The sequence below is a fragment of the Aquarana catesbeiana genome, linkage group LG13, assembly GCF_042186555.1.
Source record: "Aquarana catesbeiana isolate 2022-GZ linkage group LG13, ASM4218655v1, whole genome shotgun sequence".
In the NCBI taxonomy this organism is placed as follows: domain Eukaryota; kingdom Metazoa; phylum Chordata; class Amphibia; order Anura; family Ranidae; genus Aquarana; species Aquarana catesbeiana.
The window spans coordinates 196899394-197187751 of NC_133336.1; the positions used below are offsets into that span (position 1 = coordinate 196899394).

General features: G+C 44.3%; 4 protein-coding genes and 1 pseudogene across 4 annotated transcripts; 3 read left to right on the forward strand and 2 right to left on the reverse strand.

Moving 5' to 3' along the window:
- Positions 1 to 26887: 26887 nt before the first annotated feature.
- Positions 26888 to 76721, reverse strand: IQGAP3 (IQ motif containing GTPase activating protein 3). The gene is given in 39 exon segments (XM_073610237.1): positions 26888 to 27672; positions 29242 to 29350; positions 30033 to 30134; positions 30866 to 31032; positions 32056 to 32268; positions 33937 to 34024; positions 35796 to 35943; positions 36033 to 36135; positions 36613 to 36745; positions 36823 to 37049; positions 45815 to 45899; positions 46113 to 46253; positions 47071 to 47162; positions 47164 to 47296; positions 48267 to 48430; positions 49503 to 49655; positions 51087 to 51295; positions 51802 to 51871; positions 52003 to 52074; positions 53105 to 53188; positions 54001 to 54171; positions 54274 to 54416; positions 56399 to 56566; positions 56760 to 56850; positions 58016 to 58179; positions 59635 to 59756; positions 60583 to 60743; positions 63020 to 63183; positions 63419 to 63506; positions 63771 to 63934; positions 64631 to 64718; positions 65635 to 65813; positions 67130 to 67243; positions 67438 to 67505; positions 68895 to 68971; positions 70441 to 70518; positions 71120 to 71276; positions 72143 to 72230; positions 76614 to 76721. Coding segments are annotated over 39 exon segments (4914 nt in total). The 5' UTR covers positions 76636 to 76721; the 3' UTR covers positions 26888 to 27558.
- Positions 76722 to 84882: 8161 nt separating this feature from the next.
- Positions 84883 to 113290, forward strand: TTC24 (tetratricopeptide repeat domain 24). The gene is made up of 12 exons (XM_073610242.1): positions 84883 to 85031; positions 86966 to 87751; positions 92526 to 92741; positions 95481 to 95609; positions 100094 to 100215; positions 101123 to 101242; positions 103677 to 103786; positions 105206 to 105330; positions 107220 to 107334; positions 110012 to 110082; positions 110711 to 110759; positions 112427 to 113290. The coding sequence occupies exons 2-12, from the start codon at positions 86989 to 86991 to the stop codon at positions 112527 to 112529; spliced, it is 1923 nt and encodes a 640-aa protein (XP_073466343.1). The 5' UTR covers positions 84883 to 85031; positions 86966 to 86988; the 3' UTR covers positions 112530 to 113290.
- Positions 113291 to 124279: 10989 nt separating this feature from the next.
- On the forward strand, positions 124280 to 149463 carry NAXE (NAD(P)HX epimerase). The gene is made up of 6 exons (XM_073610244.1): positions 124280 to 124508; positions 130064 to 130172; positions 132291 to 132401; positions 144460 to 144573; positions 146410 to 146557; positions 149079 to 149463. The coding sequence occupies exons 1-6, from the start codon at positions 124345 to 124347 to the stop codon at positions 149279 to 149281; spliced, it is 849 nt and encodes a 282-aa protein (XP_073466345.1). The 5' UTR covers positions 124280 to 124344; the 3' UTR covers positions 149282 to 149463.
- A 5336-nt stretch (positions 149464 to 154799) lies between these two features.
- On the reverse strand, positions 154800 to 164391 carry GPATCH4 (G-patch domain containing 4). The gene is made up of 8 exons (XM_073610243.1): positions 164260 to 164391; positions 163773 to 163922; positions 163560 to 163633; positions 162038 to 162130; positions 161560 to 161667; positions 161176 to 161285; positions 157402 to 157452; positions 154800 to 156857 (listed from the first exon to the last, which is right to left on the reverse strand). The coding sequence occupies exons 2-8, from the start codon at positions 163849 to 163851 to the stop codon at positions 155774 to 155776; spliced, it is 1599 nt and encodes a 532-aa protein (XP_073466344.1). The 5' UTR covers positions 163852 to 163922; positions 164260 to 164391; the 3' UTR covers positions 154800 to 155773.
- Positions 164392 to 222746: 58355 nt separating this feature from the next.
- On the forward strand, positions 222747 to 222851 carry LOC141120743 (U2 spliceosomal RNA; annotated as a pseudogene).
- Positions 222852 to 288358: the final 65507 nt, after the last annotated feature.

Sequence of the window (288358 nt, forward strand, 5' to 3'; positions counted from 1 at the left end):
CCGGAGTAGGTTGGATCTGATCAAATCGCTGGCTCTTTCATAGATGACTCTTTCCATATCCTTTTATTCTTGTATGTATCCTTTTTTATCCTTATTATCCAGTTTTGATAACAGAAAGCTACAGATGGAGCCATCTTTTCTTGTCCCGAAGGAGTTTGTTTACAGAGATGACCTGTACAATCAAAAGGTCTGAGGAGTGTGCTGACAGGGTGTTGAAGTGTTTTATGTGATTCAGTTTGTATCAGTTTTTCCAGATGACCATGTTTTTCATTCTGATAACCAACATATTCTTGCACATACAAAATCACCATTTGATTTAGCGGCTAAATGTACCATTGCAGGGGCCTGGAAAAAGCCGTCTGTGTCTTTTACCCATACTAAATGTAGCACCCTCTAGTGTACAACTAGTATAGGTAAATTTATTTGGTTGACTCGTGGTAGTTGTGTGAGTCTGTAATTGGGTTGGGTTACTCCAGGTCAGGCTGGATGGCTCTACAGGGCAGGTCTCTGGTACCTCCCCCTGGTTTTAGAAGCTTGGAGAAGATTCTGGACGTTAGTGGGCGGAGGCCAGGAAGTCCTGATCTGCATACTCGAGGGAATCTAGCCAATCCCCAGGCAGAAGGCACTGGCAGAGTGGCTGGATCAGCCCTTAAACATCTTTGAGCCTGGCCAGCAGGGTAGTCGGGTGGAATATGGAGTGCTGAGGTTACTGTCATGAGGCTTGGGAGGGGACCTTAGAGCTGGGGGGCTCTGCCTCTAGGCTGGAGCTGAGGAAAGGAAGGAGAGGAAACCTAAGAGAGGGATCTCCATTACATTTGGGTCTTGTGCAGAAGACATCTGGGCTGGCATGAGAAGATCTGGACAGTGGGAGGCCTGAACATAAGTCTTCCCCATTGCAGCGGGGGCAAGGACAGCGTGAGTACCTCAGCACACCCAGGAGCATACCAGGGGAGAGACTGACAGACATAGCATACTTTCCAGGGACATCGCTGAGCTAACTCCCAATCCCTTGTCCTGGGGCATTCTTCAGTGTAGCCAGGTGGGCTGGTAGTCAAGGCTTGTAGTATCTGCAAGTGTCAGAACTGTGTAAGGTTCTACTGAGGAGACACAATACTCCTGTATACAGTTTGCAACTTTGTGCTAATTTACCAAGGAGACTGAAAGCTCCTGGTTCATAAAGGACCTTGCCACTGATCCATAGAGACTGCGATTATTCCGGAGGGAGTACAGTCCAGGATCTTCATTTTTTGTGTACATAGAGAAGGAAGTTGTTCTCATCTGATGTTTCTTCAAGTAAAGTTGGGCATCCTATAATTCCTATACCCTTTTCCAAGTTGTTTCCCCAATGAAACAACAAAAACAAGCCCATGCGTGTTGCCTGGTTGTGCTGGAAGCTGTGCAGGAATAGGGTGACCAGAAATCCAGCGGCTTCTGCGGGGGGTAGAGCTACATTAACATAAAGTTTTGAGGATTATTATCCATGAAGAGTTATAGCAAGCATGTTGAATGATAGGGTCAAACAGTTTGAAAAAACATGGTCTCCTTGGGCTTCATATATGCATATCTCATTAGAGGACTGATTGTCTTACCCTTTTAGTCTTGGGACACCCTGGGTCTTTTTCTTTATCCTTTTTATTTTATTCCTAGGTTTCCTCTCTCTCCTCTTTGTCTTTTCCTTAGATTGCCTCCTGTCTCTCAGGTACTTTTTCTGATGGTTTGCACTGTATAAGACGAGGGTCTCTTTGCTCCTGCGGTCTGTTTATTTAGATGATCTGACTTATTTTTTGGTTTTGACATGTTATATTCTAATTGCTGTTACTTCATCACTGCTGCCAAGAAACTTTGATTTCATTGTTTACCATTTTTGGATATAGTTGTTTCTTTAGTTTTTGAATCTGTACTGTTTATAAAAAATTGCGATAAACCGATGGAACGAAAAAAATCACCATTTGATAAAGACTAAACATGATATAAATCAGATGCCTATATTGCTTAGGAGAGTTAATATGATTAATTTGCATGCTGTACGTTATAGCATGGGCATGTTTGGTATCAAACTAATCAGGACTTACATATACAATCAGGTAGAATGTATAAGTAATATATGTGATTATCAATGGAATTTTTATCATAACCGGCATTATAGGTTGTGTGTAGCATTTGAGAGCTTGGTTAAATGAAAATGGCAGTTTCAGGTCAAGTAGAGATAGCTTCATCAATGGCCAATTATAACCAGAATCTAGCCTGTTGAGAATGTATGCATTGCAATCTTACAGCTATTAGCAGCCTTGGCTTAAGAGATATCCTACTAATGGGTTAATGACCTAGGCCTGTGTCCTGTCAAAGATGACTGTGAGTGTGCCCAGGGGTAGGGTATGGGACTAGAGAAAACAATTACTTTGATTCCTTTAAAATTAACCTGGATAGGCAAATTATAAATGGATGTGACCTCCATGATTAAGCCCCGGGGGCGGGGTGATATGCATCGGGGGGCATGGCCTTAATGAAATCAGGCTGAAGCCATCTTGTCGATTCCCCTTTTGGGCCAGGTTGGTGTGCAGTGGTGTTTCCTGGCCATACCTCATCTGGCGCCCACATGACCACCTTTTCCTAGCTGAATCAAAGACAGCCCCTCCCCCACTGACGTGTTCTTTTTTTTTGGTCTGCTCCAGGCCACCTATGGATTGCAGTGTTAGGTACTTTGTTTGCTGCAAGGATACCCCCCCTACCGCACCGCCCCTCCATGTTCAGCCTCTCATGGGGTTGAAAAACCAAGAATGTTGGATGGTAAAGCCTCCTGAAACTGGGTATCCCTTGTGCCGGGTTGCGGGCAAAGTTAGTGAGATAGCACAAATATTTTACAGGTGTGGTATTAGTAAGCCCTACAATGTCACCATTGGGGTTTTCCTGTCTTGTATAGGAAGCGTGCCACTCTCCTTTTTTTTTAACTTCAGTCTGAAAGCAGCGGTGGATGATGTCACAGAGGGCAGGAAGATGGGCGGCGCGGGGTAGCGACCAATCACCAAGCAGGAGCTTGAACAGTCTTAGAACCTCCAGACAGTAGAGGTGTAAAGTTCTGACTTAATACTTATATGTATCTATAACCGGTCTCTGAGCGAAGTCAGTTCTAATCTGTTATTTAACACCATGTTGTACAGTATGTCAGTTTGATGCAATGTTTTATCCAAATGGAATGCATATGTTCTGGACTCTGTAATGTCAAATATATTCCACACAAAGTTTTTTATTTGAGATAAAAAAAAAACAATCTTAGAGCTGGCAGAGGAATTGGTTTCACTCCTCTCTCTGCAGTCCTTGACTTGTTGCTGTTTGCTCCCCTACTGTGTGTTCCCAGGGGTTAGACAGTCTGACTGGTTTTGTCTCAGATTCTGTATCTCCTGTCTGCCTCTGGAAGGCTGTCTGACCACACCTGCTTAACTAAGTAGATAAAAGCGGATGGGTCTTAAAGAGACAAGGTACCTGTTTTTTTTCTTGGTGACAGAATTATGGGTTTTTTCCATACTTTTTTTTTGCACATATGAGCTCACCACACCTGTCAGTGGCACAGAAGATTAGCGAAAGTACGAGGGGGCATGGGACATATCTTCAAAAGAGTGCTCAAGGAATGCTCAAGGAATGCAGTATGGTGTTCTGCATGATTTTAGGAGCAGAAGCCCTAAACGCAAACACTCCAGAAAATCTAAGACCCGCCACTGGTCATCCCATGACCAGGACAATATGCATTCCTCACATTCCCACACAGGGTGGCTTTCATGCTCCTCAAGCAGCTCACGTGGCAATGGCTCACATGCGTTTACATCAGCGCAATAGAAAATGCCTTGCCCAGCCCTGTAGCAAACATTGGCCATTAATCGGCATGGATTGCCTCAAATGCCAATGGATAAGGAACAGGCAGGACGCAGACCCAACCATCGCAAACACACGTAGATATTTCCAAATGTGAAAAAGGAAGAACTTCTTTTCCCATAATGAGTTAAAAGCTAATTGTTGAAGAATGGGAGAGGTGTGATAAGAAGACCAATTTACAGTAAAGGTCTCCAAGCTTTATCCAATGAAGCTGGATGATGCATGTTTAAGTAACGCACTTCCAGGAGTGGATAAGGTCTGCCAACATCAGGTACGCAAGTGTCTTTGCCTTTTAATACCTTTTAGGAATCCCATGGGTTGAAAAAATGTACTTAAGACTGGTTCACACAGGATGTAGTGCAAAACTTTTTTATTAGAGTCAAAAATGCATGAACAGTGTTTACCATGCATCCCAATGGCCTACATCAGTGGTCATCAACCTTGTCCTCAGGGCCCACTAACAGGCCAGGTTTTATGTATTACCTTGGGGAGATGCAGACTAATATACTGCAATCACTGAGCAGCAAATTATATCACCTGTGATGTATTTCAGCTATCTTGCAAACCTGGCTCGTTAGTGGGCCCTGAGGACAGGGTTGATGACCACTGGCCTACATCACACCGGTGCTGTGTGTTCCAGTACAGTCAATTAAAGGAGAACAGGTTGCATTTTTTCTCTATGGAACATATCTATAACATGGCAAACGCACTGAAAAAGCACCAGAACACCTCAAAAGTGTGCATGCAGAAAAACCTCTTCAACTCAGAAATTGTGGTGAACTGGCCTGCAGACTTGCAGAAAATGTATATGGTTTTTGCCTGTGGACTAGTGACAGCGCTGTGATGTTTAAAGCATTAACAAATGGCCTTTAATTCAAGCGGAACCTGCAGGAGTGGGCATGGTTCGGGAGGACTTGAACCTGGCTGCTGACTTTTGGCCGAGGCTACAATAGACCTAGTTCTAGGGCTGGCACATTCAGTCACAGCTATGAGAGCTTTGTGGTTGCGCCACTGGAGGGTGCATGATTCTTCAACAGAAGCCCTTTGTAACATTCTCCATAATAGGAGGTTGTTGTTTGCAAAAGCGCTGGATGAAGCGAGTGACAGAAGAAATGTCCAGAATGTGGTCACAGTCTAACAAGAGGAAGCAGCCGTCTTTTTGCTCAAATCGGTCGATCTTCAGAAGGATTCAGGAGGCCAAATCTAATAGGCCAGGCTGAAATTTACCAGATCACAATGAAGGTGGTTCAAACTTCCTGTGTACATGGAATCCAATCCAAAGCAGGCTGCTAGACATTTGGAAAGTGTTTTGAAGGTGGGCCCATCTAGTGTCTTCCAGTGGGAGCCAGGATAGCCTCCTTTTTGGAGGGTTTGGGTGACAAACATCAAAGATAGTTAGCTGGGAGTACAACCACCAAATCCTTTCATTCATGACCAACAGATCTCAAGGAAAAATAATTCCTGCAAGATTATGTATAATAAATAATAATAAATTATAAATAAATAATAATAAAAGAATTCCTGCAAGATTATGTATAAGAATTATACTGCAACAAGTCCATAGTGCTGGTGCCACTAAAAGAACAAATCTGGGGGTTTCTCCCCATTATTTCTAGTACCCAAGGCTTCAGGAGCTTTCCCTACTGTCTGGGTTTGAAGAAATCTTATGGGTACATACACAACAAAAGGGTCAAGATCGAGTCTGTGCAAACATAGCGATAGTTCAACATAAGGACCAGTTAGAGTCAATCGACCTGCTGGACGTAAACTTCCATATACCAATCAGTGTGTAACACCAGAGACATCTGAGATTTGCAGTGACTGGCTGTCGCTTCCAGTTTAGGTGTTTGCCATTTTTAAAATTTGGCAGGGCACCAAGAAAATTTTTGAACAACTTGAAGGCAGTAGTGGCAGTATTTCGTCTTTGAGGGTAAGGCCCTGCCATTACTTGGACAATGTTTTGATTGTCGCAGGTGTAAGCCAGGAGCTGGCAAAGCATCACAACCTTGTCGTAGAAATCCTTTTCCAAGTTCAGTCGACTAGTGAATAAACACAGGAAAAGCAGTTAACGCCTTCTTAAGCTATGAAGGATCTTGGAGTAGTTTTTCATACCCAAATATGTCAAGAGGTTTTCCAAAATGGCAAATGAAAATCTGCGTATGAAGAGTCATGGAGACAGCATTTATGTCAGCGAGGGATTGCAGTGTCCCCTCTGGGACATTTTACAGTAGCCATTCCAGTGCTGCCTTGGTCCACGTGGCACATGGGGGGGCTTTTCAATTTGCCTTCCTCTGTCAATAGAATCAGAAAGTCTTTGTGTCTGCGCAAATTAGCAGAACTAGAGTTTTAGACACCAGTGTGCCTCTTTTGTGGTGTGCCTCTCAGCCCAGGAGATGGAATAATTCTGACATCGGGTGCCAGTCTGCCTCCAGTCTGAAGAGACAACTGCAAGGCCATTGGAGCCTAGTGGAATGCAGATGCTCTGACTGACTTAAATGTAAGGCAGTTTTTTCTAGCATTGCAAGCTTTTTAGGATCTTTCTCCAAGGGGCCCGAGTAAAGTTGATGATTGACAACAAGACAGCAGTAGCTTACGTTGCCCACCAAGGGGGCACCAAGTGTCTGTCTTTTCCTGTTACTTTTCGTAACATAAACTTTTTGCTTGGATGGAGAGCTGCTTACAGGCAGTTAAAGGCAGTCTACTTACCGGGAAAGCAGGATCCACTAACGGATCAGTTAGGCAAATTATTTTCCAACAATAAGTATCTCAACTAGTATTGGCTCTATGGTACATTCCAGCAGTAGTTCTCATAGAGAGTCCTCTCAACACACAGCTTCTGGTATTTGTAACAATGTACAAAGGTGAAGTGATAGAAGGTGGATTCACAATGCCATCGTTTTTTTTCCGTTTGGTGTTTGTCTTCCTTCAGTGTCCTTGATTATGAAGATTTGGACAGAACACGTTTATGCCATACAGGTGCTTTCCACCTGCCGAAGAAGCCTTGGTTGTCATTCAGCACCACCAATCCTGTTTCTGGTCAAAACAAGATCTTTTATGCCAACATTAATGGTAGGACCCCAATCCAGTGAGACTCTTAATAGCCTGGCTATTGAATAGACTGGACTAGAGGTGCAGGGAGGCTCATCCGAGGTGGTTCAGACCTTGGCAAAGACTACAAGACCATGAATAAAAAGGGGGGAATTGGGGAAATTGGGACTTTAAATGAGGCTAATATGGCTGGGTAAAGCCATGTGCCTCCATCCCTAACATCTAAGGTGAAATATACACTAAAGCGGCCGAGGCAGCAAAGTGTACCAAAAAAGGTGGGACTTTATATGAAGCTCCTGGTGACAAAAAGAACAAGATGGTGGAAAATAGAAATTGTTTAATATTGCATAGAAACATATTTAACCAACATAGAATTGCACATACATGAAGAAGCACCCGTAACTGGGCGCCAAAATCTATAGTAGCAAAAACTGGTAATAACATGTTTGTATTCATATACAATAATGGTAAAATTTAAGGGATCCACCAGTGTTCAAGCAATGTAAAAACATTCAAGAAATAACAACTGCATGGTCAATAGTTCTTAAGTCCTTAATAGGTAGATTTGTAAAAACTTGCATATCATAATGGGTGTATACATGGTTCACAACATCAATAAGCTCAACGCGTTTCATGGCTTAAAACCGCTCTTCAGGAGAAAAATGTGCATTGTCTGTAATGAAAAATGTGTAGATACTCAGTAACCAAGTTGGGGGAATATGGGTAACATTCCACCCAAAGCCTGGGTAGGGCATATAGACTTACTAGGCAAGAACACCGAGACACGAGACGTCAAGGTCAGCAGGCCAGCCCCAGGTCAGTGACGGGAGCCGAGAGGGCGCGTACAATGGCGGCAACCAACACAGACAGCGAACATGGCAGACCAGCACTCCCAGGCTTACCTGATGTGAAAAAATGTGTGTTGAGAAAACTAGCAGATTGGGGAAATGTGAAAAACAACAATGTGGGTGCAATGATGAGGGAATGGGAATGGGGGGGTGAACTAGAGGGTGGAGTGGAAGTGGGTGGTCAACCAGGGGTGAGGGTAGGAGACCATGGTAAAGGGTCAACACCAAAACCACCAGTGTGGGGGAGAAAAGGAGGTGATAGGAGGTGCTAGAAAATGTACCTCAATGTACCAGACATTTTTATAATCGGCGCTTGAGGTTGGCCTGGCATACAACTCCATTGAATAAATGCTTCATGCAGGCCGTAATCCATATACGACCACCAAGGAAATTCTTGTTCTCTTCATGGGACCTAGGCTTGGTTCTGAAAGTGCTCATACAAGCATCCTTTGCTTCAATAGCTTCATTTCCATTATGGTCCCTAGTGGTAAAACTGGTTCCTCTGACAGCAGTTGCTTCAGACAGAAGGATGTTGGAGGTTGCAGCACTTTCCTGCAAAGATCCCTTTTGTGTCTTTTTTTAGTGATACTACGTCCATTTCCAAGTGGTATCCAGTTTCCAGGAAAAAATGGAGGCAGTCCCTCCAAGCATTTATATGGAGTTACTGAGTATACAGCAGGAAGACTTCAGGTCCTTACACAAGTTGCTAACAGTGTACATGCAAGGATCAAAGACATGAGGAAAGTGGACAATCCTTTTCATTTCCCTTCATTTCGCTGTCAGGTTCTTGACTCATCTTCTATTGGTTCACCTGAGTGATTAGATTGTCATGCCTTTTTGCTCAGGAACAGGGGCAAGCTCCTTCGAACTGAGAGGTGGCAGCCTTTGGGGCAGTTATGCCAGGATGTCAGTGAAGAGTATGTGAGAGATGGCTAGCCCTTCATTCAACTTTACAAGCTAGGCATGCAGTCGGCAAGTTCTGCAAAGTTTGGGACGAGACATAAAAAATATTTTTTGTCTTTGGCAGCTTTTCTGCGATTGTCAATGTTTCTTTTCATGTGTTCTCTCCCACCCATTTATTCAGCTAGTTAAATCCCATTGTGTGCTGATGTGAGGTATGGCCAGGAGTATGGAAAGTTGTTATCAAATACTTACCGTAATTTTCCTTTCCTGGCCTATCCTCACGTCAGCACAGGACTCCCTCCCAAGTGGCCTGTCCCAGGCTAGATTATCGAACACGTCAGTGGGGGAGGGGGCTGTCTTTTATTCAGGAAAAAGTGGTCGTGTGGGCGCCAGATAAGGCATTAACCCATTGTGTGCGGACGTGAGGATAGGCCAGGAAAGGAAAATTACAGTATTTGATAACAATTTTCCGTATTCTCCCTTTCCAGTGTATGTTACAAAGCCTATGGACAGGCTCCTTAGCCACCTGCACCCTTGAGTAGGAATCACCAGAGTTGAAGGATAGTTGTCTGGAGTGGCACCCCAAGTTTCCTAGGGTTATAGATAGATGGTCTCACTGACTAATGGGTGGTACCAGTAAGTGGGTAAATCACCAAGCAAATCCCCATCAGCAAATTAGCTAAAGATGATATGCACTTAATTAAATTATCTTAAGGAATGGGGCTTCCAGGACACCCTGTAATGGTGATTCCCAGTCTCAAGTCTCAGGTCATGTTCTCAGGATTTTATTCACCTTTAAATCAATGTCAGTGATTTGATATTTATGACAACTATTTTATCTAAGAGAAAGTCCCAAAACATGACCTTTTGAGGGTACTTAAGAACCAAGGTTGAGAAACATTGACCTACAGTAGAAGACTGTTATGAGTATAGGCTAGTGGGTGCCTACTATCTAAGATCATTCAAAATTCATTGGCTGGTGCATTTGGCCTACAGTTGGCAACTTTCTGACCTGCAGTCACCACATCTATGGACCATCAGGCTGCAGATTTTTCATTTTTGCTCATGGGTTTGGATATGCATTAAAGGGACCTTATCACAAGTCCCTTTTGGAGGACTGGAGTTTTGTGAATATATAAGGAGAGATAAAGGTTCATTTTTATGAGGAGATCTCAGTACTGCAGAAACAGGAAGACTCTTTTGTATTATTATAATTTCGTTTTAAGTACAGTTGAGTTCCGTGCGTCCGGGTACTTTCTGAGAATGAGAATGGGGAAGAGAAAATGAACATTGTGGGCAGACGGTCAGAAGAAGAGTTGCTGATGTGGAGCTCAGAGGTGATGGTGGCTGATCATTCAACAAACCAAGGGCTATTTTTATATTTTTTAAAGCAACGTGGTGCTCATGAGTGTTTGTAGCAAGGAAATAACACATTGATGGTTGTGCTTTCAATTTGTCTTCAAAGAATTGTTTCTTGAATCGTCTCATTGTTATAAACTCAATGCAATTTTAGTAGAACAACAGCACTTTCTATGAAAAAAAAAAAGTGTTTACGGTGTCCTTGTGCACCAGACTGGTAAGTAGTTGTGAATGTAAACTGAACCAGAAAGATAGAAAGGATTCCATGCTAAGAGCAGGAGTATATTCAATCAATTTCTGAAAGATGAGATTCTTTCATGGAAGCGATTGTTCTATTGAAGAATTATATCGTTACATCATTATTAAGTGGAATAGACAAAAAATGAAAAGGTCTGGTGTCACCGGCAAACCACCTCCATCCCAATATATGCAACACAAAACAGGAAATCGCCCCGGGACTTTAAATGAGGTGAATACGTTTAGCCAACAATTGACAGAGTAAATGCAGTCTCAAAATGTATTAAAATAGTCATGCAAACATAAACATGAACCATAGCCAAGCCACTGAAATGATACATACAATAGAAAATGTCATTACAAGTATCAAGGTATAAAATGTAAATTGCAGTGTACACATGCATAAAAAGTATCCCAACGCGTTTTGCAAGACCATGCTCGCTTCGTCAGGGGTAGATGCGTGTGTAGTAAATCTGTAGGGGGTATAATGAACTAAGTAAGTATCAGACATGGTATCATGACAATTAGTCAAGAGGGTCCAAAAACGCATGGCCCTATACTCACCGAAGGCTGGATCAGCCTAATAAAATATATATATATAGAAATAAAATAGAACAAAAACAATGTGATAAAGTGTGTGTCCTGTATAACATGTATCCAAGTCCATTGTATATGTCAGCTGAGATTAAAAATATATGTATATCAGTTAGTACTATACCAACAGAGTAACCATGGAGTATGCAATGTAATGAAAAAAATATGTATATACAGTGGGGACAGAAAGTATTCAGACCCCCTTACATTTTTCACTTTTTGTTATATTGATATAACAAATGTTATATATTTGCTAAAAACATTTAAGTTCATTTTTTCCTCATTAATGTACACACAGCACCCCATGTTGACAGAAAAACACAGAATTGTTGACATTTTTGCAGATTTATTAAAAAAGAAAAACTGAAATATCACATGGTCCTAAGTATTCAGACCCTTTGCTGTGACACTCATATATTTAACTCAGGTGCTGTCCATTTCTTCTGATCATCCGTGAGATGGTTCTACACCTTCATTTGAGTCCAGCTGTGTTTGATTATACTGATTGGACTTTATTAGGAAAGCCACACACCTGTCTATATAAGACCTTACAGCTCACAGTGCATGTCAGAGCAAATGAGAATCATGAGGTCAAAGGAACTGCCTGAAGAGCTCAGAGACAGAATTGTGGTAAGGCACAGATCTGGCCAAGGTTACAAAAAATGTCTGCTGCACTTAAGGTTCCTAAGAGCACAGTGGCCTCCATAATCCTTAAATGGAAGACATTTGGGACATCCAGAACCCTTCCTAGAGCTGGCTGTCCGGCCAAACTGAGCTAACGGGGGGGAAGAGCCTTGGTGAGAGAGGTAAAGAAGAACCCAAAGATCACTGTGGCTGAGCTCCAGAGATGCAGTCGGGAGATGGGAGGAAGTTGTAGAAAGTCAACCATCACTGCAGCCCTCCACCAGTCAGGGCTTTATGGCAGAGTGGCCCGACGGAAGCCTCTCCTCAGTGCAAGACACATGAAAGCCTGCATGGAGTTTGCTAAAAAAACACCTGAAGGACTCCAAGATGGTGAGAAATAAGATTCTCTGGTCTGATGAGACCAAGATAGAACCTTTTGGCCTTAATTCTAAGCGGTATGTGTGAAGAAAACCAGGCAGTGCTCATCACCTGTCCAATATAGTCCCAACAGTGAAGCATGGTGGTGGCAGCATCATGCTGTGGGGGTATTTTTCAGCTGCAGGGACAGGACGACTAGTTGCAATCGAGGGAAAGATAAATGCGGCCAAGTACAGGGATATCCTGGATGAAAACCTTCTCCAGAGTGCTCAGGACCTCAGACTGGGACGAAGGTTTACCTTCCAACAAGACAATGACCCTAAGCACACAGCTAAAATAACGAAGGAGTGGCTTCACAACAACTCCATGACTGTTCTTGAATGGCCCAGCCAGAGCCCTGACTTAAACCCAATTGAGCATTTCTGGAGAGACCTAAAAATGGCCGTCCACCAACGTTTACCATCCAACCTGACAGAACTGGAGAGGATCTGCAAGGAGGAATGGCAGAGGATCCCCAAATCCAGATGTGAAAAACTTGTTGCATCTTTCCCAAAAAGACTCATGGCTGTATTAGATCAAAAGGGTGCTTCTACTAAATACTGAGCAAAGGGTCTGAATACTTAGGACCATGTGATATTTCAGTTTTTCTTTTTTAATAAATCTGCAAAAATGTCAACAATTCTGTGTTTTTCTGTCAATATGGGGTGCTGTGTGTACATTAATGAGGAAAAAAAATAAACTTAAATGATTTTAGCAAATGGCTGCAATATAACAAAGAGTCAAAAATGTAAGGGGGTCTGAATACTTTCCGTCCCCACTGTATATATAAACACATATGAACCAATGTTGTTCAAAGCTAGATGGACTTGGAAACTCGGAGACAGTGAAATGAATGAGATGAATGTGTAATGGTGTGTACATGAATGAACCAGGAGATGATTAACATCCATCAAGGAGTGTGGACTCACCTTGAATGAAGTAAACTGCTGCATGTGAGGGAAACAGGAAACAGAAAGTGACAAAACAGATCCCAGCCACGACTAGCCCTAAATTTATATCCCCAGAGGGCCCAGTGAGCTCCGCCTCCAACGCCATGTGTGTGTGACAAGGCAAGCGAACGTGGATAACGCTCACCGCCAAATGGGGGGCGCGCCTGCGCAGACGCCCCCGAGTTGCACATGCTGACATTCCACGCAATAGCGAGCTGACGCCGCAACCGCGTGGTCGCATGGCGCCGATGTGTAGGTGGCCCCACCCGTCCAAACAGGGCATGCAGCAGTTTACTTCATTCAAGGTGAGTCCACACTCCTTGATGGATGTTAATCGTCCATTCACTCCCTTCACATTTGAGCACTTAATTTTAGCACGGTCTGCCATATACATTGTCTCATACATCATTATATTCACTCTCATGGTTCATTCATGTACACACCATTACACATTCATCTCATTCACTTCACTGTCTCCGAGTTTCCAAGTCCATCTAGCTTTGAACAACATTGGTTCATATGTGTTTATATATATATATTGTACATATTTTTTTCATTACATTGCATACTCCATGGTTACTCTGTTGGTATAGTGCTAACTGATATACATATATTTTTATCTCAGCTGACATATACAATGGACTTGGATAAATGTTATACGGGACACACACTTTATCACATTGTTTTTGTTCTATTTTATTTCTATATATATATTTTTATTTTATTTTTTTCTCTCCATTGTCCCCTAGATTCCTAGCTCATACCATTATTGAACCAGTTTGGTTCATGCATATACATACTCTTATCATATACTACTTTACTTCTATGCTGGTATGGCAGCACTTATTAATACATATGCATTTATGTTTTCAGTTGACATTATTAATGGATGCTGGGAGATCTTTGGTGACACATTCCCCCATCCCGGCCATGTCTGCCCCCCCGTTTGTGCTCTGTTGGGCCTCTGGGTATCAAGCAATTGTTAGTCTGATCCAGCCTTCGGTGAGTATAGGGCCATGCGTTTTTGGACCCTCTTGACTAATTGTCATGATACCATGTCTGTGTTGATACCCCCTACAGATTTACTACACACGCATCTACCCCTGACGAAGCGAGCATGGTCTTGCAAAACGCGTTGGGATACTTTTTATGCACGTGTACTCTGCAATATACATTTTATACCTTGATACGTGTAATGACATTTTCTACTGTATGTATCATTTCAGTGGCTTGGCTATGATTCATGTTTATGTTTGCATGATTATTTTAATACATTTTGAGACTGCATTTACTCAATTGTTGGCTAAACGCATTCACCTCATTTAAAGTCCCGGGGCGATTTCCTGCTTTGTGTTGCCCTTGTAATGCCAGTTTGTTGCCCTTGTAATGTAGCTGCTTTCAGTTTTTTGCCTTTGTATTGTCAAGATTGCATGTTGCATTTTTTTTGTCACAGCTGCCTATTTGTTGCACTTGTATTGCCTCCATTGCCTGTTTGTAGGCCACATATTGCCACCATCACCTATTTGCTTTGCCACCATATTGTAATTAGTGCTACTTTGTTGTCATTATATTTCCACCATTGCCTGTGTTGTTCCTTATGTAATGCCAATATTACACTTTTATTGGCTGCATACTGTCACGTTTGCCTGTTTGTTGCTCATATTTTGCCATATTGCCAATGAACCACCACCACTGCCCCTTTGCTGCCATGTATAGCCACCATTGCCTGTTTATTGCCTATGTATTGTCTCTATTGTTCATGTAATGTCACCATTGCCTGATTGCTATCCAATATTCCCCCAATGCCTGTTTGTTGCCCATGTATTGCCACCATTGCCCGTCTGTTTCCCTTGCAATACAGCTGTTGTCAGTTTTTTGTGTCAAAACGGCATGTTCTTTTTTGTCACAGTAGCCCATTTGTTGCACATGTATTGCCTCCGTTGCCTGTTTGTTGGCCATGTATTGTCTTGGGTATTGCCTCTGTTTTCCATATAATGTCACCATTGCCTGTTTACTGCCCAAGTATTGCCTCCGTTGCCGATCTGTTGCCCTTATAATGCTACCATCTCCTGTTTGTTGCCATCATATTATAATGATGGCCCGTTTGCCACCTTTTATTGGCCGTTTGTTGCAATGTGTCACATACTTGACTGTGGAGCCCGAGATGACGAGGGTGGCCTCTTGTGGGATTCCTGTCCAAGCACCCCTGATAGCGGAGACAGGGCAGTGGAAGGGGGCAGGTGCCAGGAAGCTGGAGTGGTAAACCTGAGCTAGGAAACACAGTCCTTACAGCAGCGGTATGGAGTCAGGTCACATGCTATGTTCAACATCAACCAGGCAAACAGGTGCAGGGTCAGGATCAAGTTCAAGTTTAGGAACAGGCAGGGGTCAGTAACATGCTGGCAGCAGGATACCAAGTCAGAAGGTGAAATTGCGGTCAGAAGTCCAAGCCGTGGTTGGTAGCACAAGTGCGCAGCAGACAAAACAGGCAGGGGTGATATAAGAGAGGTGTCAGATTTAGCCGGGTCAGGAACAAGGAGGCAGACTTTCAGGAATTGAGGATTCAGGAGCTAGAGCTGAAAACAATCCAGCAATGAGGCTAGGCAGACTTTGGGTTTAAATGGGCTGCCAGGAGCCGGACGCCATCTTGTCCTTGCCAGTCTGGTTAGGCTTCTATTCTCACGACCCTGCACATGCACATGAAGATGAACACTTGTTGCACGGGAATTAGCACTTGTTGCAGGAGCTCCCTGACACCAGGTATTGTCACAATTGCCTGGTTGTTGATCATATATTGCCACTATTACCCTTTTGTTGTCCATATACTTTGCCACCATTGTTTGTTTTTTGCCCATATATTGTGGTGATCGCCCACTTGTTGCCCGTGCTCATATATTTTCACAATTGCCCATGTAATGCCACCATTGTCCATTCATTTCTCATGTAATCAGTTGTCAAGCTTGCACGTTCGTTGCACTTTTGTCATAATTGCCCTATATGGTGCATTGTCACTATTGCCTGTTGCCACTGTACTGCTACAGTTGACCATTTCTTGCCATTGCATTTCTGCCATTACCTGTTTGTTCGTCATGTAATGCCACTGTTGCCCATTTATTAGCCAGATATTGTCAATTTTGCCCGTTTGTTGCCATGTATGGTCACAGTTGCCTTTTAGTTGCTCACATATTACCACCATTGCTTTCTTGTTGTCTATATATTGCTACCATTGCTCATTTATTTCTCATATATTGTCATGATAGCCCAATTGTTGCCCTCATATTTTCAAAATTGCCAATTTTTTACCATATATTGTTACAATTGCCTGTTTGTTGGTCACATATTATCACCATTGTTTGTTTGTTGCCTATATATTGCCACCTTTGCTCATTTGTTGCTCGCATATTGTCACGGTTGCCCTCATATTTTCTAAGTTGACCATTTTTTCCCTATATATTGTCACGATTGCCTGTTTGTTGCTCACATATTACCACCATCGCTTTTTCATTGCCTTTATATTGCCACCATTGCTCGTTTGTTGCTCACATATTGTCATGATAGCCCAATTGTTGCCCTTATAATTTCACAATTGCCCATTTTTTCCCATATATTTTCACACTTTCCATGGGTTTGTTACCTAAATAGTAATATGATTTCCAGAGTGTATACCAAATGCCAGTGTGTTACTTGCGTACTGTCACATTTTCATGGTTATTACTACATTTTGGTGCTATCGTGCCTGATAGGTGAGACTGTGTTTGTTTTATAGCCCATATTACTGTAATTCAAACGCCCCCACAGGTCTATCTCTAATAATCCACGCCTTTATAAAAAATGTAGATTTTGGCACCTAATTCACACTACAATGTTGGTATTACCCTCTGCAGAATCTCATCTTTCCAGGGTACTCATGGGGTCCTCAGAGGGGTCATAAGTTTCCAGCTATGTATATACCCTGTATGTCCTGAACTAGGCCCAATTGCTGTGCAGCTCCACTAAGGAAGGAGAGTCTGTATTTATAAAGAGCAAATATGGCTGCCCATGTTTAATGCATAAATCTTTGTTTGAACTTCAGTCTTTGTTCCTAGTTGTTATGGACTGTGTCTGGTTTCCCTAACATAGTAGTGAAACTACTTTCTTTACTGTGGCCTGAGAAAAGCAGAAAAAGAAGCCTAGGGTGAAACCAAGAATGTGTTCCTTGCAGGTCACCCACTTGTGGTTTTCTCTTTGCACATCCCTTAAAACCTTTGGTGGCTTTGGTGGCCAATGGTGGTTACAGTGGAGATGGGAGACATATTGTGCTTGCCTGCAGTCCTTTCAGCCAAGCTGCCCTTCACCGTAAACCTGACCAAATGTCAAAACGTATTAGTCTGCCAGCCATCATGTTCTAGTTACCTTCACAGCAATGCTGTAATCATAGGGTGAAATAAGCCGCACACCCGAGGATTTACATAACCACTAATATTCCACTGTCGACTGGCAGCTGAATTAATTTTATCCTTTTATTGAGGGGTGGAAGAAAATTTAGATTTTTTTTGCATTTCTAAAAATATTTTTTTTTCCTGAGGTCAAGGCCAAGTAAAGCAGGCCTTGGAGCAAAAGCCACGCAGCTCTTCGTTGACCCCATCCGGCATATTGAAAACATTTCCATAGACATTTTAGAGGTGAATTTCAGAGCATCCCAGAATGACACGTCCTCAATTTTGTCTCCGGAGCTGGTTGTTCTTTTCTAGGGCGCCTGAAAGTCTTGGCTGTATCCAACTGCAATAAGGCCAATCGGCTCTTCAAATTTCCTTTAAGTTTGGTTCAGCCCTATGAACATTAAACCTGTACTTTGATGGTTTAATCAAGATTCGATTCTTACTTGTATGTCATCCATTGAGTTTGGCAAAAAATAGCTGTTGATCCTGCCAGAAATCATATGTGGTGATAATGTCCCGTACTGTCTGCCTGTGCACAAGTAGGGGTTATGGAATTGAGAAGGGTTATGTAGATGAGGAGTTATGGAAATGAGGAAGGTTTGGAGATGAGGAGATGTTATGAAGATGAGGAAGGTGATGGAGAGAAGGGGTTATGAAGATGAGGAAGGGTTATAGTGATGTGGATGCGTTATGGGAATGCAAAGCGCTTCGGCAGCAGCGCTTTTAACCCCTGGTTAACCCCTCCTTTGGGGTTAAAAACACCCCGCTCCCGCCTGAACATCGACAGTAAAGCGCCGCTAGAACAAGTGATGCTTTACTGCTAGCGTGGGGCGGTCTTCAGTGTGAAAGTGGTCTTACCCTCAGCATCTTTAGCAAGCCAGTGGTCGTCTTGGAGGTGTGTTTGGGGTCGTTATCATGTTGGAATACTGCCCTGTGGCCCAGTCTCTGAAGGGAGGGGATCATGCTCGGCTTCAGTATGTCACAGTACATGTTGGCATTCATGGTTCCCTCAATGATCTGTAGCTCCCCAGTGCCGGCAGCACTCATGCAGCCCCAGACCATGACACTCCCACCACCATGATTGACTGTAGACAAGACACACTTGTCTTTGTACTCCTCACCTGGTTGCCGCCACACACACTTGTCACCATCTGAATCAAATGAGTTTATTTTGGTCTCATCAGACTACAGGACATGGTTCCAGTAATCCATGTCCTTAGTCTTCTTGTCTTCAGCAAACTGTTTGCAGGCTTTCTTGTGCATCATCTTTAGAAGAGGCTTCCTTCTGAGACGACAGCCATGAAGACCAATTTGATGCAGTGTGCTGTGTATGGTCTGAGCACTGACAGGCTGACCCCCCACCCCTTCAACCTCTGCAGCAATACTGGCAGCACTCATACGTCTATTTCCCAAAGACAACCTCTGGATATGACGCTGAGCACGTGCACTCAAGTTCTTTGGTGGACCATGGCGAGGCCTGTTCGGAGTGGAACCTGTCCTGTTAAACCGCTGTATGGTCTTGGCCACTGCAAGCTCAGTTTCAGGGTCTTGGCAAACTTCTTATAGCCTAGACCAGTGATGGCGAACCTTGGCACCCTAGATGTTTTGGAACTACATTTCCCATGATGCTCAACTACACTGCAGAGTGCAAGAGCACCATGGGAAATGTAGTTCCAAAACATCTGGGGTGCCAAGGTTCGCCATCTTTATGTAGAGCAACAATTCTCTTTTTCAGATCCTCAGAGAGTTCTTTGCCATGAGGTTCCATGTTGAACTTCCAGTGACCAGTATGAGAGAGTGAGAGCGATAACACCAAATTTAACACACCTGCTCCCCATTCACACCGGAGACCTTGTAACACTAACGAGTCACATGACACCGGGGAGGGAAAATGGCTAATTGGGCCCAATTTTCACTTAGGGGTGTACTCACTTTTGTTGCCAGCGGTTTAGACATTAATGGCTGTGTGTTGAGTTATTTTGAGGGGACAGCAAATTTACACTGTTATGCAGGTGGGCCACTCCAACCAAGGGCTTGGTCCACTATTTGTCACCATCAGGAAAACCCGCCCCAGGGAAAATGCCACACAGCCATCACTGGAGTGCCCATAGACAAGGAAGTGGCTGCAAAGAGTCCACAGGAGATCAGCAACAAAGGGAGAAGAAAGGAAAGAAAAAGTATTTTATTGCACAAATGGCAATTGGCCCATTAGAGTTAACTTCTACTTTAAATACCCAAATCCCGGTGGCCTTGGCGTCTCCTTATTTTCTGGAGTCCTCCACCACCGTGCGGTGGATTCATTTCTTGCAAGCCGGGACGTCATCCGAAGAAATAAAAAAAAAAAAGTATATTAGGAAGTGAGGCGGGAGCCGTGTCTAGACCTCAGGCTATTTATAGCGCGGGGATATTTTTAGACCTTATATGCACAGTAGGAGTTTTTGGAATGGAAAAAAAAAAAAAGGTTCTGTTTCACTTTGTGTGTCTTAGAGAACAAAGTGCATTGAGAGAAGGTCCGGAGAAGGAAGTGGCTGTGTACACCGGGGAGGTTATCAATGGGGCCACAGTCTCTGCCCCCCTGGCAGAACAATGAGCTTATTTTAAGAACCATGAATAGGCAGAAAGTGTGTGAGGGACGGTGCTGGCACACCAGAAGCCAAACAAGCCGTTGCCGCGCCGGGCCCCCGGCCACAGCGGCGGGCGATCGTGGTTGCGGTTTGTGATCCCCCGGGGCTGCCCGGCTCGTTCTGCCATCATATTAAAGCGTAACTCCGGCCTTTCCTTCCTTCTTTGCACAGTTGTACCGGCTCCTCTCCTGGACCAAAGCGGCTTCCTCCGATTTCACCGCACACTGTGAGCTTCTCACCATGTGCATGAGAAGCTTCAGCAAGTCCGACAGAGCCCCGCCTTCACTGTCTGTGGGTCTCAGTTCTCTCAATCATGGAGGCTCAGCATCACACGTGGTATACAAGCAATCGAACACCCACCCAACTAGAAAAATTTGTTCGTTTTCCTATCATTTGTTCTTTTTTTTTTTCGTTTTTCGGGTCATTTGTTATGATCGCAATTCATGCATTCCAAAATCTGGTATAATAACTATTAAATTATAATTAAATAGTTAATTATTGGAACAAAAATTTAAAAGAACGAAAATTCTAAATAATAACTAACTAATAAATTATAATTTAATAGTTAATTATTATTAGTTAGTTATTATTTAGAATTTTCTGATTTTTCTTTCGGATTTTCCAATTTTCGTAAGAAAATCCGAAAATTTGAAAGAACGAAAATACGAAAATTCGAAAATAACTAACTAATAATAATTAACTATTAAATTAGAATTTATTAGTTATTATTTAGAATTTTCGTTCTTTTAAATTTTCGTTCTTTAGAATTTTCGTATTTTTCTTTAGTATTTTCCAATTTTCATAAGAAATTCCAAAAATTTGAAAGAACAAAAATTCTAAATAATAACTATTAAATTAGAATTTGAATAGTTAATTATTAATAGTTATTAGTTAGCTATTATTTAGAATTTTCGTTCTTTCAAATTTTCTTATTTTTCTTTCGTATTTTCCAATTTTCGTAAGAAAATCCGAAATAATAACTAATAATAATTAACTAGTAAATTATAATTTAATAGTCATTAGTTATTATTTAGAATGTTCGGATTTTTGTTCTTTCAAATTTTCGGATTTTTGTATTTTTCTTTCCTATTTTCCAATTTTCGTAAGAAAATCCGAAAATTTGAAAGAACGAAAATCAGAAAATTTGAAATAATAACTAATAATTTTTTTTAGTTATTATTTAGAATTTTCGGATTTCCGTTCTTTCGAATTTTCGTATTTTTTCTTTCGTATTTTCCAGTTTTCGTAAGCAAATCCGAAAATCCAAAATAATAACTAATAATAATTAACTATTAAATTTATAATTTAATAGTCATTAGTTAATTATTTAGAATGTTCGGATTTTTGTTCTTTCAAATTTTCGGATTTTCATATTTTTCTTTCGTATTTTCCAATTTTCCTAAGAAAATCCGAAAATTTGAAAGAACGAAAATCCGAAAATTCTAAATAATAACTAACTAATAATTATTACTAGTTAGTTATTATTTAGAATTTTCGGATTTCCGTTCTTTCGAATTTTCGTATTTTTTCTTTCGTATTTTCCAATCTTCGTAAGAAAATCGGAAAATTTGAAAGAACAAAAATCCGAAAATTCTAAATAATAACTAAGAACTATTAATTTATAATTTTAATAGTTAATTATTAATAGTTAGTAGCTATTATTTAGAATTTTCGGATTTTTGTTCTTTCGAATTTTTGTATTTTTCTTTCATATTTTCCAATTTTCGTAAGCAAATCCGAAAATCCAAAATAAATAATTAACTATTAAATTATAATTTAATAGTCCTTAGTTAGTTATTATTTAGAATGTTCGGATTTTGTTCTTTCAAATTTTCGGATTTTCAGATTTGTCTTTCGTATTTTCCAATTTTCGTAAGAAAATCCGAAAATTTGAAAGAACGAAAATCCAAAAATTCTAAATAACTAACTAATAATTATTATTAGTTAGTTATTTCGAATTTTCGGATTTCCGTTCTTCCAAATTTTCATATTTTTCTTGTATTTTCCACTTTTCGTAAGTAAATCCAAAAATTTGAAATAATGAAAATCCGAAAATTCTAAATAGTAACTAAAAATAATTAACTATTAAATTATAATTTATTAGTTATTATTTAGAATGTTCGGATTTTTGTTCTTTCAAATTTTCGTATTTTCCAATTTTGAAAATTTGAAAGAACGAAAATCCAAAATAATAACTAATAATAATTAACTGTTAAATTATAGTATATAGTATAATGTAATAGTTAATAGTTGGTTATTATTTAGAATTTTCGGATTATCGTTCTTTCGCATTTTCCAATTTTCATAAGAAAATCCGAAAATTTGAAAGAACGAAAATCTGAAAATTCAAAATAATAACTAATAATAATTAACTATTAAATTATAATTTAATAGTTATTAGTTGGTTATTATTTAGAATTTTCGTTCTTTCGAATTTTCATAATAAAATCCAAAAATTTGAAAGAACGAAAATCCAAAAATTCTAAATAAATTATAATTTAATAGTTATTAGTTAATTATTTGGAATTTTCGTTCTTTCAAATTTTCTTATGGAAATTGGAAAATCTGAAGGAAAAATCTGAAAATTCGAAAGAACGAAAATCCGAAAATTCTAAATAATAACTAATAATAATTAACTATTAAATTATAGGTATTGGAATTTCCTTTCAAATTTGGCTATTGGTTAACGTAACGAATACGAATTTATCCAAAGTTATGAATTATCCAAAATAACGAATGCCGTATGTAAACGAATGGAACGTAACAAATTAATAATAATAAATAACAATAATAATAAGAAATGTTATTAATTCGATTTATTCCATTTGTTTATACCTAGAATTTAATAGTTATTTAAAATTTTTGAATTTTCGGATTTACGAATTATCAAATATTCGAATTTACGAATATTCGGAAAAATTTGTTAAACGGGTTTTCGTTTTATTTGGATGTTTCCGAATTAATGAATTTGTCGAAAATACGAATTCGTAACAAAACTAATTGCACGTGTCTATCACCCACCTATACTTTATCTTGCCTTGAATTTTAATCTACTTTTATTATGACTTTTACCTTCCCTGGTTCCCCCCCCCCCAATTCTTCAACATGCTAATGGCATTTTTTAATTTTTATTTTAACTAAAGCACTGGGTCTCTGTGCTTCTCTATGCAATGCTGGTGGGAGGGGCTGGCTGGTGGGAGGGGCTAGCAGGGTTGCCACCTTTTTTTTTCCAAGCCAAACCCAAACACTTTAGTGGCCTGGGACACCTTTGTGTGCCCCAAGGAGAGTCCGGGTTTCGGTCCGCCTGAAACCCGGACTGTCCGGGTAAATCCTGGACAGGTGGCCGACCTATTCTGTACATTGCTCCCCGATGACATCACAGCACCCTGCCTCTGTCCTGCCCCCAAGGAGCTACAAGCTCTGATGCAAGCAGTGGGAGGAGTTATGCAAATATCAAAAAACCTCTTGATGGGCGGGTGTCATCCTGGAGGAGTGGGCGTTTCCCAGGCCGGCTGTATTTACATAAGTAACACCCATGTTTGATGCTGAGTTTTCGTGATTTAAAAAAAAAAAAAAAAAATCGAATGAAAGGGGCGGGGCTAGGGACAGTCAGGCTGGGGAGCAGGGCCGTCTTTAATATCGATTGGACACCGGGGGGAAAACATTTTCTTTGGCCCTCCTACAACCACGTATCAACAATTTTCAGGCAGTGAGGGGTTCAAGGGGCAGCTGCCCCCTTTTTCTCTGTGTTACAGGCAGCCCCTGCTGGGGAGGACGGGACTAGATGATGCTGGGAGTTGTCCAGACAGAAAATGAGGCGGGGCTCTGACTTGCTGCAGCTTCTAATGCACATGGTGAGATCAGAGGAAGCCGTTTCAGTCCAGGGGAGGAGCCGGTACAACTGCAAGACTGATCGGCTGAAATGACAGCAATCTTTAACATTGTTCTGTAGCAACTTTCCCGTCTCTGACCGTCTCCTATAATTCTCTATAATGGGGATCTATGGGGGGGGGGGGGGGTGTACAGATCAGACATTGGGGAAGAATTGCACAAACACGTTCTCTCCACAATTACGGCACCTTCTCTGTTCAGGCATCAGAGTCAGCATTAGGCCCCCTGATAAGTGATGAAGGGATCGGCTTGCAGGGGTGACACTTTATTTAGTGTTGTTTAATTGATTTCTCCTGGGGGAGCCAACAGATCCCCCCCCCCCCCCCTTTGGCTGGTGATAGTCATTTTCCTGGACAGATCACACACTCGTGGTAAATCCCGGTGTTCACAAATCTTTGACACAGATCAGTCCCAGCTGGAGACTCATACCTTGTGACTTGCTTCAAAGTTACATTGTACAGTCTGAGTGATCACTGAGGGAGGGGAGACTGCAGTGGACTGAAATATCCTCCCCTTCCAAATCAGGGTCCTCGCCCCCCTCCCCCACATCAGAGTCCTCGCCCCCTCCTTCACATCAGAGTCCTCGCCCCCCTCCTTCACATCAGAGTCCTCACCCCCTCCCCCCTTCACATCAGAGTCATCGCCCCCCTCCTTCACATCAGAGTCCTCACCCCCTCCCCCCTTCACATCAGAGTCCTCACCCCCTCCCCCCTTCACATCAGAGTCCTCACCCCCTCCACATCAGAGTCCTCACCCCCTCCCCCCTTCACATCAGAGTCCTCACCCCCTCCCCCCTTCACATCAGAGTCCTTACCCCTCCCCCACATCAGAGTCCTCACCCCCTCCTCCTTCACATCAGAGTCCTCACCCCCCCTTCACATCAGAGTCCTCACCCCCTCCTCCTTCACATCAGAGTCCTCACCCCCCCTTCACATCAGAGTCCTCACCCCCCTCCTTTACATCAGAGTCCTCACCCCCCCTCCTTTACATCAGAGTCCTCACCCCCCCTCCTTTACATCAGAGTCCTCACCCCCCCTCCTTTACATCAGAGTCCTCACCCCCCCTTCACATCAGAGTCCTCACCCCCCCTTCACATCAGAGTCCTCACCCCCCCTTCGCATCAGAGTCCTTACCCCTCCCCCACATCAGAGTCCTCACCCCCCTCCTTCACATCAGAGTCCTCGCCCCCCCTTCACATCAGAGTCCTCGCCCCTCCCCCACATCAGAGTCCTCACCCCCTCCCCCCTTCGCATCAGAGTCCTTACCCCTCCCCCACATCAGAGTCCTCACCCCCTCCTTCACATCAGAGTCCTCACCCCCCCTTCACATCAGAGTCCTCGCCCCCCCTTCACATCAGAGTCCTCGCCCCTCCCCCACATCAGAGTCCTCACCCCCTTCGCATCAGAGTCCTTACCCCTCCCCCACATCAGAGTCCTCACCCCCCTCCTTCACATCAGAGTCCTCGCCCCCCCTTCACATCAGAGTCCTCGCCCCTCCCCCACATCAGAGTCCTCACCCCCTCCTTCACATCAGAGTCCTCGCCCCCCCCTTCACATCAGAGTCCTCGCCCCTCCCCCACATCAGAGTCCTCACCCCCCTCCCCCCTTCGCATCAGAGTCCTTACCCCTCCCCCACATCAGAGTCCTCGCCCCCCCTTCACATCAGAGTCCTCGCCCCTCCCCCACATCAGAGTCCTCCCCCCTTCACATAAGAGTCCTTACCCCTCCCCCACATCAGAGTCCTCACCCCCCCTCCTTCACATCAGAGTTCTCACCCCTCCCCCACATCAAAATCCTCACCCCTCCCTCCTTTCACAGAAGGCCCCTCAGCCCCCTTCTCTCTTCTACACACAGTAGGAGTCCTTAGCACCTTTCCCCTCTTTCACATCTAAGTACCCACCTGTTCCCTTTCACATCAAGGTCGTCCCCCCCCCCAACCTTTTTGCAACAGAATTTGCACCCCCCCTCCTGCATTCATATTGAAGCCGTCAGTCCACACCCCCATTTCTCATTAGTTTCCTTAGTTGCCTCCCTTCTTCAGACACACATACCAGGGTCCTAAAGCCCCCCTATTTCTCAAGTGAGTCCTACCGTCCAATCTTCAGTGGGCATTAAGTAAAAGCAGGCTAAACAGCCGCAGACCTTCACCCCCCCCTTCTGAATGATGTGGCCGCCCTGAATGCCACCCCCTCCCCTTCTGAATGATGGGGCCGCCCTGAATGCCGCACCCCCCTTATGAATGATGGGGCCGCCCTGAATGCCGCCCCCCCCCTTCTGAATGATGGGGCCGCCCCCCCCTTCTGAATGATGGGGCCGCCCTGAATGCCGCCCCCCCTTCTGAATGATGGGGCCGCCCTGAATGCCGCCCCCCCCCCTTCTGAATGATGGGGCCGCCCCCCCCTTCTGAATGATGGGGCCGCCCTGAATGCCGCCCCCCCCTTCTGAATGATGGGGCCGCCCTGAATGCCGCCCCCCCTTCTGAATGATGGGGCCGCCCTGAATGCCGCCCCCCCTTCTGAATGATGGGGCCGCCCTGAATGCCGCCCCCCCTTCTGAATGATGGGGCCGCCCTGAATGCCGCCCCCCCCTTCTGAATGATGGGGCCGCCCTGAACGCCGCCCCCCCCTTCTGAATGATGGGGCCGCCCTGAATGCCACCCCCCCCCTTCTGAATGATGGGGCCGCCCCCCCTTCTGAATGATGGGGCCGCCCCCCCTTCTGAATGATGGGGCCGCCCTGAATGCCGCCCCCCCCCTTCTGAATGATGGGGCCGCCCTGAACGCCGCCCCCCCCTTCTGAATGATGGGGCCACCCTGAACGCCGCCCCCCCCCCTTCTGAATGATGGGGCCGCCCTGAATGCCGCCACCCCCTTCTGAATGATGGGGCCGCCCTGAACGCCGCCCCCCCTTCTGAATGATGGGGCCGCCCTGAATGCCGCCCCCCCCGTGCCTTACCATGCTGCTGACAGCCGGCTGATCGCTCAACAGCAAAAAATAGCAGACACAGCGCAGCACCCCCTGACCAGCCAAGATGGCACACCATAGTGCCTGGGCACCACTGCTTTAGGTACACCCGGACATCAGAACCAGCGCTAGACAACAAAGTGGGTCCTTTAGAGAATATAGTTTTATTTAATAGTGGCGGTATCAAAAAGACTTCAAGTGCTGATAAATAAAAGACAGACACAGACATGATCACTCAACAGTAACAGATACATCGGCTGAGACAGACAAACTGACAGCTGGAAGCACATCAAAAACACAAATAATTTAAATTATACAAATTGCTATAAAGAAGCAATACTTAAGGCCTTCACTGAATTACATATTTGCATAATGGAAAGACTTTTTCCGCTCTCTTTAGACGTGATCGCATGTCTGTGGATTGATTGCATCAGAAACTGAGACTTCGAGATCAATGTTCCCCATAGACATAAATGTTAAAAATCAGAACAAAAACCAGCCAAGACCAAAAAGTCTTCTTGTGAGAGTGAGAGATGCAGACAGCAATCTCAAAAAAATAAAAATAAAACAAAAGCCAGTCGTAGTGTTTTAAATCAAATATATATAGAGCAGCGTTGGCTTTTCTGTATTTTGCAGCAACATCATTGGAAGGTTAGAAAAGCCGGATGATACGATAACCGCAGTTTGCTATTTTCCCACTAGAGGGCGGTCGTCAGCCAGCGAGTGCATGCATAGCCGTGTGTACAGTACAGAGCAGCTGGAGGCGACGCCTCCCCCAATACAGGGGGCCCTGTGGGGGGCGCTAAAATAAGGTCGTCAATGTCGGAAGAACTTTTTGTTCAGCAGGAAGATAAGCAGGTTGACGTTGACCTTTGCTTTGTCGAACATCTTCATAACGGCTACGCCTTCGTACTGCAGCTGGAGAAGGTCCTAGGGAGGGAAAATGTAAGCGTGAACATTTTTGGGGTGGAAACAAAAACACATTCAAGAAAAAAAAAAAAAAAAAAACACAAAACAAAAAAAACGAAAAAGAAAATATAAAAAACAAAAACTAAAAAAAGCAACACAAACTACAAAAAAAAAATAAAAACAGAACAGAAAAAAAACCATACTAAAAAATACCCCCCCCCCCCCCCAAAAAAAAAAAGTAAAACCTTTAAAAAAAATAATAAAATAAAACAAAAACATTGAAACAACCCAAAAAACAGGAAAAAAAAACAATAATTAAAAACCCTAAAAGCAAAAAAATAACAAAACAAGCAAGAAAAAAAATCTAAAAACAATTAAAAAAAGCAACACACAAAATAAAGAAATATACATAACAAAAAACACCCATAAAATAAAAAAACTGAAAAAAAAAAAAAACCCAAAAAACAAAACAAAAAATTAAAAAAAAAAAAAAAAAATAAGAGTAAAAGTGTGAAGGACCCCTGACCTCATCCACCCTTTGTAAAAAAAAAAACTTAAAAAAAAAAAAAAAAAAAACCTAAAACTACGAGCAAAACGAATACAAAAAAATAAAAATAAAATAAACCATAAAACAACCCAAAAAAAAGGAAAAAATAAATAAATAAAAAACCCTAAAAACAAAACAAAAAAACAAAAACAAAACAAGCAACAATAAATTCAAAACAAATAAATAAAAGAAGCGACAAACAAAATAAAATTAAAAAATGAAAACAGAAAACCACCCATAAAATTAAAAAAAAAACAAAAAACAAAAAAACACCAAAAACCTGGAAAAAAAAATACCCCCAAAAAACAAAAAAAAAAAAAAAAAAAAAAAAAAAAACAAAAAAAACTATAAAGACAAAACTGGACACAAAAAAAAAGAAATGAAGTGTGATGGACCCCTGACCTCATCCACCCCCTGTACTAATAAATTCAGGTCAACTGCCGTCTCACATATGGTAACCCAAGCTCTAAAATCCTCTAAAAGCTTTAGCATGCCAAATAAATTGACAAACGTCATTTCCAATATTTTGAAATCTGCAGCTCTCTTATTATGAAGACCCTGGTGATCCTGCCCATGAGGGTCCCTTGCTCAGGAACTTCTGGGTAAAGGGTGACAACGCTCTGTCCTCATCACCCAATGGGGCTCCGGGGTTGTCACGTGGGATTCTGAAGGCTGTTTTAGCACACATTAAGCAGGCAAGCAGGCCACTGTTGTCACCAATAGAGTGATCACAGACCGTGAAAGGAGACTGAGGAAATGCTTCCTCCTGCCTGCAGCAGACCTATGAAATCTAAGCCTAGGAAAGACAATATATAAGCAACTTCAAGCTTTAGTAAATCACTACTCATTAAAAAGCCTCAGGAGGCCTAATAGGTGCATGCTTTATCCTCCCCAAGTAGTAAAGAAAGGACGACACTGATGTCTCCATAACTTGCATCTTCAAAAAAACAAGTCATCCCCGTCAGATCACATCCCTCTATGATGAAAGGCTTCCTTCCAAAGCATTTCCTCTGATTGCTCCCCCTAGTGGCGGCACCACTAACCTGATAGTTGAGCTGAAACTTCTCCATATCCACCCCGAGGAATTTCGTCTTCACTTGAAACTTCCCCGCCTCTTCTGAAGGGGCGATCTCGAAGATGACATTCCGGAATCTAAAAAAAACAAAAGCCGCCGTACATGAAACAAGGGCGGGGTCCTGCAGAGGATTCTGGGTAATAGAACCCCTATAATCTTCCTAAACCTAAATCGCTACAATCTTACAAGCTTTTTTAAGATTTGAAAACCTTTTTTTTATTTTTTATTTTTTTAAATAACCGGAAGAAAAAAAGAAATCCCTGGCGATCCAGCTATGAAGGTCCTTGTCCAGGGATTTCCTTTCATAAGGTGACAACGCTCTGTTCCCGTCTCCAAATGTGCTTTTGCGTTGTCACAGTTTCACACCAACTTCCAACGGTGACCGTTTTTATAACACAGGCTAGGTCTGCTGTTGTTACCATCAGGACGCCCGGCCCCGGGAAACGCCATGTGGCTGCAAAGAGGCTGCAGGTGATCAGCACTGAGGCAACAAAAGGTGATAGCTATATATAGATATTTTTAATATGTAAATATAATTTTAATAAAAAAAAAAAAAAAAAAAAAAAAATATATTATTTTTTTTTTTATATATAAATATTAGAGAAAAAAATAAATATTAATGTATAATATATATATATATTTATTATTTTTTTTATTTATTTATTTATTTTTTTATTTTATTACACACACATACACTTTTTTTTTTTTTTTAAAGGAGATACCTATATTTTTATTATAAAAAAGGAAAAAAAAACTCACTGGCTGAAGGGAAGGTCCTCAATCTCTAGCAGTACGCCTTTCTCGTGTAGCCTGGCTGCGCTGTAACTCAAAGTGTTTTGCTTCTTGTTCTTCCCTGTGGCTCTTAGAAGAAGAAAGAACATTACAGTCAGATCATATAAAAAGCACCCCCACAAATATGTTTAGAGCTATTTGTCCTGTGAAACAATGTACATTCGTTCTGTGTGAAAAATAAAAAAAAAAAAAAAAAAAACATGAATGATATTCTGCTACTTTCTCTCTGGGTTGGTTGAATGTCCTTCACTCAAAACAGAATAGAGTGATTCAGAAAAATACCGCACTATGTCCACTAGATGGAGCCATGATGAAGCGTTGATCATCAGCTCCCTCTAGTGGCCAAAATATGGTATTGCCCTGATTGACATTTGACGTAGAGAGAAGAGAAGCCAGTGTTTAATTTTGCCTCCATTCTCACATAATGAGCACGCACTAGATTACCAAAAGTATTGGGACGCCTGCCTTTACACGCACATGAACTTTACTGGCATCTCAGTCCGTAGGGTTCAATATTGAGTTGGCCCACCCTTTGCAGCTATAACAGCTTCAACTCTTCTGGGAAGGCCGTCCACAAGGTTTAGGAGTGTGTCTATGGGAATGTTTGACCATTCTTCCAGAAGAGCATTTGTGAGGTCAGGCACTGATGTTGGACAAGAAGGTCTGGCTCAGTCTCTGCTCTAATTCATCCCAGAGGTGTTCTATCAGGTTAAGGTCAGGACTCTGTGCAGGCCAGTCAAGTTCCTCCACCCCAAACTCGCTCATCCATGTCTTTAAGGACTTTGCTTTCGTAGACTTACTTGTGGTTGGCGGCGAGGTTGTCCAGGCAGGTCTTGATATACTGGTTGTAGAAGTCGATCTGCTCCTCGTGGAACGCCGTCTTGCAGTGCAGCCTCTGCATCGTCTGCCGGAGTTTCACCAGCTCGGCCTTCCGGTGCTGGCGGTACCGCCTCTGGTTCCGGATGTCCTGAACGGGAAGAGAACCAGAGAAAAGATTGGCCATAAAATCCTTCCTGTAGTTTTTGATGATTGCGTCAGTTGCACGCTACTGAAAATGACTCAGTCAACTTGGGGGAAAAAAAAAAAAAGCAACATGCTAAAGAAGACCTTTAAAACCACTTTCTGGTGTTTCTCGGGATTATTGTTTCCGCCAGTAAGCCGAGAAACGATCCGACAGTGTGGTCGGCTGCTCCCATAGGCGATCAAAGAGTAGATACTCTTTGATCGATTTTCACCTTGGAAGACCACAGTGACGGCATGACGTCACTTCCGGTCCAGGCTGAAAGTAAATCATTTTTATTTATTTTTTTAAGCAATTTATTTTTATTTTTTTTATCACTTTTATTCCTATTACAAGGAATGTAAAAAAGAAAAAGCCTGGTCGACAAGTGGTTAACCACTTGACCTCCGTAAGGTTTTTACCCCCTTCATGACCAGGTCATTTTTTTTTTTGCTATTCAGCACTGCGCTACTTTAACAGGTGATTGCGTGGTCATGAAATACTGTACCCAAATGAAATTTATATTATTTTTTACCACAAATAGAGCTTTATTTTGGTGGTATTCGAATACCACTGGGTTATTTTTTATTTTTCACTAAACGATAAAAAGATTGAAAAAAAAAAAAAACGAAAAAAAAAGAAAAAAAAAAAACTATTTTGTTTCTGCTAAAACATATCCAATAAAAGACAAAAATCAAAATTTCTTCATAAATTTAGGCCAAATTGTATTCATGTCTTTGGTAAAAAAAAAAAATCCCAATAAGTGTACATTGATTGGTTTGCATGACCGTATAGCGTCTACAAAATTATGGTATATATATTTTTATTGCTCCCCCGCCACCAATCCCTCTTCGCTCTTCAATGTATTCCGATTTAGTTCCTTATTAACCGAGCTGGGTATAAGCTAGTAGATTTTTGTTCCAGAAAAGAAACGTTCGGGCTATACATACACTTCAAAAAGTTAAGACCCGCAGGCACTTCTCGTTTTACCTTGGCGATCATGTTGATGATGTCCTGATACTGGTTGTTGGAGGACACCAATCCCAGGCTCTCCAGCTTGCGTAAGTTGCGGATAATCTTGCGTTTCTTCTCCTCCATGGACAGCTGGTTGTTGCTCAGTAGGGAGCGATGGCGCTTCATTTTCTCAGGAGTCCGCGCATCTTTCACGGCTCGCTGGTGCATCAAGTGGTAGTGCGAGGCTTCCTGGTCAGAGAAGAACCCCAAAATATTAGCCACCAGAATCCCTTCCTCATATTGAGGGCAGAATACACCAAAATGTTCTTCACAAAGGGTCTATTTCCTATGCCAGGATTTCTCAACCAGGGTTCCATGAAACCATTGGGTTCCTCCAGAGGTTGCTAGGGGTTCTTTGAGCAATGAGCAATTTCTTCCTCTCAAATAAGTTCCCAATGACACAATTGATCTTTTTAGCTATCTGTAAGGGGGTAATTCTTCCCAATAAAGCGCAAGTTTGAGGAGCATTCTTCCCATTGGCCAGCAATGCAAGGGGCATTCTTCCCACTGGCCACCAAATGCAAGGGGCATTCTTCCCACTGGCCACCAAATGCAAGGGGCATTCTTCCCACTGGCCACCAAATGCAAGGGGCATTCTTCCCACTGGCCGCCAAATGCAAGGGGCATTCTTCCCACTGGCCGCCAAATGCAAGGGGCATTCTTCCCACTGGCCGCCAAATGCAAGGGGCATTCTTCCCACTGGCCGCCAAATGCAAGGGGCATTCTTCCCACTGGCCGCCAAATGCAAGGGGCATTCTTCCCACTGGCCGCCAAATGCAAGGGGCATTCTTCCCACTGGCCGCCAAATGCAAGGGGCATTCTTCCCACTGGCCGCCAAATGCAAGGGGCATTCTTCCCACTGGCCGCCAAATGCAAGGGGCATTCTTCCCACTGGCCGCCAAATGCAAGGGGCATTCTTCCCACTGGCCACCAAATGTAAGGGGCATTCTTCCCACTGGCCACCAAATGCAAGGGGCATTCTTCCCACTGGCCACCAAATGCAAGGGGCATTCTTCCCACTGGCCACCAAATGCAAGGGGCATTCTTCCCACTGGCCACCAAATGCAAGGGGCATTCTTCCCACTGGCCACCAAATGCAAGGGGCATTCTTCCCACTGGCCACCAAATGCAAGGGGCATTCTTCCCACTGGCCATCAAATGCAAGGGGCATTCTTATCACGAGTTTGTAATATAGACATTTTTAGCAAAGGTTCCCCGAGACCGGAAAGTTATTTCAAGGGTTCCTCTGTGTTGAAAAGGTTGAGAAAGGTCATCCTAGGATAACATTTATGGCAAAGCCAAGGGTTTGCTTTAATCCCACATTACTTGGACACTTACCTTACCTTTGTTCTCCCACTGCTATATTCATTTTTGGGAGTCGAAAGGAAATACCTGCTACTTCTGGCTAAGAAGGGGCATGTGACATCACTGGGCCAATAAGCACTGTCACATGGTGTGGGAAGGCTACCATTGTGGTGACTCATTGGTTACACATTAATATTTTGCTCCTGGAAGGTGAATGGAGCAGTGGGAGGGGGCACGCAAAAGGATGTATATGTTGTTGGGAAGGTCTGTATTGAAGCCTAACTTTGAGATCCTAACTTCAAGACCTTGGATTCCACAACATTTTTTTTTTTTATGCTCACTTTTTCCAGAAGACTCAAGTCTGGTCATGTGATGTCCTGGACCCTCATCCTATTCTCCTAACAGTGAGTGGTCCTCAGTGATGCAAAGACCACCACCAAACGTGACAACATCAGTGCCACGCTCTGCACCTTTACACTGAGCACAGGGAGCTTTGGTGATGTCTTCTCATCATCTGATCCCAACAGACAACGATTCGGACGGGGAGCTTACCTGGTTTGCGGAGGCCGAGGTGTGGAGCAGCTCTGTTAGTGTGTCCCCGGGCTGGGACTGGATGACATCCAGCAGCATGTGCTTGGTGCTGTAAGAAAGGCAACAGATTCAGTACATGCATACGTCGTGCATAGGACACAAAAAACAAGGCTGAGATTCAACTATGCACAAAAACATAAGAACTGGGGTACAGAAAAATGGCAGCAGGTGTCCGGCCTCATGGCACAACAATGCCCGGCCTCATGTGGCGAGAGTATGCAGCCAGTTCCTGGAAGATGAAGGAATTGGTACCATTGAATGGCCCCCTCGCTCGCCTAACCTAAATCCAATAGAACACCTCTGGGACATTATGTTTCAGTCCATCCGAACCCACCAGGTTGCACCTCAGTCTGTTCAGGAGAGCTCAATGGATGCCCTGGTCCAGATATGGGAGGAAATACCCCAGGACACCATCCGTCATCTCATTAGGAGCATTCCCCGACGTTGTCAGGCATGCATACAACCAGGTGGGGGCCATACAAACTACTATTTTCAGTTGCTGCAATGAAATTTCAGCAAAATGGTCTGGCCTGATGCATCATTTTTTCACTTTGATTTTGGGGTGTCTTGGAATTCAGCCCTCTGTAGGTTGATGATTTTAATTTCCAAACGATGTGGCATCCTTTCATTTCTAACACATTACACAGTCCATATCAGTATATCCAGCATGGTATTTTTCCACATTTGTTTTTTGAGCAGTAAAATATATATATATATTAAAAATTATATATTTTTTTAACCACTTCCTGCCCGGCCTATAGCAGATTGACGGCCGGGAAGTGGTTCAGTTACCCTGACTGGGCGTCATATGACATCCAGCAGGATAACAAGTGGGGGCGTGCAGTGTGCCGATCAGTAGTGCTGTGTGTCAGTCTGACACACCGCATCTCTGATCGTGGTACGGAGCCTCTGACAGAGGCTCTGTACCACGTGATCAACTGTGACCAATCACAGCTGATCATCGCGTGAACCAGGAAGTGCCGGTAAACGGCATTCCTCGGTTCGCACTGACAGGGAGAGCTGATCGGCGGCTCTCCCTGTCAGAAGGGGGGTCTGTGCTGATAATCAGCACAGCCCCATCAGATGCGCCACCACAGCTGCCAAAAAGTGCCAATAAGCTGCCAGTCAGTGCCCCATAAAAAAAGAAAATTAAAACGGACGACAATTCCCAGATCAGTGCCAATTAGTGCCCACCACAGTGCCAGTCAGTGCCCATCAGAACGCCCAGCAGGAAAATCTGTCAGTACTTCATCATCAGTGCTGCCCATCAGTGCCAATCAATACTGCCCTTCAGTGCCCATCACAGCCGCTAGCCAGTGCCCATCAGTGCCCATCAATTCTACATATCAGTGTCTCCTCATCAGTGCCACCTTATCAGTGCCACCTTATCAGTGCCACCTTATCAGTGCCACCTTATCAGTGCCAACCCCATCAGTGCCAACCCCATCAGTGCCAACCCCATCAGTGCCAACCCCATCAGTGAAGGAGAAAACAGCATTTCATAACTGAAATGAAGAAAAAAAAAATGTTTTTTCTAAAATTTTCGCTCCTTTTTAGTTTGTTTAGCAAAAAATAAAAACTGCAGAGGTAATCAAACACCACCAAAAGAAAGCCATTTGTGGGAACTACATGCTAAAAATTGTTTGGGTACAGTGTAGCATGACCGCGCAATTGTCATTCAAAGTGCGACAGCGCTGAAAGCTGAAAATTGTGCTGGACAGGAAGGGGTGAAAGTGCCCGGTATTGAAGTGGTTAAATATATGTAATATAAATACTTAACTATATATATAAAAACATGGTATACTAGTCCAGCTGGTCACCTGAGTAGGAGGCTCTGGGTGTCCATCTGTTCCATATTAGATTCAGTCATATCAAACTTATTAGTGAGTGTGAGAGAGATCTCCAGCTTCCGGAGCTGAGCCAGCGCTTCTACTGAGGCCGCGTCATGGAGGTTTGAGGTGCTTTCTCCTGGAAATTAAGACCATGAAATAATGTTGTCAGATATTTTTTTTTGCAAATGGTACAATTTTTGCATGTATGAATCCAATGGACCGCACCGATCAGAGACTGGACTGTGGGCAGTTCTCCGAGATCCTCCAGTAGTTCATGTATGGGATCTTTGTGGTCGGGGGCGATAGAGTCTTGGTGTTCTAGTAGCAGCTGGGAACGCAGAGAACAGTCAGTGTTACATCAAAAGACTATTATTAAAGAGAGTATTTATTAGTATAGTTTGCACTTTTATAAACTATAAATGGTATCCATTTTCTAATTTTTATTATTTAAACATTTAAAAAGATCATCTGGCTCTAAAGCCCAGTGAGCTGAACAATGGTCTGACTTCGTAAATGTCTTGTATCTTCCCAGAGCGAGATCTCCTGGACATAATTCCAGCTCTGCTCCTACCTCTGGAAGTTTTTGGGAGTTTCTACCCATCTTTGTGGACCTTTCACTCAAGGAAATAGAAAGCAACCCTAGATGCTGCCTAAATAAAGACGACACCATTCTCCTGGAGTGAAATGCAGATGAAGGCATTGTCAGGGGGAGTACAGTACTCTGACACACAGGTCCACTTTAAGGCAAATTGGTTTCTCAATATAACACACTCCTCAGCCAACTCACCAAAACTATTGACCTTACCTTGTGAGTGTCAATCAGCTCTCCAACAGTGATATAAATAACCGGCTTCATGGTGCTGACCATCTCTGAATACTCATCTATATTAAATCTGTCTTCTGGCTCTGGGACGTTGCATGCCGTGCGGATGAATTTCCTGTAACCCAAAAATCAAAAATCAGCCATGGTGGTTATACCAACCAATAAACACAAGGCAAGGTGACCAGAACTTACCCAAACTTCCAGTGCGTTTCCGCAAGGTATTGATTAACCAGGCCGAGATGGGAGTCCTCGAACATCTTATTGGCGGCTGCGTGCTGTAGGACCTTGGCGATGGAACCCAGGGTCCTCCTCTGGTCCGGGTGAATAGTCCCTCCCGCAGAGATGTCCACGATGTCAAAGGCATCTGGGGCCACCATGGCGGGGTTCATGAAGCGGTAATAGAGCAAATTCCCAACAATCTAAACCAATGAAATTCAGGATATTTAGCTATTGCCATTAGCATTTCAGGTCAGCAATGGCAATTGCAACCTTTGTATTTTTCCTAGGAAAGGGTCACTTAAAGGGCTCATTCACAAGGTACATTACTGCGTGCTGGTGTGTACACTCGCTGCTGTACACTGCATGTTTGCAAAGAAGCCCCGTTTTCACCATTTCCCCCTCCAGTGCTGTCCTCCACCTTTTGTCTCAGCTGGCTTACAGGTTGAGGGATGGCCAGCAATGTTCAACCCCTTCCTGTGTGCCCACCTCGGGATATGTGATCACATCGGCCTGGGCTCACAAGATGGCAGTATTAAATGGCCCTCATCTGCTATTACATGCATGCCCTAAAGTGCTACAGTAAGGACCACCCCCTACTAGATAAGAAGAGGAAGGGACCCATGATGTCACTGGACTAAGCAGAAGAATAATGGAGAAGAGGAAGGACCAATGATGTCACCAGACCAGGAAGAAGAATGATGGAGAAGAAGGAGGACCCCGATATCACTGGACTGGGCAGAAGAATAAAAAGAGAAGAGGAAGGACCCTTGATATCAATGGACCAGGAGGAGAAAGAAGAAAGAAGAAAAAGGACCTGTGATGTCACCAGACCAGACAGAAGAATAATGGAGGAGAAGACGAAGGATATGTGATGTCACCAGACCGGGCAGAAAAAAAATGCTCAGGTTAAGGGATGTACTCATAAAAATATTATAATATATATATATATACACACACACACACACACACACACACATTTTGTCATGTTACAACCAAGAATGTAAATGTATTTTATTGGGATTTTGTGTGATAGACCAACACAAAGGGGTTGATTTACTAAACCTGGAGCGTGCAAAATCTGGTGCAGCTCCAGGATTTATTGTCAAAGCTTAACTGAACAAGCTCAAGTTAGAAGCTGATTGGCTACCATGCACAGCTGCACCAGATTCTGAGTGCTCCAGTTTAGTAAATCTCCCACAGAGTGTCACATAATTATGACGTGGAAGGAAAATGATAAATGGTTTTCAAAATTTTTTTACAATTAAATATGTGAAAAGTGTAGGGGGTACATTTGTATAGCGCCCCCCTGAGTCAATACTTTGTAGAATCTCCTTTCACTGCAATTACAGCTGCAATTCTTTTTGGGGATGTCTCTACCAGCTTTGCACATCTAGAGAGGGACATTTTTGCCAATTCTTCTTTGCAAAATAGCTTAAGCTCTGTCAGATTGGATGGAGAGCGTCTGTGAACAGCAATTTCCAAGTCTTGCCACATATTTTCAATTGGATTTGGGTCTGGACTTTAACTAGACCATTCTAACACATGAATATGCTTTGATCTAAATCATTCCATTATAGCTCTGGCTGTATGTTTAGGGTCGTTGTCCTGCTGGAAGGTGAACCCCCACCCCATTCTCAAGTCTTCTGCAGACTAACAGGTTTTCTTCTAAGATTGCCCTGTATTTGGCTCCATCCATCTTCCCATCAACAGAAAAGCATCCCCACAACATGATGCCGCCACCACCACGTTTCACGGTGGGGATGGTGTATACAGGGTGATGTGCAGTGTTAGTTTTCCACCACACATAGCGTTTTGCTTTAGGCCAAAAAAATAGGATTTTTAAAACAGCTTACCTGTAAAATCCTTTTCTTTCGAAGGACATCACGGGACACAGAGCCACAGTAATTACTGATGGGTTATATAGGTATCACTGGTGATTGGACACTGGCACACCCTATCAGGAAGTTCAACCCCCTATATAATCCCTCCCCCTTGCAGGGATACCTCAGTTTTGTAGCCAAGCAATATAGTGTATTAGAAGAGGGGCGGGACCTCTGTGTCCCGTGATGTCCTTCGAAAGAAAAGGATTTTACAGGTAAGCTGTTTTAAAAATCCTATTTTCTTTCTTGAACATCACGGGACACAGAGCCACAGTAATTACTGATGGGATGTCCCAGAGCAATGCTACCTGAGGGGGGGGAACCACGACCAAGTAGGGTGCAATCAGACCTGAGGACCCTGTACCGCTGCCTGCAGCACACTACGCCCAAAGGCGATATCCTCATGCCTTCTCACATCCACCTGATAAAATCTGGTGAATGTATGAACTGAAGACCAGGTTGTGGCCTTGCAGATTTGAGCCATAGAGGCCCGGTGATGCACTGCCCAAGAAGCACCAATAGCCCTTGTGGAATGTGCCCTGATCTGAAACGGAGGAATCTTCTGTTTCAAACTGTAAGCTTGCATGATCAACTGTCGAATCCATTTAGAAATGGTAGCTTTTGACACTGCCTGTCCTCTATTGGGACCCTCTGGCAGCACAAACAAAACATCCGTCTTGCGGATCTGAGTAGTTGCCCCTAGATAGGCCTTAACTGCTCTTACTACATCCAACGAATGTAGAGATCTCTCTTCCGGAGAACAGGGATCTGGAAAAAAGGAAGGTAGAACAATGTCTTGGTTTAAATGACAGAGAAAATTGAGTACTGTCCGTGATACTTTTTTTATTTGCACTAACATACAATTTTTCAGGACAAGCTTTCGGGGTATGTCCCCTTCTTCAAGGTCCAAGCAGTACTCAAGTTGGTTTAAATGAAAATCAGAAACCACCTTCGGTAAAAAACTAGGATGAGGGCGTAGTACCACTCTATCCTTGTGTATAATCAAATAAGGCTCCTTACAGGAAAGAGCTGCTAATTCTGATACTCTTCTAGCAGAAGAGATGGCCACCAGAAAAATTAATTTCCTTGTCAACAAGACCAAAGGAATCTGACTTATTGGTTCAAAAGGCTGTTCAAAAGGCTGTTTCTGTAACACAGCCAGGACCAAATTCAAGTCCCAGGGGTTTAGGGGCGCTTTAACCGGAGGATTAAGACGCATCACCCCCTGCATAAAGTTTCGGACCAAAGAATGCGAAGCAAGTGGCCGCTGAAATAATACTGATAAAGCAGAAACCTGGCCCTTGATGGTACTCAAGGCCAGCTTCATCTCTAATCCCATCTGTAGAAAATCAAGGATTCTACCTATGACATATTTCCTGGGATGCCAACCTCTGGATTCACACCAGGTTATATAAGCCTTCCAGACTCTATGATAAATCATCCTGGAAGCTGGCTTCCTTGCATTAATCAAGGTAGATATGACAGGACCTGAGAGCCCACGACTCTTCAGAACGTGGGTCTCAATAGCCAAACCGTCAAATTTAGCGTTTGTAAGGCAGGATGGAACACTGGACCTTGAGATAACAGGTCTGGGCGTACCGGTAGGGTCCACGGGGAACCCACCGTCATCCTTACTATTTCTGCATACCAAGTCCTTCTGGGCCAAGCGGGGGCCACCAGAAGTACCGACTTCCTTTCCTGCCTGATCCTGCGAAGGAGTCGTGGTAGTAGCAGAATAGGTGGGAATGCGTAAATCAGTGAGAACCGATGCCACGGAATCACCAACGCATCCGTCCCGCATGCAAGAGGATCTTTTGTCCTTGCCACAAATCTGTATATCTTTTTGTTGAATCGGGATGCAAAGAGATCTACATCTGGAACCCCCCATCTTTGGCATATGGCCCAAAAGACGTCGGGATGCAGAGACCATTCCCCTGGAAGTAACTGCTGGCGACTTAGATAGTCCGCCTGCCAATTCTCTATTCCCGGGATGAAAACTGCCGATATGCATGGCACATGCATCTCTGCCCAGACTAAGATCTGGTTCACCTCTTTTTGAGCAGCTCGGCTCCGGGTGCCTCCCTGACCGGACAACCCTGTAGCCTGATAGTCCAGGCTTTTAGAGCTAGATGTATCGCCCGGATCTCCAGAATGTTGATGGGTAAGGTCCTCTCTGTCTTGGACCATACCCCTTGGACCGCAGCCTGTTCCAGAACTGCTCCCCAACCTGACAGACTGGCATCTGTTGTTACCACCGTCCAGGTAACCGGTAGAAAGGATTTCCCCTTCTGCAGGTTTTCGGGTATGAGCCACCAATTGAGGCTCTGACGCACCGCATGCGACAGGTGCATCGGAAAGTCTAATGCCTGAACCTTCTTGTTCCAGGTCGACAGAATACTGTGTTGCAGCATTCTTGAGTGAAACTGAGCATAGGGAACTGCTTCAAATGAAGACACCATCTTCCCTAGTAGCCTCATACAAAGGCGGACTGAGGGACCCTTCTTGGTCCTTACTGTCAGAATCAGCTCTCTCAAAGCAGTGATCTTTGCCTGGGGTAGAAATATTTTCTCCTGGCTTGTATCTATAATCAGACCTAAATACTCCAGTCTTCTTACTGGTTTTAGGAAAGACTTTTCTAAGTTGAGGATTCAACCCAGGTGTTCTAGATACCTGACCGTGGTCCTCAAGTTTCCATTCAAAGAGGCTACCGACCGGTCTATCAAGAGCAGGTCGTCTAGGTATGCTATGACAGCTATACCCTGAGCCCTTAATCTGGCCAGAGGAGGAGCCAAGATCTTTGTGAACACTCGAGGTGCAGTGGCTATCCCAAAAGGCAGAGCCACAAACTGGAAATGGCGCCCTCCTACCTCGAAGCGCAGAAACTTCTGATGAGCAGGAAAAATGGGCACATGCAGATATGCATCTCTGATGTCTATTGATGCCAGAAATTCTCCTCCCTGCAGGGTGGGAACTACTGTTCGAATTGATTCCATGCGGAAGGATTGAATCCTTAGGAATCGGTTCAGATCCCTTAAGTCCAAAATGGGCCTGACACCCCCATTTGGCTTTTGGACCGTAAAAAGGTTGGAATAGAAGCCCAATCCCTGGTCCTTTGCGGGATCATAATGACCTCCTGCGACAAAAGTCGCTCTAACGCTAGAAGGAGCGACTGCTTCTTCTCTGGGTCTCTGGGAACATTTGATCTGAGGAACCGAGGAGAAGGGAATTCCTGAAACTCCAGCTTGTACCCTAAGGTTACCGTGGAGACTACCCATCTGTCCTGGAAGTCCTCGTGCCAGAGCTCTGAGAACTGTCGCAGTCTTCCCCCCACTCGAGTAAGCGGGGGCGCCCCCTCATGCAGAGGTCTTAGTGTTTTGCCTAGTAGGCTTCTTTCCCCAGGACTTCTTTTGTCCCTGGGGTTGACTCTTGTCTCTGGACCCCGATGGAGGCGGCCGTCGGGACTGCCTGGAGGCTGAAGCCCCCGGCGCTGGGGAAAGAGTCCGTTTGAAAGAGGGACGCTTACTCTTCTTCTTGACAGGTAAGAGAGTGCTTTTCCCACAAGAGATTCTCTTGATATAGTTATCCAAGTCCTCTCCAAACAACCTTGCACCACGAAATGGAAACCCAGCCAGTAGCTTCTTACATGGTGCTTCGGCTGACCAATTTTTCAACCATAGGATTCTACGTATATGCACAAACCCCAGTGAAAGACGGGAGGTTTGCACGATAGAATCTCTAATGGCGTCAACCACAAAGCATAAGGCCGCTGGAAGGTTAGCAAACCCCTGGGCCTGCTGTTCAGGTAATACTTTAATGACCTGCTTAACATGGTCTCTTAAGTATTGACAGACTCCAATCGCTGCTACTGCAGGTTGGGCCACTGATCCTGCTAAGGAGAAAACATCCTTCAATAGGGATTCCATCCTTTTATCTACAGGATCCCTGAGCATCTGAGCATTGTCTACAGGACAAGTCAGGCTATTATTTACGGAGGAAATGGCGGCATCAATAGCCGGTATTCCCCACATTTTAATAAACTTTTCTTCCATCGGATAAAGTGTTGAAAACTTTCTCGGCGGAAAAAAACGTTTGTCTGGGTGATCCCACTCAGAATAAATAAGCTTTTCAAGTAAAGTATGAACAGGAAAAGCATGTGCTGCTTGGAAAGGTTTCAGTGACCCCAAAGCAGAAGAGGATTCTTTAGCAGTTTCAGGTATGGGCAACTTAAATGTGGAGTGGACCAATCCAGTGAGGATCTGCACTAAGACTTTCTCCTCTTGGGAAGTCGCAGAGAGTCCCTCTCCACCTGATTCCTCCGAAGAGGAATCATTCGTCCCATCCCGATCCTCTGAAAGGGATTCATCTCCTTTATCCCAGAGCTCCTCAGTCTGAGGGTCTTGGGGAACAGAGGAAAGCCTAGTGCGTTTTCTTCCACTGAGTGAAGACGTAATCACGGCCATTAATCTTTCCTCTAGACCATTAATGGTTGAGGAAAAAACCTCTTGTGTAATATATACAGGGGCTGAAGTGCCAGAAGCAGGTGTAGCCCCTGACCCCGATGGCTCTCCCTGGCTAGCCATCCCTGGCCCATCTTTAGGGGGGGAGGATGCTGCCGACAGGGGGCCCTCAGAACCTGAATGAGATCCCCTAGTGTCTCTGGTTCCTGGGGTGCTTGAACCTCTTCTACCCATAGTGCAAAGCAACAAGGTGTGAGGTATACAAATGAACACTGCCCGCTGAGCGATGTAGTCTGGCTAAAAGCCTTGCTACCCAATGCTCAGTCTGGTGTTACTTCAGTAAATGCTGCCTAGGAGAATGCCTGTGTCCCACCTTACATGCGACCGTCAACTCTGTGTCTCTCAGAAGGCTGAGTGCACCTGTACAGAGTGCCTTTAATAGCCTGCAGCTGGCCTGAGTGGGAGTCTAAACACTCTGTGCTGACATCCCGCCCCCCTCCCCCCCCCCCTTGAGTTTTGAAAAAAACGAGCGCTTCCCGCGCTGCCGACTCTCCTGTCATGCTTCTGGAGAAAAGGCTGGGGATGGGGGGGGGATGGGGGGGGGGGGGGGGGAGGGAGGGAGGCTGGTAACAAGATCTGCCTGAACGGCTATCTTCAGAGATGGTGGCCATTAGGCCGCAGAGCCCGGGTGGTATAACCACTTTCTAGACCCCTGTGGCCCCTCTCTAGCCTGGGGGGGGAACATTCAAACATGAGAAATCCCCCTTTCCACCTTACCTGCTTGCAGCCTGCTTTGAGATGCTGGGACATAATCAGCACTGAACACCTGAGACAGTCAGTCAGCATGTGTAGGTTTGTGCTCTTGGCAGCCCCCGGTGGTCACAATAGGCATAGCATGCATTTACCTTAAAGGAGAAAAGCCACTAGAACTCAAAAATTCTGTGGAATCTCCTCTTACCTTATCCAGCCGCAGGGTGCTGTTTACACAGACCCAATCTTCACCTCTCACGGTGGGCTCCGTTTGAAAAAACCGTCAGAGACTGGGGCCCCCATCAGTAGGGGGATCCAACAGTTCTGGGACCGTAAAGCACCTCGCCAGAAATTAGGAAGTTTAAAGCCATTTTCTGATCTGCGGGGTCCAGCTCTCTAAAAAGAGAAGCATTACGGGTAAAACCTCGTTTCTTTGGACACGAGGCCCGGGTACCATTCAATTCGGCCATGAAAAGACACTTTGAATGGATCCGGTTCGCCTGGCTTGCCCCAGTATAGGATCTTAGGATATTCCCTTTGGAGCTCAGCACAGGACATCTTTACACGTCCATCACCTAAGACACTGGCGTAAAAACTGAGGTATCCCTGCAAGGGGGAGGGATTATATAGGGGGTTGAACTTCCTGATAGGGTGTGCCAGTGTCCAATCACCAGTGATACCTATATAACCCATCAGTAATTACTGTGGCTCTGTGTCCCGTGATGTTCAAGAAAGAAAGTTCAACTTTGGTCTCATCTGACCAGAGCACCTTCTTCCACATGTTTGCTGTGTCCCCCACATGGCGTCTCACAAACTGCAAACAGAACTTCTTATGACTTTCTTTCAGCAATGGCTTTCTTCTTGCCACTCTTCCATAAAGGCCAGATTTGTGGAGAGCACGACTAATATACTAAGATTCTCCCACCTGAGCTGTGGATCTCTGCAGAGATCTCTGTGCAACTCCTCCAGAGTTACCATGGGCCTCTTGGCTGTTTCTCTAATGAATGCTCTCCTTGCTCAGCCTGTCAGTTTAGGTGGACGGCCATGTCTTGGTAGGTTTGCAGTTGTGCCATACTCTTTCCATTTTCAGATGATGGACTGAACAGTACTCTGTAAGATGTTCAAAGCTTGGGATATTTTTTTATAACCTAACCCTGCTTTAGAACTTCCCCACAACTTCATCCCTGACCTGTCTGGTGTGTTCCTTGGCCTTCATGATGCTGTTTGTTCACTAAGGTTCTCTAACAAACCACCGAGGGCTTCACAGAACAGCTGTATTTATACTGAGATTAAATTACACACAGGTGGACTCCATTTACTAATTAGGTTACTTCTGATGGCAATTGGTTCCACTAGATTTTAGTTAGGTATCAGAGTAAAGGGGGCTGAATACAAATGCACGCCACACTTTTCACATATTTATCTGTAAAAAATGTTGAAAACCATTTATCTTTTTCCTCCTGCTTCACAATTATGTGCCACTTTGTGTTGGTCTATCACATAAAATACGTTTACGTTTTTGGTTGTAACATTATTTATATTATAATATATTATATTTAATATACACACACACACAGTGTATTTTTATATATATTTTCTATTAGGTGTGGAGGTCTAGAGACCGCCATACCCGATGCAAGGAGCATAGGGTGAGTCACATGTCCCTTTATACTTATATTCTTTGCTCTCTACGGCTGAATGGATCAGTGCAGGAGGGAATGAAATGTGAGCATGTGCTACTGAGTGGGGGGCAATTAAAGCAAATTTATTGCTTTGCCCTTGAGTAGCAGAGCAAAAATTTAACTTGGTACACGTCCCACAATGTTAAAAAGTCATGCATTTGCATTACAAGCGACCAAGACGGACCATCCCTCTCACCTTATGGAGGTCTTCTTCTCTGGACTTTGGGAACTTCTGACTTAAAGAATGTTTCAAGACTTTTCCTATGTAACGCATCCCGTAACTACAAAGTTGAAAAATAAAGAAATTATTGAAAATCCAGCAAACTAAAATGCCTTATTTATAGAACAGTCATCCTCGGCATTTAGATATATGGAATAAGAAACATTAAGCTTGTCAAAATAATATTCTGGCCTCTAAGGACTTTTGATTAACTGCACCCAACTGACTTCCTGCAGTAGGGATAGTACTACCATCAAGATGTCAGAATACTTACGGGATCTGATCAACGTTTGCGACGATGGTTGAAAAAAATTTGTCCGTTATGGCAATGAGATTACGGATAGAAATATCTAGACGTCTTTGAACCTCAGAATGAGTGAGGGCCTGCTCTGGTGTGACATCGTATGGGAGAGTGCTGCAAGATGGAAAAGAAGGGGGTCATTGCATATTTGCAGTTGTGGACACCAGACCTTTTCACCTATGTGACTGTTGAGACATCCCATTTCAAAACCAGGACCATAAAATACTCTACTTTTCTAGGAAGGCTTTCCACAAAATTTTGGAGGTTGTCTGTGGAAACTTGTGCCCATTCTGCCAAAAGTATATTTGTGAGGTTAGGTACTGATGTTGGATGAGAGGACCTGGTTTACAATCAGATTTTCATTTCATCCCAAAGGTGTTCAAGTAGGCTTAAGATCAGGCTTTGTGTAGGTCACTTGAGTTCCTCCACACCAAACTGGTCAAACTCTGATTTTATGTAGCTGGCCACCATTTATAAGGTCAGGTACGGATGCTGGCTGAGGTGGTTTGCCATCGGCATTCCAACTCAATCCAAAAGGTGTTGGGTGTCCTGCACAGAGCCATGACCTCAACCCTACTCAACACCATTTGGATTGAGTTGGAATGCCAATGGAAAGTCTGGTCTTCTCACCTAACATCAGTACCTGACCTTATAAATGGTGGCTGGCTCCATAAAGTCAGGGTTTGACCAGTTTGGTCTGGAAGGAACTCAAATGGCCTACACAGAGCATGGACCTTAACCCTATTCGTGCTCCTCCACACCAAACCCATCAAACCATGCATCTATGGAGTGGACTTTACACATAGGGCACAGTCATGCTGGAATAGTAAAGCGCCATCTCCAAACTGTTACCACAAGGTTGGAAACACTAAAAGCTGCTATATAGTTTATGGTCATCTCCATCAAGCAGGTGGAAATTTCCTCAACTCACCTCTTCTTCCCAGTCTGCGTCTCCACTTGGTTGACCCAGCCCTTGTAGATCTCCACCGGGTTGATCCGAATGTTTATGGCTTTGTCCTGCAAAAACCTCCTTCACCACGTTCCCCAGAATTTGTCTCAGGGCATTTTGCCCCCGAGCACTGCGGTAAAAGCTGACCAGTAAACGTATGACTGTCGCGTTTCCAGTTATGATGTCTTGAATTCTGTCTACCTTGGAGCTGAGAAGATAAAAAAAAAGAATGAAAAAAAGAATTAAAAAAATATTAAAGCTTTAGGATCCTAAATTTAAAGCGGTTGTATACCCGCACATCAAAAAAAAAAAAATACCCTGCAAGGCAAAGGCATAATGAGCTTGTATGCACTACATACAAGCTCATTAAGAAATACTTACCTTAGATCGAAGCCCCATATCGCAGCCCGATCCACGTCGAGGGAGCTGACATCTTGCCCTCAATGTTTCTTCTGGGTTTGCGGGCTCCGGCGCTGTGAGTGGCCGGAGCCACGATGACGTCACTCCTGCGCATGCACGCGGGAGTCTTCTTCCCGGCAAGGTCCGGCAGCGTCTGCCGGACCTTCAGCGTGCATGCGCCGCTTATTTCAGCGGCTGCATGCAAAGGGAATATTTCCTAAACCGTATAGGTTTAGGAGATATTAAATTTTACCTACAGGTAAGCCTCATCATAGGCTTACCTGTAGGTAAAAATGACAAATTAGGGTATACAACCACTTTAAAGACATTTTATATTTACAGCAAATTTTCCTACGAGGGGCTGCCATTGCCAATTGCCTTCTGATGCGGCTAGTTGTCTGGCAAGTACACTGACCATGCTGGGTTCAATAAAGTTTAAGTCGCTGGCCTGGAACCAAAATGCCGATCTGCGGTGGTAATATGCTGCGTTTTAACACTTAACTGGCCGCTCCCCTAAAGCAAAAGGGGTTCTAGGCTGCTTCAAACGGGACCTCTCTACAGTCTGCACTGCAGAATCAGTGGACCTAAAGTCTAGGAGTAGACAATGCACAGCCCCATAGATGACTGCAGAACTTTGTCTAAACTGCAACAATGTGCCCAAAAAGCACATCCTGGTGACAACCTGGCTAGACCATTTAGATGCCTCCTGGGAGATTGAGGTCATCAGGTCGCTCCTCCCCCCCCCCCCCCCAAAAAAAAAATCTGTCCCGCCCTCTTACGTTATCTCCTCCTGCAGGGCAGTGCGGAATAACTTGAGCAGCAGGTAGGCCTCTCTGCGGTTGGAGGCGTAGTTGTAGAGGGTGAAGGTCACAGATTCCATGAACTTGGTGGATTTGTTTTGTGGCATCTGGAAGATCAGTTTAGCCATATATTCCGGAAGGGTCTGAAAACAGGAGCACAAACATTGAGGACCATTTTATTGTTAAAAGACATGTGATAACTAAGAGTGAACTGTGACCACATCCATACGAATCAGGAGAGAGGCTGGTCACACACTAATAGATGTAATGATGTAATTGATGTAATGAACATTCTTAAGATTTTCTCTTTTTTTATGGGCAATATACAAAATAAATGCTGGCAACGCTTTTTCAGATCCTAAAATTCTGCAGACTGTGCGCCTAAGCCTCACCACCCTGACGTTTAGGAAGCATACCGACAATGATGATGCCCACCAAGTGTGCGCTCCCATCACTATATCCCACAATGCAATGCATATGCCTCGCTCTATAGGCCCCCTATGCATCATGATGGAAGACGTGATGAGAATGCCGGAGCTTCTACCTGCACAGCAAAATTTGCAGAAGGCATCTGGATTTATTGGGCAAATTAGCATATAAATGAAAAAAAAAAAAAAAAATTCTCCAAAAAGAAAATAAATTGTGTTGAAGTGTAGGTAAATCTTAATATATTTCTTATTTGTCCGCTACATACAGTGGGGACGGAAAGTATTCAGACCCCCTTAAATTTTTTCACTTTTTGTTATATTGCAGCCATTTGCTAAAATCATTTAAGTTCATTTTTTTCCTCATTAATGTACACACAGCACCCCATATTGACAGAAAAACACAGAATTGTTGACATTTTTGCAGATTTATTAAAAAAGAAAAAACTGAAATATCACATGGTCCTAAGTATTCAGACCCTTGTAGTTATCATGTCGGATTTTCCTGATTGCAATATTTCAGGAAAATACCACAATGCGTCCACTTGATTGAGCTGGTGATCAGAGGAAATGCACACATTAGTCACATTATGGGGATTATTTGCAACGACAGAGACAGTCACCTAGCTTTTTTTTTTTTTTTAATTTTAAATGAACAGACCCCTATGTATTAGCAGAACCAAAACATAAAAAAAAAAAAAAAAATAATAATAATAATACACACATACATATATAGTGGGACCCCATCATGCAGCAATATGCGCTGTGATTGGTGGACGGGTTCACTCACCTGCAGCAGGTAGAAGAGGTGTTGATAGGCTTCCAGCTTCTGCCTCTTCTCCTTGCTCAGAGACTTTAACCCTTTCTGCTTATCGATGGCCATCAGGTCAGACAGCTGCTCTTTGTTCTTCCTGGTCAGCTTCTTGCAGTGAGAAACCACTTCCTGTAAAAAAAAAAAAAAAAACAAAAAAACCACCGCAGGCTCGTCACACCCCGAAATAAGAAATACCATTATTACATATGTAGACGCTTCTCCTGCTTTTTCTTACACAAGGGTTGCGCTTTACTGCCCATTCTCACAATAATAGCCTATGGGTGAGCCGACTCACTAAAAACAACGCACTCCCCTGTGTGGCTGACATCTTCATTTCTTTAAATGGCTAACCTGTTATACTAATAATACAATTAACGAGCGGTTGACCCTGAAGGGTGACCCTATTAATAAAGGGAGTTGTTCAAGTCCTGATATAAGGAGCAGTACCAGTCCCCCGAAACGCGTTGCTACCTAGAGTCTTTTATTCTAACTTCTAATCAGAATCAGCTTTTATTTGAATAATTAATTCTTGGTGTAGCCCTTCAATCTCAGGATCTAGTCTGACACAGGACTGAGGCTGCATTCACACCTCAGCGTAGCGTCTTTGACCTTTTTTTTTTTTTGCACAATTTTGGCACGTTTATGAGCGACTTGCGTGATTTTATACAGCGTATTTGAGCTTTGGCATTTTATTAATAGTCAATAGAGAAAACTCATCTGTTGCTAGATATTTCATCTTTTTTAGCTTTTATTTTTTATTATCATTTTTCTTCATTTATTATTATTATTATTTTTCATTAGGGTAAGGGGTTAGTGTTAAGGTAAGGTTAGGATTAGGATTTGGGGTTATTTATCAGTATTTTTTTGTTAGGGTGTTAATACTAATATTACTACTGTAAAATAAATACACAAATAAAAATAATCATAACTAAATATATGAATATGAAGTAGTAATAATAAATAATTAACTAACTCCTAACCTTAACCCTTAACCCCTAAAAAAATAAAAAATAACTAACACTCTAACACAAAATACAATTATTATTCTTTTTATTATTATTTAATAATATATAATTTTTTTTTTTTTTTGTTCGGGTTTGGGTGATAATTTAATATTTTAAGGTTAGGGGTATTATTTATGTATTACATATTGATTTATTTAATGATTGTTAGTTATTTGTGTATTTATTCATACATTACTATTTTGTTTTAAAAAATTTTCCTTTGAAGGAAAAAAAAAAAAAAAGAAATCGCACCAAAACGTGTGAACGTGCGCATAAAAAAAAAAAAAAAAAAAAAATTCTATAGGAATGAAAACACCCCAAAAACGCTCAAACCTGCCCAATTTGAACTACAAAAAGCTCCAGAACTTTTTTGAGCTTCAGGCGTTTTATCTTGGAGTGGAGATGTGAACCATCTCTATAAAGAATTATTGATTATTTCTCCTCCAGCGTTTTGGAGCTTCAAGCCAAGAACTGCTGAGGTGTGAATGGGGCCCTAAGGCTTCGGCCCTGGCATTCACTTACCTGCCCCAGACCTTGTCAGGAAAGGCCCACCTACCTGCAAGGTAATCCTATTTTTCACCAGGAGGCCGATCTTGATGTCCATGAGGTTGAGGTCGTTCTCCAGGCGTTGATTGGATCGGATTTTCTTCACCACCTCCTCCCGTAGCTTCATGACTTCTCTCTCCTCCCAGAAATCCCTCTCGCTCTGCTCCATGAGGTGGGCAAACTTCCGCAGGACGTAGAGTGGGGGGTTCGTGGCATGGACTGTGAGGAAAAAAAAAAAAACAGGGTACAATGCAGATGCCATGGTTTACGCGTTTCACCTAATTTAGCAATACTATAATGTTGTTTCGGCGGGGAAAGCGGCCATGTTGTCCTAATACTTTCTGTCCTAGGGTGACAACTCTGCTTCTCCATGGATACAGTACAGCATGTGAGTGTTTGTCACCGTAGGACAGGGAGTGGCCTCTGAGCTTCTGCTGTCAACTTGAGGATGAATTACTCCACAGTGCTAGCTGCTATAGAGGTCAGTGAGGGTTTTATTTTAAATCTGAGGCCTAATCTTATATTTTGTCTTCCCTTGTCCCCTCTCATCGACATGCTATGCCATTTTTCCTTTCATTCCTTATTTCACACCAAGTGACATACTGGGTCTCCATGCTTCTCTATGCAATGCAGGCCGCTCGTGACTGGTGGAAAGGACCAGCAGAGAAGGATGGAGTTCAGATTTAAAGTACAGGGTTTACCCTAAAAAACATGGAGGCCCTTACCCAGCATCCTGTAGTCTCCTCGGGCTTTGGTTGCTCGGAAGGCAGCTTGGATTTTAATCACACTCGCGACCTGCAATGAGAGAGGCGTCACATGTTAGGGGAGCCCAGAATTATTTCTTGATGTAGCGCCCCCTACAGGACCATCCCGGGGATTGTTATACCCCCACCAGACACAAGCTGAAAATTTTAGGGATGACTCACATTCCTCCGGAAATAGCGGAGCCTCTCGCGATACTTCTTGCGGGCGAGCCACATTCTGACAAATGATTGGATCTAAGTGTAGACAGAGGGAGGAGTCACAACCCATTCCTAGGACATACATTATATATATATGAAAAGGAAGAAGAGAGGGAAAAGGAAGGAAGAAGAGAGGGGAAAAGGAAGGCGAGAGAAAGGGAAAAGAAGGGAAGCGGAAGGCGAGAGAAAAGGGAAGGAGAAAGAAGGGAGGGGGAAGGAGAAAGAAGGGAGGGGGAAGGAGAAAGAAGGGAGGGGGAAGGAGAAAGAAGGGAGGGGGAAGGAGAAAGAAGGGAGGGGGAAGGAGAAGGGAGGGGGAAGGAGAAGGGAGGGGGAAGGAGAAAGAAGGGAGGGGGAAGGAGAAGGAAGGGGGAAGGAGAAGGGAGGGGGAAGAAGAAAAAGATAGGGGAGGATCGGGAGGTGAAGGAGGGAGAAGGAAAAATAAGGAAGAAGGGAGGGAAAAAAAAAAAAAAAAAGGGAAGAAGAAGGAGGGAGGGGAAAAAAAAAAAAAAAAAAAAGGGAAGAAGAAGAAGGAGGGAGGGAAAATAAAGGGGAAGAAGGAGGGGAGAAGTGAAGAAGAGGGGAAAGGGGAAGAAGGAGGGAAAGGGGAAGAAGGGAAGGAGGGAGAAGGGGGGAAAGGGGAAGAAGGGAAGGAGGGAGAAGGGGGGAAAGGGGAAGAAGGGGCGGAGAAGGGAAGAAGGTGGGAGAAAGGAAGAAGGGGGGATAAGGTTAGAAGGAAAGGGGAGGGAGGGGGGAGAAGGGAAGAAGGAAAAGGGAGGAAGGGGGGAGAAGAGAAGAAGGAAAAGGGAGGAAGGGGGAAGGAGGAGGGAGGAGGGAGGAGGGAAGAAGGAAAGGAGGGAGAAGGGGGGAAGGAGGGAGAAGGGGGGAAGGAGGGAGAAGGGGGGAAGGAGGGAGAAGGGGGGAAGGGAAAGGAAGGGGAGAAGGGAAAGGAAGGGGAGAAGGGAAAGGAAGGGGAGAAGGGAAAGGAAGGGGAGAAGGGAAAGGAAGAGGAGAAGGGAAAGGAAGGGGAGAAGGGAAAGGAAGGGGAGAATCAAATAGGAGGTTTCACCTTAATGACGGCTTTGACATTCCTGTATAAATAGTTCAGTCTCTGCAGATAGGCTCTTCGCTGGCTGTATCCTCTCCAGTGGGCCTGTTAGCACAAAAAAAGCAACATACAATTGTGAATATATTTAGCCCATAAATCATCAGTAGATCACAGTACCCCTTTGCTGCCTTTTTTCCCCCCAGAAGGACGGCATTATCTTTGCTTAGTAATCAACCACAGTCATCATCATCTTCCCCCTGCACTGAGATACTGGCCAAGTTCCTGTTCCTTGTGATAAAATTACAACGTACAGTCTGAGTGATCAATTGAGGAAGATAATGGACTTAAAGTGGATCATCATGCATGTTAGGTAATGTAAACAACTTCGAGGTATTTATTAACTCACAGGAGATCACCCTAAAATGCTTAGTCTTCTTTTTCTCCAGGGCCACCATCTACTTCAGGAGTTGAGATGCTAGCTCAGAGATGATACAGTCCTGTAAACCCCGGGGGGACCTATACAGTTCTTGGCCGTGTTTACACATGTCTGACACAGATCAGCCCCCTGCTGCAGCCCTCTTCCTTGCTACAAAGTTACAATGTACAGTGCAAGTGAAAGAGGAGACTGAGGAAATGCTTCCTCCAGCCTGCAGCAGACTGATGATATCGTCCCAGTCTAGAGAAAGACACTGAATATTGCTATTAAAAAGGGAAGCTTTATTGAAACCAATACTGTTGCTGTATTTTGTGACATCAGGAATTTATTCATAGACTTATGAAACATCCATATTAATAGCAGAATGCATACACGATTAAAAATCTTTTGCATAACAAGAAAATGGTTTGAGGGCAGGGCTTGCTGCTGTTGTGTATCCATTGGCTGCCTGGTGACTATTTTGCATAGCGGCATTGGGTACCTGTATGAGGGTGATGGCCGGCACTTGTCTGTGCAGCAGGTGCATGCGCTCCGAGAAGGCCTTGCGGATCAGATAGCCTCTCATGCGAGCCTGCAGCTTCACCACAATGTCCGTATTGGCCTGCCACTGCTTCTCCCGCTGGAAGCTGCTCGTCACCCGGGTGATCACCGACTGAAAGATACAGAAATACAGGTGTTCACCTACAGCCTGATGAGACTAATATAGCAAACCAGTGCACATGTCCACATGGAGTGTTCCTTTAAGAGTCCTGACCTGGATCTCCTCCCGGGACAGATGGGTGGTGTGGGGGTTAAAGTCTGGCGGCTGATCCCACGTGCCCTCGAACGTGCGCAGATGGAAGTAGTAATCCCCTCTCTGCTTCACCTTGTGTCTCACCCAGTAATTTTTCACATCGCCTGCACATGACAAACACAAGAGGGCAGTAATGAGTAAAACAGAATACAGCGGTGTCACCTTTCCACCCCCAGTCTGTGATCTCCTAAAATGTGAGAGCGAGATGGATGTCCCTACAAGACAACGCCGCCCACACAGGGAGATATAACAACTAAATACATGGGGGGCTTGAACCGCATACACAGGGCGGTACTAAATCCACCTACTTAGGGAGAGGTAGGGGTGACTAGAGATGCCCTCTGTACGTTGCGCACTCCTGAACCCTGCCCTCTGTATGATGCGCACCCCTGAACCCTGCCCTCTGTACGTAGCCCGCCCCTAAAACCTGCCCTCTGTACGTAGCGCACCCCTGAAACCTGCCCTCTGTACGTAGCGCACCCCTGAAACGTGCCCTCTGTACGTAGTGCACCCCTGAACTCTGCAGGTAGCCCACCCCTGAACCCTGCCCTCTGTATGTAGACAACCCCTCAACCCTGCAGGTAGCCCACCCCTGAACCCTGCCCTCTGTATGTAGACAACCCCTCAACCCTGCAGGTAGCCCACCCCTGAACCCTGCCCTCTGTATGTAGACAACCCCTCAACCCTGCAGGTAGCCCACCCCTGAACCCTGCCCTCTGTATGTAGACAACCCCTCAACCCTGCAGGTAGCCCACCCCTGAACCCTGCCCTCTGTATGTAGACAACCCCTCAACCCTGCACGTAGCCCACCCCTGAACCCTGCCCTCTGTATGTAGACAACCCCTCAACCCTGCACGTAGCCCACCCCTGAACCCTGCCCTCTGTATGTAGACAACCCCTCAACCCTGCAGGTAGCCCACCCCTGAACCCTGCCCTCTGTATGTAGACAACCCCTCAACCCTGCAGGTAGCCCACCCCGGAACCCTGCCCTCTGTATGTAGACAACCCCTCAACCCTGCACGTAGCCCACCCCGGAACCCTGCCCTCTGTATGTAGACAACCCCTCAACCCTGCACGTAGCCCACCCCTGAACCCTGCCCTCTGTATGTAGACAACCCCTCAACCCTGCACGTAGCCCACCCCTGAACCCTGCCCTCTGTATGTAGACAACCCCTCAACCCTGCACGTAGCCCACCCCTGAACCCTGCCCTCTGTATGTAGACAACCCCTCAACCCTGCACGTAGCCCACCCCTGAACCCTGCCCTCTGTATGTAGACAACCCCTGCCCTCTGCACCTAGCCCACCCCTGAACCCTGCCCTCTGCACCTAGCCCACCCCTGAACCCTGCCCTCTGCACCTAGCCCACCCCTACGCAGCGCACTCCTGGAATCCCGCACGCAGCGCACTCCTGGAACCCCGGCACTCTGTGCACGTAGCGCACTCCTGGAACCCCGCACTCTGTGCACGTAGCGCACTCCTGGAACCCCGCACTCTGTGCACGTAGCGCACTCCTGGAACCCCGCACTCTGTGCACGTAGCGCACTCCTGGAACCCCGCACTCTGTGCACGTAGCGCACTCCTGGAACCCCGCACTCTGTGCACGTAGCGCACTCCTGGAACCCCGCACTCTGTGCACGTAGCGCACTCCTGGAACCCCGCACTCTGTGCACGTAGCGCACTCCTGGAACCCCGCACTCTGTGCACGTAGCGCACTCCTGGAACCCCGCACTCTGTGCACGTAGCGCACTCCTGGAACCCCGCACTCTGTGCACGTAGCGCACTCCTGGAACCCCGCACTCTGTGCACGTAGCGCACTCCTGGAACCCCGCACTCTGTGCATGTAGCGCACTCCTGGAACCCCGCACTCTGTGCACGTAGCGCACTCCTGGAACCCCGCACTCTGTGCACGTAGCGCACTCCTGGAACCCTGCACTCTGTGCACGTAGCGCACCCCAAATACAAATTGGGCCTTTGAGGGCAACCATAATGCTGATACAGCCTGCAATAAAATGGACACCCCTGACCCAGATAATTCTGCTTTCAGGTTTTTTCACGCAGGAAGTCCAGAGCGAGCGGAGATTGTACCTCTTTTCTTCTTCGAGTTCATAATGCTGTTTAGTTCTCCTTGATAAGTATCTGCGCAGTCTGTCACCACCCCGCACAGCATGGCGTCTGGATTCCGGAGGACACGCAAGGTCTGAGACGCTCTTCCTTCCTTGATGGCCTGATTAATGGCCGCAATTCCCAAGGCCACTAAGAGGACAAGAAAATACATGTAGACCGATTGTCTCATTCACAGGAACAGGGATGGCAAAATACAAAGCTGGTTAAACCTCAGATTTAAAATAGGACCCTTACTGACCTCTGTAGCTGCAGGCACTGTGGAGCAATTAGCTTTTAACAAAATGTTTTTAAAAAGGTTCCTTTTATCATAAGGCTTACTCACTTTTCCGGGCTCTGGCATTCTCTTGATTTGCTTGCAAAACCCCCTGCTGGATTTCTTCTAACCAGAGAACAGCGGAGCCGTCCCTCGTCGCCTAAACAAGACGCTTGTGAGTCTAAACGGCTGAGAACATACGATATACTAACACAGAATAGACAAATGACTATGGTAGGTAGACATGTGCAGAGCGAAAATATTTGTTTCGTTTCGATAATTACATAAATTCATTTAGATAAATTTGTTTTAAGAATTTGTTTTGTGTATTTTAATTTTCCGAATTGATTCGAATTCCATTCTAAATCAAAATCCATTTGAATCGAATTCCATTAAAATAGCATCATTCTAAATCGAATCGAAATGCTTTCGAAATTGAATTTATTCTATTCAAAATTCGATATATTTTTTTGGAAGATGGTTATATTCTATTCCAGTCTATTGTTTTTTCTATTCGAAAAACAGTATATTGTTATATTCTATTCCCTTCTATTGTCTGTTCTAGTCTTTTCTATTTTTTATTATTTTTATTTGCTCTTCTATTCAAATTAGAATTTATTCTGTTTGAAATTTGAAGTTCAGAACATGGTTCTATTCTGTCACTTGATTTTTTATTATATCCCTTTATTTTCTATTCTTTTATATTCTGTTCCGTTTAAGGCCCCTTTCACACGGGTGTTCCGTATGTCCATTTTTCATCCATCCATTGATGGATGAATAACGGACATACATGTATCTCTATGGGATAGCGGACGTTAGCGGAAGATCATCCGCTAACATGCGTCTGCGCCAAGCTCCGTTTTTATGATGGAAAAAAACCCTATTTTTTCATCCATAAAAAAAAAAAAAAAAACAAAAAAACAAAAAAAAAAAAACACGGAACGGACGAAAAATGGATGTTGGCGGACGATCTGCTTACATCCGTTTTTAAACCCTCTTCCACCCCCGCCCCTCCTCAATAAACACATTGTATATAGCTGGTTGCTAAGGAGGGGGCCGGGAAGCCGGCCGCCGTGTCCTTACCAACCGATGAGTCATCTCGCTTCCCCGCTGAATGTAAAAAAAAATTAATTTGCTGAAAAAAAAAAAATGTAGCCCAGCAGGTAAGGAAAGGGAGGGGGATGAGCGAGTGTCCGTCCCCCCCCCCTCCCCCCGAAACATACCAGGCCAACTTGGGGGGGGCTCTGTAACCTGCTGTAGGGTGTATTATAAACAAACATAGTAATAAGGCGAATCCTCTGTAAAACGCTTAGATGTGGCGGTACCTTCTTTTTGTGCTGCAGATCATCGGTCAGGATTTTGTGATAGAGCCCAGCAATCGGCAGGGTGACGTCGGTGAGACCGGCGGACGGCATCAAGAGAGCGGTGAAGGTTTTCTGGGGGTCGTTCTGTTCCAGGGCTTCATTAATGAGGCTGATCGCCAATATTTCTGGAGGGGGATGGTAGGTTCACAAATCAATGGTATAGACCCAATACAGGCTCACTACTTGGTTGGTGCTCTAGGGCAGGGGTCCCCAAACTGCGTCCCATGGGCTGGATGTGGCCCTTTGCTTGCCTTTATCCGGCTCTTGGGAACTATTCCTCCCACTGACACCAATGATGGGGCACTATTCCTCCCACTGACACCAATGATGGGTCATTATTCCCCCCACTGATACCATTGGTGTCAGTGGGAGGAATAGTGTCCCATCATTGGAGACCCCTGCCCTGACACCAACAATGAGCCTCTCTTCCCTCCCACTGACACCGATGGGCCACTCTTCCCTCCCACTGACACCAACGATGGGCCACTCTCCCCTCCCACTGACACCAACGATGGGCCACTCTCCCCTCCCACTGACACCAACGATGGGCCACTCTCCCCTCCCACTGACACCAACGATGGGCCACTCTCCCCTCCCACTGACACCAACGATGGGCCACTCTCCCCTCCCACTGACACCAACGATGGGCCACTCTTCCCTCCCACTGACACCAACGATGGGCCACTCTTCCCTCCCACTGACACCAACGATGGGCCACTCTTCCCTCCCACTGACACCAACGATGGGCCACTCTTCCCTCCCACTGACACCAACGATGGGCCACTCTTCCCTCCCACTGACACCAACGATGGGCCACTCTTCCCTCCCACTGACACCAACGATGGGCCACTCTTCCCTCCCACTGACACCAACGATGGGCCACTCTTCCCTCCCACTGACACCAACGATGGGCCACTCTTCCCTCCCACTGACACCAACGATGGGCCACTCTTCCCTCCCACTGACACCAACGATGGGCCACTCTTCCCTCCCACTGACACCAACGATGGGCCACTCTTCCCTCCCACTGACACCAACGATGGGCCACTCTTCCCTCCCACTGACACCAACGATGGGCCACTCTTCCCTCCCACTGACACCAACGATGGGCCACTCTTCCCTCCCACTGACACCAACGATGGGCCACTCTTCCCTCCCACTGACACCAACGATGGGCCACTCTTCCCTCCCACTGACACCAACGATGGGCCACTCTTCCCTCCCACTGACACCAACGATGGGCCACTCTTCCCTCCCACTGACACCAACGATGGGCCACGCTTCCCTCCCACTGACACCAACGATGGGCCACGCTTCCCTCCCACTGACACCAACGATGGGCCACCACTCTTCCTCCCACTGACACCAACAATGGGCCACCACTCTTCCTCCCTCCCACTGACACCGGTTGGCCCGGCCCCCCCCCAACCCCCCCCCAGGGAGTTGACTGAATCCCATGATCTCACCATATCTAAAGCGGGGCATGCCTGTAACTTGACTTCAAGCTCCATGCAGACTTCTAAGTAAAGGTGTGAGCCAATCCCTAGAAAGGTTACAAGCAGCACAATCAGGTCACTTACTGTCTTGCTCCTCCTGGGTGGAGAGGTTGATGCGATTCACACAGGATTGGAGGTCATTCCAACTCACGAACGCACACCCTCCCTGAGACCGCCGCTTCCTCTTGGCCAGTTTGTTAAAATACCTGCAAAAAATAAAAAAATAATAACTGCTGCAGTGTACATGCAAGGAAAAGCTGGAAGTCTGGTAGATCACCATAAATGGACTTCCTTTAACCACTTCAGCTCCAGAAGATTTTACCCCCTTCGTTGACCAGGCCATTTTTTTTGGTATTCAGCACTGGGCTACTTTAACTAGTAATTGTGCAGTCATGCAATGCTGTACCAAAATTACATTTATATAACTTTTTTTCACACAAATAGAGCTTTCTTTTGGTGGCATTTGATCACCACTGCATTTTTTTATTTTTTGCACTATAAAACAAAACAAGACTGAAAATTTGGGGGGGGGGGGGGGGGGGGGACTTTTTTTTTTACTTTCGGCTATAAAACATATTCAATAAAAGAAATAGAAAAAAAAAAAAAAAAAAAACACAAAAATGAAAATCTAATTTCTTTATCATTTTAGGCCCTGATGTAAAGGGGGCACTCTGATGGGGGACACCTAATGTAAAGGGGGGCACTCTGATGGGGGACACCTAATGTAAAGGGGGCACTCTGATGGGGGACACCTAATGTAAAGGGGGCACTCTGATGGGGGACACCTAATGTAAAGGGGGCACTCTGATGGGGGACACCTAATATAAAGGGGGCACTCTGATGGGGGCAACTGATTTATCGGGGTAGTCTGATGAGGGCACCCAATGTAATGAATTACTCTGGTAGGCTCACCTGATGTAAAGAGGAACACTAATGGGGACATTTACAGAGTATTACCAGAGTGTGTGGAGTAAACAGTAACAAAAGTGCAAGAGTCCTAGCACAGACTTGAGATTTAGGCCTCGGCCTCACCTCTGTATATTCTCCTCTTCCACATCGGTCAGGCCCAGTGCCGGGCTCATCAGATTGGTCCAAAATCCATTCAAATCTCCCGCCTCCACCGCCCGATTGATCAACGCTACAGCGGAGAGCATCTCTACAGCCACAAACAGCTCCTCGTGTGTCAGGGACCCCTGCGAGCACACACCCAAAACAGTGTTACGGAGTAGCTTTGCATTGCAACCAATCAGAATGAACCTTATAGACCACAAAAAAAAATAAAAAATTAATCCAATTCCTTTTGATTGGTCAAAGCTTAAAAGGATATTAACATTTTGTTTTATTTATAGGATGTATAAAGCCCAAGTCCGGGCAACGTAAAAACAAACCCTTTGCACTAGGGCTGCACCTGCACTGCAAGAGTTAATTGCTTGTTTAGGTCTGGGGGGGCTGCGGCATAGAAAAGAAGATCTACTTGCTTGAGCCTGGAGCATGGAGGAGTGCACAACGACCCCCACAAAACCAATTCGCGATGACGCCACAAGGCAGTCCACCGCTGGAGCATGGGGGAGTGCACGATGACCCCCACGTGACCAATGCGCAACAGTCCACCGCTGGAGCATAGGGGAGTGTGCAATGACGTCGCCAGACCAATGTGCGATGACTCTGTAAGACCGATGTGCGATGACGCCACGAGACATGGGGGGAGCGGGTGATGATGCCACGAGACCAATGCACAATGAGCTCACGAGACCAATGCGCAATAGTCCACCGGTGGAGCATGGGGGAGTGCACAATGATGCCACGAGACCAATGTGCGATGATGCCACAAGACAGTCCACCACTGAAGCAAGGGGGAGTGCAGGATGACCCAACGAGACCAATGCGCAATGACCCCACAAAACTGCGCAATAGTCCACCATTGGAGCATGGGAGAGTGTGCAATGGAGCCGTAAGACCAATGCACGATGATGCCACAAGACAGTCTACCACAGGAGTATGGTGGAGTGCACAATGACAGCACAAGACAGTCCACCACTGGAGAAGCAAAATGATACCCCAGCTCCAGTGCCAATATGGTGATCTATGAAGTGTACGGTGCTCTAGCCAGGACGTTCAGGCCCCAAAATGTAGTACTTGAATCAGAAAAAGGGCTGGCGACTCGGATGCTCTTGAATAAAAGTCCTTTATTGGGTTACATGGGTACAGGCTAGATCACCACTGGAGCATGGGGGAGTGCGCAATGATGCCGCGAGACCAATGTGCGATGATGCCACAAGACAGTCCACCACTGAAGCAAGGGGGAGTGCAGGATGACCCAACGAGACTGCGCAATAGTCCACCACTGGAGCATGGGAGAGTGTGCAATGGAGCCGTAAGACCAATGCACGATGATGCCACGAGACAGTCTACCACAGGAGTATGGGGGAGTGCGCAATGATGCCACGAGACAGTCCACCACTGGAGCATGGTGGAGTGCCTGATGACACTGCAAGACCGCTGCGCGATGATGCCACGAGACAGTCCACCATTGGAGCATGGGGGAGTGAGCGATGACGCCGAAGGAAAACCCACTGCTGGAGCACAAGGGAGTGCGCGATGACGCCACAAGACCAATTCACGATGGCAGCGCAAGAGAGTCCACCGCAAGAGCATAGGGGGAACGATGGATCAGGTAAGTTAAAGTGCAAAAACTCTCCCCATAAAACAAGCAGTTAACCCATGCAGCCCCACTAAACCCAAAACCAAAATTGTAATATATTGCAGCTTACTAGTCCTTGGTTTGGTGGCTGCATTTGTTTTCAGGCTGCATTTGATTTTCACCTGCTTTTTGTTATCTCTTTTCATTTTGCTTTATTTCACCCTGCAAATACACTTCCTGTCCCCAGGTATCTACATGACTCCCGCACTGTATCTATGGAGGAAGCCATGGTTGTCATCCCCCCCAGGCTGCTTTCTCTGATAAGGTCTACAAACATGCCTGTACCTCCTCTTCTCCATTACACCAGGGGCAGGGCAATTGGTAGTTTATAACAGTTACTAAGCACTTGCAGCAATAGTTTTTTTTTTTTTCCCTTTGGGATAAAAGTTTTACATAAATGAATAAAATCTGATCATTGTAAGCACCCCGTCAGTGGTAAATGGTTTGTCTAAACTGCTGCTGATTTATGCTGGACAAGCTTGTTCTAGTGAAGGAAGCTGAAAAACAAAAAAAGACTTACTGGCAGGATCACCAGGTAATAAACTATGTTACAGGGACTCAGAAAAAAAAAAGCCTGTGGTGTTAATGCTTCTGACAGACTGGATCATATATGTAATTTTTTTTATTTTGGCCAACATGGATTTTCTTGCTTTTTCCTATATTATTCAAGATGGGTTAGCCTGAAGGTAGCACATGTGTGATAACCTTGGGATCACTCCCTCTACTGGTGATAAACGGTAAAACAGTTTAGCAAGTCAGTCTGCTCACCTGGGAACTCTGTGATTGCAGCAAGTGGAGCTCCTGCTGGTACAGTTCAGCCGCAGTCGGGTAGACATCTGGTAGCTGAGCATCTGGGTTGGACAGTTCCTTTATCGTCTGCACCGCGTTTTCATTGCGTATAGCGCCATTAATACGGGAGACCGCCTGCTCCACTGAAAAGATAAAATGAAAAAAACTTTTTTGGGGGGGTTTGGAAATTCTGCACGGGGGTGGAATGTGGACAACGCGTTTCACTTAAACACATCAAGCATTATTCCTAAGGACCTGAACAAGTCACATCCTCTTTGAGAAGGAAAGGCGAGTCCCCGCCCTTCAAGGGTGGAGCCAGTCTCAAAGCTTTAGGCACAAGCCCGGCAGCCAAAGGGCCAAGTTATTCCCACAACTTACTGGCATGCTCTCTGATTGAAGTTTGATTGGCAGCATCAATTCCAGCTTGTAGCTCCTCCTTCTCCAGCAGGTCCACGTAGCCCAGTTCCTGCAAAAAAAAAAAAAAAAACAAACACACAGGCTTAAAAAGGGGCTATCCACTACCCTTTAGAAAAAGTAAGGATCCTCCTCTTTTTGAGGAGTTTAACCCTTGAATAGCTGAAAAATATCTAAACCAAACCCGAGTCATCTTTGCATTTGGAGCCACTGCCTTCTTCAGGTAAAAAAATAAAAATAAAAAACAAAATGGAAAAAATACAGACCATTAAAATTATTTATCCTCAATTTACTTAAAGTTAAGTTGGGGACTCACCAAAGCTTTCTGCTCCCGGTCATTGGTAAGCTGCTCCAGATACCAGTCTGCGTTCTCCCGCTGGATCCTGCGCAGCAAGAGGGCGGAGTCCTGCAGCGCCGCGTACAAGCTCTTAGAATCTTTCCTCTCCAGAGCTTCGTCTACATACTCCAACGCTGCGTGTACTGCAAGAGGACCAGAGATAAACGTACCTTACATGTAATACAAAAGGGGCAAGAAAGAGCTAAAAAGGGAAAAAAAAAAAAAAAGGAGGAAATGAAGGAGGAGAAAAAAGCGAGGGGAGGGGGAGAGAGAGAGCAAAAGCGAGCGCACGAGAGAGAGCGAAAGCGCAAGAGAGAGAGCGAAAGCGAGAGAGAGCGAAAGCGAGAGAGAGAGAGCGAAAGCGAGAGAGAGAGAGCGAAAGCGAGAGAGAGAGATAAAGCACGCGAGAGAGAGCTAAAGCGCGAGAGAGAGCTAAAGCGCGAGAGAGAGCGCTAAAGCGCGAGAGAGAGCGAGAGAAAGTGGGCGAGAGAGAGCAAGAGAAAGTGGGCGAGAGAGAGCAAGAGAAAGAGCGCGAGAGCGAAAGAGCGAGAGAGAGCGCGAGAGCAAGCGAAAGTGAGAGAGTGATCGAAAGTGAGAGAGAGTGAGCAAGCGAAAGCAAGAGAGAGCGAAACCGAGAGCACGAGCCACATGCAGAGAGAGGGAGAGGGACACAGACACACACAGAGCCACAAAGAGAGCACGATGGTGTGAGAAAAATCCACAAAGTGAGAGTGATAGACACAGAAGTGAGTGCAGGAATCCAGTGGTCACATCTTGGTACAATTTTTCCACAACATTTAACATGGAGTTTAATCCTCCATAAACACATTGTACATTACCATTGACTTTGTTGATGTTGCCCTGTATTTCGGCTTGTGTCAGACAATGATCATACACATCCTGGCTGTCTGACGAATTCTGATGGGCCTACAAGAAGCAGATGGTGAAAAAGTAAATGGCTAAAAGTTGGGTCATACACAGTGAACATGTGCAGGAAAAGTAGGAGATACTTTTCCCATCCATTTAAAAAGTACTAATATTTAAAGAACCCCGAATGCTGTCCTGTAAACTCTGCAACTCTCTAAAATGAGAGACTTCCCACCAATTTACCCCAGAGATTTGCTGACCCAACCCCCCAAAATCAGAACACACCACTCTATGCAGGGTCAGTAGAGAGTACATCCTGTATATGTGCAAACACCAACCCTTAGAAGAGGCTCAGATGTACCAGATGTGGTAAGGAGGCATTAGACTAATGAGGCCCTAGTGACCCAACTGATACGGTTATCTGCAGCTTTGGAAAACAGGTTCTGGTCGGGTTTAACCTACCTGGCCTTCTTCTGAAATCCATATAGTAAGTCTAAGCCCAGTATGCCCTTATGTTTATTAAGAGATATCTGTACTGCAATACATTGTAGGTACACTAGTTCTCCATGCTCTTGGAATTGTAGGTACATTAGCACTCCATGCTCTTGGAATTGTAGGTACATTAGCACTCCATGCTCTTGGAATTGTAGGTACACTAGTTCTTCGTGCTCTTGGAAAAAAATGTCTCCAAGATCCATAATCCATGATAGAGGGCCCTCAAGCTACTCAACAATTATGCAAAGCTAAAGATCAATAAAAAAAAGGGGGTCTTATTTATGGTAAGTGGTTACGATAGTCTGAAAGCCTTAAATCTTGCAGAAGAGCCTTGCTTATCTTTTAAAAGGTGAGCATCAACCCAACTGGGATTGGGTGAAGAATGGTTAGACCATTTCACCCTTAATCCCATTTTGGGGATTGGGGTTGAAACTATAGAGAAAAGTAGACAGCCCTATTAGGTGAAGGTTGGTGTTCTTGCCTTGTTACGGGCGTTTGCCATCTTGGTAGACTTGGCTTGGTAGAGAAGCTCCTGGTACACAGCCGCCAGCTTCTCCTGCAGGTTCACCAGCATAGCGTTGGGGTTCCTCAGGGTGACCATGGTGTCCTGCACCACACCTCTGTCCACGGCTTCATTGATAGCGATGACAGCTGCATGGACTGAGAAAAAGGTACAGCACCTTCACATTAGATTTTACTTTTCACATATTAAAAGCAGAGGATTGGTCTAAAAGGAATCTAGAGTTAAAATAGACAGAATGGCAGAATAAACCCGACCATAGCTCCACCCAGGAGAGAACCATCTGTTTAACAAATTTCCACCTGCAATTGGTTTTATTTAGCCTACACAACATGAAGCCCATGAAGAAGATATGTTATTTCCTTTTTGAGATCCAGCAGCTGACACTTTCTGTGGCTGCTGGCTCCCAATCCTGGATGTCAAGTGAGCGTCAAAAATCCCCACGAACTAATAGGAACCAATCAAAATGGTTCCCAATCATAGGGTCACTAGGTCAACTCTGACATGGTGATCACGTGCAGCTTGGAAACTTCAATGATACAAAATTTAGAAAGTGTTGAGCTTGCAGCTGAACACTGCCACCTTCAGGTTGCAGTCCTATCTACAGTATTGTAACTGTCAGATACAGTTGCATTATTTAAAAAAAAAAAAAAATGCATTTGACATACTATATTAAAAACAGGGCAGTGTTTTTTTCCTCTCTTATTAAAATGGTGCAAACAAAAATCATATTATATAATTATAAAATGTAGTCAGAGCTTTTGTTACATGCGGATGGTTATAAATTTGGCCTGGGCATCTGGGTAGCAATGGCTTTTGGTCACAAAAGAGTCAATTACAGGAAAAAAAAAAAAGTTTTTATATATTTTTTAGATAATATATACACACATACTATGATTTAATATAATAAAACAAAAACAAAAAAAAGTAAGGAAAAAAGTAAGAAAAATACAAAAATGTTAAAAAAAGTCAAGTACAAAAAAAAATAAATTTTTTTTACTAATTTAAATCCTAGTAAAAAATAAAAAGGGAGCTCAAATGGGCTGAAAAAAAATAAAAAATAAATAAATAAAAAAGAGCTTTGGTTACATGCTGTCTCTAAATTTGGCCTGGCATCCATGTAGCAATGGCCTCTGGTCACAAAAAAGGACAGTAGTGAGAGAATATAGAATTTTTTTTTTTTAATTTTGAAGTAGAAATGTATTATATTATTATTATTATATATTTATTTATATTAAAAAAAGGTTGGGAAGGTGGGGACGAGGGGAGGGTAAAATGTATTGCTCAGATGTAAACTGTGCTGTGCAGTTTGTTTTATATTTTTGTATACTGAGATGTGCTTTGATAAAATAAAATAAATAATAAAAAAAAAAAAAAAAAAGGGACCTGTACATGACACACTCAACATCAAACACCCCTATTTATACAAATGTTCACCTGCAGCCAAGGATCTTACCTGCCGCTTCATCCACAGACAGCTCATTGGCCAGGATTCCTCCAATTTTGCTGAAAGCCGGCATCTGTAACCCATACTTGTCCAGCTCACACTTCATGTTGTTGATCTCCTCGTCTACAGGTTACAGTACAAGAATTACCATTTTTGCCAAAGGTCATTTCAATGAAAATCCTTTTTACTCCACCCACAAATGATTTTTTTGGGGTTGGGCATGGTGGGCCAAGTCAGCCCTTGACGTCTCCTATGCCCCAACAGTGAGATTGTCCCTGATATAAAATAAACCCAGCAGGGATGGTGGAAGAACTTACCTGTAAAATTCACTTTGCCGTACAAGTCCTGGATCTGAGGAGCCAGCCCCAGCTTGAATAAGTAAAGACTGCAAAGAGAAACCAACATACAGCTTAAAGCGGAACTCCGGTCTTGCATTCTTGAATTACATGCACATTTGCCCATTAAAAAAATGTACATAAAGATAAACTGTTGGTCTGCCAAAAATCCAGTGAGCTCCTGTGTTCCTGTAGTAAGCTGACAGCCCTGCAGCTGTAGTGAGCTGAAAAGGTCCTGATCAGTGCTTACCTGCTGGACTACAGAACATCTTCCCCTCTCCTCTTCTCCATAACATAGGGAGAGGTTCTGTAGTCCAGTAGGGAAGCATTGGTCAGGGCTTGGAATCCCAGTGCAGCAGAGGCAGTGATGTCAGATCACTGTTTGGGGGGGGGGGGGGGGGGGGGTCTGATGGGAACAAAGCAGAATAAAAAAAATAAATAAATAAAATGGAGGAGGTTTCTCTTTTATTCTATAAATTTAAAAAAATTATATATATATATATATATATATATATATATATATATATATATATATATATATATATATATATATATATAATATTAAAAAAAAAAAAAAAAAAAAATACTACCTTATGGCCACTAGATGGAGTTGACGCTCATAAGAAAAACATAGCAGCTATGATGAGTTATTTTCCTGAAATATCTAACAAAATAAACTACTACCTTATGGCCACTAGATGGAGCTAACGTTCATAGGAAATAAACATATCAGATAAAATACAGAAATTATTTATGGCAGCCATCACAAATTATTGCCTTATTGTGTCCAATATGTTTTTTTTTTTCCTATTATTGTTAGCTCCATCTAGCAGCAATGATGAGGTATTTGCCTGAAAGATCTAAAAAAAAAAAAAAAAATATTCAATAAATACTGCCTTATGGCCACTAGATGGATGACGCTCATAGGAAATAAATATATCAGATATACTATGGCAATTATTCATGACGGCTGTGCGAATACTTCAGCAATCACAAATTATTGCCTTATTGTGTCCAGTATGTTTATTTGCTATTATTGTCAGCTCCATCTAGCAGCCATGATGAGGCATTTTCCTGAAATATCTATTAAAAAAAAAAAAAAAAAAAAGCCTTATGGCCACTAGATGGAGCTGTGGCTCATAGGAAATAAACATTTCAGATATAAAAAGGCAATCATTCATGACAGCTGTGCTAATGCTTCAGGCATTGGCACAGCAAATTTTATATCAATGAATTTGTATAATTAGGACATTTCCAAATACATTAACACCTTCAACACTGGAAGAACTGAAAGTACATCTTCCCCCGTCCTGCTCAATCACAGCTTACATTCAAGCATGTGCAATATTCATATCCAAAGCTACAGATCGGCAGCTCCAATTTTTATTTTTTCTCCTAATTGACATGAATGCATCGTAGATGGTCTTATTGGAGCTCACCTGAGAGCGTGAATGCAATACACAACGCGCGGCATGTTTTTCTTGTCGTAAATATCAGTTGTTTCAGGCTGGAAAAGCTGCAACCGAAAAAGTAGAAAAACATAAAAAAAAAAAATAATAAAAAAAAAAGTCAGTAAAAAGTACAGCTAGACGGTTTAAAGAGAACCTCTCAATTTTTAACTTTTAAAATTCAAATCTGGACAGGACTATACCCCTCCTCCCCTTCATAAACCATAACCCCCAAATATATATATCTAAATATATCTAAATTGCCCAAAAACTCACCTGAATCCATGGTCATGCGACACATTTCAAGCCTCGTCTTCTCTGTTCTGCAGTAGTGGCAGGTTTCTTCGTTAGGTGCATGGACACTTCCCATGGAGTCTGTTGGTGGGGTCCTCACAAGGTCCTGGAGACTCCAGGGGTGGCATGGTAATGTCACAAGGGGCGGCGAAGTGGCTTGGAATGCTGTGGTGGGTCATTGGAAGAAGTTTCTTGGTCAGATGCAAGGGTACTTCCCATGAAGTCTGTCAGTGGGGTTCTCGAAACTTCAGCGGTTGCATGGTGATATCACAAGAGGTGGTGAAGGGGCCTAGACTACACTGGTGGGTCATTGGTCTCATTTACTGGAAGAGGTTCCTTCATCAGGTGCATGGGCACTTCCCATGGCATTTGTTGGTGGTGTCCTCAAAGGACCTGGAGACTTCAGTGATGGGATGGCGATATCGCAAGAGGTGGTGGAGGGGCCAGGACTACACTGGCGAGTCATTGGTCTTATCTACTAGAAGAGGTTCCTTCATCAGGTGCATCGGCACTTACCATGGCGTTTGTTGGTGGGGTCCTCACAGCGTCCTGTAGACTCCAGCGGTGGCATGGTGATGTCAACAAAGGGCAGCAAAGGAGCCTGGACTGCAGTGGTGGGTCACTGATCTTACTTACTGGAAGAGGCACTGGAGGGTCACAGGAGCCCAAAGGGCCTAGAAAGGGTTTTTGGGTTGAATGGGTGGAAGGGATGAGGGAGGGTTCAGATTTTGCCATTAGATCGACCAAAGAAAAGACATTACAAGATGCTGCTATTAACTTTATCAGTCAAAAGGGCTTTTTGTGCTCCCCACTGATTTAGTTTCACTTAAACAGGGCCTGACTTGAAGTCTAAGCCACACCAACTGGCACCCCCTTGTCCAATGACAGCACTTTTACTCATCACCGAGGAAGTCTCATTGGACGCCAGAATAGCAGTTAGACAGGAATTAGCCAAGAAGTTAAGCCCCAGTAACAAAATGAAAACAAATCAGAGAGGGGCACAGAAGAAACCTTTCTGGGCAATATTGTTAATAACACCCAAGTACCCATCTCCGCTCACTGGAATCAGTCTTTACAATTGATTCTCAGGGCTAATACTGTTTTTGTTTGTGTTAAAGAGAGTAGAGGATTGCAAGACCTCCCCAATGGAGTCTCCAAGAGAAGAGTTAATGCAGCTCACCAGTTTCTATACATAATAGATACGGTATATCAAATCAGTACTAGGTTTAATGACCCAACGTACCGTAGGAAGACCAATATGGCTCATGGCTTGTCTCCAGTGGTTGATATTATCCGTGTGGCGAAAATGTAGACCAGCCGCCTGTAAAACATGACGATTAAAACATTATTTCTAGGGACCTTTTCTACTCACAATGGCCACCATCCGGCCCCCCTTAAGTCTGAAGGACAGTAAACTGGCCCTTTCTGTAGAAAGTTTGGAGACCCCAGCGCTAGACCAGTGGTCTCCAAACCTCTGGACATCAACAGGGTATTATTCCTCCTACTGACACCAATGATGAATGAGCATAAATTCTTCTTCTGACACCAAAGATAGGGCACTATTTCTTCCACTTTACACCAATGATGGGGAACTATTCCTCCCACTGACACCAATGATTTGGAACTATTCCTCATCCACATAACCACAGGGGTGCTATGTAGTTTTTTTACTCCTACTGACCACTAAGCCTAAGGCATTATCTACTCACACTGTCCACAGTCTGGCCCCCCTAAAGTCTGAAGGACAGTACACTGGCCTTGTTTAGAAGGTTTGGAGACCCCTGATATAGAGCAGTGTTGGGAACCTCAAGTGCGGCTCCTGATCATCTCTAAAAAGCCTTCAACTTTGACCCTTGCTAGATATCCCAAGTCTGATTTGGTGTTCTTTCATTTTAAACCCACACCCATTTTTTCCCCATTACTTTATATCGTAGCTGGTCGATGTCGTAAATTTTCTTCAGCGGCACGAGCTCTGGAGCAAAGAAGTTCCCTAGCTTGGCAAGAGTGACACCATTACGTAGGCTCTCCTCCAGTTCGGTAGGAGGTGGCAGATCTTCATTTAGACAAGATTCCATCCATCTGCAAAGCGAAGAGGCACACAGCTAAAAAAAAAAATGTAATTTTATTTACGTTTAGAAAGAATAGGGAATTGCCGCTTTTTTTGCTGTGTTCCATTGGGGAGATTTTTCTTTGATTCCTGTCCTATGGATACAACAAGAAGCAGGAGGAAATCTCTCTGAAGTGAGGGTAAATCCCTTCTTAGACAACTGTCATTGGAACAGATGCCCCCATTCAGAAGATTTACAATCTATGCCTGTTCTGGAGACAACTCAAGGTTCTGGAGGTACCAATAACTTTCTGTCCTGGTGACAATGGTCACCAGGACAAATAAGAGGGTTATTCTCCCCAGTGGGTTCTAATCCTTCCCCACGCTATTCAAACTATCAACTAGAGCAGTCGTTCTCAACCAGGGTTCCTCCAGAGGTTGCGAGGAGTTCTTTGAGCAATAAATGACACGCAAATTGGTAGCCACTGACACCAATGCTCCTTATAGCTATCTGTAAGGAAAGCATCCTTCCCACTGGCCCCCCCGTGTAAAGGGGCATTCTTCCCACTGGCCCCCCAGTGTAAAGGGGCATTCTTTCCACTGACCACCAATATGAACCGCTACCTTCTTTTCCTTTTATTCCCAGCTTTCCAGCTTCTCTTCTCCCTTCCAATGGAAGCCTGATTTGTGGGCATTTCTAAGGCTGAGCTCAGGTGACACCCCCCCCCCCCCCCTTTAAGTGCATCCGGTGGAGAGGACGTGTCAGAGCACTTCCACCCACTCTAGTCTTGTTGCCAGGGCCCAAGTGGTCCCTGGTGTTCATGGTAGCTAGGACCCTGGCAGCCCCTGACACCTAGCAAAGTTGGTAAAGTCATAACAAGGTGCATTCAGTCCTCACCGTTTGGCCTCCTCCAGGTGACACAGATATTGGTAGGCAACATTCTGTCTGCGCTGCTCATCCATCTCATCCGCCGTCAGGCGTTCATCTGAAATCCAAGATCTCAGTTATGATTTTTAATGTCTCCTTCATCTTTATACATTTTCAGATAAGGGTCAGTTTACCCTAAAACCTCATAGATTCTGTATAGGCTGCATGGCTGTCCTCCCAGAAGGAAGCCTCTTCTAAAGATGATGCACAAGAAAGCCCACAAACAGTTTTCTGAAGACAAGCAGACTAAGGACATGTATTACTGGAACCATGTCCTGTGGTCTGATGAGACCAAGATAAACGTATTTGGTTCAGATGGTGTCAAGCGTGTGTGGCGGCAACCAGGTGAGGAGTACAAAAGACAAGTGTTTTACAGTCAAGCATGGTGGTGGGAGTGTCATGGTCTGGGGCTGCATGAGTGCTGCTGGCACTGGGGAGCTACAGTTCATTGAGGGAACCATGAATGCCAACATGTACTGTGACATACTGAAGCAGAGCATGAGCCCCTCCCTTCATAGACTGGCCCACAGGGCAGTATTCCAACATAACGACCCCAAACACACCTCCAAGACGACCACTGCTTTGCTAAAGAAGCTGAGGGTAAAGGTGATGGACTGGCCAAGCATGTCTCCAGACCTAAACCCTATTGAGCATCTGTGGGGCATCCTCAAACGGAAGGTGGAGGAGCGCAAGGTCTCTAACATCCACCAGATCTGTGATGTCATCATGGAGGAGTGGAAGAGGACTCCAGTGGCAACCTGTGAAGTTCTGATGAACTCCATGCCCAAGAGGGTTAAGGCAGTGCTGGAAAATAATGGTGGCCACAAAATATATTGACACTTTGTGCCCAATTTGGACATTTTCACTTAGGGGTGTACTCACTTTTGTTGCCAGCGGTTTAGACATTAATGGCTGTGTATTGAGTTATTTTGAGGGGACAGCAAATTTACACTGTTATACAAGCTGTACACTCACTACTTTACATTGTAGCAAAGTGTCATTTCTTCAGTGTTGTCACATGAAAAGATAGAAGAAAATATTTACAAAAAAGTGAGGGGTGTACTCACTTTTGGGAGAGAATATATGTGTGTGTATATAGGTCATAGGTTCTATATACAGTAGGTAACTTACAGAACTACATATTCTTGGCAGCTGTCTTTACATTTCCTATACAGATTACAGCAGATCATTGTTGTCTTATCAGAAATATTTGCCTTCATACATCAGCAGATAAACGCCAAGAGCCAACTCCAAAGGTGTCCCAGCCCTATAGCTCGTCTATTATAGGGGTAGACAATCTCGTCACTCCAGCTGTTGTAGAACTACAAGTCCCGTGAGGCATTGCAAGACTGACAGTTGCAGGTGTGCCATCAGATTCAGCGACCCGTCAGAATTTATAATGAAAGTGATGTTCCGTCACCGCCATCTTGCTACACCCTGCACTCCTCCACAGTAAGGATACACTGAGAATGGGACAAGCAGGCATATTGTTACACCCACCGGAGTTTTGCATTTCACACTTATTAACAGTAAACAGAGCTTATATGGTGAAATACAGGATTTAGAAATCCGTCTGACTGCTTACATGTTGAATTATAAAAGCAGCGGCGTTCTGTCTGATTAGCAAACCTGTGAGATCAGCAGGTTTGCCGCTGCTTTTATAATTCAACATCTAAACAGTCCATTTCTAAATAATGTATTCCACCATATATGGTCCTTTTACAGTTAATAAGTGTAAAATGCAAAACTGCGCTGGGTGTAACAAGATGTCCGCTTGCCCCCTTCTCAGTGTATCCTTAATGTGGTGGAGTATGGGGTGTAGCAAGATGGCGGCGACGGAACGTCACTTCCGTTACCTATTCCGACGGGTCGCCTAATCTGACGGAACACAGGCATGACTCCCAGAGGCATGATGGGATTTGTAGTTTGACCACAGCTGGAGTGCAGAGGTTTCCTACCCTGGTCTATTGAGAATGTGATTTTTTTTTTTTCTGCAGCATTTGCGCAGTAGGCTTGCAATTCCAGGAAAAAAAAAAAAAAAAAAAAAAGTTGTCTATCCACCTACAATGCCCGAAGTAACACACACTTTTGTATGCGCAATGCTGAATACAAATGTCACAATTTGATTGTACAATCCAGATCCACCACAAGGGTGTGTATGGTAAGGTTCTATATAGATAATACAGTATATAAGTCACAGGTTCTAATAGTCCTATATAAAACCTGGGAGGGCAAAATGAACCGCCCCCAAAAAAAGACAGTATGTGTGAAGTGGAGGGGGTGGTATGGAGAGGAGCCATGTCTATTTAAAAAGGTAAAGGGTTGAACATCCACTTTTAGGGCCAGTTCACACCACATGCAGTCCAGTGCATTTTTTTCTGCATCAAAAACACATGAAAAGTAGATTATATGGTTTTCAATGGCATCGTTCACACCAGTGCGCTCAGTTCCAGAAAAAAAAAAAAAAGTAGAACATGCTGCATTTTTATTGCACGGAACTGTACTGGAATACGGTAAAACACCTTTAAAAATGCACCGGAACACACATGTCCTTATTTAGGGCCATTTCACACCACATGCAGGCTAGTGCGTTTTTTTCTGCATCAAAAACGCATGGAAAGTAGGTTATATGGTTTCCAATGGCATAGTTCACACCAGTGCTTGCAGTTCCAGGGCGTTCCATTAAAAAAAAAAGTAGAACATGTTGCATTTTTCCTGCACTGGTAGTTCAGGAACGCTGCCTACTTTCTGTGCGTTTTGATGCAGAAAAAAAAGACGCACTGGACTGCATGTGGTGTGAACTGGCCCTTACAGCGTTCCAGTGCAGGAAAAAGGCAGCATGTCCCATTTTCGTTTTCTGGAACTGCAAGCACTGGTGTGAACCTTGCCATTGAAAACCATATAATCTACTTTCCATGCGTTTTTAATGCAGAAAAAAAAAAAAAAGGCACAGGACTGTGTGTGGTGTGAACTGGCCCTTAAGGTGAAGAAAAAGAGGGGGAAAAAATGCACTGGAACGCATTGAAAACATGCATGCAAAAAAGCATCCGGAACGCATTCGGACTGCGTTTTTTGGGGCCATTTCACACCATAGAGACGCAGTCCGGATGCGTTGCTGAGTACTTTTCTGCAGGTACGTTTTTGATGCAGTCCAGTACATTTCCCCCCCTCCTCCTCCTCCTCTTTTTTCTCTTTTTTTTTCCTTCTTTTTTTTTTTTTGGGTTCACACTAGTGTACCCGCATCGCAGGTGCCGATAACATGCGATCTCCGAGCAATGCAAGTTCAGCCATACAGTTGTATGGCTGAACTCACATTGGATTCGCACAGAAAAAAAAAGTGCAGGGACTTGTTTCCCCCCCACCGCACTAGAATCGGGGATCACATGGGTGTTCTCACCTACGCGATCCGATTCCTGTGCGAGTTCACAGTTCGCACTGCGGTCTGTGAACTAAACTTTGTTAATGACACCCGCAGCGGTTCGCAGAGGGCAGCGTGAACTGTCTGCGGGAAGGACGCGTATGCTGTTATTGCACCGGTTCCCGCACCGCACATATGTGAATCTAGGGTAAATAACGACATGTGTGTTCCAGTGCGTTTTTGGTGCACCACAGTGCGTTTTACAACGTTCCAGTACAGTCCAGTGCAGGAAAAATCTGCATGTTCTACTTTTTTTTTTTTTCCTGGAACCGAAACGCCCTGGAATTGCAAGCAAGCAGTGGCAGCCCGTGCACTGTGGGTGCACGGACGCTGCCCCCCCCCCCCCTCAGGACGTTGGACGCATGGGGGGGGGTGTGATAGATATATATATATAGATATATACACATATACACACACACACACATATATATATATATATATATATATATATATATATATATATACATATACACACACACACACACACACACACACACACATATATATATATATATATATATATATATATATATATATATATATATACACACACACACACACACACACACACACACACACATATATCTCTGCCAGGACATCATAGAAATAGTAAGTCACAGGCTGGGTATTGTCAGCTTCCATCAGAGGCTAACCACACAGGTGTCATGCTGATTTTTTTTTTTTAAATATATAATTAATAAAAATAAATAATATATATATATATATATATATATATATATATATATATATATATATATATATATATATATATATATATATATATATATATATATATATTTTTTTTTTTTTTTTTTTTTTTTAATTTATTTATTATTTCACTTCCATGCAGAACTGCACGATCCCCCCTATGTACTATAATCAGGAGATGTATGGAGGAGATCGGAAACAATGTATCCTCTCACCTGTCACAACACAATCACTTCCGATCCGTTCTAAATATAGAACACTGAGCGCTGTGCTCCCCCTCCCCCTCCCAGTGTCATCCCCATCCACAGGACTCACATGCAGCGCTGCTCCCCATCATCTCCGTCCCCGGGGCTCCTCTCCTCCTCTCTGGATTTGAAAGTCCCGCCAGCCTCTTCCGGAGTAACTGCCACTGTGTGATCCCCTCCCCCCTCCTCCACCCCAAATCCTCCCCTCCTCCACCTCCTCCTCCTCCAGACACCCTGCCCTGTCTACAGCCTGGAAACCTTCTCTGCTAATGGAGTGTCAGAAGTGTGACTCACACACACACTACACAAACTGCCCCTTACAGCACAAAGTATAAATATATACAAATTGCCACATAAAACAAAAATACACAAACAGCACCATACAACACAAAGTACAAAGATATACAACACAAAGTATATACAGATCACACAATACAACACAAAGTACAAAGATATACAACACAAAGTATATACAGATCACACAATACAACACAAAGTACAAAGATATACAACACAAAGTATATACAGATCACACAATACAACACAAAGTATATACAGATCACACAATACAACACAAAGTACAAAGATATACAACACAAAATACAAAGATATACAACACAAAGTATATAACGATCACACAATACAACACAAAGTATATAAATATACAGATCACACAATACAACACAAAGTATATAAATATACAGATCACACAATACAACACAAAGTATATAAATACAAAGATCACACAATACAAAACAAAGTATATAAATACACCGATCACACAATACAACACAAAGTATATAATTACACAGATCACACAATACAACACAAAGTATATAAACACAGAGATCACATAATACAACACAAAGTATATAATTACACCGATCACACACTACAACACAAAGTATATAAATACACAGATCACACAATACAACACAAAGTATATAAATACACAGATCACACAATACAACACAAAGTATATAAACACAGAGATCACACAATACAACACAAAGTATATAATTGCACCGATCACACAATACAACACAAAGTATATAAATACACAGATCACACAATACAACACAAAGTATATAAACACAGATATCACATAATACAACACAAAGTATATAATTGCACCGATCACACAATACAACACAAAGTATATAAACACACAGATCACACAATGCAACACAAAGTACATAAATACACAATACAACACAAAGTATATAAACACACAGATCACACAATACAACACAAAGTATATAGAAACACAGATCACACAGTACAACACAAAGTATATAAATACACAGATCACACAATACAACACAAAGTATATAAATACACAGATCACACAATACAACACAAAGTATATAAACACAGAGATCACACAATACAACACAAAGTATATAATTGCACCGATCACACAATACAACACAAAGTATATAAATACACAGATCACACAATACAACACAAAGTATATAAACACAGATATCACATAATACAACACAAAGTATATAATTGCACCGATCACACAATACAACACAAAGTATATAAACACACAGATCACACAATGCAACACAAAGTACATAAATACACAATACAACACAAAGTATATAAACACACAGATCACACAATACAACACAAAGTATATAGAAACACAGATCACACAGTACAACACAAAGTATATAAATACACAGATCACACAATACAACACAAAGTATATAAACACAGAGATCACACAATACAACACAAAGTATATAAATACACAGAGATCACACACTACAACACAAAGTATATAAATACAGAGATCACACAATACAACACAAAGTATATAAATACACAGATCACACAATTCAACACAAAGTACAGGAGGTAGGAAAGAGCTTGTTGATCAGCACAGAGCTGCTCTGAAAATACATAGAAGCCTCCTCCAGCCACCAGGTTCGCCTGAACTGCATTGCACATGCTATGTTGGCAAGGGAGCGTGCAATCTATTGCTGGTATCAGGGAAGTACTTACAGGGGTTGCAGGGGTCACAATTGCGACCCGACCCCATGCTCCAGGGTACCAGTGCAACCCCCCCAGTACACCGGCTTGTAGAGTAACCAATCTCCTCCTCACCCTCCCACAGATATTCAGCGGCTGCAGGAAGGAAATGTAGGGCATTAGTTGCTCTACATGTCACCCCAGTGCCTCCCTATCCCTGTCCTGCTGCCCCGAGCCCCTGTGTGCTCCCCTGCCCCCCCTTGCCCCCCCTTCTCCACAGCGCTGCCGGGTTTCCCCCTCCACCTCCTGCCGGCTGCCAGGGGGGATACTGTTAGGATGGAGAGCGTGAAAGGAGCTGGTAAATGTGTCATTTACCTGCCCCTTCCTTGTCTTAATGAATAGAGTCTGTGATCGGTAAGGATCACTGACTGTTTTTTTGGTTATGCTTCAGTTTATGAATGAACAGAATGCTTTGTACAGAACTAGTCTTGCTTATTTGTGCTGCTGAGGCCACAGAGATAAAGACTGAGGTGTTCTCAATCTCCTTTCTCTGTCTCAAAGGGGAAACATCAGAGGTCTGTTATTTCACCAAAGCTCCCTAACTGGGTTCTTTTTTTTTTTTTTAGCAGTAAAAAATAAAATTGTAAAAATAAATAAATAAAGATATAAAATAAAATGATAAAATAATAATAAAAAAAAATAAAAAAAATAAAAAACTACTGACACCAGTGGCAGAACTACCGGGGTCGCAATTGCGACCAGGCCCTGGCATTCTGCCGAATCTGTGGGGGGGGACCCCAAGACGGCAGAAAGGGGGCCTGCTGCGGGACCGTAATAAAGGGCCCCACAATGGGAGTAAAGGGCCCCCGGGATCAGTGAGAAGGGCCTACTGGGCCCTGATGGTTCTAGTTACACCCCTGGCTGGCATGTTGTGTGTGCGGCTCTGGGGGGGTGGCCAGCTTGGGGTATGCACTCACTTTCACATTCGACTCCTGGGCTCTTAAAATCTGCTGGAGCAACACACATGAAGAACCAATTAGCAACTTCCAGCGATAGGGATGAAAGTTTTTCGGGGGGGGGGGGGGGGGGCACAGGTTTATCCTATTGGCTCTTCCAGCAGAGAAGAGGGTCAGCATGGTGTCATGCAGAGCAGGGGGGAAGGGTAGGCTGCAACCTTTCTCCAGATCTGCCAACCCCACTCTGCCATCTCCAGCTGTAGCATTCAGCGGGCAAGTTCCTCTGCCCCAGCTGCTGGAGCGGAAGAAGAAGGACGTTCCCAGCCACCCCCATTCATAGTGGCTCATGGCCAGCTTGGCGGATTTGTTGACTTTGCAGCTCCTGCCTTTCTTACTGGTGGAATCAGCCCCCTTTTGTGCATTTGTGGACCTTGTATCGCAGGTGCAGGTTTCAATTGCCATTTATTCACCGCCCTCCATCATCACGTGGAAGGTAATGTTTCCATGTTGATGGACCAGGCATTCAAAAGGAGGGTCCACCTGACCATGAACATGTGGTCCTGCAAGTGTGTGCCGGGATGGTATATATCTGTCACGGCTCACTGGGTACCTGCTGGGAAGGATACAAGATGGGGCAAACCATTGGAGCTGGTTGTGCCGCCTTGCGTTGATGGTGACACGGCAGTTGACAGCTGATGATGGTGACATGGCAGTTGCCTTCTCCTTCTCCTCAATGCCCTCTTTGCATGGGTCATCTTCTGAACCTCCAGTACCCAACAAGCGTTGGAAGGGCTTTGCAATGGCTCAGGCAAAATGATGGCACGAGGTGTTGTAGGTAGTATGCCTAGGGGACAGGAGCCACACTGGGGTGGTGGTTCTGTGTGCTCTGCATGGGCAGGCCCAGAGTTGGTTAACACCACACCTCCTTTTGCCAGGAAAGGTCGCGTGAGACACCAATCCGTTGTCCGTTCTTCGCCAAGGAAGGTTCACACATGTGCCTTGCAGGGCACGCATCCTCAACCTGGTGGTGCCGCCCTTCCTGGACAGGTGCCCTGGGTTACAGGATCTTCTGAGATAAGCCAGAAGAGTTTGCAGCCATTAAAGGTGGTCCTGCAAGTTTGTGGCTTGGCGAAAATCAGCGGCAACTCTATCTGCCCGCACACAGCCTGATATGTGAGATGCCCACCAGGTGGAACTCTACTGTGGCTGCACACGCGAGTGTGGCATGAGGACAGGCTCAGGGGAGCTGGGGTACCTCTACCCATGCCAGTGGCTCCTCATGCTGGCACCATATTGACACAATTTGAAGAGGTCTTCTGCTCACATGGTTGCTGCCAAACCAGCTGCTGACAAGACACTGGAAGAAATACTATTATTACTACTTAATAATACTATTAAAGGTTCAATTCACTTCTAGTTCATTCATGTTGTTTTCAATCATGCCCTGATGAAGAGGGCGTTTTTAAACCGCCGAAACGCATTGGACACTCATTGGATTTTCCCCCCTGAATTTTACTGGAATAAAATCATCTCTGGACCTTTTAGCAGTGGTGTGGCACTTCAATTTCTATTTTTTATTCCTACTGGAGCAGACACTGTGCAGAGTTACAGACAGGGAAATGGAAGCACAGCAGCAATAGGCTAAGGGCTCTTAAAAGGAGGGTGTGATGTTCTCAGGAAGCTATGTACAGCGTCCTGCCAGCCCCTCCCACCAGCTGCGATCTGCCTGCATTACCTAGAGAAGCACAGAGGCCAAGTGATGTGATCACTGGGTCTAAAGTAGGCGGTGCGGCTCTCGTTCTGGGCGGACGTCATATGACGGCGCCCCAGAACGGCTGCTCTCGTGTGCCGATCGTAGCCGCACAGTATTCCTAGGACATGGCGTGACCCCGATCTCTGTAAAGAGCAGATGACACAGCTCTTTAACCATGTGATCGGCTGGGTCCAATCACAGCCAGTCACATGTAAATACGGAAGTGCCGTTAATCAGCTCTCCTCGCCTCACACTGGCAGAGTGTGTGGCGAGGAGTGCCGATTAGCGGTATCTCCTCACAGGGGAGACCAGGGCACTGATCATCAGTGCCCTGATTACAGGAAAGCCCCAGCAGTGCCCATCAGTGCCACCAATCAGTGCCCATCAGTGCCACCAATCAGTGCCCATCAGTGCCACCAGTCAGTGCCCATTAGTGATGCCAGTCAGTGCAGCCTTTCAGTGCCCATCGGTGCCTCCCATCAGTTCCCATCAGTGTTGCCCATCAGTGCCCATCAGTGCTGCCTATCCATGCCGCCTATCAGTGCCCACCAGTGCCGCCCATCAGTGCCCACCAGTGCTACCTTTCAGTGCCCATCAGTGCAGCATATTAGTGCTTCATCATCAGTGCCACCTATCAGTGCCCATTAGTGCTGCCTATCAGTGCCCATCAGTGCAGCATATTAGTTCCTCGTCATCAGTGCCACCTAATCAGTGCCCACCAGTGCCACCCATTCCATGCAGCATATTAATGCCTCATCATAAGTGCCACCTATCAGTGCCCATCAGTGCAGCATATTAGTGCCTCGTCATCAGTGCCACCTAATCAGTGCCCATAAGTGCCGCCTCATCAGTGCCCATCAGTGCAGCCTATCAGTGTCCATCAGTGCCACCTATCAGTGCCCATCAGTGCAGCCTCATCAGCGCACATCAGTGAAGGAGTTAAATTACTTATTTATGAAATTTACTGACAGAAAACAAGAAAACCTTTTTTGTTTTTTTTTCAAAATTTTCGACCTTTTTTCTTTTTTTTTGTAAAAAAAAAAAAAAAACCCCAGCAGTAGTTACATGCCACCAAAAGAAAGCTCTATTTGTGTGAAGGAAATGATAACAATTTCATTTGGGTACAGTGTTGCATGACCGGGCAATTGTCATTCAAAGTGCGACAGCGCTGAAAAATGACCTGGGCAGGAAGAGGGTGAAAGTGCCAAGTATTGAAGTGGTTAAAAAATGTCATTAGCATGTTGATGAGAGGGGAGGGAGGAACCAGGGAAGATCAAATATAGTTTTTGCAAGAACATTTTGTGGCTTTTTTGGGGGGTTGTCAGCGTTTTTAGCGTTTTTAATCGTTTTTTACGCATTTTTTTTTCTCCAATGGTATAAAAAAACCGTTAAAGACTGCTGGTGAGTTGCGTTTAGGAGCGTTTATCTGCGTTTTTAGGGCATTTTTTGATGTTAGAGCTTTTTTACAGCTGAAAAACTCCTCTCAGAACCCACTAGTTTTGAGGGAGTTTTTTTTACAGCCAAAAAATGCCCCCCTGCCAAAAACAGTTGATAACAGCCTATGTGTGCATGGACACATGGGATAACATGCTGGGGAGTTTTTTGACTGTCTGAAGCCAAAAACAGCAGCTGTAAAAACGTCCAGTGCGCATGAGGCTAAACCATCACTGACCTCTGTAGCTGCTGGCACTGTGGATCAATTCATCCTCAAGTTGACGGCAAAAGCTGCATTGTCTAGTGAAACACAGAGACCCAGTGATGACATAACTGGATCCACAATAAGGTATGTAATATTATCATGTTGATGAGGAAGGGGGGTTGGGGGGCGGGGGGTTGGCTAAGAGGAACCAGCAAAGGAAAAATATCACCAGATTAAAGTTCAGCATTAAAAGTATATCTAAACATAAAAATAGAAATATAGACTTTTCTCCTGAGATAGTCCTCTACTGTTAGTCAGGGCCGTGCTGGCCACTTGTGCTCTTGTATGGCTCTTTTATGTTTTATATATACAGTATATATATATATTTTTTTTTTTATTACTTTTTTTTTTTTTGATATTAATACTCTTTTTTTTTTTTTTTTTTTGTATTGTCACTTTGCAAGTGTAATATTTGTAGTATGTTTAAAGCTTCAATAAAAAATAAAAATAAAAATTAAGCAAAAATTTAATAGATTGCAGCTTAACAGTCCATAGATGTGGTGATTTCATTTGTTTTCTTTTTTTCTTTTTTCTTTTTTTCTTTATTTCCACCTGATGATTCTGCCAGTAGCATCCTAGATCAGTGACGGCGAAACCTTGGCACCCCAGATGTTTTGGAACTACATTTCCCATGATGCTCATCTACCATGCAGAGTGCATAATAGGGTTGCCACCTTTTCGTCAAGCCAAACCTGAACACTTTGGCGGCCTGTGACACCTTTTGGGTGCCCCAAGGAGAGTAGTAATAATGCGGCGCGCATAGCAAAATGTGGGTGTGGCCAAATTGAACTTGCTGACATCATCACCCTGCCCCCCCCCGCCTCCCCCCAGTAATGCGGAACCTGCCCCCAGACAGCCGCCCACAGCTCCTGGACGGGAACAGATTTGTGTGCGACTAGCTTGGTTACTTGGGGGGGGGGGGGGGGGGCAACATCCAGTATGAAAAATTGTGTCCGGGTTTCAGTCCACCTGAAACCCGGACACATGATTCAAAACCCGGACTGTCCGGGTGTATCCCAGACAGGTGGCAACCCTAGTGCATAAGCATCATGGACATACCTCACAACTTTTTGAGATGAGAATGAGGGACACCTATCAGCAAAGGTATGCAGGCATAGGACACACCCCTTGCCACGCCCCCTTAAAGGAGAATTGTACAAAAAAACAAGATTGGTTAAACCCACAAGTGCTTTTTTTTACCACCACTATTCCTTTATATTGGCTTTTGGAATTTACAAATGCAGCAATTTAGAAATCAGATGAAAGGTTTAGCGCTGGAAAACACTTTTTAATAGATAAAAAGTGCATTTTATATACATTTATATAGATCAGACCAAAATGAGGGACAAATGAGGAGGAATGAGGGACAGAGGGACATTGCTCCAAATCAGGGACAGTCCCTTGAAATCAGGGACAGTTGGGAGCTATGATCATGGGAAATGTAGTTCCTAAACATCGGGGGGGTGCCAAGGTTCGCCATCACTGTCCTAGGGTGACAACGGTCATTGCACTGTATCTATGGAGGAGAAGAGTTGTCAGCCTAGGCTGCTCTACTAACAGGTCCTCCTCATTTTGTCCCCATTACATTGGAGGGTGGGGGGGGGGGGGATTAGTCATTTATTATAGCTTTGAAGGACGATAACATTTGATATTTCTGTTCCATTCACAGGAAGTTACTCTGGATTTCTGGTAGGATCAGGAGGTATATTTTGTACTTGCTGAAAATGTTATTAGCCTGAAATAAAAAACAAAAAAAACAAATGCAATTGCAATATATGGCGCTTTTGTTCTTGGGTTTAGATGCTCTTTTAACTTCGGTGTAGCTATCGGATAACTGAAATTTTTTTTTTTTTTGGCGGGCTGATTAGATTAGATGAAGTAGCTGGGATGAGTGGTTCTTCCCATCTCATGGTGTCGTGAACGGGAGGAGGAGAGCTGCATTGTTGATCACAGTTACCATAGCAGACGTAGACAAAGCAAGATGATCTGCCCCAAGGAAACTCAATAGGACTCGGCCATAGAGGGGAGGAGAATGACAAACACACAGCAACGTGGGACACAATGAGATCCCGGCCAGGAACGTAGGATTTCCCACAGGTAGGTCCTCCATGTCCTGACCCCACCGATACAATGTAACAAGGGACGGGGTCTACCTAGGGTTGCCACCTCATCCCTTTAAACCAGAACATATATTAATTACACGGGTTCTGTGGCTGATTAAGGAGGTAATTAACTTACTTGGTGCCTTAATTGCATTAAATTAGCCTCAGAACCTGTGTAATTCATATGTGTTCGGGTTTAAAGGGATGAGGTGACAACCCTAGGTCTACCATCCACAACATTCCAAAAATGGCATCCCATCGGTAATGTGTGCCCATGGGCCAGACTCCACCTTATGTACTTATCCTGTCCCCCCCCCCCCCCCCGAGGGCATGGCAATATTTCCATCCTGGAGGACACATAGGGGTGCATTTTATAATGCGCGCTACAACGCAGGATCACCGTGTGCTAAAAGTGCGTGAAAACTAGTTACCATTATAATCTAGGAAGCTGTTCCACATCAGCGTGTTTTGCGTTAAGGTCCGATCGCACCATTGCGTTTTCTGTTCTCTACAACACAGGATCACTGCGTGCTAAAAGTGCGTGAAAACTGGTCACCATTACAATCTATGAAAGTTGCTCGCATCAGTGCGTTGCGTTAGGGTTTGATCACGACATCGCCTTTTATGTGCACTACGACGCAGGATCACAATGCGCTAAAGTGCATGAAAACTAGTTACTATTATAATTTAATAAGCTTTCCACATCAGCGAGTTGCGTTAGGGCCCCATTACACCATTGTGTTTTATGTACGCTTCAACATAACAAAAATGTATCTTATTATTATTATTATCATTATTATTATTATCTTATTATTATTTCTTTTTTTTTTTTTGAATGGGTGTGTTTTTGGGGGGATGCATTTAAGTTATTTTAGTTTATTTATTTTAGTGTTCTTTTTATTTTTTATTATTGTATTATTTGTGTCTGTTGTGCTTTAGGCCTCAGACACCTGTTTTTATTGCCCCCTTGCCCTAAATGAGCACTATTTCTGCTCTCTCTTCCTATCAGCATGTTTTTTTGTTAGCATATGAGCACTGCTACTAAGCTGCTTCTCACTCTCCCTGACTGAGCTCTGCTGTACAGGACATTTTTGAAATACTTGGTTTGTTAAAGTCAATACACAGAAATAAGCATGTTTTTGCCCCTTATCAATGGTTTTTGACAGGGCTTAAAACCTGACTTCAGCTTAAAGTTTGAGGAGGGGGGAGAAGAGTTAAAGCCCTACAAGAAATAGGCGGTGAGGGCGGTTGTTTAGATGTTTGAACTAGGTGACCAGAGCTGTGTGTTGATGTCTTTGGATTAGTAATAATATTAATATTATTATTTATAATATTTAAAATATTTATAATTTAATTAATTTAATTTTTTTAATTTTTGATTATTAATGTTGGATTATTTGTATTTATTTATTTAATTTTTTTTGTGCTTTAGGCCTCATGCCTAAATTATCTTCTTCTTTTTCTTCTTTTTCTTCTTCTTCATTTTTGGGGGGATGTATGCAAGGTCATTTAGCTTATTTATTTTAGTGTTCTTTTTTTTATTTTTTTTTTATTATTATTATTGCATTATTAATTATACTATTAATTATTCTTTTTTTTAATTGGAATAATAATATTAGATTACTTATGTACTTCAGGCCTCATGCCTCAATTATCTTATTATTATTATTATTATTATTATTAATAATAATTATTATTTTAATTCAGTGTTTTTGTAGGGGTTTATTTAGGGTAGTTTAGTTTATTTATTTTAGTGTTCTTTTTATTTTTTATTATTGCAGAGAGGGGAGAAAAGCCCTACAAGAAATGGGGGGTGGTGAAGGATGTGGTTGTTTAGATGTTTGAACTAACTTACGGAGTAGGGGGACCAGAGCTGTGTGATGATGTTCAATCTCCGATGTTTATTGGTTTCAATCTGTTTATCCCCAGAGTGTCTCTCTCAAACCACAGAGATGGCTTCTGAAGACCTCCAGACAGAACAACAGTCAAACCCAGAGGATTCTGGGCCGCCAGAGCCTCGTACAGTTAAAAAGAAAAAGAAGAAGTTGAAAGACGATACGAATACTTCATCGGAGACAGATGGGAAGAACGAGGAAGACCCATTGAGCTCCCGGGCAGAAATAGAGGACTTGACCAAATGTGGGCACAAGGCCTTGACCTCTGGAGACCTCCAGGTGGCCATGACCAACTTCAAGAGGGCCTTTCTTCTGTCTCTAGGCACCCAGATGAAGACAGTTCAGAGGGCCTGCGCCTTCAACCTGGGGGCCGTCTACGTGGAAAGCGGCAAACCAGAAAAGGGACTAGAGTTCCTTCTTAAGTCCCAGCCGAAGGATGGAGAAGAGGAGCCCACGGGGGATCTCTACTTCAATCTCGGCACGGCCTACGAAGCCTTGCTGGACTTCCCCAAAGCCCTGGAATATTTTAGGAAAGCCATCATCCTGTACAAGCCCTCACAGCGGGGGAATGAGGGGGATGCCCACATGAAGATGGGGTACTGCTATCTGGGGATGAAGGACTTGACCAGGGCTGCCCAGTGCTTCCAGGAGGCTGCAGACTCTTACATGGAGGCTCAGAGGCTAGACGTGGCAGCTATGGCTCTCAACGAGGCGGCTAATAATATGCTCCAAAGCCAGTGTTATGATTCGGGCCACGTCCTCCAGATCCTCAATGAGGCCCGTATGGTGTGTGACCACATCACTAGAAAAGATCTGCTGGGTACGATTATCATTATAAACTTTGATTTGCACTTTTGGTTGGTAATGCTTGTCTTTTCAGCTAAGCCATTGTTATTGCTGTGCATATACCTGTAGATTTCCTCTCACTTTAAAAGGAGATTCCTCCTCACTTCCTGTGGTGTTTACAGAACAGGAAGTGAAGGGACTCTCCTCAACAGGACACAGGCAGCAAAAATAAATAAAACTTGACAGGGGGTTTAAAAAATCCCTACTCTATCCAAAATTCAACTTACTGTGGGATTAGGTGCTAGGTTGAGGTTTTGGTTTAGAGCAGTGGTCTCCAAACTGAGGCCAGATTCGGCCCTTTGCTTGCTATTATCCGGCCCTTGGGGCACTATTTTTATCCACTGATATCAACAATGGGACATAATTCCCCCCACTGACACCAATGAGGGGGCTGAATTCCTTCCAATAACACCAAAGATGGGGCACAATTCCTCCCACTGACACAAACAAATGGGGCTCAGTGATAATAATGATAGGGACACAATTCCTCCCAATGACATCAACATGATAGGGGCACTATTCCTCCCAATGATACCAAAGATGGGGAATTGTTTATTCCCACTTATGCCAGGACCTTTTCTACTCCCAATGGCCACAGTCTGACCCCTCTTAAGTCTGAAGGACAGTAAACTGGCCCACCCTTAAGAAAGTTTGGAGACCCTTTCTCTAGACCAGGGGTCTCCAAACTGCAGCCAGCGGTCCAGATGCAGCCCTTTGCTTGTCTTTATCAGGCCCTTGGGACACTATTCCTCCCTGACATCAACAACAGGGTATTATTCCTCTTATTGACACCAATGATGAATGAGCATAAATTCTTCCTCTGACACCAAAGATGGGGCACTATTCCTTCCACTTACACCAAAGATGGGGCACTGTTCCTCCCACTGACTCCAATGATGGGGCACTATTCTCATTGACACCAATAATGAGGCACTATTCTCCCACTGATACCAACGATGGGGGCACTATTTCTCCCACTGGTACCGATGATTGGGCACTATTCCTCCCACTGACACCAACAATGGGGCCCTATTCCTCCCTCTGACACCAACATTGGGACACTACTCCCACTGACACCAATGATGGGACACTATTCCTCACACTGACACCAACAATGGCTATGACACTATTCCTCCCACAGACACCAGTGATGGGGGCACTATTCCTCCCACTATTACCAATGATTGAGAACTCCTCCTCAATGATGTTTCAAAGAGGCCTGCTTGACGTTCCTGATGTTTGGGTGCTGGCCCTTCTCCCACTACCAGCTTAAGCCTGCCTATAGCTGCAGATGTCATTATATGAAGAAGCCCACCAACTACCCTCTCTCATCCTAGTGTTACCACCAGCTGCCACAGGAATGAATGTAAAACTCCTGCCATTCTGATGGTAAAGGAATTGGAGGTGACCCAAGGTGTGAAGGTCCAGGAACTAGGACTGATCTTACAGTAGGTCTGAAGGTCCAGGAACTGGGACTGATTATAGGCTGAAGGTCCAGAAACTGGGGCTGATCTTAAGTCTGAAGGTCCAGGAACTGGGACTGTTCTTAGGTCTGAAGATCCAGGAACTGGGACTGATCTTAGGTCTGAAGGTCCAGGACTTGGGGCTGATCTTAGGTCTACAGTGCCCTGTTGTTTACTAGAAGATTGGTTGACCAATGCTGGTTGACACTCCGGGTCTATTTATAAAGGTTTTCACACATCTTTGTCCAAAGATTGAATCCAATTAGAAAAATGGGAGAAATCTGTGGAAATCTTGTATGAAAACCTATATAAAATAGACCCCAAATGTGGAAAAGGTTGCTCACCCCTGATTTAAGGTTAGAACTTGAAATGAGGGGGTTTGGTTGAGATCTATAGTCAGGTGTGTTGAGATTGAAGGGTTAGGGTTAGGTTTTAGGCTGAGGCTTTGGTGTTTTGTTGAAGGCTATGGTTCTCCAAAAAAATGTTATTTAGCATATCCAAAATTAAACATACAAGACATCGGGTAGGTATTACATCATGTATAGGCAACAATGAATTCCACAATGATCCAGACAATAGTGTAACCATCAGCAGTCTATGACCACAATGTTCTGAATCTCCAACCCTACCCTGTAACTCAGTATAGTTGTTTTTTTTTTACCTTTGTTTTATTTTTATGTTTTAATAGTAGAAAACAAACAGTTCAACAACCCCCCCCCCCCCCCAACTTGCCCTGTAGGAGAAGGAGGTAACCGCTCCCCCCTATTCTGTTAAGGGCAGAAACCCCCCAAGGGGTTTCAACATTTATTTTAGAAACTATGGGCAATGGGATAGAACTTTACATACCCTACGTCCTTCTAACGTCAATATTCATTTGTCAGTGCATTGTTCTCATACTCTCACCCTCTGGTGGAACTCTGCCTATGAGGATTACGCTCCTAGGTATAGCCGCAACTCTAGGCCCCTTCTTCCTCCAGTGTGCTCTTGGAGTCCACCCATCTAAACCATACCTTCCTGGATTTCTTGGGGACACCCCTGGCCTCATACTATATAAAAGTACATCCGCATTTACTACTTTTATCCACATCTCTACTGTTCTCCATAGATCCAGCGCCGGGCTATAAGTTTTCTTACTCCAAAGTATAAAATCCTAAGGAACAGTTTAGTGTATACATTCATCTCCTCCTGGTCAAAGACCCCCAGGAGGCAGCTTGTTGAAGGCTATGGTTAGTTGAGGTCAAGGGTTAGGCTTGGGGATTAAGATTAGTGTAAATTGGTATTAGGTTTTTTCGATAGGATAAGTTCTAAACCAGAACATCATATACATCATAATTGGCAGTGGCCTATGGGAGTCAAAATATCCTTCATGTCCAGCTTATTGATGACAAGACTTAGGACCACTATCAATGAGCTTTGTTTGGCATGAGAGCCTCTTCTCTCCCTATACAAGCCTACAGGAATGCAAAAGCAGCTTGAAACAGGTCAACTGCAGGTAAGAAGGAGGCCAACTGCGGGTCAAATGTACCTGAAATTATATTTGATTAATCTCAAACCATCTCAAACTGAGGTCAAATGTGTGCTACATTAGCAGCCCTAAATCACCAACCTTCTGTTACACCTTCTCCTGAAGCCTTCAAGCTGTGTGCTCCAAGTTCTGACCATCAATTTGTATGTTGCAGCCAAAATAAAAACTTCTCACCTATAATGTTTTTGCTGACACAAGGTGTGCTCCCATTTTTCTTTTCTTAGTTGGTAGGAGAAGAACCCAGCCTTCTGATGGCTGGAGTGTGGCCATTGGAAGTGGAAAATATCCTGACATCACTGGTAAACAATGCACAATGCACCATGTTTGTTATTAAGGGGAGGAATAGTGCCCCTTGGTTGGTGTCAGAGGGAGGAATAGTGCCCCATCGTTGGTGTCAGTGGGAGAATAGTGCCCAATTATTGGTGTCAATAAGGAGAATTGTGCCCCATTGTTGGTGTCAGAGTGAGAAATAGTGCCCCATTGTTAGTGTTAGAGGAAAATATTGCCCTATCATAGGTGTCAAAGGGAAGAATAGTGCCCCATCGTTGGTGTCAGTGGGAGGAAAAGTACCCCATCGTTTGTGCCAGTGGGAGGAATAATACCCCATCATTGGTATCAGTGGGAGGAATAATGCCCGATCATTGGTATCGGTGGGAGGAATAGTGCCCCATTGTTGGTATCAGTGGGAGAATAGTGCCTCATTATTGGTGTCAATGAGAATAGTGCCTCATTGTTGGTGTCAGTGGAAGAATAGTGCCTCATTACTGTTGTTGATGAGGTGAATAGTGCCCCATCGATGGTATCAGAGGGAGGAATAGTGCCCCATTGTTGGTGTCAGATGTAAAATAGTGCTCCATTGTTGATGTCAGAGGGAGGAATAGTGCCCTATCATTGGTGTCAGAGGGAAGATTAGTGCCCCATTGCTGGCGTCAGATGAAAATAGAGCCCCATTGTTGGTATCAGAGGGAGAAATAGTGCCCCAATGTTGGTGTCAGTGGGTGAAATGGTGCCCCCTCATTGGTGTCACTGGAAGCATAGTGGCCCATTGTTGGTGTCAGTGGGAATAACAGTGCCCCATTATTGGTGTCAGTGGGATTAACTGTGCCCCATCATTGGTTTCAGTGGAAGGAGATGTGCCTCATTATTGGTGTCAATGGGAGAAATGGTGCCCCATCATTGGTATCAGTGGATGAAATGGTGCCCCAAGGGCCAAAAAAAGGCAAGCTAAGGGCCACATTTGGCCTGTGGGCCGTAGTTAGGAGGCCACTGCTGTAACACCATCCTCTTCAAAGTTTAATGCCTTGTGTGTTTAGCGATGGACCTTAGCACAGCACAGCTGTAAAGAGAAGCTATTGGAGTACTTGTGGACTTCCTGTCTACTTGAACAAGCTCTGATGCTTGCTGAAGGTTTTTCCTTTTTCACGCCATTATCTACACATTCCAGCAGCTGCAGGCTGTGAAACCCTCAACAGTTCCGTAGTTTTTGAGAATCTTCAACCACAATGTCCAACGCCAACCTTATTTTTTACAGGCAAACCCTCTGAGATCCCACATCTTCACCAACATAATGTTTGCTTGTACAACTGAAACTCCTGACCTTATCTGTATTGGGTTGTAGGCACATGGTTCGTTCTTCACCTATTTGGCAGTAAGGAATAGATGTACCCAATAAAGTGGCCAATGGGTGTATATGACCCTTTTTGGGTGCTTTGAAGACAAATTGGAAGTCCTTCTTTAACCCCTGTTCCCTTCTTTTCCAGGCAAGTTGTACAATGACATTGGCCTGAGCTATGCCCAGCTGAAGGTCTTCTCCCTGGCGGTGGAGTGTTTCCAGAAGGCCTTGCCGTTCTGCCAGGAGGATGACATGGACGGAAACAAGGAGGCGGTGGTGTTGCAGAACCTGGGGGCCACATACAACACCCTGGAACAGTTTGAGGAAGGATTGGAATACCACAGGAGGGCAGCATCACTACACAGTACGGTACACTCTAGTAATGATGGACCCACCTGCCCCACAAACAAAAAGTGGGCTGTTTATAAGGGCCCATTCAAGCTTAAGCATTCATTTGTGGTGTGTTAATCCTGTTCTGTGTACCAAGAACATTTCCCCTTATTTTCTGTCCCTGAGATGCAACAGGAAGTTAGAGGAAATCTAAAAAGGGAACTTCCTTCTTAAACAGTTGACCCCAGAACAGGTGTGCCCATACCTAAAGTTCTGGTGACGACTCTAAAATTTTGGAATTCTTCTCACTTTCTTTCTGAGAATCTGTGAATCTCCCCCCACAGACAGCAATAAAACTAGACAGAGGGTCCAACTCTTCCACACCCCATCCAAACCCAGAGATGCACTTTAATACTAATCGTTACCAATGCCAACGCTGCCAGTTACTGCCATCTTGATGTCTTGATGTACTTTGACTGAAAAAACTTGGCATCATCTGACACTTCTGGAAGGTATGGTCCTCTGCGGTTCCAGCCATCGGCTCCTAGGACACTATAGGGCATGTTATTGATTCAAGGGGCAAGCAGATGGAACCACACAATGCAGAGGAGGACCAGGCGTCCAACGCTCCCTGAAGTGACGCATGCTGAAGGTTTTTTAGCCAGCAAAACGTTTGAAGGAAGCAGAGATCAGATCAGGGTATTAACCCTTTTCTTTTCTTTTATTATTATTATTATTATTATTATATTCCTAAGATTGCCAATACCAACAAATGTTTAAAATTATTATTATAAAAAATAATGTATTATTCTAATAATATATAATACTATATCATAGTAATGTTATAGATTTATATAATTAATATGATTTAATATTAACAATTATATAATCATATTAAAGTAGAACTCGTTTTTTTTTTCATTTTGGATGGTTATAGTGAGGGTTATACCCCTGTAAGGTTTATTTTTGCCATCTGTGTCCCAATGAGGAGATTTCCCTTCACTTCCTGTCCCATAGCCGAAACAGCAAGTCAGAGGAAATCCCTGCAAATTAAGGGAATTCCTTGGGGACCCCCCAGGTCACCAGAACTAGTGTCCCCATTGGAGGATTTCCCCTCCATTGCTTTTCTGGGGACAACCCAAAATGTGGGATTTTCTTTTACTTTCACTTTTAATGATAATGATAAACAGGATGAATAGATAGAGTGAACCTCAGTGATGGGGACACAGACAGCAATAAAAACTGACAGGTGTTCTAATCCATCTCCCCTCTATCCCCCCCCCCCCAAAAAAAAGTTTTGCCTTTAATTCATTTATTATTATTATTATTATTATTATTATTATTATGTTTTTCCTAACAATTGCCTAAAATAACAAAAGTGTGACTTTTTAAATAAAAAATGTAGTATTCTAATAATATATTGTATAATAATATATTATGGTAATATTGTATATTAATATAATTAAAATAATTATTATGAATTAATATTAACAATTACTGAATTACATATAATAATAATAATAATGTATAAATTAATATAATTCCTTAATTGTTAATTTTAATATACAGTATATAATTAGAATACTACTTTTATAATAAAAACAGTCAAACTTTTGTTGTTTTAGGCAATTGCTAGGAAAATAATAATAATAATAATATATGATTTAACATTATTTATTAATGTTATATATATATATATATATATATAGTTATAGTTATAGTACTATATAATAAATAATTAATATGAATTAATAAATAGTGTTAATTCATATATTGTTAAACGATAAAAGATTTAAATTGTTATTATAAAAATAATGTACTATTCTAAAAGTATATAATAATATATTATGGTAATATTATATATTAATATAATTAATATGAATTATATTAATTCATATATTATTATATATTTTTTAAACACTGAAATGATGATGATGAGGATGATTATATTCCTAAGATTGCTGATAAAACAAAAGTTTAACATTATTAGAAAAATAATATATTATTATAATAATATATATTACTAATTTATTATATTTAATATAATATATTATTATCATATAATAATAATTATTTATTTTAATTAACATGATTCGTTTTGGATGGAGTGCAGAAAAGTTAGACCCTCTGTCTGGTTTTTATTGCTGTCTGCCACCCTCTCTGTGACCCTCTTCTGACCATATGAGAAAGGAAGTGAGGAAAAATCCAAAATTCTAGAATTGTCACCAAAACATTATAATATTTTATTATAATAATATATATTACTAATTTATGATATTAATATCATAAATAAGAATTATATTAACAACAATAATAATAATATTAATATCATCGTTATTATGATTATTATTATTATTATCATCATCATCATCATCATCATTATTATTATTATTATGATTATTATTATTATCATCTTCATTATTATTATTAAGATTGCCTATAGATACAATAAGTATACAAGTTTGGAGGTTGGTCAAAAGTATTAAATAATGCAGTACGTGTAAATATGAAAAACGTCCACTAGAGGTCACCAAAGTATCCCAAATAGCTGACATGCATTCTCCATAAACATGGGGCTTAGTTCAGAATGCAAATGCACCAATCCAGAGCCAGCAATCAAAATGTACCTTTTATTGTTCCATCTGTTTCATGCCAGGTTGCATCCCATTGGTTGGTATTTCTAATTGTTTATCTGGGGTTTATGTGTAGGCAGGCAGGTTACTATGGAGGAATATCAGGTCATGGTCAGACGGTGTTGTTGTGTTTATTGCAGGCATGCTTGGTAACCGCAGAGCTCAAGGACAATGTTTTGGCAACCTGGCGTACGCCCTGAGCCAGCTCAGCGACCACGAGGCGGCGGCAGAGAATTACCTCCACTCTCTGCAGGCATTTAAAGACTCAGGTAGGTCTTCTTAGGGTAGGTATGACACTTAAAGGGGGATTCCAGCTCACGCTGTCCAAACTATGGAACCACCCCGCCATGTAATATACTGTATATGTCATTTAAAGGAAACCTAATCATTTTTTAAAGTGATCTTTCTTTCTCCTAAAAGCCTTTTTAAAGAGAAACTGTGATGAAGGTCAGCAGGAAATGTAGGCATATCTGGTAGAACTCCGGACATTTTTTTCCAGGTCTGGATGAAGTGGAGAAGAGTTAGAACCTCTGTCAGCTATATGTCCCCATTAAGGAGATTTCCCCCCACTTCCTGTCATCCTGACACCACAGGAAGCAAGGAATTTTCTCCAACCATAAAATGGAATACAAGCCCGACAGAGGTTCTCACCATTTCCTATTCCACCCGAGCAGCCTCAGAGGGAGCAATATATAAAATGTGGGATCTGCCAGACCTTTCACTATATAAGAAGGGGGACACGGGGTCAGTGTATTGGAAGGGAGAGCATAGAAAAAGCTGATAGATTTCATAGAGTAGGGTAAAGGTCAGTTAGGATAATGTACTTTAATTCTGATTGCCAGCTCTTTGGGCAGTCAAGATCTTTACTGCATTTTTTGTTCTGATTATTGGGGGGCTTTTTTGTCTTCATTTTATTTTGTGGTTGATTTGAGGCCACCAGTCACTTCAAGCTGCTGCACCGTCCATAATATATTTTTTCTGGTTCAGCGGTGATATATATATATATATATATATATATATATATATATATATATATATATATATATATATATATATATATATATATATATATATATATATATATATATATATATAGTTTTTTTTATTTTATTTATAAAAAATGTAAGTACACCCCTCACATTTTTGTAAATCTTTTATTCTATCTTTTCATGTGACAACACTGAAGAAATGACATTTTGCTACAATGTAAAGTAGTGAGTGTACAGCTTGTATAACAGTGTAAATTTGCTGTCCCCTCAAAATAACTCAACACACAGCCATTAATGTCTAAACCGCTGGCAACAAAAGTGAGTACACCCCTAAGTGAAAATGTCCAAATTGGGCCCAAAGTGTCAATATTTTGTGTGGCCACCATTATTTTCCAGCACTGCCTTAACCCTCTTGGGCATGGAGTTCACCAGAGCTTCACAAGTTGCCACTAGAGTCCTCTTCCACTCCTCCATGACGACATCACGGAGCTTGTGGATGTTAGAGACCTTGCACTACTACACCTTCTGTTTGAGGATGTCCCACAGATGCTCAATAGGGTTTAGGTCTGGAGACATGCTTGGCCAGTCTATCACCTTTACCCTCAGCTTCTTTAGCAAGGCAGTGGTCATCTTGGAGGTGTGTTTGGGGTCGGTATCATGTTGGAATACTGCCCTGCGGCCCAGTCTCCGAAGGGAGGGGATCATGCTCTGCTTCAGTATGTCGCAGTACATGTTGGCATTCATGGTTCCCTCAATGATCTGTAGCTCCCCAGTTTCGGTAGCACTCATGCAGCCCCAGACCATGACACTCCCACCACCATGCTTGACTGTACTCCTCACCTGGTTGCCGCCACACACGCTTGACACCATCTGAACCAAATAAGTTTATCTTGGTATCATCAGACCACAGGACATGGTTCCAGTAATCCATGTCCTTAGTCTGCTTGTCTTCAGCAAACTGTTTTGGCTTTCTTGTGCATCATCTTTAGAAGAGGCTTCCTTCTGGGACGACAGCCATGCAGACCAATTTGATGCAGTGTGCGGCGTATGGTCTGAGCACTGACAGGCTGACCCCCCCACCCGTTCAACCTCTGGAGCAATTCTGGCAGCACTCGTACGTCTATTTCCCAAAGACAACCTCTTTATATGACGCTGAGCACGTGTACTCAACTTCTTTGGTCGACCATGGCGAGGCCTGTTCTGAGTGGAACCTGTCCTGTTAAACCGCTATATGGTCTTGGCCTCCATGCGGCAGCTCAGTTTCAGGGTCTTGGCATCTTTTTATAGCCTAGGCCATCTTTATGTAGAGCAACAATTCTTTATTTTCGGATCCTCAAAGAGTTCTTTGTCATGAGGTGCCACGTTGAACTTCCAGTGACCAGTATGAGAGAGTGAGAGCGATAACACCAAATTTAACACACCTGCTCCCCATTCACACCTGAGACCTTGTAACACTAACGAGTCACATGACACTAGGGAGGGAAAATGGCTAATTGGGCCCAATTTGGACATTTTCACTTAGGGGTGTACTCACTTTTGTTGCCAGCGGTTTAGACATTAATGGCTGTGTGTTGAGTTATTTTGAGGGGACAGCAAATTTACACTGTTATACAAGCTGTACACTCACTACTTTACATTGTAGCAAAGTGTCATTTCTTCAGTGTTGTCACATGAAAAAATAGAATAAAATATTTACAAAAATGTGAGGGGTGTACTCACTTTTGTGAGATACTGTATATAGATATATAATAAAAATATAAATATTCATTTATACACAGGTATCTATCTACATTTTTTTTTATATACCGTATATATTTTTTTTAAAGTTGATAGGAAAGGATCGTTATTTTCGGTTGCTTTTTTTGCTGTAAGGATGTCTTTAAAAATTGTTTTTTTTCTTTTGTGTTTTTTTTTAATTCTTTTTTTTTGTGTGTGTGTGTGTGTGTGTGGGGGGGGGGGGTATTTCTTTTTCTTCTTTTGAGGTATTTTAATAGGACCTGTATTGTAGGTTAAACTGTCTTCTTTTTTTCCTGCTGCATGGATTCCTTAAACAAAAAGTGTGTTTTTGTGTTTGTTTCAGGGCATTTAATTCATTCTTCATTTTATTTTTTTGAGGGGTAATTTCTTTCTTCTTTTGGGGTATATTGTTTTTATATTATTTTTATAGGACCCTTATTGTAAATTAAACTGAGACTTTTTTTGGCTAAGGCTTCCTTTAGGATAAAAAAAAATGTTTTGTTTCAGGGTATTTTGTTTTTTTGTTGTTGTTTTGTTTTTTGCTGTAAGCATTCCTTTAAAAAAGTGTGTTTTTGTGTTTGTTTCAGGGTATTTACTTCTTTTTTTTTTTTTTAGGTTCATTTCTTTTTTCATTTGGGGTATATTGTTTTTATTTTTATTTTTAAAGGACCGTTATTTTAGACTAAACTGCCATTTTTATGTCAAGGCTTCCTTTAGGAGAAAAGGAAAATGTTTTTTTTTTTGTTTCAGGGTATTTTGTTGTTGCTGTTTTTGTTTTGTTTTTTGTTTCAGGGCAGAGTCATTTCTTTTTTTCATTTGGGGTATATTGTTTTAATTTTTATTTTTAAGGAACCTTTATTTTAGATTAAACTGACACTTTTTTTGTCAAGGCTTCCTTTAGGAGGAAAAGAAAATGTTTTTTTTTTTTTATTTGTTTCAGGGTATTTTGTTGTTGCTGTTTTTGTTTTTTGTTATTTTTTTTGTTTGTTTCTTTTTTTTGGGGGGGGGGGTCTTTTAATCTGGGGTACATTTTTTATATTATTTTGATAGGACCTGTATTTTGAGATAAACTGCCTTTTTTAAGGGGGTGCTCAAATCTAAGCATTTGGTATGTATGCTTTTGATTTTTCTTACATGCCCCCAATAACAGTGCCCAGTTTGCCCGTTAGTGCGAAAAATTACCAGAATTTGAGATTTATACAAGAATAAACTTGGGGGGGGATTCACCTCCAAGTACCCATTCGCTGAATTCGGAATGAGAGCCGTACCCCTAGAGAATCCAACCAATCACTTCTCCAGCTTTACAGTGCTGCTTCTATGTGACAGGTTCTCCTTAATAACCAGAGGATGGTCCTTCTCAGCTGGTGGTCATAGGTTGGACATCGGGCCGTTACATTTAGGACGGGTCCTCTTTAATAACCATAGGACGGTCCTTCTCAGCTGGTGGTCATACGTTGGACATCAGACCGCTACGTTTAGAACGGGTCCTCTTTAATAACCAGAGGACGGTGATCCTCAGCTTGTGGTCATACATTGGAAATCGGCACGTTACATTTAGGACGGGTCCTCTTTAATAACCAGAGGATGGTCCTTCTCAGCTGGTGGTCATACGTTGGACATCGGACCGTTACGTTTAGAACGGGTCCTCTTTATTAACCAGAGGACGGTCCTCCTCAGCTTGTGGTCATACATTGGACATCGGCCCGTTCCATTTAAGACAGGTCCTCTTTATTAACCAGAGGACGGTCCTCCTCAGCTTGTGGTCATACATAGGACATCGGCCCGTTCCATTTAGGACAGGTCCTCTTTAATAACCAGAGGATGATCCTCCTCAGCTTGTGGTCATACATTGGACATCAGCACGTTAGATTTTGGACGAGTCCTCTTTAATAACCAGAGGACGGTCCTCATCAGCTTGTGGTCATACATTGGACATCGGCACGTTACGTTTAGGACGGGTCCTCTTTAAAGGCTCTGTGCACTCTTATTGCTCTTCTTTACTGATCCGGCTTGTTCTCCTCCACCAGATGATGTCCACGGCCAATGGCAGGCATGCGAAGGACTCGGAGCAGCCAAATTCCGTCTGGGCGATCCGGAGAAGGCCGTCCTGTACTACAAGCAGGCCCTGGCCTTAGTCTCCAAAGCCAAGGTTAGATCTCTGCGGCTTGCTGATAGGACTCTGTAAATAACAATGGGCTGAGGGAAAATAGAAAATAAAATATACTCTTAGTATATAAAGCCAAAACTCTTCTTTTTTTGGTTTTTGCATGGAGAGCGGATGGTGTTAGAACCCCTGTCAGGTTTTTTTATTATTATTTTTTTATTGCTCCCCTCTGGGGAAGATTCAACCCTCTCTGTCTGTCCTGGTGACCCTTGGCACTGGGACTGAATGCGATAGGAAATCTAAAAAATGTTAGGGTTGTCACCAGGACAGGAAGAGAGGAAAAAGCTTACGATGGGGGACACTAGTTCTGGTGGCAACCAGGGATTTCCCTCGCTTTGAAGGGACCTCTCACCAGGAAGTGGCGGGAAATCTTCCCCCCAGTGAGGACACCTGTTCCGGGGACAACAAAGAGGTGAATTCCCCTAACGTTGGGGAGACCTGCTCTCACTTCCTGTTGTGTATCTGGGACAGCGGGGAAAAAAAAAACAACTGATGGGGGTTGTAACCCATTACCGACCCGATCCCAAAATGCATAAAAATGTGAGGTTAGCTACTCTTTAGGGCAGGGGTCTCAAACTAGCGGCCCTCCCGCTGTTGTGAAACTACAAGTCCCATCATGCCTCTGCCTGTGGGAGTCATGCTTGTAACGGTCAGCCTTGCAATGCCTCATGGGACTTGTAGTTTTGAAACAGCTGGAGGGCCACCAGTTTGAGACCTCTACTTTAGGGTGATGCCATCACTGGGTCTCTGTGCTTCTCTAGGCAACGCAGGCAGATCCTGGCTGCTGGGGGGGGCTTGTACAATGTGATTGTACAATCAGATAATAATGTGTTTGGCTAGCTTACGGTCACCTGGTTTATGGTCAGACTGATTCCAAGGTGTTCTGTTGCAGGAAGCCTCCAACGACACGCAGGAGAGAATCGTGAACAAGCTGACCGACGCGCTTCAGTACAAACTGTCCTTTAACAGACACCCCATTCAGGGCGGAGCCATACCACCACCTGTGCCACTGGTAAATCATTCAAAAAAAAATACAACTACTAGACAATGTTTGCCTATGAGTGTGTATATATATGATAGATAGATAGATAGATAGATAGATAGATAGATAGATAGATAGATAGATAGATAGATAGATAGATAGATAGATAGATAGATAGATAGATTAATGGATTAATTAGATAGATAGATTAATAGATTAATTAGATAGTGAAAGTGCATGTGCAAATGGGGCAAAAAATGAATGTAAATAAGCAATATCCTGCTCTGTTCGAATGTAAATCATTATTTTATATGGGAAATATTGCATTTGCCCTCTCGGTAACGCTGAGTAAGTATTAGAGAAAATTTCTATAATGCTTAGTTCCATCTAGTGGCCAAACTTGGTATTTTCTCTATTCATAAAGCAGTGGTATGGCCTTACCAAACAAAGCATACCAATGGGTGCATTTTTTTTTTCTCATAGCCGTTCGCCTGGTGAAAGTGCGTGTCCAAATAGGGCTGAAAAACCGAAATAAATAGGTGAGACCCTGCACTGTTCGAATGTAAATCATTGATTCCAAATGGGAAATTCTGCAATTGGCCACTAGATGGGGCTAAGTATTAGAGACGATTGCTATAATGCTTAGCTCCATCTACTGGCCAAATGGGGTGTTTTCCCATTTAAAATCAATTATTTACATTCAGACAGCACAGGATATAACCTATTTACATTTGTTGTTTTTTTTTTTTTTGTTTTTTTGTTTTTCCCATTTGAATAGAATGTATATGCAGCTTTTCCTGGGCAAATGAATTCTAAATCAACCCCCAAGAATATAAATCATTCATTTTAAATATGAAATACCACTTTCGGGCACTAGACGGAGGTATGAAAACTTATAATGCTTAGCTCCATCTGGTGGCCAAGTGTGGTATTTTCCATTTAAAATCAATGATTTACAATAAGACAGCACAGGATATATATAGCTATATCTATATATGGATATATGTATGTGTGTGTGTGTGTATATATATATATATATATATATATATATATATATATAAATTCTATTTATATAAATTAATATTACAGAAAATGTATTTATTATATATTGAATATAATAAAAAAAACTATGTAATATAATATAATTTAATATAGTATAAATAGATATATTATAATTCTATTAATATAAACTCATATTATAGATAATTGATTTATCGTGAATGGAATATAATATGAAATAATATAATATAAACTAAAATAATAATATATATATATATATATATATATATATATATATATATATCTATATTATAAATCTATTAATATAAATTAATATTACAGAAAATTGATTTATTATAAATGGAATATAATAAAAAAAAAAACGATATAATATAATATAATATAATATAAACATATATATTATAATTCTATTAATATAAACTCATATTATAGATAATTGATTTATTGTGGATGTAATATAATATAAAATAATATAATATAAATATATATATATTTTTATAAATTTATATTATAGATAATTGATTTATTATAAATGTCATATAATATAAATATATATATATATTATAATTCTATTAATATAAACTCATATTATAGATAATTGATTTATCATGAATGTAATATAATATAAAATAATATAATAATATAATATATATATATTATTAATCTGTTAATATAAATCAATATTATAGGCAATGTATTTATTATAAATTAATTAATTAAAGGATATCAGAATTGTATGTATATTATATAAAACTATTCACAGAATAATTTTTATTTATTTATTTATTTTTTGTCCATGGAGAATGTAATTTTTCGATGTAAAGGGCCAGCATTAGTCTCTCTATGGATGGCTGCACTGTGTGTGGTAGTTGAAGACAATCCCGTCCATCTTATCAGTGCACACATTCCATCCTCCATTCCTGAGCACAACCTTGGAACCCAATCTACAGAACACAACTCCCGATTAAAGTCAAATTATTCATAAACAATTGATACAGCTAATCTTAGAAATGAAAGCACATTTTATTTTCATCGTAAACTTAGAATAAAGCAGATTCAAACCCTAAGCAAATGATTTAGAACTCTTCTCAGTGCTGCTGATCTTGTGCAGCCTTTTTACAGCCACTTCCTGCCTACGTGGCCCCCCCAGCGATGACTGCTTGGTATTTCCCAGGTATTTCTTTACCTGTGGAGCTCTAATAGGAAGAGGTGGAGCCTACAGATGAAGGGGTGGGTCTTAAACCCGAAGGGGTGGGACAAATTTAAATGGGGGGGAGGTGCCCAATTTTAGTTTTGCCTAAGGCAGCACAAAACCAAAATACACCACTGACTGTGGTCACATGATTGGGCAATCCTTCTCTCTCCTTGGTCGTAAAGACCCAGTTAAAAGCTGGGTGGGAAAGCGTTAAAATTGCGATTAGAGAAATATGTTTGTCGTTTGTAGAGAGGATCCACTGGCCAGATTCTGCGGGGGAACTCCATAAGGCGATCCACGAGGACTAACCACGAATACGCCAACATAACGCAGATGTTTCCTCCTCAGGAGATCCGACCGTGAGTAGATATTGGGGGGGAGGTGCTGTACCTTTAAGAGTAATAGAAGAAGGCGCAGCAGCCTAGTGCATTACCGTATAAAACTTTTCATAAATATCAATAAGATAGTACATTGTACTCACAAAGTGAGCAAATTCACAAGCATAGAACACAATCGCCACCGGACATGTATTAGTAGGATGGGTGCAGGTGACGCGTTTCAAGGGACATGCCCTCTTCCTCAAAGCTATCCAAGTAATGCTTTTTTTTTATGCGTTTTCGATGCTTCAGTAATTTTCTTTTCTTTTAAGCTTTAATAAAGCTTGGCAAATGCCCTGTGTGTGTGGATTTTTGATTTGTTTTAAAGAGGCCAGGTAGTGCCCCGGCTCAGTAGTACCCTCACTCAGCAGATCCTCAGCTCATTAATACCCCTGTTCAGCAAATCCCCAGCTCATTGGTACCCTCATTCAGCAGATCCTAGCTCAGTAGTACCCCCTGCTTTGCTGATCCCCTGCTCAGTAGTAACTCCCAGCTCTGCTGATCCCGGCTCAGTAGTAACTCCCGGCTCTTCTGATCCCTGCTCATTAGTAACCCCCATCTCTGCTGATCCCCCACTCAGTAGTAACCCCCATTTCTACTGATCCCCCACTCAGTAGTAACCCCCATCTCTACTGATCCCCCACTCAGTAGTAACCCCCATCTCTACTGATCCCCCACTCAGTAGTAACCCCCATCTCTGCTGATCCCCCACTCAGTAGTAACCCCCATCTCTACTGATCCCCCACTCAGTAGTAACCCCCATCTCTGCTGATCCCCCACTCAGTAGTCACCCCCATCTCTACTGATCCCCCACTCAGTAGTTACCCCCATCTCTACTGATCCCCCACTCAGTAGTAACCCCCAGCTCTGCTAATCCCTCACTCAGTAGTAACCCCCATCTCTGCCGATCCCCCACTCAGTAATAACCCCCATCTCTGCCGATCCCCCACTCAGTAGTAACCCCCATCTCTACTGATCCCCCACTCAGTAGTAACCCCCATCTCTACTGATCCCCCACTCAGTAGTTACCCCCATCTCTACTGATCCCCTCTCAGTAGTACCCCCCAGCTCTGCTGATCCCCACTCAGTAGTAACCCCCATCTCTGCCGATCCCCCACTCAGTAGTAACCCCCAGCTCTGCTAATCCCTCACTCAGTAGTAACCCCCATCTCTGCCGATCCCCCACTCAGTAATAACCCCCATCTCTGCCGATCCCCCACTCAGTAGTACCCCCCAGCTCTGCTAATCCCTCACTCAGTAGTAACCCCCATCTCTGCTGATCACCCACAGGGGCTCCAACGTTGGCTTAGATAACCTGAAAGAAAAGAACTGAATTATAAATAAGAGTTTTCCTGAGGCCTCTGAATTCTCATCTTGCTTCTTGATTGACTTTTTCTATAGGTCTCGAAGAAAATCCCAACATGTAAGTCGTTCTGCTCAACCGCTGGAAGAACTGTACGCAACTATAAAGACCAGAGAGACTACAAGAGTCAACGGGCAGCCATCTTTGAAGAGTAAGGTGTCAGGTGGGTGATGTGTTTTTATAGTAGATTCAATATGCTTACACTACAGTCTTACCTTTCAGGGATTGCAATTTTCTAATTTACTTGTATTCTCTCCCTGTCAGAGCAGACTTGTAAGGCTATGAGGTCCCCAAAGAGGCTGTCCGATCTCCTGCCTGAGCTCAGTGCTGATTGCAGATGCTCATAAAACCTCCTGAACTTACACTACACTACTACCTATAAGGGATTTCAATTTTATCAATCACTTGTATTCTCTGCCTGTTGGAGTAGGCTCGTCAGGCTGAGTATCGGGCTGTGAGGTCCCCAAAAAGGCTGTCTTATCTCCTGCCTGAGCTCAGTGCTGATTGAACACACTCATAAAACCTTCTGTATGTACAGTAAACTATTACCTATGAGGGATTGGGATTTTATCATTCACTTGTATTCTCTCCCTGTCAGAGCAGGCTTGTCAGGCTGAGTATCAAGCTGTGAGGTCCCCAAAAAGGCTTTCCTATCTCCTTCCTGTGTTCAGTGCTGATTCCAGATGCTCATAACACCTCCTGTAGTTACTGTACATTACACTCCTATTTTGAGATTTTATCATTCACTTGTATTCCCTCCCTGTCAGTGCAGGCTTATCAGGCTTAGTATCCGGCTGTGAGGTCCTCATAGTCGCTGTCCTATCTCCTGCCAGAGCTCAGTACTGATTGCAGACACTTATAAAATCCCCTGTATTAACAGTACACTCTTACACTGAAATGTTATCATTCACTTGTATTCTCCTCCTTTCGGAGCAGACTTGTCAGGCTTAATATCGGGCTGTGAGGTCCTCATAGAGGCTGTCCTATCTCCTGCCTGAGCTCAGTGCTGATTGAAGACACTTATAAAACTTTTCTGTACTTACACTACACTCTTACCTATCAGGGATTCAGATTTGCTCATTCACTTGTATTCTCTCCCAGTCTGAGCTCCTTGTCAGGCTGAGTAGAAAACTGTAAGGTCCTCATAGATGCAGTCTATTCTCATGCCTGATCTCAGTGCTGGTTGCAGATACTCATAAAACCTCCTGTAGTAATAGTACACACTTACCTTGGGATTTGATCATTCACTGGTATTCTCCACCTGTTGAAGCTTGTCAGACTTAGTATCGGGCTGTGATGTCCCCATAGAGGCTGTCCTATCTCCTGCCTGAGCTCAGTGCTGATTGAAGACACTCATAAAACCTTCTGTACTTACACTACACTCTTACCTATCTGGGATTGAAATGTACTCATTCACTTGTATTCTCTCCCTGTTGGAGCAGGCTTGTTGGGCTGAGTGTCCGGTTGTTAGGTCATAATGGCCATAATGCGGTATTTGTTTTATTGGGTTATTTCAGGAAAATACCACATTATGGTCACTAGGTGGAGCTGATGATCATATCAGAATGCTTAAGACATCCACACAGAGAATGTATTATAAAGTACATAGAGATCAGGTTCTTCTGGGAAGATTTTTATGGTAATGAATGATCTGGCAACGGGATCACTTTATGTAAAGTGATTGGCTGTACAAAAGAATGTTAAAGTTAGAGTGTTCCTTTAATACTCGTTTTTTTTGGGCAAGTGGATGCCACAGGATGTACGCAGTGGCAGGTGCAAAAGACTTAGCACCTATCTCATTTTCCTTTAAATGCCCCTCTCTCCTCCGCCGCCGCTTAAAGTGTATCTGTAGCAGAGCAATCTTCCCAGTAGCAATTTAGAGATAAAATCGCGTGATTGTTATCTTTCGCAGCGAGCCGTAACATGCATTCACGTCGCACCTGCATTGTGTTTTTATTTTGCTGTTGCCGCATTCTTGGTCCCCCCCCCCCCCCGGACATGTGCGGAGTACAATTGGAACAGCTGTTGAGGGTCTTTTGTTTTGTCTTGCAGGCATTGGAGGAGAGGAGGAGGAGTCCGACACCCTCACAGTGGTCACTAATGAGTTTTCCGAAGACTGCGAACAGTCGGACGCGGCCTGCGCCAGGAATTATCCGCATGCCAACAGGTAATTGGGCCAGATGTAGTCACCCGCCACTTCCTAATTATGCAGATAATTTTCAATCCATAGAGCTTTTGTGTGACAATTTCAATCTGCAGCAGAGCTTGAAAGTGAAAAATAACGCTCATGTGATAATAGATGTTCTGATATATCAGAGAAACATTCATAAATTTCCATCTCAGCATGCAAATAAATATCACAAAAGTGACCTAATATAAACTGTATAATGTCCAGGGGTGTAGATAAGGAGGGGGATGGGGGGTCCAAATCCCCCAAAGTGTCCGCTGGACATCCCAGCAGAGGAGTCATTGCTGACACCTGTGATGGGCACCCGTCAGTCAGCCTGTCAGCTCAGAGCAAGGGAGGTTGCTCCCCCCCAGCTCCAGTCACATGACCCAGATGAAGAAGAACATCTTTTACTCTGAACTACGCTGGTCTGGTAAATGTATTTATCGAGAGGGGAGAGAAGTACTGAGGAGGGAGAGCTTACTTCTGACCCCTACTTTCTAAGTGTTACCCACTCCTGATCCCTGTACTCTGTATGTTACTACATCCTGACCCTTGTACTGTCTGTTACACACTCCTGGCCCCTGTACTATGTATGTAACACACTCCTGATCCCTGTATTCTGTACGATACACACTCCTGACCTCTGTACTCTGTGTGTTTGCACACTTCGGACCCCTGTACTTTGTATGTTACATACTCTTGACAACTGTACTCTGTTAGACACTCCTGACATCTGCACTCTGTATGTTACACACTCCTAAACCCCTGTACTCATTCCCGATCCCTGTATTCTGTACATTACACACTCCTGACCTCTGTACTTTGTACGTTACACACTCCTGACCTCTGTACTTTGTAGGTTACACACTCCTGACCTCTGCACTCTGTATATTACACACTCCTGACCCCTGTACTCTGTACGTTACACTCTCCTGACCCCTGTACTCTGTATGTTACACTCTCCTGACCCCTGTATTCTGTACATTACACACTCCTGACCTCTGTACTTTGTACATTACACACTCCTGACCTCTGTACTTGGTAGGTTACACACTCCTGACCTCTGCACTCTGTATGTTACCCACTCCTGACCCCTGTACTCTGTACGTTACGCTCTCCTGACCCCTGTACTCTGTACGTTACACTCTCCTGACCCCTGCACTCTGTGTATTACACACTCCTAACCCCTGTACTCTACGTTACACACTCCTGACCCCTGCATACTGTTACATACTGCTGACCCCTGTACTCTATGTATATGTTACACACTCCTGGTCGCTGTACTCTATAACTTTGCACACTCCTGACCCCTGTAGTCTGTCTGTTACCCGCTCCTAACCCCTGTACTCTGTACACACTCCTTACATAGTAGGTGAGGTTGAAAAAAGTCCATCAAGTCCAACCTATGTGTGTGATTATATGGCAGTATTACATTGTATATCCCTGTATGTTTCGGTCGTTCAGGTGCTTATCTAATAGTTATTTTTTAACTACCGATGCTCCCTGCTGAGCCCACCGCCTGAGGAAGGGAATTCCACATTCTTACCACTCTTACGGTAAAGAACCCTCTATGTAGTTTAAGATTAAACCTCTTTTCTTCTAATTTTAATGAGTGGCCACGAGTCTTGTTAAACTTCCTTCCGCGAAAAAGTTTTATCCCTATTGTGGGGTCACCACCAGTATGGTATTTGTAAATTGAAACCATATCCCCTCCCAAGCGTCTCTTCTCCAGAGAGAATAAGTTCAGTGCTCGCAACCTTTCCTCATAACTAATATCCTCTCCTGATTCCTCTACTCTGTATGCTACCCACTCCTGACCCCTGTACTGTTTACATTACCCATTTCCAACCCCTGATCTCTCTATTAATCCCCAACTGACCCCTGTACTCTGTGCGTTACCTACTCCTGACACCAGCACTATGTATTTTACACACTCCTGACCCCTGTACTCTGTACGTTACCAACTCCTGACACCAGCACTGTGTATGTTACACACTCCTGACCCCTGTACTATGTACGTTACCAACTTCTGACTCCTGTACTGTGTATGTTACCAACTTATGACCCCTGTACTGTGTACGTTACCAACTTCTGATCTCTGATCCCTGTATGTGAGCCACTCCTGACCCCTGTACTCTGTATGTTACACACTCCTAATCCCTGTGCTCTGTACGTTACACACTCCTGACCCCTGTACTCTGTACGTTGCACACTCCTGACCCCTGTACTCTGTACGTTACACACTCCCGACCTCTAGTACTTGCATGCAGCCTTATTCTTTCAACTCTGGGTCCCCAAGGCTGAACCTCCCAAGAAATTTTCTTTGGCACTGATAGTGCCCCAAACACAGCAGGGGGCAGTCCTATTCCCAGACAAATCTTTGTGCTTCTATTAACTTCATACATTCTGCCACCTATGCACTCACCCTTCCTGTAATAAGGTGATAACCATGTTCATTCTGCAGTCAAATCCCACAGCAGTGTTGTCACCCTGTGCGTTTTGGCTGCAGTAGGGTGGGCGGAGTCTGGTAACGCAGATGCAGCCACACCATAGAGCCACTGGTGGGTTTTCTTTTGCCCACAACTGAAATAACAGTTTTGGGTGGACTTTTAAATCAGTGTCATGGTGGGATGGGGCTATGGCGGTTTATTGACTATTCCTGTCTCCTTTTTAGCAATCTGAATAACACCTACCTGCAGCCAGACCCCGTCTACCAAAACTGCATGATGAAGAACACCAACAAAAGTAAGTAAACTTCTGTTCAATCTGTGGACAGACATCTATCCTTACTCATTGGCTAGAAGAACATCCACAGATAATGTGAAGCTGATAACAGCTGCAATCATCTAACATGGTTTGGTTGCTTCCAGCTGTGTTGTCCTTTGAAACAGATCCAAGTTTCCCCATGACAACTTTTTCCATAGTACATTGAGTAGAAAACCTCTTTAATATTCTTCTAGGAGCTGTTCTGACATGTCAACTGCCTGTGGTCTGTGTAAAGGAGCTCTTAGATCAGATGCAAGAATTTTACATTTAATCTGATGCTGGGAACAAAGTTTACCAAATGAGTAACCATTGACACCAATTATCTTTTTGCCTATTCGTAAAGGGGGTAATTTTTCCCACTAACCACCAAAGTAAGAAACATTATTCTCACTGACCACCAATGTAAGGAGCATTCTTCTCACTCACCACCAATGTAAGGAGCATTCTTCTCACAGACCACCAATGTAAGGAGCATTCTTCCCACTGATCACCAATGTAAGGAACATTCTTCCCACTGACCACCAATGTAAGGGACATTCTTTTCACTGACTACCAAAGTATATGTGGCAACTCTACACTTTTTTGAATGCTTCTCCCTTTGTTTCAGGTGTACATGATTATGAAACTCTCAAGCTGAAGACTTTAGAAACTAACAGGTAAGAGAACACCTATCACACCTTAGTAATAAATGCCAATTAAAGAGAATCAGTCTCTTTGCTCATTCAGGTTAAGCCTCTTTTTTACTGGCCTATAAAAGGGATAGAACTCCTGTCAGATTTGTATTGCTGTCTGTGTCCTAACTGGGGAGATTCACCCTCTTCACTTGTCCTGTTGACTGTGACGGAAAGTAGGAAAATCAACATTTTTCAGAATAGGGACAGTGAGGAAATCCCCCCTTTAAGATTACTTCATGTTGTGTCTGTAGAACAGGAAGTTAAGGAAAATCTTCCAAGTGGGGACACAGACAGCAATAAAAACGTAGGTACAAGCATAAGAGGTGCTAGAGCTAGTATTGTTAATATCTAATGTTGCTGAAGACTATCTCATTATTCAGACTTATGTTTATACTGCTAACATATACCAGTGTCCCACTATGTAAGAAGCAGTAGGGGTGTAACACCAGTGGGCAAAGAATCCAAATGGTATTTATTAGAGATCAGTAGAATAGGAAAGTCAACACGTTTCGGGGGTTCAGCCCCCACCCTTTCATCAGGTCTGAAGTATAATGTAACTCAAATATAGCTGGACTCTATGGGATTGTAACAATAGTTGTGTTTATAGAGTGAGATCCTGCCAACCAACAGTTGAGTCCAATCATATTTGAGGTTACATAATCCTTACGCCTTGATGAAGGGGATCTTAACCCCCAAACATGCTGGCTTGCATAGTCTACTGATATCTAACAAATACTATGTTGGATTCTTTGTCCATTAGTGTGGTGTCCTTACATAGTTGAACAATAAAAAACAAAGGTTGTGTTTTTATAGCAAGATCCTGCCAGTGCGGCCACCAACACTTCAGTCCAACCATATTTGAGGTTACATAATTCTTAAGCCTTGATAAAGGGGGTCTTAACCCCAAAAAACGTTGGCTTGCATAGTCTACTGATATTTTTGTATAATAAGTGATATTGTTTATAGTAAGTGATATTGTTTTTATAGTAAGATCCTGCCAGTGCTGCCACCAACACTTCAGTCCAACCATATTTGAGGTTACATAATTCTCAAGCCTTGATAAAGGGGGTCATAACCCCAAAACACGTTGGCTTGCATAGTCTACTGATATTTTTTGTAGTAAGTAAAATTGTTTATAGTAAGTGATATTGTTTTTTATAGTAAGATCCTGCCAGTGCTGCCACCAACACTTCAGTCCAATTATATTTGAAGTTACATAATCTTTAAGCCCGAAACACGTTGGCTTGCATAGTCTACTGATATCTAACAAATACTATGTTGGATTCCTTGTCCATTAGTGTGGTGTCCTTACATAGTTGAACAATAAAAAACAAAGGTTGTGTTTTTATAGTAAGATCCTGCCAGTGCTGCCACCAACACTTCAGTCCAACCATATTTGAGGTTACATAATTCTTAAGCCTTGATGAAGGGGGTCTTAACCCCAAAACATGTTGGCTTGTATAGTCTAATGATATCTAACAAATACCATGTTGGATTCTTTGTCCACGATTGTGGTATCCATGGTTAAACAATAAAAACCTGGCAGAGGTTCTAACTCTTCCCTACACTAACCAAAAAGGAATACAACATTTTTGGCTGGAGTTCCACTGAGGGATTCATTAATGACATCTAAAATATTATCTTTTCAGGCGGGTGAGTGAGCCCTCCGGTTGCCTTCACATACCAAGAGTGGATGGTCAGGAAGCCTCCAGGAAATCAAGATTTCAATCCCGGATGTGTCACATTATGTGATGTTATGGACACCATGAGACACCATGGACAATAGCTCCAAAATCCCACCATAAGCATCGGCTGCAGTTTTATATGGATAAATAGAGAACGGCCTCGGGGACCAACCCATCTTGCTAATCTGGCGACCCGCCACCTGGGACACCTCATAGATTTATTGCGGGACATTGCAGACATGATTCTGATAGGGGGACATAGTAGCAGCTCATCCAATCACAGTTCAGTTATAGAACCCATGCCAGAAACGGAATATTCATAGGTAAATAATCTTATGTATCAGAGAATCTGCTTAAGAGTCAGGGGTCACCTTGACTGTCACTTAGCTACTTGACCCTACACCTTTGCTGAGGGGAAGCAGTGGTCTCTCCGCAAAGGTTCCATATGCCCTCCCCTGATGAGGCAGACCTAAAGCTTTGCCGTCAGCAAAGCTCATGCTTCCTGTTGACTGGAGAACTCTAACCCTGACTTTAGCAAAGGGGGGGGGGGGCATGTTTGTCTTCTGCAGAGAGACCACTTCTTCCCTACAGAGAACAAAGGTCCTTCTCTGCAGCATGCTGGCAGGGGACAGGCTTATCTATTCATGCTGTGACCGCTTTCTAGAGAAACCAAACTGTAGGACTTTGCACACCCGCAATTACTTTAAACCTGTGCTGATAAATGATTGGCTGTACAGGTACATTTCACAGATCCATCCCCTGTCACATGACTCATCTCTGCTGACACCCACCCCCGCAGAACCAGTGGCAGGGGCTCAAAGACATTGTAAATATGTTATCTGTATATATGGTTTTTATGGAAAAAAATAAAATAAAGACTACAAATATTTATGTGATTTCAATTCAATTTTGTATAGCACCGGTTGTATGAATATAGAATCTTAATAAAGGGCCTGCTCCACCCAATGATTCATCAATACAATCAGGGGGTCAGATCCTTGTAATATACAACATAGTGTATAGAGTGCGGGGGTCAGATCCTTGTAATATACAACATAGTGTATAGAGTGCGGGGGTCAGATCCTTGTACAACATAGTGTATAGAGTGCAGGAGTCAGATGGATCCTTGTAATATACAACATAGTGTATAGAGTACAGGGGTCAGATGGATCCTTGTAATATACAACATAGTGTATAGAGTACAGGGGTCAGATGGATCCTTTTAATATACAACATAGTGTATAGAGTACAGGGGTCAGATGGATCCTTGTAAAATACAAAACAATGTATAGAGTACGGGGGTAAGATCCTTGTAATATACAACATAGTGTATAGAGTGCAGGAGTCAGATCCTTGTAATATACAACATAGTGTATAGAGTACAGGGGTCAGATCCTTGTAATATACAACATAGTGTATAGAGTGCGGGGGTCAGATCCTTGTACAACATAGTGTATAGAGTGCAGCAGTCAGATGGATCCTTGTAAAATACTACATAGTGTATAGAGTGCGGGGGTCAGATGGATCCTTGTAATATACTACATAGTGTATAGAGTGCGGGGGTCAGATCCCTGTAATATACAACATAGTGTATAGAGTGCGGGGGTCAGATGGATCCCTGTAATATACAACATAGTGTATAGAGTGCGCGGGTCAGATGGATCCTTGTACAACATAGTGTATAGAGTGCGGGGGTCAGATCCCTGTAATATACAACATAGTGTATAGAGTGCGGGGGTCAGATCCTTGTAATATACAACATAGTGTATAGAGTGCGGGGGTCAGATCCTTGTACAACATAGTGTATAGAGTGCAGGAGTCAGATGGATCCTTGTAATATACTACATAGTGTATAGAGTGCGGGGGTCAGATGGATCCTTGTAATATACTACATAGTGTATAGAGTGCGGGGGTCAGATCCTTGTACAACATAATGTGTATAGAGTGCAGGAGTCAGATGGATCCTTGTAATATACAACATAGTGTATAGAGTACAGGGGTCAGATCCTTGTACAACATAGTGTATAGAGTGCGGGGGTCAGATCCCTGTAATATACAACATAGTGTATAGAGTGCGGGGGTCAGATCCCTGTAATATACAACATAGTGTATAGAGTGCGGGGGTCAGATCCCTGTAATATACAACATAGTGTATAGAGTACGAGGGTCAGATCCTTGTACAACATAGTGTATAGAGTGCGGGGTCAGATGGATCCTTGTAATATACAACATAGTGTATAGAATGCGGGGGTCAGATGGATCCTTGTACAACATAGTGTATAGAGTGCGGGGGTCAGATCCCTGTAATATACAACATAGTGTATAGAGTGCGGGGGTCAGATCCTTGTACAACATAGTGTATAGAGTACAGGGGTCAGATCCCTGTAATATACAACATAGTGTATAGAGTACAGGGGTCAGATCCCTGTAATATACATCATAGTGTATAGAGTGCGGGGGTCAGATCCCTGTAATATACAACATAGTGTATAGAGTGCGGGGGTCAGATCCCTGTAATATACAACATAGTGTATAGAGTGTGGGGGGTCAGATCCTTGTAATATACAACATAGTGTATAGAGTACAGGGGTCAGATCCTTGTAATATACAACATAGTGTATAGAGTGTGGGGGGTCAGATCCTTGTAATATACAACATAGTGTATAGAGTGTGGGGGGTCAGATCCTTGTAATATACAACATAGTGTATAGAGTGCGGGGGACAGATCTAAGTAATACACAACATCATGTATAGAGTGCGGGGGTCAATGTACAGCATAGTATACAAAGTGCAGTGGTAAGGAGTATGTATCATAGGGCTCCTTGCATTACTGGTCAGTGGGTGGAATAAAAGACCTGAGGTCAACAGCGGGGAGGGGGATCATAAGGAGGGAGCAACAGAAATTGGATCCATAAAACTATTTTGCCCCCCCATATCTGAACAATCTATACACCTAATTATTTGGATGCTAGCCGCGGTCCCCGTTCCTCTCAAGTCCCAGGCTATCATGCGGAAAGCCTCTTGGCCATTTTGTTCTCCCGGACGAGGGATGGCGGTCCGGGCTAATTGGCCTAGTTAGAAAATGAGTGTGATTTTTCCAAGCTGCAGAACATAATGATTTGTAAAACAAGTGCAAACCGTCCCCGATACTAATGTGGGTCCAGAAATGAAAGACGGATACTTAGTGGAGAGGCAATTTCCTTTGGAGTGGCCTTGCTATGAGCTATTATTGTTGATTGCGGGTTTTTATTCCAATCAGGGGGACGCTGCAATGTTCTCCATATTAAGAGACGGGAGGAAAATCGCCAGATGGAATCCACCATGGGAGGAAAATAGAGAAGTTTTGTCTCTGGAGGATTAAAGTGCACCTGTCACCTATACAGAGGGGGCTGATTCATCACAATTGGACCAATCGTCTTTAATTTTTCTGCCTCCTCAATTTGACAGCTTGCAGTCTCTGACCATCTCCTGTAGTATGTCTGCAGTCTCTGACCATCTCCTGTAGTATGTCTGCAGTCTCTAACCATCTCCTGAAGTATATCTGCAGTCTCTAACCATCTCCTGTAGTACGTCTGCAGTCTCTCACCATCTCCTGTAGTACGTCTGCAGTCTCTAACCATCTCCTGTACTATGGCTGCAGTCTCTGACCATCTCCTGTACTATGTCTGCAGTCTCTAACCATCTCCTGTAGTATGTCTGCAGTCTCTAACCATCTCCTGTACTGTGTCTGCAGTCTCTGACCATCTCCTGTAGTAAGTCTGCAGTCTCTGACCATCTCCTGTAGTAAGTCTGCAGTCTCTGACCATCTCCTGTAGTATGTCTGCAGTCTCTGACCGTCTCCTGTAGTATGTCTGCAGTCTCTGACCATCTCCTGTAGTAAGTCTGCAGTCTCTGACCGTCTCCTGTAGTATGTCTGCAGTCTCTGATCATCTCCTGTAGTAAGTCTGCAGTCTCTGACCGTCTCCTATAGTATGTCTGCAGTCTCTGACCATCTCCTGTAGTTTGTCTGCAGTCTCTGACCGTCTCCTGTAGTATGTCTGCAGTCTCTGACCATCTCCTGTACTATGTCTGCAGTCTCTGACCATCTCCTGTAGTATGTCTGCAGTCTCTCACCATCTCCTGTAGTATGTCTGCAGTCTCTGACCATCTCCTGTAGTATGTCTGCAGTCTCTAACCATCTCCTGTAGTATGTCTGCAGTCTCTGACCATCTCCTGTAGTATGTCTGCAGTCTCTGACTGTCTCCTGTAGTATGTCTGCAGTCTCTGAACCACCTCCTGTAGTATGTCTGCAGTCTCTGACCATCTCCTGTAGTATGTCTGCAGTCTCTGACCATCTCCTGTAGTATGTCTGCAGTCTCTGAACCACCTCCTGTAGTATGTCTGCAGTCTCTGACCATCTCCTGTAGTACGTCTGCAGTCTCTCACCATCTCCTGTAGTATGTCTGCAGTCTCTGACCGTCTCCTGTAGTATGTCTGCAGTCTCTAACCATCTCCTGTAGTATGTCTGCAGTCTCTGACTGTCTCCTGTAGTATGTCTGCAGTCTCTGAACCACCTCCTGTAGTATGTCTGCAGTCTCTGACCATCTCCTGTAGTATGTCTGCAGTCTCTGACCATCTCCTGTAGTATGTCTGTAGTCTCTAACCATCTCCTGTAGTATGTCTGTAGTTTCTGACCATCTCCTGTAGTATGTCTGCAGTCTCTGACCATCTCCTGTAGTATGTCTGCAGTCTCTGACCATCTCCTGTATTATGTCTGCAGTCTCTGACCATCTCCTGTATTATGTCTGCAGTCTCTGACCATCTCCTGTAGTATGTCTGCAGTCTCTGACCATCTCCTGTAGTAAGTCTGCAGTCTCTGACCATCTCCTGTAGTATGTCTGCAGTCTCTGACCATCTCCTGTACTATGTCTGCAGTCTCTGACCATCTCCTGTAGTATGTCTGCATTCTCTGACAATCGCCTGTATTATATCTGCAGTCTCTGACCATTTCCTGTAGTATGTCTGCAGTCTCTGACCATCTCCTGTATTATATCTGCAGTCTCTGACCATCTCCTGTATTATATCTGCAGTCTCTGACCATCTCCTGTAGTATGTCTGCAGTCTCTAACCATCTCCTGTACTGTGTCTGCAGTCTCTGACCATCTCCTGTAGTAAGTCTGCAGTCTCTGACCATCTCCTGTAGTAAGTCTGCAGTCTCTGACCATCTCCTGTAGTATGTCTGTAGTCTCTGAACCACCTCCTGTAGTATGTCTGCAGTCTCTGACCATCTCCTGTAATATGTCTGCAGTCTCTCACCATCTCCTGTAGTATGTCTGCAGTCTCTGACCATCTCCTGTAGTATGTCTGTAGTCTCTGACCATCTCCTGTAGTATGTCTGCAGTCTCTGACCATCTCCTGTAGTATGTCTGTAGTCTCTGAACCACCTCCTGTAGTATGTCTGCAGTCTCTGACCATCTCCTGTAATATGTCTGCAGTCTCTCACCATCTCCTGTAGTATGTCTGCAGTCTCTGACCATCTCCTGTAGTATGTCTGTAGTCTCTAACCATTTCCTGTAGTATGTCTGCAGTCTCTGACCATCTCCTGTAGTATGTCTGCAGTGTCTGACCATCTCCTGTAGTATGTCTGCAGTCTCTGACCATCTCCTGTACTATGTCTGCAGTCTCTGACCATCTCCTGTAGTATGTCTGCAGTCTCTCACCATCTCCTGTAGTATGTCTGCAGTCTCTGACCATCTCCTGTAGTATGTCTGCAGTCTCTAACCATCTCCTGTAGTATGTCTGCAGTCTCTGACCATCTCCTGTAGTATGTCTGCAGTCTCTGACTGTCTCCTGTAGTATGTCTGCAGTCTCTGAACCACCTCCTGTAGTATGTCTGCAGTCTCTGACCATCTCCTGTAGTATGTCTGCAGTCTCTGACCATCTCCTGTAGTATGTCTGCAGTCTCTGAACCACCTCCTGTAGTACGTCTGCAGTCTCTGACCATCTCCTGTAGTACGTCTGCAGTCTCTCACCATCTCCTGTAGTATGTCTGCAGTCTCTGACCGTCTCCTGTAGTATGTCTGCAGTCTCTAACCATCTCCTGTAGTATGTCTGCAGTCTCTGACTGTCTCCTGTAGTATGTCTGCAGTCTCTGAACCACCTCCTGTAGTATGTCTGCAGTCTCTGACCATCTCCTGTAGTATGTCTGCAGTCTCTGACCATCTCCTGTAGTATGTCTGTAGTCTCTAACCATCTCCTGTAGTATGTCTGTAGTTTCTGACCATCTCCTGTAGTATGTCTGCAGTCTCTGACCATCTCCTGTAGTATGTCTGCAGTCTCTGACCATCTCCTGTATTATATCTGCAGTCTCTGACCATCTCCTGTATTATATCTGCAGTCTCTGACCATCTCCTGTAATATGCTTGCAGTCTCTGACCATCTCCTGTAGTATGTCTGCAGTCTCTGACCGTCTCCTGTAGTATGTCTGCAGTCTCTGACCAACTCTTGTAGTATGTGTGCAGTCTCTGACCATTTCCTGTAGTATGTCTGCAGTCTCTAACCATCTCCTGAAGTATATCTGCAGTCTCTAACCATCTCCTGTAGTAGGTCTGCAGTCTCTGACCATCTTAATGTAGAAAAAAACGAACAGCAGGGCACTGAGGTCAATCTGGAAAAAAAATCACTTTATTAAAATAAGCAGCACACTTACATTGAAGTTAGCATGAAGCAGCATGGATAGAAAACACCTGAGACCAAGCAGCTGTGATCAGTGTAAGGCTGTAGGCATCACTGAGCAGAGACCGAGGATGACAGGGAGCCAGTCAGATCAAGGTATGGATATTAGTGGCGGTGGCTTTCTCAGACTTTCCTCCCTCTCCCACCCTTCTGGCTCTATGCAGTAGCTCAGCTTTCTCCTTACTTCGCCTCCCATGTTGCTCCCCTTTCTGCCATTTTGGCTTTATAAGCCCATCACTTCCCTTCACTGTCTACGCATTTGAAAAAGAGAGCAAAGCCCCTGCAAATGCGTCATGTGCACCCTCTGTCCTGACATCCACTAGGCAATTTGACAGCTGTCATCCTCGTGTGCCACTGAGAAAGCTGCCACTAATATCCATACCTTGATCTGGCTGGCTCCCTGTCATCCTCGGTCTCTGTTTGCTCAGTGATGCCTACAGCCTCACATTGGTCACAGCAGCTTGGTCTCAGGTATTCCCTATCCATGCTGCTTCATTCTAACATTACTGTAAGTATGCTACTTATTTTAATAAAGTGATTTCTCTTTGATACTGACCTCAGCACCCTGCTGTTTATTTTCTTCTACTTTGAGGTGATCCTACCCAGATCCTCTGCAGGAGCTGCAGAGGTTCTAATCTCGGCCCCTTCTCCTGCTCAGCCATCCATCCATCCAGTTGCCTTATCTCTTCCTCTACCCTGTTGATGGTCTACAGATACAAATAGAAGTTCGAATAGACCAAGTGACTCTGCACTCCTCGGAACGCCATACGTACTGTGTATGTGTAGTCTCTGACCATCTCCTGCAGTAGGTATGCAGTCTCTGACCATCTCCTGTACTATGTCTGTAGTCTCTGACCATCTCTTATAGTATGTCTGCAGTCTCTGAGCATCTCCTGTAGTAAGTCTGCAGTCTCTGACCATCTCCTGTAGTAAGTCTGCAGTCTCTGACCATCTCCTGTATTATATCTGCAGTCTCTGACCATCTCCTGTAGTATGTCTGCAGTCTCTGACCATCTCCTGTAGTATGTCTGCAGTCTCTGACCATCTCCTGTAGTATGTCTGCAGTCTCTGACCATCTCTTGTAGTATGTCTGCAGTCTCTGACCATCTCTTGTAGTATGTCTTCAGTCTCTGACCATCTCCTGTAGTATGTCTGCAGTCTCTGACCATCTCTTGTAGTATGTCTGCAGTCTCTGACCATCTCCTGTAGTAGGTCTGCAGTCTCTGACCATCTTAATGTAGAAAAAAACGAACAGCAGGGCACTGAGGTCAATCTGGAAAAAAAATCACTTTATTAAAATAAGCAGCACACTTACATTGAAGTTAGCATGAAGCAGCATGGATAGAAAACACCTGAGACCAAGCAGCTGTGATCAGTGTAAGGCTGTAGGCATCACTGAGCAGAGACCGAGGATGACAGGGAGCCAGTCAGATCAAGGTATGGATATTAGTGGCGGTGGCTTTCTCAGACTTTCCTCCCTCTCCCACCCTTCTGGCTCTATGCAGTAGCTCAGCTTTCTCCTTACTTCGCCTCCCATGTTGCTCCCCTTTCTGCCATTTTGGCTTTATAAGCCCATCACTTCCCTTCACTGTCTACGCATTTGAAAAAGAGAGCAAAGCCCCTGCAAATGCGTCATGTGCACCCTCTGTCCTGACATCCACTAGGCAATTTGACAGCTGTCATCCTCGTGTGCCACTGAGAAAGCTGCCACTAATATCCATACCTTGATCTGGCTGGCTCCCTGTCATCCTCGGTCTCTGTTTGCTCAGTGATGCCTACAGCCTCACATTGGTCACAGCAGCTTGGTCTCAGGTGTTCCCTATCCATGCTGCTTCATTCTAACATTATTGTAAGTATGCTACTTATTTTAATAAAGTGATTTCTCTTTGATACTGACCTCAGCACCCTGCTGTTTATTTTCTTCTACTTTGAGGTGATCCTACCCAGATCCTCTGCAGGAGCTGCAGAGGTTCTAATCTCGGCCCCTTCTCCTGCTCAGCCATCCATCCATCCAGTTGCCTTATCTCTTCCTCTACCCTGTTGATGGTCTACAGATACAAATAGAAGTTCCAATAGACCAAGTGACTCTGCACTCCTCCTCGGAACGCCATACGTACTGTGTATGTGTAGTCTCTGACCATCTCCTGCAGTAGGTATGCAGTCTCTGACCATCTCCTGTACTATGTCTGTAGTCTCTGACCATCTCTTATAGTATGTCTGCAGTCTCTGAGCATCTCCTGTAGTAAGTCTGCAGTCTCTGACCATCTCCTGTAGTAAGTCTGCAGTCTCTGACCATCTACTGTATTATATCTGCAGTCTCTGACCATCTCCTGTAGTATGTCTGCAGTCTCTGACCATCTCCTGTAGTATGTCTGCAGTCTCTGACCATCTCCTGTAGTATGTCTGCAGTCTCTGACCATCTCTTGTAGTATGTCTGCAGTCTCTGACCATCTCTTGTAGTATGTCTGCAGTCTCTGACCATCTCCTGTAGTATGTCTGCAGTCTCTGGCCATCCCCTGTATTATGTCTGCAGTCTCTGACCATCTCCTGTAGTAAGTCTGCAGTCTCTGACCATCTCCTGTAGTAAGTCTGCAGTCTCTGACCATCTCCTGTATTATATCTGCAGTCTCTGACCATCTCCTGTAGTATGTCTGCAGTCTCTGACCATCTCCTGTAGTATGTCTGCAGTCTCTGACCATCTCCTGTAGTATGTCTGCAGTCTCTGACCATCTCTTGTAGTATGTCTGCAGTCTCTGACCATCTCTTGTAGTATGTCTGCAGTCTCTGACCATCTCCTGTAGTATGTCTGCAGTCTCTGGCCATCCCCTGTATTATGTCTGCAGTCTCTGACCATCTCCTGTAGTAAGTCTGCAGTCTCTGACCATCTCCTGTTTTGTGCCTGCAGTCTCTGACCATCTCTTGAACTATATCTGCAGTCTCTGACCATCTCTTGTAGTATGTCTGCAGTCTCTGAAAACCTTTTGGCTTTCAAGCACTCCTAATAATAATGGAAACCATTTGCTTTTATTTTTGAACATACAGTGCTTCCGGAAAGTATTCACGGAGCTTCACTTTTTCCACATTTTGTTATGTTACAGCCTTATTGCAAAATGGATTTAATTAATCATTTTCCTCAAAATTCTACAAACAATTCCCCATAATGACAATGTGAAAGAAGTTTGTTTGAAATCTTTGCAAATTTATAAAAAATGAAAGAAATCCCATGTACATAAGTATTCACAGCCTTTGCTCAATACTTTGGTGAAGCTCCTTTGGCACCAATTACAGCCTCGAGTCTTTTTGAGTATGATGCTACAAGCTTGGCACACCTATTTTTGGGCAGTTTCTCCCATTCTTCTTTCCAGGACCTCTCAAGCCCCATCAGGTTGGATGGGGAGTGTCGGTGCACAGCTATTTTCAGATCTCTCCAGAGATGTTCAATCGGGTTCAAGTCTGGGCTCTGGCTGGGCCACTCAAGGACATTCACAGAGTTGTCCCGTAGTCACTCCTTTGTTATCTTGGCTGTGTGCTTAGGGTCGTTGTCCTGTTGGAAGATGAACCCTTGCCCCAGTCTGAGGTCCAGAGCACTCTGGAGCAGGTTTTCATCAAGCATGTCTCTGTACATTGCTGCATTCATCTTTCCCTCGATCCTGTCTAGTCTCCCAGTTCCAGCTGCTGAAAAACATCCCCACAGCATGATGCTGCCACCACCATGCTTCACAGTAGGGATGGTAATGGCCAGGTGATGAGTGGTGCCTGATTTCCTCCAGACATGACGCTTGCCATTCAGGCCAAAGTGTTCAATCTTTGTTTCATCAGACCAGAGAATTGTGTTTCTCATGGTCTGAGAGTCCTTCAGGTGGCTTTTGGCAAACTCCAGATGAGCTGTCATGTGCCTTTTACTGGAAGGTGTGAAGAAATGTAGCGCTAACATAATATATGCTCTGTGAAGCAGTGCAAGGAAAAAAAGGTGACAAATTAAACCTAAAACATATGGGAATAAACCCAAATGTGACAGTCAATCACAAAGTAAGAAGTCCGAAATAAAGTGAATTAAATCAACAAAGTCCAAAGGAAGAGCGGTGGATCCAATAGATGAAATAAGATGAGTTACTCTTACCAGATAGGGTGGACCCGGGTGTCAGCGCCACTGGGTCAAAAAAGCTTGGATGATCGGATCAATGGCTCCCTCTGATGGAAATAGAAGTCCGGGGTCTCCACGGATGTCACCAAATGACCTCATGGAACTCTGCAGGACTGGAGGCACAATGTGGCCAAAGAAACACGCCACAGCGACTCTTTCTTTTTACATTTTCAATCTTTCCCTCTTGTTTCTTGTATTTCCTTCTCTGTACACAGAGCAAGTTATAATTTTTTCAGATGTCTTGTGAGTGGTCCTCTATTTTGTTGTCCGGTGATGGGCAGTCACCTCATTATTCAGCCATAGACTGCTCTGTGTCTCTAGAAACCCTAGAAATCAGGGACAGTTGGGAGCTATGATATTATAATGTTATTACATAGCTCCCAACGGTCCCTGATTTGGAGCAATGTCCCTCTGTCCCTCATTCCTCCTCATTTGTCCCTCATTTTGGTCTGATCTATATAGATGTATATAAAATGCACTTTTTACCTATCATAACGTGTTTTCCAGGGCTAAACCTTTCATCTGAATTCTAAATTGCTGCATTTGTAAAATTCCAAAAGCCAATATAAAGGAATATTAGTGATAAAAAAAAGCACTTGTGGGTTGAACCAATCTTGTTTTTTTTGTACAATTCTCCTTTAAGGGGGCGTGGCATGGGGTGTGTCCTATGCCTGCATACTTTTGCTGATAGGTGTCCCTCATTCCCATCTCAAAAAGTTGGGAGGTGTGACTATAATATATTATAATGTTATTATGACTTCAGTCACTTCCTGTATTTGAATCAATAATACCAATTTTATTATTTCTATATTAAATGTATTTTTTTAAAAATCATATATCAGCATAAGTAAACTTTGACAACAGTTGCCCATGGCAACCATATTTTTTCCGGGAGCATATTCTGCGCATGCGTGAGGGACGTTCCATCCTGGTGTATAAAACTCATTGGTCAGGCCGCAGCGCGCACCCACGGAAGTGCCGCTTAGAGACGAGGGGGGCGTGGTTTAGGGGGGGAGAGAAACAGATGCACGGGGTCCGCGCGCTGCTCGGTCTGGGCTTGCTGGTGGGCGGTGCTCGGCTGGCAGTGAGGGCCCAGACGTGCCTGCGCACGGCAGTAGACGGGAGCGCGCAGTGCAGGAAGTACCGAGCTGAGGGAGCGAAGATGGAGGGGGGGCCCAAGTTCCTCAGGTGAGGGGTGGGGGGCTCAGCCTGCAGTGCACTCTGGGTAATGAGGGGGGCTGTGCGGTGCATTGTGGGGAGGGGGGTGAGTGTGATGCATTGTGGGGGATTAACCTCTTGAAGACCAGGCTTTTCTGACACTTTTTGTTTACAAGAATAAATCAGAATTTTTTTACTAGAAAATTACTTCGAACCCCCAAACTATATATATATATATATATATATATATATATATATATATATATATATATATATATATATATATATATAACATTTTTTGTAGCAGAGACCCTAGAGAATAAATTGGTGATTGTTGCACTATTTTATGTCACAAAATAAAAATAATGAAAAATGGGTTATATATTGTTTTATTCTTAATTCATTAAAAAGTATTGGCGCAGCGGTTATTCAAACGCAGTTTTTTTTTTTTTGAAAAAAATACCTTTTAATGAATTAAAAACAAAACAATATATAACCCAATATTATTTATTTTTAAATGATTTTTTTTTTTGTATAATGTGAAAGATGATGTTGCGCCAAGGAAATAAATAAATACCAAACACGTAACACTTTTAAAATTTGCGCACGCTCGTGAAATGGTGACAAACTACAGGGACTTAAAAATTTCCATGGGCGACGCTTCAACCACTTCAGCCCCAGAAGGATTTGCCCCTCCTTTTAACGACCGGGCCATTTTTTTTTTTTTTTTTTTTTGCGATTTGGCACTGTGTCGCTTTAACTGACAATTGCACGGCCGTGCGACGTTGCACCCAAACAAAATTGACGTCCTTTTTTCCACACAAATAGAGCTTTCTTTTGGCGGTGTTTGATCATTTCTGCGTTTTTTTTTTTTTTTGCGCTATAGACAAAAAAAGACCGACACTTTTTTGAAAAATAAAAAAACAATATTTTTTACTTTTTGCTATAATAAATATCCAAAAAGGAAAAAAATAGAAAAAAACTAATTTCTTCATCAGTTTAGGCCGATACGTATTCTACATATTTTTAGTAAAAAAAAAAAAAAAAATTGCAATAAGCGTATATTGATTGGTTTGCGCAAAAGCTATCACGTCTACAAAATAGGGGATAGATTTATGGCATTTTTGTTATAATTTTTTTTTTTTTTTTTTTTTTTTTTATACTAGTAATGGCGGTGATCAGCGACTTTACATTTTTTAATTTTTTTGTGACATTGCGGCAGACAGATTCTCTTTATGGAGAGATCTGGGGGTCTATAAGTCCCCACATCACTTTTCTATGCTGGAAAGCCTGAGATTAAAAAAACAAAACAAAAAAAAAACAATCTCAGGCTTTCCAGCAAAAAAAGGTCAGTGTTTACATCGGCCAGAGCCGGAAGTAACATCATGATGTCGCTTCCGGCCTCCGAGGGTCATAGAGATGGCGGGGGGGGACCATTTAGTCCTGTGATGGTGTTCCGTCAGATATGGCGACCCGTCAGAACGTGTAACGGAAGTGACGTTTCGTCGCCGCCATCTTGCTACACCCCACACTCATCCACAGTAAGGATACACTGAGAAGGGGACAAGCAGACATCTTGTTACACCCACCAGAGTTTTGCATTTTACACTTATTTATAACAGTAAACTGAGTTTATATAGTGAAATACAGTACTTAGAACTCCGTCTGACTGTTTAGATGTTGAATTTTAAAAGCAGCCGACTTATGTCTGATTAGCAAACCTGTGAGATCCGCAGGCTTGCCGCTGGTTTTAATATTCAACATTTAAACAGTCAGACGGAGTTCTAAGTACTGTATTTCACTATATAAACTTAGATTACTGTTCTAAATAAGTGTAAAATGCAAAACTCCGGTGGGTGTAACAAGATGGCCGCTTGCCCCCTTTTCTCTGTATCCCTACTGTGGAAGGGTGCGGGGTGTAGCAAGATGGCGACGAAACGTCACTTCCGTTACACATTCTGATGGGTCGCTTAATCTGACAGAACAATGGCAAAACTTGGTACCCCAGATGTTTTTGAACTACATTTCCCATGATGTTGAACTACACGGCAGAGTGGATGAGCATCATGGGAAATGTAGTGCCAAAACATCTGGGGTGCCTGATCTAGTCCATGGCCAGCTATACGGTAAACTGGCAGTGCCACCAGATTCATTCTCTGGCTCCCCGATTGCATTGGGAGAGCCTAGAAAAGTACCGGGGGGGGGGGGGGGGATCCCCTCCCTCCACCTGTAAAAAGCAATCAAGCAGCATAACAGCCACTAGGATGGCTTTTACAATGTAGGGATTCAACTGCTGATAAAAAAAAAAAAAGATATCTTGATGATGGGTGCGGCTGCACCGAATCTCCGCTCAAAGTCCAGGACGTCATATGACATCCACCCGGAGGAAGGGGTTAAAAGCAAAAGATTCAATTTTTTTTTCGATCTTTTGCTTTAAAAAAAAAAAAAAAACATTTACTTCCAGCCTAGACCGGAAGTGATGTCACTCGTGTCCTCCAAGGCCATAGAAGCGATCAAAGAGGATCTACTCTTTGATTGGCTACGGGAGCGGCCGGCTGCACCATTTCTTGGGCAAAACCAGCGGAACAGGGCGTCTCCTCCCGCTGCTTCTGAAAGCGGTCCAGCAGCTCACGAGCCCCTCGGACTGGTTTCAAGAGAAAGCCGGCCACCGGCTGAAAAGAAACTGTACTTGGGGGGGGTCATGACTGATATCTTCAGCCACAATCCCGGTAAACCAGTTGCAAACTGCGATGTGTATATAGGTATTGCGGTCGGTAAGTGGTTAAAGTAGATGTGAACCCTCACCTTGTAAAACAAGCCATTCAGTTTAAAGGATAACTAAACCGTCATTTTTATTTTTTTAATTAACAAACATTTCATACTTACCTCTGCTGTGCAGTTGGTTTTGCACAGAGTGGCCCCGATCCTCCTCTTCTGGGGTCTCTCAGTGGCCCTCCTGGTTCCTCCTCTTCTAGAGTGCCCCGTTGGAGAGCTGCTTGCCCTTGGGGCACTCATGCGGGCACACTCCCAGGTCCTGCTGCTGTGTCTATTGACACAGACAGCAGAACTTGACCCCCCCCCCCCCCCTGGCTCCCGTGTCATTGGAATTGATTGACAGCAGTGGGGAGCCAATGGCTGCGCTGCTATCTATCTATCTATCTATCTATCTATCTATCTATCTATCTATCTATCTATCTATCTATCTATCTATCTATCCAATCAGGACCCGAGACACCGGCTGGAGCTCGTTCTCGGCGCTGGAAAGACCGGGCTCAGGTGAGTAAAAGGGGGGGGGGGGGCTGGGGGGTGCTGCACTATAGAAGGTTTTCCACCTTAATGCATAGAGTGCATTAAGGTGAAAAACCACGAAAAATAGAAATGACATTTTTTGTGTGTGTAAATATATATATATATATATATATATATATATATATATATATATATATATATATATATATATATATATATATATATATATATATATATACTAATTTTCCCTTTATTATATGTGCTCATGTACCCTCTTATTATCCTTATGCAACTGAGAATAGACAGCTGGGGCGAGAAACAGCAGCACACTGATCTTCCCAGTGAATGACTGTGCAGGGGGGGGGGGGGGGGGGTTGTCAGGACAAATCTGATCATTGGAGGAGAGTACACTGGTCTCCTGCCTAGTGTGGTCAGTTTTTAATAGGAGAGCAGAGGGACTGGCAGGAACACCAGGGATTTCACATAAAGGAAGCAATCAATACAAAGAGGAAAGAATACTTTCTCATACAAGTACATGGCACAGCAGGAACATATCAGGATAATGAAGTGTTGGGGTAACATATTTTTTAATGGGGCGCTCAGGTGAGGGGGTCTGTCTGTATCATCTGGATGCAGAGCATTATGGGGGATTAATGGGGGTGCTCAGGTGAGGGGGTCTGTATTTGAGTGCAGTGTATTATGGGGGTGCACTGGTGAGGTGGGCTGTATTATCTGGGTGTAGAGCATTATGGGGGATTATTGGGGTGCTCATGTAAGGGGGTCTGTCTGTATTATCTGGGTGTAGAGCATTATGGGGGATTATTGGGGTGCTCAGGTAAGGGGGTCTGTCTGTATTATCTGGGTGTAGAGCATTATGGGGGATTATTGGGGTGCTCAGGTAAGGGGGTCTGTCTGTATTATCTGGGTGTAGAGCATTATGGGGGATTATTGGGGTGCTCAGGTAAGGGGGTCTGTCTGTATTATCTGGGTGCAGAGCATTATGGGGGATTATTGGGGTGCTCAGGTAAGGAGGTCTGTCTGCCTTATCTGGGTGCAGAGCATTATGGGGGATTATTGGGGTGCTCAGGTAAGGGGGTCTGTCTGTATTATCTGGGTGCAGAGCATTATGGGGGATTATTGGGGTGCTCAGGTAAGGAGGTCTGTCTGCCTTATCTGGGTGCAGAGCATTATGGGGGATTATTGGGGTGCTCAGGTAAGGGGGTCTGTCTGTATTATCTGGGTGCAGAGCATTATGGGGGATTATTGGGGTGCTCAGGTAAGGGGGTCTGTCTGTATTATCTGGGTGCAGAGCATTATGGGGGATTATTGGGGTGCTCAGGTAAGGAGGTCTGTCTGCCTTATCTGGGTGCAGAGCATTATGGGGGATTATTGGGGTGCTCAGGTAAGGAGGTCTGTCTGCCTTATCTGGGTGCAGAGCATTATAGTGGATTGAAAGGGGTGCTCAGTGAGGGGTCTGTCAGTATTGTGGATTGGGGTCCAGTGATGATTTGTAGGGCCGATCTGGTAACAGGCATTTGCTCATGAAGCCCAGTATGGAGAAATACAAAATATTTTACAGCGCACACATACAAGAATGACATTTCCCTGCAGGAAATGTCATTCTTGTATGTGTGCGCTGTAAAATATTTTGTACTGTTTATAGGTCTTACAGCAGCACCATCTTGAATTTAAATGCATTGTATGGTGTGCCCCCCAAATATGTACTTGTATGTTGTAATAGGCCCTGACCAGGTTTTTGGGCTGGAGCACCCCTCCCCCTCCTCATTACCTCCTATTTAGTGGCCACCAGTGATTAGGATGTATCCCTTTCAGTTCTCCCACATAGAGGAGTTCAGCTCCCATGGTTGAGACAGAGGATCTTCCATTCTATTACTAGTGTAGGACCCACTAATTCGGGGTACTTTGTCGCAGTAAGTGGGCTTAGCACTATATGACCATATAGTGTGACCAAACCCCCGTATTTTTTGAATATGTTCAGGTGTTCAGGTGTTTTTAACTAGCCCTGCAGGAAATGTCATTCTTGTATGTGTGCGCTGTAAAATATTTTGTACTGTTTATAGGTCTTACAGCAGCACCATCTTGAATTTAAATGCATTGTATGGTGTGCCCCCCAAATATGTACCAGTATGGAGAAATGTCTGCAGGAAGTACAGCACGTCACCTATAGTGACCAATCATATTCTTCCCTCGGTGACCCCACCCTAGTATGGGATTATTAGGCCCTTATGAGTAATGTGAAGTTCTCTCTGGTCGGATATTTTCCTGCGGCGGACGCTCACGCCATGTTACTGAGTGTCCCTTTTTTCTTTTGTCAGCCAGGCGGAGGCGCAGGCGGTGGACGAGGAGCTGTTCAATGAATACCGGTTCAGCGTGGACCAGCTGATGGAACTGGCCGGACTGAGCTGTGCCACCGCCATCGCCAAGGTAATCCTACAGGAGACGCCATAATACATCTCGGAAACCTCACACTGAATTCCTCTTGTTTTTTTTTTTACCATCCCCCCCCCCCCCCCCCCCCCCCCGCTCACACCAGTACACCCCATATGGACTAAAAAAGGTGAACCCCAACTGTTCGTCACTTGGGTACCCCTTGGCACCTATTTACCATAACTCTAATCCCTTTGCAGTGTGGGTGGAGTTGGGCTTTAACCACTTCAGCCCCGGAAGGTTTTACCCCCCCTTCCTGACCAGAGCACCTTTTACAATTTGGCACTGCTTTAACTGACAATTGCGCCGTCGTGCAATACTGTACCCAAACGAAATTTGCATCCTTTTTTTTCCCCCACAAATAGAGCTTTCTTTTGGTGTTATTTGATCACCTCTGCGGTTTTTATTTTTTGCGCGAAAAACAAAAAAAGACCGACAATTTAAAAAAAAACAAACAATATTTTTTTACGTTTTGCTATAATAAATATCCCCAAAAATGTTTTTAAAAAACACATTTCTTCATCAATTTAGGCCAATGTATATTCTTTTTCATATTTTTGGTTAATTTTTTTTTTTCTTAGCAATAAGCGTATATTGATTGGTTTGCGCAAAAGTTATAGCGTCTACAAACTATGGGAAAGATTTATGGCATTTTAATTTTTTTTACTAGTAATGGTGGTGATCTGCGATTTTTTTTTTTTTTTTTTTTTAGCGGTACTGCGACATTGCGACAGACAGATCGGACACTTTTGACACATTTCTGGGACCATTGACGTTTATACAGCGATCAGTGCTATAAATATGCATTGATTACTGGGTAAATGTCACTGGCAGGGAAGGGGTTAACACTAGGGGGCGATCAAGGGGTTAAATGTGTGTTCTAACTGTATGGGGATAGGACTCATCAGAGGAGGAGACATATCGTTGTTCCTACTTACTAGGAACAAACAATATGTCTCCTTACCCCTGACAGGACAGGAATTTGTGTGTTTATCGAGTCCCCCGCTGTGCTGTGGGCGCAGGTGCGCGCCCTCTGGCAGCTCTTAAAGGGAACCCTATATATATAGGGTTTAACGCAGGGTGTCATTTTGCCCCCATAAAAAGACATGAGCCGGTCGGGAACCGGTTAAGATCCGAACTGACATACAGCTGATACGTGCCATAGACCTGAAAAGCAGGAGAGATCAGACTACACATACTGCAGAGCGTCTCATAGATGGACCCCCCCCCCACCCCCTCTTTGATTTTGACTTGATGATACACTAATGTGAAACAGGGGTCCTCAGCTCTTCCCAGGGGTAAATATGTAAAAGAAAGAAAATAGTGCTGGCCAAACGCCTCTGGTTCCTCCATCGGTTCTCCAGCCACATCAGGAGCACGTCTCTCTCCATTAAACAATCATAGTAGCTAAACTAGGGGGGCACAAACCGCTTCCTGACACGTTTCACCCCGATTGGGCTAAGTCATAAAGGGGTGTTTTAAAGAGGACCTGTGCTGTGCTAGCTGCACCAAAAAAGCAAGACTGGTCACCAGTATGGACTGGTCTCACTGCAGCTGATCATCTTCTCCTCATTGCGGACCTGCCATGCCTTATTCTGCACCGTGTGTCTGTGTGGAGGTGGACATCTTGGTAAAGGGAGCAGGGCACAGCTGCCCCCCTAGTGACTGGTGGGGATATGATCAAGTCGGTGAGGAGGTGGAAGCACTGAATGAAGGAGAAGCAGGGAGATCCTTGCATTGAAGTTCCTCAGGTACAGCTTCTCCTCCAGCAAGGAGAACAGTGAGCAGCACAGTAGTGGTATTATCTGATGACTGGTGGGGTAATGATAGCGGTTGAGCAAGCAGAGATCCACAGAATAAGCCTAAAATAGGCATTTTAACATATATGCCAAAAATGGAAAAATGGCTCCGGGACTGAAATGGTTGAGAAATAGGTCCACCCAAAGTAAAAACTTTTGCATTTTCATTAAAAAAAAAAAAATAACACATTTGGCCACCTGGTGTTGCTAATAGATACAGAAATCTCCAGATTGCTTTAAGAGGTTGTTTAATTAGCATTAATATTATTATGTGCCTGATTCTGTCTCAATAACATTCCCTCGTCTCTATCGCCAGGCCTACCCAGTGAGCTCATTCACCTCCAACTTGCCGACGGTTTTGGTGATCTGTGGTCCGGGGAACAATGGAGGAGATGGCCTGGTGTGCGCCAGACACCTAAAACTTTTTGTAAGTCCTTTTCTTAAACTCTCGCTCTGAATTTAGTTTTCCGTTTAATATACCGTATCTCACAAAAGTGAGTACACCCCTCACATTTTTGTAAATATTTTCTTCTATCTTTTCATGTGAAGAAATGACACTTGTCTACAATGTAAAGTAGTGAGTGTACAGCTTGTATAACAGTGTAAATTTGCTGCCCCCTCAAAATAACTCAACACACAGCCATTAATGTCTAAACCGCTGGCAACAAAAGCGAGTACACCCCTAAGTGAAAATATCCAAATTGGGCCTAAAGTGTCATTAATTTGTGTGGCCACCATTATTTTCCAGCACTTCCTTAACCCTCTTGGGCATGGAGTTCACCAGAGCTTCACGGGTTGCCACTGGAGTCCTCTTCCACTCCTCCATGATGACATCACGGAACTGGTGGATGTTAGAGACCTTGTGCTCCTCCACCTTCCGTATGAGGATGTCCCACAGATGCTCAATAGGGTTTAGGTCTGGAGACATGCTTGGTCAGTCCATCATCTTTACCCTCAGCTTCTTTTTTTTTTTTTTTTTTTATTGTTTTTATTAAGAGGTTTGTACATTTTACAAAAAACAAACATACATACAGGCAAGAAAAAAAACAAAAACAAAAAACGAAAAAGAAAATGCCAAAAAATGGACATAAACATGAGCAAGTCTGGCATACGAATCCTGTTAGAGCATATGAGTAATAAAACAAAAGCAGTCGCTACAAAGATCAAATATGTCTATTTCTCCAAGGCTGCACCTTGCAAAATTTTAACATAAGATACAGCAAAAAAAAAAAAAAAAAAACAGATTAGAATACCTAATACATGGTATTACACTAATTCAGTGTTATACCACACGTACTAATATTGTGCCCGCCTACAATTCCGCCCATGCCTATCATCCTTTTATATCATCAAAGATATGTTAAAGCGGAGTTCAACCCAAAAATGGCACTTCCGCTTTTCGGAATCCTCCCCCCCTCCGGTATCACATTTGGCACTTTTCAGGGGGGAGGGGGAGCAGATACTTGTCTAATCCAGGTATTTGCTCCCACTTCCGGGCAAAGATAGCCGCCGTATCCGTGGATATCTACGCCATGTCCGGTGTCTCGTCCGTCACCCCCCCCCCCCGCTGTTTTCTGGGAAACAAACAGGTCCCAGAAGACAGCAGGGACCAGTGGGATCGCGCAGCGCAACTCGTGCATGCCCAATAGGGAACCAGGCTGTGGAGCCGCAAGGCTTTACTTCCTGATTCCCTTACAGAAGATGCCGATGCCTGCACCTGGGAGCCGAGGGACAGGCCAGCTTTGGGTGCCGACGTCGTGGGCGCCCTGGACAGGTAAGTGTCCATATTTTAAAAGTCAGCAGCTGCAGTATTTGTAGCTGCGACTTTAAAAAAAAAAATTGGCGGAACTCTGCTTTAAGTAATCAGACTTAACTGGAGGTGCAAAAATAATAGCATAAAACATACACATTTTGATACTTTTTAACATTAAAAAATCCGTAGGGATACTAGTGTCAGGGAAGCTAAACCAGGGGTTTGCAGCCATGGGTCCCACAACTTCTCAAACCTGCGAGGGGTACTCCTCTGTTGATGAAGATGGCGTTCTTTGAGGAGTGTGCAAATAACTTGCGATCACCACTCCTCCACGGTAGGGGGGTAGAGGGGACAGCCAGTTTACATACAATGCATTTTCGAGCTAGAAATAGCAATCTGGAAAGAGGAATTCTAACAGTAGTTGGAAAAACGTCCTCATCCAAAAACCCCAGTATACATGTCAAAGGATCATTAATTAAATTAACTCGAAAATACTGAATAATAGTTTTGATGGTTCGTGCCAATAACGAACCAGATTGGGGCAGCCCCAAAGCAAATGTAGAAGATCAGCTGAGGTGCTGTGTGTCGGAAACCGTGAAATCAGGCCGAGACAGAAGTACAATTAAATCACACTAGTTTAATAATAAAAGTAAAAAGAACAAACATACTCAAAACATAGCCAAAGTTCAGTAACCAGAACGGATAGTCAGCCAAGCCAGAAGTCAGGGATCAATGTAGTGGAACAGCAAGCAGGATCTGGAGCCAGAAGGGATGTCAGCAAAGCAAGTCTTGAACAGGATCGCAGGAGATAGTTTCTGTGATGTTGACCAAGGCGAAGGCAGAGATCCTCTGGACTGGACGGCTTAAGTAGGCAGGACTGACTAGCAGGATCATCAACAGCTGAGTAATTGTGGAGAGACAGGAGCTGGCAGTGGAGAGACAGGAGCTGGCAATTAGCCGACAGCTTAGCGGCCAGCTCAGAGAAGGAAGGGCTAAGCCCAGCCCTGACTGTACTCCCTCCTCAATGACCCCTCCCCCTCGGAGGACCACTAGGCTTGAGGGGAAAATGTGATCAACTTCTCCAGCTCAGTGGGTATATCTCGGGCTGCTATCTCATCCTTGAGGTTGATGCTTCTGGTTTTGGCGCCCTTCTGTCTCAACGTCCTACCTCTGAGAGCACTATGCATCCTTGTGGCTACTTTTCCAAGAAATTGTCACCTGTGGAGTACAATTATGAGATTGGTGACAGAGAGCTGTTAGTGATCATTTTAGCCCTGAAAGAATGGAGACATCTCCTCAAAGATACCACTGTGCCGGTTCTCATTCTTACTGACCATAAGAATCTCACATTTTTGTCTGAGGCTAAACGCCTCTCTCCCAGAAGGGTGCGATGGGCTCTTTTCTTGTCATGTTTCAATTACATTGTCTCATTCTTACCTGGTACTAAGAATGTAAGGGCTGACGCCATGTCACAACAATTTTCCTCCACTTCCAAGTTGGAGTCTGTTCCGGTTCCTGTGATTCCTCCTGATCGTATTCTGGCTACGGTTCGCACCAGTCTTACTTCTCCTTTGGGTGACAAAATTCTTGCTGCTCAGGTCCATGCTCCTCCTGAGAAACCTTGTGACCGCTGCTTTGTCCCAGAGAGTCTCTGTACTGCTGTGCTCCAGACTTACCATTCTCCCAAGGCTGCTGGCCTTTGCCTACTGTCAGAAACCATGAAATCAGGCCGAGACAGAAGTACAGTTAAATCAAACTAGTTTAATAATAAAAGTAAAAAAGAACAAATGTAGTCAAAACATAGCCAAAGTTCAGTAACCGGAACGGATAGTCAGCAAAGACAGAAGTCAGGGATCATTGTGGAACAGCAAGCAGGATCTGGAGCCAGACGGGATGTCAACAAAGCAAGTCTTGACCAGGATCGCAGGAGATAGTTTGTGATGTTGACCAAGGCGAAGGCAAAGCTCCTCTGGACTACATGGCTTAAGTAGGCAGGACTGACGAGCAGGATATCATCAACAGATGAGTAACTGTGGAGAGATAGGAGCAATTAGCCAACAGTTGAGCAGCCAGCTCAGAGAAGGAAGGGCTGAGCCCAGCCAATGTGACAACGTGGGCAATCAGAATCATCTCTTCGATTTCATCTGTGAAGCTGTATTGGGGTTCTATATGATCTATGGAGTATAAACAGCTGGGACAACCTCCTGCGTGGGTGAGAGGGATACCAACTGACCCTGCTCAAGTATCGCCTGCCACGTCTCATCCATCTATTTCCCCAATATCACCTTCCCATCCTATCCTACCTGGTGTACGAATGTTAGCCTGAGATTTGTCCAGCAGTATCCTGTAGAGCAGGGATATGCAATTAACGGACCTCCAGCTGTTTCAAAACTACAAGTCCCATCATGCCTCTACCTCTGGGTGTCATGCCTGTGGCTGTCAGAGTCTTGCTATGCCTCATGGGACTTGTAGTTCTGCCACAGCTGGAGGTCCGCTAATTGCATATCCCTGCTGTATAGGGAAGAAATAAGACTCTTTCTTGTCCCCCCACATTAGCCAAGGCATCAATGAGGGGAGTGGAAATCAATCCCCATGTTGGTTATTTTGGCCTGCCCTGATAGAGTGTGTCGTAGCTGAAGATATTGAAAGAATCTGCGAGAGGAAATATCAAATTCCCCCCTGCAGGTCTTGGAAGTATCTAAGTTGGCCCTGTGCAAATAACCGATGGAGAAATCGCACCCCTTTTATAATACCAATGGTCAAACCCAGAAAGTTTGCTCAATTCCACAAACCTATCCCCCCCCGTCCATATTGGAGAGTAGGAGGAAACACCATTAATTGTTTCATGGTTTCCCACACTTTATTCATCGACTTTAGAGAAGGGTATTGATGAGTTGCTAAACCCACCCGCATCCAAACTGAGCCAAGAGTTGATATTTCGCCTCTCGTGAGAGTAAGATGGCTTGATCTGGGTCCTGCGGACTCTGAACTCCCCACCCTGCTAGGTGTTGTACTTGTGCAGCAAGGAAGTAAAGTTTCATATGAGGAACTGCCAGGCCCCCCACTATCTTTAGGTACTTGCAAAATAGATAAGCGATTCCTGGGTTCTTGCCCTTCCATATAAAGTTACCAAAAAGAGAGTCAATTCTTTTAAACCAGCCATTAGTGATCCTCATGGGGGGAGTTATGTAGAATGTATAATACTTGTGGAGCCCATATCATTTTGATGAGATTCATTTGGCCCACCACTGATAAAGGTAATTTAGGCCAGGCCTTACTCTTCAATTGAAACCTATTCAAAAGGGGTTGTAGGTTGTAACCTCAGCTTCTTTAGCAAGGCAGTGGTCGTCTTGGAGGTGTGTTTGGGGTCATTATCATGTTGGAATATTGCCCTGTGGTCCAGTCTATGAAGGGAGGGGATCATGCTCTTCTTCACAGTACATGTTGGCATTCATGGTTCCCTCAATGAACTGTAGCTCCCCAGTGCCGGTAGCACTCATGCAGCCCCAGACCATGGCACTCCCACCACCATGCTTGACTGTAGGCAAGACACACTTGTCTTTGTGCTCTTCACCTGGTTGCCGCCACATACGCTTGACACCATCTGAACCAAATAAGTTTATCTCTGTCTCATCAGACCACAGGACATGGTTCCAGTAATCCATGTCCTTAGTCTTCTTGTCTTCAGCAAACTGTGGGCTTTCTTGTGCATCATCTTTAGAAGAGGCTTCCTTCTGGGATGACAGCCATGCAGACCAATTTGATGCAGTGTGCGACGTATGGTCTGAGCACTGACAGGCTGACCCCCCACCCCTTAAACCTCTGCAGCAATGCTGGCAGCACTCATACATCTATTTCCCAAAAATAGATGTGAAACACCGCGCTAACTAATAGGATAAATGGAAGCTGCTGCATACAGTCTGACAAAAACAGTGAACTCATATATGGAAAAATGCAGCGCATGTACAATAAAAGTAAATATATGTGATTATAATGGTGAGATGGTGCTAAAATAATTAGCCAGAGGTGAGTTTAAACAAAACGTCCATAAATGGGTGTGAATGTCCAACTGCACAGGAGGTGTAGGTACTCCAAGGGGTGGTGGTAATCTGATGGTTGTCAGAAGTCACCTTGCATCTTAAAACGACTTCCCAGCAGAATGAGCCAATAAGAAGAAATGCAAAAAAGACTCTTACCAGATCCCGTGGATTCCCGTGTCAGCGACAGGGAATCGCATGCGCAGTTTGTCACCAATGACATAGAATGGAAGGTCTGGAATCGCCAATCCTTTGGGTTGTGGTCTGCATAGATCTCCGAAGGCAACCAGATGGGTCCTCACACCAAACAGCCAAAGCGTGGATCAGGAGTTTCCAAAAGGACACCAAAGGGGCGGTTGGAGGTGCTGGGCCTCATGCAGTGAATGTAAAGACAAAAAGGATATGCCTCCACATGGTGCAGATAAAAAAGGGTGTTTTTATTGAGAAAACAACCATAAACAAATAAAAACGTGATCACGATGCATAAAAACAAATGGGCAACATGGAGAGTGGTATATAAAATCCGACGCGTTTCGACCTAGGGGTCTTCAACAGGGCCTGTAAAGATGTCCTGTGCTGAGCTCCAAAGGGAATATCCTATATCCTATACTGGGGCAAGCCAGGCGAACCGGATCCATTCAAAGTGTCTTTTCATGGCCGAATTGAATGGTACCCGGGCCTCGTGTCCGAAGAAACGAGGTTTTACCCGTAACGCTTCTCTTTTTAGAGAGCTGGACCCCGCAGATCAGAAAATGGCTTTAAACTTCCTAATTTCTGGCGAGGTGCTTTACGGTCCCAGAACTGTTGGATCCCCCTATTCGTAGGGGGCCCCAGTCTCTGACGGTTTTTTCAAACGGAGCCCACCGTGAGAGGTGAAGATTGGGTCTGTGTAAACAGCACCCTGCAGCTGGATAAGGTAAGAGGAGATTCCACAGAATTTTTGAGTTCTAGTGGCTTTTCTCCTTTACGGTAAATGCATGCTATGCCTATTGTGACCACCGGGGGCTGCCAAGAGCACAAACCTGCACATGCTGACTGTCTGTCTCAGTGTTTTCATCGCTGTTCATGTCCCAGCGTCTCAAGCAGGCTGCAAAAAGGTAAGATGGAAGGGGTGATTTCTCATGTTTGAATGTCCCCCCCAGGCTAGAGAGGGGCCACAGGGGTCTAGAAAGTGGTTATACCACCCGGGCTCTGCGGCCTAATGGCCACCATCTCTGAAGATAGCCGCTCAGGCAGATCTTGTTACCAGCCTCTCTCCCTCCCCCCCCATCCCCAGCCTTTCTCCAGAAGCATGACAGGAGAGTCGGCCAGTGCGGGAAGCGCTCGTTTTTTTCAAAACTCGATAGAGGATGGGGCGGGACGTCAGCACAGGTGCTTAGACTCCCACTCAGGCCAGCTGCAGGCTATTAAAGGCACTCTGTACAGCTGCACACAGCCTTCTGAGAGACACAGAGCTGACGGTCGCATGTAAGGTGGGACACAGGCATTCTCCTAGGCAGCATTTACTGAAGTAACACCAGACTGAGCATTGGGTAGCAAGGCTTTTAGCCAGACTACATCGCTCAGCGGGCAGTGTTCATTTGTATACCTCACACCTTGTTGCTTTGCACTATGGGTAGAAGAGGTTCAAGCACCCCAGGAACCAGAGACACTAGGGGATCTCGTTCAGGTTCTGAGGGCCCCCTAAAGATGGGCCAGGGACGGCTAGCCAGGGAGAGCCATCGGGGTCAGGGGCTACACCTGCTTCTGGCACTTCAGCCCCTGTATATATTACACAAGAGGTTTTTTCCTCAACCATTAATGGTCTAGAGGAAAGATTAATGGCCGTGATTACATCTTCACTCAGTGGAAGAAAACGCACAAGGCTTTCCTCTGTTCCCCAAGACCCTCAGACTGAGGAGCTCTGGGATAAAGGAGATGAATCCCTTTCAGAGGATCGGGATGGGACGGATGATTCCTCTTCCGAGGATTCAGGTGGAGAGGGACCCTCTGCGACTTCCCAAGAGGAGAAAGTCTTAGTGCAGATCCTCACTGGATTGGTGCGATCCACATTTAAGTTGCCCATACCTGAAACTGCTAAAGAATCCTCTTCTGCTTTGGGGTCACTGAAACCTTTCCAAGCAGCACATGCTTTTCCTGTTCATACTTTACTTGAAAAGCTCATTTATTCTGAGTGGGATCACCCAGACAAACGTTTTTTTCGCCGATAAAGTTTTCAACACTTTATCTGATGGAAGAAAAGTTTATTAAAATGTGGGGAATACCGGCTATTGATGCCGCCATTTCCTCCGTAAATAATAGCCTGACTTGTCCTGTAGACGATGCTCAGATGCTGAGGGATCCTGTAGATAAAAGGATGGAATCCCTATTGAAGGATGTTTTCTCCTTAGCAGGATCAGTGGCCCAACCTGCAGTAGCAGCGATTGGAGTCTGTCAATACTTAAGAGACCATGATAAGCAGGTCATCAAAGTATTACCTGAACAGCAGGCCCAGGGGTTTGCGAACCTTCCAGCGGCCTTATGCTTTGTGGTTGACGCCATTAGAGATTCTATCGTGCAAACATCCCGTCTTTCACTGGGGTTGGTGCATATACGTAGAATCCTATGGTTGAAAAATTGGTCAGCCGAAGCACCAAGGTTGTTTGGAGAGGACTTGGATAACTATATCAAGAGAATCTCTTGTGGGAAAAGCACTCTCTTACCTGTCAAGAAGAAGAGTAAGCGTCCCTCTTTCAAACGGACTCTTTCCCCAGCGCCGGGGGCTTCAGCCTCCAGGCAGTCTCAACGGCCGCCTCCATCAGGGTCCAGAGACAAGAATCAACCCCAGGGACAAAAGAAGTCCTGGGGAAAGAAGCCTACTAGGCAAAACACTAAGACCTCTGCATGAGGGGGCGCCCCCGCTTACTCGAGTGGGGGGAAGACTGCGACAGTTCTCAGAGCTCTGGCAGGAGGACTTCCAGGACAGATGGGTAATCTCCACGGTAACCTTAGGGTACAAGCTGGAGTTTCAGGAATTCCCTTCTCCTCGGTTCCTCAGATCAAATGTTCCCAGAGACCCAGAGAAGAAGCAGTCGCTCCTTCTAGCGTTAGAGCGACTTTTGTCGCAGGAGGTCATTATGATAGTTCCCGCAAAGGACCAGGGATTGGGCTTCTATTCCAACCTTTTTACGGTCCAAAAGCCAAATGGGGATGTCAGGCCCATTTTGGACTTAAGGGATCTGATTCCTAAGGATTCAATCCTTCCGCATGGAATCAATTCGAACAGTAGTTCCCACCCTGCAGGGAGGAGAATTTCTGGCATCAATAGACATCAGAGATGCATATCTGCATGTGCCCATTTTTCCTGCTCATCAGAAGTTTCTGCGCTTCGAGGTAGGAGGGCGCCATTTCCAGTTTGTGGCTCTCCCTTTCGGGATAGCCACTGCACCTCGAGTGTTCACAAAGATCTTGGCTCCTCCTCTGGCCAGATTAAGGGCTCAGGGTATACCTGTCATAGCATACCTAGACGACCTGCTCTTGATAGACCGGTCGGTAGCCTCTTTGAATGGAAACTTGAGGACCACAGTCGGGTATCTAGAACACCTGGGTTGGATCCTCAACTTAGAAAAGTCTTTCCTAAAACCAGTAAGAAGACTGGAGTATTTAGGTCTGATTATAGATACAAGCCAGGAGAAAATATTTCTACCCCAGGCAAAGATCGCTGCTTTAAGAGAGCTGATTCTGGCAGTAAGGACCAAGAAGGGTCCCTCAGTCCGCCTTTGTATGAGGCTACTAGGGAAGATGGTGTCTTCATTCGAAGCAGTTCCCTATGCTCAGTTTCACTCAAGAATGCTGCAACACAGTATTCTGTCGACCTGGAACAAGAAAGTTCAGGCATTAGACTTTCCGATGCACCTGTCGCATGCGGTGCGTCAGAGCCTCAAATGATGGCTCATACCCGAAAACCTGCAGAAGGGGAAATCCTTTCTACCGGTTACCTGGACGGTGGTAACAACAGATGCCAGTCTCTCAGGTTGGGGAGCAGTTCTGGAACAGGCTGCAGTCCAAGGGGTATGGTCCAAGACAGAGAGGACCTTACCCATCAACATTCTGGAGATCCGGGCGATACATCTAGCTCTAAAGGCCTGGACTATCAGGCTACAGGGTTGTCCGGTCAGGATCCAGTCCGACAATGCCACAGCAGTGGCTTATGTCAATCATCAGGGAGGCACCCGGGAGCCGAGCTGCTCAAAAAGAGGTGAACCAGATCTTAGTCTAGGCAGAGATGCATGTACCATGCATATCGGCAGTTTTCATCCCGGGAATAGAGAATTGGCAGGCGGACTATCTAAGTCGCCAGCAGTTACTTCCAGGGGAATGGTCTCTGCATCCCGATGTCTTTTGGGCCATATGCCAAAGATAGGGGGTTCCAGATATAGATCTCTTTGCATCCCGATTCAACAAAAAGATAGACAGATTTGTGGCAAGGACAAAAGATCCTCTTGCATGCGGGACGGATGCGTTGGTGATTCCGTGGCATCGGTTCTCTCTGATTTACGCATTCCCGCCTATTCTTCTACTACCACGACTCCTTCGCAGAATCAGGCAGGAAAGGAAGTCGGTACTTCTGGTGGCCCCCGCTTGGCCCAGAAGGACTTGGTATGCAGAAATAGTAAGGATGACAGTAGGTTCCCCGTGGACCCTACCGGTACACCCAGACCTGTTATCTCAAGGTCCAGTGTTCCATCCTGCCTTACAAACGCTAAATTTGACGGTTTGGCTATTGAGACCCACGTTCTGAAGAGTCGTGGGCTCTCAGGTCCTGTCATATCTACCTTGATTAATGCAAGGAAGCCAGCTTCCAGGATGATTTATCATAGAGTCTGGAAAGCTTATATAACCTGGTGTGAATCCAGAGGTTGGCATCCCAGGAAATATGTCATAGGTAGAATCCTTGATTTTCTACAATTAGGATTAGAGATGAAGCTGGCCTTGAGTACCATCAAGGGCCAGGTCTCTGCTTTATCAGTATTATTTCAGCGGCCACTTGCTTCGCATTCTTTGGTCCGAATCTTTATGCAGGGGGTGATGCGTCTTAATCCTCCGGTTAAAGCGCCCCTAAACCCCTGGGACTTGAATTTGGTCCTGGCTGTGTTACAGAAACAGCCTTTTGAACCAATAAGTCAGATTCCTTTGGTCTTGTTGACAAGGAAATTAATTTTTCTGGTGGCCATCTCTTCTGCTAGAAGAGTATCAGAATTAGCAGCTCTTTCCTGTAAGGAGCCTTATTTGATTATACACAAGGATAGAGTGGTACTACGCCCTCTTCCTAGTTTTTTACCGAAGGTGGTTTCTGATTTTCATTTAAACCAAGACATTGTTCTACCTTCCTTTTTTCCAGATCCCTGTTCTCCGGAAGAGAGATCTCTACATTCGTTGGATGTAGTAAGAGCAGTTAAGGCCTATCTAGGGGCAACTACTCAGATCCGCAAGACAGATGTTTTGTTTGTGCTGCCAGAGGGTCCCAATAGAGGACAGGCAGCGTCAAAAGCTACCATTTCTAAATGGATTCGACAGTTGATCATTCAAGCTTACGGTTTGAAACAGAAGATTCCTCCGTTTCAGATCAGGGCACATTCCACAAGGGCTATTGGTGCTTCTTGGGCAGTGCATTACCGGGCCTCTATGGCTCAAATCTGCAAGGCCGCAACCTGGTCTTCAGTTCATACATTCACCAGATTCTATCAGGTGGATGTGAGAAGGCATGAGGATATCGCCTTTGGGCGTAGTGTGCTGCAGGCAGCAGTACAGGGTCCTCAGGTCTGATTGCACCCTACTTGGTCGTGGTTCCCCCCCCTCAGGTAGCATTGCTCTGGGACATCCCATCAGTAATTACTGTGGCTCTGTGTCCCGTGATGTTCGAGAAAGAAAATAGGATTTTTTAAAACAGCTTACCTGTAAAATCCTTTTCTTTCGAAGGACATCACGGGACACAGAGGTCCCGCCCCTCTTCTAATACACTATATTGCTTGGCTACAAAACTGAGGTATCCCTGCAAGGGGGAGGGATTATATAGGGGGTTGAACTTCCTGATAGGGTGTGCCAGTGTCCAATCACCAGTGATACCTATATAACCCATTAGTAATTACTGAGGCTCTGTGTCCCGTGATGTCCTTCGAAAGAAAAGGATTTTACAGGTAAGCTGTTTTAAAAAATCCTATTTTTTTTCAGATCCTCAGAGAGTTCTTTGCCATGAGGTGCCATGTTGAACTTCCAGTGACCAGTATGAGAGAGTGAGAGCGATAACACCAAATTTAACACACCTGCTCCCCATTTACACCTGAGACCTTGTAACACTAACAAGTCACATGACACCGGGGAGGGAAAATGGCTAATTGGGCCCAATCTGGACATTTTCACTTAGGGGTGTACTCACTTTTGTTGCCAGCGGTTTAGACATTAATGGCTGTGTGTTGAGTTATTTTGAGGGGACAGCAAATTTACACTGTTATACAAGCTGTACACTCACTACTTTACATTGTAGCAAAGTGGCATTTCTTCAGTGTTGTCACATGAAAAGATAGAATAAAATATTTACAAAAATATCAAGGGGTGTACTTACTTTTGTCAGCTACTGTAACATCAGACCATTGTATGCAGTTCCCAAGTCTTTGTGTGTAGATTTGAGATTTGTTTTTTTTTTCCCCCCTGTCCAGGGGTATGAACCAGCCATCTTTTACCCCAAACGCCCAAATAAGCCGCTGTTTGAGAATTTGACCACACAGTGCAAGAAGATGGACATCCCTTTTCTCACCGAGTTTCCAAATGAGGTAACCAAAGTATATCTTTGCTGGTATATTTTAAAGAGGTTTCTTTAGTCCGTTCTGAAAAAATGTAAAGTCAGCAGCTACAAAAAACTGTAACTGCGGCCTTTTATGAAAGACGCTCACCTGTCCAAGGATCCAAGTCCTTCCTCACCTGGGCTGGTTTCTTCCCAGGTCTTCAGTCCCTGGTATGTTAACTGCTGGATGTGCCGCTCTGTGCTTTGTGAATGGGCCTGCAGCCTTCCGGGACCTATGACATGTCCCAGAATGATGCGGAGGATGGTGGTGGGGGGGAAGCTCAAAACCAGTTACCTGCTCCTCCCCCCCCCCAAAAAATATGTGCCAAATCTTTCAGAGGACGGGTGGAGGGTGAGTAAGAGCACAACTTCCCCTTTTGGGCGAAGTTCCACTTTAAAGTGTTACTAAACCCAGGACCCTGCATTCACTATATCTGGTCTCCCACAGTACACAGAACATGGAAATTTAATTATTTCGGTAAACATGAACTGCTAAATACCTTTTCTCATCAGCAGTATAAAGCAGTCTTGTGACTTCAATCAGTGTCTAGTAAAAGCTTGCAGGAGGAGTTTACATTTTTCTCTGACTGCTCTGAGGCTGCAGGACCCCTGACCCTCTGTCTGGACAGTGCTGATTGGCCCTGTGCTGATCACATGCACCTAGAGTTGCCACCTCATCCCTTTAAACCCGAACACCTTTTGAATTACACAGGTTCTGAGGCTAATTAAATGCAGATAAGGCACCAAGTAAGTTTAATTACCACCTTAATCAGCCACAGAACCTGTGTAATTAATATGTGTTCGGGTTTAAAGGGAAAAATTCTCTGGCAATACCCACCAAACTTAGCAGAGTGCCCCCAAGGCTCTGTACTATCGGGAGATGGTTTGGGGACTGTGGAAAAAGGGGAGGATCAGGGAAGACCGGATCAAATAGGCTTTTTTTTTTTTTTTTTTTTTACACAATGAGCAGGATTAACCCCTTAGGTTCCACAGTGAGTATAACAAGCATGCTTTACTGCATATACAGACCGATTTTACTGTTGTGGGTTTAGTGACTACTTACCGCAAACCACCATCATTGTGCGTCGGGACTTTGATGTACAGTACCTGGGGTTATGGCAGCAGATAGCTACCATAACCCCAGTATTTGCTGAAACAGCAAGCAGTCCTCTTTATAAGATGAAAGTGGTCTCTGCGGCGGGTTCGCCACAAGATTACTTTTATCGGGAGAGGTGCCCACCCCCCTCCCGCCGCATTCCGGTCATCTCCGCCGGTAGCGGCGAAGACAATCCGATCCTTTGCCCTCTGAGGCACTGTGTCGAGTGAGGGAATGATGGCCCCCCCACTCGACTCAATGACGTTGGATGACAAAAGCACCGTCAACGTCACTTCTGCCCCAACGGTCCTAAAGAGAAATTTTTTTTATTGATTGGCTACCATGCACAGCTGCACCAGATTTTGCAACCTCCAGTTTTAGTAAATCAACCCCATTGCGCAGTGCCAAGTGTTACAGGAGGCACTGGAAGGTGTCCATGGAAGCGAATGGGACTGCGCCACAACCACGAGTCAAACTGCTTTCCAGGGGGGTGGTAAAATTTTGCTATCCTGTGTGAAAGGAGCCAAATGTTAGTTTGACTGTTGAATCAGCATGACAGCCAGGCAGCTAGTATTTTATAAAGAGAGATCAGCAGTAGGAATGCTTCATATAATCCCCAGGTTTCCATTCTGCTCTAGAATCTAATTGGCTGGTTTAGGCAACACCACAGACGGTACATTTTTTTGGCTATGTAGGTTTAGAATTCTGTTCTCTCTTCTCCTCCTCCAGGCTGAGGTGATCGATGGAGCCTACAACTTAGTCGTAGACGCCATATTCGGCTTCAGCTTCCAGGGGGCCGTGAGAGAGCCATTTGGAACGATCTTGAGCACCTTAAAACGGGTCACCATCCCGATCGCCAGCGTGGACATCCCATCAGGTACAAATCATTGCCATTTTAACACAATGTATAGTATATATGGGCCCAGTATGTACAGTGGAACCTTGGATTACGAGTATAATCCGTTCCAGGAGAATGCTTGTAATCCAAAGCACTTGCATATCAAAGCGAGTTTCCCCATAGAAGTCAATGGAAACGAAGATAATCTGTTCCGCATTGACTTCTATTGCATGCAATACCGCATGTGGCCAGAGGTGTGGGGGGGGCGGGCGTCGGAGAGCCTCGGAAATACTCGGACACAGCTCGGCTGAACTCGGAGAGGCTCGGTAACCAAATGTTTCAGAGTATTTCTGAACGGCTCCGAACCAGTCCAGGTGCCCCCGCACCTCCGGCCAAATGTGGTACTGCATACCCCATTAGCTTGAATTCTGCTAGTCTTTCAAAACGCTCGTTAACCGCGTTACTCGTTAACCAAGGTTCCACTGTATATACATTCAGTACATCTCTCCACTACATTTCTCTGTTTTTGCACATGGTCGGGGACACATAGCTTTAGAAATTAGCCTTCGGAGCCGCATTTGGGAGTCCCAGGTGGGTAAAAGTGACCCCAAGTTTTGAGAGGGGTGTATTTCCCTTGCAGGGATATTATATAACAAAGGGGGTGAGGAGATCTTGCATAGACCTAAGGAAGAGGAACATGAAACCAGAGGCATATTTCCCAATATTGTACAGTGCATCCGGGAAGTATTCACAGAGCTTCACTTTTTACACATTTTGTCATGTTACAGCCTTATTCCAAAATGGATTAAATTCATTATTTTCCTCAAAATTCTACAAACAATCCCCCATAATGACAACGTGAAAAAAGTTTGTTTGAAATCTTTGCAAATTTATTAAAAATAAAAAAATCCCATGTACATAAGTATTCACAGCCTTTGTCATGACACTCAACATTGAGCTCAGGTGCCTCCTGTTTCCACTGATCATCCTTGAGATGTTTCTACAACTTGATTGGAGTCCACCGTGGTAAATTCAGTTGATTGGACATGATTTGGAAAGGCACACATCTGTCTATATAAGGTCCCACAGTTAACAGTGTATGTCAGAGCACAAACCAAGCCATGGAGTCCTAGGAAATGTCTGTAGACCTCCGAGACAGGATTGTATGGAGGCCCAGATCTGGGGAAGGGTACAGAAAGATTTCATCAGCTTTTGAAGGTCCCAATGAGAACAGTGGCCTCCATCATCTGTAAATGGAAGAAGTTTGGAACCACCAGGACTCTTCCTAGAGCGGGCTGCCCAGACAAACTGAGCAATCTAGGGAGAAGGACCATAGGGAGGTGACCAAGAACCCGATGGTCACTCTGACAGAGCTCCAGCGTTTCTCTGTGGAGAGAGGAGAACCTTCCAGAAAACCAACCATCTCCGCAGCACTCCACCAATCAGACCTGTATGGTAGAGTGGCCAGACGGAAACCACTCCTCAGTAAAATGACAGCCCACCTTGAGTTTGCCAAAAGGCACTTGAAGAACTCAGACCATGAGAAACAAAATTCTCTGGTTTGATGAAACAAAGATTGAACTCTTTGGCCTGAATGACAAGCGTCATATCTGGAGAAAAACAGGCACCGTTCATCACCTGGCCAATACCATCCCTACAGTGAAGCATGGTGGTGGCAGTATCATGCTGTGGGGATGTTTTTCAGTGGCAGAAACTGGGAAACTAGTCAGGATTGAGGGAAAGATGAATGCAGCAATGTAGAGACATCCTTGATAATAACTGCTCCAGAGCGCTCTGGACCTCAGACTGGGGCAAAGATTCATCTTCCAATAGGACAACAACCCTAAGCACACAGCCAAGATAACAAAGGAGTGGTTACGGGACAACTCTGTGAATGTCCTTGAGTGACCCAGCCAGAGCCCAGACTTGAACCTGATTGAACATCTCTGGAGAGATCTGAAAATGACTGTGCACCGACGCTTCCCATCCAACCTGATGGAGCTTGAGAGGTCCTGCAAAGAAGAACGGGAGAAAAGCCCAAAAATGTGTGCCAAGCTTGTAGCATCATACTCCATATGTAAGACTTGAACATGGGATTTTTTTTCCGTTTTTTTTTGTAATTTTTAATCAATTTGCAAAGATTTCAAACAAACTTCTTTCACGTTGTCATTATGGGGGATTTTTTGTAGAATTTTGAGGAAAATAATGAATTTAGTCCATTTTGGAATAAGGCTGTAACATAAAACGTGGAAAAAGTAAAGCGCTGTGAATACTTTTCGGATGCACTGTATCTCCGTAACCACTTTCTGCCTGATGGGCTGTCATCAGAACAAGTATAGAGGGGAGGCGCGCATTAGTTCCAGGGCTAACGAGGGATTTCTTCTCACTTCCCGTTTTGGCTATGGGACAGGAAGTGAAGAAAAATCTTCTCAATGAACCACAGATACCAAAAAAAAAAACACTGACCGAGATTATAACTCTCTATTCTTCTATCCAAAAGGGGGGGGGGATTGTTGCCTTTCGTTGTAAATATCATATCTAACATGTTTGTGCTTTCCAGGGTGGGACGTGGAGAAAGGAAACCCAGATGGCATTCAACCGGACATGCTTATCTCTCTGACCGCCCCCAAACATTCAGCCATACACTTCTCAGGACGCTACCACTACCTGGGGGGGCGCTTTGTCCCCAAGGCACTGGAGAAGAAGTATAACCTGAATCTCCCTCCATACCCAGATACCGAGTGTGTACGCAAACTGCCCTAACCAAGTACCTGACCTGGAGGACCTAGAGCACTTACTGCATAGAGAGCATTGGGAGATTGCTGTGCCATTCTTATTGCTCAATCTGTACAATTTAGATTTGTGTTAATCTTACAAATATTATGGATGCACCTTAGTAAAAAAAAAAAAAAAAAAAAGATTTGAATTAAAGTTCTTTTTCTGGATCTACTGTATCATTTGTGGGTTGGAAATTTCAGGAAGGTCAGCTCATTGGAACAAGACAATGAATTCACTGCCATGGAGGAGACTGCAGCTGGAGCGTGACACAGGAAGCTGCCTTGCTTAAAGTACAACTATGGTCCAAAAAAATAAAAGTATACCATGCAATAAAGCTCTATAGCTTCTTAAAGCGGGATTCCGTCCTAAAAAAAAAAAATGTAAAAGTCAGCAGCTACTAACACTGTAGCTGCTGACTTTAAATAAGTACTTACTTGTCCTGGGTGCCCGCGATGTCGGCCGCCTGAGGCCGACCTGTCCCTCGGGTCCCGGCACCGCCATCCTAAGTAAGAGAAACAGGCAGTGGAGCCTTGCGGCTTCACTGCCAGTTTCCTACTGCGCACGCGCGAGCGGCGCTCCGTTCTGTGAATGGCCCCGTGGTGTTCTGGGAACACACACAGTTCCCAGAAGACAACGGGGCTGCTCACCGAGGAGCAGAACACACAGAGGAAGAGGCAGATTAGGAAGACTGCCTAGCAACAAGGGTTTAGGCAAGTTTAAATTTTTTTTTTTTTTAAATGTGTTTTTTTTATTTTTTTCGGATTTTTGGTGATTTTTTTTTTTCAGGGTGGCCCTCCACTTTAAACATATCAGTACTTGTTTGTATAAATGCGGCGAGCAGTGTCCACTAAAAAAGAAATCTTACAAAGGAAGTGGATAGAGGAATTTCTCACCCCCGTCCCCCACTTCCAATGTTGTCATGTATTCTGACAGCTGTCAGGATACACTGATCAATAGATGCAGCCGCTAATTGACAAGTTTTCCAACTTGTTCAATTGACATCTGTCGATTAGGGGCAGCCACACACTAATCGAAATTTAGACCGTCCCCACTGGACGAATTTTGATCTGTCTACGGCTAGCTTTGGACATTTGATCGCCTACATCTCTACTTCCCTTTATAGGGTGTCAACGCATCTCTTCACCTCCACAAACTGCTGCGCTGCCAACCTTGTCATTGCACTGTTCTAGACTGGATTGAAGCAGGGTGCAACTGCGTCACAGTGGGCATGTCTTTGATCAGTGGCTAGGGTGGAGTAACAACTCCTAACTTGCCGGCCCATATAGGGGGCAAGCCCATGCACCGTTCACTTGCAGTCTGAGCGGGCATGATAAATGTTATTCTGAAAGACAGTGTACTATGCAGCACCTAGTGCAGCTCTTGGAAAAGACACGCTAACTCTGCATAACTCCTCCCAAGCTTGGTATTGAGATTTTTTTGGCTATGCTAGGATGATGAAGGGCTGCATCTTTAGTTTGTTACTGAGGTAAGTCTTGGCTCCTATGCTGTAGCCTTCCTCAGCAGGTCATATTCCCTACGTTCCGGTGCTGCAGCCTCCCTCAGCAAGTTCATACCTCCTACCTTTCCTCCTGTCAGGTGCTGCAGCCTCCCTCGGCAGCTCGTACCTCTCCTCCGTTCGGTTGCTGCAGCCTCCCTCGGCAGCTCGTACCTCCCCTCTGGGTGCTGCAGCCTCCCTCCTGAAGCTCGTACCTCCCCTCCGTTCAGTTGCTGCAGCCTCCCTCGGCAGCTCGTACCTCCCCTCGGTGCTGCAGCCTCCTTTAGCAGCTCGTACCTCCCCTCAGTTCGGGTGCTGCAGCCTCCCTCGGCAGCTCATACCTCCCCTCTGAGTGCTGCAGCCTCCCTCGGCAGCTCGTACCTCCCCTCGGTTCGGGTGTTGCAGCCTCCCTCCTGAAGCTGATACCTCCCATCGTTCGGTTACTGCAACCTCCCTCGGCAGCTCGTACCTCCTCCCTCCATTTGGTTGCTGCAGCCTCCCTCCACAGCTCCTACCTTCCCTACGTTCGGGTGCTGCAGCCTCCCTCGGCAGCTCGTACCACCTACCTCCCCTACGTTCGGGTGCTGCAGCCTCCCTCGGCAGCTCCTACCTCCTTTCTGTTCGGTTGCTGCATCCTCCCTCAGCAGCTCGTACCTCCTACCTGCCCTCTGGGTGCTGCAGCCTCCATCGGCAAGTTGTACCTCCCCTCGGTTCCGGTGCTGCAGCCTCCCTCGGCAGCTCCTACCTCCCCTCCAGTTGCTGCAGCCTCCCTCAGCAGCTCGTACCTCTGACCTCCCCTCCATTCCGGTGTTGCAGCCTCCCTCGCCAACTCATACAGTGCATGCGGAAAGTATTCACAACGCTTCACTTTTTCCACATTTTCTTATGTTACAGCCTTACTATACAATTGATTAAACTCATTATTTTCTAGGGCTGAAACAACGAATCGATTAATCGGCAACTAATCGATTATGAAATGAATCGATTACTATTTTCATAATCGATTAATCGGCCAGTAACATAATGGGGTTAAAAAAAAAAAAACTTACGATGAGCCCTTTATAGTACAAAAAGAGCAAATAATCACTACTGTAAATATTACTTTCACAGTTCTACACTAAAAAAAAAAAATAACCCCTTACAGTAGTGATTATCTGCTTTTTTTGTACTATAAAGGGCTAATTTTAGTTTTTTTCACCCCATTATGTTACTAAACTTCTTAGACCTGGTTCACATCTATGTGTTTTTTGGTGCTTTTTGCAGAACGCACTACAGTTCATTCACATGGTTTCCTATGGGACACGTTCACGCCAAACGGTGCTTTTTTGGTTCAATATACTTCAATAGAGAAGCTGCAGAAAAGCATGTCATTTTTGCAGCAATTTGTGTTTTTTTAATCTGCCCAACAACAAATTGGCCAAAAAAATACAAAAACGCAAATCACAGCAAAATCACTTGCACAAAAATCAAAACGCACAGCAAAAAGCACTGCAGAAACAGATGAAAAGCAAACTGCACAGGTGTGTACTGAGCCTTATGCTGGCCAAACGGATCAATTTTCAGACGAGAATATTCAGACGAAAAATCTTTGTACATTCACTGAATGAAAGAACGAACGTTCTTAAAATGACATTTTTTTGAAGGAAGACATTGTTTTTGTTTTTAAAAAAAAAATTTGATCACTAAGTGATGACATTTACCAGATTCACCCTTTAATAGTATATACAGTATATCTCCTCTAATAGTATATACAGTATATCTCTTCTGTCTGTTATGCTCAGAGTGGATTCGATATTTTGCTCCCTAACCATATAGTTGGTTATTTATATTTACCACTGCATAGAGATATTTAAGAATAAATTACCTTTTTTAAAAAAACTTACACATTAACTAAATTATATACCACACTTTTTTTTACGGTTATTAACCGAATAATCGATTAATCGAAACAATAATCGTCCAACTAATCGATTATGAAAATAATCGTTAGTTGCAGCCCTATTATTTTCCTTAAAAATTCTACAAACAATCCCCCATAATGACAACGTGAAAGAAGTTTGCTTGAAATCTTTGCAAATTTATTAAAAAGGAAAGAAATCCCATGTACATAAGTATTCACAGCCTTTGCTCAATACTTTGGTGAAGCACCTTTGGCACCAATCACAGCCTCAAGTCTTTCTGAGTATGATGCTACAAGCTTGGCACACCTATTTTTGGGCAGTTTCTCCCATTCTCCTTTGGAGGACCTCTCAAGCTCCATCAGGTTGGATGGGGAGCGTCGGTGCACGGTCGTTTTCAGATCTCTCCAGAGATGTTCAATCGGGTTCAAGTCTGGGTCGCTCAAGGACATTCACAGAGTTGTCCAATAGCCACTCCTTTGTTATCATGGCTGTGGGCTTAGGGTCATTGTCCTGTTGGAAGATGAACCTTTGCCCCAGTCTGAGGTCCAGAACGCTCTGGAGCAGGTTTTCATAAAGGTTGTCTCTGTGCATTGCTGCATTCATCTTTCCCTAAATCCTGACTAGTCTCCCAGTTTCTGCCACTGAAAAACATCCCCCCAGCATGATGCTGCCACCACCATGCTTCACTGTAGAGATGGTATTGGCCAGGTGATGAGCAGTGTCTGGTTTCCTCCAGACATGTCCCTTTCAGGCCAAAGAGTTCAATCTTTGTTTCATCAGACCAGAGAATTTTGTTTCTTATGGTCTGAGAGTCCTTCAGGTACCTTTTGGCAAACTCCTAGAGAGCTGTGCCTTTTACTGAGGAGTGGCTTCCGTCTGGCCACCCTACCATACAGGCCTGATTGGTGGTGTGCTGCAAAGATGGTTGTTCTTCTGGAAGGTTCTCTTCTCTCCACAGAGAAACGCTGGAGCTCTATCAGAGTTTCACTTACCTGACTAAGGCCCTTCTCCCTCGATCACTCAGTTTGGCTGGGTGGCCCACTCTAGGAAGAGTCCTGGTGGTTCCAGACTTCTTCCATTTACAGATGGAGGCCACTGTGCTCATTGGGACCTTCAATGCTGAAGAAAGGTTTCTATACCCTTCCCAGATTTGTGCCTCCATAAAGTCCTGTCTCAGAAGTCTACAGACCTCTGACATGCACTGTTAACTGTAAGACCTTATTATAAATAGGCGTGTGCCTTTCTAAATCATGTCCAGTCAAGTTGTAGAAACATCTCAAGGATGATCAGTGGAAACATGATGCACCCAAGTTCAATTTTGAGTGTCATGGCAAAGGCTGTGAATACTTATGTACATGGGGTTTTTTCTTTTTAATAAATTTGGAAAGATTTCAAACAAACTTCTTTCAGGTTGTCATTATTATATTGTTTGTAGAATTTTGAGGAAAATAATGAATTCATAATGCATTTTGGAATAAGGCTGTAACATAACAAAATGTGGAAAAAGCTATGGTTATGGTGCTGCAGCCTCCATCAGCAGCTCACATCTCTTACTTCCCCTTTGTTCCAGTGCTGCCACCGCCATCAGTCTCTTTAGCACCAGACACTTTGTGGAATGTTGGACCTATGTGTGCCATGGGTTTTTTCCCACTGACCCCATCACTGGTGAGTCCTCTAGGGCAGTGGTCATCAACCCTGTCCTCAGGGCCCACTAACAGGCCAGGTTTGCAAGATAACTGAAATACATCACAGGTGATATCATTTGCTGCTCAATGATTACAGTATTCTAGTCTGTATCTTCCCAAGGTAATACATAAAACCTGACCTGTTAGTGGGCTCTGAGGACAGGGTTGATGACCACTGCTCATGGGGGTCTTGGGAGATCAGAGGAGGAAACCACAGAATGTGGGAGGGACACAGGTATCTGACGTTCCCAGTAGTGTCAAATTCTAAAGAGGCTCGGAGGGGGAGGTAGGAGACCATGGCCACCCCAAGAGGTGAGCATACCATTTTTATTTGTTAGGAAATCTGTCATCATTTCTAGCCCTTATTTCAAGCAGTTGCTCTTAAAATCCATCCAAGCTGAACAAAGTATCCTTTACTCGGGTTTAAAGAGACATTTTGATGTCAGCCTTCATTTTATTATTCCCCCCAGTAACACTGCAATGACATATAAATTTCTAAGTCTCTTATCGGTTTACCATTCTCCTTTAGACCAGCATACTTTTACAGGAAGCCAGAGGAGGACTCCACTTTGGTTTAAAAACATACATACAGTACAAATGGTACAAAAGGCATTGTATAATTACAGATTCATTTAATTTAAAAAAAAAAAAAAAAAAGGTTTTTAATGGCTCCAAGTTTATAAAAATTTGTCAAACAGTCAAGTAATGTCCAGGAAAAGGTACTCCACCTATGGGACTTCCCAGAATTTCTTTGTACTTGGAAGTCTGCACAGCGTTGGATGTGACAATAGAGCCATCCCCTGCAGCAGGTGTTTCATTATTGGCAAACCAACAATAAACAAAGCAGGAGCCACAGGTTTTCTTACTGTAACCATCAAGTGCTTAGAGGAGGCAGACCCTCCAAAGTAGAAGCAAAAGAACCAGCCACACACACACCGATGTCCTTAACCTTGCAACAAAGCTTTAACGTTAAGGAAAACACGCACAGAGAAGCCCTACCTAGGACCTCCCCTGGCAAAGCTTCTATGCGCATGTTATATATAACAATAAAGCTTTATTGAAACTCTGACGTCATCATCAGTGTGTGGCTGGTTCTTTTGCTGGGAGTTACATGTTGAGGAGAATGGATGATCTGCTGCCAGTATCTGAGCTTCCACACATCAGCAAATCATGTGGGCTTGCAACCCTTTTCCTCCAAATCAGAAGCCACTTTCAGATATGGACCCAACAAGCTGCTCCTCCATTATTCTAGAATCGATGCAGGTAAGAAGCTGCTATGAAATATGCTAAAATCCTTGCAATGCACATTAATTCACCCAAATTAGTTTTTTTTTTTTTTGTACCTTCAACAAAACTAAATTTTCAACTTAAACAATGGGGCAATCTTCTATGGAGACTACTCTTTCCGCTTTTTCTTTTTACGCCTAATTGTATGTTCAGTGCTATCTACAGCTTGTTCTGGCTCCTCATCTGGGTTGGAAAAGTCTCTATATTTGTTTTTGCTCTTCTTTTTTTTCTTTGGAGTTTGGCACACTTCATCTTCTATGGACATGTACTCATCAACCTCTTCTACTTTCTTTTGCTTTTTCTTTTTCAGAGATTGGACAGAGTCTTCTGCAGACTCATCCCCTTCCTCTTCAAAGCTCTCTTTTTGGTCTCTTCTTGCCTTCTTCTTTGACAGACTTGGGTCTTCTGAAGGAGCCCATTCTTGATGACCATTGATTAGCTCTTCTGTTGTCTCATCCTTCCCTTGTTCTTTCCGCTTTTTCTTCTTTGACGATTGTACCCTGTCTTCTAGAGGTTGATCACAGTCTTCAAGAAGGTCAGCCTCTTCTTTGACCTTCTTTTTCTTCTTGGATAACTGTACGTCATCTTCTATGGATTGAGCATGGTCTTCAAGATGGTGAGCCTCTTGGACTTTCTTCTTTTTCTTCTTGGATGACTGTATATCACCTTCTAAAGGTTGGCCATGGTCTTCTAGATCCTTAGCCTCCTTGACTCCTTTGTTGGATGACTGCGAGTCATATTCTATAGACCGAGCCTGGTCTTCAAGATGGTCAACATCTTTGACTTTCTTCTTTTTCTTCTTTGAGTATTCCAATTTGGTTTCAGAAGAAGCTACACCGTTAAAAGCATCTACCAACCCTTTATTGTCCACATTTCTCTTTGATCCAATTGTGTCCTCTTTCCAATGAATGTGTTCCTCGACACCATTGGTACTGTTGTCCTCCAAAGCTTCCTCAACGTTGACCTTTTTCTTTTTCTTCTTCTTTCGTTGTGTGGTGTTGGATGAGATGTCTTCATTGGCAATACCCTGTTTATGTTTTTCCTTCTTTCTTCCAGTCTCTACATCCTTTTCCAAGGACAGGCTAGCTGGTTCCTTGTTTGGTTTCTCCTTCCTGTATTTTTCCAGGAAAGCTTGTTCTTGTTCTTCAATCCTTGAGAGCTTTGCGTTCATTGTCAGGCCATGCCTGGCTCCTCTACAACAGAAGAAAAATTTTAAAAATTGAGACCCTTGAAAAAAATAAAAATAAAATAATAATAATAATAATAATAATAATAATGCTGTAGGCAAACCAACATCTTTGTCAAGCTTAAGTTCTTGATTCTGATCTCTCAATACAGGTGGTCGCTATGCTACAACCCCTTTGGCCCATAGCAGGGGGTCTCCAAATTTTCTAAAGAAAGGGCTAGTTCAGACTTTAGGGGGGCCAGACTGTGCCCAGTGGGAGTAAACAATCAAGATTTGGTATTAGTGGGAGAAACAGTTGGTGTCAGTGGGAGGAATAGTGCCTGAAGGGCCAGATAAAGGCAAGCAAAGGGCCGCAGTTTGGAGACTGACCACCGCCCTACAGCAAGGATTGCTTTCTGAAACTTTCCTAGACTGTTCTGAGATGCACAAATTATTGACATGATTTTACATATCTATTAAGACTGCCATCTATGGCTTTAATAAAAGATCCACTTTGTTATTGTGGGTCACATTTATCTAATATTATATATGATAGGAGCGCGGAATCTTACTTGTGAGCAGTGCGCCCCCCACAGATTTTCACAAGGTCTTCATCGGTCAATCTGTTGGAGCAAAACAAATAGTTAACAGAAAGCTACAAGAAAAAAAAATACATTACATTTCTGCTAAAGCCAAATTTGTAACATTGGGGTCTATTTTAGACACTCAGGGGTTAATTTACTAAAACTGGAGAGTGCAAAATCTGGTGCAGCTCTGCACAGAAACCAATCAGCTTCCAGGATCTTTTGATGGGCCCCGGTTCACACCTATGCAAGTGGCAGGTGAGACATACTCCAGGTGCATTTTGCGTTTTTCAAATACACGTTTTTCCATCCATTAACCACTTCAAACCCCTCTAGAAGGATTTACCCCCTTAATGACCAGGCCATTTTTTTGCGATACGGCACTGCATCACTTTCACTGACATTTGTGCGGTCGTGCGACGCTGTACCCAAACACATTTGATGTCCTATTTTTCTCCACAAATAGAGCTTTCTTTTGGTGGTATTTGATCACCTCTGCGGTTTTTATTTTTTGCGCTATAACCAAAAAAAGAGCATCAATTTAAAAAAAAAAAAAAAAAAAAAAGATTTTATAATTTTTGCTATAATAAAATATCCAAAAAAATAAAAAAAAATACTAAAAAAATTCTTCATCAGTTTAGGCCGATATGTATTCTTCTTCATATTTTTGGTAAATAAAGAAAAAAAAAAAATTAATATCGCAATAAGCGTATATTGATTGGTTTGTGCAAAAGTTATAGCGTCTACAAAATAGGGGATATGTTTATGACATTTTTATTATTTTTTTTTTTTTTTTTTTTTACTAGTAATGGTCGGTGATCAGTGATTTTTAGCGTGACTGCGACATTGCAGTGGACAGATTGGACACTTTTGACACTTTTTTGGGACCAGTGACAGTTAGGCTAACCATACACTATACAAATTTTCTTATTCAATTTTCTTTAGATTTACCTTCAACTGTGTAGTGTAAGGGCCTTCCTGATTGCATACACATTGAAAGGGTTTAGGTGTGACCTTATATTATATGGTTTTGGTAAATCTAAAAAGAAAATTGAATAAGAAAATTGTATAATGGATGGCCAGCCTTATACAGCGATCAGAGCTATAAAAAAAAAAAAAAAAGCCACTGATTTCTGTATAAATGACACTGGCAGGGAAAGGGGTTAACACTAGGGGGCGATCAAGGGGTTAAGTGTTCCCTGGGAGGTGTTTCTAACTGTAGGGGGGAGGGGACTGACTGGGAGTAGAGAAAGATCGCTGTTCCTGATCACTAGGAACAGACGATCACTCTGTACTTCCCTGTCAGAACGGGGATCTGTTTGTTTACATACACAGATCCCCGTTCTGGCTCTCTGTGGAGCGATCACGGGTGGATGGCGAACATCACGCGCCTGCTATAGCCATTTAAAAAAAAAAAAAAAAAAAAAAAAAAAAAAGGGACCGACGTACACCTATGGCGATTTGCACAGCCGAGCCAACCTGCCGCAGTATAACTGTGGCTGCTGGTCGGCAAGCAGTTAAAGTCTATGGAACCAAAAAAACAAGAATGCCGGGCTCGGCCCCGCCCCCCAGCGCCCACGTCATTGGATTTGATTGACAGCAGCGGGAGCCAATGGCTGCGCTGCTATCAATCTATCCAATCAAGAGCCGGGACCCCGTGGAGAGAGAAACAGCGTGTCCCTGACAAAGAGACGAAGGGGTTCTGGTAAGTAAAACGGGGGGGGGCTAGGGAGCCGGTCACTGCCAGGTGTTTTTTCACTTTAGTGCATAGGATGCATTAAGGTGAAAAAACACAAGGGTTTACAATCCCTTTAAATGCCGATTGGTTACCATGCACAGCTGCACCAGATTGTGCACCCTCCAGTTTTAGCAAATTAAACCCAAAGCTTTCACATTTTTCTATTGGATTCAATTGGAAAAATTTGATAATTTTGAGTGAATGTTGTGTGAAACCTAAATAGACCCCTTAGTGCTGGTTCACACCACACAGGAACGCGCTTCTTGGCCAATTTATCTACAGTGTTCTGCGTTTCTGCAGGATTCAGTGCGGTGTGAAAAAATAAATAAAAAAAAAAAAAAAAAAAAAAAAAAAATCGCCCCAAAACTAGTACATGGTACTGCGATACCATGTGTTCCACTGCAGGCAAAAACGTATTGCACTTGCGATCTACATTTGAGGTGTCATTAGGAATACATTGACACCCGCAAACAGATCTCACGCAACAGATCCCGGCACAGACCGCGGGTTTCCCACACTTCGTTCTGGTGTGAACGAGCCCTAAAATGTTTATTATCCTGGGTCTTATTTTCTAAAACAGTCAAAAAAACATGGCAAAGTAATAGAGAACGATTCCAGGAAGTCATTTCCTAGTGTGTGAATCACCTCTCAGGTCCACTCGCTGCCCTCTCCTCTCCACTAACCGATCTCCCCTCCACTCTTCTCCTAATCACTCTCCCCTCCACTCCACTCACCCACTCCACTAACCGCTCTACTACCCTAACCGCTCTCCCCTCCTCCCTTAACCGCTCTCCCCTCCCCTCCTCCCTTAACCACTCTCCCCTCCACTCCTCTCCTAACCGCTCTCCCCTCCACTCCTCTCCTAACCGCTCTCCCCTCCACTCCTCTCCTAACCGCTCCCCCCTCCACTCCTCTCCTAACCGCTCTCCCCTCCTCCCTTAACCGCTCTCCCCTCCACTCCTCTCCTAACCGCTCTCCCCTCCACTCCTCTCCTAACCGCTCTCCCCTCCACTCCTCTCCTAACCGCTCTCCCCTCCACTCCTCTCCTAACCGCTCTCCCCTCCACTCCTCTCCTAACCGCTCTCCCCTCCTCCCTTAACCGCTCTCCCCTCCACTCCACTCCACTAACCGCTCTACTACCCTAACCGCTCTCCCCTCCTCCCTTAACCGCTCTCCCCTCCACTCCACTAACCGCTCTACTACCCTAACCGCTCTCCCCTCCTCCCTTAACCACTCTTCCCTCCACTCCTCTCCTAACCGCTCTTCCCTCCACTCCTCTCCTCTCCTAACCGCTCTCCCCTCCACTCCACCCACTCCACTCCACTCCACTCCTCTCCTAACCGCTCTCCCCTCCACTCCTCTCCTAACCGCTCTCCCCTCCACTCCTCTCCTAACCGCTCTCCCCTCCACTCCTCTCCTAACCGCTCTCCCTCCACTCCTCTCCTAACCGCTCTCCCCTCCACTCCTCTCCTAACCGCTCTCCCCTCCACTCCACTCACCGCTCTCTCCTCATCCCTCCACTCCTCCCTTAACCGCTCTCTCCCCCCACTCTACTCCCCCCTCTCCTAGACACTTCTCTACTCAGCGGTACAGGCTGTGCTCTCTCCCCCCCTCCTCCTTTCTGCTAGTGCAGCTCCTGTGTGTTTGTGAACACCGCCACCCACTGTTAATACAGGAGCGCTGCACTGTCAGGAAGGAGGCACTGCTGCTCCCAGCGCTGGGCTGACAGGAGTAGTGATGCCCCTATCACTACTCCTGTCAGCCTTGTAAAAGAAGAAAGTCGCCCCCATCCCTACAGTAAGTCATTGAGCCCAGGGCAGCCGTTGGTCCCACCCACCCCTTATCCCGGCCCTGGGTGTCCATGGTCCGGGAGGCTGGACAGTCAGCTCTACCTAAAAGGTTAGTCCATCATTCAGAGAGCATGTCTCTAATAAACTATGTGGAGTCTGGCCCCCTTATTAATTGCATTAGATGGATGGGCCGGCTGTACCCTCTTATTGGTGGCCCTGAGGGGCTCCACCTACTTGGTAGCAGAAGACAGATTCAGCTTCTCATCCTCATCGCTGTCTGAAGAGGATTCCTCAGATGATTCCTTCTCCACCGGCTGCTCTCCGCCCGACAGCAACGTGGCCGACTGCAAACAGACAACAAAAACCGAAATGTCAGGAATCCACCACTGACCCCGCCTTCTGGAAATGGCAGTTGGGAGTCATTTGATTTAAGTCAGCCTGGAGGAGTGGGCGTTCCTAGGCAAGCTGTATTTGCATAGGTAACGCCCACATGTGATGTTGCGCCTCCATGATTGCAAGAACTGAACTCCAATGAAAGGAAGGGGTGGGGCCTGGGCAGGAAGGGGTGGGGCCGGGGTGGGGCAGGAAGGGGTTACATTACATCAGACCGGAGCTTACTTTTATAAAGCGACCATACAGCATGTCACGATTAGTGAGTGCCTTCCGGGGTTTCTTGTTCGTCACCGCCAAATCCTCGTCTGTGACTTTCTTCACCTGAACTCCATCCTGCCAAAGGCCAAGAACATAATAAAAAAAACTATATTAAAAAAAAAAAAAACTCGTACCATGTAAAGACTTTTAAAGTGTGCGCAGTTTTAGAGCGCGACATGTTAGGTATCAATTTACTCGGCATAACATCGTCTTTTTATATTTTACCAAAAAAGTGTGTTGTATATTGTGTCTGTGTGCACTAAAATTCATTAAAAAGTGTATTTTTTTTTTTTTATCTAAGTAATCTCTTAGCAAAAGAAAAAAAAAAAAAGAAAAAATGCAGATTTCTACATAGAAATGTCAGCATTAGTCTGGGGCTCACGTGGTTGCTGACAGAGGAGAGATAGACCGCCTGTATTGTATACTGTATGTGGTCATTACTAACCTGATCTGGCTCCACCGAGATGCTGGAGGCGGTTTTGTTGAAGACGTGATCCCACCAGTGGAAGGTAAACTGCTCCGCAGAATTGTGACCCACCTACAGGCAGATATCCAACACCATAGAGAGTCAAACATGATTGAAAATCCCACAAGCAGAGTCACCCCCCCCCGACAGATCTCCCATCATATCAGAGTCCTCCATATCAGAGTCCCCCATCACATCAGTGTCCCCCACTACGCATACCAGGATCCCCCATCACAGTCCCCCCATGCATACCAAGGTCCCCCATCAGTCCCCCCAAACATCATAGTCCCCCCTACCCATACCTGCCCCCCCCCCCCACATACATACCAGGGTCCCTCATCACATCACAGTCTCCCCTCTACCAGGGTCCCACATCACAGTCCCCAATACCAGGGTCCCCCATCAGTCTCCCTATCCAGGGTCCCCCATCACGCATACCAGGATCCCCCATCACATCACAGTACCACCCCCTACGCATACCAAGGTCCCCCATCAGTCCCCCCCATAACATCAGAGTCCCCCCTACCCATACTGGGGGCCCCCCATCACATTACAGCCCCCCCATCACAGTCCTCCCCATACCAGGGTCCCACCCATCACCGTCCCCCCCCATCACAGTCTCCGCCATACCATGGTCCCCCCATCACAGTCTCCGCCATACCATGGTCCCCCCATCACAGTCTCCGCCATACCATGGTCCCCCCCATACGTCTCACAATCTCCCCCATACCAGGGCCCCCCTCCATCAGTCTTCTCCATACCAGAGTTCCCCCCATCAGTCTCCCCCATACCAGGTTCCCCCCCATCACAGTCTCCCCCATACCAGGGCCCCCCATCACAGTCTCACAGTCTTCCCCGATACCAGGGCCCCCCATCACAGTCTCACAGTCTCCCCCATACCAGGGCCCCCTATCAGTTTCCCCCATACCATGGTCCCCCCATCACAGTCTCCACCATACCAGGGTCCCCCCCATCACAGTCTCCCCCATTCCAGGGACCCCCCCATACCAGTCCCTCCCATACCAGGGTCCCCCCCCATCAGTCTCACAGTCTCCCCATACCAGCCCCCCCCCCAATCACAGTCTCCGCCATACCATGTTCCCCCCCCCCCCATCAGTCTCCGCCATACCATGGTCCCCCCCCCCCCCCCATCAGTCTCCGCCATACCATGGTCCCCCCCCCCCCATCAGTCTCCGCCATACCATGGTCCCCCCCCCCCCCATCAGTCTCCGCCATACCATGGTCCCCCGCCCCCCATCAGTCTCCGCCATACCATGGTCCCCCCCCCCCCATCAGTCTCCGCCATACCATGGTCCCCGTCCCCCCCCATCAGTCTCCGCCATACCATGGTCCCCCCCCCCCCCCCCCCATCAGTCTCCGCCATACCATGGTCCCCCCATCACAGTCCGCACTACCAGGGTCCCCCCATCACACCCCCCCCCCCCATACCAGACAGGGTACAATGCACACCAAGCCGACTAATAGCATATGGATTCCTTACCCCCGCTGAGTCACACTTCACTTTGACTTTAATTGCCTTGGAAATGCCACTTTCACGCTTGCCGAGACCCTTCCCTAAAGAACATAAAATGGTATAAAGTCAAACGCTGTGAGTAACACACAATTACACAAATGTCCGCCATGTATAATGGGGGGGGGGGGGGGGGGGGGGGGGGCGTAAGGGCTAGATCCTCCAGCCAGGAAAGAATAATACCTTCAGTCCAGCCGTGTCTCTGTAGATGCTCCTCAGCAAATTTCATGCCTTGGCTTTTCACACTCGGTGTCCCGGCCATGGCGGGGGGGGGGGGGAGGTGTCCTGTCCTCCGATGGATGTCTGTACCCCCCCGAATCTTATACAATGACACTGAAAGAACAGCAAAGAGTGAGCAACACAACGAGACTCCAGAGTCACCCAGAGTCTCCCCATCCAAAATAGATATTTGGCAAAGTCCATCCCGGGAACTCAGCACAGGGATGGTGGTCACCCCTCATAATGGGCACAGCAGGTATGGATGCATACTGAAGACACTACAGCATATGCAGGCGCTATAATCATTCTAAACTAACAATAACACCTTCCTGATCACCAGATCAGATCCTGAAGGGTCTATCAATAAACACAAAACCTCAATCAGGACACAGAGAGGGACAGGTCATCAGATCCAAGCTGTGACTGGTGATCAGGGAAGGGACACACTCACCTGATCTCAGCACTGATCACATCTACAGGACAGGCACACTGAGCATGCTGTGCTCCATGGACAGCTCCATCTTCCCAGTGATGTCATAACCACAGAGCCTGACAGCTGGAGACAGAGCGTCTACACTAGTCACAGCGCCCCCTGTGGTGGGAGAATGAATGACAGGGCTGTGGCTGCAATGAAAAAGCTACAGTGTATAAAACTGAAACAAATACAATGTATACATGTAACAATATCTATAAAAAATGTAGCAAATATATTTGTCTTTACTAGAAACATTCCAAGGTTTTACCCTTCACCTACTTCATCCAAAACTAAAAAAATAAAATAAAATAAAATAATAATAAATAATAATAATATATTATAATAATAATATAATATAATATAATATAATAATAATAATATATAGTAATAATAATAATAATAATAATATAATAATAATAATAATAATAATAATAATAAATAATTATAATAATAATAATAATATATAGTAATAATAATATAAATAATAATAATAATAATAATATAAAAAATATTAATAATAATATAGAATAATAATAATAATAATAATAATAATAATAATATATTCTCATTGTACATACACCGTTTTTATTTTCTAATTTAAATCTGATCTTCAGTCTCGCACAGTTGTCCTCTCCTGGACTGAAACGGCCTCCTCTGATTTCACCGCACACTGTGAGCTTCTCACCATGTGCATTAGAAAGCTGTGCTGCGGCAGCAAGTCAGATAGAGCCCTGCCTCATTTCCTGGCTGGAGGACGCCCAGCATCATTTCGCCCCTGACTATCTCTGGCCCCGCCCCTTTCTTTCATTGGACTTTTGGTTCTTTTAATTATGGAGGCTCAGCGTCCCAATAGGGGGGGGGGGGGTCTGCATGCAAATGGAACGCCCCAACTCCTCCAGACTGACACACGCCCATCAAGGCGTTTGCATTTGCATAACTCCTCCCAGTGACTGCATTAGCATCGAGGGGCCTTAAGAGAAGTACTAAGCAGGTGCTGGGATGCTTTCAGGAAGCTATGTACCGCCCCCTGCTGGCCCCTCCCACCAGCCATGATCTGCCCGCATTGCATAGAGAAGCACAGAGACCAAGTGATGACATCACCGGGTCTAAAATAGGGTATGTTATGACAACTGTCTGTTTTACTTTTCAGACTAAGAACATTTTCAGCAAGTATAGGAAAAACCTATTGATCCTGCCATAAATGTTGCGTCCTTATCACTTCTTGGGGGATGAACTGGAAACAAAAACTACGAATTCTCCGCAGAGAGAGATGAAGAGAGGAAGATATGTTTGAAGACCGGCCTCAGTGACAGCCATGGCTCCCAGCAATTGGTACAGTGAAGGAGTGAGCGTGGTCACCCGAAAACAGGAAGTGCGTGATTGGCAGGATCACTAGGTGAAAATCAAAGTGACACTAAAAAAATATATTTTATTCCAGTATGTTTTCTATTGCTCTTAGACTATTCCAGATCTTCAAATTGCCTTTTTTTGTTGCTGTTATCTAGACTTGCGCACTGACAAAAAATGTGTTCGTTTTCGTTTCATACGTTTTTTTTTTGTTTTTGTTTTTTTTTTGCTTTATTTGGAAATTAAAAAAAAAAAAAAAAAAAATTCGGAAATTTGAAAATTCGGAAATTCGAAAATTGGAAAATCTCAAGGGGTATGAATACTTTTTTCCAGGCACTGTAGATTTACAGGGCCATCAGGTAGTGGATGTGTATGAATTATTTTTTGCAGAATAAAAATATTTAGTGTCACTTTAAGAAAAAAAAAATGTAAAAAAAACAAAAGAAAACAAATGCAGCCTCCACATCTAAATGACCGATAATTTGGGATTAATTGATTTTGTGTTTTTGGATTTAGACGTTTTTTGGCTTCAGTCTCAGATGCTGAAACATTTTTTTTTTTAGACAACAGTCCTCGAGGAGCGAAGCCCATAGCCCTAGAATGGCGCACGGCATTGATGGATATAACCCAGTTTTCATTTGTTCAAAGAACAGCGTCCCTCGTTAAAGTAATTAGGAGCCTTTAGGACGCCGTCCTCACCGGGGGGGGGGGGGGGGGGGGGGGGAGGGGGACCATGGCTGGTGGTAACTGCGGGAGGCAATTGGTGTCAGCCCTCCCCAACACCCTCCTGTTACATCATTACCGAGACAGGGACGTAGAATAGAAATATTCCTGTCCTTAATGAATTATAAATTCTAGTTAGCAAGCCGTTCCCCTGCGATCGATGAAAGTGGCCTTTTTGCAGACCGCAAAGGGTGGCGTTTAACATGGAGAAGTATATTAAAATGTAAAAAAATTTCAGGAGATTGCGCGGGGTTAATATAAAGTACAGAGATGTGTGTTTTACTTTTAGGTTCCCCATTTTATTGCCGTTTTTACATAGCGAGCAAGTCAGCCAATCGCATCGCTCACATCCTGCTGGGCAGGCGGCGATACAATAGTAATGCAGGAGAGGAGGCTGGAAATACCGCCGTCTACAGAGAGAGGGCAGCAGTGAGCTGCCCTGGAATCGGATTGCTGCAAACTCTTCATTCTGAGTCTATTGCTCATCCAGCAAAATTCAACCCCAAACCAAAAATGTAATATATTGCAGCTTACCAATCATTAGATGTGGTGGCTGCGTTAGTTTTCCTTTTTTAGGCTTTTCCTGCTGTCTTCACCTGGTGAACCAGCCAGTAACAACCCTCCTGTATTAGAGCGCCCCCCCCTCTGGATGAACCCAGTAACACCCCTCCTGTATTAGAGCGCCCCCCCCCGATGAACCCAGTAACACCCCTCCTGTATTAGAGCGCCCCCCCCCCCCCTGGATGAACCCAGTAACACACCTCCTGTGTTAGAACACCCCCCCCTCTGGATGAACCCAGTAACACACCTCCTGTGTCAGAGCGCCCCCACTCTGGATGAAGGAGCACAGGGGGCACCTTTGGACAGGACAGCAGCATTGTCAGTCTGGGGGGAGGGGAGTGTTAGGTGTACTAGCAGATTTAGATACACTAACAAATTAGTGAGTCAGTCGGGGGGGGGGGGGTTCAGCTGGAATCATGTTTTTACTGCCCCCTCAACTGCACCCCCTTATAGTATAGGCTTAGTGACCACAGCTGTCAATGCCAGCCACAGGAATCAGTAGACATAGTATATAATAGAGTTAAGCTGGCCATACACCTATAGATTATCTGCAGATTTTCTATGGTTAGATGGAAAAAGTGCAACAGATTTCTCCATGTTCGCTAAACTGTGTGGATGGAGGAATCTCCCACTTTTTCCATCTAACCATAGAAAATCTGCAGATAATCTATAGGTGTATGGCCAGCTTTAGTTAGTGGCAGTCTCACAGACAGGCAGTCTCACAGACACACATAAACCTCTGTCTTGCATAAGGGTCTCAAGTGTCTCCCCTTATATTAGGGTTTCCAGGGTCTTTCCCCTTCTATCGTGGTCCCCAGAGTCACCCCCTTAAATCAAGGTCTCCAGAGTTTCCCTCACCCCCTTACATCAGGGTTTCCAGATTTCCCCCTTACATCAGGGTCCCAAGAGTCCCCTCTTATATCAAGGTACCCAAAGTCTTCTGCTAAAAAAGGGTCCCCAGAGTTCCCCCTTCCTTACAACAGGGTCCCCAGGGTAATCCCTTTACATCAGAGTCCCCAGAGTTACGCCCTTGCATCAGATTCTCCCCCTCTGATTAGGGTAATTAGAGCCCACCGGACCTTAAGTCAAGGTCCCCAGAGCCCTCCTTACATCAAGGTTCCCAGAACCCCCCTTACATCGAGGTCCCCAGAGTTTCCCTTCCCCTTGCATCAGGGTTTCCAGAATCCCCTCCTAAATCATAGTCCCCAGAGTCCCCCTCTCCTTATATCATGGCCCCCAGAGCCACCCCCCCCCTTACACTATAGTCCCCATATCCTCCCTTTACATCATGGTCCCCAGAGCTTACCTTACATCAAGGTCCTCAGAGTCCCCCCTCCTTATATCAGGGTTTCCAAAATCCCCTCTTTCATCAGAGGCCCCAGAGTCATCCCTCTTACAGCAAGGTCTTCAGAGTCCTCCCTTCTTACTTAAGGTTCCCCAGAATCCCCCTTCTATAAATAAGGGTCCTCAGAATCACTCCTCTTTACATCATAGCCCGCAGAGCCCCCCTTACATCATAGTCCCCATAGCCTCCCCTTACAACATGGTCATCAGAGCTTACCTTGCATCAAGAGTCCCCCCTCCTTTCATTAGGTTTTCCAGAATCCCCTCTTACATCAGGGTCCCCAGAGTCCCACCTCCATATATCATAGCCCCCAGAGCCCCCTCCTTTATTAGAGCAGACCTTGCCTCCCTTCTCTTCCATTTGTACAGGATGTAGAGCAGGTGGGTGGTGGCTGGGCACTGAGCGTGTCAGTGGGGTCAAGTGCCAAAAATTGTTCCGAAACTGGGCTCTTCTGCGGGATTCAGCCAAGATTCACGGGACATCGGGATTTACTTGAAATCTCGGGAAGGTCCTGGCAAACCTGGGACGGTTGGGAGGTATGTAGCTACCTCTGAGTACTGCGCAGCCTGTACTGTTGCTCAGGTTAAGCAGTGCAGCCTTGACAGCAGGGACACTGATTGAGCATTGGAGCAGGATGCCCTGGGGGATCCCCCACTCCCCTCCTTATCTACGCCCCTGCCGCTCTCAGTAGTAAATTGTTTGTCTCACCTCTGTAACTGCTAAATCTGCAAGAGGGCTTGTTATTTTTAAAAGCAACAGCCTTACTGGCCAGATCACCAGGTAAAAATAAAGGGGGAAAAAGGCATTTAAAAGAGAAGTAATGCAGCCACCACATCTAACAATTTGTCAGGGCTGGGCTTAGCCCTTTCTTCTCTGAGCTGGCCGCTCAGCTGTCGGCTAATTGCCAGCTCCTATCTCTCCACAGTGACTCAGCTGTTGATGATCTGCTCGTCAGTCCTGCCTACTTAAAGCCGCGCAGCTCACTTCATCTCTGCCTTCGCCTTTGGTCACATCTCAGAGACTTTCTCCTGCATTCCTGTTGAAGACTTGCCCGGCTGACGTCCCTTCTGGCTCCTGATCCTGCTTGCTGTACTACTACGTTGATCTCTGGCTCTCTGACATTGGCATTGGCTGACTACCCGATCCGGTTACTGAACTCTGGCTATGTATTGACTACGCTTACTCAATTTACCTTTTTATTATTATTAAACAAGTGTGATTAACTGTACTTCTGTCTCGGTCTGATTTGTGGTTTCTGACAGAATTGGAAAGCTGCAACAAATTAAATGTTTGGTTTTGAGTTTAATACTGCTTTAAAATTCAGGACTGAAAGGCTACTAAAGAATGGTTTTCCTTTAAGGAATAATGGCATTTTTTAATGCCTTGAAAAAGTATTCATGCCCCTTGGAGTTTTACACATTTTGTCATGTTACAATCAAAAACGTAAATGTATTTTATTGGGATTTTATGTGATAGACCAACACAAAGTGGCACATAATTGTGAAGTGGAAGGAAAATGATAAATGGTTTTCAATTTTTTTTTTTACAAAATTGTGAAAAGTGTGGTGTACATTTGTATTCAGCCCCCCGGAGTCAATACTTTGTAGAACCGCCTTTCACTACAATTACAGCTGCAAGTCTTTTTGGGGATGTCTCTACCAGCTTTGCACATCTAGACAGTAAAATTTTTGTCCATTCTTCTTTGCAAAATATCTCAAGCTCTGACAGATTGGATGGAGAGCGTCTGTGAACAGCAATTTTCAAGTCTTGCCACAGAATCTCAATTGGATTTAGGTCTGGACTTTGACCACATGAATATACTTTGATCTAAACCATTCCATTGTAGCTCTGGCTGTGTGTTTAGGGTCGTGGTCCTGCTGGAAGGTGAACCTCCGCCCCAGTCTCAAGTCTTTTGCAGAGTCTAAAAGGTTTTTGGCCTTGTCCTGTATTTGGCTCCATCCATCTTCCCATCAACTCTGACCAGCTTCCCTGTCCCTGCTGAAGAAAAGCATCCCCACAACATGATGCTGCCACCACCATGTCTCACAGTGGGGATGGTGTGTTCAGGGTGATGTGCAGTGTTGGTTTTCCACCACACATAGCGTTTTGCTTTTAGGCCAAAAAGTAAAATTTTGGTCTCATCTGACCAGAGCACCTTCTTCCACATGTTTGCTGTGTCCCCCACATGGCTTCTCGCAAACTGCAAATGAGACTTCTTATGGTTTTCTTTCAACAATGGCTTTCTTCTTGTCACTCTTCCATAAAGGTCAGATTTGTGGAGAGCACGACTAATAGTTGTCCTGTGGACAGATTCTCCCACCTGAGCTGTGGATCTCTGCAACTCCTCCAGAGTTACCATGGGCCAGGGATGTGCAGTCAGGGGAGGCAGGTGAGGACAATCGAGGGTCAAAGCTCGCAAACCTGGGGTCACAGAGACCCCAATTTTGGGGGGTAGGTAGCCAAAGTCCTACCCCACCACTGGTCAAAACTTATGGTACCGGAGATACGGGGCTCCTTGCGCAGTCTATCAGAAACTACATACAGCGCGGCCAGTTTAACCACCTAATGACCAGGCCATTGTTTGTGATATGGCACTGCGTCGCCTTTAACTGACAATTGCGCGGTCATGCAATGTTGTACCCAAACAAAATTGGCCTTCTTTTTTTTCCCACAAATAGAGCTTTCTTTTGGTGGTATTTGATCATGTCTGTGCTTTTTATTTTTTGCGCTATAAACAAAGAGCGACAATTTTGAAAGAATTTTTTTTTTTTTACTTTTTGCTATAACACATATCCAAAAATTAATATATAAAAAAAAATGTATTCATCAGTTTAGGCCGTTATGTATTCTTCTACATACTTTTGGTAAAAAATTGAGTCTGCCCGACCCGCGGGAACGCTCCCGCAGCATGCAGCGGGCACGAGAGCAGGCCGCCACCGGGGCGTGCGCCTGCCTACAAATACGCCTGCGCGAGCTGACGTACAATGACGGTGATTCGTGCAGGGTAGCCAACCTGCCACAGTAAAAGCTGGCACACTCTGTTTGCGGCAGACTGAGAGGATGAGTACACAGTTCCTCTCACTTGTCAGGGACACTGAGCTCAATGGACAGCTTGGAGCCTTGGACCAATGGTAAAGCACCATTGGTCCAAGATGTCCAATAAAACTGCTGCAGTTGAGGCTCTCCTCTCACTGCAGTGTCATAGAAGGGGGCGTGTCTAAAAGACAAATACTCCCTTCCAGCCCAACCCTCTTAACTACAAGGAAAAAGCATGGGTTTATGTGTATAAGATTTACCCATAATCCTATGTTCTTTTTCTCACATATTTTAAGAGGGAGAATGAGAATCTGCTGCTGCTAAAAAGGTACTGTTATAATCAAGCTAAATCATATATTATTATGCTATATGTTATAACATAATAATTTATTATTTATTTACTGTGAAATTACTGGTTGGAAGTTATAACTTGAAAATTCAGTAAATGGTCTGTTAAGCCACCTGCTTGAGCACAGTTTTTGAAAATATAGTAAATTACTTTAAACAATATATAATGTATATATATATACATTATATTCATAGGTTGGACTTGATGGACTTGTGTCTTTTTTCAACCTCACCTACTAATATAATAATTATTTGTATATTGCTTATATAATTAACCCCTTGCCACCCAGGCCAATTCTGACACTTCTCTCCAACATAGAAAAATTATAATATACTCAGAACCCCCAATCATTATATATACTTTTAGCAGACACCCTAGGGAATAAAATGGTGGTCATTTCAACTTTTTATGTCACACAGTATTTACGCAGGAATTTTTCAAATGTGTTTTTTTTTTTGGGAAAAAAAAGTGTTTCATGAGTAGAAAAAAAAAAAGCTAGCCTGATTTTTTTATTATTTATTTATTTATTTTTGTATAATGTGAAAGATGATGTTACGCCGAGTAAAAAGTAACAGTAACATGTCATGCTTTAAAATTGTGCACATTTGTTGAATGGCGCCAAACTTCAGTACTACAAAATCTCCATAAGGTGATGCTTTAAATTTTTTAAATTTTTTTCTATAATTTTTATTGTCATCTTTGGTAGTAATATTGTTTCCAGCATCAACAAAAAGGGTGACTTAAAAACATCTTAAAGGGACAGCGTTTGTAAATAGTTTTGTTTAAATGAGTATAACTAGTAGAAATAGTAGAACTACAATCGCCTACATAATCCACTTCACAATTATGTGCCACTTTGTGTTGGTCTGCCACATAAAATCCCAATAAAATACATTTACTTTTTTGGTTGTAACATGGCAAAATGTGGAACATTTCAAGGGGTATGAATACTTTTTCAAGGCCCTGTTTATGTCAAAAAAGTAACAAATCACCAGTCAACAGCCCCAATTGATTGCAAAAACACAGGGGTATATTTATAAAAGCATAGCCATACATTTATTTAAACTGCATGTAAATTCAATGTGTGCAAATTGGACAAAAAAATAATGTTCTTAGGCCATAATCTCTGCAGATCGAATTATATTGATTGAAAATAAAATGGGTGAATGGAAAAAATACTGCATCATTGCCACTAGATGGCGTTGAGGAGCATACTTATAATTAGATACTCAGTGCCATCTAGTGGCCATAATACTCTCCCTTTCCCATTCTATCCAAAACTCCAATAGGAAAGATTTGGCTAGACTCCAAGTTTAAATTTAAAGTACTGATATGCCTAAGGCATGCTAAAGTGGCCTCTCATTTGGCATGCCTTAAGCAGCCCACACACAGGGGGGGATGGGGGAAACTGCCCCTGTCTGGGAAAACACAGTGATTATTGCTAGCGGCTATACCAGACATTGTGATAATCGCATGTAAAATCCGGCAGGCTGGTCGTAACCGGCTGAGATTCGAACCATCTATGGCCAGCCTTAAGGTGAGAATACAACTTGTTGGATCAGGGCCTGTGTGTCTCTGTCTATCCCTCTCCTCTGACCATTCAGCTGTGTGTGTAATCTGATTTTTTTCCTGCTCTTTTACACCAGTTATTTGTTTTGTAGCTCTTTTCTGTTGTTCTTGTTTCCAACTCTCCATCTATTGATTTTTTTTTAATTGTTATTATTATTATTATTATTGTTGATATTATTATATCCATCTATTGATTTTTTATTATTATTGTTGTTGATATTATTATATCCATCTATTGATTTATTATTCTTATTATTATTATGATTGTTGATATTATTATATCCATCTATTGATTTTTTTATTATTATTGTTGTTGATATTATTATATCCATCTATTGATTTTGTTTAATTATGATTATTATTATTGTTGATATTATTATATCCATCTATTGATTTTTTATTATTATTGTTGTTGATATTATTATATCTAACTATTGATTATTTTATTATTATTATGGTTATTATTATTATTGTTGATATTATTATATTCATCTATTGATGTTTTATTATTATTGTTGTTGATATTATTATATCCATCTATTGATTTTTTTATTATTATTATTATTATTATTATTGTTGATATTATTTATATCTTTATTATTTATTTATTTTTATTTTTTTGCATTTTAATTTTTTTTTTTAATAAAACAATTAAATTAATTGACTTTAAAATAGAATTGAAAATGAAAGCACTTGATTAAACATTTTTTTTTCAATAAAACATAAAAGCGATACTATACATAACTTTTAATTATAAGGAGTAGCTGTATTTTGCATAGAAAGTGCATCAGCATTTGTCATCCAAATTAATAATCCTAAAGAGCAATTGCACCCAAAACCCCAAACAGATTCCTCCCTGTCTTTCCTGTTTCAGCTGAGCTATCCTTGTCACCGGCTATATAATTCCTAGGAAGCTTTCTGAGTAATACAGCCTGACCCACATAGGGCTCCCTCTAGGGGGCGCTTTATGGAAAATTATACATTTGTAGGAAGCGAAAGATGTGATGGGCGATCAATACATTTCAGTTCCACCCTAAATGGGGGAAAAAAATTAAAAGATCACAATTTTTTTTCTTTCATTAAAAAGATTAAATAACCCCACTGAGCGATGAAGCGCAATCAACATCCTGGCTGAACAAGGTCACAGGTTCTTAGCCAATGGAAAATCCTGGATAACGTTGTACCTTTTAAATAACAAAAAATGGCCCCATTTGTTGCGTTGACTGGAGAGCGGTGGCCCGAGCAGACTGGAGAGAGCGCAAATTGACATTCTGTCTTCCTATAATTACTACCTGAACCCGTTTGATTTTTGCCAGCTTTGAAGTCATTTATAAAAAGGAATATTTATAACGAGCTGTAATTTGGCGTTTGATGTGGGTGACATTTAACGAGTGGCGCCTGGTCTGCGGTGGGAGATAGCGCGGACGGGAGAAATACAAATACGCTAATGTGTTGTGTGATAAAATATGAATTAAACGGAGCCAGAGATTGGCCTGGGAGAGGAGTATAAAATACGGAAAATCAGGCAATCGCGCTATAGGAAATGTATGTTATGGTGAATGCGGGCTTAAAGGGACACTCCACTAAAAAAAAAAAATGTCAGGTAGATATAATAGACTTCGTCTGCATCTTCCTCTATCTAACTCTCCTCTCCTGAAATACTCTGCTCCTCCCTGTATCTGAATCTCCTCTCCTGAAATACTCTTCTCCTCCTTCTATCTAAGTCTCCTCTCCTGAAATACTCTGTACTGCTGGATGACTCTGCTCCTTCCTCTATCCAACTCTCCTCTCCTAAAATACTCTGCTGGAGGACTCTGCTCCTTCTTCTATCTAATGCCGCGTACACATGATAAGAATTTGGGTCGGAAAAAGCTATGATGGTTTTTCCGACGGGATTCCGCTCAAGCTTGTCTTGCGTACACACGGTCACACCAAATTCCGACCGTCAAGAACGCGCTGACGTACAATGGGACTAGAAAAAGGAAGCTCAATAGCCACTGCGCCACCCTTTGGGCTCCTTCTGCTAATCTCGTGTTTATCTCGTGTTAGTAGAAGTTTGGTGAGAGACGATTCGCGCTTTTCAGACTCGTGCTTTTTCAGATCGTTTTACCGCTCTTCAGTTTGTGCTTGTGGGTTTGTATCTGTTTTTCAGTGCGTGAAGTCAGTTCGTATCTGTTTTTCAGTGCGTTCTTGTCCGCTCGTTACTGATTTTCAGCTGGATCTTCACAGGCCTTGCTGTTCTTCAGTGCGTTCTGTTTAGTTCGTTCTGACCAGACGACCGTTTTGAAACTATGTTGCGGGTACTTACTCGTCATAGCGTTCGTGCTGTGCAGGGTCTTGGTGTTGGGGTTCTTACTTTGACCCAAGCCCAGTCCATGAACAAGGTGGGGAGGAGTTCATGGACCAAGAATAGGTTACTCCAGCGTGACCAATTCTCTCACATGCCTTTGCTGCGGGAGATCCAGGAGAATAACCCTGATGATTTCAGGAATTTTCTCCGGATGACGGACCCCGTTTTTTCACTGTTTGTTGGCTTTGCTCACCCCTTATATTTTACGAAGCAGGACACCTGCATGCGGCAAGCCATCGCTCCAGAGCAGAGGCTAGTCGCCACGTTGCGGTACTTGGCGACGGGGAGAAGCCTGCAGGACCTCAAGTTATCGACAGGCATCTCCCCCAGGCTCTGGGGATCATTATCCCAGAGACCTGTTCTGCCATCATCCAGGTCCCGTAGAAGGACTATATTAGGGTTAAGTTTTCTCCTTTAACATCACATTATATGTATTTAATGTTTGCTAATGTATTGTATTTCTTTCATTATTCCATAATTACCCTGATTGTAATATGCTGTGAAACATGCATGCTGGAAGCTTTTAATGCTCCTTTTTTGTCCTTCATGCATATTTGCCTTCACTAACCTCCCCAGCATACTATCCTGGGCCCATACACACCTAGCCTAGTCACTTAACAATGTATTTTGTCAGCTTCATTATAGTGTTTTACCCTTAACACCCCCTAAAATGTGTCCAAATGTTATTGTTGTCCTTAAATTCAGGCAGAGTGCCATAGGCTTTTTGTTGGCTCCCAAACTCATTTAGAACCCCCCCCCCTAAAGTTTTTACAATAGGCCATCAGAGGGGGTGAAGAATCTGTTAAGCTGACCTTATACTTTTGTCTTTAAATACTCCTTAAAATAAATGTTATACTGATGTCGGCCAAGAATGTTTGTGTCTAATCTGCTTGCAATGTTTATGTGCAAAATTTACTAAGTTTTTTTTTTTTTTTGGTTTGACTCAACAGTTTCCTTCAATGCCACAGGAATGGCAGACTGTGGCCTCCAAGTTTGCTCATCGTTGGGACTTTCCCAACTGCGGAGGGGAAATCGATGGGAAACACGTCAACATTGTCCCACCACCCCATTCGGGGTCATACTATTTTAACTATAAGGGGTTTCATAGTATCGTGTTGATGGAGGTGGTGTCGGCTTGAGAAGCACATGTAGGAAGGAGCTTAATAAGGTCCAGGCTTCCATGAGATCAGGAGCAGCAGCAGAGGATGAATATGTACCCAGTCTCTGTGGTACTACAACAGGATGCAGTTTCTGGAAGACCAGATGGAAGCCAGGAAATCACTTTCTACACTTTTATCCAGCCTTCCCTCAACCCCAGCTGAGGCTTCCAAGGACCAACCCAGGCCTTCCATCCTGGAAGAAGTTGAGGAGCCCAGCTGGAGTCAGATATAGTATTTCTTAAAATATTTATTGTCCGAAAATGATTGTTGTTAACTAGATGTTATTATTGCTAACAAATTAATGATTTAACAAAAAGTGTTTGACATATCAATAGACAGTAGGGGCCAAAAATGAGTGTGACAAGAATGAAAAATTATGGGGTCAGAATGATAGTCTTTTCTATTTATTAGCGTTCAATTTGCAACAGTCATGAGCTGAAAATTGTGTGTGATTAATGAACCAAAAACTAAAACTATGTCCCTTTTTCATACACAGGAAGACCTCAGCCAGGACGAGGCTCTGGAATGTGGCAGCCAGGAGGAGGCGGGGGTAAGTGTCAGCCAGGAGGTGGCTGGGCCCAGTAGTCTCACCCAATCCCAGGTGCCTCCGCTCCGCCTTACAACAAAAAGGGCCAGGAAGGGGAGTAACTTGGAGGAGGCAGCACTGGGCCTCATTAAGGACACTAATGCGGCCCTGAAAAGCCCCCCCCGATGCTGAAGAGGCCTATGGCTGCTATGTAGCTGCTAAATTTAAGCAAATGGAGGAGGGCCAACGCCCCAGGTGTGAGAAGTTTATTTTTGAGGCCATTCAGAAGGGGTTGAGTGGCCAAATAAGTGATAACATGCACTAATGTGTTCGCCCATCCTCCTCCTCCTCCTCCTGCCACAAGTCCACCTCCAGAGCCACAGCCTCCAAAGAAGGCTGCAGGGAAGCGTGGAGGAAAGGCTGCAGGAAAGACAAGAAATTGATGGCCTGGGTTCAGTCTGGTCTGACAGAAGATGCAGGCTGTTGTAGTACCACAGCCTGGGGACATATATGTCATCTGCTGCTGTTCCTGATCTCTGGGAGTCCAGGACCAGATTGTGCTCCCTATTATATGGACTCCTCAGGCTACCAATTTTATTTTCCAAATAGTTGATGTGTGCCCTGGGGTAGAAAGGCTTTGCAAATACCAGCAGTTTCTCCAGCGTTGCCTTCCTCTTTATTTTGTTATCAGCCAGAATAAATGGAGATATTTTTCTATGAAAATACATGCCTATGTGTTTTTCTTCAAATAGGACAGTTTGTGAGTAGGCAGGTACATTTCAAAAATACAATGTCAAATTAACAAGGGACACCACACCAACCAACCTCCTTGAGCTTTAAAAATACAAGATAATAATGTTGTTGTGTTAACTTGACACACACACAAAAAGAAAAATTAGATGGAGATGACTAGAAAATAATTTCAAAATATTCCAAAAAAAAGTTCTTGATTAAAAGAAAAATGACATTAAAAAATAATTTCAAACTTATTATGGAGATCTGGCTTTAAAAACAAAAAAGATTATTCATGAGATCACGAGAGATAATAAAGAAAGAAGTTTGTGAGAACTCTGTGTGAATATGAGCAGCAAAACAACTTCATTCTTCCAGCATTATAAAGAAGAAGAGAATGCGCTGTATTAAACTATTTAAAAAATGTCAGCATGACGAATGTGCTATGTGCATTACGAATGGTAGTTTTACCATACCGAGCGCTTCCGTCTCGTACTTGAATTTGAGCATGCGTGAGTTTTTGCGCATCAGAATGGCATACACACAAACGCATTTTCTGATAGGAACTTTTTCCGACCGAAAAATTGAGTACCTGCTCTCAATCTTTTGCTGGCAGGAATTCCACCAGCAAAAGTCCGATGGAGCATACACACGGTCGCATTTTCCGACCAAAAGCTCTCATCGGTCTTTTGCTGGCCGAATTTCCGATCGTGTGTACGCGGCATAACTCTCCTCTCCTAAAAAACTCTACTGTGCTGGAGGGCTCTGCTCTTTAGTCTATCTAACTCTCTTCTCTTGAAATACTCTGCACAGCTGGAGGACTCTTCTCCTTCTTCTATCTAACTCTCTTCTCCTGAAGTACTCTGTACAGCTGGAGGACTCTGCTCCTTCTTCCATCTAACTCTCTTCTCCTGAAATACTCTGCACTGCTGGAGGACTCTGCTCCTTCTTCCATCTAACACTCTTCTCCTGAAATACTCTGCACTGCTGGAGGACTCTGCTCCTTCTTCTATCTAACTCTCTTCTCCTGAAGTACTCTGTACAGCTGGAGGACTCTGCTCCTTCTTCCATCTAACTCTCTTCTCCTGAAATACTCTGCACTGCCGGAGGACTCTGCTCCTTCTTCTATCTAACTCTCCTCTCCTGAAATACTCTGCATCTTCCTCTATCTAACTCTCCTCTCCTTCCTTTATCTAACTCTCCTCTCCTGAAATACTCTTCTCCTTCTATCTAACTCTCCTCTCCTGAAATACTCTGTGTTGTTGGAGGACTCTGCTCCTTCCTCTATCTAACCCTCCTCTCCTGAAATACTCTTCTCCTTTTGCCTAACTCCTCTCCTGAAAAACTCTACTCTGCTGGAGGGCTCTGCTTCTTCCTCTATCTAACTCCCCTCTCCTGAAATGCTCTTTTGCTTCTAACTCTCCTCTCCTGAAATACTCTGCACTGCTGGGTGGCTCTGCTCGATCTTCTATCTAACTCTCCTCTCCTGAAATACTCTGCTCCGCCCTGTATTTGAATCTCCTCTCCTGAAATACTCTTCTCCTTATTCTAACTCCCCTCTCCTAAAAAACTCTAATGTGCTGAAGGGCTCTGCTTCTTCGTCTATCTAACGCTTTTCTCCTGAAATACTCTGTTGGAGGACTCTGCTCCTTCCTCTATCTAACTCTCCTCTCCTGAAATACTCTTCTCCTTTTGTCTATCTCCTCTCCTGAAATACTCTTCTCCTTATTCTAACTCCCCTCTCCTAAAAAACTCTAATGTGCTGAAGGGCTCTGCTTCTTCGTCTATCTAACGCTTTTCTCCTGAAATACTCTGTTGGAGGACTCTGCTTCTTCCTCTATCTAACTCTCCTCTCCTGAAATACTCTGCACTACTGGAGGACTCCTCTCCTTCCTCTATAACTCTCTATAAACATTAAAGGGACACTATGATGTTTTTAGTGAGGATTAAAGTCCAGAGTCCCCTGAAGAAATGATAATGCCCCAAAGAAATCGGCGTTTATAAAACAAATGGTGCAGACAAAGACGACAATTTCATATTTGATTTCACATTGTTCTCCTGCTCCGCGCTCTTCTCCTGACATCTGTCCTCCTGCAGCTGGCTGTCCTGCTGAATACATCTCAGAGGGTTCCTGGGATCCTGATTTCCTGAATGATGCTATATGTGGGTGCTCCCAGGTTCCCAGCTCCGCCCTCTGTGGTTCTAAAAAAGTAATGTAAGTCTGGATTGTTCTTTGGCTTTTGGTACAATGACACCCTCATTGTATTATGGAACTTCTCCAGATACCAGGCATTCTTATTGTACCGTGGAACTCCTCTGGATACCAGGCATTCTTATTGTACCGTGGAACTCCTCTAGATACCAGGCATTCTTATTGTACCATGGAACTCCTCTGGATACCAGGCATTCTTATTGTACCATGGAACTCCTCTAGATACCAGGCATTCTTATTGTACCATGGAACTCCTCTGGATACCAGGCATTCTTATTGTACCATGGAACTCCTCTGGATACCAGACAATCTTATTGTACCATGGAACTCCTCTAGATACCAGGCATTCTTATTGTACCATGGAACTCCTCTGGATACCAGGCATTCTTATTGTACCATGGAACTCCTCCAGATACCAGGCATTCTTATTGTACCATGGAACTCCTCTAGATACCAGGCATTCTTATTGTACCATGGAACTCCTCTAGATACCAGGCATTCTTATTGTACCATGGAACTCCTCTGGATACCAGGCATTCTTATTGTACCATGGAACTCTTCTGGATACCAGACAATCTTATTGTACCATGGAACTCCTCTAGATACCAGGCATTCTTATTGTACCATGGAACTCCTCTGGATATCAGGCATTCTTATTGTACCATGGAACTCCTCTAGATATCAGGCATTTTTATTGTACCATGGAACTCCTCCGGATACCAGACAATCTTATTATACCATGGAACTCCTCTAGATACCAGGCATTCTTATTGTACCATGAAACTCCTCTGGATACCAGACATTCTTATTGTACCATGGAACTCCTCTGGATACCAGACAATCTTATTGTACCATGGAACTCCTCTAGATACCAGGCATTCTTATTGTACCATGGAACTCCTCTGGATACCAGGCATTCTTATTGTACCATGGAACTCCTCTAGATACCAGGCATTCTTATTGTACCATGGAACTCCTCCGGATACCAGGCATTCTTATTGTACCATGAAACTCCTCTGGATACCAGGCATTCTTATTGTACCATGGAACTCCTCTGGATACCAGACAATCTTATTGTACCATGGAACTCCTCTAGATACCAGGCATTCTTATTGTACCATGGAACTCCTTTGGATACCAGGCATTCTTATTGTACCATGGAACTCCTCTAGATACCAAGCATTCTTATTGTACCATGGAACTCCTCCGGATACCAGGCATTCTTATTGTACCATGGAACTCCTCTAGATACCAGGCATTCTTATTGTACCATGGAACTCCTCCGGATACCAGGCATTCTTATTGTACCATGGAACTCCTCTGGATACCAGGCATTCTTATTGTACCATGGAACTCCTCTAGATACCAGGCATTCTTATTGTACTATGGAACTCCTCTAGATACCAGGCATTCTTATTGTACCATGGAACTCCTCTGGATACCAGGCATTCTTATTGTACTATGGAACTCCTCCAGATACCAGGCATTCTTATTGTACCATGGAACTCCTCTAGATACCAGGCATTCTTATTGTACCATGGAACTCCTCTAGATACCAGGCATTCTTATTGTACCATGGAACTCCTCTGGATACCAGGCATTCTTATTGTACCATGGAACTCCTCTAGATACCAGGCATTCTTATTGTACCATGGAACTCCTCTAGATACCAGGCATTCTTATTGTACCATGGAACTCCTCTGGATACCAGGCATTCTTATTGTACCATGGAACTCCTCTAGATACCAGGCATTCTTATTGTACCATGGAACTCCTCCAGATACCAGGCATTCTTATTGTACCATGGAACTCCTCTAGATACCAGGCATTCTTATTGTACTATGGAACTCCTCTAGATACCAGGCATTCTTATTGTACCATGGAACTCCTCTGGATACCAGGCATTCTTATTGTACCATGGAACTCCTCTAGATACCAGGCATTCTTATTGTACCATGGAACTCCTCTAGATACCAGGCATTCTTATTGTACTATGGAACTCCTCTGGATACCAGGCATTCTTACTGCACTATGGAACTCCTCTGGATACCAGGCATTCTTATTGTACCATGGAACTCCTCGGTTAACATGGCCTCCATTGTTTGATGGACCTCCTCCGGTTCCGTGGTTCCATGTATATGGAACTCCTCTGACTGATAATAATATGGCACTCTCATTGTACACGGAACTCCTCTGACTGATAATAACAAGCCACTCTCATTGTATATGGAACTCCTACGACTGATAACATGGCACTCTCATTGTATATGGAACTCCTCCAACTGATAACATGGCACTCTCAATGTACACGGAACTCCTCTGACTGATAATAACATGCCACTTTCACAGTGGTACAGAATTTCCGTGGTTCCATGTATATGGAACTCCTCCAACTGATAATAACATGGTACTCTCATTATACATGGAACTCCTCCGACTGATGATAACATGGCGCTCTCATTGTACATGGAACTCCTCCGACTGATGATAACATGGCACTCTAATTGCACACGGAACTCCTCTCACCATTGATAACTTGGCACTCTCATTGTCTCAATGCTGGTAATATGGCACCTTTCTGGCCATGGGCATCACCCAACGAAAGCTCAACCCTGAGCAATTGCCCACCCCTGGCAATTTCCCTATCACGGTTTAAGAGGATCCTGATCCATGTCGACTTCCTTGGACCGCAGCCCGGCGTCTGCACGGGTGCAAATTAATTTTGATAAATTCTAGCACATGTGCCGACTGTTAGCTGTCGATGCAGAACCCATAACAAAGGAATGTTATTTTTCTGACATGACATTGGGGGTTATGGTATCCGGCCGGGTTCGCTGCAAAATTCTATAAAAAAAAAAAAAAAAAAACACCAAAAAAGGAACAAATAAACCCACAGCACTGACACGCATCGCACAACGAAAAAATGCTCCGGAGGATTCTTCTCCTTTTTTTTTTTTTTGTTTTTTTTGTGTGGGTTTTTTTTTTTTTTTTGATATCCTCTTGGTTACACAAAATCTGGCTCTGCAAAAATATATATAAATAAAATATGTGGCGAAGGGAACAAAGGCAGGCAACCTACCAATTAAAAGGAGAAAAAAAAATGTTCTTTTGTATCCCCGGCGGAGCTGTCTCTATTATCAAAACAGGGAAAAAAAATGATGTTGTTTTTATGTATATGATTACGCTAAGTACGTCTCCCAGCGAGGCAGCGAAAGCTTTCTGTTTCCATGGTGACCGCTGGCCCACCGCATCCCGCTCCTGTTTGCCTCATGTCAAGCACTATCAACATAATTATACATATACATTAACCCTTCTAATGTCGCTGCTGACGCAGTCCGCGCTTTACATGTTAACGTCCGCCGTTCTTCCTTTTTTTTTTTTTTTTTTTAAATATTCGAGTTTTAAAGGAGTACACCCCTTAAGTAAAAAAAAAAAAAACTTGCTTTGGTTTCACACACCTGTGCGTTCCATCTGTGCACTGCAATGCATGTGCGCAAGGCGTCAGTAAAAATGAATGGGCGCATCTGCAATCGCCGCAGTTTCCTTAATCCCTTTCTGCCCAGCCCCGCCCCCCCCGACAGCTCGCAGTGGCGCAGTAGTACAGAAACCTCAGACTTCCATGGACGCATCTGTGCGGTGCCCGCCCTCTTTGCCGCCACACATACGCCTTATGCCTTAAATAAAAAAATAAAAAAATAATAATAATCAATACATTAAAAAAGGGTTAAAACTAAACAAAAATGACATATATAATATATTGGTATATACTTGTGCCCAGCATACACAGCCACTTGTGCCCATCATATGCAGCCACTTGTGCCCATCACATGCAGCCACTTGTGCCCATCAAATGCAGCCACTTATGCCCATCAAATACAGCCACTTGTGCCCATCATATGCAGCCACTTGTACCCATCATATGCAGTCACTGTGCCCATCATATGCAGCCTCTTGTGCCCATCATACGCAGCCACTTGTGCCCATCATATGCAGCCACTTATGCCCGTTAAATGCAGCCACTTGTGCCCATCATATGCAGCCACTTGTGCCCATCACATGCAGCCACTTGTGCCCATCAAATGCAGCCACTTATGCCCATCAAATACAGCCACTTGTGCCCATCATATGCAGCCACTTGTACCCATCATATGCAGTCACTGTGCCCATCATATGCAGCCTCTTGTGCCCATCATACGCAGCCACTTGTGCCCATCATATGCAGCCACTTATGCCCGTTAAATGCAGCCACTTGTGCCCATCATATGCAGCCACTTGTGCCTATCATATGCAGTCACTTGTGCCCATCATATGCAGCCATTGTGCCCATGAAACGCAGCCACTGTGCCCATCATACGCAGCCACTTGTGCCCATCATACGCAGCCACTTGTGCCCATCATATGCAGCCACTTGTGCCCGTTAAATGCAGCCACTTGTGCCCATCATATGCAGCCACTTGTGCCTATCATATGCAGTCACTTGTGCCCATCATATGCAGCCATTGTGCCCATGAAACGCAGCCACTGTCCCCATCAAATGCAGCCACTTGTGCCCATCACATGCAGCCATTGTGCCCATCAAATGCAGCCATTGTGCCCATCAAATGTAGCCACTTGTGCCCATTATATGCAGCCATTGTGCCCATCAAACGCAGCCACTGTGCCCATCATATGCAGTCACTTGTGCCCATCAAATGCAGTCACTTGTATCCATCAAATGCCACTTGTGCCCATCAAATGCAGCCAGGTGTGCCCATCACATGCAGCCACTGTGCCCACTGACCCCCCCCCCACCCCACTCCAGCTCTGGCAGCACCCAACCCCCCTCCCCCCTGCGAGTCTCTGGCGGCAGCACCACCCCCCCCCCCCCACGCGTAGCTCTGGCAGAGGGGACTTACCGCAGCAGCTCCTCCAGCGTGTCTTCTCTGCTCCTCTTTCTAAGAGCCAGGCATCCAATAGGGTGGCCTGGCGCTTTGGCCAATCAGGAAACAGGTCTGCCACCCTGCCTCCTGATTGGCAGAGGTGGAGAGATTGGAATCTGATTGATTGCTTCTGTGGCCAGGTGTCTTCTATACAGGTAACAAACTGAGATTTAGGAGCACTCCCTTTAAGAGTGCTCCTATCTCAGCTCGTTACCTGTATAGTAGACACCTGGGAACCAGAAATCTTGCTGATTGATGGGGGATCAAATACTTATTTCACTCATTAAAATGCAAATCAATTTATAAATTTTTTGAAATGCGTTTTTCTGGGTATTATTGTTGTTGTTCTGTCTCTCACTGTTAAAATAAACCGACCATTAAAATGATAGACTGATCATTTCTTTGTCAGTGGGCAAACGTACAAAAACAGCAGGGGATCAAATACTTTTTTCCCCTCACTGTACTGTCATGGGAAAAAACGCAGCAAAATGCGCACTAAAAAAAATGCACAGGTACATGAGCTACTCTGCCATGTATAAGGCAGCCCATTGAAATGGGCTGACCTTTACGAGTGGCTCCAAAATGTGCGGTGTGATTTTGCGTGCGTTCAGAAAATGCAAAATGTGAATAAAGCCTTAGATATGATGACTGCATTCATTCTCTTTTTCATGCAATAAACGTTTTCTGCAACTGCAGAAAAATGCTGGTTGATCCTGCCAGAAATCCGGTGCTTAGTCACTTCTTGTGAGCTGAATAACGTTATCGGCCTCCCCAAAACTCGAGACCCCCTCCTCCACTCCCCATAAGACCCCATGCACACAGGGCGTTTGCCCAGCTCTCCTAAGGCTGCGTTCACACCTCAGCGGTTCTTAGCTTGAAGCTGCAAGACGCTGGAGGAGAAAAAATCTATTATTCTCTATGGAGATGGTTCACATCTCCACTCCGAGTCGCCTGAAGCCAAACGCCTGAAGCTCAAAAAGGTTCTGCAGCTTTTTTCGTAGCTCGAATTGGGCAGATTTGAGTGTTTTTGCCACGTTTTTATCCCCATAGAAATGAATGCGCGTTTTGATGCATGTATTTGCTCGATTTTCTGCTCAAATGTAAAAAATAAAATAGTAATAATATATGAATAAATAAATGTAAAATAAATACAGAAATCATCATAAATAATAAATAAAATAAATGAATAATATGTAATTATTATTATTATAGAGGATTTATATAGCGCCAACAGTTTGTGCAGCACTTTACAAAATCGGGGTAGACAGTACAAATACAATTCAATACAGGAGGGATCCGAGGGCCCTGCTCATTAGAGCTTACAATCTAGGAGGGAGGGTCAAGTGGAAAAAAGGGTAATAACTGTGGGGGATGATCAGATGGATAAAATGAAAATACAGTTGTTAGGTGTGGGTAGGGTAGGCTTCTCTGAAGAGAAGGGTTTTCAGGGATCGTCTAAAAGCTAATAGAGTAGGAGATAGATGGACAGATTGGGGTAAGGAGTTCCATAGGCTTGGAGAGGCTTTGGAAAAGTCCTGGAGACGAGCATGGGAGGAGGTGATTAGAGAGCAGGAGGTCTTGAGAAGAACGAAGAGAACGATTAGGTTGGTATTTTGAGATTAGGTCAGTGATGTAGCTGAGGGCAGAGTTGTGGATGGCTTTTTAGGTAGTTGTTAGTATTTTGAATTTAATTAGTTGGGTGAGCAGAAGCCAGTGGAGGGATTGACAGAGAGGAGTAACAGAGACAGAGCGGTTGGGAAGGTGGATGAGTCTGGCAGCAGCATTCATGATGGACTGAAGGGGGGATAGAGTATGCAGAGGTAAGCCAATGATGAGGGAGGCAGTAATCAAGGTGAGAGATGACCAGGGAGTGAATTAAGAGCTTTGTTGTGCCATTGGTTAGAAAGGAGCGTATTTTGGAGATGTTCCGGAGGTTGAGGTGGCAGGACTTGGACAGTGATTGGACGTGGGGCTTAAAGGATAGTTCAGAGTCCAGGACTACTCCTAGGACCTTGGCATGTGGGGATGGGCTGATCGTTGTGCCATTGATTTTTACAGAGAGATCAGGGGAAGAGGCACGTGGGGGAGGAAAAATGATAAGATCTGTTTTGGATAGATTGAGTTTGAGGAAGTGGTGTGACATCCAGACTGATATATCTGATAGTAAATTTGTGATACGTGAGGAGACTGAAGGAGTGGGTTGAGGGGTGGAGAAATAGATTTGTGTGTCGTCAGTGTAGAGATGGTATTGGAAGCCATGGGAGGCTATCAGCTGACCCAATAAGGAGGTGTAGATTGAAAATAGGAAAGGTCCAAGAACGGAACCTTGGGGGACTCCAACAGAGAAAGGAAGTAGAATTTTAAGTAACACTAAAAGTGCGGTTAAATAAGTGAGTAAAGGAACAGCGAAGAGTAGAGTCACGGAGACCAAAGGCGTGGAGTTTTTTGAGGAGGAAGGGGTGGTTAACCGTATTGAAGGCAGCAGAGAGGTCCAGGAGCCGGCGTACAGAATAGTGTCCATTAGTTTTGACCGTTAGTAGATCGTTTGTTAGTTTTAGGAGAGCAGTTTCTGTGGAATGTTGAGGACGAAATCCAGACTGAAGGGGATCAAGAAGGCTATTATCAGCAAGGTAGACGCTCAGTCGGTTGTAGACCAGACGTTCAAGGAGTTTGGATAAGAAGGGGAGCAAGGAGATGGGGCATAGGTTGTTAAGATTGGATGGGTCCAGTGAGGGCTTTTTAAGTATGGGTCTGACAAGTGCATGTTTTAAAGAGTTGGGGAAGATACCAGAAGAGAGGGAGAGATAATAATAATAATAATAATAATAATAATACATAAATATTAATTATCTCCCATCCTTAAAAAAAAAAAAATATTATTATTATTATTATTATTAATAACAATAATAATAGTACATAAACACCCAAACCCAAAAATAAACAAATTACTATTACAATAATAATAATTATTATTATTATTTATTTATTTATTTTGTATTAGGGTTAGGGTGTTTAGCTATCTATTATCATTATTATTATTTTATTCAATTTTTTTAAGGGTTATAAGTTCAAGTTAGGGGTTAATTATTTATTTATTATTACTTAGTATTCATTTATTGAATTTATTTATTATAAAAAATGTATGATTATCTTTATTTATGTTTGTATGTATTTTACATTTATTTATTTATTATTATTATTATTATTATTTTTATTATTTTTAGTAGTTGTAGTAGTAGTAGTAGTAACACCCTAACAAAAAAAAAGATCTAAATAAATAAATAATATATAACCCTAACCCCAACGCCTAATACTAATCCTAACCTAAGACCTTACCCCAATGGAAGAAAATAAAATAATAAATGAATAATAATATTAAAAAGAGAAATAAAAGCTAATGGAAAAGCTAAGAAAGCTGAAATTCCTAGCAACAAATGCTGCAACAGATGATAGTTTTCTCTATAGGCTAATAAAAAAAACCGCTGTATAAAAACGTGCCAAAATTGCTTATAAAACCACACGAAAAAGTGCCAGAAAACGCTCAAAGACGCTACGCTCAGGTGTGAATGCAGCCTAACGCTGCATTCACACAAGGGCATTTTGAATCGCGGGCAGAATAAAGTGCCAGCGGAAAAAAACAAAAAACAAACGTATCTGAATTGTAAATAGTGTTAATTTTGTAGATGAAAATATTTTCATAGACAAAATTAAAGTGATTCAAAAAATTGTAAAGCTACAGTGTAAAAAAAAACAAAAAAAAACTTACTACTATTGCACTGTACCCATATGACATTTTTTGCAATTTTTTGACACAGATGGAGCTTTGTTTTGGTGGTATTTAATCACAGCTGCGTTTTTTTATTTTTTGCTAAATAAACAGTAAAAGACCAGAAATTGTGAAAAAAAAATAGGATTTTTTAAAACAGCTTACCTGTAAAATCCTTTTCTTTCGAAGGACATCACGGGACACAGAGCCACAGTAATTACTGATGGGTTATATAGGTATCACTGGTGATTGGACACTGGCACACCCTATCAGGAAGTTCAACCCCCTATATAATCCCTCCCCCTTGCAGGGATACCTCAGTTTTGTAGCCAAGCAATATAGTGTATTAGAAGAGGGGTGGGACCTCTGTGTCCCGTGATGTCCTTCGAAAGAAAAGGATTTTACAGGTAAGCTGTTTTAAAAAATCCTATTTTCTTTCTCGAACATCACGGGACACAGAGCCACAGTAATTACTGATGGGATGTCCCAGAGCAATGCTACCTGAGGGGGGGGGAACCACGACCAAGTAGGGTGCAATCAGACCTGAGGACCCTGTACTGCTGCCTGCAGCACACTACGCCCAAAGGCGATATCCTCATGCCTTCTCACATCCACCTGATAGAATCTGGTGAATGTATGAACTGAAGACCAGGTTGCGGCCTTGCAGATTTGAGCCATAGAGGCCCGGTGATGCACTGCCCAAGAAGCACCAATAGCCCTTGTGGAATGTGCCCTGATCTGAAACGGAGGAATCTTCTGTTTCAAACCGTAAGCTTGAATGATCAACTGTCGAATCCATTTAGAAATGGTAGCTTTTGACGCTGCCTGTCCTCTATTGGGACCCTCTGGCAGCACAAACAAAACATCCGTCTTGCGGATCTGAGTAGTTGCCCCTAGATAGGCCTTAACTGCTCTTACTACATCCAACGAATGTAGAGATCTCTCTTCCGGAGAACAGGGATCTGGAAAAAAGGAAGGTAGAACAATGTCTTGGTTTAAATGAAAATCAGAAACCACCTTCGGTAAAAAACTAGGATGAGGGCGTAGTACCACTCTATCCTTGTGTATAATCAAATAAGGCTCCTTACAGGAAAGAGCTGCTAATTCTGATACTCTTCTAGCAGAAGAGATGGCCACCAGAAAAATTAATTTCCTTGTCAACAAGACCAAAGGAATCTGACTTATTGGTTCAAAAGGCCGTTTCTGTAACACAGCCAGGACCAAATTCAAGTCCCAGGGGTTTAGGGGCGCTTTAACCGGAGGATTAAGACGCATCACCCCCTGCATAAAGTTTCGGACCAAAGAATGCGAAGCAAGTGGCCGCTGAAATAATACTGATAAAGCAGAGACCTGGCCCTTGATGGTACTCAAGGCCAGCTTCATCTCTAATCCCATCTGTAGAAAATCAAGGATTCTACCTATGACATATTTCCTGGGATGCCAACCTCTGGATTCACACCAGGTTATATAAGCTTTCCAGACTCTATGATAAATCATCCTGGAAGCTGGCTTCCTTGCATTAATCAAGGTAGATATGACAGGACCTGAGAGCCCACGACTCTTCAGAACGTGGGTCTCAATAGCCAAACCGTCAAATTTATCGTTTGTAAGGCAGGATGGAACACTGGACCTTGAGATAACAGGTCTGGGCGTTCCGGTAGTGTCCACGGGGAACCTACCGTCATCCTTACTATTTCTGCATACCAAGTCCTTCTGGGCCAAGCGGGGGCCACCAGAAGTACCGACTTCCTTTCCTGCCTGATCCTGCGAAGGAGTCGTGGTAGTAGCAGAATAGGCGGGAATGCGTAAATCAGTGAGAACCGATGCCACGGAATCACCAACGCATCCGTCCCGCAGGCAAGAGGATCTTTTGTCCTTGCCACAAATCTGTCTATCTTTTTGTTGAATCGGGATGCAAAGAGATCTACATCTGGAACCCCCCATCTTTGGCATATGGCCCAAAAGACGTCGGGATGCAGAGACCATTCCCCTGGAAGTAACTGCTGGCGACTTAGATAGTCCGCCTGCCAATTCTCTATTCCCGGGATGAAAACTGCCGATATGCATGGCACATGCATCTCTGCCCAGACTAAGATCTGGTTCACCTCTTTTTGAGCAGCTCGGCTCCGGGTGCCTCCCTGATGATTGACATAAGCCACTGCTGTGGCATTGTCGGACTGGATCCTGACCGGACAACCCTGTAGCCTGATAGTCCAGGCTTTTAGAGCTAGATGTATCGCCCGGATCTCCAGAATGTTGATGGGTAAGGTCCTCTCTGTCTTGGACCATACTCCTTGGACCGCAGCCTGTTCCAGAACTGCTCCCCAACCTGACAGACTGGCATCTGTTGTTACCACCGTCCAGGTAACCGGTAGAAAGGATTTCCCCTTCTGCAGGTTTTCGGGTATGAGCCACCAATTGAGGCTCTGACGCACCGCATGCGACAGGTGCATCGGAAAGTCTAATGCCTGAACCTTCTTGTTCCAGGTCGACAGAATACTGTGTTGCAGCATTCTTGAGTGAAACTGAGCATAGGGAACTGCTTCGAATGAAGACACCATCTTCCCTAGTAGCCTCATACAAAGGCGGACTGAGGGACCCTTCTTGGTCCTTACTGTCAGAATCAGCTCTCTCAAAGCAGTGATCTTTGCCTGGGGTAGAAATATTTTCTCCTGGCTTGTATGTATAATCAGACCTAAATATTCCAGTCTTCTTACTGGTTTTAGGAAAGACTTTTCTAAGTTGAGGATCCAACCCAGGTGTTCTAGATACCTGACCGTGGTCCTCAAGTTTCCATTCAAAGAGGCTACCGACCGGTCTATCAAGAGCAGGTCGTCTAGGTATGCTATGACAGCTATACCCTGAGCCCTTAATCTGGCCAGAGGAGGAGCCAAGATCTTTGTGAACACTCGAGGTGCAGTGGCTATCCCAAAGGGCAGAGCCATAAACTGGAAATGGCGCCCTCCTACCTCGAAGCGCAGAAACTTCTGATGAGCAGGAAAAATGGGCACATGCAGATATGCATCTCTGATGTCTATTGAAGCCAGAAATTCTCCTCCCTGCAGGGTGGGAACTACTGTTCGAATTGATTCCATGCGGAAGGATTGAATCCTTAGGAATCGGTTCAGATCCCTTAAGTCCAAAATGGGCCTGACATCCCCATTTGGCTTTTGGACCGTAAAAAGGTTGGAATAGAAGCCCAATCCCTGGTCCTTTGCGGGAACTATCATAATGACCTCCTGCGACAAAAGTCGCTCTAACGCTAGAAGGAGCGACTGCTTCTTCTCTGGGTCTCTGGGAACATTTGATCTGAGGAACCGAGGAGAAGGGAATTCCTGAAACTCCAGCTTGTACCCTAAGGTTACCGTGGAGACTACCCATCTGTCCTGGAAGTCCTCCTGCCAGAGCTCTGAGAATTGTCGCAGTCTTCCCCCCACTCGAGTGAGCGGGGGCGCCCCCTCATGCAGAGGTCTTAGTGTTTTGCCTAGTAGGCTTCTTTCCCCAGGACTTCTTTTGTCCCTGGGGTTGACTCTTGTCTCTGGACCCCGATGGAGGCGGCCGTCGAGACTGCCTGGAGGCTGAAGCCCCCGGCACTGGGGAAAGAGTCCGTTTGAAAGAGGGACGCTTACTCTTCTTCTTGACAGGTAAGAGAGTGCTTTTCCCACAAGAGATTCTCTTGATATAGTTATCCAAGTCCTCTCCAAACAACCTTGCACCACGAAATGGAAACCCAGCCAGTAGCTTCTTACATGGTGCTTCGGCTGACCAATTTTTCAACCATAGGATTCTACGTATATGCACCAACCCCAGTGAAAGACGGGAGGTTTGCACGATAGAATCTCTAATGGCGTCAACCACAAAGCATAAGGCCGCTGGAAGGTTAGCAAACCCCTGGGCCTGCTGTTCAGGTAATACTTTGATGACCTGCTTAACATGGTCTCTTAAGTATTGACAGACTCCAATCGCTGCTATTGCAGGTTGGGCCACTGATCCTGCTAAGGAGAAAACATCCTTCAATAGGGATTCCATCCTTTTATCTACAGGATCCCTGAGCATCTGAGCATTGTCTACAGGACAAGTCAGGCTATTATTTATTGAGGAAATGGCGGCATCAATAGCCGGAATTCCCCACATTTTAATAAACTTTTCTTCCATCGGATAAAGTGTTGAAAACTTTCTCGGCGGAAAAAAACGTTTGTCTGGGTGATCCCACTCAGAATAAATAAGCTTTTCAAGTAAAGTATGAACAGGAAAAGCATGTGCTGCTTGGAAAGGTTTCAGTGACCCCAAAGCAGAAGAGGATTCTTTAGCAGTTTCAGGTATGGGCAACTTAAATGTGGAGCGGACCAATCCAGTGAGGATCTGCACTAAGACTTTCTCCTCTTGGGAAGTCGCAGAGGGTCCCTCTCCACCTGAATCCTCCGAAGAGGAATCATCCATCCCATCCCGATCCTCTGAAAGGGATTCATCTCCTTTATCCCAGAGCTCCTCTGTCTGAGGGTCTTGGGGAACAGAGGAAAGCCTAGTGCGTTTTCTTCCACTGAGTGAAGACGTAATCACGGCCATTAATCTTTCCTCTAGACCATTAATGGTTGAGGAAAAAACCTCTTGTGTAATATATACAGGGGCTGAAGTGCCAGAAGCAGGTGTAGCCCCTGACCCCGATGGCTCTCCCTGGCTAGCCGTCCCTGGCCCATCTTTAGGGGGGAAGGATGCTGCCGACAGGGGGCCCTCAGAACCTGAACGAGATCCCCTAGTGTCTCTGGTTCCTGGGGTGCTTGAACCTCTTCTACCCATAGTGCAAAGCAACAAGGTGTGAGGTATACAAATGAACACTGTCCGCTGAGCGATGTAGTCTGGCTAAAAGCCTTGCTACCCAATGCTCAGTCTGGTGTTACTTCAGTAAATGCTGCCTAGGAGAATGCCTGTGTCCCACCTTACATGCGACCGTCAGCTCTGTGTCTCTCAGAAGGCTGAGTGCACCTGTACAGAGTGCCTTTAATAGCCTGCAGCTGGCCTGAGTGGGAGTCTAAACACTCTGTGCTGACATCCCGCCCCCTCCTCTACCGCCCCCCCCCTCGAGTTTTGAAAAAAACGAGCGCTTCCCACACTGCCGACTCTCCTGTCATGCTCTGGAGAAAAGGCTGGGGATGGGGGGGGGGAAGGAGGGAGACTGGTAACAAGATTTGCCTGAACGGCTATCTTCAGAGATGGTGGCCATTAGGCCACAGAGCCCGGGTGGTATAACCACTTTCTAGACCCCTGTGGCCCCTCTCTAGCCTGGGGGGGAACATTCAAACATGAGAAATCCCCCCATCCACCTTACCTGCTTGCAGCCTGCTTGATACGCTGGGACATACACAGCGATTACAACACCTGAGACAGACATTCAGCATGTGTAGGTTTGTGCTCTTGGCAGCCCCCGGTGGTCACAATAGGCATAGCATGCATTTACCTTAAAGGAGAAAAGCCACTAGAACTCAAAAATTCTGTGGAATCTCCTCTTACCTTATCCAGCCGCAGGGTGCTGTTTACACAGACCCAATCTTCACCTCTCACGGTGGGCTCCGTTTGAAAAAACCGTCAGAGACTGGGGCCCCCATCAGTAGGGGGATCCAACAGTTCTGGGACCGTAAAGCACCTCGCCAGAAATTAGGAAGTTTAAAGCCATTTTCTGATCTGCGGGGTCCAGCTCTCTAAAAAGAGAAGCATTACGGGTAAAACCTCGTTTCTTCGGACACGAGGCCCGGGTACCATTCAATTCGGCCATGAAAAGACACTTTGAATGGATCCGGTTCGCCTGGCTTGCCCCAGTATAGGATCTTAGGATATTCCCTTTGGAGCTCAGCACAGGACATCTTTACACGTCCATCACCTAAGACACTGGCGTAAAAACTGAGGTATCCCTGCAAGGGGGAGGGATTATATAGGGGGTTGAACTTCCTGATAGGGTGTGCCAGTGTCCAATCACCAGTGATACCTATATAACCCATCAGTAATTACTGTGGCTCTGTGTCCCGTGATGTTCGAGAAAGAAAAGTGTTTTTCTTTGCTTCTGTAAAATGTTGCAAATAAATTATTGCTCTTCATAATTTTAGGCCAAAATGCTACATTTATTTGGTGAAAATAACCCAAGTCAGTATTATATAGTCTGTAGGAAAGTTATAGAGTCCACAAACTATGGTGTGTGTATATGTACACACACACACACTATAGTTTGTGGACTCTATAACTTTCCTACAGACTATATAATACTGACTTGGGTTATTTTCACCAAATAAATGTAGCATTTTGGCCTAAAATTATGAAGAGCAATAATTTATTTATGAAATTAAATAGTCCATCACTACATCAGGATTGATCAATTTTCATATATAGATAGATAGATAGATAGATAGACAGATAGATAGATAGATAGATAGATAGATAGATAGATAGATAGATAGATAGATAGATAGATAGATAGATAGATAGATAGATAGATAGATAGATAGATCTAGATAGATAGATCTATATAGATAGATAGATAGATAGATAGATAGATAGATAGATAGATAGATAGATAGATAGATAGATAGATAGATAGATAGATAGATCTATATAGATAGATAGATAGATAGATAGATAGATAGATAGATAGATAGATAGATAGATAGATAGATAGATAGATAGATCTATATAGATAGATAGATAGATAGATCTATATAGATAGATAGATAGATAGATAGATAGATAGATAGATAGATAGATAGATAGATAGATAGATAGATAGATAGATAGATCTATATAGATAGATAGATAGATAGATCTATATAGATAGATAGATAGATAGATAGATAGATAGATAGATAGATAGATAGATAGATAGATAGATAGATAGATAGATAGATCTATCTATATAGATAAATATATAGATAGATCTATCTATCTATCTATCTATCTATCTATCTATCTATCGATCTATCGATCTATCTATCTATCTATCTATCTATCTATCTATCTATCTATCTATCTATCTATCTATCTATCTATCTATCTATCTATCTATCTATCTATCTATCTATCTATCTATCTATCGATCTATCTATCTATCTATTTATATCTATATATCTGAAAATTGATCAATCCTGATGTAGTGATGGACTATTTAATTTCTTGAGGTCCAAAAATGCCAGGACAGTACAAATATCCCCCAAATGACCTTTTTTAGAAAGTGTACAGTCCAAGGTCTTTAGTAAGAGGCATGGCGGGTTTTTTTAAGTTGTAATTTTTTGTCATAATTTTTTTTTTTTAAATGTTCTTTTTTACATACTGTCACCAGTACAGTACAGCATCAACATCATATAAATGGTGTGGTGGTGATCAGTGACACTGACTAGTAACAGTACGAAAAAAAAAATGTAATAAAAAATAAAATAATAAAATAACATAACATTATAAGCAAGCATTTTACTGAATGAAACTGATTTATTCAGTTTGTTTTCTTGCAATTAGCTGTGGTTAGCCAGAGCTAATCACGTGGTACAGATGGGCTGTGATTGACATTGTCTGTGACCAATCACAGCTAGCAACACGATTGTACACTATGAATGGCATGAAAGGAAGCCATCCATTTACAATTGTCATGTGGTCAGCTGTGATTGGCCAGAGAGCCTGTACACTGATCAGTAACAAACAACAATAAAAGTAGAATTTTCCTATCAAGGTGACCCATCCTTAAAGCGCAACTACACTGCAACGAAAAATTCTATTTCATGAAATTGTATTATTCAAAGCAAACTCTATCCATGTCTCCATGATCGGTAAAGCCAAGGCGAGGAGCATGTGGTCTCCGGCCACCAAGGGCATTGTGGGAGTTTGACTTCATTAGAGGCTGCGGGGAGTCTGTTGTTTACAAATGTCACAATCAATTTTATAAAAAAAAAATTTAAAAATCAAATATGTAAAAAAGGGAAAAGGATGTAGAATGCTCCTCCAACCAAGTTCCAGGCATCCTCAGTGAGTGTTTATTATTACTGAACCCCCAACAGTCCTATAGAGTATATGCAAAATAATAGAAAGATCAGAAGCTCTGAGAGTTCCTTCAGAAAACAAAGTTATAAATACAGTATCTCACAAAAGTGAGTACACCCCTAAGTGAAAAGGTCCAAAAATTGGGTCCAATTAGCCATTTTTCCTCCCCGGTGTCATGTGACTCATTAGTGTTACAGGGTCTCAGGTGTGAATGGGGAGCAGGTGTGTTAAATTTTGTGTTATCGCTCTCACTCTCTCATACTGGTCACTGGAAGTTCTACATGGCACCTCAGGGCAAAGAACTCTCTGAGGATCTGAAAAAAAAGAATTGTAACTCTACATAAAGATGGCCTAGGCTTTAAGAAGATTGCCAAGACCCTAAAACTGAGCTGCAGCACGGGGGCCAAGACCATACAGCGATATAACAGGACAGGTTCCACTCAGAACAGGCCTCGTCATGGTCGACCAATGAAGTTGATGCATGGGCTCAGCGTCATATCCAGAGGTTGTCTTTGGGAAATAGACATATGAGAGCTGCCAGCATTGCTGCAGAGGTTGAAGGGCTGGGGGGTCAGCCTGTCAGTACTCAGACCATACGCCGCACACTGCATCAAATTGGTCTGCATGGCTGTCGTCCCAGAAGGAAGCCTCTTCTAAAGATGATTCACAAGAAAGCCTGCAAACAGTTTTCTGAAGACAAGCAGACTAAGGACATGGATTACTGGAACCATGTCCTTTGGTCTGATGAGACCAAGATAAACTTATTTGGTTCAGATGGTGTCAAGCGTGTGTGGCGGCAACCAGGTGAGGAGTACAAAGACAAGTGTGTCTTGTCTACAGTCAAGCATGGTGGTGGGGGTGTCATGGTCTGGGGCTGCATGAGTGCTGCCGACACTGGGGAGATACAGTTCATTGAGGGAACCATGAATGCCAACATGTACTGTGATATACTGAAGCAGAGCATGATCCCCTCCCTTCGGAGACTGGACCGCAGGGCAGTATTCCAACATGATAACGACACCAAACACGCCCCCAAGATGACCTCTGCCTTGCTAAAGAAGCTGAGGGTAAAGGTGATGGACTGGCCAAGCATGTCTCCAGACCTAAACCCTATTGAGCATCTGTGGGGCATCCTCAAATGGAAGGTGGAGGAGCACAAGATCTCTAACATCCACCAGCTCCATGATGTCGTCATGGAGGAGTGGAAGAGGATTCTAGTGGCAACCTGTGAAGCTCTGGTGAACTCCATGCCCAAGAGGGTTAAGGCAGTGCTGGAAAATAATGATGGCCACACAAAATATTGACACTTAGGGCCAGGGACGTAATTAGAAATCACAGGGCCCCATAGCAAAATGTTGTATGGGCCCCCCCTGCAAACCGCCCCCACCTCCACAAAACATTAACTAATGCCATTGAACAACAGATTACCACACTCATAGTTACATAGTTACATATAGTTACATAGTTAGTCAGGTTGAAAAAAGACACAAATCCATCCAGTTCAACCTTAAAAACAATAAATAAATAAAATAAAAAATATCGTACAATCCAATATACCCAATTTTATACTCTCAGTTGATCCAGAGGAAGGCAAAAAACCCCAGCAGAGCATGTTCCAATTTGCTACAGCAGGGGAAAAAATTCCTTCCTGATCCCCCAAGAGGCAATCGGATTTTCCCTGGATCAACTTTACCTATAAATGTTAGTACCCAGTTATATTATGTACATTTAGGAAAGTATCCAGGCCTTTCTTAAAGCAATCTACTGAGCTGGCCAGAACCACCTCTGGAGGGAGTCTATTCCACATTTTCACAGCTCTTACTGTGAAGAAACCTTTCCGTATTTGGAGAGGAAATCTCTTTTCCTCTAGACGTAAAGAGTGCCCCCGTGTCCTCTGGGTTGACCGTAAAGAGAATAACTCAACACCAAGTTCACTATATGGACCCCTTATATATTTGAACATGGTAATCATATCCCCCCTTATTCTCCTCTTCTCAAGAGTGAATAAATTCAGTTCCTCTAATCTTTCCTCATAGCTGAGCTCCTCCATGCCTCTTATCAGTTTGGTTGCCCTTCTCTGCACTCTCTCCAGTTCCCCGATATCCTTTCTGAGAACTGGTGCCCAAAACTGAACTGCATATTCCAGATGAGGTCTTACTAATGATTTGTACAGGGGCAAAATGATCTCTCTCTCTCTGGAGTCCATACCTCTCTTAATACAAGAAAGAACTTTGCTCGCTTTGGAAACCGCAGCTTGGCATTGCATGCTATTATTGAGCTTATGATCTACCAAAACCCCCAGATCCTTCTCCATCACAGATTCCCCCAGTTGTACTCCCCCTAGCATGTATGATGCATGCATATTCTTAGCCCCCAAGTGCAGAACTTTACATTTCTCAACATTAAACCTCATCTGCCACATAGTCGCCCAATTAGACAGTGCATTGAGGTCGGCTTGTAAATTGGAGACATCCTGTAAGGACTTTATTCCACTGCATAGTTTGGTGTCATCTGCAAAGACAGAAATGTTACTTTTGATCCCAGACCCAATATCATTTATAAAGATATTAAAAAGTAAGGGTCCCAGCACTGAACCTTGGGGTACACCACTGATAACCTTAGACCATTCAGAGTAAGAGTCATTAACCACTACTCTCTGAATTCTGTCTTTTAACCAGTTTTCTATCCATTTACAAACTGATATTTCCAAGCCTGTAGACTTTACCTTACACATGAACTGTGTGTGCGGAACTGTGTCGAACGCTTTTGCAAAATCCAAGTATACCACATCCACAGCCACCCCTCTGTCCAAGGTTTTACTTACCTCTTCATAAAAAGAAATCAGATTTATCTGACTTCTGTCTTTCATGAATCCATGCTGTCTGTTGCTTAAAATGTTTTTTCCAGCAAGAACTCGTCTATGTGGTCTGTTATTAAACGCTCCAGTATCCTCCCGACTATAGAAGTTAAACTAACAGGTCTTTAGTTACTTGGTAACGACTTTGATCCCTTTTTAAATATAGGCACCACGTTCGCCCTGCGCCAATCCAGTGGCACTGTTCCCGTCATTAATGAGTCCCTAAAAATGAGATACAATGGCTTTGAAACTACAGAGTTCAATTCTTTTAGGATCCATGGGTGGATGCCATCAGGTCCAGGTGCTTTATCCACCTTTATTCTGTCTAAATAATTCCGGACCATATCACTTTTGAGCCATTGTGGATCATTCGGCGCTGTGTCAATACCACCCCCATTATGGACATGAGCTCCCCCATGCTCCTTTGTATACACAGAGCTGAAAAAAGTATTTAATAAATTTGCCTTCTCTTTGTCCCCAGTCACCCAGTCTATATTGTTTTGTAAAGGGCCTACATGCTCAGACCTGGCCTTTTTACTATTATTATATTTGAAGAGTTTTTGGGGGTTTGTCCTACTATCTTTTGCAATCTGTCGTTCGTTTTGAATTTTTGCATCCTTGATTTCCTTTTTACATGTTCTGTTAAATTCTTTGTAACATTTAAACGACACTAGTGTTCCTTCATTTTTATATTTTTTAAAAGCTCTTTTCTTATTGTTTATAGCTTCTTTAACTTTGACTGTGAGCCACATTGGTTTTGTTTTTAGCCTTTTAAACTTATTGCCCATGGGAATATACTTTGCAGTGAGGTCCCAAACAGTCTTTTTGAAGAATTCCCATTTCTGTTCTGTGTTTATCAATGCAAATATTCCCTCCCAGTCTAAATCCTTTAGAGCAGCCCTCATCCTTGGAAAATTTGCTCTCTTGAAGTTAAGTGTTTTTATCTTTCCCGTATGTATTTCTTGTTTACAGCTAACATCAAATGAAATCATGTTATGATCACTGCTACCCAGGTGTTCCTTAATCTGGACATTAGTAATAAGCTCTGCATGGTTTGAGATTACCAGGTCCAACAAAGCATCATTCCTGGTTGGGGCCTCAATAGACTGGACCATAAAATTGTCCTGTAATAGGTTTATACATTTTTGCCCTTTAACTGTCCCAGCAGTGCCATTACTCCAGTCAATGTCTGGGTAGTTAAAATCCCCCATTATTATCACTGTCCCAGCCCTTGCAGCCCTTTCCATCTGTGCAAGGAGCTGAGTCTCCACCTCCTCGTTAACATTGGGTGGTCTATAACAAACTCCAATGATTAACTTTGAACTACGCCCATCTATATGCAGTTCCACCCATAATGCTTCAGACTCATCACACTCTCCTTCAACCAGGTCCTCTTTCACACTTGCTTTGAGATGAGATGAGATGACTCATGTGGTACAGTACCCAGACAACAGCTTATATTAATTTCAAACAACAAAACAAAAATTTTCCAATAAAATCTACAGGTTACATTCAGTACATTATAGTGTAAGTAAAGTCAAAAAAGTTTTTTCAAGTTTTTCACCCCCACAACTAACGCCCCAGGGCTTGTGGGGAAGAGGCCCTTGTCCCCATCTGCACTGGGAGTGTTTCCTTACATCTCAGGTGTCACTGTCCCCAGCCAGCGGAGTGCTTCCTTACATCTCAGGTGTCCCCAGCGGAGTGCTTCCTTACATCTCAGGTGTTCCCAGTGGAGTGTTTCCTTACATCTCAGGTGTCTCCAGCGGAGTGCTTCCTTACATCTAAGGTGTCCCCAGTGGAGTGTTTCCTTACATCTCAGGTGTCTCCAGCGGAGTGCTTCCTTACATCTCAGGTGTCCCCAGTGGAGTGTTTCCTTACATCTCAGGTGTCCCCAGCAGAGTGCCTCCTTACATCTCAGGTGTCCCCAGCGGAGTGCCTCCTTACATCTCAGGTATCCCCAGCGGAGTGTTTCCTTACATCTCAGGTGTCTTCAGCGGAGTGTCCAAGTTTTCCAATAAAATCTACAGGTTACATTCAGTACATTATAGTGTAAGTAAAGTCAAAAAAGTTTTTTCAAGTTTTGCACCCCCACAACTAAAGCCCCAGGGCTTATGGGGAAGAGGCCCTTGTCCCCATCTGCACGGGGACAAGGTGCTTTTCCAGGCACTGTGCAAAACAGATGACAGTCTGTCTCTCACTCCCTTCCTACCTCATGTCCAGACTCCAGAGCCTCAAGCGTTCTGCCCCGCCCACTCTGCTCTCTGCGCCTGCCTCCTGCTGTCGGGACACGGCTGGACTCGCAGGGCCCAGGAGGCTTAACCGTAAACTTACATTCCTCAAAGTGGAGCAGAGTGCCTCCTTACATCTCAGGTGTCCCCAGCAGAGTGTTTCCTTAAATCTCAAGTGTCCCCCAGCAGAGTGCCTCCTTACATCTCAGGTGTCCCCAGCGGAGTGTTTCCTTACATCTCAGGTGTCCCCAGCAGAGTGTTTCCTTACATCTCAGGTGTCCCCAGCAGAGTGCCTCCTTACTTCTCAGGTGTCCCCAGCAGAGTGCCTCCTTACATGTCAGGTGTCCCCAGCGGAGTGCTTCCTTACATCTCAGGTGTCCCCCAGCAGAGTGCCTCCTTACATCTCAGGTGTCCCCAGCGGAGTGTTTCCTTACATCTCAGGTGTCCCCAGCAGAGTGTTTCTTACATCTCAGTGGAGTGTTTCCTTACATCTCAGGTGTCCCCAGCAGAGTGCCTCCTTACATCTCAGGTGTCCCCAGCGGAGTTTTTCCTTACATCTCAGGTGTCACTCTCCCCAGCCAGCGGATTGCTTCCTTACATCTCAGGTGTCCCCAGCGGAGTGTTTCCTTACATCTCAGGTGTCCCCAGCGGAGTGTTTCCTTACATCTCAGGTGTCACTGTCCCCAGCCAGTGGAGTGTTTCCTTACATCTCAAGGTGTCCCCAGCGGAGTGCTTCCTTACATCTCAGGTGTCCCCAGCGGAGTGTTTCTTACATCTCAGGTGTCCCCAGCGGAGTGCTTCCTTACATCTCAGGTGTACCCAGCGGAGTGTTTCCTTGCATCTCAGGTGTCAACAGGAGAGTGCCTCCTTACATCTCAGGTGTCCCCAGCGGAGTGTTTCCTTACATCTCAGGTGTCCCCAGCGGAGTGTTTCCTTACATCTCAGGTGTCCCAAGCGGAGTGTTTCCTTACATCTCAGGTGTCCCAAGCGGAGTGTTTCCTTACATCTCAGGTGTACCCAGCGGAGTGTTTCCTTGCATCTCAGGTGTCCCCAGTGAAGTGTTTCCTTACATGACAGGTGTCCCCAGCGGAGTGTTTCCTTGCATCTCAGGTGTCCCCAGTGAAGTGTTTCCTTACATGACAGGTGTCCCCAGTGGAGTGTTTCCTTACATCTCAGGTGTCCCCAGTGAAGTGTTTCCTTACATGACAGGTGTCCCCAGCGGAGTGTTTCCTTACATCTCAGGTGTCCCCAGTGGAGTGTTTCCTTACATCTCAGGTGTCCCCAGCGGAGTGCCTCCTTACATCTCAGGTGTCACTGTCCCCAGCCAGCGGAGTGTTTCCTTACATCTCAGGTGTCCCCAGTGGAGTGTTTCCTTACATCTCAGGTGTCCCCAGTGGAGTGTTTCCTTACATCTCAGGTGTCCCCAGCGGAGTGCTTCCTTACATCTCAGGTGTCCCCAGCGGAATGCCTCCTTACGTCTCAGGTGTCCCCAGCGGAGTGTTTCCTTACATCTCAGGTGTCACTGTCCCCAGCCAGTGGAGTGCTTCCTTACATCTCAGGTGTCCCCAGCGGAGTGCTTCCTTACATCTCAGGTGTCCCCAGCGGAGTGTTTCTTACATCTCAGGTGTCCCCAGCGGAGTGCTTCCTTACATCTCAGGTGTCCCCAGCGGAGTGTTTCCTTACATCTCAGGTGTACCCAGCGGAGTGTTTCCTTGCATCTCAGGTGTCCCCAGGAGAGTGCCTCCTTACATCTCAGGTGTCCCCAGCGGAGTGTTTCCTTACATCTCAGGTGTCCCCAGCGGAGTGTTTCCTTACATCTCAGGTGTCCCCAGCGGAGTGTTTCCTTACATCTCAGGTGTCCCCAGCGGAGTGTTTCCTTACATCTCAGGTGTCACTCTCCCCAGCCAGCGGAGTGCTTCCTTACATCTCAGGTGTCCCCAGCGGAGTGTTTCCTTACATCTCAGGTGTCCCCAGCGGAGTGTTTCCTTAAATCTCAGGTGTCCCCAGCGGAGTGTTTCCTTACATCTCAGGTGTCACTGTCCCCAGCCAGTGGAGTGTTTCCTTACATCTCAGGTGTCCCCAGCGGAGTGCTTCCTTACATCTCAGGTGTCCCCAGCGGAGTGCTTCCTTACATCTCAGGTGTCCCCAGCGGAGTGTTTCTTACATCTCAGGTGTCCCCAGCGGAGTGCTTCCTTACATCTCAGGTGTCCCCAGCGGAGTGTTTCCTTACATCTCAGGTGTACCCAGCGGAGTGTTTCCTTGCATCTCAGGTGTCCCCAGCAGAGTGCCTCCTTACATCTCAAGTGTCCCCAGCGGAGTGTTTCCTTACATCTCAGGTGTCCCCAGCGGAGTGTTTCCTTAAATCTCAGGTGTCCCCAGCCAGTGGAGTGTTTCCTTACATCTCAGGTGTCACTGTCCCCAGCCAGTGGAGTGTTTCCTTACATCTCAGGTGTCCCCAGTGGAGTGCTTCCTTACATCTCAGGTGTCCCCAGCGGAGTGCTTCCTTACATCTCAGGTGTCCCCAGCGGAGTGTTTCTTACATCTCAGGTGTCCCCAGCGGAGTGCTTCCTTACATCTCAGGTGTCCCCAGCGGAGTGTTTCCTTACATCTCAGGTGTACCCAGCAAAGTGTTTCCTTGCATCTCAGGTGTCCCCAGGAGAGTGCCTCCTTACATCTCAGGTGTCCCCAGCGGAGTGTTTCCTTACATCTCAGGTGTCCCCAGCGGAGTGTTTTCTTACATCTCAGGTGTCCCAAGCGGAGTGTTTCCTTACATCTCAGGTGTACCCAGCGGAGTGTTTCCTTGCATCTCAGGTGTCCCCAGCAGAGTGCCTCCTTACATCTCAAGTGTCCCCAGCGGAGTGTTTCCTTACATCTCAGGTGTCCCCAGCGGAGTGTTTCCTTACATCTCAGGTGTCCCCAGCGGAGTGTTTCCTTACATCTCAGGTGTCCCCAGTGAAGTGTTTCCTTACATCACAGGTGTCCCCAGCGGAGTGTTTCCTTACATCTCAGGTGTCCCCAGTGGAGTGTTTCCTTACATCTCAGGTGTCCCCAGCGGTGTGACTCCTTACATCTCAGGTGTCCCCAGCGGAGTGCCTCCTTACATCTCAGGTGTCACTGTCCCCAGCCAGCGGAGTGTTTCCTTACATCTCAGGTGTCCCCAGCGGAGTGTTTCCTTACAACTCAGGTGTCAATGTCCCCAGCCAGTGGAGTGTTTCCTTACATCTCAGGTGTCCCCAGCGGAGTGCTTCCTTACATCTCAGGTGTCCCCAGCGGAGTGCTTCCTTACATCTCAGGTGTCCCCAGCGGAGTGTTTCTTACATCTCAGGTGTACCCAGCGGAGTGTTTCCTTGCATCTCAGGTGTCCCCAGGAGAGTGCCTCCTTACATCTCAGGTGTCCCCAGCGGAGTGTTTCCTTACATCTCAGGTGTCCCCAGCGGAGTGTTTCCTTACATCTCAGGTGTCCCAAGCGGAGTGTTTCCTTACATCTCAGGTGTCCCAAGCGGAGTGCCTCCTCACATCTCAAGTGTCCCCAGCGGAGTGTTTCCTTACATCTCAGGTGTCCCCAGCGGAGTGTTTCCTTACATCTCAGGTGTCCCCAGTGGAGTGTTTCCTTACATCTCAGGTGTCCCCAGCGGAGTGCCTCCTTACATCTCAGGTGTCACTGTCCCCAGCCAGCGGAGTGTTTCCTTACATCTCAGGTGTCCCCAGTGGAGTGTTTCCTTACATCTCAGGTGTCCCTAGCGGAGTGTTTCCTTACATCTCAGGTGTCCCCAGCGGAGTGCTTCCTTACATCTCGGGTGTCCCCAGCGGAATGCCTCCTTACGTCTCAGGTGTCCCCACGGAGTGTTTCCTTACATCTCAGGTGTCCCCAGTGGAGTGTTTCCTTACATCTCAGGTGTCACTGTCCCCAGCCAGCGGAGTGCTTCCTTACATCTCAGGTGTCCCCAGCGGAGTTCTTCCTTACATCTCAGGTGTCCCCAGCGGAGTGCCTCCTTACATCTCAGGTGTCCCCAACGGAGTGTTTCCTTACATCTCAGGTGTCCCCAGCGGAGTGCCTCCTTACGTCTCAGGTGTCCCCAGCGTAGTGTTTCCTTACATCTCAGGTGTTCCCAGTGGAGTGTTTCCTTACATCTCAGGTGTCACTGTCCCCAGCCAGCGGAGTGCTTCCTTACATCTCAGGTGTCCCCAACAGAGTGCTTCCTTACATCTCAGGTGTCCCCAGCGGAGTGCTTCCTTACATCACAGGTGTCCCCAGCGGAGTGCCTCCTTACATCTCAGGTGTCCCCAACAGAGTGCCTCCTTACATCTCAGGTGTCCCCAGTGGAGTGCCTTCTTACATCTCAGGTGTCCCCAGCGGAGTGCCTCCTTACGTCTCAGGTGTCCCCAGTGGAGTGTTTCCTTACATCTCAGGTGTCCCCAGCAGAGTGCTTCCTTACATCTCAGGTGTCCCCAGTGGAGTGTTTCCTTACATCTCAGGTGTCACTGTTCCCAGCCAGCGGAGTGCTTCCTTACATCTCAGGTGTCCCCAGCGGAGTGCCTCCTTACATCTCAGGTGTCCCCAACGGAGTGCTTCCTTACATCTCAGATGTCCCCAGCGGAGTGCTTCCTTACATCTCAGGTGTCCCCAGCGGAGCGTTTCCTTACATCTCAGGTGTCCCCAGTGAAGTGTTTCCTTACATCTCAGGTGTCCCCAGTGGAGTGTTTCCTTACATCTCAGGTGTCCCCAGCGGAGTGTTTCCTTATATCTCAGATGTCCCCAGTGGAGTGTTTCCTTACATCTCAGGTGTCCCCAGCGGAATGCCTCCTTACGTCTCAGGTGTCCCCAGCGGAGTGTTTCCTTACATCTCAGGTGTCCCCAGTGGAGTGTTTCCTTACATCTCAGGTGTCACTGTCCCCAGCCAGCGGAGTGCTTCCTTACATCTCAGGTGTCCCCAGCGGAGTGTTTCCTTACATCTCAGGTGTCCCCAACGGAGTGCTTCCTTACATCTCAGGTGTCCCCAGCGGAGTGTTTCCTTACATCTCAGGTGTCCCCAGTGGAGTGTTTCCTTACATCTCAGGTGTCCCCAGTGGAGTGTTTCCTTACATCTCAGGTGTCACTGTCCCCAGCCAGCGGAGTGCTTCCTTACATCTCAGGTGTCCCCAGCGGAGTGTTTCCTTACATCTCAGGTGTCCACAGCAGAGTGCTTCCTTACATCTCAGGTGTCCCCAGCGGAGTGTTTCCTTACATCTCAGGTGTCCCCAGCGGAGTGTTTCCTTACATCTCAGGTGTCCCCAGCGGAGTGTTTCCTTACATCTCAGGTGTCCCCAGCGGAGTGCTTCCTTACATCTCAGGTGTCCCCAGCGGAGTGTTTCCTTACATCTCAGGTGTCACTGTCCCCAGCCAGCGGAGTGCTTCCTTACATCTCAGGTGTCCCCAACAGAGTGCTTCCTTACATCTCAGGTGTCCCCAGCGGAGTGTTTCCTTACATCTCAGGTGTCCCCAGCGGAGTGCTTCCTTACATCTCAGGTGTCCCCAGCGGAGTGCTTCCTTACATCTCAGGTGTCTCCAGCGGAGTGCTTCCTTACATCTCAGGTGTCCCCAACGGAGTGCTTCCTTACATCTCAGGTGTCCCCAGCGGAGTGTTTCCTTACATCTCAGGTGTCCCCAGCGGAGTGCTTCCTTACATCTCAGGTGTCCCCAGTGGAGTGCTTCCTTACATCTCAGGTGTCCCCAGCGGAGTGTTTCCTTACATCTCAGGTGTCCCCAGTGGAGCGCCTTCTTACATCTCAGGTGTCCCCAGCAGAGTGCCTCCTTGCGTCTCAGGTGTCCCCAGCGGAGTGTTTCCTTACATCTCAGGTGTCCCCAGTGGAGTGTTTCCTTACATCTCAGGTGTCACTGTCCCCAGCCAGCGGAGTGCTTCCTTACATCTCAGGTGTCCCCAGCGGAGTGTTTCCTTACATCTCAGGTGTCCCCAACGGAGTGCTTCCTTACATCTCAGGTGTCCCCAGCGGAGTGCCTCCTTATGTCTCAGGTGTCCCCAGTGGAGTGTTTCCTTACATCTCAGGTGTCCCCAGTGGAGTGTTTCCTTACATCTCAGGTGTCACTGTCCCCAGCCAGCGGAGTGCTTCCTTACATCTCAGGTGTCCCCAGCGGAGTGTTTCCTTACATCTCAGGTGTCCCCAGTGGAGTGTTTCCTTACATCTCAGGTGTCACTGTCCCCAGCCAGCGGAGTGCTTCCTTACATCTCAGGTGTCCCCAGCGGAGTGCTTCCTTACATCTCAGGTGTCCCCAGCGGAGTGTTTCCTTACATCTCAGGTGTCCCCAGCGGAGTGCTTCCTTACATCTCAGGTGTCACTGTCCCCAGCCAGCGGAGTGCTTCCTTACATCTCAGGTGTCCCCAACAGAGTGCTTCCTTACATCTCAGGTGTCCCCAGCGGAGTGTTTCCTTACATCTCAGGTGTCCCCAGCGGAGTGCTTCCTTACATCTCAGGTGTCCCCAGCGGAGTGCTTCCTTACATCTCAGGTGTCCCCAGCGGAGTGCTTCCTTACATCTCAGGTGTCCCCAGCGGAGTGTTTCCTTACATCTCAGGTGTCCCCAGCGGAGTGTTTCCTTACATCTCAGGTGTCCCCAGCGGAGTGCTTCCTTACATCTCAGGTGTCCCCAGCGGAGTGCTTCCTTACATCTCAGGTGTCCCCAGTGGAGCGCCTTCTTACATCTCAGGTGTCCCCAGCAGAGTGCCTCCTTGCGTCTCAGGTGTCCCCAGCGGAGTGTTTCCTTACATCTCAGGTGTCACTGTTCCCAGCCAGCGGAGTGTTTCCTTACATCTTAGGTGTCACTGTTCCCAGCCAGCGGAGTGCTTCCTTACATCTCAGGTGTCCTCAGCGGAGTGTTTCCTTACATCTCAGGTGTCACTGTTCCCAGCCAGCGGAGTGCTTCCTTACATCTCAGATGTCCTCAGCGGAGTGCCTCCTTACATCTCAGGTGTCGCCCCCCCCCTCCCCCATTGGAGCCCTTCTATATCCCAGCAGCGGTGTCTCTGCCGCCATTACTGAAGGCCGAGAGGGAACAAAATAGAGGCGGAGCCGGCCAGCTACAATAGAAATTGATCTGCGGCACCGCCCACCCCTTTTCACAACAGGTCACAGATGACAGACAGACCGGGGGCGAGGGGTGGGCGGCCCCGCGGCTCTATTTCTATTGTAGCCACTCGGCAGGCTCCTCTTCTCGTTTCGAACTCGTCTGGTCTTTTGGAAAATGGTGGCCGGTGCAGACATTATCTCCGCCGGCCATGGAGCTCTAGCGGCGGCGGCGTGAAAAAACGAATTCTATCGCCAACTATGACCGGGCCCCATTCGGCTGCGGGCCTCATAGCGCCCGCATGGGACGCTATGGCGGTAGTTCCGCCACTGCTTTCGGCCCAATTTGGACATTTTCACTTAGGGGTGTACTCACTTTTGTTGCCAGCGGTTTAGACATTAATGGCTGTGTGTTGAGTTATTTTGAGGGGACAGCAAATTTACACTGTTATACAAGCTGTACACTCACTACTTTACATTGTAGACAAGTGTCATTTCTTCAGTGTTGTCACATGAAAAGATAGAATAAAATATTTACAAATGTCCGGTCTTTACATGTACCTAAGTGTAAGTATGCGTTCATATACACTACCCCATTCCGTATCCCCTCATCCCTGAGGCACCATTCACACCTCAGCGTTTTGTAGCTTGAAGGTCGACGCTCAAAAATGTAGGAGGAGAACAAAAAATCAATTATTCTCTATGGAGATGGTTCACATCTCCACTCCAGGTCAAATGCCTGAAGCTCAAAAAATTCTGGAGCTTCTCTTGTAGCTCAAATTAGGCAGATTAGCGCATTATTGGTGCATTTTTTATTCCCATAGAAATTAATGGAAACACGCAATTTGCATGTTTTTGTTGTGCGATTTTGCGTGATTTTCTGCTCAAATGAAATTTAAAAAAAAATGATATATGAATAAATAAATGTAAAATAAATACACAAATAATTAAAAATCATCATAAATAAAAAAAGAATGAATTAAATACAATAACAATTTAAAATAATAATGATAAAAATATAATAATAATAATAATAATTTAATAATAAACACCTAAACCTGAACAAATCAAATAAAAATATTATCATTAATAATCTATTTTGTGTTAGGGTGTTTATTTGTTATTTTATATTATTATTATTATTTCTATTATTATAATTATTATTATTAATAATAATAATAATAATAATAATAATTAATTGATTTATTTTGTGTTGGGGTGTTTATTTTTTATTATTTTATTATTATTATTATTATTTTTAAGTTATGAGTTAAGGTTATTTATTTATTTTCATTTATTGCATTTATTTATTATTTATTTAAGATTATTTTTTGATTTGTGTATTTATTTAACATTTATTTAATAATAATAATTGATTATTATTATTATTATTATTATTATTATTATTATTATTATTAATAATAATAATAATAATTGATATATTTTGTGTTAGGATGTTTATTTGTTATCATTTTATTATTGGTAGTATTATTACTTTATTTTTATTTAATTAAAGGTTAGGGGTTAAGATTTATTTATTTATTTTATTATTACATTATTAGTATTCATTTTGTATTAAGGTGCACACATCCGTTCAGTATTACTAATTGTTTCTTTTCTTTTTTTGCGTTACCCGATAATTAATAATTTATTATTACGTAGTATTCATTTATTGTATTTATTTATTATTTATTTATTTTTTTTATTTATTTGTGTATTTATTTTACATTTATTAATATTAATAATAAATTGATTCATTTTGTGTTAGGGTGTTTATTTGGTATTTTATATTATTATTATTATTATTATTAGTAGTAGTAGTAGTGGTAGTAGTAGTAGTAGTAGTAGTAGTATTTTTAAAGGTTAGGGGTTAAGGTTATTTAGTTATTTATTTATTTTACATAGTATTCATGTATTGTATTTATTTATTTATGGTTATTTTTTATTTATTTGTGTATTTATTTTTTTTTATTATTATTAATAATAATAATAATAATAATAATAATTGATTTATTTTGTGTTAGGGTGTTTATTTGTTATTATTGTATTATTATTTTTATTTTTTATTTTTTAAAGGGTTAGGGGTTAAGGTTAGGGGTTATTTATTTATTTATTATTACATAGTATTCATTTATTGTATTTATTTATTATGTATTTATGACTATGTTCATTTATTTGTGTATTTATTTTACATTTATTTTACATTTGTTTAGTTTTTTTAAATATTATTATTATTAGTAGTAGTAGTAGTAAACCCTAACCCTAACAAAATTCAAATGCATAAATAATAATAGGACAATAAATAAAAAATAATAACCCTTAACCCCTACCCTAAATTTAACTCTAATCCCTTACCCTAGCAAACAAACAAAAAAAAAATATATATAAATGAATAATACTTATAAAAAAAGGAATAAAAGCTGATGGAAAAGCTAAAAATGCTCAGGTGTGAATGCCGCCTTTGCCAGTTTATTGTCTCCCTGATGTATTCGCTAAGATGGAGAGGAAGCTGATTGGTTGATCAGACAAATACTTTCTTTTTGTTTACAAATACTGCTCCTATAGTGAATAATGGCTCAAATCGCACTGCTGAAGAATCGCATGAGATTTGAACAGGAATGTGGTGGGATTCCTTTTCAGAATCGCATGCGGTGTGTGAACCGGCACTTACAGTTAACAACTCCCCAAACACAGGTCGCAGGACGCGGTGCGTTTGCCTGAATCAGGTCTCATGGGTTTGAACACCCATCGAATCCGATTCCAGTGCGGCTAAAAAATAAAAGCGGGTCCTACTCCTTTTTTGTGCCGATGCAGTGCAATTTCAGCCAATCATTTTGTACACCGTTTATAAAGAGGACCTGTCATCCTCATTTCTATTACAAGGGATGTTTACATTTCTTGTAATAGGAATAAAAGTGATCAAAAAATAAATAAGAAAAGAAAATGTAAAGCTCCCCCATCCCTCCGTTTTTTGTTTTTTTTTTTAAATCTTTTTGCTTTTAAAGGTAAAGGAGAGATTTGGGGTCTTTTTGACCCCAGATCTCTCCATAAAGAGGACCTGTCATCCTTATTTCTACTACAAAGGGTGCCTACATTCCTTGTAATAGGAATAAAAATGATTAAAAAAAAAATTGAAAGGGGCAGTGTAAAAATAAAAAGTTATATAAATAAGAAAAAAAAAAGAGCCCCCATCCCTCCATTTTTTTTTATTTTTGTTTTCTTTTTTGTTTTGCTTTTAATGGTAGAGGAGAGATTGTAATAGGAATAAAAGTTATAAGAAAGAAAATGAAAGGGACAAAGTAAAAATAAAAATAAATAGTTAAACAAATAAGAAAAGAAAATGTAAAGCTCCCCAATCCCTCCGTTTTTTTTACATTTTTTTTTTTAATCTCTTTGCTTTTAAATGTAAAGAAGAGCTTTGGGGTCCTGTCATCCTTGTTTCTATTACAAGAGATGTTTATATTTCTTGTATAGGAATAAAAGTGATAAGGAAAAAAAAAAGTAACCACATGCCTACATTCCTTGTAATAGGAATGAAAATTATTTAAAAAATTAAAAAATTATAGGGACAGTGTAAAAAAAAAAAAAAAAAAAAAGTAAAATAAATAATAAAAGTAAAGCGCCCCCATCCCTCCGTTTTTTTTTGGTTTTGTTTTTATCTTTTGCTTTTAAAGGTAGAGGAGAGATTTTTGAGAGTCTTTTTGACCCCAGATCTCTCCATAAAGAGGACCTGTCATCCTTATTTCTATTACAAGGGATGTTTACATTTTTTGTAATAGGAATAAAAGTTATAAGAAAAAAAAATGAAAGGGACAGTGTAAAAATAAAAAAATAAAAAGTAAAATAAATAAGAAAATAAAATGTAAAGCGCCCCCCTTCTCTCCATTTTAAAAAAAATGTTTTTTTATCTTTTTGCTTTCTTTTGCTCTCTCTCCCTCACCCCTCTCATTCACACCCCCTCTCTCACTCCCTCTCTCTTACCCCCTCTCTCTCTCCCCCACTTTCTCTCTCTCACACCCTCTCTCATCTCAACCACTCACCCCTCTCTCATCCCTCTTCTCTTACCCCCCTCTCTCTCATCCCCCTTCTCTTACTCCCTCTCTCTCCCCCCATTTTCTCTCTCACCCCCCTCACTCTCTCTCACTCCCCCATTCTCTCTCACCCCTATCTCTCTCTCTCTCTCTCTCTCTCTCTCTCTAACTCCCCCTCTCTCTCACTCCCTATCTCTCTCACTCCCCCCTCTCTCTCACCTCTCTCTCCCCCCTCTATCTCACTCCCCCCCTCTCTCTTTCATCCCTCTCTCTCCCCCCCTCTCTCTTTCACTCTCTCTCGCTCTCACTCTCCCCTCTCTCTGTCTCACCCCCCTCTCTCTCACCCCTCTCTCTCTCACCCACCTCTCTCTCACTCCCCCCTCTCTCTCACCCCCCTCTCTCTCACCCACCTCTCTCACCCACCCCTCTCTCTCTAACCCTTTCTCTATCCCCCCTCTCTCTCACATCCCAAATCCCCCGTCTTTCTCTCTCACCCCCTTCTCTCACCCCTCTCTCTTTCACCCTCCCCCTCTCTTTTCCACATCTCTCTCTCACACCCCTCTATATCGCTCGCACACCCCTACCTATCTCTCTCACACACCTTTCCCTCTTTCATTCACCCCCTCTTTCTCACAGCCCTCTCTCCCTCACCCCCTCTCTCTCTCACAACCTCTCTTAGCCCCCTCTCTGTCATCCCCCTCTTTCTCTCTTTCTCTAACCCCCCTCTCTCTTACCCCCTCTATCTCTAACCCTCTTTCTCTTTCACCAATCCTCTCTCTCTCATCCCCCTTCTCTTACCCCCTCTCCCCCCATTTTCTCTCTCTCACCCCCCTCTCTCAACCCCTCTCCCTCTCTCTCACCCCCCTCTCTCTCATCCCCCCTCTCTGTCACTACCCCTCTCTCTCTCACACTCTCTCTCTTTCTCACTTCCCCTCTCTCTCACTACCCCTCTCTTTCACTCCCCCCTCTCTCTCTCTCTCTCTCTAACTCCCCCTCTCTCTCACCTCTCTCTCTCTCTCGCCCTCTCTCTCTCACCCCCTTTCTCTCTCTCACTACCCCTCTCTCTTACTCCCCCTCTCTCTCGCTCTCATCCCTCCTATCTCTCTCACCCCCCCTCTATCTCACTCCCCCTCTTTCACTCTCTCTCTCGCTCTGACTCCCTCTCTCTCACTCCCCCTCTCTCTCACTCCCCCATCTCTCTCTGTCTCACCCCCTCTCTCTGTCTCACCCCCTCTCTCTCACCCCCTCACTCTCTCTCACCCTCATTCTCTCTCTAACTCCCCCTCTCTCACTCCCCCTCTCTCTCACTCCCTATCTCTCTCACTCCCCCTCTCTCTCACTCTCTCGCTCTCACTCTCTCGCTCTCACTCTCCCCTCTCTCTGTCTCACCCCTCCTCTCTCTCACCCACCTCTCTCTCACTCCCCCCCCTCTCTCACCCCTCTCTCTCTAACCCCTCTCTATCCCCCCTCACTCACATCCCAAATCCCCGTCTTTCTCTCTCACCCCCTTCTCTCACCCCTCTCTCTTCACCCTCCCCCTCTCTTTTCCACCTCTCTCTCACACCCCTCTATATCGCTCGCTACACCCCTACCTATCTCTCTCACACACCTCCCCTCTTTCATTCACCCCCTCTTCTCACAGCCCTCCTCTCACACACCACCTTCTCACTCACCCCCCCCTCCTCACACAACCTCTCTTAAACCCCCTCTCTCTCGTCCCCCTCTTTCTCTCTTCTCTAACCCCCCCTCTCTCTTACCCCCTCTATCTCTAACCCTCTTTCTCTTTCACCAATCCTCTCTCTCTCATCCCCCTTCTCTTACCCCCCTCTCCCCCCATTTTCTCTCTCTCACCCCCCTCTCTCAACCCCTCACTCTCTCTCTCACTCCCCCTCTCTCTCACCCCCCCTCTCTCTCACTCCCTATCTCTCTCACTCCCCCCCTCTCTCACCTCCCCTCACCCCCTCTCACTCTCCCCTCTCACTCTCACTCTCTCGCTCTCACTCTCCCCTCTCTCTGTCTCACCCCCCCCTCTCTCACCCACCTCTCTCTCCCTCCCCCCCTCTCTCTCACCCCTCTCTCTCTAACCCCTTCTCTATCCCCCCTCTCTCTCACATCCCAAATCCCCCGTCTTTCTCTCTCACCCCCTTCTCTCACCCTTCTCTCTTTCACCCTCCCCCTCTCTTTTCCACCTCTCTCTCACACCCCTCTATATCGCTCTCACACCCAACCTATCTCTCTCACACCCCTCTCCCTCTTTCACTCACCCCCTCTTTCTCACAGCCCTCCTCTCACCACCTTTCTCTCTCACCCCCTCTCTCTCTCACAATCTCTCTAGCCAACTCCCTCTCATCCCCCTCTTCTCTCTTTCTCTAACCCCCCTATCTCTTACCCCCCTCTATCTCTAACCCTCTTTCTCTTTCACCAATCCTCTCACTCTCATCCCCCTTCTCTTACCCCCTCTCCCCCCCATTTTCTCTCTCTCACCCCCCTCTCTCAACCCCCTCTCCCTCTCTCTCACCCCCCTCTCTCTCATCCCCCCTCTCTGTCACTACCCCTCTCTCTCTCACACTCACTCTCTTTCTCACTTCCCCTCTCTCTCACTACCCCTCTCTTTCACTCCCCCCTCTCTCACCTCTCTCTCTCTCACCCCCTTTCTCTCTCTTACTCCCCCTCTCTCTCGCTCTTATCCCTCCTATCTCTCTCACCCCCCCTCTATCTCACTCCCCCTCTCTCTCTGACTCTCTCTCTCTCATTCCCCCTCTCTCTCACTCCCCCATCTCTCTCTGTCTCACCCCCTCTCTCTGTCTCACCCCCCTCTCTCTCACCCCCTCACTCTCTCTCACCCTCACTCTCTCTCTCACTCCCCCTCTCTCTCACCCCCCCTCTCTCTCACTCCCTATCTCTCTCACTCCCCCTCTCTCTCACCTCCCTCTCCCCCCTCTCTCTCTCCCCTCTCTCTCTCACTCTCTCGCTCTCACTCTCCCCTCTCTCTGTCTCACCCCCCCTCTCTCTCACCCACCTCTCTCTAACTCCCCCCCCTCTCTTTCACCCCTCTCTCTCTAACCCCTTCTCTATCCCCCCTCTCTCTCACATCCCAAATCCCCCCGTCTTTCTCTCTCACCCCCTTCTCTCACCCTTCTCTCTTTCACCCTCCCCCTCTCTTTTCCACCTCTCTCTCACACCCCTCTATATCGCTCTCACACCCCTACCTATCTCTCTCACACCCCTCTCCCTCTTTCACTCACCCCCTCTTTCTCACAGCCCTCTCTCTCACCACCCTTCTCTCTCACCCCCTCTCTCTCTCACAATCTCTCTTAGCCAACTCCCTCTCATCCCCCTCTTCTCTCTTTCTCTAACCCCCCTATCTCTTACCCCCTCTATCTCTAACCCTCTTTCTCTTTCACCAACCCTCTCTCTCTCATCCCCCTTCTCTTACCCCCTCTCCCCCCATTTTCTCTCTCTCACCCCCTCTCTCTCACCCCTCTCCCTCTCTCTCACCCCCTCTCTCTCATCCCCCCTCTCTGTCACTACCCCTCTCTCTCTCACCCTCTCTCTCTTTCTCACTCCCCCTCTCTCTCACTACCCCTCTCTCTCACTCCCCCCTCTCTCTCTCTAACTTCCCCTCTCTCTCACCTCTCTCTCTCGCCCTCTCTCTCTCACCCCCTTTATCTCTCTCACTACCCCTCTCTCTTACTCCCCCCTCTCTCTCATCCCTCCTATCTCTCTCACGCCCTCTATCTCACTCCCCCTCTCTCACTCTCTCTCTCGCTCTGACTCCCTCTCTCTCACCCCCCCCTCTCTCTCACTCCCCTATCTCTCTCTGTCTCACCCCCTCTCTCTGTCTCACCCCCTCTCTCACCCCCTCACTCTCTCTCACCCTCACTCTCTCTCTAACGCCCCCTCTCTCACTCCCCCTCTCTCTCACTCCCTATCTCTCTCACTCCCCCCTCTCCTCTCACCTCCCTCTCCCCCCTCACTTTCATCCCCCTCTCTCTCTCCCCTCTCTCTCTCACTCTCTCGCTCTCACTCTCCCCTCTCTCTGTCTCACCCCCCCTCTCTCTCACCCCCCTCTCTCTAACCCTTTCTCTATCCCCCTCTCTCTCACATCCCAAATCCCCGTCTTTCTCTCTCACCCCCTTCTCTCACCCCTCTCTCTTTCACCCTCCCCCTCTCTTTTCCACCTCTCTCTCACACCCCTCTATATCGCTCTCACACCCCTACCTATCTCTCTCACACCCCTCTCCCTCTTTCACTCACCCCCTCTTTCTCACAGCCCTCTCTCTCACCACCTTTCTCTCTCACCCCCTCTCTCTCTCACAATCTCTCTTAGCCAACTCTCTCTCATCCCCCTCTTTCTCTCTTTCTCTAACCCCCCTCTCTCTTACCCCCTCTATCTCTAACCCTCTTTCTCTTTCACCAACCCTCTCTCTCTCATCCCCCTTCTCTTACCCCCTCTCCCCCCATTTTCTCTCTCTCACCCCCTCTCTCTCAACCCCTCTCTCACCCCCTCTCTCTCATCCCCCCTCTCTGTCACTACCCTTTTCTCTCTCACCCTCTCTCTCACTCCCCCTCTCACACTCTCTCACTCCCCCTCTCTCTCACTACCCTTCTCTCTCTCAACCTCTCTCTCTCTCACTCCCCCTTTCACTCTCTCTCTCTCTCTCTCTCACTCCCCCTCTCTCTCACTCCCCCTCTCACACTCTCTCACTCCCCCTCTCTCTCACTACCCTTCTCTCTCTCAACCTCTCTCTCTCTCACTCCCCCTTTCACTCTCTCTCTCTCTCTCACTCCCCCTCTCTCTCACTCCCCCTCTCACTCTCTCACTCCCCCCCTCTCTCTCTCACTCCCCCCCTCTCTCTCTCTAACTCCCTCTCTATCTCACCTCTCTCTCACCCCCTTTCTCTCTCTCACTACCCCTCTCTCTTACTCCCCCTCTCTCTCACTCCCATCCCCCCTCTCTCTCACTCACTCTCTCGCTCTGACTCCCTCTCTCTCACTCCCCCTTTCTCTCACTCCCCCATTTCTCTCTGTCTCACCCTGTCTCTCTGTCTCACCCCCTCTCTCTCACTCCTCCCTCTCTCTCTCACCCTTTCTCTCACCCCTATCTCTCTCACCCCTCTCTCTCTCTAACTTTGCATTATAGAGGTATACACTTTTGACGTTTGTGCACATTTCAACATCTCACTCCTCTCTCTCTCACCCCTCTCTCTCTCACCCTTTCACCCTCCCCCTCTCTCTCACAGCCCTCTCTCTCTCTCTCTCTCCCTCACACCACCTTTCTCACCCCCTCTCTCTCTCTCACAACCTCTCTTAGCCCCCCTCTCTCATCCCCCTCTTTCTCTCTTTCTCTCTCTCTGTGTCTCACCCCCTCGCTCTCACACCTCTCTCTCTCTCCCCTCTCTTCCACCCCTCTTTCTCTCTCACCCCTCTCTCTTTCACCCACCCCCTCTTTCCCCCCCTTCTCTCACCCCCTCTCTCTTTCACCCCCTTCTCTCTCACCCCCTCTTTCTCTCTCTTACCCTTCTCTTAGCCCTCTCTCTCTCTCACCCCTTGCTTACCACTCTCTCTCTGACCCCCTTTCTCACCCCCTCTCTCGCTCACCCCCTCGCTCTCTCACCCCCTCTCTCACCCCTCTATATCTTTAGCCCTTTCTCTCTTTCACCCACCCCCTCTCTCTTTCTTTCACCCACCCACCCTCTCTCTCTCTCATCTCCTTGCTCTCACTCTCAACTTTCACCCCCACCTCTCTCTCACACCCCCTCTCTCGCTCTCTTTCACCCCCCCTTGTATACAGGCAGGGGGAACTGACTGACAGATGACAGCAAGTGCGTGTCACTAATCCCATCTCCACTCAGCACTGCCACTGATCACATCCACCCCAAGCACTGCCACTGATCACATCCACTCCAAGCACTGCCACTGATCACATCCACTCCAAGCACTGCCACTGATCTATCCACCTCCCCCCAAACACTACTACTGACCCCATCCTCCCCCCCTCCACCACTGCCACTGATACTATTGCACCCCCCCCCCACCACCACCACCACTGATCACCCCCCCCTGGCCCTAGCAACCAATGGGTGAATGGTAATGATGTGCAGTAACCCCTAGCATTCAATCAGCAAGTGGAAATGATGTGCTGTAGCCTCTAGCAACTAATCAGTGAGCGGTAATGTTATGATGCAACCTCTGGCAACCAATCACAAATGCTGCCTGATCTGCTGCACTAAACTGATTTTGATTTTAGCTGCTATTTATTGTATGTCTCAGAGCAGGTGGAGAGCGAAAATACATTTTTGCCCAGGGTCCAATCAATATTAAAGACAGCCCTGCATACAAGATAATTATCATTGTTCCGTTTTATCTTTCTATGTTACACATTAAATGGCATTGTTACATTGTATCTTTCTATGTTGCAAGCTAAATGTCATTGTTACATTGTATCTTTCTATGTCATCGTTACATTGTATCTTTCTATGTTGCAAACTAAATGTCATTGTTACATTGTATCTTTCTATGTCATCGTTACATTGTATCTTTTCTATGTTGCAAACTAAATGTCATTGTTACGTTGTATCTTTCTATGTTACACATTAAATGTCTTTGTTACATTGTATCTTTCCATGTTACAATGACATTTAGAGTGTAACATGGAAAGATACAATGTAACGATGACATTTAGAGTGTCTCTTTCTATGGTATAATTTAAATGTCATTGTTACATTGTATCTTTCTACGTTACACACTAAATGTCATGTTTATATGACAGAGTTCCCCTGGCAGCGGGGTCTGGACCTTGCTGCGTGACGCCGCCACGGCGTAGGATCTCCTCTCCTCTGCCTCTTGTTTTGTCTGCCTCTCTTCCTATCGAGTTGTTTTCCTCTCGTCTGCTAATATCTCAAGGGTATTCCGCGCTCTGTGCCACGGATCTGCAGCACGCTGAAGTCAGGACAGATCTTGTAATCATCACAGAACAAATGACTTCCCATCAGTCAGCCTGTGCCGGGTCACACACCGCCACTATTTCACGTGTTTGTCATTTCACCGTGTGATTCCAAAGCATCTTCCTCGCCGCCTGGTCGCTCAGCTGAACTCCAGGCGGATATAAAAGACACAAATTAATGCAACCCTGTCTTCATCACATACATACATTAAATGTTTTTGTTAACCGCGAGCAGCGGAAGCCCCTGAATTCAGCTTGGTATCAGCGTTTGTACAGCAGAGCTCAGACTGGGAAAAGGGGAAGCCAAAGAAGGTGACGGCTGGTTGAGCTGGAGTGCGAGCATGCTGATAGGAGGAGAGAGCAGAGCGACAGAGAGATGAGCTCATCTGCCTGCTGCTTCTCCTTTCACTGTCCAGTCACAGGCTGTAAGCCACATTACTGAACTGCAGCAGAGTAACAAAAAATCAGGGCCGTGCTGTGTGTGGCAGAGCAGTGTAAATCTCAGGACTGGATGGACAGAAATACAACTCCTTTGGCAGGTAAAACAGTTCCCATATATGTATAATATAATCGTTGTTTTAGATGCTTGCCTGACTTGGTTTTTCCATATAACCATTGAACCAGTTATCAAAGTCTGAGTCCCTTTGTAATTTTTTTTTTCATTTTATATATATACTGTATATTATATTTTAATAAATTATATTGTGTTATATTTTATGTCTGTTTATGCCTGCAATCCCGCAGCTCGCCAGTGTTTCTTGGGCTTACCGTTTTTATCAGCATGCCTGAGAAATGATCCAATGGAGCGGCCAGCAGGCCTTTTGATTGCCTCTATGGCCTTGGAGGACCAAAACAATTTCGTGACAGAAGTAAACTTTTTTTTTTTTTTTTTTTTTTTTAATGCAAAAGATCAATTTTTTTTTCTTTTACATCACTTCTGGTCCATGCTGGAAGAAAAAAAAAAAAAAAAAAAATATATATATATATATATATATATATATATATATATATATAATTATTATTACTATTATTATATTTTTTTTATTCTTCCAGCATGGACCGGAAGTGACGTAAAAAAAATAATAATAAATATATATATATATAATATATATATATATATATATATATATATATATATATATATATATATATATATATATTTATATTTAATATTTTGCTTTTAAAGTTAAAGGAGCGATTTGGGGTCTTTTTGACAAGGGGACAGTGTTAAAAAAAAAAGTTAAATAAATTTTTTTAAAAATGTAAAGCGCCCCCATCTCTCCATTTTATTCTTTGTTTTTTTGATCTCTTGCTTTTAAAGGTAAAGAAGAGATTTGGGATCTTAAAGACCCTAGATCTCTACATAAAGAGCACCTGTCATCCTTATTTCTATTACAAGGCATGTTTACATTAGCTTCATTGGAGGACAGGTGAGACATCAGGGGTCTATTAGACGCCTGATGTCTCATTAAAGAGAACCTGATAAGGAAGGGGAAATTGGGACTTTATATGAAACAAGACACTTGGGTAGATTAAATCAATCAATCAATATAATAAAGAATAATGTATTGGCAACATGGAAGGAGGTAGTACAGTGGATAACATTAATAGTAGATCAATATATAATTAGCAGAATTAAAAGGCATGATAGGATCATAACACAATAAAATTCATAATAAAGTAGCATAGTTACATATAATTGATACTATTAACCAATAAAATTTAATTGATAGTTTAAACAAATCAAACCCATGGTAGAATCATGATTATTGTGGCATAGCATCCAATAGTCAAAAGCTCAACGCGTTTCGTTCATCGTATCCACTCATCAGGAGCAGCTATACATTTGGGGTACCTGTGATAGACAATGAGTTAATAATCAATAGTAATTGATTATAGTAGGAAGAGAGGGAACATATGCCAGTGGTCCTAACAACTCTTACCTATAATATGCATGAAGGTAAATAGTGGTATTGAAGGTATGTATCGAAGGCATAAGGAGGTGAAAATTCATCCCCCGGGAGCTGAGGTAATGTATAAGACCAGTATGCAGGCCAGGTAGAAAAATGGATGACACATATAAGATGGGGGTCACCTTGCCAGAACTGAGGTAATGGGGGTGAGCCCGGAAAAGTGGTATTAATAGGGTGTAACATAGGAAAGAGCTAAGTGGTGGAGGTTTATAGGGAAGGAGATAAGGATATAACTCCTTGGACATTTTCCCTTAGGGGTGTACTCACTTTTGTTCCCAGCGGTTTTGACATTAATGGCTGTGTGTTGGGTTATTTTGAGGGGACAGCAAATTTACACTGTTATACAAGCTGTACACTCACTACTTTACATTGTAGACAAGTGTCATTTCTTCAGTGTTGTCACATGAAAAGATAGAATAAAATATTTACAAAAATGTGAGGGGTGTACTCACTTTTCTGAGATACTGTGTGTATATATATATATATATATATATATATATATAGTTGAGGTTTTTACATCTAAACTGGATTTCAAGATAGAAACGGTCAAAATGCCTGCCGACGTCTTCTATGTCCTGGAGATAGGACTGGCACCTCCCCGCCATAATTTGTGTCTCTGCCACACCCACGAGGCCATAGCAAAGGTCTCCCCAATAGAATCTTTGAAAACGCATGCCAACCTGAAAAACAAGACATTTGCTTTGTGTTGGCTGGTAAGAAGGTTCACCTGCGCCCTCTACCGTCACACCTGTGGCGACAGGTGTCCGCTTCTCTGCCTTTTGGCTAAGATCAAGTGTAGTATCTGTTCTTATCAGTTGCCAGAGGAGGCGCTGTGCTACTCCCATATGGGAGAGCTATGCAAATCCAACGGTGTAATTGTACCTGGAAGGGCGGTTTCAGCAGGGACTACATCAGGCCGCCCGACAGTAAATGGGGGCCGATCAATGGATGAGTCTGAGCTGTCTGGAAGGGTGCTCCTGGTGAGGATGGGTGCTGCATCGGGTCTGGCATAAGGGTCAGGTCCTTGGCCTTCTGGCCTAGATCTGTGCGGTCTCTTTTCCTGGGATTTTTCCAGGAAAGAACACTGGCTCCCCTTTAGCACCGGTTAGTATTTCCTGCATATAATTAGGCAAGGGTGACGGGAGTGGTGATTGAGCCTATGAGTAGGGGCTTTCCCTAAGCTCTCAGAGATCCAGGCCTTCCTGGTAGGGGTGGAGGCTGCGGGCCAGGGTTGGAAAGAAAGCCTATGGTGTATGTGCCCCTGGAGGGGCAGTCCAGGGGTGCCGTACAATCACTGTGAGTGAGGGTCGCTTTGATTTATGGCACCACGGCCACAGCACCATACCACACGCTTTTTTCTCACCTGCCTCCTGGGCTGGGCCATTTGGCCGGGACTGGAGGAATTTTCAATTCCTGGCCGGGCGGCTTGGTCATTGTTTCACACAATGACCACTTTTCACTCTCCTCTCCACTTCCTTCTTCCCCACTTTCTTTTATTTAAGCCCTTTGTTTTGTCACTTTTTGTATTTTTATGTTTGTACACGTTTTTGCACGTGTGACTGGTAGGGTGTAGGTCCTCGGGCCTGCCCTGGAAGTCTTGGGAAGGGGTGGACATGGTCTTCTGGCTTGGTTCGCCCTCTCTCATTGGGTCTCCCTTCGGGGGAGCCCCACCGAGTACTTGGGTGGGTTCTGTTTAGGCAGACCCTCCAGAGAAAGGGGTCTGCCTGGTTTCGGCCAGATGGACCAAGTGTAAAGTACCCCAGTCCCGGTCTGGAGCCTTTCGCCCCCGGGGGAACCAGGGCAAGGCCCTCTGAGGGCCTGTGTACACCCGTTGCACGTTTTTGTGTTTCATTCTTTACGTGTGTGCCCCTTTTTTTGGCACCGGGTGAAGTTTTTGAGTGTGTTTCACATGCCATGGGCTTTCAAAAAAAAAAAAAAGTTCCTCTTGAAGAGACCCGGCATACGAAAGTGCAGACTGCCTATGGCACGAGCCGCATCTCACCTACTCCTTTGAATTAAAAAAAAAAACTCAAGAAAATAGATTTTTTTGGAGCAGCTCTTTGATAGCGCAAATCAAATTGATTCAGGAAGAGAAGATGAAAAGGGGAGAGGAGGAGCGCTGAGACTAAAGGCGGATCAATACAGGGCGAGCGAGGGAAGAGCCCACAGGCAACCACAGGCTCCTGAGATTGGTCCTAACCTAAGGCATTGCTCTTACTATCCTCCATGTATATTAAGGGTAGCCGCCCCTTTAAGTGTCAGGAGTGGGCTCATGCATGAATTTGTACCTTAAAGCGGAACTCCGGCCTTGCCTTCAGTCTTAGCACAGTTTTACCGTCTTCTCTCCTGGACTGAAATGGCTTCCTCTGATTTCACTGCACACTGTGAGCTTCTCACTACGTGCATCAGAAGCTGCAGCAAGTCAGATAGAGCCCCGCCTCATTTCCTGGCTGGAGGACATCAAGCATCATCCATCTAGTGCTTTCCTCCCCAGCCTGACTGTCCCCGGCCTGCCCCAGCCCCCCCCCCCCCCCCCCGGGTGTTCCCTAGGGCATGCAAATTGGAAATCCCGCTTCTCTAGACTGACGCCCACTCAGCAAGGCTTTTTTTGATAATTGCATAACTCCTCCCACTGCTTGATCAGGTTTGTACTGAGTCAGGGGGCTTGTGATGTGTTTAGGAAGCTATGTACAGCCCCTCCCACCAGCCATGATCTGCCTGCATTGCATAGTGAAGCACAGAGGCCCAGTGATGATATCACTGAGTCTAAAATAGGGTATGTAATGAAAATGGAAAGGTTTTATTACAAATTTGAATGAATGTGTTGGGGGGGGGACCCCAGTAACAGATATTAAAATCCCTCAATGGATGGAAGTCATTCTGTGGAGAGGGGCAGTTCCTGGACAGGCTATATTTGCATGGATAATGCCCACGTCCAGGGCCGGGACAAGGGGTGGGCAGGAGGGACGGCTGCCCTGGGCACTGTGGTATCATGTGAGGTGGCCAGGTGGGGGAGGGGCGCCACAAGGGGATGGGGGGGAGGGGATTTGTGTTAGAAGGAGGAATTTGGGGGATTGCGGGGGGTAAGTATTATTCTAGCAGGGGAAATTTGGGGGAGGTTCTAAGAGTGGTGATCTAGGGGGGTTTGTGTTGGGAGGGGGGTGGAGGAAGAAGATTTGTTCTAGGAGGGAATGGGGGCCATTTGTGCTGGGGGGGGGGATTTGAAGTGGGGGGAGAGAGATGTGTACTAGGAGAGGTAATTTTAGAGGTGGGTGCTGTGAATTTTTAATTTTTTTTGGGGAGAGGGGGGTTGGAGCTGAGATTAGGGATACCAGCAGGGAGGCGGATTTGTACTGGGAGGAGGGGGAATTTATTCTTAGGGGATAAGCATGCAGATTAGTGCTCAGTGTTTTTTTGGGGGAGATGTTTGCTGACACATAATGCTCATACATCTTGGGGGGGGGGGGGGGGCAGTTTAGCATGTTCTGGGCTCTAGACGACGTTGTCCCGGCACTGCCCATCATTTGATGCTGATCCTCTGATTGAAGGCATTGGAATCCAATGAATGTAAGTATTGGCTAGGGACAGTCAGGCTGGGGAGATAAGATCTAGATGATGCTGGAGGTCCTCCAGCCAGGAAAGGAGACAGGCTCCATCTGACTTGCTGCAGCTTCCAACGCACATTGTGAGAGGTTCACAGTGTATAGTGAAATCTGAGTAAGCCATTCCAGTCCAGGAAAGGAGTCTGTACAACTGAAGGAAAGGCCGTAGCTCTGCTTTAATCCTCATGACTTCTCCTCGGAGTGGGTTGCCAGGTCAGTGCGGACAGTGCGTGTTCCTCTCCGTTAGAGTCCCTCAGTAATTACTGTCCTTTTCCCCTTCCTACACCTGCTCCTAGGATCATTACCTCGAGCCACATGAAGCCATCTCTTCATCATTACGGGCAGGAAATGAGTCCTCCCGGCTGTAATCAGCTGGCTCTCTCCCAGAGATGAGCTTGTCATTCATGCAATTATTAATATTATTTTTGCTTGGAGAGGACTCCTGGGTCCTTCCCTGAGCTCTGGGGGCAGAAGGCGGTCAACGGGATGTCAAAACGAGGGAGCTGAGAAGATCAGGTGGACATAGAACACGGGGCCCTATTCTAGCCCTGCAATCACCGGAAGCAGGTGATTACTTAAAGGGCATGACCACCCAAAACTACCATTATCCATTATGGGCAGAGATTGGGTAACCAAATCACTCAAGGACTTCTTTTATACCCATAGGGATTTTTTGGTCCAATACATTTCCAGATGAGACATTCAGACCCCTCCTGATGACCACATTAGATAGATGGAGCTGGGAGCAGATTCCCGAAAATGTCACTATGACTGGTGACTTGATGTATTAGATTTATTTGAGTGAATCCCTTAACATGTATTTAAAGGGAAGGGTTAGAACCCCTCTCCGTGTCCTCATTGTGGAGGTTTACCCTCGCTATTTATTCTGGTGACCACCATCACCAAAACTGAAAATGATGAAAGAGTTGTAGCAGGTCATGTGACCCAATGCCGGGTTTGGGTCATGTGATCAGTGCCATGAGATCTCTTTGAAACAGTAGACTGTTGGTCTATGCCAATTCTATTACCCCCACCAAGCCTTCCAAGGACCTCCCATGTGACCTGATGCTGGGTTTAAGTCACGTGATCAATGCCATGGGATCTTCTTGAAACTGTAGACAATAAGCCAATGCCAGTTCTGCCACCCCAACCTAGCCTCCCTTAAAGCCTCCTATGTGACCAGATGTTTGAGTCATGTGATCAGTGCCATGGGATCTCCTATTTACAGTAGACGGTAAGTTGTAGCAGGGCGTGTGATCTGATGCCAGGTTTGGGGTATGTGATCAGTCCCAAGGGATCTCCTTGTCTATGCCAGTTCTAATACCCCCACCCAGCCTTCCAAGGGCCTCCCATGTGACCTGATGCCGGGTTTGAGTCATGTGATCAGTGCCGTGGGATCTCCTTGAAACAGTAGACAGTAGGTCAATGCCAGTTCTTCTACCCCAAACCAACCTCCCTTAAGGCGTCCTATGGTTGGTTAACCAAATCACTCAAGAACTTCTTATATATCCATCTGGATTTTTTTGGTCCACTACAGTTCCAGATGAGACATTTAGACTCTTCCTGATGGCCACAGTAGATGGATTGAGCTGGGAGCACATTCCCAAAGATCTCACTGTGATCGGAGGCTTGACGTATCAGATTTATTGGGGTGGACCCCTTAACATGTATCTAAAAGGTAAGGGTTAGAACCCCTGTCTGTGTCATCATTGTGGAGGTTCACCCTCCGTATTTATCCTAGTGACCACTATTACCAAAACTGAAAATGAGGGAAGAGTTGTAGCAGGTCATGTGACCCAATTCCTGGTTTGGGTCATGTGATCAGTGCCGTGGGATCTCCTAGTTACAGTAGACAGTAAGTTGTAGCGGGGCGTTTGACCTAATGCCAGGTTTAGGGTACGTGAGCAGTCACGTGGGATCTCCGTAAAACAGTAGACTATTGGTCTATGCAAGCTCTAATACCCCCACCCAGCCTTCCAAGGACCTCCCATGTGACCAGATGACAGGTTTGAGTCATGTGATTAGTGCTTTGGGATCTCCTAGTTACAGTAGATGGTAAGTTGTAGCAGGGCATGTGACCTGATGCCAGGTTTGGGGTACGTGATCAGTGCCATGGGATCCCCTTGTTACAGTAGACATTAAGTCAATGCCAGTTCTTCTACCTCAACCCAGCCTCCCTTAAGACCTCCTATGTGACCAGATGCTGAGTTTGGGTCATGTGATCAGTGCCATGGGAACCCCTTGTTACAGTAGACGGTAAGTCAATGCCAGTTCTTCTACCTCACCCTAAACTCTCTTAAGGCCTCCTGTATGACCTGATGCCGAGTTTGGGTCATGTGATCAGTGCCGTGGGATCTCCTAATTACAGTGGAGAGTAAGTTGTAGAAGGTGATGTGACCTGATGCCAGGTTTGGGTCACACAGGACCTCCTTGTTAGACTGTAAGTCTATGCCAGTTGTGATACCCTCACCCAGCCTTCGCAAGGTCTCCTATGTGACTTGATGCTGGGTTCGGGTCATGTGATCAGTGCCATGGGATCTCCTAGTTACAGTAGACAGTAAGTTGTAGCAGGGCATGTGACCTGATGCCAGGTTTGGGGTACGTGATCAGCACCATTGGATCTCCTTGTTGCAGTAGACAGTAAATCAATGCCAGTTTTTCTACCTCAAGCCAGTCTCCCTTAAGGCCTCCCATTAGACCAGATGCCGAGTTTGGGTCATGTAATCAGTGCCGTGGGATATCCTTGTTACAGTAGACAGTAAGATAATGCCAGTTCTGCTACCCCAACCCAGCCTCCCTTAAGGCTTCCTATGTGAACGCATACCAGATTTGGGTCATGTGATCTTCTTGTTACAGTAGATTGAAAGGGAAGAGTTGTGACAGGTCACATGATCACTGCCATGGGGTCTCTATGCTACAGTAGATGGTAAGGAAAAAACCGTAGCAGGTCATGCAACCTGATGCCGGGTTTGGGTCATGAGACCAGCGCCATGGGATGTCCTTGTTACGGTAGATCAAAAGAGAAGAGTTTAGCAGGTCATGTGACCTGATGCTAAGTTTGGGTCATGTGGTCTGTGCCGTGGGATCTCCATGTAGCAGTAGATGGTAAGTTTATGCCAGTTCTGATACCACCAATCAGCCTCCCTATGGCCTCCCATGTGACCTGATGCCGAGTTTGGATCATGTGATAAGTGCCATGGGATCTCCTTGGAACAGTAGACAGTAAGGGAAGAGTTGTAGCAGGTCATGTGACTCGATGCTAGGTTTGGATCATGTGATGGGATCTCCATGTTATAGTAGACGGTAAGTTGTCGTAGGTCACATGACACCATGCCGGCTTTGGGTCACATGGCCACTGAAACAGGAATAGAAGGCCAATCCTCTAACGGGAACTCTTGTTCTGGTGACTGCTAAGAGGTGATTCTCCCTCACATTGGAGAGACTTCCTCTCACTTCCTGTTGGGTCCCATAGACAGGAATTAAATAATAATCTCCCCAATTGGCTGCCATTGACTACTGTTCTTCGCTTCCAAGTGGCCAAAGTGTCCACCGTTGAAAAAAAAAAGGCTCGCTACCCGGCGAGTCCCTCGTATTGATCAGACAGCTTCAGGACTCAGATGCTGGCCTGGAATGAGGTTGCCGCCAACGAGGTGATCGGCAAATCTGTCCCGAGTTGGAGACTGGTGAAGCCAGAGGCTCGGGATGACGGTCAGGAAGCGCTTTCAGGAGGAGATCGGCGCCGGGAGCCCCCATTTTTCTTGCATCAATCCGCTCTTCATTATATGCTCATGGAAGGTTTTGTCTCCTCTCAAGGTTGCCGTTGATTCATTGGCTTTTCTATGCCGCAGTGGCGTCAATGGAAGTCTGTTGACAAAGCTCATTTTTTTTTCCCTTTCTTTCGTAAAGAATGGCGATACAATTAAATGAGAACTCCACGCAGTGCCGCTTGCATTGAAACCGGTCACATGACCCCAGGGTAATTAAAAGCTGAGATCCGCTGTTGGGGGGGGGGGGACGGGGGCTAGGGGAAGGCTGGGTGGGGGTATTAGAGTTGTCATAGATTGACTGTCTACTGTACTAAGGAGATGCAACAGTGCTGATCATGTGACCCAATGTGGGTGTTTTACATCATTAGAGACTGCAAGTGGCCTAGACAAAGATCACATGCTGCTGGGCTACCAGAAGCAATGTACAAAATATTTTTATATTAAATATATTTTATATTTTGTTTATATTTTATATAAATAAAATATAAAAATGCATAATAATAATTTTATATATATATATATATATATATATATATATATATATATATATATATACACACACACACACACACAAACACACAGTGCCTTGAAAAAGTATTCATACCCCTTGAAATTTTCCACATTTTGTGATGTTAAAAACAGAAACGTAAATGTATTTTATTCAAATTTTATGTGATAAATCAACACAAAGTGGCACATAATTGTGAAGTGGAAGAAAAACCATAAATGGTTTTTACATTTTTTTTTTACAAATAAATATGTGAAAAGTGTGGGCATTTGTATGGCGCCAATACTTTGTAGAACCACCTTTCGCTGCAATTACAGCTGCAAGTCTTTTTGGGGATGTCTCTGCCAGCTTTGCACATCTAGAGAGGGACATTTTTGTCCATTCTTCTTTGCAAAATATCTCAAGCTCTGTCAGATTGGATGGAGAGTGTCTGTGAACAGCAATTTTCAAGTCTTGCCACAGATTCTCATTAGGATTTAGGTCTGGACTTTGACTGGACCATTCTAACACATGAATATGCTTTGATGTAAACCATTCCATTGTAGCTCTGGCTGTATGTTTAGGGTCGTTGTCCTGCTAGAAGGTGAACCTTCACCCCAGTCTCAAGTCTTTTGCAGACTCTAACAGGTTTTCTTCTAAGATTGTCCTGTATTTGGCTCCATCCATTTTCCCATCAACTCTGACCAGCTTCCCTGTCCCTGCTGAAGAAAAGCATCCCCACACCATGATGCTGCCACCACCATGTTTCACGATGGGGATGATGTGTTCAGGGTGATGTGCAGTGTTAGTTTTCCCCCACACATAGCGTTTTGCTTTTAGGTCAAAAAGATACATTTTGGTCTCATCTGACCAGAGCACCTTCTTCCACATGTTTGCTGTGTCCCCCACATGGCTTCTCGCAAACTGAAAATGGGACTTCTTATGACTTTCTTTCAACAATGACTTTCTTCTTGCCACTCTTCCATAAAGGGCAGATTTGTGGAGCGCACGACTAATAGTTGTCCTGTGGACAGATTCTCCCACCTGAGCTGTGGATCTCTGCAGCTCCTCCAGAGTTACCATGGACCTCTTGGCTCTTCTCTGATTAATGTTCTCCTTGCCCGGCCTCTCAGTTTAGGTGGACGGCCATGTCTTGGTAGGTTTGCAGTTGTGCCATACTCTTTCCATTTTCAGATGATGGATTGAACAGTGCTCCGTGAGATGTTCAAAACTTGGGATTTTTTTTTATAACCTAACCCTGCTTTAACCACTTATCTACAGGGCACTTTCACCCCCTTCCTGCCCAGGCCATTTTTCAGCTTTCAGCGCTGTCACACTTTGAATGACAATTGCACAGTCATGCTACACTGTAACCATGTGAAATTTTTATCATTTTCTTCACACAAATAGAGCTTTCTTTTGGTGGTATTTAATTCACTGCTGGGATTTTAATTTTTTTCATAAAAAAAAAAAAAAAGACCGAAAATGTTAAAAAAAAAAGTTTTTCTTAGTTTCTGTCAGTAAATTTTGTAAATAAGTAATTTTTCTCCTTCACTGATGTGCACTGATGAGGCAGCACTGATGGGCACTAATAGGCTGCACAGATGGGCACTGATGAGGCAGCACTTATGGGCACTGATTAGGTGGGACTTATGGGCACTGAGGAGGCAGCACTTATGGGCTGATTAGGTGGCACTGATGAGGAGGCACTAATATTCTGCACTTGTGGGCACTGTTAGGTAGCACTGATGAGCACGAATAGGCGGCACTGATGAGTGGCACTGGTGGGCATTGATAAGTGGCACTGACAGGCCCTGATAGCCGGAACTCGTGATAGGCAGCATGGATAAGCGGCACTGATGGTCATTAATGGGTGGCACTGATGGGCATTGATGGGCTTTACTGATGGGCATTGATGGGCATCACTGATAGGAGGCACTGAAAGCCAGCACTGACTGGCATCACTAATGGGCACTGATTTTTGTCTTTGGTGGGCACTGATTGTTGGCACTGGTGGGCATTGATTGCTGGCACTGGTTGGCACTGGTTGCTGGCATTGGTTGGGACTGGTTTCTGGCACTGATTAGCATGGGTTGCTAGCACTGGTGGCACTCTAATGTAATCAATGCACTGATCATTAGTGCCCTGATTACATCTCTCACTGTCCCCTGCGAGGAAATGCCGCTGATCGGCTCTCCTCGCCACACACTCTGTCCTTGTTTACAGGTGACCGGCTGTGATAGGACACAGCCATCACATGATTAAAGAGCTGCGTTAGTGGCTCTTTACAGAGATCGGGGTCGCGCCGCGTCTTAGCAACACGGCGCGATCGCCGCGCTGCACACCCCCGCAGGCGCGGCCGTTCGGGTGCACCGTCACATGACGTCCACCCAAAACGAGAGCCGCACCGTCCCACCCTCATTTGACGGTGGGCAGGCGGCAAGTGGTTAAACTTTATCCCTGACTTGTCTGGTGTGTTCCTTGGCCTTCATGATGCTGTTTGTTCACTAAGGTTCTCTAACAAACCTCTGAGGACTTCAAAGAACAGCTGTATTTATACTGAGATTAAATTACACACAGGTGGACTCTTTTTACTAATCAGATGACTTCTGAAGGCAATTGGTTCCAGTAGATTTTAGTTAGGGGTATCAGAGTAAAGGGGGCTGAATACAAATGTACCCCACACTTTTCACATATTTATTTTTAAAAAAATATGAAAACCATTTATCATTTTCATTCCACTTCACAATTATGTGCTACTTTGTGTTGGTTTATCACATAAAATCGCAGTAAAATACATTTACGTTTTTTGGTAACATGACAAAATGTGGAAATTTTCAAGGGGTATAAATACTTTTTCAAGGCCATGTGTATGTATATATGAATATATATATATATATATATGTGTGTGTGTGTGTGTGTGTGTGTGTGTGTGTGTGTGTTTGTTAAATTTTATTTTTATAGATATTTTATTGATTTAAAAAATAAATAAATAAAAAAATAAAAGGTCTCTCCGCTCCCCATTTCACAATCCGTAAAGAGTGTTGCTTGGGGGGTCAAAAATGCAACCAAACCTGCCTGTGTAAACGAGGTCCACGTGAAAGAGGCCATTAGATCGATGAATAGGCTGCAGTACCCGTGCACGTGCGCGCAACAGTGTGCACCTAGGCTGAACACTTTGCAATTGCACCCAAAAATGCATTTATGGAGAAGTTAGGCCCACAATGGAAGTCATTGAGGCGGCCGCAAAGCTTACCCTCCAAACTCCTCGGGCAGCATTATTTTTGCCTTGCCGCCATGCGAAACAGCTCGCTTGCACGTGTGCGCACAGGTCTGCTCCGCTCCCCATTTTACAATCCGTAAAGAGCGTTGCTTGTGTGTGTGGGGGAGGTCAAAAATGCAACCAAAACCACCCGTGCAAATGAGGCCCAAGCCCACGCGAAAGAGGCCATTTGATCGATTAATAGGCTGCAGTACCCGTGCGCGCACGCGCAACAGTGTGAACCTAAGCTTAAGACTTTGCAATAGCATTTATAGCACAGTTTATGGCCACAATAGAAGTCATTGAGGGGGCTGTAAAGCTTACACTCCAAACTCCGCAGGCAGCATCATTTTTGCCTCGCCGCCGCACGAAGCAGCTTGACCGCACGTGTTCGCACAGGTCTCTCCGCTCCCTATTTCACAATCCACGAAGAGCATCGCTGGGGGGGTTTGGGGAGCAGCAAAAACTTAACCAAAACCACCTGTGTAAACGAGGCCCAAGCCCACATGAAAGAGGCCATTCAATCGATGAATAGGCTGTGTGCGTACACGCGCGCGTGCAACCGCGTGAACCTAGGCTTCATGCTTTGCAATTGCACCCTAAATGCATTTATGAAGCAGTTACGGCTCATTTAACACAACCACAATGGAGGTCATTGAGGCGACAGCAAAGCTTCCATTCCAAACTTGGTGGGCAGCGTTATTTTTGCCTCGCCGCCAGGCCGCACGTGTGCGCACACGCTCTTGCCACTCGCTATCTCACAATCCATGAAGAGCGTTGCTTGGGGGTGTCAAAAATGCAACCAAAACCACCTGTGCAAACGAGGTCCAAGCCCACGCGAAAGAGGTCATTAGATCAATGAATAGGCTGCAGTACCCGTGCGCGCACGCGCAACAGCGTGAACCTAAGCTTGGCGCTTTACAATTGCACCCGGGAAAATGTATTTACGGAGCAGTTACGGTTTCATTTAACACGACCACAATGAGATTTTCGCCTCGCAAATCAGCTCGACCGCACATGTGCGCACACGCTCTCGCCGCTCCCTATCTCACAATCCATGAAGAGCGTTGCTTGGGGGGGGGTTCAAAAATGCAACCAAAACCACCTGTGCAAACGAGGTCCAAGCCCACGTGAAAGAGGCCATTAGATCAACGAATAGGCTGCAGTACCCGTGCGCGCACGCGCAACAGCGTGAACCTAAGCTTGACGCTTTACACTTGCACCCGGGAAAATGTATTTACGGAACAGTTACAGTTTAATTTAACACGACCACAATGATATTTTCGCCTCGCCACCGCCGCGCGAATCAGCTCGACCGCACATGCTCTCGCCGTTCCCTATCTCACAATCCATGAAGAGCGCTGCTTGGTGATCAAAAAAAACGCAACCAAAACAGCCTGCGCAAACGAGGCCCCAAGTCCACGTGAAAGAGGCCATTCGATCGAATACGTCGATCGATTCTTTTAATCGGATCGCAAATAAATTCATCTTTTATTTTTTATTTTCCGACACCCGTGTGGCCGCCGTTACGCCGATGCAAGCAATGGAACCGCAGAACTCCCCGCCGCCACATCGTTTCAATTCTAACCCTTGTGTGATGACACCACGTTCGAAAAAAAACGTTTTTGTCCAAACGCGGCATAGAAAGCGACGGCTTTTCAGGGGTTAACTGTCATTTTTTTCTTTTTTTTTTTCGGCTGCGTCCCCCTCTCCTCCTCCTCCTTTTTTTTTTTTTTAAAAGGCAGAGGGCACGGCGGTGCCTATTGTGCGATTACCGTGCGTTTTCAAGGATGACATCAGTAAACACACACACCAGGGCGATGGGAGGCAGAAGGAGACCTTTTCTGCTACACAGCTGTCAGTCACAGGCAGCGAGGCCAGCCGTTGGAGCGTCAGCCTTGAAGAACACAGCCTCCGCTCGCTTGCCTGCATGTGTGTGGCTCGCCCACCCACACTACACTGTGCCTTCGCCAAGGATGGGTGTTGTCACCAGAAGACGAGAGCCTGGCTTTAACAATGTGATACCTCTTATTTTTTTTTTTTTTCATCGCCGGCGCCCGTCACGGAAGGTAACGAGGTAAGCAAGCTCTTATTTCCTTTCCCCCCCGAATTACATTTCAATTACAAAAAAAAAAAATCTTCTTTTTCTATTCTGTAGTAGCTGCGATAGGATCCTTTAAGAATCCACAGGTGCATTAAAAACAAAGAGCGCAAATGTATTTAACAAGAGATCACAGCGTGATAATTTCTAGCATGTAATTTTTTATTTTTTTTTTAATAACAAAATACATTTTTTTTTTCAAATGGCATATTTGCTTTACCTAAAATATTAAAATATTCACCTGTTAAAAATATATATATATATATTCGTGAAAACAATTACCTATTATCCACAGCTCTGAAAATTCTTTACCTAAAATATCCGTTTACTAAAAAAAAATGTAAAAAAAAATATTTGTGAAAACCATTCCCTATTTTTTTTTTTTCAAATGGCATATTCACTTTACCTAAAATATTCACCTGTTAAAAAAGAAAAATATTAGTGAAAGCAATTTCCTATTATCCGCAGCTCTGACAATTCTTTACCTAAAATATCAGTTTTTAATAAAAAAAAAATGTAAAATAAAAAAAAATATTCGTGAAAACAATTCCTTATTATCCATAGCTCTGAAAATTCTTTACCTAAAATATCCGTTTAATATTAAAACAAAAAATTTTTTTAAAAATATTCGTGAAAACAGTTCCTTATTATCCACAGCTCTGAAAAATTCTTTACCTAAAATATATGTTTAATATTAAAAAAAAAAAAAATTAAAAAAAATATTTGTGAAAACAATTCCTTATTATCCACAGCTCTGAAAAATTCTTTACCTAAAATATTTGTTTAATAATAATAAATAAAAAATTTTTTAAAAAATATTCGTGAAAACAATTCCCTATTATCCACAGCTCTGATAATTCTTTACCTAAAATATCAGTTTTTAATAAAAAAAATAATAATTCCTTATTATCCACAGCTCTGAAAAATTCTTTACCTAAAATATTTGTTTAACAATAATAAATGAAAATTTAAAAAAAAAAATATTCGTGAAAACAATTCCCTATTATTCACAGCTCTGATAATTCTTTACCTAAAATATCAATTTTTAATTAAAAAAAAATAATAATTCCTTATTATCCACAGCTCTAAAAAATTCTTTACCTAAAATATTTGTTTAATAATAATAAATAAAAAAATAAAAAAAAATATTCGTGAAAACAATTCCCTATTATCCACAGCTCTGACAATTCTTTACCTAAAATATCAGTTTTTATAACAAAAAAAAATTCTTTATTATCCACAGCTCTGAAAAATTCTTTACCTAAAATATTTGTTTAAAAATATTAAATAAAAAATTAAAAAAAAAATATTCGTTAAAACAATTCCCTATTATCCACAGCTCTGACAATTCTTTACCTAAAATATCAGTTTTTAATAAAAAAAATTTAAAATAAAAAAAATATTCATGAAAAAAATTTCCTATTATCCATAGCTCTGAAAATTCTTTACTTAAAATATCCGTTTAATTAAAAAAAATGATAATAAAAAAAAATCATGAAAACAATTCCTGATTATCCACAGCTCTGAAAATTCTTTACCTAAAATATCCATTTAATTAAAAAAATACAAATAAAAAATATATATATTTTTTTAAGCCATATTCACTTTACCTAAAATATTCACCTGTTAAAAATAAAAAAAAAATTGTGAAAACAATTCCCTATTATCCACAGCTCTGAAAATTCTTTACCTAAAATGTCCGTTTAATAAAAAAAAAATTAAAAAAATGTTCATGAAAACTGACGCCAATCGCATTTTTATCCGCAGTAATTTTTAACATCACGCCCACAATAGGTAGAAGTAAAAATCATTCAAAAACATTGATATGCTAAAAATGTGAGCGGAGTTTGTTTTAAATAAATATATATATTTTTTTATATACTGTGTATCAATAGTATATTATTGAAATAATAATATTAATAATAATGATGGTGATAATAATAATTATGAAGATGTTGATGATAATAGTAGTAATGTACCAATATTTTTTATATAGATCAATACTATATTATTGAAATAATAATAATGATGATAATAAGAATGATGATGAAGATGATGATAATAATGTATCAAATATTGTAAGCAAATTTACAGAGCCAGGAATAGGAAGAAATTGTTTGAATTGGTAAGCTGTAAATTTTCGCAGCTCGCGTGTGGGATTTGAATCGTTTGGCGAGCGTGAGGTTTTCACGCCTTTCTGCGTTTGCAACGTGGGGAATTTCGATGGAGTCGCCGGGCAGCGAAAGGGTTAAATCGGAGGCGCGGAAAACCTCACGTGGTGCTGAAAGCCTTCCAGCTACGTATATGATCGAATGTGTTTTATGTATAAACTTATGGGTGACTATCGATAGGGGAATGGGGGGGATGGGTTCCTGCTTGGCCAAAGAACTTGCAATTACAATTTTTTAAAATGGTACGACTGTAATTTTGGGTGTTTCGGATCCCAGGGCACATGTTGGATTTTTAATCGCTGTTGAAACATGGGGGATTTTGACAGAGGCGCCGGCTGGTGAGGGGTCAAATTGGAGGCGAGGAAAACCTCACGTGGTGTTAAAAGCCTTCCAGCGTTGTATGCGATCGAAAGTGTTTTATGTGATTTAAGTATGAACTTATGGGTAAATATGGAAAGGGGGTGGGGGGTCCTGCTTGCCTAAGGAACTTGCAATCTGAATTTTTAGTCTGATTTTTGATTTATTTAATATATATATATATATATATATATATATATATATATATATATATATATATATATATATATATATATATATATTTAGAATATATTTAATTATAATAAAATAGTATCATTTATTTATTAAAGTCAAATTAATTTTTTTGAAATATATTTTAGGGGTTGATTTTGTAAAACTGGAGAGTGCCCAATCTGGGGCAAGCTGTGCATGGTAGCCAATCAGCTTCTAACTTCAGCTTGTTTATTTAAGCTTTGACAATAGAACCTGGAAGCTGATTGGTTTCTAGGCAGGGCTGTACCACTCTCCAGTTTTAGTAAATCAACCCCAATGTTTAAAGTGATATTTAGATCTGGGAAAGGAAGATGTTGAAATTTTAGTTGATTTCCCATAACCCTTTCATGCTTGAGTTTACTAAAAGACATTATTATTAGTAGTATGATTATTATTGTTAATAATAATAATAATAATAATAATAATAATAATAATAATAATGTTATAATTATTATTATTACTATTATTTTTTGTTATTATTATTTTTTTTTATTATTATTACTATTATTATTCTTATTTTTATTAGTACTATTACAAATAATATTATTGTTATAATTATTACTATAATTATTTTTGTTATTATTCTTTATTATTATTATTATTATTACTACTATTATTATTATTTTATTATTACTATTACAATTAATATTTGTATTATTATTACTATTATTATTATCATTTTTATTATTAATATTTATTATTATTATCATTTTTATTGTTATTTTTTTTTATTATTAATATTGTTATTAGTATTACTATTACAAATAATATTGTTATTATAATTCTTATTACTATTATTTATTATTATTATTACTACTGTTATTATTTTTTATTATTATTGTTGCTATTATTGTTGTTATTATTATTATTATTACCCAAATGCTGAAGGATCCTAACCTTGGGTCATTTTTACGATATTACCATAGCGCCCGCTATAGGCAGGAGAGCTTTGCTATCTTTAGACATCATTGGAAACCAGCGAAGTAAACGACCTTTGTACAAAGAAGATTCTCAATGATCAACTGACACGACATACTAGAGGAAGATTAAAGTGTATCTAAAGTTAAAACAAAAAAATATAACATTTTGCAATAAATTGTAATAGATTACAGCTTGCCTGTTCCTAGATGTGGTGGCTGCATTTGTTTTCTTTTCTCTGGGTTTTTTATTTATTTATTTTTTGCTTTATTTTGACCTGGTGATCCTGCCATTACGATACTTCCTGACCTAGGGTGACAATGCGCACTCAGCTTACCATATCCATAAAGAAGCGTTGTCACTCACTGTTGACTATAGAACACCTCCAGCTCTGGTCCTTTCCCTTACATAGGGGGAGATCTTTTGTAGTTCACCGAGGAGAGCTGGGCGGGAGTGACTGAGATTACTCTTCAAAAAAAAAGCAGGATCACCTTCTGAAAAGCGTGCCACCAAGGATATACAAGTGTGAACTTACAGAATGAAAAGGAGCAAATAATGGAAGCTTCAATCCAGAGATTTCCCCCCCTCCCCGCAGTACTTTTTTTCTGCCACTAGATATCCTTAGTCTGATGGCCAGCATCATTCAATCCTTTCCCTCTAAACCCAGGTCATCCCGGACGAGCCCCCAACCTGCGACTGGACAGTGATAAGAGAAGCAGCACAGTGATAAGCTCTGCTCTCTCTCCTCCTATCAGCATGATTCTTGTCACAGCACATGAACTAACGCATTGCTGTGCCATTCATTTTGAATAGCATCAACAAAACAACGCACTAAGGCAGCGCACTACAACGCATGGCGATGCACAACAGTGTGTGGCAGCAAAAATTTTGAAAAACATTCCATTACAATTGGAACTTCTTGGCTTCCTAATAGGCTTAGCAGGGGAAGTGGGGGCAGCGCCCTCATGTGGAAGGGGGAAGGTGCTGCATGGTGAGCACCACACCGCATGCATGCTCCAGATCAGTGGTGGGCAACTCGCGTCCCCCGGCCTCCGATCTCCTGGGCCATGGCTTTGTGTCACACTACATTCCAGCATGCCCACTCTCACCCCCCCAACTGCCTACAGCTCACCTGTAAAGCCAATGCCCCCCACCTGTAACTGTCAAAAAGAAAGCAAATGGCCATGCATGCACAATGCATCCTTCATGCTAACTATAGGCAGCTGGAGGAGAATGGGAATGCCAGAGCACACTGGGTGGTATGCCCATCTGTATTGATAGTGGGGGGGGGGTGCAGTTCCGCATCTTTACACTGGGCAAGCCTGTCCTGGCTGCTACACAGTAGCACGTAGCAGTGATTAATCATAGAATGTGCCAAATGTTGCATCAAATGCAACAACTCCTGGCTTTTTTTTTTTTTTTTCATGTCCCCTATGTAGAATTAAAAAAACAAAAATACTTGCCTCCTGATTCAGCGCTTTTCCCTGCAGTACTTATATTCTGCCATTAGATGTCCTCAGTTTTCCAAGTTTAATGATGCCTGGTGTCATTCAACCAAGAAGACTGAGGACATACAGTGAGTGCAGGGTGTCATAAGGATTTACAGTGAGTGAAAGGTGTCACAAGGATTAACCGTGAGTACAGGGTGTCATGAGGACTTACAGTAAGTGCAGGGTGTCACAAGGATGTACAGTAATGCCCCCTACACACGGTCGGACATTGATCGGACATTCCGACAACAAAATCCTAGGATTTTTTCCGACGGATGTTGGCTCAAACTTGTCTTGCATACACACGGTCACACAAAGTTGTCAGAAAATCCAATCGCTCTGAACGCGGTGACGTAAAACACGTACGTCGGGACTATAAACGGGGCAGTAGCCAATAGCTTTCATCTCTTTATTTATTCTGAGCATGCGTGGCACTTTGTGCGTCGGAATTGTGTACACACGATCGGAAATTCCGACAACGGATTTTGTTGTCGGAAAATTTTATAGTCTGTCAAACTTTGTCAAACTTTGTGTGTCAGAAAATCCGATGGAATATGTGTGATGGAGCCTACACACGCTCGGAATTTCCGACAACAGGGTCCTATCACACATTTTCCGTCGGAAAATCCGACCGTGTGTACGGGGCATAAGTGTTGGGTGTCATTAGGATGTACAGTGAGTGCAGGATGATATGAGGACATACAATGAGTGCAGGGTGTCATGAGGATATACAGTGAGTGCAGGCTGTCATTAGGATGTACAGTGAGTGCAGGATGACATGAGGAGATATAGTGAGTGCAGGGTGTCATGAGGATATACAGTGAGTGCAGGGTGTCATGAGGATATACAGTGAGTGCAGGGTGTCATGAGGTCATACAATGAGTGCTGGGTGTCATGAGGAAATACAGTGAGTGCAGGGTGTCATGAGGACATACAGTGAGTGCAGGGTGTCATGAGGTCATACAGTGAGTGCTGGGTGTCATGAGGAAATACAGTGAGTGCAGGGTGTCATGAGGACATACAGTGAGTGCAGGGTGTCATGAGGTCATACAGCGAGTGCAGGGTGTCATGAGGATCTACAGTGAGTGCAGGGTGTCATGAGGTCATACAGTGAGTGCTGGGTGTCATGAGGATATACAGTGAGTGCAGGGTGTCATGAGGTCATACAATGAGTGCTGGGTGTCATGAGGAAATACAGTGAGTGCAGGGTGTCATGAGGACATACAGTGAGTGCAGGGTGTCATGAGGTCATACAGTGAGTGCTGGGTGTCATGAGGAAATACAGTGAGTGCAGGGTGTCATGAGGACATACAGTGAGTGCAGGGTGTCATGAGGTCATACAGCGAGTGCAGGGTGTCATGAGGACTTACAGTAAGTGCAGGGTGTCACAAGGATGTACAGTAATGCCCCCTACACACGGTCGGACATTGATCGGACATTCCGACAACAAAATCCTAGGATTTTTTCCGACGGATGTTGGCTCAAACTTGTCTTGCATACACACGGTCACACAAAGTTGTCAGAAAATCCAATCGTTCTGAACGCGGTGACGTAAAACACGTACGTCTGGACTATAAACGGGGCAGTAGCCAATAGCTTTCATCTCTTTATTTATTCTGAGCATGCGTGGCACTTTGTGCGTCGGAATTGTGTACACACGATCGGAAATTCCGACAACGGATTTTGTTGTCGGAAAATTTTATAGTCTGTCAAACTTTGTCAAACTTTGTGTGTCAGAAAATCCGATGGAAAATGTGTGATAGAGCCTACACACGGTCTGAATTTCCGACAACAGGGTCCTATCACACATTTTCCATCGAAAAATCCGACCGTGTGTACGGGGCATAAGTGTTGGGTGTCATTAGGATGTACAGTGAGTGCAGGATGATATGAGGACATACAGTGAGTGCAGGGTGTCATGAGGATATACAGTGAGTGCAGGGTGTCATTAGGATGTACAGTGAGTGCAGGATGACATGAGGAGGTACAGTGAGTGCAGGGTGTCATGAGGATATACAGTGAGTGCAGGGTGTCATGAGGTCATACAATGAGTGCTGGGTGTCATGAGGAAATACAGTGAGTGCAGGGTGTCATGAGGACATACAGTGAGTGCAGGGTGTCATGAGGTCATACAGTGAGTGCTGGGTGTCATGAGGAAATACAGTGAGTGCAGGGTGTCATGAGGACATACAGTGAGTGCAGGGTGTCATGAGGTCATACAGCGAGTGCAGGGTGTCATGAGGATATACAGTGAGTGCAGGGTGTCATGAGGTCATACAGTGAGTGCTGGGTGTCATGAGGAAATACAGTGAGTGCAGGGTGTCATGAGGTCATACAATGAGTGCAGGGTGTCATGAGGACATACAGTGAGTGCAGGGTGTCATGAGGTCATACAGTGAGTGCTGGGTGTCATGAGGAAATACAGTGAGTGCAGGGTGTCATGAGGTCATACAGTGAGTGCTGGGTGTCATGAGGAAATACAGTGAGTGCAGGGTGTCATGAGGACATACAGTGAGTGCAGGGTGTCATGAGGTCATACAGTGAGTGCAGGGTGTCATGAGGATATACAGTGAGTGCAGGGTGTCATGAGGACATACAGTGAGTGCTGGGTGTCATGAGGATATACAGTGAGTGCAGGGTGTCATGAGGACATACAGTGTGAGTAGGGTCTTATGAGGATATACAGTGAGTGCAGGGTGTCGTGAGGACATACAGTGGGTGTAGGGTGTCATGAGGATATACAGTGAGTGCAGGGTGTCATAAGGACGTACAGTGGGTGCAGGGTGTCATGAGGACATACAGTGAGTGTAGGGTGTCATGAGGACATACAGTGAGTGCAGGGTGTCATGAGGATATACAGTGAGTGCAGGGTGTCATGAGGGTGTATAATGGGTGTAGGGTGTCATGAGGATATACAGTGAGTGCAGGGTGTCATGAGGATATACAGTGAGTGCAGGGTGTCATGAGGATATACAGTGAGTGCAGGGTGTCATGAGGATATACAGTGAGTGCAGGGTGTCATGAGGGTGTATAATGGGTGTAGGGTGTCATGAGGATATACAGTGAGTGCAGGGTGTCATGAGGACATACAGTGAGTGCAGGGTGTCATGAGGATATACAGTGAGTGCAGGGTGTCATGAGGGTGTATAATGGGTGTAGGGTGTCATGAGGATATACAGTGAGTGCAGGGTGTCATGAGGATATACAGTGAGTGCAGGGTGTCCTGCAGATGTACAGTGAGTGCAGGGTGTCCCTCCCACCAGCCATGATCTGCCTGCATTGCATAGAGAAGAACAGAGATCCAGTGATTACATCATTGACTCTAAATTAGGTATGTAATGATAAACATAAAAGTTTTATTTATAAATGTTATAAAAAGGAACCAGGGGAGGCAAAATATCAGCAGATTAAACTTCAGCTTTAAAATGTTGGATAGAGCAGGAAAGATTTAGAACCTCTGAGCCTCTGTCAGGCTTTTATTGTTGTGTCCCCGCTGGGAAGATTGGCCCTCATTTCCTGTGCGGTCAGGAGGGATTTTTTATTTTTTTTAACACATGAACTTATGCTTTAATCAGGACTAGGGACTGCGTCCAACCCCATCCTCCCCCTCCCCCGCTCACATCATTAAGCTGCAAGTCCGAGTTCCTTGAAATGAAACAACAGGCAGATCCTGGAAATCCTTTCATTTTTTTTTGTCCCCCCACCCCATCCGTGGGCAGACGGTGAGTCAGGGGGGGGGGGTGAAATTAATTTTCTGGCTAAAATGGAGAACTATCAGAAGTACGGCACCACACTGGCAGTAATATTGTAAAGATCGTTATCATGCTGATCGCTGGCGATTTCCGCGCTCCTCCGATTGGCTGCAGGATACCGCACGCAGTTCCGGTTCTGACGCACAAATCATCTCATCCGCGGGCTTGAATTGGAATAGCTTTCTAATCAAATTCAAATACTTTTCAAATCAAATTCGAATCGTTTTTTGATTCGAATTAGAATTTATTAGAAAATAAAGGAATAGAATAGAAAAAAAAATAGAAAATAAAAGAATAGAACATAATGGAGTAAAACAAAACAGAATTCAAAATAAAGCCACACCTCTGCCAGACAGCACAGCCAGCAGGGTAACACCACTTTCCCTGTTTGAGTTTAGAAATCCATTGTTGTCACCACCTCCCTCACCCCTAGTCTTCCGCCACCTAGTGCTGTACTTCCTCTGTTATGTGTGGTTCCTATAACCTCAGCGCCACCTAGTGCTGTACTTCCTCTGTTATGTGCGGTTCCTATATTGTCAGCGCCACCTAGTGCTGTACTTCCTCTGTTATGTGCGGTTCCTATATCGTCAGCACCACCTACCCTGTTTCCCCAAAAATAAGACCTAGCGTGATTGTCGGTGATGGCTGCAATATAAGCCCTACCCCCCAAATAAGCCCTAGTTAAAGTCCTTGTAGGTCTTATTTTCAGGGTAGGGCTTATTTTCGGGGAAGCAGGGTAGGGCTTATTTGGGGGTAGGGCTTATATTGCAGCCATCACTGACAATCACGCTAGCTCTTATTTTTGGGGAAACAGGGTAGTGCCCTACTTTCTCTGTTGTGTGTGCTTCCTATATCCTCAGCGCCACCTAGTGCTGTACTTCCTCTGTTTATGTGTGGTTCCTATATTGTCGGCGCCACCTAGTGCTGTACTTCCTCTGTTTATGTGTGGTTCCTATATTGTCAGCGCCACCTAGTGCTGTACTTCCTCTGTTATCTGTGGTTTCTATATCGTCAGTGCAATCTAGTGGCCATAATTCTTTTTAGGTGGCGACGAATGTATGAGAACTACACATAATAGAGGAAGTACAGCACTAGGTGGCACTGTCAATATAAGAACTATAGATAACAGAGGAAGTACAGCACTAGGTGGCGCTGAGGATATAGGAACCACACATAACAGAGGAAGTACAGCACTAGGTGGCGCTGAGGTTATAGGAACCACACATAACAGAGGAAGTACAGCACCAGGTGGCGCTGAGTATATAGGAACTACAAATATTACAAATACAGCAATTTTCATCCTTCATCATATCTGCACAGCGAACATTTTAAACATAGATAGTCAACAAAGAAATGAAAATATACCCATTCGACCAAATATTAATTTATCACAAAATATCCTCCTCATAGTAAATGAAATGCCATCACCACCCCCCCCCCCACTTACCCCAACAGATGTCAAGAAACGGTACTGGGGACGCATGTGCGGCAGCGTCCCAGATGGCCGCTTAGACCGGGAGCTCCGAGCCACGCCAGCCTTCTAACCCACACCGCTGCCGTCTGAGCCCTCGTTCCAGTCCGGCTATACCACCAGCCGACCGGGGACACCCCCAGCTACCGCCTGATGTCCGCAGGCACTGACCGAGGAACTTATGCCAGGAATTGGATTCAGCAGCGGCGTGGCGGAGCCACTCCAAAATAGCGGCCGTATCCACACGAGGCACAGTCAGTGCTGAAGACTCCACTGCTGACCAGGACCATGCCGATCTCCCTGCCTCTCATCAATTGGCAGCCACAGTGAGTACTCCACAGCAATTGGCCCCCTCATGCGGCATCCACTGAATCCCTGTTAGGGAGAACACTGGGAGGACTCGCCCATACCCCATTACAGGAGCTGCTGAACTGCCCAGACCCATGGGAACAGGAGATCAGGGACACCTCTCTCACCCCCCACGGACTTCCCCTCCATGATGGCTGCATTCTCCAAAATGCTGACCAGAGGCCTGTCACGTACTGCGGCCCAGCTCACAGCCTCCATCCATGCTGATCTGCAGCAAATCGTCACGAGAATAGAAGTGATTTAACAGAAAACTGACCAAGCAGCCCTGAGAATCAACCAGAATACTGCCAGAATCCAGGATCTCCAGGATCAACTAGAGGCGGCTCCTTCCAAAATTGATGACCGCGAAAACAGGTCGAGACGCTGCAACTTTAGAATCAGGGGCCTTCCAGAATCCGTTAAGGACGTTCACCTGGCGGTTCAGGAATTCATCAAAAATCTAATACCTGACATCCCGCCTCACCGCCTGGGGCTTGGCAGAACCCACAGAGCACTACAACCCCTAAGCTCTGATGGCCTCCCAAGGGACATCATAGTGAAACCGCACTTCTATGCGGTCAAAGAAGAAGTGATGAAGCTCGGCAAAAAAACTGGCGATCATGGGACACCAGATCCAAATCCGGATCTTTCACCATACACGGTACAAAAGCGATGAGCGCTGAAATCATTGCTCCAAGTTCTGGCTCACAGAGACATCAATTACAGATGGGCTTTCCCGCTTCGCCTGAACTTCTCGTACCGTAACAAACCATACAACTTTTTCTCATTTCTTGAAGGTGAACGACTCCTACTACATCTAGGGCTGATTACCCAGGAACTGCCGCCACCTCCTGCCAACAGAAGAGCACCATCTTCTAAACGCCCATCGCCTACTAGCCCGCTATCTCAAGTGTGGCAGAAACAACATCCCAAACGATCACGGGAGTCCTTTCCTCCATGAGATTGCCCACCTTCTACCAACACTTCTTCAGTCTCTCGATTGCCTTTGGAACTGTGTTTGAGGCCAACCTATCGTCATTAGACTGGCGTTCCGTTTACCTTTAGTAAACCTCGGGATCGGCCACAAGTTCCTCAAGGGAAGATTGTTCCTGGAGACTGGTTCCCGGTGTTACCTGGTTTCTTTTACCTACAAGTTACTTGTGCCTTACTAATAGTTTTTGTCATTTGGTTTTATCTTTTTTATTTGTCATTTTTACATTGATGTCCCTGGCTCTACACCGATATCGCAACATTCCTGTGGAACTCTAGGAAATGCAGAGTCTAAGGGGTCACGGTAGCTCTCTCAGCCATATGGTCACAGGCATCTCGTCCTCTCCCATGGCCGGTGGCAGGCATCATCACGACACCTATAACCCATACCCACTACGCTCAGTGGTGACGCATGTTACCGAGTGGGGGAGTGGGAGATATATCAAGCAGACCTGACTATGCTCTATTTTTGTGTCAAGAGGGCTCAGACTTTAAGTTTATTACACTGTTATAGATAACTCTTATGGTGGGGGTGACTGGGGCGGTTACAGTGCACCTCCGTCTGACGCCGATAGGAGAACTTCACCTTTTTCCCCTGTCGGAGTCAGATTCCCATGTCCTTTCTAGGACGAATTGGGTTTCCTTTGGGAAAAGGGCTGGGCAGGAATGGGTCCCTCCCCATCTCTAGTAGGACTGGGATCTTATTGTACACTGTATTATCTAATGCATCTTCTCTCTCTTTTTCCATTTCTTTCTATGCTTTATCCTCTCTCTTCTCCCCCCCCCCCCATGCTTCATCAGTTACAGGGTCTCGCTGGAATTCCTACCTCTCCGTATACGGGATCAGATCGCCATGGAGCCCAAGAAGCCTTCCATCTGCCAGGGAAATCGTCTGTGACTGGTAAGAGTACCTTACACATAGCACCCTACTACCAACTAAGCCATGACTGAAACTCCACCAACAGACCTAAAACTTCGGATCTTCTCCCACAATGTGCAGGGACTCAACTCCCCAGTAAAATAATGCACCAGCACCACACACTAAAAGCAGACGTAGTGCTACTTCAAGAGACACACTTCCCGGCTACCTATAATCCCTCATTCCTTCACAAAAATTTCACTCAATTCCACCTAGCAAATGCGGTCAACAAGACGAGAGGAGTGGCAGTATGTTTTTCGAACAGGGTTCACTTCTCACCTACTAAAATAATTAAAGACCCTGAAGGCCATTACATTCTAGTAACTGGCACAAATTAAAGGGGGGAACTACACGTTTGTTTCTTACTACGCCCCTAACACACACCAAGACAAATTCTTCTAAACCGTTCTACAGACCCTGATGCCTCACTTCCTAGGCACAGTAATCCTGGGCGGCGACTCTAACACTCCATTTGACCTCTCTGCAGACAAGTCCAACCCCCAGACCCCAAAAGTCAAGAGACCCCCCCCCCCAGACGAAGTCTGCGGGTAGCGCAGACCATACAGGCACACGACCTGGTTGACATCTGGCGGGAAATGAACAACCGAACCAAGGATTACACACACTATTCCATCCCATACAAAACACACTCTAGGATAGACCACATCTTTATTTCTTCACATGCAATCCCAATGGTAGAGACCTCCAAAATATACGACACACCTTTATCTGATCACTCCATGATGACTCTTACCCTCAGGGGAGCATTTGGGGGGGAGGGGCCTATCCAAATGGCGCGGGGGGAGGGGCCAGAGGCGTATCTAGTGAAAATGGCGCCTATGGCAAGCACTGAAACTGTGCCCCTGTCAAAACATTTGAAACCCATCTTTCAGATAACCTTAACAACAAAAAAACAGCTAACAAAACTACAAGTCAAACTCTTTAATCTTCCAGTAAAAAAAATTATGGATTGGCACTCATAAAAATTACAACTGCACCTTCCTTGCTTTCACTGATGCAAACTGGTCTATGATGTGCTCAAAGTCATTTCACCCATAAATGCGGCCTCACCAGCACCCATAAATGCAGTAACATCAGCACCCATAAATGCGGCCTTAACAGCACTCAAAAATGCAGTAACATCAGCACCCATAAATGCAGCCTTACCAGCATCCATAAATGCTGCGCCAGCGCCTCTGACACTGTACAGAGGTAGAGAGGGAGTAGGATCACCAGTGACCGGGTGCCCTAGGCGGCAGTGTGCCCTAGGCGGCTGCCTAGTTTGCCTAGTGGTAGCGCCGGCCCTGTCTGCTTGGCACACACGCACAATCGCACATGATGATTTTAAAGTGGAGTTCCACCCAAAAATGGAACTTCCACTTTAAGTGAAGGTGACCCCCTGACATGCCGCATTCGGCATGTCATTTTTTTTTGGGGTTGGGGGAGCGGATACCCTCTTTTTAGAGGGATCCAGCTCCCACTTCCTCCCGGGGCACCACGGCGCCAGAAGGAAGATCACCTCTCCCCCCCTCCCTCTTGGCAACCATCTGGGACAAGTCACAGATCCCAGATGATTGCCCAGCCAGTCACAGTGTGCAGCGCGGCTCGCGCATGCGCAGTGCCTGCATGGCTGTGAATCCACAGCCGAGCGCCTACAGTGACAATGCCGGTGCCACAGAGAGGAGGGGGAGAGGAGCGGGGCTTCGTTCTCCTGCATTGCTGGACTGTGGGACAGGTGAGTGTCCGATTAATAAAGGTCAGCAGCTACACTTTTTGTAGCTGCTGACTTTTATATGGGTGGAACTCCGCTTTAAGTCATCATCATGTGCGATCGTGCGTGTGTGCCAGGCTCAAGCAGAAGCAAGCAGCCAATGAAATATAGTGCTCAATATGGATTAAATAAATATGCATAGCCATAGATATCATAAATAAAGTGTAACAAATTAATTTGTGCAACAGCAGGTACTACTTGCACAAATCACTTTATTACACTTTATTTGCGATATCTGGGCTAAGCATATTTATTTAATCCATATTGCTTGAGCACTATATTTGATTGGCTGCTTACTTCACTTCTGCTTGGCAGTTGGCACTGGTACACATGCACATGATGATGATGATCAAGATCATGATGACTTAAGTACTAGTACCTGCTCGGCTGCAGTGCTAATCCTTGCAGTTGCTGCTACCTGGGGGTTCATCCAATTTTTTCTCTCTGGTCACTCTCGTCTCTTCTCCAGCCTCCAGGTTCCCCTCCAGAGATCTCACCGGTCCTCAGGTTACGGTCACGTCACAGACTCAGGAGACCTCGCACAGGGGAGAAGATGATGCAGTTGCGTAGAGGAGGGTAGACGGAGCATTAGGCTCCACCAGTTACCCTACCCTACGTAGACCCGGTCTGTCTGGCCAGTCATCGGCTGTCATGGGGGCGCCTGTCGTTCCCTTCCCCACTGCCAGTGCCAGGCCAAGTAACTACTTGCAATGCTAGGTAGGTGAAGTGCCGTGCCGGCTCCGCGCTCCAGCAGGACAGCCGCGGTACCAGGGGCTAAATTAGTGTGGGGGTCGGCCGCGAGAGGATGGGTGGGACATTTTTTTTGTGCGGGGGCGTATCCAAGGTATGGCAGCCATGGCAAGTGCATGGCGCCCATGGCACTTACCATGGCTGCCATACCTTGGATACGCCACTGGGAGGGGCCCCTTCAAATGGCGTCTCAGTGAAGCTCTATTGAGCAATCCCCCACATTGCATAGTCCCGGAAAAAGCATTAACAGATTACTTTTTAGAAAATTACACTGAGTCGGTCTCGCCAGGAACTCTGTGGGCTGCGAATAAAGCGGTGATGAGAGGTAGACTCATCCAGCTTGCATCCCAGATTAAACGTGAAAGAAGGGCAGAAATACAGCAGTTGATTGAAGACTGTAGTTCGCTCAGTAAACGCCACAAAAGCAACCCCACCCTGGACAGCCTGGCTAGGCTCGATTTGACTCGAGTCAGATTAAACCTCTCACTCACCAACTCAGCTGAGAAACATTTAAGATGGACAGGGGCTCGCTTTTACTACCAAAAAGACAGGATAGGCTCTAAACTGGCAGCTAAACTAAGTCCAAAGTTGCGTACCCTAGCCTACCCCAAAATTCACAACAAGATGGGAAATATCACCCAAAATCCAGTGAGAATCATGGACTCCTTCCATGACTTCTACTCAAATCTACATAAAGACCTACCTCATACGCACCCCAAGACAAGAGAGGCATTTCTCCAAGACTTCAACTTACCCCACCTGAAATTAAACCAGCAGGGAATATTAGACAAACCTTTCTCCTCAGACGAAATAGTGGAAGTTATAAAATCTCTGAAATTAGCCTCTGCTCCAGGACCAGATGGCTTCTCGGTCTGCTACTATAAAAAATTCAGCTCCCGCCTAGCACACTACATGGCTCGTTTCTTTAACTCTCTCCGGGATGTAGCCCCCCTACCTAGCGACCTGAATAGAATCCTCCTAGAATCCCAATGGGACGGGGGGCCACATCAGGAAGGCTACCTATTAGCGTTAGATCTACAGAAGGCCTTGGACTCAGTGCCCTGGCCTTACCTATTTGACATCCTAGAACGTTGAGGGTTTGGAGTCAAATTCCTTAGACTTATACACACCTTTTACTCTAAACCGAATTGCCAAGTGCATTTATTGGGGCAATACTCCGAGTCCTTTGATATCAACAGAGGAACGAGGCAGGGATTCCCTCTATCGCCCTTGATCTTTGCAATAGCGTTTGAATCACTGGCCATAGCCATCAGGACAAATTCTGATATAAAAGAAGTTAAATGCGGCCAAGAGGAACATAAGTGTGCCCTCTTCGCAGACGACAAGCTATTATTCCTAACGTCACCACTAATCTCTACCTCCAATGTTTTCTGACTACTTAAGGAATTTGGGTATACTTCCAGTCTCCAAGTAAACGTAACCAAGTCAATAGCCCTAAACATATCCGTCCAACCACAACTAATAGACCAACTCAAACAACCACTTTACTTTCTCCTGGGCAGAAGAAGCGATCCCCTATCTCGGAATCAAACTGACAAAAAGTGTTAGTACCCTATACACAGCCAATTATCCACACATGTTCCGCTCTCTTGAAGCAGAGCTGAAAATGTGGTTGAAGGGTGGCCTATCCTGGCTGGGCAGGTTGAATGCCGTAAAGATGACATTACTACCCCGTCTACTATACCTCTTTCCTTCCCTCCCCATCCTTATTAAAAAATCCATTTTGACTAAGCTTCAATCCAAGCATGTCAGCTTCGTCTGGGGAGACCGGAGTCACCGATTTGCGAAAGAGATCCTACTCTGACTTGAAACCCAAGGCGGACTGGGACTCCCAAACCTATGGCGTTACTATCATGCAGCCCAACTGCAAAACCGACTGGGTCTCCCTAGAAAGGCAGGCAGTCCCCCACCATACGCTCGACTTTCTATTCTGGAGACCAGCAAAACACAGACCGGCTATCCTAGCTCCCACGCTATCCCACTCCCTAGAACTATGTGATACAATACATAAACACACATAACTGATATCTCCCCTGAGACAGCTCTCACACCTATTTCACAACCCTGATGAAGATATACGCATTTCGCTGGTGGCTAAACAAGGGGCTTTTCAGGATAGGACACGTCTTTACACCAAATGGCCCTCTATCATTAGGGCACTGCCTGAACAAACTAGACATGCCAGTTTCCGAAAAATCCACACTTTCCCAGAACAGGCACTTCCTCCACACACTTTGGACTGACAAGTCGGGCCCTCCCAAAGCAACTACGTACGAACAATGGTGTTCCAGCATAGGATCTCAAAAGGGCGGCATCTCCATTATATACGCATCCCTGGCAGACAAGGCAGATTCCCTGGCATACGCTTGATCCTGGGAAGCAGATCTGGACATCCAGCTGGACCCTGACAAGTAATTTCGAGCCTTCCGCAGATCGTCTAAAGGTATCTTAAACATCTCACTGATAGTAGCTAACATTAAAGTGTTGACGAGATGGTACTATGTTCCCGCTAGACTATCCAAGATATATCCAGACGCCTCCCATCTCTGCTATAGAGGATGCAGGCATGTGGGCACGATGCTCCATATATGGTGGACTTGCCCCCGTATAAGAAGCTACTGGAATAAATTCCTCCATGTATTACGAAAGGTAACAGAGACCCAAGTTCCCCAAGATCCCACATACATTCTGTTGAACCGCAGGGTGTACAACACCCCTAATGCCCTGTACACACGATCGGCCATTGCTCGGACATTCCGACAACAAAATCCATGGATTTTTTCTGACGGATGTTGGCTCAAACTTGTCTTGCATACACACGGTCGGAATGCGGTGACATAAAACACGTACGTCGGGACTATAAACAGGGCAGTAGCCAATAGCTTTCGTCCCTTAATTTATTCTGAGCATGCGTGGAACTTTGTGCATCGGATTTGTGTACACACGATTGGAATTTAACCGATCGGATTTTGTTGTCGGAAAATTTTATAGCCTGCTCTCAAACTTTGTGTGTCGGAAAAAGTCTGATGGAGCCCACACACGATCAAAATTTCCGACAACACAATCGGAAAATCCGACCGTGTGTACAGGGCATTAGTGCACACAACAACTTATCTTCTTCAAGTGCTTGGGAGCCAAGATTACCTTGGCAAAAGCGTGGAAAAAAACGACAGTATCAATCTTGGCTGCCAAGCAGAAAATATCCTGGATCATGACCCAGGAACAGACAGTTGCAAAGCTGCTGGACATGGTCCAGCGCTTTGAGAGGGTCTGGAAACCATGGGCCATACATATCAAGATCCCGCTTTACCCGAGTCACCTACATACATGAAGGAATTTCCAGAGGGACCACATACCCTTTCCCCCTCCCCTATCTCTTTTCTTTCCTCCTATTCTCCCCCACTTTCTCTCTTAACTCTTTCTCATGGTACATATCACCAGACTTGTTGTCGGCATGTTGGGAGCTTAACACTTAGCTCTTCAAAGGCAATTTACCACTCAAACTGGATTGTCACAAGCAGAGGATAGATATCTACACTTTTGATTGAGATTGACATGACCCTAAGTGAACAACCCCCTCCTCCCTATTCTGGGGACTGTTGTGACCCGGGAGACTGCCGGGGGAAAGCATCCCCTGGGAGGGGAGTGAAGTAACGGACGGGACTCGTCATCGGGCTGGGACCACGGGCTCTTTTACTCCACAGTGTGAACCCATAGGGGTGGAGTGATTACCCTGGAGGCCCCGGCGCGATGTGACCCTAACCAATTCTGATACATCGAGACCACTCTCCACAGTGGATCTGATCAACCAGCTCACTTAAGTACGCAGTGGTTATAAAGGTAAAACACACTATACTTAGATAATTGACAATTCTAAGGACAGGTGAGCCAAATATACTAAACCAATCTAAACCAAATACATGTTATGTGCCATCCCCCCCCCCCCCCATGGGACCTCCACGTTTTATGACAACATGTAATTACTGTTACTACTGTTATATGTTTCCAATAGAAAATATTGAAACTGAGATGATAATGCAAAACATTATACGGATAGCACATATGCGATTACTGATTTACGCATAGAGATGTACACACAGCTATATGCCAAGCATTTAATGTTGGATATTTGACTCTTACATGTTTGACACTCTCGTCAGGCTATGTTGGCCTGTAGGAGGGGGTATTATCTGTATTGTTACTTTTATATCTTAACTGACAATCTCAATAAATATATTGAAACGAAAATAAAAAAAAAAATTTAAAAAATAAACGGTACTGGGGGCTCCCAGCCAGGTCCCCCCTACGCTCCCCAGCTGTCGCACTCGTTTTATAGAAATGGTTGCTTTTGGCAACGAAAAAAAAAATAGCCTTGTATTTTTGTTAAAAAAAATAACATATCTGCCAATCTTTTCTCTTCCATCCATTCTTTCACTGGTAAGATAAACGATGGATCCTGATTGGCTGGGCAACATATACAGCCCACGAATGAGACGCTTCAGTAGACGAGGTCCCAAGTGTCCCCATCCTGAAATGTATTTAAATATCTAGTGTAAATTGGCTTTTAATTATTTTTCCCAACTAATTAATAGGGGAATAATTAAATCTCCCCAAATTATTAATTTGATATAAACATTCGCCACGGTTAGTTAAATGTAAACAGTTCTCAAAACTGTACACACGAGTATTGCTGACCGAACACCATCAAGGACTCGTCACTTGTCCCTTGGACTTTAGGACCTGGACCTCACGGGTTCATGTTCCATGTGCAGTAATCTAAGAAGAAAGATGCCTAACTTTGATATCAGCCTTGTATAAAAGTTTATTCCTCTTAGCACATCCCACCTATACTGCTTTCTCTAACGTGTTTCACTCTGAAGAGCCTAATCGTAGACCTCATGGGCAGTATAACATAGAGGTGACCCCCCTTCCAGTCACTCAAATTGCTCCATAGAGTTCCAAGTTCAGGTGTAGTCTTCAATGAGCTTGTCTCTAACATATTTAGCTCCAAAAAGCCTAATCATAGAGTAGAAGACCTCATGGCCAGTATAACGTAGAAGTGACCCCGATCCAGGTACTCAAATTACTCCGTAAATCTACTTGTTAGGGTGTAGTCTTCATGAAGCCTGTCCATGTTCCATGTACAATAATCTAAGAAGGATGCCTCACTCTGATACCAGTCCTGTAAAAAATGATTGCTCCTAGCATGTACTGTTCAAACTCCTTTCGCTTGTGACCTTTGCGAGTCACTACAAAAAAAGAAGCTTAATCATAGAGTAGAAGACCTCATGGCCAGTATAGTGTAGAGGTGACCCCAACTCAGGCACTTGAATTACTCAATACATCTTCTAGTTAAGGTGTAGTCTTCAAGGAGCCTGTCCATGTTCCATGTACAATAATCTAATAAGAAGGATGCCTCACCCCAATACCAGTCCCGTAAAAAATTATTGCTCCTAGCATGTACCACTCAAACTCCAGTCACGAACGCGTGTCACTCCGAAAAGCCGAATGATAGAGTAGCATAGACCTCATGGCCAGTATAACGTAGAGGTGACCCGGTTCCAGGCCATTAAAATTGCTCCATACATCTCCTAGCTCAGGTGTAGTCTTCAAGGAGCTTGTCCTTGCTCCATGTACATTCTTCTTGGCACATCCTGCTTAAACTCCTTTTTCACTAACGCGTTTTACTGTGAAGTGAATAATTGTTGAGTAACATAGACCTCATGGCCTATACAACGTAGAGGTGACCTCAATCCATGCACTCAGATCGCTTCACACATCTCTTAGTTCAGGTGTGGTCTTCAAGGAGCTTGTCCTTGCTCCATGTACATTTTTCTTGGCACATCCTGCTCAAACTCCTCTTACTAACGCGTTTCACTCTTAAGGGAATAATTGTTCAGTAACGTAGACCTCATGGCCTATACAACATAGAAGTGGCCTTCAATCCAGGCACTCATGTTGCTCCATACATCTTAGTTCAGGCGCAGTCTTCAAGGAGCCTGTCCATGTTTCATGAATAATAATCAAATTCGAAAGATGCCACGCTCCAATTCCAGTCCCATAAAAAATAGTTGCTCCTAGCATGTACCGCTCAAACTCCAATCGCTAACATTTTTCTCTCCGAAAAAGCTTAATTATAGAGCAGTATAGACCTTATGACCAGTATAATGTAGAGGTGACCCCATTCCAGGCACTCAAATTGCTCCATACATCTCCTAGTTCAGGTGTAGTTTTCAAGGAACAAACAAATACTCTTGCGCATAAATGTGTAGGCCCGACAGTTCAGAGTTCAGGATGGACGGTAGCTTTCGGCTTTGCTGCCCTCAAGGATAGGGGTATCCTAACAATCAAACAAAAAACAAAAAAGAGAGAGGGCGCACCGGCCTAGTGCATTATCCTTACAAAAGTTTATTAAAATGAACACAAAAAACTACTACTCACAAAGGTAGATGAAAATCACGCTAGAACGATCTTTTTGGTTAGTGGTGATCAATCCACTGATGGTAGCCTCCAGATCCTGCAGGGAAGACGTGCAGATCGCTGCCGGCTGACGCGTTTCGAAGGTAGCCCCTTCTTCTTCAGAGCCTAGGATCTGGAGACTGCCATCAGTGGATTGATCACCACTAACCAAAAAGATCGTTCTAGCGTGATTTTCATCTACCTTTGTGAGTAGTTGTTTTTTGTGTTCATTTTAATAAACTTTTTTAAGGATAATGCACTAGGCCGGTGCGCCCTCTCTCTTTTGTTTTTTGTTTGTAGTTTTCAAGGAGCTTGTCCTTGCTCCATGTACATTCTTCTTGGCACATCCTGCTTAAACTCCTTTTTAACTAACGCGTTTCACTGTGAAGGGAATAATTGTTGAGTAACATAGACCCCATGGCCTATAAAACATAGAGGTGACCTCAATCCACACACTCAGATTGCTCCATACATCTTAGTTCAGGCCCAGTCTTCAAGGAGTTTTTCCATGTTCTATGTACATTCTTCTTGGAACATCCTGTTTAAACTCCTTTTCACTAACGTGTTTCTCTCTGAAGGAAATAGTTGCTGAGTAACGTAGACCTCATGGCCTATATAACATAGAGGTGACCTCAATCCGGGCACTCAGATTGTTCCAGACATCTCTTAGTTCAGGTGTGGTCTTCAAGGAGCTTGTCCGTGTTCCATGAACAATAATCCATAAAGGATGCCATATTCTGCTATTATTCCTCAGTGCTGGGACAAGAAGTGGGCAGGAGGGACGACTGCCCCTGGCTCAGTGAACTCACATGAAGGAGGGGGGCGCAGCATGGTGAGTTCCCACCCTTGTAGCATTTTTGGTCTGTATGTTTCAGGGAGAGATGGGGGATTGTATTGGAGACACAATGGGGGGGGCTTTGTGGTAGGAGGGGGTGATTTAAGAGGAGTACTGGGGACACAATGGGGAGGGGATAGAATTTATGCTAGGAGTATGGATTTGTGCTTGAATGGGGAATTTGGAGGGGAGATGAATTGTACTAGGAGGGGTGTTTTTTTGGGGAGATGAATTTGTGTTAGTAGGGGGCAACTGCGGAGAAATTTTGAATTGGAAGGTGGAGGAATTTAAGCATTTTTATTTGGGGAGAATATTGGCTTGCAGGGGGAATGTTTGCTTGAGTGGGGCGAGTGTGCAGATCGGTGCTGGATTTTCTTTGGGGGGGGGGATTTTTGTATAAAAAATTGATGCTCACACGCCCTGGGGGGTTATGGCGATTTGTAATCTTATCCCTGAACACTAGATACCCATTCCCCAGCACTGCTGATCCTATATATAGTAGTCCATTCTTGTTAGCCTAGCCTATCTGTAATGTGTTTTACTCCACCAGCATCAGTTAGTGTCAGATTGTCCGTCGCAGACACATTATAAGTTGCAAATCGCCACTATTACTAGTGTAAAAAAAAAAAATTCCAGTATATATACACAGTACCATAGTTTGTGGACACTATAACTTTCACGCAAACCAATCAATAAGTGGTTATTTGGATTTTTTTTATACTAGACATGTAGCAGATTACATTTTGGTCTAAATTTATGAAGAAATTAGATTTTTTTTATTGGCTAAGTTTTATATCAGAAATTAATATTTTTTTTTTCAGAAGAGCATTATGTGTCATCAAAAATCCCCCCTCCCAGCACAAATTCTCCCACTCCCCCCAAATGTCCCCTTCTAGCACATATACCCCCCCCACAAGCATCCATCCCTACTAACATAAATCCCCCCCCCCCCCCCGAAAAAATACCCTCCTAGCACAATTCCCCTTCCCGCCCATCTACTATATAAACTCTTCTAACACAACCACCCTAAATCCTCCCTTCTAGCACAAATCTTCTTCCTCCATCCTCCCTTCAAACAAAAATCCCCCTAAATCACCATTCCTAGCACCCCCCCCCCCCTAAATTTTCCCCCTAGAACAAATTCCCCCTCCCAACACAAATCCCCCCCCCCCGCCTCACATGATACCACAGTGCCCAGGGCCACTACCCCTCCTGCCCACCCCTTGTCCCGACCCTGCTGAAGTAGATAACATAAAGGTGACCACACTCCAGGCACTCATACTTATCCATTCTCCATGTACAGTAATCAAAGAAGAAAGATGCCAAGCTCTGATATCAGTCCCGTATAATAGTTTATTCCTCTTAGCACATCCCACTCAAGCTCCTTTTAACTAACGCGTTTCACTCTAAAGAGTTTAATTGTAGAATAAGGTAGATCTCACAGCCAGTATAACATAGAGGAGACCCCAATACGGGCACTCAGATTGCTCCAAAACATCTCCGTACTGGTGAAGGCTTCAAGGCGCTTATCCATGCTCCATGTACAGTAATCCAAGAAGAAAAATGCCGAACTCCGATACCAGTCCTGTATAATAATTTATTCCTCTTAGCACATCCCACTGAAACTCCTTTTAACTAACGCGTTTCACTCTGAAGAGTTTAATTGTAGCGTAAGATAGATCTCACGGCCAGTAAAACATAGAGGAGACCCCACTCCAGGCACTCAAATTTCTCCATAATAATGTAGTCTTCAAGCAGCTCATCCATGCTCCATGAACGATAATCCAAGAAGAAGGATGCCGCACTCCGATACCGGTTCCATATGTAGTAGACCATTCTTCTTAGCGCATGCTGCTCAAACTTTTTTTTCTCTAACATCTTTCACTCCATAGAGCTTAATCGTAAAGTAATGTAGACCTTGAGGCCAGTATGACATAGAGGTGACTCTACTCCAGGCACTCAGGTTGCTCCAAAACATCTCTGTACTGATGAAGGCTTCAAGGCTCTTATTCATGCTCCATGCATAGTAACCTTAGAAGAGAGATGCTTTACTCCGATACCAGTCCTGTATAATAGTTTATTCCTCTAGCATATCCCACTCAAACTCTTTTTAACCAACATGTTTCACTCTGAAGTGTTTAATTGTAGAGTAAGGTAACTCTCACAACCAGCATAACATAGAGGAGACCATGCTCCAGGCACTCAGATTTCTCCAAAACATCTCCATACTGGTGAAGTCTTCAAGGCGCTTATTCATGGTCCATGTACACTAATCAAAGGAGAAAGATGCCAAGCTCTGATACCAGTCCCGTATAATAGTTTATTCCTCTTAGCACATCCCACTCCAACTCATTTTAACCAACATTTTTTGCTCTGAAGAGTTTAATTGTAGAGTAAGCTAGATCTCATGGCCTTTATAACATAGAGGAGACCCCAATCCAGGCACTCAAATTGCTCCATGGTACAGATGTAGCCTTCAAGGAGCTTATCCGTGCTCCATGTCCATTAACCCAAAAAGAAAGATGCCACACTCAGAGGATAATTGTACACCCCACTTGCCGATTGCCTAACTGGGAAAATACGTTATGACTTTGATGCTTAATACCGGGGTTATGGCTGCAGCTAGATGCCATAAGCCCTGTATAGAAATTTCCCTCTGGTGCCGGTCTTTTTGATAAAAGTGATCCAAGCGGCCAATTCACCACTGGATCACTTTTAGAAGCAGCGGGACGGGGGCATCCCCTTCCCTCCCTTTTCCAGTGGTTCTTGGGCTTACCTAGCGGACTGGGAAGCCCGAGAACTGATCCGGTGCTGACAGCAGCTAGCCACAGAGATGAGCAGAGGAAAGATGGCCTCCACTCATCTCTGTGGCCAGGGGCATGACGTCACTTCCAGTTCCGGTCTGATGTAAACAATGTCTTTTTTTTTTTTTTTTTTTTTAAGCACTGGATCAATGTTTTTTTTTTCTTGATCTAACGCTTTCCATTGTAGAGGAGAGATGTGGGGTCTTACTGACCCCAGACCCCTCCATAAAGAGGACCTGTCATGCTTTATTATCACAAGAGACGTTTACATTTCTTGTGACAGCAATAACAGTGTCACCTCCTTACCGCCTTCTTTAACCCCTTGATCCCCGCCCGGCATTCACTCGAATGGGTCGTGACAGCTACAGTGGGTATCATTCTGGCTGTGATCGCGAAGCATGGCGGCCATGGCATGTGTACACTTTCAGTCGCTGGGGCCACTTGTAATCTGGAAAGCCCACGTGACGAGGTGACAACGCAGGGACACAATTGAGAGACAGGGACAGAGAGTTGTCACCCTATAACAGGAAGTGCCTGGATTAGGACCTCCATGCCAGGACCACCAGGAATTGTTTGAATGAAAGCTGCAGATTTAAAAAAACTGAAAATGACTTATGATTCTGAAATTAACTGCAGTTGAGTTGATTGAGGGTTTAAAGCAAGGGGCCTATTTATAACAATTCAATGTGGCGAATGTCTCAGAATTCATACAAACATTGCAAATAATCTCCATAACGTTTGTAGTATGTGTGAAATGTCAATTTTCTATGGATTTCCTATGACCATTAGAGCCATCTAGTGGCCAAAATACAGTATTTTCCTGAAATACCTCAATCGGGAAAATACTGCATTATGGCCACTAGATGGAGCTGATGATCATAGCACATTGAATTGTTATAAAAATGTAATATGTCTGCGGTCTCTTTCCATCTCCTGTAATATGTCTGCAGTCTCTGACCATCTCCTGTAATATGTCTGCAGTCTCTGACAATCTCCTGTAGTATGTCTGCAGTCTCTGACCATCTCCTGTAATATGTCTGCAGTCTCTGACAATCTCCTGTAGTATGTCTGCAGTCTCTGACCATCTCCTGTAGTATGTCAGCAGTCTCTGACCATCTCCTGTAGTATGTCTGCAGTCTCTAACAATCTCCTGTAGTATGTCTGCAGTCTCTGACCATCTCCTGTAGTATGTCTGCAGTCTCTAACAATCTCCTGTACTATGTCTGCAGTCTCTGACCATCTCCTGTAGTATGTCTGCAGTCTCTGACCATCTCCTGTACTATGTCTGCAGTCTCTGACCATCTACTGTAGTATGTCTGCAGTCTCTGACCATCTCCTGTAGTATGTCTGCAGTCTCTGACCATCTCCTGTAATATGTCTGCAGTCTCTGACAATCTCCTGTAGTATGTCTGCAGTCTCTGACCATCTCCTGTAGTATGTCAGCAGTCTCTGACCATCTCCTGTAGTATGTCTGCAGTCTCTGACCATCTCCTGTAATATGTCTGCAGTCTCTCACCATCTCCTGTACTATGTCTGAAGTCTCTGACAATCTTCTGTAATATGTCTGCAGTCTCTGACCATCTCCCATAATAATATGTCTGCAGTCTCTGACCGTCTCCTGAATTATGTTGACAGCCTCTGACCATCTCCTGTAGCATTACATATACTGAATATTATATGTGGCCCTCGGTAATATTGGTCCCGGTGCCAGGACAAGCTCATCCAGTCCCCAGGGCAAAGATGCCAAATTGCGCCCCTCCCCTTCATTATGTGCGAGCTTATGGGGAGGAGGGGCAGAGAGAGCACCGCCCACATATCCTCCTAGCTCTCTCTCTTCCTCTCCTTGCCGCTTCCAGCTCTGGGCTGACAGAAGTAGTGATGTCACTGTCAATACTCCTGTCAGCCTTAAAGTAGAAGGTACTCGCTGAGCCCACATCCCTGTAATCCACGCTGCGCCCAGGGCAGCCGGCCCTTCTGCTCACCCCTTGTCCTGGCCCTGATTGGGATTGCAGTTAAGCCCCACCCCCCATATGAAAACCACAGGAGTTTTTCAGATGCTGCAAGCTGAACATTTGAAGCCATCACTCAGCGGGTCACCACTTCTCAGCTCCAGTGTGTTCCACATTCACATGGGACATCTGTTTCTCTTGGACATGTTGGCATGCTTTATGGACTGAGCGGCATCCATGCGTCTTGCCACTTTCCTATCTGCATTACCCAGCATAGGCCCCAAATATCACACCTCCCAACTTTTTGAGATGGGAATAAGGGACACCTATCAGCAAAAGTATGCAGGCATAGGACACACCCCTTGTCACGCCCCCTTAAAGGAGAATTGTACAAAAAAACAAGATTGGTTAAACCCACAAGTGCTTTTTTTACCACTATTATTCCTTTATATTGGCTTTTGGAATTTACAAATGCAGCAATTTAGAAATCAGATGAAAGGTTTAGCGCTGGAAAACACTTTTTGATAGATAAAAAGTGCATTTTATATACATCTATATAGATCAGACCAAAATGAGGGACAAATGAGGAGGAATGAGGGACAGCGGGACACTGTTCCAAATCGGGGACAGTCCCTCAAAATCCGGGACAGTTGAGAGCTATTCAATATAGCGCGTCCTGGAAAATTAGTACTCATTTCATGCTAATATACCGTTTGCAGAAGCCGATCACCCCGTCGTGCCGGTGCCAACATTTTTTTGGCAATTATTTCGGCTCTTCGATCGTCCGTGGCGTCATGCGTACATCTGCTGACTGTTTACCGATAACTCTCCGATGGTAATTAAATAAAAAAAAAAATACCCCTCAGGTTCCAGTAGGGGGGGGGGAGACGTCAATATTTTCTCCCATTAATTGAATAGAACCTCTCGCTGCTAATGAATATATCATGTAAACAGCAGTCGCTGCTAATAAACAGCAACTGCCTGCACCTGCTAATTAATTAGACGTGACTGTCGCTCGCCGCTGGCTCGTCGGATAAAAATAGCTTTTTTTTTTTTTTTTTTTTGCAACAGTGGCTCAGTGGTTAGTGATTCTGCCTTTGCGGCACCGGGGTCACGGGTTCAAATTCCAACCCCCGCCCGTCTGCATGGAGTTTGCATGTTCTTCTCCGCCGTGCTGGCGGGATTTCCTCCCACGCTTCAAAGACATGCTGGTAGGTTAATTGGCTGGCTCACCTCCTAAGTGCTTCGAGTCCCCGGGAAAGAAAAGCGATATAGAAATACGAATACAATAAAAAAATTTTTGCTTCGAGGAGAACTCCATCTGAAAAAAGAGAATTCTGTATATGAGCTGTTCTCATGGCTCTGAAGTTAAATGTAAAAAATCTTTGGTCCCACCCTTGTTCTCCATTCTAATTGGGTGCTTTGCCCGTGGAAAAAAAAGGTAATTTTATTTTTTTCCCAAGGCTGAATTATTGTGTCACAGCCCTGCCCCTTTTTGTTCTTAAAGGGAACCTGAGCTGAGAAAAAAAAATAAAACCTCCATTGCGGACTTTCTTCTGAAAATTAACTTGTCGTGTTGATTCTAAATCTCTCCTGAACAGCATTAAAAGCCTCACAGGAGTCCTAATCCTTCCTAAAAGTGCCTGGACATACCCTTTAAGAATATTATTTAGAAGGCAGCGGGAGGAGTGAGACTCCATGGGGAGGCAGGGATTCTGAAGATGCAGAGAGTTTTGATTGGAGGAAATATAGAAGCTGCCATTGCTGACCTACACTTAAAGTGTCTGGGTGACATCACTTTTTTTTTTCCAATGTAGAAATGGAAATGTGAATTAATGTGTCACAGCCCCAACCCTTTTTATTCTTAAAGGGAAGTCGCGCTGAGGGAAAAAATTGAAGCTTCCATTGCTGACCTCCTTCTGAAAATGAACGTGTCGTGTTGATTCTAAATCTCTCCTAGATAGCATTAAAAGCCTCACAGGAGTCCTAATCCTTCCTAAAAGTGCCTGGACATACCCTTTAAGAATATTATTTAGAAGGCAGCAGGAGGAGTGAGACTCCACGGGGAGGCAGGGATTCTGAAGCTGCAGAGGGTTTTGATTGGAGGAAATATAGAAGCTGCCATTGCTGACTTACACTTAAAGTGTAAGGGTGACGTCACTTTTTTTTTCCAATGTAGAAATGGAAATGTGAATTAAAGTGTCACAGCCCCACCCCTTTTTATTCTTATTTGAAGAAAGTATGGAAGCTGCCATTGTCGACCTGCCCTCAAAGTGTAGGGGTGCTCTACCCTGGGATAAAGGTGACACCATTCAGGCTGAATTAATGTGTCACGGCCCCGCCCGCCCCTTTTTGTTCCTAAAGGGAACCTGAGCTGAGAAAAAAAAAAATAAAACCTCCATTGTGGACTTTCTTCTGAAAATTAACTTGTCGTGTTGATTCTAAATCTCTCCTGGATAGCATTAAAAGCCTCACAGGAGTCCTAATCCTTCCTAAAAGTGCCTGGACATACCCTTTAAGAATATTATTTGGAAGGCAGCAGGAGGAGTGAGACTCCACAGGGAGGCAGGGATTCTGAAGATGCAGAGAGTTTTTCGATTGTAGGAAATATAGAAGCTGCCATTGCTGACCTACACTTGAAGTGTAGGGGTGACATCACTTTTTTTTTCCAATGTAAAAATGGAAATGTGAATTAATGTGTCACAGTCCCGCCCCTTTATTATTCTTAAAGGGAAGTCTTGATGAGAAAAAAAATTGAAGCTTCCATTGCTGACCTCCTTTTGAAAATAAACTTGTCGTGTTGATTCTAAATCTCTCCTGAACAGCATTAGAAGCCTCACAGGAGCTCTAATCCCTTCTAAATGAAAAAAAAAAAAATGTCTGGACATACCCTTTAAGAATATTATTTAGAAGGCGGCAGCAGGAATGGGACTCCATGGTGAGGCAGGGGTGCAAGGAGTTTTGATTGAAGGAAGTGTGGAAGCTGCCATTGCTGACCCAGGAAAAGAGTGACATAAATTTTTTTTTTCCAAGGCTAAATTAATGTGTCACAGCCCCGCCCCTTTTTAGGCTTAAAGGGAACCCACACTGAGAAAAATATTGAAGCTTCCACTGCAGACTTCCTTCTGAACATGAACTTGTCCTGTTGATTCTTTGGTGGGTAAATTGCTCCTGGACAGCATTAAAAGCCTCACAGAAGTTCTAATCCTTTCTAAAAAAATTAAAAAAATAAAAAATTGCCGGGACATACCCTTTAAGACTATTATTTAGAAGGCAGCGGGAGGAGTGAGACTCCATGGGGAGGCAGGGATTCTGAAGATGCAGAGAGTTTTGATTGGAGGAAATATAGAAGCTGCCATTGCTGACCTACACTTTAAGTGTAGGGGTGACATCACTTTTTTTTTCCAATGTAAAAATGGAAATGTGAATTAATGTGTCACAGCCCCACCCCTTTTTATACTTAAAGGGAAGTCGTGCTGAGAGAAAAAATATAAGCTTCCATTGCTGACCTCCTTCTGAAAATGAACTTGTGTTGATTCTAAATCTCTCCTGAACAGCATTAAAAGCCTCACAGGAGTTCTAATCCCTTATAAAAAAAAAAAAATGTCTGGACATACCCTTTAAGAATATTATTTGGAAGGCAGCAGGAGGAGTGGGACTCCACGTTGAGGCAGGGATTCTGAAGATGCAGGGAGTTTTATTTAAACGAAGTATAGAAGCTGCCATTGCCGACCTGCCCGCAAAGTGTAGGGGTGCGCTACCCTGGGATAAAGGTGACACCATTTTTTTTTTTTTTTTACAAGGCTGAATTAATGTGTCACAGTCCCGCCCCTTTTAGGGAACCTGCACTGAGAAAAATATTGAAGCTTCCACTGCAGATTTTCTTCTGAAAATGAACTTGTCGTGTTGATTCTAAATCTCTCCTGGATAGCATTAAAAGCGCCACAGGAGTTCTAATCCTTCCTAAAAGAAAACAAAATATGTCTGGACATACCCTTTAAGAATATTATTTAGAAGGCAGCAGGAGGAGTGAGACTCCACAGTGAGGCTGGGATGCAAGGAGTTTTGATTGAAGGAAATATGGCCTGCCCTTAGTGTGGGAGTGCTTTACCCTGGGAAAAAGGTGACATAATTTTTTTTTCCGAGGCTGATTGAATGTGTCACAGCCCCGCCCCTTTTTATTCTTAAAAGGAACCTGAGCTGGGAAAAATATTGAAGACCTCCTTCTGAAAATGAGCGTGTCGTGTTGATTCTAAATCTCTCCTAGATAGCATTAAAAGCCTCACAGGAGTCCTAATCCTTCCTAAAAGTGCCTGGACATACCCTTTAAGAATATTATTTAGAAGGCAGCAGGAGGAGTGAGACTCCACGGGGAGGCAGGGATTCTGAAGCTGCAGAGGGTTTTGATTGGAGGAAATATAGAAGCTGCCATTGCTGACTTACACTTAAAGTGTAAGGGTGACGTCACTTTTTTTTTCCAATGTAGAAATGGAAATGTGAATTAAAGTGTCACAGCCCCACCCCTTTTTATTCTTATTTGAAGAAAGTATGGAAGCTGCCATTGTCGACCTGCCCTCAAAGTGTAGGGGTGCTCTACCCTGGGATAAAGGTGACACCATTCAGGCTGAATTAATGTGTCACGGCCCCGCCCGCCCCTTTTTGTTCCTAAAGGGAACCTGAGCTGAGAAAAAAAAAAAATAAAACCTCCATTGTGGACTTTCTTCTGAAAATTAACTTGTCGTGTTGATTCTAAATCTCTCCTGGATAGCATTAAAAGCCTCACAGGAGTCCTAATCCTTCCTAAAAGTGCCTGGATATACCCTTTAAGAATATTATTTGGAAGGCAGCGGGAGGAGTGAGACTCCACAGGGAGGCAGGGATTCTGAAGATGCAGAGAGTTTTTCGATTGTAGGAAATATAGAAGCTGCCATTGCTGACCTACACTTGAAGTGTAGGGGTGACATCACTTTTTTTTTCCAATGTAAAAATGGAAATGTGAATTAATGTGTCACAGTCCCGCCCCTTTATTATTCTTAAAGGGAAGTCTTGATGAGAAAAAAAATTGAAGCTTCCATTGCTGACCTCCTTTTGAAAATAAACTTGTCGTGTTGATTCTAAATCTCTTCTGAACAGCATTAAAAGCCTCACAGGAGCTCTAATCCCTTCTAAATGAAAAAAAAAAAAATGTCTGGACATACCCTTTAAGAATTTTATTTAGAAGGCGGCAGCAGGAATGGGACTCCATGGTGAGGCAGGGGTGCAAGGAGTTTTGATTGAAGGAAGTGTGGAAGCTGCCATTGCTGACCCAGGAAAAGAGTGACATAAATTTTTTTTTTCCAAGGCTAAATTAATGTGTCACAGCCCCGCCCCTTTTTAGGCTTAAAGGGAACCCACACTGAGAAAAATATTGAAGCTTCCACTGCAGACTTCCTTCTGAACATGAACTTGTCCTGTTGATTCTTTGGTGGGTAAATTGCTCCTGGACAGCATTAAAAGCCTCACAGAAGTTCTAATCCTTTCTAAAAAAATTAAAAAAATAAAAAATTGCCGGGACATACCCTTTAAGACTATTATTTAGAAGGCAGCGGGAGGAGTGAGACTCCATGGGGAGGCAGGGATTCTGAAGATGCAGAGAGTTTTGATTGGAGGAAATATAGAAGCTGCCATTGCTGACCTACACTTAAAGTGTAGGGGTGACATCACTTTTTTTTTCCAATGTAAAAATGGAAATGTGAATTAATGTGTCACAGCCCCACCCCTTTTTATACTTAAAGGGAAGTCGTGCTGAGAGAAAAAATATAAGCTTCCATTGCTGACCTCCTTCTGAAAATGAACTTGTGTTGATTCTAAATCTCTCCTGAACAGCATTAAAAGCCTCACAGGAGTTCTAATCCCTTATAAAAAAAAAAAATGTCTGGACATACCCTTTAAGAATATTATTTGGAAGGCAGCAGGAGGAGTGGGACTCCACGTTGAGGCAGGGATTCTGAAGATGCAGGGAGTTTTATTTAAACGAAGTATAGAAGCTGCCATTGCCGACCTGCCCGCAAAGTGTAGGGGTGCGCTACCCTGGGATAAAGGTGACACCATTTTTTTTTTTTTTTACAAGGCTGAATTAATGTGTCACAGTCCCGCACCTTTTAGGGAACCTGCACTGAGAAAAATATTGAAGCTTCCACTGCAGATTTTCTTCTGAAAATGAACTTGTCGTGTTGATTCTAAATCTCTCCTGGATAGCATTAAAAGCGCCACAGGAGTTCTAATCCTTCCTAAAAGAAAACAAAATATGTCTGGACATACCCTTTAAGAATATTATTTAGAAGGCAGCAGGAGGAGTGAGACTCCACAGTGAGGCTGGGATGCAAGGAGTTTTGATTGAAGGAAATATGGCCTGCCCTTAGTGTGGGAGTGCTTTACCCTGGGAAAAAGGTGACATAATTTTTTTTTCCGAGGCTGATTGAATGTGTCACAGCCCCGCCCCTTTTTATTCTTAAAAGGAACCTGAGCTGGGAAAAATATTGAAGACCTCCTTCTGAAAATGAGGTTGTTGTGTTGATTCTTTGGTGTTTAACTTTCTCCTGTAAAAAAGTGCCTGGACATACCCTTTAGGAATATTATTTGGAAGGCAGCAGGAGGAGTGAGACTCCACGGTGAGGCAGGAATCCTAAAGATGCTGGGATCTTTGATTGAAGGAAATGTGGAAGTTGCCATTTCTGACCTGTCCTTAAAGTATAGGAACCCTTTACCATGGAGAAGAAGTGACATCACTTTTTTCCAAGGCTTAATTAATGTGCGACAGCCCCGCCCCTTTCTATTCTTAAAGGGAACCCGTGCAGAGAAAAATATTGAAGCCTCCTTCTGCAAATGAAATGGTCTTGTTGGTTATTTTGGCTTTACATTCCGATTCACTGAACAAGCATGCAAACAGTGAAGTCAGCACAGGACTGCATACCTGTGTGATTCAGAAACGTCTGAAGCTTTTGGATTGGCCTGACAGCCAGGCATCTAGAGTTTTCTTAAAGGGTAAGTCCTGCCATGTTTTTTTGTTTTTTTTTTTGTTAAGATTTGGATAGAGTGGAGAAGGATTGGAACCCCTGTCTGTTGTTGTTGTTTTTTTTTTTTTTCTGCTAGGGCTCCACTAGAGAGATTGCCCCCCACTTCCTGTCATGGTGACAACTGTTATCGCCAGACAGGAAGTGGCAGAAAATATACAACAGAGGCAAAGACAGAAATAGAAATCTGACAGGGACTGTAGCCTACCCTCACACTACTAAAGAAATTATTATTTTTTTATTCCTGTGTGCCATTGGAGGGTTACCCTCACTTCCTGTCTGATGATGCCGTTGTCACCAAGACAGGAAGTGGGGAGAAATCTCTCTAATGGAACCCCAGATAGCAGTAAAAACCAGGCAGGTGTTCTAATCCTTCCACAATCTATCAGGAATGAGCAAAAAAAAGTTTAGGATGGATGTACACTTTAAAAAGAATCTGGTTGTGTCTGGCTGCCAGGACCATCCAATAACATGAGTATGCAGGGCAGAGTGCTGGCATGCTTTCTTGGAACATATTAAAATAAAATAAAAAATATATGACCATATCAAGGCACCTATCATTTACAAAAGGAGGTCAACAACGGAAGCTTTAATATTTTTCTCAGCGCGGGTTCCCTTTAAGAGAAAAAGGGGCGGGGCTGTGACACAATATTTCAGTCTTGGAAAACAATGATGTCGCATTTTTCCAGGGTAAAGCACTCGTACACTTTAAGCAAAGGTCAGCAATGGCAGCTTCCATATTTTCTTCATCTAAAGCTACCTGCATCCCCAGAATTCCTGCCTCACAGTGGAGTCTCCCTCCTCTTGCTGCATTCTGAGTAATATTCTTAAAGGGCATGTCCGGGCAATTTTTTTTTTTTTTTAACTTGATTGAAGTGGGGGAAGGATTCAAACTCCTGTCAGGTTTTTAAAACTATCCAGAAGAGACTTTCCCCTACTTCCTGCTCTGCTAAGACTTCGTCAGACAGAAAGCGAGGGGGGCTTTCCAAAAGGGATACAGACAGAAATAAAAAGCTAATGAGGGTTCTAGTTTTCCCCTATGCTAAAAAAAAAAAAAAAAAAAAAGTTCTGGCTGGTCATGCACTTTAAGTGGAAGATCCGGCAGGTCTGCAGCAGGTGGGCGGAGTTGGGAACTCAGAAGCACAGATCTCAAAGAATTAGTCCCCAAGAGGTATGGCCAGTAATTAGCCCCCCACCATTTCCCGGCTATGCTTATTTTATCCAAAGCCTCTCCTCATTTTCTCCACGTTGTCTACAAACGGTCCTGAGAGTCATCCTGGCTCCTGAGGTACGCATTAACACGCAGGGCGCACGCATGTACAGGTGACGGCGTGCCTCCATTTCCGCAACATCTGAGCGCCAATTACCGAGGAATCCGAGAAGCCGCTTGCCAATTATTTATTTATAAGTCCCTCTCGTGGCTAATGATTTTCTTATAAACACAGCCGAAGGCTAATTAGCGACACGTCTCCCGATTGCTAATGAATTCCTTCCCGGCACACAGATGACTCAACTCGACGCCGATCGGAATAGGAGGCGGCACGGGGCGAGCGCCACAGAGAGAAACCCTCCTTCTAGAAGAAGACTAGAGATCTCTGTAGAGATAGAATCAAAATTATATTAAAGGGTCACTCCAACCAAAACTGATATTTCATCATTGGGTAGAGAGCTGACACACCTGCTGTGCCCATTATGAGGGGTTCCCACCATCCCTGTGCTGAGTTCCCGGGTCTGTAAACCTGCTGTGCCCAATATGAGGAGTTCCCACCATCCCTGTGCTGAGTTCCTGTGTCTGTACACCTGCTATGCCCATTACAAAGGGTTCCCACCATCCCTGCACTGGGTTTCCAGGTCTGTAGACCTGCTGCGACAATAATGAGGGGTTCCCAACATCCCTGTGCTGAGTTCTTGGGTCTGTACACCTGCTGTGCCCATTATGAGGAGTTCCTACCATCCCTGTGCTGAGTTCCCAGGTCTGTAAACCTGCTCTGCCCATTACAAATGGTTCCCACCATCCCTGTGCTGAGTTCTTGGGTCTGTACACCTGCTCTGCCCATTATGATGGATCTCACCATCCCTGTGCTGAGTTCCTGGGTCTGTACACCTGCTATTCCCACCTGTTCCCACCATCCCTGCACTGGGTTTCCAGGTCTGTAGACCTGCTGTGACAATTATGAGGGGTTCCCAACATCCCTGTGCTGAGTTCCTGGGTCTGTACACCTGCTGTGCCCATTATGAGGAGTTCCTGCCATCCCTGTGCTGAGTTCCCAGGTCTGTAAACCTGCTCTGCCCATTACAAATGATTCCCACCATCCCTGTGCTGAGTTCTTGGGTCTGTACACCTGCTATGCCTACCTGTTCCCACCATCCCTGCACTGGGTTTCCAGGTCTGTAGACCTGCTGTGCCCATTATGAGGGGTTCCCACCATCCCTGTGCTGTGTTCCCGGGTCTGTACACCTGCTGTACCCATTATAAGGTGTTCCCACCATCCCTGCAGTGGGTTTCCAGGTCTGTAGACCTGCTGTGCCCATTATGAGGGGTTCCCACCATCCCTGAGCTTATGAGGGGTTCCCAGGTCTGTACACCTGCTGTGCCCATTATGAGAAATTCCCACCATCCCTGTGCTGAGTTTCCGGGTCTGTACACCTGCTGTGCCTATTATGAGGGGTTCCCATCATCCCTGCACTGGGTTTCCAGGTCTGTACACCTGCTGTGCCCATTATGAGGGGTTCCCACCATGCCTGTGCTGAGTTCTCGGGTCTGTACACCTGCTGTGCCTATTATGAGGGGTTCCCACCATGCCTGTGCTGAGTTCCCGGGTCTGTACACCTGATGTGCCTATTATGAGGGTTCTCACAATCCATGCTAGATTTTTTATATATTCTTCTTTATGGAGAACAGGAGAAGCTGAACAGGGACACCCAGAGCTCCGAGGTGGACAGGAACAGAGTTGGGAATAATTGTCAGGACATCTCACTGTTGGAGTATCCTATAAGATGCTAAAATTTCACCTTTGGGTGGACTAAAGGGTCAACAGGTGGACAGTACCCTGCCTGACACTCCATGATCCACTTTCCAAACATCTTCCCTTTATATATTATGTTTGTTTTCTTATATTATGACCTGTAAGGCCAAACGCAGCAGCTTCCGTCAGTGGCTTCTTTCCTAGGTATTCATAACAGATTCCCTCAAATTAAATATAAATGGCTGTCCAAGGCGCCCATGAACTTAAATACTGTTCCAGGTAATCAAAGCGAAGTGAAAGTTGGAGCTTAACAATCTTCATGATTTTCAGATCCATGGGCTATACTATTCAAGAATCCGTAACCCCACTAAAATCTCAGGTTAGCTTTCACACGGGGTAATGTCATTTTTCATATTATTAAACTTGCAGCTTTGATTTATATAATCTCTGGAGATCCTGCCATGAAGATTCTTCTTCAGGCACTTCTTGTTATAGGGTGACAACTCTCACTCCCTGTCTCCCAAATGTGTTCCTGTGTTGTCTCCTGGGTTTCCAATAACTACGAATGGCCATTCTAACACACATGGTCCACCGTGGTCACCATCAGAAAACCTGCCTTGAGAAATGCCATGCAGGCTTCGCTGGGGTGCTTGAAGATAGGAAGTGGGTGCAAAGAGGCTGCAGGAGATCAGCAGCACTGAGATGTAACGAAGCATAATAAAGGTTAAAACAAGTTGTTGTTTTTTAAGGCAAATGTTTGAGTTGCAGTGCAGAGGGAGCACTAAATGACATGCAGTTTGGGTTTACATCTACTTTATATACAGTCATATTAGAGCAGCAGCGAAGGCATGGCAGGGTGACCTATGTGACATCGGCTTGTTTTGGATAATAGCGTCTCTAAGGAAAATGAGAAGTGATCTTCATGTTTTATTCATTGTGATGCTTTTATTCTTGAAAACTTAGATTCTTATGTTCTCAGAAGTTTAGCTCTTGCAGAGGAAGTCGTATTTAGTTTTATGACAGGTGGAGACTTTCCACACAGAGCAGGAGACCGAAAATTAACAAACCGACCAAATCGATTCACCGCTCATTTTTAGTGCTGGTTACAAAGAATTCTTAGTACTGGAGAGGAGATATGTCAGTCATAAAAAGAACTGTCAGTGTCCCTTATATAATGGAAATCATTAAATAACAGGATCATACCACTAGGTGGTGCTATGTTCAATTGCATATGTTGCCTTTCTTCTTCAGGGGCAGTGTTCCCTTCTTCGTCAGGGGTAGTTTTCTCTTCTTCGTCAGGGGTAATTTTACCTTCTTCGTCAGTGGCAGGTTTTCCTTCTTCATCAGAGGCAGTTTTCCCTTCTTCATCAGGAGCAGTTTTGCCTTTCTTCATCAGAAGTTTTCCCTTCTTTGTCGGGAGCAGTTTACCCTTCTTCATCGGGAGCAGTTTACCCTTTTTCATTGGGAGCAGTTATCCCTTCTTCGTCTGAGGCAGTTTTGCCCTTCTTTGTCAGAGGCAGTTTTGCCCTTCTTCGTCAGGACCAGTTTTTCCATCTTTATCAGGGGCAGTTTTTCCATCTTCATCAGAAGCAGTTTTACCTTCTTCATTGGGAGCAGTTTTCTCTTCGCCAGGGGCAGCTTTTCCTTCTTCCTCAGGGGCAGTTTTCCCATCTTCATCAGGAGCAGTTTTCCCATCTTCATCAGGAACAGTTTTCCCATCTTCATCAGGAACAGTTTTCCCATCTTCATCAGGAGCAGTTTTCCCATCTTTATAAAGGGCAGTTTTCCCATATTCATAAGGAGCAGTTTTCCCATCTTTATCAGGGGCAGTTTTCCCATCTTTATCAGGGGCAGTTTTCCCATATTCATCAGGAGCAGTTTTCCCTTCTTCCTCAGGGGCAGGTTTCCCATCTTCATCAGGAGCAGTTTTCCCTTCTTCCTCAGGGGCAGGTTTCCCATCTTCATCAGGAGCAGTGTTCCTTCTTCCTCAGGGGCAGTTTTCCCATCTTCATCAGGAGAAGTTTTCCCTTCTTTAGGGGCAGTTTTTCCTTCTTCATCAGGAGAAGTTTTCCAATCTTTACCAGGAGCAGTTTTCCCTTCTTCGTGTCAGGCGCAGCTTTCCCTTCTTCATCAGGGGAAGTTTTCCCATCTTCATCAGGAGCAGTTTTCCCTTTTTCATCAGAAGCGGTTTTCCCTTCTTCCTCAGGGGCAGCTTTTTCTTCTTCATTAGGGGAAGTTTTCCCTTCTTCATCAGGCGAAGCTTTCCCTTCTTCATCAGGGAGAGTTGTCCCATCTATATCAGGGGTAGTTTTCCCATCATAATCAGGAGCAGTTTTCCTTTCTTCTTCAGGGGCACTTTTGCCCTTGTTTACCAGGGGCAGGTTTGCCTTCTTTATCAGGAGCAGTTTTCCCCTTCTTCTTCAGGGGAAGTTTTGCTTTTCTTTGTCAGGGGCACCTTTCCCCTATGAAGTGTGTATTGTACATGGGGCAACTGTATGCATAAAGGATGGTGTGTCTATGTGACCATGCAATAGCCAGCTAAAGACTGTTGGAATCGGGTTGCTTTAGGAAACACCTTTCCAGGACCGTTTTCCAGCAGGAGCAAGGAGGAATATGATAGAAAACTGTGGACTTTTAAGTCCCCATCCCCCATCCTCCTTCATATTATCTCTTACCTGATAACATTCATGGACTCACCTCCTATTATAGTTACATAGTAGGTTACATAGTAGGTGAGGTTGAAAAAAGACACAAGTCCATCCAGGGCTGGTGCAAGGCTTTTTGACACCCTAGGCGAAACCTAATTTTTCCGCCCCCCGGCTCCACCCCTGACTCCAGCCCCTTGTCCCTGCCCATGTACATCCCCACCTTTTTAATGAAGCGCCCATCAAATGCAGTCTCACCAGCGCCCATCAAATGCAGCCAACCAGCTCCCATCAATGCAGCCTCACCAGCGCCCATCAAATGCAGCCTACCAGCTCCCATCAATTAATGCTTGCTTGCTTCCATTCATTCTTGGAGTTGGGACACAGACACAGTCCTCCGCCACAGCTGCACCCCTGACACTGTGTGAAGAGAGCGGCAGCTGCCTGCTGATGCTGAGACTTAGTTGCTTGCTGCAGAGAGAAGAGAGTAGTAACACCAGTGGCCAGGCACCCAAGGCAGCAGTGCGCCCTAGGCGGCTGCCTAATTTGCCTTGCGGCAGCACCGGCCCTGAGTCCATCAAGTCCAATGTGTGTGATTATATGTCAGTATTACTTTGTATAACCCTGTATTTTGCGGTCGTTCATGGTGCTTATCTAATAATTTTTTGAAACTACCACTGAGACCACTGCCTGTGGAAGGGAATTCCACATCCTTGCCACTCTTACAGTAAAGAACCCTCTACGCACTTTAGGGTTAAACCTCTTTACTTTTAGTGAGTGGCCACGTGTCTTATTAAACTCCCTTCTGCAAAAAAGTTTTATCCCTATTGTGGGGTCACCAGTACGGTGTTTATAAATTGAAATCATATCCCCTCTCAAGCGTCTCTTCTCCAGAGAGAATAAGTTCAGTGCTCGCAACCTTTCCTCATAACTAATATCCTCCAGACCCTTTATTAGCTTTGTTGCCCTTCTTTGTACTCGCTCCATTTCCAGTACATCCTTCCTGAGGACTGGTGCCCAGAACTGGACATCATACTCTAGGTGCGGCCGGACCAGAGTCTTGTAGAGTGGGAGAATTATCGTTTTATCTCTGGAGTTGATCCCCTTTTTAATGCATGCCAATATTCTGTTTGCTTTGTTAGCAGCAGCTTGGCATTGCATGCCATTGCTGAGCCTATCATCTACTAGGACCCCCAGGTCCTTTTCCATCCTAGATTCCCCAGAGGTTCTCCCCCCAGTCTATAGATTGCATTCATATTTTTGCCACCCAAATGCATTATTTTACATCTTTCTACATTGAACCTCATTTGCCATGTAGTTGCCCACCCCATTAATTTGTTCAGATCCTCTTGCAAGGTTTCCACATCTCGCGGAGAAGTTATTGCCCTGCTTAGCTTAGTATTGTCTGCAAATACAGAGATTGAACTGTTTACCCCATCATCCAGGTCGTTTATGAACAAATTAAACAGGATTGGTCCCAGCACAGAACCCTGTGAGACCCCACTACCCACCCCTGACCATTCTGAGTACTCCCCATTTATCACCACCCTCTGAACTCGCCCTTGTAGCCAGTTTTCAATCCATGTACTCACCCTATGGTCCATGCCAATGGACCTTACTTTGTACAGTAAAGTTTATGGGGAACTATGTCAAATGCTTTTGCAAAATCCAGATACACTACGTCTACAGGCCTTCCTTTATCTAGATGGCAACTCACCTCCTCATAGAAGGTTAATAGGTTTGGCAAGAACGATTCTTCATGAATCCATGCTGATTACTGCTAATAATACCGTTCTCATTACTAAAATCTTGTATAAAATCTTGTATATAGTCCCTTATCATCCCCTCCAAGAGCTTGCATACTATTGATGTTAGGCTAACTGGTCTGTAATTCCCAGGGATGTATTTTGGCCCTTTTTTAAATATGACATCATCTCTCACTGCCCGCCACACATTAGTGCTCTTCCGTCCTCACTGTGCGGGCCTCTTCAATGTCGGAGGTGCGGCGGGGAGCAGAGAGATTACATCATCTCTCACTGCACGCCCCGCATCTCCCTTCTCCTGCCCTCACTAAATGGACCGGTGCTGCCAGTCTGCCACCAATGCAGCGACAATGCACATTTGGTAGCACTGGCTGGCATGGCAAGTGACAATCCACATCAGTTGGCAAGTGACAACCCACATCTAGTGGCAGGTGACGTGGCAAGTGACAATCTGCTAATGGTGGCAGGTGACTTGGCAAGTAACAATCCGCATCGGGTGCCAGGTGATGTGGCAAGTGACAATCTGCAAATGGTGGCAGGTGACATGGCAAGTGACAATCTGCAAATGGTGGCAGGTGACGTGGCAAGTGACAATCTGCAAATTGTGGCAAGTGACAATCTGCAAATGGTGGCAGGTGACGTGGCAAGTGACAATCTGCAAATGGTGGCAGGTGACGTGGCAAGTGACAATCTGCGAATGGTGGCAGATGACAATCTGCAAATGGTGGCAGGGTGACGTGGTAATCTGCAAATGGTGACAGGTGATGTGGCAAGTGACAATCCACATCTGGTGGCAGGCGATGGTGGCAAGTTAAAAAGCTGCATCTGGTGACAGACAATGGTGGCAAGTGACATGCTGTATCTGGTGGCAGGAGATGTGGCAAGTGACACGCCCAGAGCTCCCACTGATTCTGCATTATGGTGAGTTGAACCACTTCATTATAGCATTAGAATGTAACAATAGAAACAATGCGCTTCGATCACCCTGACACCATATCAACCATGGTGCTGGGATGATTGAAACACCAACACCAGCCTTTGCCTGCGAAAAATTGCTTACCACCCCCACCGGGCCTGCAAAAAGGTTGGTGACCGCTGCTATGGGCTCTAGCTCCAGATCTTTTGCAGACCTAGCAACGCCCCCTGGAGCAGAGAAAGGAAAAAAGAAAGAGAAGAACGAGAGATATGGCAGAAGAGAAAGGGAAAGAGAAAGAGGGGGGGGGGAGAGAGAGAAATTAAAGAGTTAAAGAGAAAAATAGAGAAGAGAGAGAGAGACAAGAAAAAGAGAGATTAGAGAATATGGAGATTAGAATGAAAGGGGGGAGAGCAGAGAGAAGAAAGAGCGAGAGAGAAGTAAAGGAAAGAGAATAGAGGAGAGAAGAGAGAAAGAAAGAAGACAGAGAGAAAGAGAGAGAATAAGGGGAAGAGAAAGAATAGAGAAAGATGAGAGAGAAACAGGAGAGTGAACCAAGAGAGAGGGGGAGAGAGAATAAGAGGAGAGAGAGAGAGAGAGAGAGAGAGAGAGAGAGAGAGAGAGAGAGAGAGAGAGAGAGAGAGAGGAGAGAGAGAGAGAGAGAGAGAGAGAGAGAGGAGAGAGAGAGAGAGAGAAAGAAAGAAAGAAAGAAAGAAAGAAAGAAAGAAAGAAAAGAAAGAAAGAAAGAAAGGAAGGAGATAGAGGGGAAAGTAAAATAGAGAGAATAAGAAAGAGGGGGGGGGGGGGAGAGATTAGAGAATACAGAGATGAGAATGAGAGAGGAGAGAGAGAATAAAGAGTGAGAGAGGAGTGAAGGAAAAGACAGAGATAAAGAGAGAGAATAGGGGAGAGAAAGAATAGAGAAAGATGAGCGAGAAACAGGAGAGAAAACAAAGAGAGGGGGGAAGAGAAAGAGAGAGATGAAAAAGAGGAGAGGGAGACAGAGAAGAGAGAGAAAAGGAAAGAGAAGCGAGAGAAAGAGGAGAGCAAGGGGGAGAGAGAATAAAGATAGAGAGAGGAGATAGAGAAGAGAGAGAGAGAGAAAGAGGAGAGAAATTAAAAAAAGAGAAGAAAAGAAAGAAAAAGAAAGAAAGGACATAGAGGGGGGAGTAAAATAGAGAGAGAGAGAGAGAAAGAGAGAGAGAGAGAGAGAGAAGGGAGAAAGAGGAGATAGTGGGGGATCTCAGAGAGATTAGAGAATACAGAGATGAGAATAAAAAGAAGAGAGAGGGAGAGAGAGGAGTGAAGGAAAGAAGATAGAGAGAAAAGGGGGGGGGTAGAGAAAGATGAGAGAGAAACAGGAGAGAGAACCAAGAGAGAGAGGAAAGAGAAAGAGTGGGATGAAAAAGAGGAGAGGGAGACAGAGAAGAGAGAAAAAAGGAAAGAGAAGAGAGAGAAAGAGGGGAGCAAGGGGGAGAGAGAAAAAGTATAGAGAGAGGAGATAGAGAGAAATAATAAAAAAAAGAGACAGAAAGAAAGGAGATAGAGGGGGAAGTAAAATAGAGAGAGAGAGAGAAAGAGAGCAGAGAAGGTAGAAAGAGGAGAGGGGAGAGAGAGAGAAAATAAGAGATTAGAGAATACAGAGATGAGAATGAGAGAAGAGAGAGAGGGAGAGAAGAAAGAGAGAGAGAGGAGTGAAGGAAAGAAGACAGAGATAAAGAGAGAGAATAAAGGGGGGGGGGGGGGGGGGTAGAGGAAGATGAGAAAGAAACAGGAGAGAGGAAGCAAGAGATAGAGATAGAAAGAGAAGGAATGAAAGGGAAGCGAGAGAGAGGGATAAAAGAAATAAGTGAGAGAAAATATACAATAAAGAAAGAATACCAAGAAAAAAGAGAGCGATAAGAGATGAGAGATAGCTAAATAGTACATTCCATCAGTATATAAATGCCTGCTGTGAAAGGGAAGATGCCTGTATATTGCAGCTGCAGAGAGTCTTGTGACTATTTACTTCTCTAATTCTGCTTTGAAGAAAAAATTCTGACCTGTATTATGTGTTGATGATGCTTCTTCCTCTCACCCCCGCCCCAGGCACTAACCCAGTAGCAGCTCTTAGTAAATCCTTTTCTGGACCCCTAACCTCAGAGCCCCGGCTTTGAGCACATTACAGAGGCCAGAATCAACTCTTCCTTCCTACTTCAAAAAAAAAAAAAAAGTTCTTGAAAGCTCCTCGTTACTGTCTCTGACGAAGCTCCCCGCCGCCGTACAGGCCGCGCACCGTGCTTTAAAAAGTGGCTTTTAAGTGCGGGCTAATCAGAAGAGAGAGGCTGAGAGCCCGGCTCCTTTTCATGTCTGAATTTTATATTTATTTCCTCTTTTTTGTTTTTTGTTTCTTTTTTTTTTTCTATTTGAACGCAGCAGAGAAAAATTTCGCCAGCTTGGCCCAGGCTCTGTCGAGAGACATGAGAGGCCGTCGTCTGCCATTCCAGCCCTTTGTTCTAGACCGCACAAAGGTTCCCAGATGATACGCCATCCTTTTTTTTTTTTTGTAATACGAGAGGTCCCTTTTCGCCCGGCGTACGTGCGTTTATTTTTTTTTTAAATTTTAATTCCTCGCCTCTTTGTCCCAGCTTTTTAGACTCCGGAGGGGCCGGCTTGGATCAAGGCCAATTATCCAAAGGTTTTGTGCCGAATTGAAAGGAAGGGTGGCTTCGGCTTGGAGCGCACGCAGATTCGGCCACAGACGGCGATGATAATTGTTCCCGGGCCTTAAACTCGGAGATCAGACGTAACATACATAAAAAAAAAAAAAAAAAAAAAAGAATTAAGAGTGACTCCTAATTAAAAAGCCAAGCGGGGGAATGTGTGTCGGAGAATTCTATACGTGTCTTAAAGGGGAACCATCGTCTTTCTCCATTTTTTATTGATAATATTATTCTGCTTGATGTAAACATTTTAATCAATATGTATTAGTGTTGTATTACTGTGTTTCTGTGTGCAGTTTGTAATGGTATTTGTTGATGGCAGCAGCCGTATTCGTTCATTGCATAGTCCTTTGGCTTTATATATTGCACAGTGAGTGCACTTTACTGTTTCTTTACCAGGGGTCTCCTATGGCCAGTGGCTGTATGATTTTATCCGGCCCTCTTATATAAGAGGGGACTCTGATGGGGGCTCTTCTGTAAGGGGGTAGTCTGATGTAGGGGAGGACTCTGATGGATTATCTCATGTAAGGAGTAAGGAAGGGGTGTGATGTAAGGGTGACTTTGATGGGGGCTTGATCCAAGGGGACTCTCATGTAAGGGGGGATCTGATGTAAGGGGGACATTGATGGGCACTTGTGGAAGGGGGATTCTAATGGGGACTTTGATGTAAGGAGGGGATTTGATGTAAAGAGGACTTTGATGTTGACTTGATGCAAAGGGACATTGATGGGGACTCTGATGTAAAGGGGGGAGGGGTATCATACGTGAAGGTGGGCTTAGATAGGGACTTGAGGCAGGGGGGGGGGGGATTATGTGGAGACTCTGATGTAATGGGGACTCTGTTTAGGACTCTGAAGTAAAGGGGGACTCTGATAGGGACTCTCATGTAAGGGGGGAATCTGATGTAAGGTGGATTTTGATAAAGACTTGATGTAAAGGGACACTGATGGGGACTCTCAGGTAAGGGGGTGCCTCTGATGGGGATTCTGATGTAAGGGGGGGTCATATGTAAAGGTGGGCTTTGATGGGGACTTGAGGCAAGGGGCTGTTATGTGGGGACTCTGTTGAGGTCTCCAAAGTAAGGGGGGACTTTTAAAGGGACCCTCATGTAAGGTGGGAATCTGATGTAAGAGGGACTTTGATAAAGACTTGATGCACAGGGACACTGATGGGGACTCTGATATAAGGGGGACTCTGATGGGGACTCTCGGGTAAGAGGGGGCCTCTGATGGGGAGTTTGATGTAAGGGGGTCATATGTAAAGGTGGGCTTAGATGGGGACTTGAGGCAAGGGGGGGTATTATGTGGAGACTCTGATGTAATGGGGACTCTGTTGAGGACTCTGAAGTAAGGGGGGGACTCTGATAGGGACTCTCATGTAAGGGGGGAATCTGATGTAAGGGGGACTTTGATAAAGACTTGATGCAAAGGGACACTAATAGGGACTCTCAGGTAAGGGGGGCCTCTGATGGGGAGTCTGATGTAAGGGGGGGGGGGTCATATGTAAAGGTGGGCTTTGATTGGGGCAAGGGGGTGTTATGTGAGGACTCTGTTGAGGTCTCCAAAGTAAGGGGGGACTCTGATGGGGACTCACATGTAAGGTGGTAATCTGATGTAAGGGGACTTGATGCAAAGAGACACTGATGGGGACTCTGATATAGAGGGACTCTGGTGGGGACCATGAAGTAAGGGGGGGCGTTGATAGGGACTCTCGTGTAAGGGGAGATCTGATGTAAAGGGGACTTTGATGCAGACTGGATGCAAAGTGACTCTGATGGGGACTCTTATATAAAAGGGGGGTGAGTGAGCTTTGATGGGGACTTGAGGCAAGGGGCTATTATGAGGGGACTCTTTCGAGGACTCCAAAGTAAGGGGGGACTCTAATGAGGACCCTCATGTAAGGGGGAATCTGATGTAAGGAGGGCTTTGATGGTGACTTGATGCAAAGGGACACTAATGGGGACTCTGATGAAGAGAGACTCTGGTGGGACTTTGATAGAGACCCTCAAGTCAGGGGGACTTTGATGGGGACTTGATCCAAAGGGGCTCTGATAAAGGGGACTTTGATGGACACTTGATGCAAAGGGACACTGATGGGGACTCTGATGTATGGGGGGACTCTGATGGGGTCTCTCAGGTAAGAGAAGGCTCTGATGGAGACTCTCGTTTAAGGGGGGATCAGATGTAAGGGTGGATTTTGATGGGCACTTGGGGCAAGGAGGCGAACATGTGGGGAATCTGATAGCGACTCTTATGTAAGGGGGGATGATCTCATTTAAGGGGGAGGGGGGCTTTGATGGTGACTTGATGCAAAGGGACACTGATGGGGACTCTGAAGTAAGGGGTACTCTGATAGGGACTCTCATGTAAGGGGGGATGTGATTTAAGTGTGACTTTGGTGGAGACGTGATGCAAGGGGACTCTGATATAAGAGGGGACTCAAGTTTATTTGGACTTTTTTTGCTTTGTTTTACTGACTGTTTTCTCTTTTGTTTCTATCATCCGTTTCTCATAAAGAAGTGGGCCAGATCTGACGAAACGCGGCGGGGGATTCGGCTCCCTCGGATATTCGATTTTTTTCCTGCATACTTTGAGGCTGATGATTTTTGCCCTTTTAGTACAATTGTACACACGCATGTGGAATGTCAGTACTCATTTGCACAACGCAGCGTGTTCAAATACGGGCAAACATGTTTAAATACAATGCACTGCAAAGCAAATCAAGGCAAAACCCCCCCCCAAAAAACAAACGAAGCGCATGTAAAATGCACGCCAACGCAATTCAACACAAAAAAGGCAACTTGCATGAGTTAACGAATGTGTTGTGGTGTGAATGAGCCTTTTGTTGTTATTAGGTACATTACATTTATACAGTATTTTCTCTATGGAGTCTTTCATGTAAAGTTCTCGTTTCTTTGAGTTGATTACATTTTTTTTCTGTCTTTTGTAAACAATTTAGGAAAGTTTCATTGTCATTTTCTTTCAAGATCAAATCAGTAATTTTTTGATCTGTTGTCATGGGGCCCTTAAAAGGCGTGGGGCCCATAGGCCGGGCGTCTACTCTGCCTATTTGGTAATCCGGCACTGTGTCTACCTACTCTCCTCTCACTACAATAAATATGGCCTTGCTGCCAAGAGTACTGCTACTTCCACACCGGACCAGTCAACATCCCCTCCCTATCCTGAAAAAAATGAAAATCTTGCTTTATAAATGTATCTGGGGCCCTATAAAAGCACAAAGAAAGAGACAGACAGAAGCGCTAATTAGGCAAAGTATTTCAGGTGGTACTACCCCTTTGTCAAGCCCTCCAGATGCCTGACAAAGGAGTAGCACCACCCTGAAACCCGTTTTTTTTTAATTCAGTAAAAAAAAAAAAAAAAAATCAGCAAAAAAAATATACTAAGGTTAATTTTAGGGCACAAAAATATCGAGAAGTTTCCAGTATAGTAGTGTTAACCCTTCAGGTTCCATTGGGTGTGCATTAACCCCCTCAGTGGCCTTTCTCCAGCCTATATGCTTTATGACCCTCGGTCATCTGACTACAGCATGTACGCATTAAACTCCTCAGTGGCCAGTCTTCAGCAAATTAGCAATTAATCCACGAGTGATCGGTCCTCTGTTTATTTACATTAACTCCTCAGTGGCCAGTCTTCAGCTTATGTGTGTTAGACCCCACAGTGGCCTGTCCCCAGCCTATGTGTTAAACCATATCACTCCCAGTGCTCAGTCTATGTATCGCACCTTTGGTGGCCAATCTCCAGTGTATCTCTGTACCTTTTAATGGTCAGTCTCACTCCAGCATAAATATGTTAAAAACCCTTTCATGACCATTCTTCAGTGTATAGACTTCAAACCCCTCAGTCACCAGTCTCCAGCATATGAGCATTAACCCATCAGTGATCGGTCCTCAAGGTATTTACCTCCTTCAGTGCAGTAGTGTATTTAGGTTTTGTGCTGCCCTAGGCCTGACTAAACTCATGTACCCCCTAATTTAAATATGACCCACCCCTTCCTGTCAAAGCCACACCCCTTGCTGTTTAAGACCTGCCCTGAAATTTTCGAGTGGGGACACTAGTTCTGAGGGCCTTAATTTGCATAGATTTCCTCTCACTTTCCGTTTGGCTATGGGGCAGGAAGTGAAGGGAAATCTTTACAATGGGACAGGGATGGTAAAAAATAAACTGACAGGGGCTATAACCCTCCCTTACTCTATCCAAAATAAAAAAAAAAAAAGTGTTGCCTATAGTTCTACTTTCAGCACATATTTCTGATAATTTTATGGAGAGCACTAAGAAGATATAACCATGTACAATGGTGAAGCAGAAAACATATAGCACAGTGAGGAAGGTTTGTGGTCCAGGATGAGAGGACAGTCAAAATTAGAAGCGGCGCCCCCCACAGTTGCGGAATGCCGGCCGCCCACATACTGGAACCAGTGCGGCTAATTTGCCTCTCAGCCCAGTCCGCCCCATAAGACTGGCGCTAGTCTAACAGTGTGGGCGCAAGCCAGCGGGGACTCTTTCCGTGCTGCCCCCCTGTAAAGTGCTGCCCTAGACCTGGGCCTTGTCGGCCTAGGCCAGGATACAGCGTTGCTTCAGTGGCCAGGTCCCAGTGTGTTAACCCTTCAAGGCCAGGCTCCAGCATTGCTTCATTAACCCTTCAGTGGCTAGTCTCCAGTGTAATTACATTGACTCCTTAGTGGCCAGTCCCCAGTTGAAATGCATTCAACTTCCTAGTCCCCAGTCTTTGTCAGTTAACCCCTCAGTTCCCAGTCTGTGTGTTTAACCCCTCAGTGTCCAGTCTGTGTTAACCCCCCGTGACCACTCTGTGTGTTAACCCTCCAGTGGCCAGTCCCCAGACTATGTGTGTTAACCCCCTAGTACCCAGTCCCCAAGCTATTTCTTTTAACCCTTAGTGGCCAGTCCTCAGGCTATGTGTGTTAACCCTCAGTGGCCAGTCCCAAGCCTATGTGTGTTAAACCCCCTAGTGGCCAGTCTGTGTGTTAACCCCTCAATGGCCAGTCCTCAGCCTATGTGTGTTAAACCCCCTAGTGCCCAGTCTCAGTGTTAGCCCCTTAGTGGCCAGTCCCCAGTCTATGTGTGTTTAACCCCCTAGTGACCAGTCTCAGTGTTAGCCCCTCAGCGGCCAGTCCCCAGCCTATGTGTGTTAAACCCCCTAGTGGCCAGTTTGTGTGTTAACCCCTCACTGGCCAGTCCCCATCCTATATGTGTTAACCCCCTAGTACCCAATCTATGTGTGTTAAACCCCTTAGTGCTCAGTCCCCAAAATATGTGTGTTAACCCTCAGTGGCCAGTCCTCAGCCCATGTTTGTTAAACCCCCTAGTGACCAGTGTGTGTGTTAACCGCTCAGTGGCCAGTCTCAGTGTTAACCCCTTAGTGGCCAGTCCCCAGCCTATGTGTGTTAAACCCCCTAGTGCCCAGTCTCAGTGTTAACCCCTCAGTGGCCAGTCCCCAGCCTTTGTGTGTTCAACAAACTAGTGGCCAGTCCCCAGTCTATGTGTGTTATGGAATCGGGGCGACTGGTGGAGAGTTACTGCATCTCAAGGCTGAATTTTTAGCATTTACCAGAGTGTACCTTTGGGATGCCTCCTGTAAAGTGTACTTTCAAGGTAAACCTGGCATCAGACATATTTTTTCATACTGAGTGCAGCATACTAAGTCATGTGTCAGTGTAAAACTTCTATTGTTTTTATTACTTCTCATAGATATCCACAGTACACCTCCTGAGAATGCCCTTGTCTGCTTTTCTCTCCAGGATCTTTGTTCAGGCACCATCCAGGGTCACCATCTACTTTTTGGACTTACAGTCATGAAAATCCTGGTGGCTGTGTCTACAAATGCTTGACATAGATCAGCCCCTGTGCAACCTCTCACCTTGTGACTTGCAACAAACTCACAATGTGCAGTCACTTGGGAAGGGGTGGACTGAGGAAATGCTTTCTTCTGCCTGCAGCACAATGGTGGCTTTATCTCAGCCAAGTGGCGGCCACTGAACTGAAGCTCCGTGATGATTTTTTTTCATGATCAAAGGTGGAGCTTTTCTTTTTTTTTTTTTGTGGAAAAATTATGCTGCATAGTGACACGTCTGGAGCTGATCCTAGTACTGCTAATGAAAGGTCCACTTTAATGATTTAATATCTATACTGACCTGTTTTATACCTTTCCAGCCGTGTTTTATTAGGTTTTTTTATTATTATAATTATTATTATTTTTTATTATCATTATATTTTTATTATCATTTTTTTTTATTATTATTAATATTTTTAATTATTTTATTGTTGTTATTTTTTATTATTATTATTTTTTTTTATTATTATTGCTATTATTATTTTTTTAATTATAATATATTTTATATATATATATATATATATTTTTTTTTTTTTTTTTTTTTAAATCAATGTTATTAATTTCTTTCCTCCCTTTTATTGCATGAACTAGATGGACTTTTGTTTTATTTTTTTAACCACACAAACTCTGTAATGTAATGTAAAATCCAATTCACGCACTTGTTTTGAAGTACACGGCTAAGTGGACTCAGCTGGGCTAATGCGAGCTTATTGTCCGCGGAGTTTTTATTTTTTTTCCGAAATAATTCATATTCCGAAAAAAAAAAAAAGCAAAAAAAAAAAGCTTTTTATTAACAGCAGGGTAACAAAATAACCCAATTTTCCTGTCCCGTCGATGGAGGTGTCACTGAAAAGGCTCGGCCCCCGGAAACGTAGGCCTCAGGTCACCCAATTGGAAAAACAATAAGATCGGGAGGTATTTTTTTGGGTATTATTCAGCTTTTTTTTTTTTTTTTTGTCTGGCAGAAACAAAAGACGAGGCCTAATTAATGCCATTTTTCCTTCCGATGAATGATTTCTTTTTTTTTTTTTTTTCCTCTTTTATTAATGTCATTTAAAAGCATTTTTGTTCTCTCAGCCATGCTATTGTGAAGTATGAGTGTCTCGGAGCTATTATCGCAACAATGGGAGCTGCGGGTTTTTTTCTTTTTTTTTTTTGGTTGACGTGAGGAAGAGCTGCCAATTAAGGACAAAGCCCAGGGTGGGCCAAACTCTCTCGGCAGCATGGAGGGTGTATGAAGCAAGGTTACCCTCTTTTGTTATTTTTTATTTTTTTCCCCATTGTGGGACTGAGCTATGGAAAATTCACATTTAGAAGCCAACCAGTTTCTCAGATTTGCTTCCAACCAGCACTGGAAGAATAACGGTTGGTTGGTAGGTCGGAATAACATGATAAATTAAAGCAGAACTCTAAAAGGATAAGTAAATATTATGTCAAAAAGCATTTGTGAAAGCTGGTCGAAATTTCCCCATATCATGCATTAATTCCTATATCATCAGCTCCATCTAATGGCCAAAATGCGGTATAGCTTTCTGAAACACCTCAATGAGAAAATATAGAGCACTTTGGCCACTAGATGGAGCCGATGATATAGTGATTCTTGTTATGCCGTATAAATATATATATATATATATATATATATATATATATATATATATATATATATATATATATATACCCCTTTGTAAAATGAAGAGTTTTAATTTCCCCAAAATGTAGACAACGATCTGTAAACGTTGGCCTGACATCAACATTTTGGCTAAAAGAATTGAAGCCAGTAGGGATGATGGAGGAGTTAAGGGGCCTTTTTATATGGCTCCTAAAGGTTACAGAAGCTCTTTTCATCTATCCTGGACACGTTCTTGTGACAAAAAACTGCATGTAAATGCACCACAACATATTGCAGTGCACATAACAGCCCAAAGAAAGATGAAAGTGACTTACCAGGACAAATGCGGATGGAAAAATATGAGTCGACTGTATATAAAAGCACATAAAAATGCACATTAAATGCATGTAAATGTGCATG

Coding starts and splice junctions, on each gene's coding strand:
- TTC24 (XM_073610242.1), top strand. CDS start 86,989: ATGGCTTCTGAAGACCTCCAGACAGAACAACAGTCAAACCCAGAGGAT. Junction 107,335..110,011: donor AATTATCCGCATGCCAACAG/GTAATTGGGCCA, acceptor TCTCCTTTTTAG/CAATCTGAATAACACCTACC. Junction 110,083..110,710: donor GATGAAGAACACCAACAAAA/GTAAGTAAACTT, acceptor CCTTTGTTTCAG/GTGTACATGATTATGAAACT.
- NAXE (XM_073610244.1), top strand. CDS start 124,345: ATGCACGGGGTCCGCGCGCTGCTCGGTCTGGGCTTGCTGGTGGGCGGT. Junction 124,509..130,063: donor GGGGGGCCCAAGTTCCTCAG/GTGAGGGGTGGG, acceptor TTCTTTTGTCAG/CCAGGCGGAGGCGCAGGCGG. Junction 146,558..149,078: donor CAGCGTGGACATCCCATCAG/GTACAAATCATT, acceptor TGTGCTTTCCAG/GGTGGGACGTGGAGAAAGGA.
- GPATCH4 (XM_073610243.1), bottom strand. CDS start 163,851: ATGGCCGGGACACCGAGTGTGAAAAGCCAAGGCATGAAATTTGCTGAG. Junction 162,131..163,559: donor TGAAGTGTGACTCAGCGGGG/GTAAGGAATCCA, acceptor ATCTGCCTGTAG/GTGGGTCACAATTCTGCGGA. Junction 157,453..161,175: donor AATCTGTCTTCTGCTACCAA/GTAGGTGGAGCC, acceptor TTGCTCCAACAG/ATTGACCGATGAAGACCTTG.